Consider the following 250734-nt stretch of genomic DNA (forward strand, 5'->3'; position numbering starts at 1 on the left):
ATATTCACGTGTATGATGCATGAATCTGTAAATTAAAATTAGAGATAATATGATCAGGTAGTGTTACCTTCATTTCTTCTAACACAGATACAACCAATTGTCAATGTCCTCTTATATTTGCAGTTTTAGATTTTACTGTGAGAGTCTCAGCTTGTTGTAACATTGAAAGGTTTAGAATTTGTCAGATGACGTGATAGCTAACTTAGGGGAAAAAGAGACAGCACAGTAATTCCAGTCGGTGGGTTGTCTTCCTGGTACATTTCAAAGTACATTTAGTAAAGAGGCATTTTCTTTTACTCAGGCAATAAAATGTGCTTTGGGAAAGTTTTCAGAAAAAAAAATTTTAAATCTACTTTATTTAATTACTAGAGGCCCAATGCACAAAATTCGTGCATGGGTAGGGTCCCTAGGCCTGGTCAGTGATCAGGGCCGATCTGTGGGGTGATGTTCCCCCTACCCCGCTGGCACCCACCTTGGCTGGCCTGGGGCCTGTGGGCAGCTCCTGCATTGACCATCTGCCCCCTGGTGGTCAGTGCACATCATAGTGACCGGTTGTTCCACCATTTGGTCAATTTGCATATTAAGCTTTTATTATATAGGATATTTTATATTTTGTGTTAAAATTTATTCAGATTTTTCTAAGGATAGAAAGGGTGTACAGAACTCACTGGAATTGATGATGATGATGATGATGATGATGATGATAATGATGATGATGATATTACTGAGCACTTAATATGTGTTAGGCATGTGATCTTCCTATTTACATTCATAACCTCACTTAATCTTTACAAAAATCTACTAAGGCGTGTACTATCATCAGCCTCATTTTAAAGATGAAGAATCTGTGCTATAAAGAGCTGAAGTAACTTCTTCAGTTCCTAAATGAAGGAGGTGAAGTGGAGAACATTCTATATCTCATTGGTTCCCATCTTTGTCAGTAAAGGGTCCATTTTAATTTGTTCTCAAGGTAACCATCACATGGACCTTTTATAGCAGAATTTTTACTATGAGTAAATGTTTTATTAAGAGAAGACATTGCGGTTTAGAGGATCCAAGATGGCGGTGTAGGTAAACACCTAAATTGCTGCCTCGCACAACAATTTCAAAACTACAACTAAAAGACAAAACGTCTATCACCCAGAACCATGGGAAAGCTGGCTGAGTGGAAGTTCTACAACTAGAAGGAAAGAGAAAAGAGCATTGGGACTTGCACAAGCACTGAAAAGCTGAGGTACGGAGGTGCACAATCCGGGCTGGTGGCAGGCGTTGCTTTTTTCAACCTGAAGGGAGACAAGCCCCCGATTACTCTGAAATCCAGTTTCTGGGGAGACACGGGGGACCCAAACTTCTACGGGGAGAAGCTGGACTGTCTGCCATCGGGTCGGAAAGTGAGGGTGGCTTGCTTGCAGAGCTGCGTGCAGGAATAATTGTTTACTGTGCTGGGGCGTGGGACACGGGGACGCGGTCGGAGACACAGAGCCGGCTTACTGGCAGCCATTGCTGTTTGCCACGCCCTAGCCTAGTGACACCCTGAGACCCCGCCCCGCACAACCTACAAACCCACCCAAGCTCCAGGCAGTGGCTTTAGCATATGAATGGCCTGCCCTATCGCAGCTTAACCTAGCAAACTTGCAGCCTGAGTCAGACAGCTCCAAAACCTCCAAACCCCAAGCAAAGAGGAAAAAACTGTAGTTCTCGCTGTAGCCCCTGCTGGGTGGCCTCAGACAGTAGCTGACCTGCACCACATTGGAGATCCAAAAGCCAGTGTACCTAGTGGTCAGAGTGAGACACCAGATTTCAACTCCTCACATCCATAACTGACACATTCAAGAGGCAGACTCAGTGAGCACCAAAGCCCCACTGAAACAAGTCCTGCACCATAAGCATGTCTCCAGCGCAGCAGTTCTTCCATTATAGACACAGCAGGTCCTCACAGCCAATTGGCCTGGAGGTCAATTCCTCCCAGTGTACCAACAGCAATCAAGGCTTAACTACACCAAGACTTTGCACTCAGCCCACAAAGGGGTGTACCAAGAGCGCCCACCTCAGGTGATTGAGGAAGCTGAGCTACTGGCCCCTATAGGTCACCTACCACACAAAGCCACTCCATCAACACAGGAAGCAGCCAAAATGCGGAGACAAAGAAACATGTCACGAATAAAAGAGGTGGAGAAAAGCAAAATATTGGACGACATAGAGTTCAGAACCACATTTATAAGGTTACTCAAGAATCTTCTAAAAACCTCTGAGGAACTTAGTGAGACCTTTAAGGATCTTAATGAGAATGCCAAAAAAAATGGAAAAGGACCAGTCAGAAATTAAGCATACACTGTCTAAAATAAAGAATATACAGAAACTCAACTGTAGATCAACGTACCCCAAGAATCAAACCAAAGATCTGAAATATGAGGAAACAAAAAACACCCAACCAGAAAAACAAAAAGAAAAAAGAATAAAAAAATATGAAAATAGTGTAAGAAGCCTCTGGGACAACTTTAAGTGTACCAACATCCAAATTTTTGGGGTGCCAGAAGAAGAGAGAGAGCAAAATATTGAAAACCTATTAGAAGAAATAATGACAGAAAACTTTCCCTACCTGGTGAAAGAAATAGACTTACAAGTTCAGGAAGTGCACAGAACTCCATACAAGAGGTCCAAAGAGGACCACACCAAGACACATCATAATTAAAATGCCAAGGGCAAAAGACAAAGAGAGAATCTTGAAAGCAGCAAGAGAAAAACGGTTAGTTACCTACAAGGGATTACCCATACAACTGTCAGCTGATTTCTCAGCAGAAACTATGCAGGCCAGAAGGGAGTGGCAAGAAATATTGAAAGTGATGAACAGCAAGAACCTACAACCAAGATTACTCTACCCAGCAAAGCTATCATTCAGAGTTGAAGGTCAGATAAAGAGCTTCACAGACAAGAAAAAGCTAAAGGAGTTCATCACCACCAAACCAGGATTACATGAAATGCTGAAGGGTATTCTTTAAAAAGAGGGAGAAGAAGAAAAAGGTAAAAAATTATGAACAACAAAATGACATCAAATACATACCTACCAACAAGTGAATCTAAAAATCAAGTGAATAAAAAATCTGAAGAACAGAATGGACTGGTGAATATAATAGAATCAGGGACATAGAAAGGGAGTGGACTGACAATTCTCAGGGGGAAGGGGGTGTGAGGGGTGCAGAAAGAAATTGGGCAAAAATCTTACACCTATGGATGAAGACAGTGGCAGGGGGTAAGGGCATGGGGTTGGGTGGGGATTCAGGTGGAGGGGAGCTATGGGGGAAAAAAAAGAGGAACACATGTAATAATCTGAACAATAAAGATTTATTTAAAAAAAAAGAGAGAGAAGACATTGCTAGTCCTTTGCCATATACTTTGGATTATTTGCTTCTCTTTTGTTACTTTCCGTCTCTCTATAATTCCAAAATATCTCCAGCCAGACTCTGGAACCCAGAATACTGCCTCTGAGGTCACTGTGATATTGCTCTTTCTGTTTAAAACATCCTCCTCTGGAGCCCTGTTCTGCATCCCTTACTCATAGCATGTGCTAATGGCTTCAGGTGGCAGTGATGCAACCTGCCTAGTTAATTAGCCCATTAGCAGTGAGCATTGCTGTGGGCGGGAGAGAAAATAACTCTCAGGTAGGAGTGAAATAAAAATGCACACTGTACACTAAAGCAACAGGAAGAACTCAGAGTATAGCTATGGAAGGCACCATTATTGTTCCCTTAAAGACCTAAATAGTGTAAAAAGCCGATTAAAATATCTTACTCTCATCTTTTCATGACTGAAAGTTATTATGTCTTAATGTTAAAAACAAAAGAAAAAAAAAAGGAAAAAATCCTTCTATAATTTGTCAGCTATACATAGTACAAAAATCTCTTTCCCAGTTCATAGCTTACTAGAGGCCTGGTGCACGAATTCATGGGGTTCCCTCAGCCTGGCCTGCAGGATCAGGCTGAAACTGGCTCTCTGACATCCCCCAAAGGGGTCTGGGATTGTGAGAGGGCGCAGGCCAGGCTGAGGGACCCCACTGGTGCACTATCAGGGCCGGGGAGGAATGCGAGAGGTTGGACAGCTGGGGAGGGACTGCAGTAGGACTTCAGGGCATGTCCAGCCCATCTCGCTCAGTCCAGATCGGCCGGACCCCAGCAGCAAGCTAACCTACCAGGTGGAGCATCTGCCCCCTGGTAGTCAGTGCATGTCATAGTGAGTGGCTGAGCAGCTTTAGCATCTAATTAACATATTACGCTTTGATTGGTTGAACGGACGAATGGATACTTAGCATATTAGGCTTTTATTGTATAGCTTATCTTTTCACTTTGTTTATGTAGTCCTTTATTAAGCAAAGGTCACTAATTTTGATGCTGATAAGTATATCATCCTTTACTTTATGAAGTGTATATTTTGCATCTCATTTAAGAAAACCCCTCTGACCTAAAACCACAAAGATATATATTTTTTACTAAATGCTTAAAGTTTTATTTTTAATTGTAGGTCTTTAATGCACATAGAGATTTTTTGTTTATAGTCTGAGGTAGGGATCCAATTTCACATTTTTCTGTATGAATAACCAGTTGTCCTAATACTCCTGAACCCTATTACTCCAAAACTGATCAGTATTGACACCTCTGTCAATGTCAATAACCAAATACATATGAATCTACTCCTGGGATATCTCTTCTCTTCCATTTTGTTTTTTCTTGTCACATTGTCTTAATTATTACAGTTTTGAAGTAAGTCTTAATGTGGGTATATCTTGATGTAATACAGTACTGTTATCTATAAAGTTTCTTGGGTTTTCTGTGTAGACAACCATAATATCTCACACTGTTAATACTCATTTATCGTGCGAGGGTCTGTGATGTTGTCACCTAGCCAAGATCACACGATTTGAGAGCGGAGCAGCTCAGTGCAAGACAAGATCCGTAGCGCTTTAGAGCCTGTGTTCTTTAACCATTCAGGTACACTGCCTCTTCATTATCCCAGTTTCCGTTTTTTTGTTTGATATTTTTTGGTTCTTTTTCAATCCTTACATATTTTTATTCATTTCATAGTTTTTTTTCTTTTTTAATTCTTATATATTTCTTCCTGCAATAGCTAAGACTGCTAGCAGTAGCTTTGACTTGCATTAAAATATTAAATAAAAGCAATACAGTAGACATTTTTTATTTGTTCTCTACATTTCTACCATCAGATATACTAATTGCTTCAATTAGTATATCTGATGGTAGAAATGTAGAGACATTCACTGAGCCAAACCAGTTTGGGCTAGAAGGGAGTTTCTTAAACTAGCAAAGAGTATATATGGCTCAGTGAACAGAACATTGGCCTGCTGACTGAAGGGTCCCAGGTTTGATTCTGGTCAAGGGCATGTACCTTGGTTGTAGGCACATCCCCAGTAGCGGGTGTGCAGGAGGCAGCTGATGGATGTTTCTAACTCTCAATCCCTCTCCCTTCCTCTCTGTAAAACATTAATAAAATATGTTTTTTTAAAAAAGGAAACTCCCTTCTATGTAAAAATTGCTAAAACAATTTATCATTAATGGAAACTAATTTTTTATAGTGCTTTCTTTTCTGCATATACTTAGATTTTTCCCCTCTCCAAACTATTATTATGATGGACATGGTGAATTATAGTAAAAGTTTTAAGCCTCAGTTTTTCTCATTTACACACTGCAGAAAATAATCTTTACTTAGTAAGTTTTGGTAAGGATTAAATTAGATCTATGAAGAATTGCCAGGCAGGTACAAATAAAGGCCATGCTCAGCAAATCTTTTGCTGTACCAGATTTCACTCTTCCCTCTAACTTTGTGCCCCAGGACTGCATTCTTGGTTGATGGCATCCTTGCTTCTGTCTCTGGTTAAGTTCAGCCAATAGTAGATGGCAGCAAGCTATTGAAGAACCGGAGCGGGTGGGGGCGGGGGGGAGGTTGGAGTATTGATTTTCCCAGCCATCTCCTTGGCAGGCAACACCAGATTGTTTGCATCCCTCCACTGAAGAGCTCAGTTCCTATTATGTGGCCCTTCCAGACAGCTGCCAGGTCCAGATGCTGCTAGGATATGGATATGGATGGGTTTTAAATATATTTTTATTGATTTTATAGAGGAAGAGGGAAGGGGGAGAGAGATAGAACATCAATAATTAGAGAGAATCATTGGTCAGCTACCTCCTGCACGCCCCCTACTGTGGATCGAGCCTGCAACTAGGCATGTGTCCTGGCCAGGAATCAAACAGTGATCTCCTGGTTCATGGATGGACACTCAATCACTAAGCCACACCGGCCAGGCTGGATATGGATGGGTTTTATTTATTTACTTATTATTTTTAAAATATTTTTATTGATTTCAGAGAAGAAGGATAGAGAGATAGAAACATCAATGATGAGAATCATTGGTTTGGCTGCCTCCGGCACACCCCCTATGGGGGGCGGAGTTGGGGAGATCGAGCCCGCAACCCAGGCATGTGCCCTTGGCCAGAAGAGAACCCGGGACCCTTTAGTCTGCAGATGGACGCTCCCAGGGGTCCTCCAACTACAGCCCGCGGGCCACATGCGGCCCATCGAGGACATTTATCCGGCCCGCCGGGTGCCGCTGCCTGTCCTGCTTAGCAGCCGACTCGTCTCGGGCCCACAGTGTGCATAGGAATTTGTTCATAGTTCTTTTTTAAAACTATGGTCCGGCCCTCCAACAGTCTGAGGGACAGTGAACTGGCCCCCTGTCTAAAAAGTTTGAGGACCCCTGCCTGAGCCAAACCAGCTAGGGCTGGATGGGTTTTAAATCAAGTATTTCTGTTCAGGGGAACATGTATTCATTGTTCTGCATTATTTAAATGATTGGATTAATCATTATGCTCTCAGATGGTATCCAAACTGTTTTTTCTATTGTCATCAATTTGGACTATTCGCCGCTTTCAAGTAGACCCTAGCACAGTGCTTTGAAGCATTATAAAGGCTCTTTTCTGAGAGGAAAAATGAAGGGGGGTTAGGAAAGGGTTTCAGGAGTAGAAATTTGAACCAGTTAAATAATTTTTAAGTTCATTGTGCTCTGCAAACCCAATATTACCTCCAATCTGTAATATTCTAATGAAATTGTAGAGCATAAGTCAGATATGAAAAGCAAAGACGTGGGAAGTTATTTAACATATCAAAACAACCACATTTACTCTAAATTTTCTGTTGGGTGTGCTGACAGTCTTTCTCATTTTGGAATGTCTTCCATAATTTTGTAAAAGGTCATAGACTGACAGAATGGGCCCAGTAGAGGTTAAGTACAACCTGAAAAATTGTTCAATAATCATCCTACTCTGTAGCAAACTGTAGCAATTCTTCCTTTGATGATGTTCCTGCTTATAGTATATTTTGAATTACCCTGGAATAGAAAGGAATTTCAGGTGCATTTTAAAATCCAAGGTGCTAGAAGCGACAGTATTCTAGCTCTTTTTCCGAGGTTAAACAAATACCTATGGAAAAGGATAATTGAAAACAATAATTCAATGACCCACCTCTTCCTCAGTGTTTAACATTCTGTATTTCATCCGTACCACTATGATATAGAGTCCCATCTAGAGAACAAGGTAATATGATATTGCTGAATTTAGTTACTGGTAAAAAATATTCAAGATATATAATTTCAAAATAGACCTAAATGTAATTTCACATTATTGAACCTCTGAATAGCCCATTTTTCTCACCAGTAATGTTAAAGGACATTGACTCGTATTTAGCAAAGTTTATAGAAGCTTTAATAATTACGGTATATGAAAATAAACCAAATAGAAAAATAATGTAGAGGTTCTCTGGATTGGCTCATTTTAAATCCTCCCCAATACCATTCTGCTGTGCTTTCCTGTGCTGTAAAACTCGCAATTACATTGATCACATTCCCCAGTCTCTCTGAAGGCAGAGTTCCAGTTGTAACTCAAGCTCCACCATTCAGAGAGGCTCTTACTCATCACTGTGTATGTGAAGTCAAAGACAGGCTCTGGGGCGCCCATTTTGCACATGGAGATCATGGCAGCAGGTGTGTGTCAGCAGCTGGGACAGCGACTTCCTGATTTGGCAGCTTCCTATTGTGGAAGAAGCAGCCGCCCCATTCTGCAGCCATCTCCACAATTCCCTGAGCTGCCTCTGTCCCTTAGAATGTCTTAGAGTAGTGGAGCGGGCTCTGTTGCACATTTAAAAACCCTACCTAAGACAGTTCGATATAGGATATCATTGAATTCTCAGTAGAGCTGAATTTGACAACAACAGGAAAAGAACGGGACCTTTGAAATACACATTTAAATACAGTTGATTTACTTAGTTTGCACCAGACAGTGTGCAAAGTGCTTGGAGTATAGTCCCCTGAGAATTCCCCGTGTGAGTTTGTAAATGTGCAGGTAGGGAACATGAAGTCCAGGGAGGGGCAAGGAGAGGTTGACAGGTAAAACAACCAAATATTAAACATATAAAGCTTGCCATTCTTAAAAGCCTGACACTATTTGAAATCAGAGAATTTAGGAAGGGAGAAAAGGGGAGACAAAAAAGAAGAAAGGGGGCGCCACCACTGCCAGCAACTTTGTGAACAAGTTCAGTGCGAGCATGAGTGAGTGAGTGAAAGATTACGTGGCGGACCCGCCCGGGATGCGTGGCGGCTCCAGAGGCCAGGCCCAGCTGTTCAGTTTCAAATTGGAATCTCCTGTAGTACTTACTGTAACCTAATTTCCAAGATTTTTATGTCAGAGGTAGATCAAAAGGACTATACTTTCAGGAGCAGCAGCTGTGTGAGCAGCCCATTCCCCCATCTGAGGAGCAGCAACCACGTGAGCAGCTCGCCCCATCCGAGGAGCAGCAGCTACTTGAGCAGCCCACTCACTACTGAGTAGTGGCAGCCCCACGCAGCCGGCCACCCTCTGAGGAGCAGAAGCTGCATGCAATCCATACCTGCACCTGTCCGAAGAGCAGTACCGCATGAGCAGCCAGCCGTCTTCCAAGGAGTAGCAGCTGTGCAAGCAGCCTGCCCCCTCCCGAGGAGCAGCAGCTGTGTGAGTAGACCGTCCCTTTCCGAGGAGCAGCAGCCACACGAACCACCTGCCCCCAAATGAGGAGCAGCAGTTGTGTGAGCCACCTGCCCCCATCCAAGGAGCAGCACCTGTGTGAGCAGCCCACCCCCTTCTGAGGAGCAACAGACACACAAGCCGCTGGCCCACATCCGAGGAGCAGCAGCTATGTGAGCAGCCTGCCCACATCTGAGGAGCAGCAGCTGTGTGAGCAGCCTGCCCACATCTGAGGAGCAGCAGCTGTGTGAGCAGCCCACCCCCTTCTGAGGAGCAGCAGCCACATGAGCAGCCTCCCCCCATCTGAGGAGCAGCAGCCACATGAGCAGACTGCCCATGTCCAAGGAGCAGCAGCCCTGTGCAGTCCGCACTGGTCCGAGGAGCAGCACCCACAAGCAGCCTGCACCTGTCGGATGAGAAGGAGCCAGGTGAGTGGCCCGTCCCTGTCCGAGGAGCATCAAAAGCACGAGCAGCTCACTCCCATGCGAGGAGCAGGAGCCGCATGAGCAGACCACCCCCAGTCCGAGGAGAAGCAGCTGCACGAGCAACCCACACTCGTACAAGGAGCAGCAGCCCTGCAAGCAACCTGCCCCTGTCCAAGGAGCGGCACCATCATGAATAGCCCATCCCATCTGAGGAACAGCAGCAGCACGCAGCCAGCCCCCATCTAAAGAACAGCAGCCACACAAGCAGTCCACCCCTATCTGAGGAGAAGCAACCACGTGAGCAGCTGGCCCCCGTCGAAGGAGCAGCGGACACGAGCAACCCGTCCCCATCCAAGGAGCAGCAACTTCATAATCAGCCCACCCCCATCCAAGGAACAGCAGCTATACGAGCAGCCTCCCCCACCAGCCAGAGGAGGCACCACTGCTGCGAACAGCACCCACCAGAGGAGCCGCTGCCAACTGAGAAGCAGCTGCTACTGTAACCGCCCGAGGAGCAACCTCAACCAGAGAAGCCACTGTCACCCAAGGAGCAGCACCTGCACAGCTCGACATCTAGATCACTCGGTGAGACCAAAAATGGGTAGACAAAGATACTTCCAAAGGAAAGAAAAGGAGGAATCACCAGAAAAGCAGCTAAGTGAAACAGAGGCATGCAATATGTCAGAAAAAGAATTCAGACTAAGGGTCATAGAGTTCATAAACCGGATGGAAGAAAAAATCAACACCTTATGTAAGAATAAAGAAGAAATGGATGAAAAAAATCAACAACTTATGTAAGAATCAAGAAGAAATGAAGAGTGATATAGCTGCAATAAAAAATACCATGGAAAGTTTCAACAGTAGATTAGGAGAAGCGGAGGACCGAATTAGTGAACTAGAAGACAGGGAAGCAACATACAGCCAAACTGAATTGCAACTGGAGAAAAAAATTAAAAGACAGGAGGAGAGCCTAAGGGAGCTATGGGACAACATGAAACGAAGCAACATACGAATAATAGCGGTGCCAGAACAACAGGAAGAGGAACAAGGGTTAGAAGAACTATTTGAAAAAGTAATGTCAGAAAACTTCCCTGATGTGGCAAAGAAAAAAGTCACACAAGCACAGAGAATCCCAAACAGGATGAACCCGAAAAGACCCACACCAAGACACATCATAATTACAATGGCAAATATTCAGGACAAAGAGAGAATCTTAAAGGCTGCAAGAGAGAGACAGAAAGTTACATACAAGGGAGCTCCCATTAGATTATCAAGTGATTTCTCAACAGAAACACATCAGGCCAGAAAAGAATGGAAGGAAATTTACAAAGTGATGTAAATCAAGGGACTGAATCCAAGAATACTCTATCCAGCAAGGCTATCATTCAAAATTGAAGGGGAAATAAGGAGTTTCACTGATAAAAAAAAAAAAAAAAGGCTAAGGGAATTTATCACTACCAAGCCAACAATGCAAGAAATGCTAAAGGGACTGGTGTGAAAATAAAAAATAAAAAAGTAAGAAAGAATACAGGCACAAAAATAAAAATGGCTACAAAAAATTACATATCAATAATAACTTTAAACGTAAATGGACTAAATGCTCCAATCAAAAGACATAGAGTGAATGTATAAAAAAACATGACCCATACATACGCTGTCTACAAGAGAGCCACCTTAGAACAAGGGACTCACACAGACTGAAAGTGAAGGGATGGAAAAATACCTTTCAGGCAAATGGAAATGAAAAAAAAAGCTAGGGTAGCAATACTTATATCTGACAAAATAGACCTCAAAGTGAAGGCCATAACAAGAGATACAGAAGGCCATTTCACAATACTAAAGGGATTGATACAACAAGAGGATATAACCCTGATAAACATATATGCACCCAATGCAGGAGCACCCAAATACATAAAAAATCTCCTGGAAGATATCAAGGGAGAGATCGACAAAAATACAATCATAGTAGGGGACTTTAATACACCACTGACATCACTGAATAAATCCTCTAGACAAAAAATCAGCAAAGAAACAGCAATCCTAAATGACTCACTAGATCTGATGGACTTAATTGACATCTTCAGAACATTTCACCCCAAAGCCATGGAATATACATTCTTCTCAAGTGCACATGGGACATTTTAAAAAATAGACCACATATTGGCTCACAAGCAGTCTTCCCAAATTCAAGAAGATTGAAATCATATCAAGCATCTTATCAGACCACAATGGCATAATATTAGAAATAAACTACAATAAAAACATTCCAAAAAATTCAAACACTTGGAAGCTGAATAGCATGCTATTAAACAATGATTGGGTTATCAATGAGATCAAAGAAGAAATTAAAAACACCCTGGAGACTAATGACAATAAAAACACAACAATGCAAATACTATGGGACACAATGAAAGCAGTCCTGAGAGGGAAGTTTATAGCTCTACAGGACTACCTCAAAAAACAAGGAAAAATGGTAATAAATCATCTAACTCAACAACTCAAAGAATTAGAAAGAGAGCAACAAGAAAAGCCCACAGTGAGCAGAAGGAAGGAAATATTAAAGATCAGAGCAGAAATGAATGACATAGAGACCAAAAAAAAAAAAAAAAAAAACAATACAAAAGATTAATGAAACCAAGAGCTGGTTCTTTGAAAGGATAAACAAGATTGATGAACCTCCAGCCAGGCTCACCAAGAAGCAAAGAGAGAGGACCCAAATAAACAAAATCAGAAATGGAAGAGGAGAAATAACAACAGACTCCACAGAAATACAAAGAATTATTTAAAAATACTATGAACAACTCTATTCTAACAAACTAGACAACCTGGAGGAAATGGACACATTCTTAGAAAAATACAACCTTCCAAAACTTACTCAGGAAGATACTAAAAATCTCAATAGGCTGATAACTATGGAAGAAATTAAAGGAGTCATCAAAAAGCTTCCAGCAAACAAAAGCCCAGGGCCAGTTGGCTTCACAGGGGAGTTTTACCAAACATTCAAGGAAGAACTAAAACGTATCCTCCTCAGACTATTCCAGAAAATTCAAGAGGAAGGAACACTTCCAAGCTCCTTCTATGAAGCCAGCATCACCCTAATACCAAAACCAGACAAAGATAACACAATGAAAGAGAATTACAGACCAATATCCCTCATGAACATAGGTGCCAAAATCCTCAACAAAATTCTAGCAAATCGGATCCAGCAGTACATCAAAAAGATCATACACCATGACCAAGTAGGATTTATCCTGGGGATGTAAGGATGGTACAATATTCACAAATCAATAAGCATGATACATCACATAAACAAATTGAGAGATAAAAATCACGTAGTCATATCAATTGATGCAGAAAAAGCATTTGACAAAATCCAACACCCTTTCTTGATAAAAACTCTCAGCAAGGTGGGAATAGAAGGATCATACCTGAACATAATAAAAGCCATATATGACAAACCCACAGCCAACATCATACTCAATGGGCAAAAACTAAAACCATTTCCCCTAAGAACAGGAACAAGACAGGGATGCCCACTCTCACCACTCCTGTTTAACATAGTGCTGGAAGTACTAGCCATTGCGATCAGGCAAGAAGAAGAAATAAAAGGCATCCAAATTGGAAAAGAAGAAGTAAAACTGTCCTTATTTGCAGATGACATGATACTGTACATAGAAAACCCTAAAGACTCCATCAAAAAATTATTAGACTTAATAAATGAATTCGGCAATATAGCAGGATACAAAACTAATGCCAAGAAATCTATGGCATTTCTATACACCAATAGTAAACTTACAGAAAGAGAGACTAAAAAAGCAATCCCATTTACCATCGCACCAAAAAAATTAAGATACCTAGGAATAAACTTAACTAAGGAGGTAAAAGACCTATATGCGGAAAACTACATGACACTGAAAAAAGAGATAGAGGGAGACATAAACAGATGGAAGAACATACCATGTTCATGGATTGGTAGAATCAACATCATCAAAATGTCCATACTACCCAAAGCAATCTATAAATTCAATGCACTTCCCATTAAAATACCAATGGCATATTTCACAGACCTAGAACAAACTCTCCAAAAATTCATCTGGAATAAAAAAAGACCCCGAATAGCTACAGCAATCCTGAGAAAGAAGAACAAAGTAGGAGGGATCTCAATACCAGATATCAAGCTGTATTACAAAGCCACTGTTCTCAAAACTGCCTGGTATTGGCACAAGAACAGACATATAGATCAATGGAATAGAATAGAGAACATGGAAATTGACCCAAATCACTATGCTCAATTAATATTTGACAAAGGAGGCATGAACATACAATGGAGTCAAGACAGTCTGTTCAATAAATGGTGTTAGGAAAATACATGCAAAAAAATGAAACTAGATCACCAACTTACACCATACACAAAAATAAACTCAAAATGGATACAGGACTTAAACATATGATGGGAAACCATAAAAATACTAGAGGAATCCATAGGCAGAAAAATCTCTGACATATGCCAAAGCAATTTCTTCACTGATACTGCTCCTAGGGCATTGGAAACTAAAGAGAAAATAAACAAATGGGACTACATCAAAATAAAAAGCTTTTGCAGAGCAAAGGAAACCATCAATAAAACAACAAGAAAGCCCACTGCATGGGAGAACATATTTGCCAATGATATCAACGATAAGAGTTTAATCTCCAACATTTACAGGGAACTCATGCAGCTTAACAAAAAGAAGATAAACAACCCAATCAAAAAATGGGCAACTAATCTAGACACTTTTTGAAAGAAGACAGAAGGAAGGCCAAGAGACATATGAAAACCTGCTCAAAGTCACTAATCATCAGAGAGATGCAAATCAAAACAACAATGCGGTACCATCTCACACCTGTCAGAATGGCTATTATCAGGAGAAATGAAAATGGCGGCGGAATAGACAGACGTGTTCCGAGCCTTGTCCCGGAGCAGAAAGAAAGAACAGCTGAGGGACGCACAAGGAGTGTTTGTTGGCTGGTTGGGAGACAGCTGAATTCCAGAAGGAGGTGGGGGACTGCTGAACGGGGTTCCCCTGACCTGGCAGCACGAACTGCGGCTGGGTCCCCTCCCGGAGCTGCGGGCTTGGACGCGGAGTCTGCGCCATCTTGATCCGGAAAGTGGAGCTTATCTGAAGCCTGAGAATCCACAACTGCGGCACCCTAGGAACAGCTGCGAGCCCCAGAACAACGCTCCCCAACTGGCGCAAGCACACGGGTTCAGAGGAGCTCTACACTCCACCACGGAAAGGTCAGATTTCGCCTGGGATAAGGTGAGGTCTCTGGTCCCGGCGGGAGAGAGGAACGCGCGTTTTGCGGGAGCTGGAGGACCAGGGAAGTCTGTGCCTAGAAAAGTCCGTGGCTGTAGGGGCTGGCGTGATCTGTGATTGTGGAAAGGGGTCCTCAGAGCTGCTAAGAGAAGGGCACTCTAAAAAGCAACCCATTTTGATCTGAAGTGCAGGGACACCCTAAGAATTTCAGGCTGTCCAGACTTACGCGCAGCCCGTGCGCTCCCTTTGTGCCTGGGTTTACTCGCAGTCCTGGAGTTCGCACACTTGGGCTTTTTCCTCTTCAAATCCTTGCTTCTGATTACTAAGCCCAATACATAGGATCACCCAGTTGGGGACACCCTGGGAGACTGCAGGGGAAAGTTGTTTTTCTGGAACCTGGGGATCAGAGCGGGGAGTGACCATCAGAGAGTCAGCTCTGAGGTAGACCACGCCCACAGGCCGGTGGCAGTGCCACAGGGAAAGAAGGCTCTAACACTGCCTAGAGAGGCCATAGATAGACCCGGAAGTCAATCCAGAAACACTGCCACCCAGGGGCTGAATCACAAATTGACTCTTGCGTAATCAAAAATAAAGGAATACGAGAAATTAAGACACACCGCCTGCTTAAAATCAGGACTGGCTTACAACACCGAAGAGCAGTGGATCGCAGGGAACTGCAATACTGTCTGGACTGAGAAACAGGCGTGCCAAACAGAAAAACAGAGGAAGTGAATGACCTTCACTACTTCACATTTTATTTTTACCTTTTATTTTTTTATTTTTTTATTTTTTTTTATTTTCATTTTTTGCATCTTTTAATCAAGAAACTTTTTTTTCTTTTTTCATCACTTGATTTTACCTTTTTAATGATTACATTTTTATTTTCAATCCGTATTATTACTACTGCTATTTTATCTTTTTTTTTTTTTTTTAAAGTGTCATTTTATTTTCTCTTCATTTTATTTTGGGATTAGGGTTCTACATTCTATTTTTTATCTTTCCTTTAGCATCGTTTTACTCTATCTCAACTCTACCTTTAGGCCATCACTCTCTTCCCAACCTCCCCCTTTTCAGTGTCCTGTTTGTCTTACCCTTTTACTGCTTTAGATTTTCCCTATTCTTTCTGTTTACCCCTTGTTAAAATTTCTCCCTACTTACATATCTAATCTCTAATCCCCTGCTCCAAGCCCACATACACCTCTCCCTTCGCTGTCTGAGCTATCCATAAACTTGTCCTTCTCTCTGTCCTTTTGTTGTTGTTTGCTTGAATGTAGATTATATCCAATTTTTATGCTGTTTTTGTGAGATTGTTTTGCTTATTCTTCTTTTGTTTATTTTTTTGTTTGTTTTGTGCTTCAGCTTTCCCTTGCCTCAATCCATATTAGTTGGTGTTGTAGTTTGTATTAATCCCCAGGCACTTGTTGCTGGCATTTGCTGGGATTAGTGATTGTTCTATTGGAGTTTTATCCCCAATATATATAGTCTGTTCCCCTTTCTCTCTTAGTCACTTTCTTGTCTCTCTTACTTTTTTTTTTTCTCTTTACTTTCCCTTTTCCCAATTTCATTTTCACACTCCTTTTTTCTTTTTTTCTTTCTTTCTTTCTTTTTTCCTCTTCTTCTTTCTCTCCTATCACCTAATTTGCCTTTCTCTGGTGGTCACCTTTATTGGAGGTTATTAATATTGTGAATACATTCCTGTTCAGTGCCTTGTGAGTTGTACCTGGTAGTGCTGTATTTTGTGCCTTTAAATCAACCCAGGAGAGAGAGAACTACATAACCAGACACCCAGAGAAGAGAGACCATGGGGAGACAAAGAAGCAGCCCGCATATGAAAGAAAAGCAGGCATCACCAGAAAAGGAAGTAAACGAAATGGAGGCAAGCAACCTTCCAGAAAAAGAATTCAGAGAAATGGTCATAAGGTGGCTGAAAAGAATGGAAGACAAATTCGACAATATGAGCAAGAACCAAGAGGAAATGAAGAAGAACCAAGAAGAAATGAAAAATGACATCGCTGCTGTAAAGAACTCAATAGAAAGCATCAAGAGTAGACTAGAAGAAGCAGAGGACCGCATCAGTGAGCTAGAAGACAAGATGGAAAAAAATACCCAAGAAAAGCAACTTCTAGAAAAAAAAATTAAAAGGCAGGAGGAGAGTCTAAGGGAACTTTGGGACAACACGAAACAAAACAACATCCGCATAATAGGGGTTCCAGAAGGAAAGGAAGCTGAGCAAGGAATAGAAAACCTCTTTGAAGAAATAATGACAGAAAATTTCCCAGATATAGGGAAGAAAAAACCCACACAAATCCAAGAAGCTCACAGAGTCCCAAGCAAAATGAACCCCAAAAGACCGACGCCAAGGCACATTATAATTAAATTGGCAAACACCAACGACAAAGTAAGAATCTTAAAAGCAGCAAGAGAGAGACAGAAAGTTACATACAAAGGAACCCCCATCAGACTAGCAACTGATTTCTCAACAGAAACTCATCAGGCCAGAAGGGAATGGAATGAAATATACAAAGTCATGCAAAGGAAGGGGCTGAATCCAAGAATACTGTACCCAGCAAGGCTGTCAATCAAAATTGAAGGTGAAATCAGGAGCTTCACAGACAAAAAAGGACTAAGGGAATTTATTACCACCAAACCAGCAATGCAAGAAATGCTAAAGGGTCTACTGTAAAAAAAAAAAAAAGAAAGAAAGAAACAGGAAGCGAAGAAGTAACACAGGGGTAAAGAATAGGAATGGCGACAAATAAGTACCTATCAATAATAACTTTAAATGTAAATGGATTAAATGCCCCAATCAAAAGACATAGGGTAACAGATTGGATAAGAAAACACGACCCATATATCTGCTGTCTACAAGAAACCCACCTCAGAAAAAAAGACGCACACAGACTGAGGGTGAAGGGATGGAAAAAGGTTTTCCAGGCAAATGGAACTGAAAAAAAAGCTGGGGTAGCAATACTTATTTCTGACAAATTAGATCTCAAACTGAAGGACATAACAAGAGATAAGGAAGGCCATTTCATAATACTAAAGGGAGCAATCCAACAAGAAGAAATAACTCTGGTAAACATATATGCACCCAATACAGGAGCACCCAAATACATAAAAAAACTCCTGGAGGATATTAAGGGAGACATTGACAGCAATACAATCATAGTAGGAGACTTTAATACCCCACTATCACCATTGGACAAATCCTCTAAACAAAACATCAGCAAAGAAACATCAATCCTAAATGACTCACTAGACCAGATGGAATTAATTGACATCTTCAGAACATTTCACCCCAAAGCCACAGAATATACATTCTTCTCAAGTGCACATGGGTCATTTTCAAAGATAGACCATATGTTGGGACATAGGCAAAGTCTCTTCAAATTCAAGAAGATAGAAATCATATCAAGCATCTTCTCAGACCACAGTGGCATAAAACTGGAAATCAACTACAATAAAAACAACCCAAAGAAATCAAACACATGGAGACTAAACAGCATGCTATTAAACCATGACTGGGTTACCAGAGAGATCAAAGAAGAAATAAAAAACATCATGACAACAAATGACAATGAAAACACTACAATCCAAAATCTATGGGACACAGCGAAAGCAGTCTTGAGAGGGAAGTTCATAGCTCTACAAGCCTACTGCAAAAAACAAGAAACAGGGGTAATAAATTACCTAACCCAACAACTCAAAGAGTTAGAAAAAGAGCAACAAGAAAAGCCCAGTGTAAGCAGAAGGAAGGAAATAATAAAGATCAGAGCACAGATAAACGACATAGAGACCAAAGAAACAATACAAAAGATCAACAAAACCAAGAGCTGGTTCTTTGAAAGGATAAACAAGATTGATGAACCTCTAGCCAGGCTCACCAAGAAGCAAAGGGAGAGGACCCAAATAAACAAGATCAGAAATGAAAGAGGTGAAATAACAACAGATCCCGCCGAAATACAAAGGATTGTTAAAAAATACTACGAACAACTCTATTCCAACAAACTGGACAACCTGGAGGAAATGGACATATTCCTAGAAAAATATAACCTTCCAAAACTCAATCAGGAAGAATCTAAACAGCTCAACATGCCAGTAACTATGGAAGAAATTGAAGCAGTCATCAAAGAGCTTCCGGCAAACAAAAGCCCGGGGCCAGACGGCTTCACAGGAGAGTTCTACCAAACATTCAAGGAAGAACTAAAACCTATCCTCCTCAGACTATTCCAAAAAATTCAAGAGGAAGGAACACTTCCCAGCTCCTTCTATGAAGCCAGCATCACCCTAATACAAAAACCAGATAAAGACAACACAATGAAGGAGAATTACAGGCCAATATCCCTCATGAATGTAGATGCCAAAATCCTCAATAAAATTCTAGCAAATAGGATCCAGCAGTACATCAGAAAGATCATACACCATGACCAAGTAGGATTTATCCCAGGAATGCAAGGATGGTTCAATATCCGCAAATCAATTAACGTGATACATCACATAAACAAATTGAGAGATAAAAATCACATAGTCATATCAATTGATGCAGAAAAAGCATTTGACAAAATCCAACACCCTTTCTTGATAAAAACTCTCAACAAGGTGGGAATAGAAGGATCATACCTCAACATCATAAAAGCTATATATGATAAACCCACAGCTAACATCATACTCAATGGGCAAAAACTAAAACCATTTCCCCTAAGAACAGGAACAAGACAGGGATGCCCACTCTCACCACTCCTGTTTGACATAGTACTGGAAGTATTAGCCACTGCAATTAGACAAGAAGAAGAAATAAAAGGCATCCAAATTGGAAAAGAAGAAGTAAAGCTGTCCTTATTTGCAGATGACATGATATTGTACATAAAAAACCCGAAAGACTCCATCAAAAAACTAACAGACTTAATAAATGAATTCGGCAATGTAGCAGGATACAAAATTAACACCAAGAAATCTATGGCATTTCTATACACCAACAATGAACTTACAGAAAGAGAGACTAAAAAAGCAATCCCATTTTCCATCGCACCAAAAAAATTAAGATACTTAGGAATAAACCTAACCAAGGAGGTAAAAGACCTATATGCGGAAAACTACAGGACACTGAAAAAAGAGATAGAGGAAGATGTAAACAGATGGAAGAACATACCATGTTCATGGATTGGTAGAATCAACATCATTAAAATGTCCATACTACCCAAAGCAATCTATAGATTCAATGCACTCCCCATTAAAATACCAACGGCGTATTTCACAGACCTAGAAAGAACTCTCCAAAAATTCATCTGGAATAAAAAAAGACCCCGAATAGCCACAGCAATCCTGAGAAAGAAGAATAAAGTAGGAGGGATCTCAATACCAGATTTCAAGCTGTATTACAAAGCCACTGTCATCAAAACAGCCTGGTACTGGCACAAGAACAGACATATAGATCAATGGAACAGAATAGAGAATCCAGATATCGACCCAAACCAATATGCGCATTTAATATTTGACAAAGGAGGCATGAGCATACAATGGAGTCAAGACAGTCTCTTTAATAAATGGTGTTGGGAAAATTGGACAGATACATGCAAAAAAATGAAACTAGATCACCAACTTACACCATACACAAAAATAAACTCAAAATGGGTACAGGACTTAAATATAAGACGGGAAACCATAAAAATACTAGAGGAATCCACAGGCAGCAAAATCTCAGACATATGCCAAAAGAACTTTTTCAGTGATACTGCCCCTAGGGTAATGGAAGCCAAACAGAAAATAAACAAATGGGACTACATCAAAATAAAAAGCTTTTGCACAGCAAAAGAAACCATCAACAAAACAACAAGAAACCCCACTGTATGGGAGAACATATTTGCAAATGGTATCACTGATAAAGGTTTAATTTCCAACATCTACAGGCAGCTTATACAACTTAATAAAAGGAAGATAAATGATCCAATAAAAAAATGGGCAACGGACCTAAATAGAAGCTTTTCGAAAGAAGACAGAAGGAAGGCCAAGAGACACATGAAAACATGCTCAAAGTCACTAATTATCCGAGAGATGCAAATCAAAACAACAATGCGATACCATCTCACACCTGTCAGAATGACTATCATCAACAAATCAACAAACGACAAGTGTTGGCGAGGATGCGGAGAAAAAGGAACCCTCGTGCACTGCTGGTGGGAATGCAGACTGGTGCAGCCACTGTGGAGAACAGTATGGAGTTTCCTCAAAAAACTGAAAATGGAACTCCCATTTGACCCAGTAATCCCACTCCTAGGAATATATCCTAAGAAACCAGAAACACCAATCAGAAAGGATATATGCACCCCTATGTTCATAGCAGCACAATTTACAATAGCTAAGATTTGGAAACAGCCTAAATGCCCATCAGCAGATGACTGGATCAGAAAACTATGGTACATCTACACAATGGAATACTATGCTGCCGTAAAAAAGAAGGAATTACTACCATTTGTAGGCACTTGGATGGAATTAGAGAACATTATGCTAAGTGAAATAAGCCAGTCAATGAAAGAAAAATACCACATGATCCCACTCATTTGGGGATAATGAAAAACATTATAAACTGATGAACAAAAAGATAGTTACAGAGGCAGTAAAGCATCAAACAGACTGTCAAATTACAGTGGTAAGGTTAGGGAGAGGTGGGGGAAATAAGAGATCAACTGAAGGACTTATATGCATGTATATAAGAGTAACCAACGGATGCAAAACATTGGGGGGTGAGGGCATATATGGGAGTGGGGTGGGGGTCGGGGGCAATGATAAGATATGTACACATATAATACCTTAATAAAAATTTGAAAAAAAAAATAAAAATAAAAAAATAAAAAAAAAAAAAAAAAAAAAAAAAAAAGAATGGCTATTATCAACAAGTCAACAAATGACAAGTGCTGGCGAGGATGCGGAGAAAAAGGAACCCTCGTGCACTGCTGGTGGGAATGCAGACTGGTGCAGCCACTGTGGAGAACAGTATGGAGTTTCCTCAAAAAACTAAAAATGGAACTCCCATTTGACCCAGTGATCCCACTTCTAGAAATATATCCCAAGAAACTAGAGACACGAATCAGAAAGGATATATGCACCCTTATGTTCATAGCAGCACAATTTACAATAGCTAAGATTTGGAAACAGCTTAAGTGCCCATCAGCAGATGAGTGGATTAAAAAACTGTGGTACATCTACACAATGGAATACTATGCTGTGGTAAAAAAGAAGGAGTTCTTACCATTTGCAACAACATGGATGGAGATGGAGAGCATTATGCTAAGTGAAATAAGCCGGGCAGAGAAAGATAAATATCACATGATTTCACTCATTTGTGGAATATAATGAACAACATAAACTGATGAACAAAAATAGATCCAGAGACAGAGAAACATCAATCAGAACGTCAAACCTCAGGGAAGGTAGGGGACAGTGAGGGTACGGGGGAGAGATCAACCAAAGGACTTACATGCAGTTATATAAGCCTAATCAATGGACACAGACAACAGGGGGGTAGGGGCATGAATGGGAGGTGGGGGGTAATGAGGGAATAAGGATACATATGTAATACCTTAATCAATAAAGAAATTAAAAAAAAACAACAACAACAAAAAAAAAAAAAAAAGAAAGGAAAGAATAATAATATCTGACACTTGCCGAAACCAGTTTGGCTCAGTGGATAGAGCGTCGGCCTGCGGACTGAAGGGTCCCGGGTTCGATTCTGGTCAAGGGCATGTACCTTGGTTGCGGGCTCATCCCCAGTGGGGGGTGTGCAGGAGGCAGCTGATTGATGTTTCTCTCTCATCGATGTTTCTAGCTCTCTATCCCTCTCCCTTCCTCTCTGTAAAATATCAATAAAAAATATATTTAAAAAAATAATAATATCTGACACTTCATATTATTTGACCTGCATGATGTACAAACATTAACTTATTTAAAACGTCATTACAATATACCAAATATGTTGCAAATATTGATACGATTTAGAGGTGAGAAAATCGACGATCAATGTCTGGGATTTAAGACCACATCCATCATGCAGCTGGTGTGGCTCAGTGGTTGAGTATCAACCTATGAACCAGGAGTGAACCGATCAGGACACATGCCCAGGTTGAGGGCTCAATCCCCAGGAGGGGGCATGCAGGAGGCAGCCCATCAATGTTTCTCTCTTATCATTGATGTTTCTATCTCTCTATGCCTCTCCCTTTCTCTCTTTGAAATCAATAAAAATATATTTAAAAAAAAACAAAAGCACATCCATTTATCCCCAGACCCTACACTGTTTTTAACTTAGTCTAGTGTGATGGGAGTGGGGAGAGATTTAGTAATATTTCTGGTTACCTTTGCAAAGTTATGAGTTGAATACCCAGTCTCTAGTATGAGACTTAGAACTGTGAGCACGTTTTCCCCTTGGACTTTAATTAGAGATTTACTGTTTTTTTCTGCTACATAAAATCAAAATTTTATACTTTGGACATTTACTGGATATATTCGAAATGAGGATTTGAATGTTTACTGATCTTTTTTCTCACTCCTGAACATTTTGCTGACTTGGCCTGCTAGTTTCTATAAATAACTTTGTGGATGGATAAGTGTAAAGTCAGGAGGAGCAAGGCTGCTCGAATGAACTGTGCATTCATGGCAATACGTAATTCCCTTGGAGATTTTAAGCCAAACAACCGTGTAAAAGAATAATCTTTTTAAGGACATGCTGCATCGCCAATAGAGTTTATTTATTTTGACAACTACTTCTAATTACTATTAAACACATTATATGGGTAAGAAAAATGCTTAATACTATAAGACTTTATTGCTATTTCAGATCAAGTGAGAGGTATGCGTATGTATTTACCAGGCATTTGTGTGTGTGTCTGTGTGTGAGAGTGAGCATGTGCGTGTCTGTGTGTATGTGTATTGCAAGGATTCACTCAAACAAGGTTGAAATTTAGCTGTAAAGAGAGATTAAATCCCATGTGTAATGTGAAAAGATTCTTCAGTTAGTAAATATTGTCATTCTCAGCTCTGAAACAAACAATGGCTAAAATTTATTTTAGGTCAAATTATGTACTAATGCTACACTAAAGCTAACAAATGTCAATCGTTTTGTGGAGGATCTATTGTATGTTAATCTAGTGCCCCCTTGTGTAATAGTTTTTAATAACAAAGTTTGGGAGTCAGTATTTACACACTATGTTTTGGCTTCTAATTCTAAAGGAATATAGTCAGTAGACAGTGGCACTGTTTTATTTTCTTTGTGGCTTTTTTATGGCATTTCCAAAGTCAAATATAATAAAAACTATAAAAATGGAGGATACAGGACTTTTTTTTTAAAAGAAAATCAAATTCACTATCAGGAGGCAAAGGAAAAAATTTTGTAAAACGGGACAATTAGTTCTCATAGATTCTTGAAATTGTATGGCAAGAAGAAAACGTGGCTGTCTAATGAGAGTGGAATGTGGTTGTCACGGGTTTCTCCTGTGTGAATGCTGCTGTCATTGTGCGGGGCTGGCACAGGCTAAAGGCATTGTTAGTGCTTCATACAAAGCATCATTTGACAAAAATGTTTAAAAATGTGGTAAAAAGCACATAACATAAAATTCACATTCGTAGCCATTTTTAAGTGCACAGTACAGTAGTGCTATCTACATGCACATGTATGCAACAGATCTCTAGAACTTTGTCATCTTGTAAAACTGAAACCCTATAGCCACTGCACAACTCTCCTCTTCCCCTTCTTGGCAAATTTTCCTTTTTCAGGAAATCTCACGTGAGAAGGTAGAAGCAGCACTGCTCTAATCAAAGGCAGGGGAAGTGGTGCCCTGTCCACGGGGCCCTCCTCTGGGTAGACACTCAGGCTTGAGTCGTCTGTGAACGCAGAGGCTTCTCAGGACCAGGGTTTGATACTGCAGTCAGAGACTTTGCTCTTCCCCACTGTTAAGGGTTAAATTGTGTCCTCCCTCTCAACCCTCAAATTCCTATGCTGTAGTCCTACCCCCAGTACCTCAGAATGTGACCTTCTTTGGAGATAGGATTTTTATAGAGAAATCAGGTTAAATGAGGCCATTAGGAAATTTGTGAAGATAAAGGCAGAGATGGGAGTAATGCTTCTGTAGGCTAGGGATCGCCAACAAATGCAGGTAAACAACCAGAAGCTAGGGGAGAAGCCTGGAACAGACTCTCTCACAGTCCTCAGAAAGAACCAACCCTGATGATTCATCTTGGACTTCTAGCCTCCAGAACTGTGAGAAAATAAAAGTCTGTTGTCTAAGCCCCCTAGCAAACGAATACCCCCACATTTGCCATCAGTGGCACTGTGGACCGTTATTGCACAGCCAACACAGACTCAAGGTTTAGGCTGAGTAAAAGTCCAGAGAGCGTCATCTATGGTGATGGAAGATGATTGGACTTTGGGTGGTGGGCACACGGTGCAATATACAGATCTTGTATCATAGAAATATACATTTGAAATCTATATGATCCAATTAGCCAATGTCACCCTAATAAATTTAATTAAAAAAAATCTGGAGATAGGACAAATTTGTAATATAATGCAATTAAATATTCTATTATAGGACATAATTAACTCAGTGAAAATGTGTTTTCTAATTTCCCATGAAGGGATTCAGAACATGCCCCTCCAAAATATGCCTTTTTGATGTAAGGATTATCTTGAGCTGCTTATTTTAAAGAAACAGTAAACTCAGGAGAAGCTCTGAAAACCTAATAGAAGTTACCCTTTTGTAAGGGACACTTACATTTACATTAGCCCCCCCCTTATCCATAGGAGTACATTCTATGACCCCCAGTGGGTGCCTAAAACTATAGATAGTAGTGAACCCTATATATATAACTAGTGGCCTGGTGCATGAAATTCATGCACAGGGTACTGTCCCTCAGCCTGGCCTGCACCCTCTCCAATCTGGGACTCTGTGGGGATCAGGTCTAAACCAGCAGTCGGACATCCCTCTTGTAATTCAGGACCACTGGCTCCTAACCGCTCACCTGCCTGTTTGCCTGATCGCCCCTAACCACTCTGCCTGCCGGCCTTCTCTCCCCCAACTGCTCTCCCCTGCCAGCCTGATCGTCCCCAACTGCCCCTCACTGCCAGCCTGCTTGCCCCCAACTGACCCCCTGCTGGCCTGCTCTCCCCTAACTGGCTCCCCCTGCCAGCTTGCTCACTCCCAACTGCCCCCGCCGCCAGCCTAATCACCCCTAACTGCCCTCCCCTCCTTGGCCTTGTCACCATGGCTTTGTCCGGAAGGACATCCGGAAGGTCTCCCGGTCTAATTAGCATATTACCCTTTTATTAGTATAGATGTTTTTTCCTATATAAACACTTAAGATAAAGTTTAATTTATAAGTTGGGCACAGTAAGAGATTAATAACAATAATAAAATAGAATAGTTATAACAATATGCTTTGATAAAAGTTTTGTGAATGGCTTTGGGACCATTATTAAGTAAAATAAGGGTTCCACGAACACAATACTGCAACAGTGGATCTGATAACCTAGACCAGTGGTCGGCAAACTGCGGCTCACAAGCCCCATATGGCTCTTTGGCCCCTTGAGTGTGGCTCTTCCACAAAATACCATGGCCTGGGCGAGTCTGTTTTGAAGAAGTAGCGTTAGAAGTTTAAGTTTAAAAAATTTGGCTCTCAAAAGAAATTTCAATCATTGTGCTGTTGATATTTGGCTCTGTTGACTAATGAGTTTGCCAACCACTGACCTGGACAGCTACGTGACTAACGGCATGAAAAAGCTGGACAAAGGGATGAATCATGTCCTAAGCAGGAGGGAGTGAGAAGGCATGAGATTTTATCACATTATTTAGAAAATCACAACATTTAAAACTTATAAATTGTTTATTTATGGAATTTTTCATTTAATATTTTTGGGCCATGGTTGACCACAGGTATCTGAAACCATGGAAAGTGAAATTGTGGATGAGGAGAAACCTACTCTATAAGGAAAATCCCCATTTAAAAATTATTTTTCAATTACAGTTGACAATATTATTTTATATTAGTTTCAGGTGTATAGCATAATGGTTAGAAAATTATATAATTTACCAAGTGATCCCCTGATACTTATATCTGGCTGGCACCATACATAGTTATTATAATGTCATTGACTATATGTCCTATGCTGTACTTCTCATCTCTGTGACTATTCAGTAACTACCAAATTTGTTCTTCTTAATCCCTTCACCTTTTTCACCCAGCCACCCTCAAATACCTTCCATCTGGCAAGACTCAATTTGTTCTCTGTATCCATTAGTCTGTTTCAAATTTTCATTTTTTTGGTTTATTTTGTTCTTTAGATTCTATATATAAGTGAAATCATATGGTAGTTGTCTTTCTCATTCTGACTTATTTCACTTAGCATAATGCCCTCTAGGTCTATCCTGTCACAAATTGTGGGGAAGCATGGGACTTGGTTGGAAAGTCTGTAAGGAGGATTCTCTGAAAGGTCAGGGGCCTCTAGGGGGACCTTGCTGAAGGTGGCAGCCCCTGCCTTGACTTTTCCAAACAAGTCTGAGCCCTTGGGTATTTTGCTGGAATCTCTATGTTTAGTCTTTAGATCCAACCTTGTAGAAGCATGTACTTTCTCAAGGATACTTACCCTGCTGATTGTATCTAGAGGTTAATTTTAGTTCAAGCTGTTATTACAATAAAAGCCTAAGGAGGCAGGCAATCGGGGCTGTTTGGTGTCTCCTGCCAAGCAGCCCCTTAGCCTTCTCTTTCACAGAAACGTGTGTCAGAGTAATCATTCATCTGTCACTCAGGGTTTGCTGGTCAGTCTCGGCAACAAATAATAAGATTTCATTCTTTCTTATAACCCACTAATATTCCATTGTGTAGATGTAACACATCTTCTTTATTCACTCATCTATTGATGGGCACTTGGGTTTCTTCCATATTTTGGCTATTTGTAAATAATGTTGAAATGAACATAGGGGTGCATATCTTTTCTTATTAGTGTTTTGATTTTTTTTTATATATATACAGAGGTGGACAAAAAGTAGGTCTACATTTATAATACAAATAAAGAATACAATAATTAATAAATAACAGAAGAAAAAAGTCTGTTTTGCATACTCACACTGTAAATCTACTTTTGCCAACCCTATATATCCAGAAGGGGAATTGCTGGGTCATAAGGTGGTTCTATTTCATACTGCTTCCATAGTGGCAGCACCAATTTGCAATCCCACCAACAGTGCAGTAGGGTTCCCTTTTCTCCACATCTTCACCAATACTTGTTGTTTATTGATTTATTGATAATAGTCATTCTTGCAGATGTGAGATGATATCTCATTGTGGTTTTAATTTAAATTTTATTTTCAGTGACATGGAGCATCTTTTCATGTCTATTAGCTATCTGTATGTTCTCTTTGGAGAAGTGTCTTTTCAGGTCCTTTGCCCAGTTTTAAATTGGATTGTTTGGTTTTTTGGTGTTGAGTAGTCTGACTTTTTTATAATTTTGGATATAAAACTCTTATTGGATGGGTCATTGGTGAATATGTTCTGTCATTCAATGGGTTGTTTTTTCACCCTTGCCAGTATTCTCAGTGATTAGAGCATTGGCCTGAGCACCGAGCACTGAAAGGTCACTGGTTTGATTACTGGTCAAGGGCAGGTGTCTGGGTTGTAAGCTCAAGCCTAGGCAACGGGCATGTGTGGGAGGCAACCAATTAATGTGTCTCTCATCGATTTTTTTCTCTCTCTATCTCCCTCCCTCCTTCCTTTCCACTTTCTCTAAAAAAGTCAATGGGGCCCTGACCCATTTGGCTCAGTGAAGGGTTCTGGGTTTGATTCCAGTCAAGGACACATGCCTGGGTTGCAGGCTTGGTCCCCAGGGGTGGCATGCAAGAGGCAGCCGATCAATGAGTCTCTCTCTCACTGACGTTTCTATCTCTCTCTCCCTCTCCCTTCCTCTCTGAAATCAATAAAAACATATTAAAAAAAAAAAAGAATAAGCTCCATGGACCAGAAGATTTACTAGTAAGCAAAAGTGTGGAAAATTTATTACAAGCAGATGCAGACTCCCCAATGGGGTGGGGCCCAAATAATGGGCTGCCCCCTGAAGCCTTGTAGTCCCAGGATACATATTTGCTACAAGCCTGCTCTCTATCTATCCGTGTCGTCACCTGATTGATTCCCTCATTGTTCTTGCCCAGTGATGGACCTGAACTTTCCCTGTTTCTATGTGTTCTTTCTCTGTTCCTATGCAGAACTTTCTCTGTTTCTATGTGCCAGTACACCTTATTGTTGCAGGCCCATCCTTGGTTTCCCATGCCTCCTGCTTTAGTCCAGTCCAGAAACATTTATTTCTGCTTGGTTGGTTCCTGTGATTAGGCTGGCTCAAACTGCCATGTCTGCCCCTGCTTATGTTCCACCTGCCTTTGTTTTCCACTGGACCCCTGCCCCATCTGTCTGCATTTCAAGTAACCCTCTAAAAAACATTTCCCTATATAACTACTAGTAAAATAACATTTTCTCAGTTAAAAATATTGTTTTAAATTTTTTGTATTACCTAATAACTAGTCCACATTTAAATGTCCTTCAAATCATATATAATTACAAAACAGGACCCAATCTGAGATCGCACATTTCAGCTGATTGCTAGTTCTTTTAGTTCCTTTCAGTCTGCCCGGTCACATTCTAATGGCACTGTCCTGCCGAAGAGACTGGCTCACATGATTTATCTGATTGTTGTCTGTGGCATCATTTACCTTTTTCCTGTAAGTTGGAAATTAGATATAAAGGCTTGATTAGATTTTAACTTTTTGGCTGCAATATACCCTAGATGACGTGCGTTTACTTCATATGCATCTCTTCGGAGGACTCATGATATCTGGTTATCCACCAGTGGGATGCTGAGAGAGACTACGGGGGGTGGGCATAATGTCTTAATTCCTCCATTAGTGTTATTGTAGCCCCATATAGGTGTCCAGTTCCCCACCAATCATTCTTCTAAGGGGTCAACACCAGTTCCTTGCCTGAATCAATGATTGTATTGTTTCAAAATTATTACTTTTTAATTTTATCCTTTACTATATGTTGATTGGGGCATTCCTCATTAGCTGGGGCTACCTGGTTACCCTTGTAAGGGAGGAAAAATAATTTTACCTCTACCCCTTTAGATTCTTAGCAGAGACCTCCCTGTAATAAAAAGACAGAGTAGCAGGAGAAAAACCAACAGAAGTATACATGTTAGACATCCATGAAAATTAGTAACCCTCTAAATCTCCCAAGCCACCACCTTAAAAACTATGTCCAGCTAAAGACAGAGAAGATGTTAAGGGGTGGGGGAAGCCAGTGATGGGAGATTATCAGGCAAAGTGCAGTAAACAGGGTAGATTTAAATAGCTGCCTTCTCTAAGGGTAGGAATTATCCATCTTCCTCTTCCTGGTGCAGGAATCAACATGATAACCATACTCCCTTGCTTTTGTACACAATATCTTGACAATCTCTCCACAACAGTGTATCCCTACCTTTTTCTAACTTCATATATTGAGTTCCTTAATTTAGCATCTTTTTAAAAAAATAAATTTTTATTGATTTCAGAGAGGAAGGGAGGGAGAGATAGAAACATCATTGATCAGCTGCCTCCTGCATGTCCCACACTGGGGGATTAAGCCCACATCCTGGGCATGTGCCCTGACCAGGAATTGAACCATGACCTCCTTCAAGCATGTCAAACTCGAGGCCAGGGGGCTGCGAGTTTGACATGCTTGTCCTAGTTCATAGGTCAATGCTCAACCACTGAACCAGGCTGGCTGGGTTAATCCAGCATCTTTTGAATAGTCTCACTCTGTTAGGGATTGTGTAATCTGACAAGGATGGATAAGGCCAAGAAAAATGGATTCTCATGTCCTGCCCCTGCTTGCAAAATGATAGTAACAGGGCAAGCAGTACATCTGGTGCTCTGTGGGCAGCAGTCATGGTGATGAATCCCTGGCAGGCCCCCTTGAGAGTGACGTTTGAGACCTTGTTTCCAGAAAGCCTTGAGTCTGGTTTTCGAGCTCACCCTACGTTTCTCTGGGATCCTTTAAATAAATGCCTTTTTTTGTGCTACATTGGCCAGAGTACGCTTTTCTTGCTTACAACTAGAAACTCTGACCTAAATATTCTTTATGAAAAAATAATTATTAAACAATGCTAAATATAGAGAGTGAGAAAAAGGAGTGTACCATCTGTTCTTACTTCTTTGGTAATAAATTATCTTTGACCCACTCTCTTCTTAACTTGTCCTCAATATTTCTTTTATCCTCATTTTCTTTTTCTTTTCTTTGGTAAAAAAAGGAAGAAAAAGGCAGCCAAATTTTGAATTCTGTATTTTTCTTTCTTCTTGTGCACCAGAACTATAATTCGAGATAGTAAACTGAAGTTTAGCCCTCTGCCCAGTGCCAGCATTTCCTAGTATCCATTACCCTTCTCTCTCTTTTTTTCTTTTCTTTTTTTGTTAATCCTCACCCAAGGATATTTTCTTTCCATTGACTTTTTTTTTTGCGGGGGGGGCGGTTGGGGAGAGTGGAAGAGAGAGGAAAAGACAGAGAGAAACATCAATGTGAGAGAAACACATTGATTGGTTGCCTCCTACACGAGCCCCAACCAGGGCCCTGGGCCAGGGAGTAGCCTGCAACTAAGGTACATGCCCTTTGGTCTGCAGGCCGATGCTCTATCCACTGAACCAAACTGGCTAGGGCCCCTTCTCCTCAAGCTCCAGCAGCAAAGATTGCTCTGTGCATGACTGCACTCAAGCTAAGAATGGTGCAGAGAGGAGAGTTAAATTGTTGACTTTTGATTCCTACAGAGATTCTTGTAAATTTCCCTCAGTTGTGGAGATGTTAATCTTCAAAACTTTATTTTCTTCTTTTTTTTATATTGATTTCAGAGATGAAAGGAGAGGGAGAGAGAGATAAAAACATCAATGATAGAGAATCGTTGATCAGCTGCCTCCTGCACGCCCCCTACTGGGGATCAAGCCCACAACCCATGCATGTGCCCTTGACCAGAATCAAACCCAGGATCCTTCAGTCTGCAGGCTGATGCTCTCTCCACTGAGCCAAGCTGGCTAGGACAAAACTTGGCTTTTAATTTCAAAAGCCAGATATTCGAGGCTCCGAAGAAATTTGGTTAGTTGGAATTTAGAAGTCCAAAAATATTATTTTTTACTAGAGGCCCGATGCACAAAATTTATGCACGGGGGGGGGGGGAGGGTGTCCCTCAGGCCAGCCTGCCTCCTCTCCAATCTGGGACCCCTTGAGGGATGTCCAGGTAGGATTGGGCCTAAACAGGCAGTCAGACATCCCTCTCATAATCCAGGACTGCTGGCTCCCAATTGCTTGCCTGCCTGCCTTCCTGATTGCCCCTAACCACTTCTGCCTGCCAGCCTGATTGATGCCTAACTGCTCCCCTGCAAGCCTGTTTGCCCCTAACTGCCCTCCCCTGCAGGCCTGGTCACCCCTAACTGCCCTCCCCTGCAGGCCTGGTCACCCCTAGCTGCCCTCCCCTGCAGTCCTGGTCACCCTTAGCTGGCCTCCCCTGCAGGCCTGGTCCCCCCCAACTGCTCTCCCCTGCAGGCCTGGGTCCCCCCAAACTGCCCTTCCCTGCAGGCCCGGTCGCCCCCAACTTCCCTCCTCTGCCGGCCTCGTCACCCCTAATTGCCTTCCCCTGCAGGCTTGATCAGCCCCAACTGCCCTCCCTTGCAGGCCTGGTCCCTCTTAACTTCCCTCCCCTGCTGACCATCTTGTGGCGGCCATCTTGTGTCCACATGGGGGCAGCCATCTTTGACCACATGGGGGCAGCCATCTTGTGTGTTGGAGTGATGGTCAATTTGCATATTACTCTTTTATTAGATAGGATTATGTAGGGGTGGAAAAATTTCTCCTTCCTTTTAGGTTCTTTGTCTGGTCTAATAATCAAATTGATGTAGGACAGATTAAAAGGAGAAAAACAAATTTAATCACATGTATACAGCAGTCTCACAATGACATGAGACTCCACCACAGTCAGGTAATTGAAGCTCGTGAGTCACTCTGAGCTGAGGAGAAGGGGGTCGGATCTGGGCTTCAGGGGGAGAAAGATAATGCACAGGAAGATGAGAAGAGCTAATGTTTGGTAAACAGTTATTTACCTGCCATACAGATAAGTCTTTCTGATTTAAAAAGTTATTTCTAAAAGGGGGACATCTGTAATAGTGTCAACAATAAAAATAAAGAAAGTAATTTGAAAATAAAAAGTTGTTTCTGGCATAGCTCTCTTGCTGGTACATCCCTCCCCCCCAAATCTAAATCATTTTAGGCAGTTAAGGTGTGAAGGTCTGCTGGGTCTTAATTGCCTTCAGCTCAAAGTAATCCACATGCCAAAGTGGCACATTTTGGGGTGGTGTATTCTGCTCCCCCTCAAATATCAAGAGCAAAACTAGGAGAACTCACACCCTCATGTTTATGCCAAAACGTAGAGCTGAGAAGAGTGAAGGGTGTCATAAGGAGTGGCTTGGGTTTATCTCCCACTCAGGAAGGAGCTGTGGCTGGGAGGGTGAGTGGACTGGGAGAACCTTGGGTGGTTCAGGGAATAGGAGAGAGCTTTGAGGATCTGGCTGCTCAAGAGCAGAGGGGAGGGCAGGAGCAGTCAACAAGGAACTGTAGGAACAATTAGCATCAGCAGCAAGTGTCCACGGAGAAGTGACCACATGACAGACCCTTGCCTGCCCCTGTCTTTGTTATGTATCGCTTAGCTCACTGCCTGGAATATGGGAGCTAAGCAATAATGTTACTCCTATTGTTATCACCGTCATAGGCAGGAGCACTCCTCAGACACTGCTGAAATCAAGCACTTGCCCAATTATCACTGAAAAGAGATAATTCCCAAGAGTCTGGCTAATTCCCAAGAGAACATCAGTGCACAGAAGAGGTGGGCACACTGAGACCTCCCGGGAGAGTTAGAGTTGAGAATGCAGTGGGATGTTGAATTCTGGGAAGACCCTCCCCCCTTAACTGCCTAAAATAATTTACACCTCGCTGGTGACTCCAACTGTCTCTGATGTTGAAGGAGCTGCAATCAGGCACATAGATTCAGGAAAAGGGAGTTGGAACAGGGTCCTCTGAGCCTTGTGGCCAAGAGAGAAGACTTGGATATTCAGGCATCGTGGAACACTCAGAGACAGGCCTGGGTAAAGACAAGGCTGGTAACCAGGGACTCAATTTCCTCTTCATTCTCTTGTGCTCTTCTCTAGCAGAGGTCTTGGATGCGTTCCATGACTCCTCCGCTTCTGCCTCCCCCTCCCCCTGAGTCTCATTACTTCTATTTTTCATCTCCTGATTCCTCCCCACCAGTCTGTAAGGCTCAGGCTGCTTGTTATGGTTATCATACAAGTTTATTTTTTAAAAGTGGGTGGGGATTTGCACTCTTTTCCTCATAATAGAGTGTAAACACCTTTGAGACAAGGAGTCCACCTTCTACAAGATGCCTTCTGTTGAGTACTATGCACACAGAGGAGTATTTTCAAACATAAACGGGCTGACATCAATGCTGATGACAGCGCTCCTGGCTCTGTCCTCAGCGTCACAGCTGAAAATGTCAAACAGCACTAGATGTTCCAAATGTGTTTGTTTTTCTTTCCCAAGAGGACTAGCTTGCATTTTCCTAAGCAATGTCACCTGAGTGGCTCACCAAACCACAACCTTGTCTAATACATGTCTGGTACCTGATGTCATAGAAGCTGAAGCTGATAGCCTTTCGGACAAACCAGGATTTCTGGCTTTCCCTGTTGAGTCAAAGTATTGGGAGTGTTTGTTCATGTTTTCTTAGCTTTATTCCAGATTTCATTTTATTGAAACCTTTCAATGATTGGCAAATTAATGAGGTTTAATGTGACACTATATGTAAATACTTATCACAGCTTTTACACCAAACAAGCTCTCCCAGTGTGAACTCTTGTTATGACTTGATCTTCAGAGAAGTCATCTTCTTCATCCTTCTCTAATGTAACCACATTATATGAGAGAGCAATGTCTGAGTTGTTGAACATGCCCCAACTATTTCCCCTGCATTTTCTACGTTCTAAAGTGGTGCCATCTATTAACACAGGAAGAACTACATGAAAAGAAACTGCATTCTCTGTTCAATATTCATGGCCTCCATTACCCAGAAAGGACTGGTCTTTTTCCTGTTTCCTCAGGGACATTCTGCATAGCCACATTCAGTATGACTATTAGTGATCATGGCCGAGGATATTTTATCCAGCCAAATCTAGACATCCACACAATCTTAAAACTTGATCAGGAAGCTGAAGGCCCTCTTGGAAAACTGATTTGCAAGAAATTTACTGTCTCTTTGAGTAGTGTGCTCATTCCAAGATACTATATCTCTAAGCACCCTATGATGAGACTTACATGTGTAAAATGCATAGGGGACAATTTCCTGTGTTGAACATGCTTCTCCTTCAGCCAAGGAAGTAGTGTTACTCTTCCTACCAGGGAGCTTTAAATGAGGACCAGCAATGCCAATGCGTGCCTTATTTAGAGATTCTCAAATTTTCATCTACGTGAAAATCACTTGGGAAGTATGAGCAAAGTCAGAATTCAGGGCCTCTCCATTCCCAGGTCCTCCCGTACACACGGATTCTAACTCACTAGGTCACGGAGGGGGCCTCCGGAATCTGCCTTTTTACTGTAACTCGTGCACCAGGTGACTTGTTGGCAGGTGGTGCACAGACCACAATCTGAGAAACGCTGGTAAAGTCCATTCACAGCCTCTCATTCAATGAGCATTTACTTAGTGCACAGGACAAAACTGAGCATCCTGAACAGAAACTGTGCATTAGTGTACTAGAAGAATACAAAACACGGATGAAACAGTTTTCAAAGCATGTTCCCATCCTCTCCATAAGAGAAAGGCAGAGTAGCAATTAGTATTTCCATTTCCCACACAAAAAAGAATTTAAGTAATTGCCCCAGGTTTCTATGGCTACTAGATGACTGACATGGCGAATATCCAGAATTGTTGACATCTGGGGCTGGAAGGAGGAAAGCTATAATGATAGGTATGCCAGCCCCCTGAAAGACAAGGGCATTGCTATGTTTATCATAGGGAAGAATTGGAAATAAGCTAAGTGTTTACCAATAGGGGCCTGGCTTTAGAAAAAGCAACAATCATGTAGTCATATGATGGAATCTCCTGTAGTCCTTCAAAAGGAAAAGGAAGATCTTTATTAACATAGAAAAAGATTTCCTTTTATGGAGAAAATTATGCATGAGTTGAAAACTCTGAAAGGCCATTTGCTGAAAGACAGACAGAGAGAGAGAGAGAGAGAGAGAGAGAGAGAGAGAGAGATTGAGCTGTAAGAGTACAGATTCCAGCTACATTTCTTGGCATCCTGGTGGAGCACACCAATCAATGGTGACTTCACTGGACCCTCTGGGGAATGGAGCATTGAGGTAAGAGCCATTGTCTGGGGCTTTTCTCCTTAGAATCACAACTCTGTTGTTAACTGTAAGTATAATATTTTATTTCCTATAACAACAGTATAATATTAATGTATGTATCCAACACAATAATAGAAAAAGTATTAGTTTATGAGCCAAATATAAAAATGAAACCTAATATTTTAAAAAATAATTGTTATACACTTGTCAAAGGGGAAGGCTTTTAGGAATTCTCTTGGAGAAGGTGAATCTTTGAGTCTTGAAGGGCAGGAATTGGATGGAAGGAAGGAAAAAAACCCCACATATTTTAAAAAAATAAAAGCTTACCAACTCACAACTGCAGTGCATATTAAGATGATATTTTATTAACATTTCTTATATGCTCTTCAGAGTTGAGTAATGTATATTATTAATATCATTCTACTTTCAACCAATTACTGTGTGCCTCTCCTCAGCAGGCCCTAAGGAGACAAAGATTATAAGACAAACTCCCTGCCCTGGAGAGAACAGTCTTAATCTTTATTTTTCAAACTGCAATAAATTTTGTTCAAAGTAAAGCAAGCACAGATGCATTCCTTAAAGGATGGGCCTTGGTTTGCAAAAAAGCTCTTAGATGGTAGGCTAGTGTCTTTTTTATTATTTTTAACAAGATAAAATGCTTTTTAGGCTTGCCAATACTGAAATCTATTTTTTTGGAAAACAAAAGTCTACTTTTACATCCCCCCGCCCCCACCACACACACACTTTATTAATGAAAATAAACACCTAAAGGAAAATAACATTTATTCCTGTAAGAGTGACTTGTAACATTTCTAGGTCATGAGTCCCCTTCCCCCTCCCTCCACCTTTCTGTTAAGAATCTGATGAAAGTGAGGAGCTAAGAAAAGAAAAAGAAAGAGAAAAAAGAACGTGAGGAGCTGTCCCTTTCATGCACATAGGCCCGTGCCTGTGAAATATTGCAGACAATTTCAGGAGCTCATAGACTCTAACACATCCATGGACACCCATTACTCAAGCTTGTTCTAGAGGTTTGTTCTTTTCAAATGCAAACTTGGCACTATTTATTCAGCAGATATTTTTGAGCACCTATACTATGCAAAAGCATTGTTAGAAGTGGGGTAGCAATCTGTGTTTACCAAGCCCTCCGGGTGATTCTGATGCATGTTAAAGTTTGAGATCCAATGGCCTAAACCAGTGGTCGGCAAACTCCTTAGTCAACAGAGCCAAATATCAACAGTACAATGATTGAAATTCCTTTTGAGAGCCAAATTTTTTAAACTTAAACTATATAGGTAGGTACATTGTTATTAACTTAATTAGGGTACTCCTAAGCTGGCCTTTGCTAAAAACTCAAGGGGCCAAAGAGCCGCATGTGGCTCGCGAGCCGCAGTTTGCCGACCACTGGCCTAAACCAAATATGCCATAATCAAACCCTGCCCGCTAGATGGTCTGATTTAGGTGGTCTAGTGTAGGGGGCCAATCATTATTGTGTTTAAACCCTCTCCAGGAAAATTCTCATAGGCAGGCATAGTTGAGACTCTGGTTTAAATGCTGGAAATGTGTTTTCTGGTTCCTAATAAACATTTATAGTCCCAAAAGGAAGAAAGTTTGTTATCCACACCTATGTACCTATGGCTCCCAGCATGTATGGTGGCACCAGGCTGGGAGCTCTAAAGGTGTCCAGTAGGACCAGGCAGCCTGCCTGCTTCATTCTCGAGGGCGCTTTGCAGGCTATGTTCCAATGCTCCCCTCCCTAACTGACTTTTCAAGAGCAGAAGCCCCAAATCCTGCTCTCCAGTTAATTAGTAAATACTAATTTCTATTTTATAGTTGTTTTCATAGAAAAGATAAGATACAACCTCTGAACGTGAAACTAGAGGGTGGGAAATCCACTCTTGGGGTGGAGGCTTTCAACTTCCAATTGCTTTCCTTAGTGACAAATAGATCAATTTTTGTTACTGATCAGCTGTTCTGCTAACAGTTCTGTTAAGACAGCTATTTCATAAGTAATGGAGAAATCTTTGTTTTGAAGAGTATGTAGGCTTTTGACTCACATGAGAGATAATATTTGCAAGTCACTGTCCTCTGGAATTTCTGCATGGAGTCACTAACGTCACTGCCTTGCCCAATCGAGGGGTTTTAATTTAATAATGAAATATATATATAATTTTAAAATAATAAAGCCCTAGCTGGTTTGGCTCAGTGGATAGAGCATCAGCCTGCGGATTGAAAGGTCCCAGGTTTGATTACGATGGAGGGCACATGCCTGAGTTGCGGGCTTGATCACCAGTAGGAGGTGTTCAGGAGGCAGCCGATCAATGATTTTCATCATTGATGTTTCTATCTCTCTCTCTCTCCCTCCTCTCTGAAATCAATAAAAATATATTTAAAATATATATATACCAGCTTAGCCCTGGCTGGTGTGGTTTAGTAGTTAGAGCACTGTTGGCCTGTGCACGGAAGGTTCTCAGGTTCAATTCCTGGTTAAGGGCACATACCTGGGTTGTGGGTTCGATCCCCCTCCCCCCACAGCCCAGCCAAGCCCTGGTTGGGGCATATGCAGGAGGCAACCAATTGATGTGTCTGTCTCACACTGATTTTTCTTTTTCCCTCCTCTTTCTCTTTCTCTCTCCCACTCCCCACTCTTCCACTCTCTGAAAAATCAATGGATAAAATATCCTTGGGTGAGGAGTAACAAAACAAACAAATACCAGCTTAAGGAAAAAGGAAAGTTTAAAGCAAAAAAAATGATAAAAATAACTTTGGTCCATGTTGCTTGTTTTCCCACCACAACCATGGTCCCTAAATGTTTAGGCCTAGTGTTGACCTGGAAGTGCCAAATTTTCAAGAAAGAGTTGATATTATGCTTATTAGGATTACCAGTTTCTCCATCCACAAATGAGCATTGATTTTTACATCGATGAACCTTTTTAGAAAATTAAAGTTTTTTAATCTATAAAATATTTATTTGATCAGGTATAGGTAAAAAGAGAGATGCTTAAATTCAGCACACATTACATCTAATGCCACTGTCATTCATTTGCATATTATTTATGGAAAATCAGGTATTAAAATAACTTTTAAAGTCTAATACAGTATTTCTAATAGTGAAGAGGGAAACAATGTACATATTTATCATTCAAATAAATTATTGTACAATCATTTGATAGAATGTTGATATCTCTTTAGAAGCAGTCTTCAAGGAGTTTTTATTAATATGGGAAGTGTTCAGAAAATAATTCTAAGAGAAAAAAAAGATAGAAAATTTTCCCCAATGAACAAAACATGTAAATACATAAAATATTATAAAGTAATATAGTAGAATATTAGCAGTACTTATATTTTCTTTTTTTGTTAATCCTCACCTGAGGATATTTTTCCATTGATTTTTAGAGAGAGTGGAAGGAAGAGGGAGTGAGAGAGAGAAAAACATCAATGTGCACAAGCCCAAACCACAGCCTGGGATTGAGCCTGCAACCAAGGTACGTGCCCTTGACTGGAATTGAACCCAGGATCCTTCAGTCCAAGGACTAATGCTGTATCCACCGAGCCAAACTGTGAGGGCTCATTTTATTCTTAAAAAAATTTTTTTGCAATGGATACATATTCATTTTTAATTAAAAATAGTATTTTGATCTATCAGCAGGAAGAAAAGTAAAAATTTTAAGGAATCTGATAAATTATCCAGTGAGTAACTAAAAGTTGCCTCATTGAAATGATAAATGTCCCCAATCAGTCTCATTAGAGATATTCATGTTTGGATATAAAACTTTCATGAAAGTATGTCTGTTTTATAAAAACAAACAAACAAAAAACCCACAGGTTGGTCTTAATAATTTTAAGCTTAATTTTCTCTAAGCCTTCTCTAGGACGAATAGTTTTACTTGTTTATAATATCACTAGAGGCCCGGTGCATGAAATTCATGCACGGGGGGCGGGGGGGTTGTCCCTCAGCCCAGCCTACACCCTCTCCATTCTGGGACCCCTCAAGGCATGTCCTGCCTGCCTGCCTGATTGCCCCTAACCGCTTCTGCCTGCCAGCCTGATCACCCCCTAACCACTCCCCTGTCAGCCTGATTGATGCCTAACTACCCTCTCCTACTGGCCTGGTCACCCCCAACTGCCCTCCCCTGCTGGCCCGATTGCCCCTAACTTCCCTGCCTTGCCAGCCTGGTCACCCCAACTGTCCTCCCCTGCTGGTCATCTTGTGGTGGCCATCTTGAGTCCACACAATGGGGGCGACCATCTTTGACCACATGGGGGCGGCCATCTTGTGTGTTGGAGTGATGGTCAATTTTCATATTACCTCTTTATTATATAGGATTATGAATTCAACTAATAGTAAAAGTACACGTGTTTTAATGAGGCTGTGACTCTTTACTGTTAATATAGAAAAGAAAGCATCAGACCTTGAACTTGCACACAATTATTTGATAGCCTTGAAAACAGTAGACACTCCTCCCAGTAGCACAATCCTGCCTGGGTGTTCCCCTGTAATAAGGTTTGGCAATCTAGTCCATGGACATTACACAGTAAATACCACTCATAGTTCTGCTTCCAAATGCCTTGTTGGCAAAAATTTTGAAACTCTGGAGGTACTAGGCTCAGAAGTTAGATGTCAGTGGGAATGGAAAACAATGGTTATTTCCAAATCTGAGAAAATAGCAATGTCTATGTCCACCTAACTGAGAAACCAACCTTAACTCTTTTAAAAGCAGTGATGACTGCCCTAGCTGGTTTGGCTCAGTGGATAAAGCATTGGCCTGCGGAGTGAAAGGTCCTGGGTTCGATTCCGGTCAAGGGCACATGCCCAGGTTGCAGGGCTCCATCTCCAGTAGGGGACGTGCAGGAGGCAGCCGATCAATGATTCTCTCTCATCATTGATGTTTCTATCTCTCTCTCCCTTTCCCTTCCTCTCTGATATCAATAAAAGTATTAGAAATAGTAAAAGCATTAAAAAAAAAAAAAAGCAGTGTTGACCTCACATGACAGTAGAGAATTACAAGGCTAAAATTAAGGTGGAAAGTGGGAAGCCCAAGGGGTAAGCTAGAACAGAAACTGCTTTTGCTCTGGGGCATTTGACTCTTCATGTAAACTTTAACTTTTGTTTTTATAGCCTCATGGAGTGAAGTGGACATAAATAAAAGCTCAGGGCAAATAAAAAGTTCAGAATTGAAGAAAAATCTGTGACCCTAAGGGGCTAGGTCTTCAGAATAAGTGAACAAAAAATTAACCAGCTTTCACAACAATTTGCATCCAAGCTTTAATTACCCTGTGTGGTACAGGGAACCTCAGCCTCTGAATTTGATTTAAGGTAGTCCTACACTTGTTTTTGCCCCCGTGTGCCTGGAAACTACACAAATCTGTTCTGAAGGAGGGTACCTTCATCATATTCTTACACTATTTCTGAGAATACAAGGTTGGGCAAATGTAGGTTTACAGTTGTTCATGTGGAAAATAATACAATAATTAATAAATAAACTCTGTGTTTCATGTATTCACATCTGTAAACCTACTTTTTACTCCACCTTTGTATTTTTAACAATGACAAGCACAGAGACAAAGATTATCTGGTATTTACAAAAACAAGTCATGCTCAGCCAGTGTGGATCAATGGTTGAGCATCAACCTATGAACCAGGAGGTCATGGTTCTATTCCTGGTCAGGGCACATGCCTGGGTTGCAGGCTCATTCCCCAGTATGGGGCATGTAGGAGGCAGCTGATCAATGACTCTCTCTCTCTCATCATTGATGTTTTTATCTCCCTCTTCCTTCCTCTCTGAATCAATAAAAAAAATATTTTTAAAATAAATAAATAAATAAATAATGAAATAAAAGAAAAACTTAGGTATAACTATAGGGAGAAGGAAACCATACCCCCCAAATTAGTAATATAACAATTGGTACTGATAATTCATTGACTAGATGATTTAGCTAAAGAAAGAATGATTGAACCAGAAAATAGGTCAGAAGATATTCTTCAGAATGCAACATGGAAAGACAAAGAGAAGTGATAAGAGAATGGAGGCAGAAGGCCTATCATACTTTTAACTTTAATCCCAGAAGAGAAGGGAGATTATGAGGTACAGAATATGAGACATGAGCATATAAAAATGGCTAGGAATTTTAAAAATTGATAAACAACACTCATCCTCAAATTTAAGAAGCCTAACAAATCCAAGAAAGATATATAGAACTCCACAGTTAGATTCAGCACACCAAAACCACCAAAAACCAAGGTCAAAGAGAAAAATCTTAAAAACAACTAGACAAAATCCACTTTCCTTAGGAAAAGCCTCAATGGAAACTTAAATAAATTAGTTCCCAGAGCATGAACCAATATATTTATTTTTAAAAAACCCAAAACTATGTCATCTCTTAAATTAAGACACTCCTGGTTTCCCTTAATAATTATAAGACATTGATATCCAGAGTCAGTTAATATGTGGACACACTAAAACTCAGGGAAAAATAAAATTTCACTTTTAATTTCAATTTAATTTTCCAGAAAAGTTAGACTTTGAGGGCATCTACCGTTTAATAGAACAAATCAAAAAGAAAGAAATACTGAAACATAAAGTAACCAACTTGGTTTGACTTTCTGGGTTTGGGAAGAGGACAGGATGAATTTTGTGCAGATACTTAATCAAATTTTTAAGTGTGGGGTGCTCTATCACTCACCAGTTTACATTTCTGAAAGATTCTGAATACCTCTTTTGTCTTTCATAAGCTAAAGGTTGACTGTCTCATTTACTAGAACGAAGGAGTCTTGCAGTTGAAGAGGGGTGCCATGAAGTGGGAATAGCATTAGAGGGACCCAAGAAATGTGCATTTCAGTCTCAGTTTCAGAGTCAATTATCTGGGTGATGTGTGTAAGCCACTCTGCCTCAGAAGCTACAGTTATTTCATATGCCCGTCACTTACGTTCTAGGCCGCATATACCTTTGAGTAAATCTAGATCCCACCAATGGGCATGCACAGTAGTTCTTGGGTTCCAATCTTTGCCCAGGAATGCAGGACATTAAGTCCCATACTCTTTCTAGGTGGCATCCAGGGGTCACCATACGTACTCATGGTTTTAGTGATTTTATTTTCTTGTGACTTATACCTTCCTCTTTTTCCCTACTGACTGTCTTTGGGAATCTGTAACTTCCAAAAGATGTAAATATCTTCCCCCAACAAGCCTGCAGTTCAGGGACCCATTGGGCATTATAACTCTGGAGACCTCAGTGCCCAAAGTGGTGGAGCTCCTCATTCTGAGTTACTCTCTGTCACCTAGCACAGCGCTCTTTGAGCTCCCTATGCTCATACAGAGATCAGGGATATTGCTCGTCCACATTTTGTTTCCTTTTTTTGTTTTTAATATATTTTTATTGATTTCAGAGAGGAAGGGAGAGGGGGAGAGAGAGATAGAAACATCAATGATGAGAGAGAATCATTGATCGGCTACCTCCTGCATATCCCCCACTGGAGATGGAGCCCACAATCCGGGCATGTGCCCTGACCAGGAATCGAACTGTGACCTCCTGGTTCATAGGTCCACGTTCAACCACTGAGTCACATCGGCCAGGACACGTTTTGTTTTCTATAGGCTCCACACTCCCAGGAGTTTGGCTGGGTAAAGAGAGAGGAAGGCAAAGAAAGAGGAGGAGGCTATGAGATATAGTCATGAGGTGACATGAGCCAGACCACTCAGGGTGACCCTTCTGTCGTGGACACCCTCTCTGCTTAGGCTTCTAGCATGCCTCACAGGGTTAGGATAGCTTCTACCCAGAGACATAACTAGGTCACTTACCAGGGATCGTTCAGTTTGAACATTTTCATAAACTCAGGTGTCCCAGAAGCAGGCCCATCGTTACTGTATTGGGTTTAAAGAGTCTTGCCAGTGACCAAACAAAATGGTTCCCTGAAAGCACTTCATTAAAGATAGAGTCGTTTGGATTTCGAGTATTTTCCAGTCCTCTATAAAAGTGCTAAGATCCTGGGCTTCTTGCATGTTAGCTGGCTGAAAAAAAAAAAAAAAAAAAAAAGCCAAGGGTTGGAGCCTTGAAAGAGGTAGAGAGTAAGAGCTATGTCATTTTTTTGTTCCTCTTATTATACAAGGTATTATTCATTCTTTATTATTGCAAAAACCTTCATTGAGGGCTGTTGGCAGCTATATTAAGTTCCCCCAAAAGATACATTCAAGTCCTAATCTCCAGTGCCTCAGATGTGGCCCTATGTCATTGCACACTAGAGGAAATGCGCCCTTAACCTAATACAACTTGTTCCCTTATAAGAAGATGGCCATGTAAACACAGAAACACAAGGAGAATGTCATGGGAAGACAGAAGATTAGAGTGATGCCGCTATAAGCCAGAGACACCAAAGATTGCTAAAAAACTGCCAGAAGCTAGGAAAAGGCAAGGAAGGATTTCCCTGTAGGTTTAAGAATCACTTTGGTTTCAGACTTTTAGCCTCCAGAAATACGATGTCTGTTCTTTTATGTTATCCAGTTTGTGGTATTTATTATGGTAGCCCTAGGTAACTAATATAAGGTCCTATGTGTCGATTCTTATTCTAGTGGCTTTGGATCTCAGTTAAATAAGATGTGGTTCCATCCTCAGGAAATGCCAGATAGGGAGGGAGGGAGGGAGGGAGGGAGGGAGGGAAGGAGGGAGGGAGAAAGGAAGGAGGGAGGGAGAATGGAAGGAGGGAGGGACGGAGAGCAGAAGAGAGAAAGAGAGATTGGTTAAGAATTTTGTATTGTTAGAAGAAGGGTTTTAAAAACTCAATATATATACTCTAAAATAAATAAAAAGATTGAGCTGTGATTGAATGACATAAGTAAGATGATCTCTTCTTACTTTGGGCGTCCTGAAATGACAGCTTTGGAGATTGAAAAGATGGTTTATGTTTACAACAAAAAGGAAGTAGGGATCACTAGAAGTTAGCAAGAGTTTACTAAGAACAGGTTCTGTCAGGGTCAACTCATCACCTTTGACAGGAAAGTCAGACTGGTAGTTGACAAAAGGTAGCCGACAAAGTATAGCAGTAATTTATTGACACACCTGGTAATTTTCCTTATGATGTCTTTGTGGACAAGATGGAGTGATTGACTTGGGAACAGAGTGAACAATTGTGTCTATGAACTGATGATTAAATTTGTTTTTAAATCCTCACCCAAGAATATTTTTCCATTGATTTTCAGAGAGTGGAAAAGAGAGGGAAAGACAAAGAGAAATATCGATGTGAGAGAAACACAATGATTGGTTGCCTCCTGCACATGTCCCAACCAGGACTTGGGCCAGGGAGGAGTCTGAAACTGAGGTATGTGCCCTTGACCGGAATCAAACCCGGGACCCTTTGGTCCATTGGCTGATGCTCTTCCACTGAGCCAATCCCGCTAGGGCAATGATTAATGAATGGGTTTATGCCAATCTGGATTGAGGTATCCAGTGGAATGCCAAGGAGCTATTACATAAGTGTTGACCCGTTCACTTTTTATCAGTGACCCGAAAAAGTTAGGCATTACCAAATTTGTCTTTGATGGGCCAGATGACTTCTTCTACACTTAATTCTGGATGGGACACATAGGGCATAGGGAAACCAGAAAATGTTCTGAAGAGAGTGATTGAGTTGGTAACCTGAAGGAAAGAATCAATCATGTAATATAAGAAACTGATGAGGTTTCTGGGGATATTCAAGCTAAATAATAGAGGACCCAAGAAATCTGAGATAGCATGTTTTATTTGGATTGAAGGATTGTGGTCAATGGATCAAATAAGAGGAAAGCAATCTCAGCTTGATATAAGAGGAACTTTCAGATGCTAGAGTATTTAAAATGCAGGCAATGAGACTGGCCACGGTGGCTCAGTGGTTGAGCATCGACCTGTGAACCAGGAGGTCATGGTTCGATTCCTGGTCAAGGCACATGCCTGGGTTGTGGGCTCGGAGATTGTGCAGGAGGCAGCCAATCAATGATTTTCTCTCATCATTGATGTTTCTATCTCATTCTCCCTCTCCCTTGCTCTCTGAAATCAATAAAAATATTTTAAAAAATAAAACAAAATGCAGGCAATGAAATGTGAAAGATAGCAAACTTCTATCGATTAATCTATACATTTAGTAAAAATTCTAGCAGGATTTTTAAAAACCTGACAACTTATTCTAGTATAGAGGCCTATGAATAACTAAATCAATTTTTAAAAAAGAAGACCAAAAATGTTACTCTTGTCAAAGAATAATAAGATATACATAAAATCATGATAATAAACCAGTGTGGACTTGGTGCATCAACAGGTAAATAAGCCAATGGAACAGAAGAAGGAGTTTGGTGACAGATCTGTTTATTTAGGAGAACTTGGTATATGATGAAGATACCACTGGAATCAATGACAGAAAATGGATGAACTGTTCAATGGGTTTCATTTAGGAAATTGATAAGGGGACTACACAGGAAAAAGTATAGTTGGAGAACTTTTACAGTATACCAAGATGTATGCAGATGGATTAAAGAAGTAAATATGAAAGATAAACTCTAAAGCAAATAGAAGAAAATATAGAAACTTATATTTGTAATTTTGGAGTAGGGAGGACTTATTCAAAATTTCCAAAACACAAAAGATAAGGGGGAAATTATTCAGTTGCCTATTTAAAAATTAAAGATTTGGAGTCACAACCTATACAAAGTTATCAGATTACTGACACTTGGGAAAGTGTTTTTGCAATATCAGCACCATAAGACAGCAATTTGCAACCGGTGTGCCGCAAAAAAAGTTTTAAAACATGCAATACCTGACTCCTTAGTCAGGGGCACTAACCTATTTTTCCTCAGATTGTCAAATTAAAAAAAAATGACAACAGCCAGCACAACAATAGGTGTCTGGTGTGAATGAATCAAAATTATAGCTATTTTTTTGTCAGACCGGCAAAAGCATATTTTTTGGTGTGCCACAAAATTTTCCTAATTAGTTTATGTGTGTCATGAGATGAAAAAGGTTGCAAATCCCTGCCACAAGTTACTATCTAGCTATACAAAATACCACAAGTAACTAGCTAGTTATGCAAACAAATCCACAAGTGAAAGATTGGAAGCCTGTTTGGAAAATAGTGCTATTAAAATGGACCTGTGAGACCTTGGTTGTCTTGTTCACACACGCTACAAATATTTATTGAGTGCCTATCACCTATCAGCATTGTTCTAGGTTCTGGGAATACAACAGACAAAACTCTGCTCTCCTGGAATTTAAATACTCCCAGTGTTCTCTCTCACCAATAGAAAAAAAGAAAGAAAGAAAGAAATTAGTTTCTACTATGTGAATTTTCCCTCTAAATTACAATCATGTCATTTTCAAGTTGGAAAGATTCGTAGGGTGCATTTCTCCTACATCCGTACTTTTCATGGCGATAAAGAACAACCCCCCTCACAGATCTGGCAGGCACGAGGATGTGACACGTGCCTTGTGCTTCACTGGAAAGCGCAGAGGTTAGGTGGATCCACAATGCTTAACAGTGAATCATGGCTCTTCCTCGGCAACCCGGGTGACAGTTGGCAACCTCTCTGGGCTTCAGTTTCCTCATCAATAAAATGGCATCAAAGATGAGACTTGACATAATATTGGTACAAGGAAGAAATGAGGTAATATAAAACAGGGCAGCATCTGGCACATGATAAAAACTCAGTGTTGGCTGTTTTTACTTCTATATGTTGATTATGATTCCAAAGACTCTTATTTTCCTATACACTGTAGTTTATTTATTTTTTAATTTAATAAATCTTTATTGTTCAGATTATTGCAATTATTCCTCTTCTTTCCCCCATAGCTCCCCTCCACCCAGTTCCCACCCCACTCTCTGCCCTTACCCCCCATCCCCACTGTCCTCATCCATAGGTGTACGATTTTTGTTTACACCCCTTTCCCCCCGAGAATTGTCAGTCCACTCCCTTTCTATGCCCCTGATTCTATTATATTCACCAGTTTATTCTGTTCATCAGATTTTTTTATTCACTTGGTTTTTAGATTCACTTGTTGATAGATAGGTATTTGTTGTTCATAATTTTTATCTTTACCTTTTTCTTCTTCTTCCTCTTCTTAAAAAATACCTTTCAGCATCTATATAATAAAAGGCTAATATGCAAATTGTCCCCTCCACCGGGGCCCCCACCAGAATCGGGGGCGGGGCTGGCCCACCAACCTCCCACATCCCCTCCCCCAGCCAGCCTGGCCCAATTGGCCCCAATTGGCCCCAATTGGGGTGGGCTGGCTAGACCCCACTTGTGCACAAATTTGTGCACGGGGCCTCTAGTTTCATATAATACTGGTTTGGTGATGATAAACTCATTTAGCTTTTTCTTATCTGTGAAGCTCTTTATCTGACCTTCAATTGTGAATGATAGCTTTGCTGGGTAGAGTAATCTTGGTTGTAGGTTCTTGCTATTCATCACTTTGAATATTTCTTGCCATTCCCATCTGGCCTGCATAGTTTCTGTTGAGAAATCAGCTGACAGTCGTATGGGTGCTCCCTTGTAGGTAACTAACTGTTTTTCTCTTGCTGCTTTTAATATTCTCTCTTTGTCTTTTGCTCTTGGCATTTTAATTATAATATGTCTTGGTGTGGTCCTCTTTGGATTCCTTTTGTTTGGGGTTCTCTGTGCTTCCTAGACTTGTAAGTCTATTTCTTTCACCAGGTGGGGGAAGTTTTCAGTCATTATTTCTTCAAATAGGTTTTCAGTATCTTGCTCTCTCTCTTCTTCTGGCACCCCCATAATTCTGATGTTGGTACGCTTGAAGTTGTCCCAGAGGCTCCTTACACTATCTTCATATTTTTGGATTCTTTTTTCTTTTTGCTTTTCTGGTTGAGTGTTTTTTGCTTCTTTGTATTTCAAATCTTTGGCTTGATTCTTGCGATCCTCTAGTCTGCTGTTAGATCTCTGTATAATATTTTTTATTTCAGTCAGTGTATGCTTAATTTCTAGTTGGTCCTTTTTCATATCCTTGAGGGTCTCACTAAATTTATCGGCCTTTTCTAGAAAATTCTTGAAAAACCTTATAACCGTGGTTTTGAGCTCTATATCCAGTCGTTTGCTTTCCTCCATTTCTTTCATTTGTGATCTGTTTCTTTGTCTCCGCATTTTGGCTGCTTCCCTGAATTGATAGAGTGGCTTTGTGTGCTAGGTGTCCTATAGGGCCCAGTGGCTCAGCTTCCCCAGTTACCTGAGGTGGATACTCTTGGTGTACCCCTTTGTGGACTGTGTGCTCAGCCTTGTTGTAGTTAAGCCTTGATTATTGTTGGTATCAGTGGGAGGAATTGACCTCCAGGCCAATTGGCTATGAGGATCAGCTGTGTCTATGCTGGGAGAACTTCTGTGCTGGAGAAACCCTAATGAGACAAGACTTACAAAAGCCTCTGTGCTCAGTTTGGATGGGGCAGAGTCTCAGGGAGGAGCAGAGAGCACTGGTTTTCCATCAGCCCTGCCCTAATAGACCCCTGTGTCTCAGTGTCCCGTGGTAATCGCTGCAAGCACCTCTGAGAGAAAGCCGCCCTTGAGTTCCGCCTGCTGCCGGACAGTCCAGTTTCTCCCCAGATGAGTCTGGGTCCCCAGATTCTCACCCAGAACTGGAGTTCAGTGCAGTCGGGAGCTTTTGTCTCCCTCCCGCTTGAGAAAGCCAGCCGCGTACTCAGTTGGCAGTCCTCTCCACGCACGCGCACATCTCAGTACCTCTGCCTCCTGCAGCTCCTCTGAGTCTCAGTGTGCTTTTCTCTTTCCTTCTAGTTGTAGAATTTCCACTCAGCCAGCCTTCCTGTGGTTCTGGGTGATGTCCATTTTGTCTTTTAGTTGTAGTTTTGAAATTGTTGTGCGAGGCAGCAGTTTAGGTGTTTACCTATACCGCCATCTTGGTTTCTCTCCCCCTATACACTGTATTTAAAAATCAGTATGGCAACACCTCCGAGTTATTAATGAGGCAATTAAGATTTCCTTTAATAATAAACAGAAAAGGAAGTCAGATGCTTTTCCTTGTGGTGTGGGATGTGTGTCTCACTGATTAACCATTAATCCCAGTGTGTGAAACTTGCACTCAGGATTGTAGGGCTTGAAGGGATGTGAGGAGATCATCTTGCCAGTCCCAGCCCTTCTTTGACACAGAAGGACTCAAAGCCCTGGAGGAAGTAAGTGCCCTTCCCTGAATTAGTACAACTGGAACCATGGCACTGTTTAGTGACAATGAAGATGTGTTTAGATTAGACAGGGTATTATGATTAGGAAATAAAGATTGTGATTAGACAAGGTATTAACCTAGCTGACTTGTAAAATGGCTGTGAATTGGGGACATGAATAATCTTCCTTAAGTACAGACCCAAGTTCTTCCACACATGAAGAATTTACTGGACTTCCAGTTGACTGTTATTCTTTGGTTCAGTAGGTGGAGCCAATCTTCCTTATTAGAATAAGATAAACAGATTCAGCCCAATTATAAGTGGAAGAAATATGTGCCTCCTGTCATTGAGGGTTGCAGACGTTGGTGACTGGCTGGAGACCTTGGGTGCAGTGACCAGGAACGTCAGAGCATGAGTTCCAAGTCAAAATCCATAGGGGTCATCGGAGCTCCTTTCTCAAAGGGACAGGTGAGTGAAAAGCCTTCCTTTGAATAGCTGGGATTTATGCGACAGTTTCAGGCTTTAAACTTAGTAAGGTGTTATTTTCTGGTTAGTAAAGTTCCCTAAGACAACATGGCCCTGAAATAGTATAGAGTTTAAAGTTGTCTCACCGGTTTGCAACATTGTATAATTATGGTCACAAACCCAGTTATTTTTGTGGCTCTTAATCTCAGCCACAGCCAATTTTATTTGAATCTACTACCTTTCCCTCATCTTTTAAAAAGAAAATATTTTTATTTGAATGGAAATGGATTGTTTCTGCATTTTAGCTTCTCATTTAGATTTCCTTGTTCTCATTGTTTTGGTGTTACTGTGTATGCTTGTAGAGAGAAAGAATTTTAGGAAAACACATTTGTTTAGCTATGTAATGAATGCCTAGAAAAATGTCATAGAGTTCTTTTAATTTGGATAACTTACATGTGATTGCTTTATGCAACTTTGTGAATGATTCCTATTTTTAAGGGCTTTAATAATTCTATACAAGTCTTAGTTCATGGACTAAGTAGAATTTTTTGTGGGAGGAAAAAAGAAAGAAAATCTGACTGTAAGTTGGTAACGTTGAAAGGACTAATGGATCTATAAAACTTCCAGATTGCCAAACATGCCAGTAACATTGTAATAAAATATTTTATTTACCTGCCCTGGCCACACTCAATCAGATAAATATAATGAGATTGCAGACACCTTAGACTTCAACATGTATCAGTTCTTAAAAGGAAAAAAAAAAAGCAAACAAGACAAGTGTGAATTGAAACTCCTAAAGTTTTTTGTTGTTGTTGTTTTAAATGGAGTTTCCTGCAAGTTTCTTAGAACTATTTTGCCCACCTGGGTAGTGTTTTATACGCCTCTTAGTTCTTTTTTGGTTTTTAATTCTCACCTAGGAGTGAGGATATTTTTTCCATTGATTTCTAGAGAGAGTGGAAGAGAAGGGGGGAAGAGGAGGAGGAAGAGGAGAAGGAGGAGTGGGAGGAGGGGGAGGAGGAGAAGGGGAGCAGAGGAGGAGGAGTGGGAGGAGGGGGAGGAGGAGAAGTGGAGCAGAGGAGGAGGAGTGGGAGGAGGGGGAGGAGGAGAAGGGGAGCAGAGGAGGAGGAGGAGGAGGGGAAGGAGGAGGGGGAGGAGGAGGAGGAGAGACACATTGGTTGCCTCCCACTGGTGCCCTGACCAAGCCCAGGATGAGGTATGGGTGCCCTTGACCGGGGCACCTTTCAGTCCATGGGCCCACACTCTAACCACAGAACCAAACTGACCAGGGCACTCCTCCTAGTTTTGAACTCTTGCTTTGCACTCTGGCTTCTTATTGCAAAACCAAACAGGACAGATCAGAGGTGAGAGACCCAAACTGCATGTGGACTGTCAGTAAATACAGATTCACTTTCCCTGGAAACCCTCCAAAGGTCTTTCCCAGAATGCAGAAACATGCTGCTGACAAAAATTGTTCTTTTAAATGCTTAATTGCAAAATTCACAATATGCTCACTTATTCTTGGGCAGGTTCTAACAAAGATAGAATTGAAAAAACTGACAAAAGAAATGGAGCAAGGGAAATGGAAGGAAGGAAGACAGGAAGGCAGGAAGGCAGGAAGGCAGGAAAGAAGGAAGGAAGGAAGGAAGGAAGACAGGAAGGCAGGAAGGCAGGAAGGCAGGAAAGAAGGAAGGAAGGAAGGAAGGAAGGAAGGAAGAGAGGGAGGGAGGGAGGGAGGGAGGGAGGGAGGGAGGGAGGGAGGGAGGACGGAAGCAGCATGAGCATGCTCTGGTCCCGGGACCTCAGCAGAAAGCCTTAGGCTGGTGATAACAGCCCCTCTAGGGGATATAGCCTGATGCATTTTCTGCCTTCAGTTAATTCTTTTTTCTTTTGCACTACAGCCCTTCCCCCATTAAAACATGGCCCAGTGATAATGAAACTTATTGTCTCATTCATGATAATAAGGACACAGAGAGATATTTTCTACACTAAGCCATAGCATAGAGGGAAAAAAATGGCCAACATATAAGCATCTGTCCTCACCTAAAGGAAGTAAAAGTTTGACAAACAAGCAAGGGAGAGGTTTAGAGGACAAATGACTAGAAGGTTGAGTCTGAGAAAGGACTCTCTCCTATCTCCTCCTCTTGCAAGGCAGTGGGAGGTAGGAGGGAGGTAGTGGCAAAAAATGAGGTAGGTTTTATATTTATTTTACAGTTGAGTTAACTAAGGTTCAGAGAGGTTTGGAAATCTGCTCAGGGTCACATAGCCTTGAGTGTGTGATTCCAGACAGGACTGTTTAATCCCAAAGCCAGGCGAAAAGGGAATGGACTAAAGGAGAAAATGTGTCAGGCAGAGCATGTGGAGAACCTTGCTGCCAGGGACAGGAATTTGACATCGAGGATTTGCTTGGCAGCCAGGCCAAGTCATCTGCTAATTCGAATTGGGAAGAAATATTTTCTTGGTTTGGTGCCACAGTCCAGTCCTAGGGACAACACATGTGTCTTTGGCACTTCTACTCTCTGACAACAGGAAATAACTTTATATGTAAAAACCATGTTGGAGCCCTGGCTGGTTTGGTTCAGTGGATAGAGCATTGGCCTGTGGACTGGGGGGTCCTGGGTTCGATTCCAGTCAAGGGCACATGCCCGGGTTGCAGGCTTGATCCCCATTAGGGGGCGTGCAGGAGGCAGCCAATCAATGATTCTCTCTCATCATTGATATTTCTCTCTCTCTCCCTCTCCCTTCCTCTCTGAAATAAATAAAAATATATATTTAAAAAGAGGAACCATGTTGGAAGTTAGAATCAGAGAGATACATGAAAGAACTATTTCTTTAGGGTCACTAATCTGCCAGGAGGCTGGCTTCCTGGATATAAAAACAGCAAGGCTAGAATTCTTGTTCACTGTGTTATGAAGCAGGTCAAAGTTGAAATACATGGTTGGTCTTTGTGGGTTCAGCCAACCGCCAGGTGATTTTCCCTGTTGCCTGCTTTGTCCTGTAGAACCCTCCCTTACTATTGTGAGGATCTGCACATAGCTGTCTCCCATGCTACCTTTAACAAAATGCCTTTACTGGCCTGGCTGGGTGGCCCGGTGGTTGAGTGTCGACCTATGAACCAGGAGGTCACAGTTACCAAGAGGTCACATGTAAATATTTCTCTCTTCTACACGTCCAGCACAGCTAGAGAGCAGTCCAGTTCCTGAGTAGGGGCGGCTGGGGATTGAGAAAATGAAAGAAAGAGACAGACACAGAGATAGAAGGAAAAAGCTGGGGCCAGGTGGAACCACTGTCTTCTGACATGGACAGGGACAGGGACAGTGACCCAGAACCAATACAGCGTGTTTATTTTATACAGCAAAAAACAGGAAGTTTTACTAAAAGTCAAAGGAGATTATGTACATTCTTGGGTGGGCCTGAGTCATATTCATTCCTGGTGCTTGGCTGGATTTAAATAACAAAACCCACCCCCTGGCACCTGGGCTGAAGGTCAAGCTGACAACACTCCTGCCTTTTGGCAAAGTGTGTTTCCAGGACATGGCTTTGCCGACGCCACTGGATTCAGCTGACAATAATTAAAGAAACACCCATGTGCCTTCCCAGGCGCTCTCTATAGTCACGGTTCAAATCCTGGTCAGGACACATGCCCGGATTTTGGGCTCGATCCCCAGAAGGGTGTGTGCAGGAGGCAGCTGATCAATGAATCTCTCTCCTATCATTGATGTTTCTCTCTCTCCCTTTCCCTTCCTCTATGAAATTAATAATAATTATGTATATAATTATTATTGAGTAAATGCCTTTACTCAAGCTATTGTCCTGATTTACAAAGTTCCTCCACCACCCCATCGATCGTCCTGAACTTGTGTTGCAACACAACGCTGAAATGTCATTTGTTCCACCTGACACCCTCTGTCCCCGGCAGAGATAGGAGCATCCTGTTTTGTTGTTATGGCATCTTGGATCTACTTTGAAGAAAATCTCCAAGCACTGTAGTTGATGTTAAATATCCAAATCCCCTCTTAGCTTATGAGTTAATCAAAGACAAAAACCCTCTCCTTTTAATTGTAGTGTCTCCATTTATCAGAGTGTTTTTGCACAAAACAAATGTTCACTAAGTCGGTAGCATGGGGTGATGGGAAGAGGAGATGAAGGTTTTGGAATCCAAAGGACTGGGATAAGGTCCTAAGGCTCGGCCACTTGTTAGCTGCGTGAGGGAAGGAGCATTAGATAACCTTTATGATTCTAGACCCTTATATTTGACATAGGAGTAATCCAATCTAACTTGCTGTGATAATTAAATGCAAAATCCTGGCTCTGTAGGAACTCAAGAAAATCCTGTTACTACTATTCAACTGATTAAACAATGAATTTCCTATTCTGTGCATCTGATGACCAAGATGATGTCTGAATTCCTTTTTTTTTTAATTGTTCAGCCACGAGGAGGAGTGGAAGAAGGCCCTAAAGTACTGAGAAAGGCTGGCCTGCTTGAGAAGCTTAAAGAACAAGGTAATTTTCAGGTTGAAATGTTGCAGAAGATCGGAGAAAAACCAAGCAACACTTAGAGAGATGGAGTTCCACTTTATTATACACCGGTGGGCTCAGAGAAAATGTCTTTCAAATTCTGAGCAATGCAACAAGCAGGAGTTTTCTTTTTATTAAAGAGCCAGCCCTATGTGTGTTTAGTGGTTATCTCGCTGGAAGCTTGTGGCCTTGGAAACAACACAGTTCCATTCAATTAAAAAATACATCTGGCCGAAACCGGTTTGGCTCAGTGGATAGAGCGTCAGCCTGCGGACTGAAGGGTCCCGGGTTCGATTCCAGTCAAGGGCATGTACCTTGGTTGCAGGCACATCCCCAGTAGGAGGTGTGCAGGAGGCAGCTGATCGATGTTTCTCTCTCATCGATGTTTCTAGCTCTCTATCACTCTCCCTTACTCTCTGTAAAAAATCAATAAAATATATTTAAAAAAATACATCTGGCACGAGAGTGTGGGAGTATCTAGTCTCTGGCCTACAAGGTCAGACAGCTAAGTTTATCTTCCTTATTATTCAAGCAGGCTAGAAAGCAAAGGTATTTTTCAGAATAAGGGACTGTCTAAAAATGGCAGAGTTGATTTTACAGAATAAGGGACTATCTAAATAGCAGAGAATTTCAAACAGTAGTTTTACAAAATAGGGATAAGCCTTCTCAGAAAGATGATCAGCCTGAATTTTTTCCTGTTCTGAAGGATGCACAGGGAGTGTCTGCAATGACATCTGTACCACAGAATTCAGCACTGGCTAGAACCTTAGAGGTGCACCCTATACAGAGAAGCAGCGTGTGGGAAGAATGCACAATCAATGTTGCTTATTACTCAGATATTTTGTCTTTCCAGCCAGACTACTTTGTAAGAGAATGTGTGTGCGTAAGAATTGGGGTTGGGTGGGTGGGAAGGGAGTTGGGGGGATTGAAAATGGAAGGCAAGGGGGCAGCAGCAGAAAGTACACTACTACCAAGAAGAGCCCCATTTGTAAGAGGAAATAAAACAGTAATAGCACCGAGTCTCTGTTTGATGCCTCCATTTTCCTTGGTGGGGGCTTGAGGAAACAGAGAAGCTGTGGGCCCCAGGTAGGTCAAGTTTGGACTGGAAAGCGAGCTCCTCGAATGAGTGAGGTGGGGAACCAGGCTCCCAGGGCATGGTTCCCTAAGGGAAGGGGCACTGGGAAGTCCTATGCAGGAAGAAGGGGCCCCCAGCCTTCACAGCTCTTGGAGGTGGACAAGGAGGAGGAAGAGGAAGAGAAGAAGAGGAGGAGGAGGAGGAGGAAGAGGAGGAGGAGGAGGAGGAGGAGGAGGAAGAGGAGAAGGAGGAGGAGGAGGAGGAGGAAGAGGAGGAGGAGGAGGAGAAAGAGGAGGAGGAGGAGGAAGAAAGCGGGCTAGTTGCTCAGTCTCAAGGCTTTTCCAAACCCTGTGCCAACCGGAACCGGTGAACTGGGCGGCCTGCTGTATCAACAGGCTTCCTCAGATCCCGTCCTTCTGTCGTAACTTCTGAAAATGGGGCCATGAGAAAGGATAGGAAATGGGATGGACCTGGGGCTTCTGAGTCAGTATCAGGTGATTGAGTTGTTTGTTCTGGGGGTGTGATACCTAGAAAACTTTCAGCAGCTCCACCCCGGCCCAGAGGGCTATGCCAAATTCCATCTTTCCACACTGTTGAATAGTAACAGTAGGCCTTCCTGTAGATGGCTAGCTACATCCACAAACGCCTACCACAAACATCAGAAAGAGCTATTAAGTCAAAACTTTATTTCCTTCCAGTTTCTGCCTTTCTCTCCAGGCACGTCCTTGAACCAGCTGGAGCAGTTCGCTTCCCTTGGCTGTTGCAAGAATTGCTACTTATTTTTCTTTAAGGGGAGGCCTAAACTCTCTGAGAATGTGCCCATGGAAATTCACTGTAATATCAGAAATGATAAGGGAGTATTAAGTTACACCACTTTCATTAATAAACATGGAGAGTATAAACAAAAAAATGCCCCAGTAATAATACTGTGTGTATGATGACTCATATTATACACACATTCATATTTGCATATGTGAGCATGCAAATGAAAAATACTTTGTATCTTAAAAAGTACAGCTAAAAAAAAAAAAAAAAAAAAAAAAAAAAACTAAAGCAAAAACGACAGCTAAAGTAAGTGTCATCTTTATATGTAAAACCCTGATAAAGTATTGGCGAGGATATGGAGCAACTGGAACCCTCATATATTTCTGATGAGAATGCATAATGATACAGAGAGCCACTTTGGAAAGATGGGCAGTTACCCTTTGACCCAGCAGATCTACTCCAAGGTATTTACCCCAAAGAAATGAAAACATGTTCTCACAAGGCCTGGTTTGTACTTGAAGGCATAGAGCAGCGTTGTTTGTAACAGCCGGACTATGGAAACAACAGAGTGCCCCCAACTGGTAAACAAACAAAGGGCACATCCATCCCATGGGAAGCACTGACTGTCTCGGCTGCGCAGGGCGTGAGGGAATCCAGGGGGTATGGAGGTATTCTAAATCTTGATTGTGCTGGTGGTTAAAAGACTGTAGATATTTCTAAAACTCACTGACTGGTAAACTGAAAAGGAATACATTTTAGTAAATAAGAATTATGTATCATAAATCTAAGAAGAGAAAGAGAGACCCCAGGAGAGAACAGGAAGCCTGGGTAAATGAACTGGACTAGTCCATCAGTTAACAAGCATAATTTGCTCACATTTTATATCAGGTTAAATCTCTTGAAGGTGTTACTGAATCACAGATACATACAGACAGGAATGAATACAATACACACTTAGTTCAGAACATTGAATTGAGCCCGTATCAACGTGTTACATGAAGCTCTGCACCTTGAGGCATAATGCATGGCCTTTTAGGAAGTGCACCAAGGTCCTTAGGAACTTTGGGTTACCGTATTGAAAAAGTATAATAATAAAGTCTTTATTTCCTGGCTTGCTGAAGTGTTAGGACCGATGGTAATCACATACTCTTATTGAATTCTGACAATAGCACTGTGAGGCAGGTACAATGGGCAGAAGAGGGAGCTGGAGTGCTTCAGCAGGTGACAGATTGGATTGAAACCAAGGATTGTTAACAAAATAATGGTGTGTTTTCTTCTTTTTAAATATGATTTCTTTACTATAAATACAATACACGCTTATTGTAGAAAAGTAGAAAGCACATGAGCACAGAGACAAAGACAGTGACACCACCCGTTAAATCCAAACCAGGTCACCCTGTTGTACTTACAGCCTGACTGGCAGATCCAAGCATTTACTGAGAACCCCGAATACAGAGGCGCCGGAGTGCAGCCCAGGTGAGATGATGTCAGGCAAAAGCAGATGTGGTGTCTACCTTCACAATTTTCAGTCTGTTCAGACTCTTTCTGTGCTTATATTTTAGAAAATAGACCTATTTTGTACATTTAAAATCAGCCTGCATAGACTGTTTTGTAATCTTTATTTAGTAACCTGCAACTTTTAATTTTAACTACAGAGTGTGATGTGAAAGATTATGGGGACCTGCCCTTTGCTGATGTCCCTAATGACAGTCCATTTCAAATTGTGAAGAATCCAAGGTCTGTGGGAAAAGCCAATGAGCAGCTGGCTGGCGTGGTGGCAGAAGCCAAGAAAAATGGAAGGGTCAGCGTGGTGCTGGGTGGAGACCACAGGTACTATTTAATGAGGGGCTATGGGAGATGGGCACCAATGGCATGAAGAAGGTTTAACCAAAAACATGCGAAGAGAGAACATATGGAAGGGAAAGCACTGATCAATAGTTTGTATCAAATTTTCTACTTAAAAAGTATTGCTGGTTACTACTTCATTTTGGAAACACACTTAGCTCTATTTGAAGTCTTGCATTATCTCTATTACAGCAGAAAATACATTAAATGTGAATGAATTTCAGTACAATATTTAGCATAGGCTTACATTTCTAAATAAGCACTGAAGAAATTTATAGTCAACTTATTGCGCTTGGTTACTGATCATAGGAACAACCCATTTAGGTCAACATTAAAAAGTGGTTTCCATTATAAAAGTAATAATTATAAAGTTTTTTGAAATACACACACATGTAAAAGTAAAAAAAAAAAACCCAACAACAACCAGTGAGAATTGTAGTCCCCTAACAATCATTTCAACCGGAATTTCCCTCGGACATGATTTTGTTTAACAATTGTGTGTGTGTGTGTGTGTGTGTGTGTGTGTGTGTATTATCCTGCTTTGTTCTTAATCCACAGTTGAAATTTCCTTATCTTTATTTCATGATATATAAGTATATTTTTACTGTTGCATAATTTTTCATTAAAGTGTTATATCAGTATACATTCACATGTTGTCCAATATTCAAGTAATTTTCAAAATTACAAATAATGTGGCAAAGACAGTTTCTGTGCATGAGCCTCTTTATTTCTTTAAAGGCTAGTTTATTGATTTTTTTAGAGAGAGAGGCACAATTGCTTCCACTTTGAGAATTGAGAAGTTCATGATTCTCTGAATGGTACTCAAAACATTCACATGTGGGAAAAATTCACATTGTATGGCCAATCCTAATCCTTTAACTTTTGTGTAAGATATTACTGAGCTGTTGCATTCAGGCACATTTTCTGGAGCTTGAAGTGCTTGATGTGAACTTGGAGGGTTCTGACCTGGCTTAAGAGTGGGTCCTTAAGTGTGTGGCAGGAGAGGAGGAAGTTCAAGCAGAGGATCTGATTGAATAGAGTGAGCACCTGGGATATGCTCACTCAGGTGGATGTAAGGGCTCCTGAGTCAAGCTCTCCAATTGTAAACAATTGGGTTTTAAGAAAAATGAAATGACTCTGTCATTACTCACTGGGGAGAATTAAGTATTTACCTAGAGAAATGAGAGTGCAAAAAATAAGCCTGATTCAACCCTGAAATTGGAAGTCTCATGCTAAGGAATTCCTTGTGTGATAGTGTTTTTACACATTATTTAATTTTTGGTGAAACTGTAATTTACAATTTTATTAGAAGGTGGTTTTGAAAAATATCACAAATTGCTTAGTGATACCTTTGTGTAACTATAACTTCTTAGTAACTATTAAGTGTAAGCTCTACTTTCTCTGTTGTTACAATTGTTTAATTGGCATCTCCCATTTAAAACTATGAGCAATATCAGCTGACTTAAAGGAAAATCAAGCACGAGCATTAAGTGAGTTAATAATATGATGTATGTAAGGCTATTGCAACCTTGATGCTCACATAAACTTTTTCCTCTAAAGTTTGGCCATCGGAAGCATCTCTGGCCACGCCAGGATCCACCCGGATCTCTGTGTCATTTGGGTGGATGCTCACACGGATATCAACACTCCACAGACAACCTCAAGTGGGAACTTGCATGGACAGCCTGTGTCTTTCCTCCTGAAGGAACTAAAGGGAAAGGTAAGAGGCTGGTTGGCATTTTATTCAGGAGGTGGAGGGAAGTAAGAACCATTCTGCCATCTTATTCTTGGTACTAGAGGCCTGGTGCACGAAATTCGTGCATGGAGGGGGGGTGTCCCTCAGCCCAGTGTGCACCCTCTCCAATCTGGCTCCCAACTGCTCACCTGCTTGCCTTCCAGATTGCCCCTAACCGCTTCTGCCTACCAGCCTGATCACCCCCTAGCCACTCCCCTGCCAGCCTGATTGATGCCTAACTGCTCCCCTGCCAGCCTGTTTGCCCTTAACTGCCTTCCCTTGCAGGCCTGGTCACCCCTAACTTCCCTCCCCTGCAGGCCTGGTCACCCCCAACTGCCCTCCCCTGCAGGCCTGGTCCCCCCCAACTGCTCTCCCCTGCAGGTCTGGGTCCCTCCCAACTGCCCTTCCCTGCAGACCCAGTCACCCCCAACTTCCCTCCTCTGCCAGCCGGGTCACCCCTAACTGCCCTCCCCTGCAGGCTTGATCGCCCCCAACTGCCCTCCCTTGCAGGCCTGGTCCCTCCAAACTGCCTTCCCCTGCTGGCCTGATCACCCACAACTGCCCTCCCTTGTAGGCCTGGTTCCTCCCAACTGCCCACCCCTGCTGGCCATCTTGTGGTGGCCATCTTGTGTCCACATAGGGGCAGGATCTTTGACCACATGGGGGCAGCCATCTTGTGTGTTGGAGTAATGGTCAATCTGCATATCACTCTTTCATTAGATAGGCTAGAGGCCTGGTGCATGGGTAGGGGCCAGCTGATTTGCCCTGAAGGGTGTCCCGGATCAGGGTGGGGGTTCCCTTGGGGTGTGGGGCGGCCTGGGCAAGGAGCCTGTGGTGGTTTGCAGGCCGGCCACGCCCCCCCAGTGACCCAAGCAGAGGCCCTGGATCTGGGATTTATTTATCTTCTATAATTGAAACTTTATAGCCTGGAGCGGAGCCAAGCCTTCTGCTTGCTCCCTGGTGGCAGCCATTTCTGTTGGGATTTATGTATCTTCTATAATTGAAACTTTGCAGCCTTAAGTGGAGGCCAAAGCAGGCCAGGGCTGCAGAAGCTTGGCTTCCTCCATTGCCGTGGGCAACCCTAGCCTCCTGCTCTCTCCAGCTCCGTGGCTGCCGCCATTTCTGTTTGGGTTTATGTATCTTCTATCATTGAAACTTTGTAGCATTGAGTGGAGGCCTGGGCCGGCAAGGGCAGGCGGAAAGCTTGGCTTCCTCCATTGCCAGGGAAACCCAAGCCTCGCTCCTGCTCTCTGTGGCTGCAGCCATCTTGGTTTGGTTTATTTGCATATTCCCTCCTGATTGGTTGGTGGGTGTAGTGGGGGTATGGTCAATTTGCATATTACTCTTTTATTAGATAAGAAGATAATCTCAAACTCTTTTCTTGGCAGCAGATAAGCAAAGGGTTGGAGGATAAAGGTGGCTAGGCTCGGTACCTCTCCCTTCCTTGATAGTTTGCATACTGACCTTGTATCTTCCCTTTTGATTCTTAAACTACCCTTTTTAAGTGGAGCAGAGAATAATCCTAAGCAAGTCAGCAGAGGTTCAGACATTAACCAATTCATCTAAGATCACACACCAGGCAAGGGCCAGAACTGGTCTCCTAGTGCCGACCTTTTTCTACTACATTGCACACAGTCTCTCATTGTACCAAGTGTCCCCTCCACATCATAGGGCCTTTTCAAAAATGGAGTTCTTAAAATGCAGATCACAATGGTTTATTTAATATCTTTACTGTGAGGAGCACATATCTAAACCATAAGCAGAACTGCCTCCTTGCTCCCTAGAAACTTACTTTCCAAAAGATGTAAGATGAAATCCATATTAAGACAACATTGTGGCTCATAATTTTTATTGATATGCTTGTAGTATGTCAATAAAACAATGTTTATTAATATACCTGTAGCATATTGGTCTTTATGATGATACCTGGGAATGTTAGGTTTAATGCCCAGAAGTAACATTTTCTGAAGTGACAACCAACTGTTAGGTGTATACACTTGCAAATTGTGCAGCTAGCATATGGAAACAGCCAAGCTCGACTCCAGAACATTTGAAGAGCAACCGAAGGGTTGGGCAAACATTTTCCTTCAGCCACTCGAAGCCATCTTCTGGGTTAAGTCCCCATTGAGAAAGAGAAGTAAAGAAGGGATGAAAGTAATGGAGGTACACAGATTCCTTACAGAAGAGTTCTGGGAAAGCAGGGCCCAATGGAAATGGTGCAGAAATGGTTCAGGTTAGGTCTGGGCCACAGGGTGAGGCTGGGTAGGGCCAAAGCAATCAAGGGGACCACCAGGGGAGGCAGGCATTCTCTTCGTCGTTTTGTATTGTCTTTTAATGATTCCTAAAAATGTATGTTCTAAATAGAAGATCTATCCAACAACTGTACTTAACTTTCAATGTAAGATTTGCTTAGGAGAAGTATACATGACCAAATGGAAAATTGCAATTTTAGATCCCTGATGTACCAGGATTCTCCTGGGTGACACCCTGCATAACTGCCAAAGATATTGTGTATATTGGCCTGAGAGACGTGGACCCTGGGGAACAGTAAGTTTATTCCTTGATGCAATTTACCTTCATTTTTGTCCTTTTGCATGCTAGGTGCACTGGCCAAACCTATGGTAAAATTTATTTTAAGTACCAAGTATATGTACATCCACGTATATGTATATATTCAAATGATTCTTATATTGACTTGCTGGTAAAAATATATTGATATATACATAGAGTTCCCAGAACTTAAATATTTTATGTATCTTAGCACATTGATCTTTTCTTAAAAGGAGACGAGAGGGCATAGAGTCAGCCTTCATGTTAATTATAAATTACTTACTATCTTCTCTTTCATAGCTACCTTTTGAAAACTCTGGGTATTAAATACTTTTCAATGACTGAAGTGGACAAGCTGGGAATTGGCAAGGTGATGGAAGAAACACTCAGCTACCTACTAGGAAGGTATGATGCTTGTGTGTGCAACATAAATATTGCTAAACGAACCGGCTACTGGTATTAATGAATGTAAGTCATTAATGAAGTCTTTATGTAAAATCATGGAACTTCACTAGGTTGTTCCTTTTTACAGAGCAAAGTAAGAACTATATTTATCTATTAAATAATAAGCCACCTAGTTTAACCTGAACTACTTTCCCTCTTCTTAAAAGAAAGAAAAGGCCAATTCATCTGAGCTATGATGTTGATGGATTGGACCCATCTGTCACACCAGCTACTGGCACACCAGTCATTGGGGGTCTGTCTTACAGAGAAGGTCTCTACATTACAGAAGAAATTTTCAAAACAGGTAGGTATAAATCTAAGTGAATAAAGAATCAAGTGTACACATGGCCAATATATACTTACTAGAGGCCTGGTGCATGAAATTCCTGCACTGGGGAGTGGAGGTCCCTCAGCCTGGTTGTGCCCTCTCACAGTCCAGGAGCCCTGCAATCAACTGCCCCAAAGAGGTAGGCCCCGCCCACCTGGCCCGGGCTCTGCAATGGATCGCCTCAGCAGAGGGAGGCCCAGGCTACCTGCCGCAGCCGGCCAGTTGGTGGCCTGGGCCTCCCTCTGCAGGATGATCATGGAGCAATGGCGGGGCCCCCAACCAATAGCATCGCACCCACCTTGTCTGACCTGGCACCAGTGGGTGTCATAACGTGGTCGTCTGGATGGTCATTCCGCTGTTCGGCCATTCGGTCGATTTGCATATTACGCTTTTATTATTATAGATACTGCCTGGTCTGAAAATCAAGCCCTGGTTTACACTTCCACAATGCCCATCGCATGATGCAGTAACCGAAATGGTTTCAGTTGGTTACCCCTTCTTTTCACTCCTGAGTAACACTTCAGAGATACTGAATTTAAAATGTCGACTATTTAACAAATTACTTTATTTCCGTTTGTTGTTGTAGGGCTACTGTCAGGATTAGACATAATGGAAGTGAATCCATCTCTGGGGAAGACACCAGAAGAAGTAACTCGAACAGTCAACACAGCAGTAGCAATAACCTTGTCTTGTTTTGGAGTTGCTCGAGAGGGTAACCATAAGCCTATTGACTACCTTAACCCACCTAAGTAAATGTGGAAACATTATGTGAAAATCTCACAGCTTATAACTTAGCAAATCTAATAATTTACTTAAGCTTATGGTTATCCTCTTATAGATTTGGTGTTTCAGGAAAATGTTTTACCTGAGGAAATATTAGTACAATTAGTATAAACTGCATCAATTCCCTATTGGTGTAAAAGATTTGGAAATTCAAGTTTTTGTAAATTTAAAAAGCTTGTATTTCCCATTTTGGCAAAAGACTTATCCTTAGAAATGGAAGTACATATTAATTCCCAAATAAAAATTTTCTGGCATTAAAAATAAACACACTCCCAGAAGATAGTGGCCAGAAATATTCAAAGTGATGGATAGCAAGAACCTACAACCAAGATTACTCTATCCAGCAAAGCTATCATTTAGAATCGAAGGACAGATAAAGAGCTTCCCAGACAAGAAAAAGCTAAAGGAGTTCATCACTACTAAACCAGTATTACATGAAATGTTGAAGTGTCTTCTTGAAGAAGAAGTAGAAGAAGAGACAAAAATATGAACAATAAAATGGCAATAAATAGATATCTATCAACAATTCAATCTAAAAAACACACAAAATAAATTAACAAGCAGAACCGAAACAGACTCATAGATACAGAGGACATTTTGACAGTTGCCAGATGGCAGGGGAATTGGGGCAATGGGTGAAAAAGGTAACGGGATTAAGAAGTACAAATTGGTAGTTATAGAATAGTCATAGGGTTAGGGTTAGGGTTAGGGTTATTTCATACAGCACAAGGAATGTAGTCATTAATATTCTAATAACTACGTATGGTGTCAGAAGGGTACAAGATTTATTAGGATGATCACTTAGTAAGTTATATAATGTCTAATCACTTACTAAATCACATGTCTAATCACTTAGTAAATTATATAATATCTAATCACTTAGTAAATTATAAATGTCTAGTTCCTTAGTAAATTATATAATGTCTAACTGGGTGTATACCTAAAGCTAAACCTGAAATTAATATAATGTTATGTGTCAACTGCAATTAAAGAAGATTAAATGGCAAAAAAACACACACCTACATAGTGGGACTCCTGTTATCAGGAGATAAAGGTACCACACTTGAAAATGGACCATATTTCCACGTTGTTCAAAAGATGTGATTTTCAGCCAGGCCAGTGTGGCTCAGTGGTTGAGCAGTGACCTATGAACCAGGTCACGGTTCAATTCCCAGTCAGGGCACATGCCCAGGCTGTAGACTCGATCTCCAGTAAGGAGTGTGCAGGAGGCAGCCAATCAATGATTCTCTCATCATTGATGTCTCTATCTCTATCTCTCTTCTTTCCCCTTCCTCTCTGAAATCAATAAAGATATATATTTTTAAAAAGATGTGATTTTTATAATACTCTTTATATAAGATCCTATCATGTCTACATATTTCTAAATATATGCAAAATACACACACACACACACACACACACACACACACATCCTGCTTAAAACTACTATAAGGATTTTAAAAGCCACAGTGAAATCATCATCCCCCAAACACTGGTGAGACCTTGGTGAAGCTAAACTCTCTGGCTCTGTTTTTTTCATCTGTAAAATGGGTAATCATAAGGCTTGGGCAATCTCCAAGTCCATGAATGACAGATGACCTTTTACTTTTTCTAAACCTCAAACATGACATCGGTTTGTATTTTAAGCATGGTAGTCTTTTGGGAGATGGGAGAAAGAAATCAAATGGCTATTTTATTTCTAAGATCTGCTAATTCAGACAGGGATTTCACCCAACATGATCTGTGGCTTCCTAACATGCCGCCCTCACTCATGACAATTACAGTGCATCTCATTTGCTGAAATCTTTAAACATCCTAAAACGCTCATCTTTGCTCTGGAATACAGTGAGGAGGTGGAAAAAATGAGAGTAAACTATAACCAAAACCAAGGAAACAAACTCTTCCCCTTCTCCACAACTAAACAGAACTCATGTGGGCTCTGCAGTGTGGAAGGCCCCATGAAAGGATCTGTATTGTTAAAATAGCCATATGCCACCGGGCCAGTGTGGCTCTGTGGTTGAGTGTCAACCTATGAACCAGGAGGTCACGGTTTGATTCCTGGTCAGGGCACATGCCTAGGTTGCCTGCTCGACCCCCAACAGGGGGCATGCATGAGGCAGCCAATCGATGATTCTCATCATTGGTGTTTCTCTCTCTCTCCCCCTCTCCCTTCCTCTCCCAAATCATTAAAATATATATTAAACTGCCTGATCCTCCCTAACCGCCTCTGCCTACCTGATCCTCCCTAACCCCTCTGCCTGCCTGATCGCCCCTAACCTCTCGCCTGCCTGCCTGATCACCCCTAACCGCCTCTGTCTGCCTGATTGCCCCTAACAGTCTCTGCCTGCCTGATTATCCCTAACCACCTCTGTCTGCCTGATTGCCCCTAACCACCTCTGCCTGCCTGATTGTCCCTAACCACCTCTGCCTGCCTGATCACCCCTAAGCACTCTGCCTGCCTGCCTGATCGCCCCTAACCGCCTCTGCCTGACTGATCACCCCTAACTGCTTGCTTGGGGAGGGGAGGGACAGCCGGCCGGGGTGAGGGGCCGTGGTTATTCTGGTATCTGGTAATTCTGGTTGTCTGCTGTTTCAGTCACTGGGCTTTTATTGTATAGGATTATCCCATTTTGAAGACGGTGGAGACTGTAGGAACTGGCTTTCCTTTTTCCATTTAGAACACTGATGAGTTCCTTTATGTCATAGGTCCAACCTGAAATTCAACATTTTACTAATTTATCTAAAATATTGCTTTTCACTGTATTACAAAGCCACTGTCATCAAAACAGCCTGGTACTGGCACAAGAACAGACATATAGATCAATGGAACAGAATAGAGAATCCAGATATCGACCCAAACCAATATGCGCATTTAATATTTGACAAAGGAGGCATGAGCATACAATGGAGTCAAGACAGTCTCTTTAATAAATGGTGTTGGGAAAATTGGACAGATACATGCAAAAAAATGAAACTAGATCACCAACTTACACCATACACAAAAATAAACTCAAAATGGGTACAGGACTTAAATATAAGACGGGAAACCATAAAAATACTAGAGGAATCCACAGGCAGCAAAATCTCAGACATATGCCAAAAGAACTTCTTCACTGATACTGCCCCTAGGGCAATGGAAGCCAAACAGAAAATAAACAAATGGGACTACATCAAAATAAAAAGCTTTTGCACAGCAAAAGAAACCATCAACAAAACAACAAGAAACCCCACTGTATGGGAGAACATATTTGCAAATGGTATCACTGATAAAGGTTTAATTTCCAACATCTACAGGCAGCTTATACAACTTAATAAAAGGAAGATAAATGATCCAATAAAAAAATGGGCAACGGACCTAAATAGAAGCTTTTCGAAAGAAGACAGAAGGAAGGCCAAGAGACACATGAAAACATGCTCAAAGTCACTAATTATCCGAGAGATGCAAATCAAAACAACAATGCGATACCATCTCACACCTGTCAGAATGGCTATCATCAACAAATCAACAAACGACAAGTGTTGGCGAGGATGCGGAGAAAAAGGAACCCTCGTGCACTGCTGGTGGGAATGCAGACTGGTGCAGCCACTGTGGAGAACAGTATGGAGTTTCCTCAAAAAACTGAAAATGGAACTCCCATTTGACCCAGTAATCCCACTCCTAGGAATATATCCTAAGAAACCAGAAACACCAATCAGAAAGGATATATGCACCCCTATGTTCATAGCAGCACAATTTACAATAGCTAAGATTTGGAAACAGCCTAGGTGCCCATCAGCAGATGACTGGATCAGAAAACTATGGTACATCTACACAATGGAATACTATGCTGCCGTAAAAAAGGAATTACTACCATTTGTAGGCACTTGGATGGAATTAGAGAACATTATGCTAAGTGAAATAAGCCAGTCAATGAAAGAAAAATACCACATGATCCCACTCATTTGGGGATAATGAAAAACATTATAAACTGATGAACAAAAAGATAGTTACAGAGGCAGTAAAGCATCAAACAGACTGTCAAATTACAGTGGTAAGGTTAGGGAGAGGTGGGGGAAATAAGAGATCAACTGAAGGACTTTTATGCATGTATATAAGAGTAACCAACGGATGCAAAACATTGGGGGGTGAGGGCATGTATGGGAGTGGGGTGGGGGTGGGGGGCAATGGTAAGATATGTACACATATAATACCTTAATAAAAATTTGAAAAAATAAAAAAATAAAAAAAAAAAAATAAAATATTGCTTTTCATTTTTTTCTCTGCAATATTCTTTTTCCCTCATCACCATATATCTCCCCTATACCCTCTTCCACCCCTCCCTCCTCCTCCACCACCCCAATCACCACACTGTTGTCTGTGTCCATGAGTTATTTCTTTTTTCTTTTTAGCTCAATACTTCCGCCCCCCAATACCCCTGTCACTGGAGTTGTCTGCCTGTTCTCTATCTATGAGTCTGTCTCTATTTTGCTTATCCATTTCTTAGGATTGTGCATATTTTCTTTGTTTAAAAAAACAAAAACAAAAAAATATATATTAAAAAAACAAAATACAACTCAGTCATATGTCAGAGCCTCCTCTAACATCTGATTTTTTATATGCATCCTAGAATTTTAAACCTAACCGTTGACATATGGACTTTGTAAGATAAATATTTTACTGAATTGCTTTTAGATAAGAGCGATTATGCCGAATCATTCTTTAGAGTATACTATCACATGTAATCACAGAGTTATTTAAATTAAAGCTTAATAAAATTTAAAATTCAGTTCCAGCTCTAGCTGGTTTGGCTCAGTGGATAGAGCGTCGGCCTGCGGAATGAAGGGCCCCAGGTTTGATTCCGGTCAAGGGCATGTACCTTGGTTGCGGGCACATCCCCAGTAGGGGGTGTGCAGGAGGCAGCTGATTGATGTTTCTCTCTCATCTATGTTTCTAACTTTCTATCCCTCTCCCTTCCTCTCTGTAAAAATTAATAAAATATATTTATTTTAAAATTCAGTTCCACATTTCAAGTGCTCAGTAGGCACTTGTGGCTACTAACCACTGTACTGAATAGCAGAGTCTTTCCACCACTGCAAAACGTCCTATTGGACTGAGTGGCTTTAAAGGTACTATTAAAAAAATGCCTTTAGGATGTAATGAATATAAAGGCGTTTTCCCCCCTCAGAAGCATTCTAAACCCAAATAAAATGTCTGCCTTCTATTAATGTCTCTGGTTAATAATAATTCTTTAAAAAACCCATTTGGGGAAAATCATATTCCCTTTTTATAAGCTAGAGAAGAAAAAATGAATTGTTAATAAATGAACTGGAATGTACATATCCTTGAGAAAGTGTTATTGATTTTCACTTCCTTTATTCTATTTGTATAATACCAGTTCATAATTATTCCCATTTTAGGATCTCAAAACATATTCCTTGAGGTAGCGAGACTATATGGAGATTCTATTAAGAGGAACACTTGAATTCATTTCTAGCATAAAATTTCTGGAGAATTTTAACAATATTACTAACTTAGAAAAATTACTTATACTATTATATAAATATTAAGCTGAACTGCATGCCAAATAAAGATTTAGTGATTATAAGCCCTGACCAGGTAGCTCGATACACCAAGGTTGCGGGTTTGATTCCCAATCAGGGTACATACAAGAATCAACCAATGAATGCATAAATAAGTGGAACAACAAATCGATGTTTCTCTCTCCCTTCTTCTTTCTCTCTAAAATCAACTTTAAAAAATGGAGTAATTATAATAATATGAACCATGAAGAAGGTAAGGTCTAGGATCATGTATTTGGAAATAAAAAATTGAAGTATAGTTGGTTAAACTTCACTAATTCTTTTTTTTATTGATTTTTGAGAGAGAGAGAGAGAGAGAGAGAGAGAGAGAGAGAGAGAGAGAGAGAGAGATTTGTTATTCCACATATTTATACATTTACTGGTTGATTCTTGTATGTGCCCTGACCGGATATCAAACTCACAACCTTAGGTTATTGGGACAATGCTCTAACCAACTGAGCTACCTGGCCTGGGTAGTTCATTTTTATTTTAAAGTAGTACTAATTTTTTTTTTTTTTAAATTAGTACTCTTAATTCCTAGGTCAATGTCAGTCACCAGCTGTACTGTACAACCCATGGAAGTAGCCCAGGTCTCTCTCTCTCATAACCCAGCCAACACACTGCCTGGCACACAGCAGATGCTCATTCAAATTGAGTAATCAATCACACAATGTATTCATTTAACAGATTTTACTAATTATTTTTGAAGTCTTTTACAATCTTAACGGCATTTCCCTCCAAAATTAACATTAAGTCTCTCAAAATTTAATAAACCCTAAAGAACCAAAATGTACACTGCATTTAAAAAAAATACTTAAAAATTTTAAGATTATAAAAATTCAAAGAATAACATCATTTGCTGGGTAAGTGTCAACCTGGAAAAGCAATTATTTTAAAAAACAGATTGGAGAATCACCATTTAAACATGAATTTATTAAGTTTGTGAATTTCTAGCTATGTTATCTACTTACATAACTTCCAACTCATTTCATACAGTAAAGTTCAAGTTCACAGCAAAGGCAAAAATTTGCCAAACTACCTTGATTAAAAATATTAGCTTATTCACTTAAAAATCTATTATAAAAATTTCAAGCCATTTAAAAAGAATATGAAACAGTTTACTTCTGCAATGCAATGCAATGAAATTTTCAGTTCTTTATTTGACAAAAATCTCTTATCCCAAAGACACACCAAAAGAGATTTATATATAAAAGGATCTGTAATAACTACTACGTATGTAGTGCCTTTAAAACAATGAATAAGTCATTAATTATAAAATATAAAACCAAACCAAAGGCTAGACTAGGAAAGATTGATAGTATCTAATAAAAGTCTTTTGATCACAGATACCTCAATGTTCCTAGGCAGCTCTAATAAATTGTTATGGATATGAACAATTTGTAGTTTATTTGACCTCTTAGAGACATAAGTGTTCCTAGGCAGCTCTAATAAATCATTATGAATATGGACAACATATAGTCTATTTGATCTCTTAGAGACATAAGTATAGACAAGGAGATGGGCGTTATAAGGTGTCAACAGATTCACCATTTGAATCAAAATAAAACAATCTGAACGTCACTGCTTCTACTACATCACTATGTAGCATGATCACGTTCAGATTTAACAGGTTTGAGTCAACTTTGAAAGACAGGTGTATTTCCACTGAGCACAGTGCATGCTGACTTCACTGAGTGACTGGTAAAGACACTGGCACCTGGTTAGACTGAGGGGCTGGAGACCCACTATTTATGGCCTGTGGAGGTACTGTAGTTGGTTCCATCTTGCTAATGTGTGTGATGAATCGAAGACGAAGTTTTAAAGCTGGTTTTAAATTACAGATAATCTTCTCTACCTAAAAAACGAAAATACATGAAAAAATATTTTAACCAGAAAACTTTAATTTCCCACCTTTTAAAGAAGTGATTAATACATATCCTGAGACAATATACTAGGGAGTGGGATGGATGAGAAGTTTATCTACATGCTTTGTGTTTTAACAAAAGCAGATAAAATTATTTCTCTCACATGAGAAAAACTGTGTGTTCTTCTGCACACACATTCTGTATATGTGTGTATATGCATATATCTATGTATATAAGCATATACTTACAAAAACACATGTACTTACCTGGGTAGCCAGTAATCCTACTGTCAAAAGCTAGTATAATTTACACTGAAAATATTACACATGCAATAGGTGGTCATCCTTTTAAAATACCATCTTTACAGAAGCATGAAGCACAATTACATTCTCAAGGTCTTTGAATAACATGTCTGTAACATACATCTACAAATATAATTTTTAAAAATTCTGATTTATACTTGGAATTCAAACTACGTATCAGATCGACTTTTACTTAAAACACTTTAAAGAAATAAATACATCAAGCAGTTTCACAGCTTTCTTTACCTTACTCAAATGCTCTTTGACCTTGCCAGGAAAGATCCGCCCATTAATAATTTTCCTTTTCTGTAATTTCCTTGTGTCAAAGTGCGTTGGGCCCAAATATAAAGGATATGCTAAATAAAGCATGCCTGAGCCCGGCTGGTGTGGCTCAGTGGTTGAGCATCAACCTATGAACCAGGAGGTCACGGTTTGATTCCCAGTCAGGGCACATACCCGGGTTGCAGGCTTGACCCCCAATGTGGGGCATGTGGGAGGCAGCCAATCAATGATTCTCTCTCATCATTGTTTCTATCTCTCTCTCTCCCCCTTCCTTTCAGAAATCAATGAAAATATATTTAAAAAAATAAAATAAAATAAAGCATGCCTGTATTGGTTCCCACTCAACTTTCCTTGACGATTCTGCTGAGGCATAAAGGAGTCAACACCCTCCCCAGCTGCAAGGGAAGAATCCAGCAGACTAGGATTCATATGTTTTTATATCAGTTTACCTCTCTTGGCCATTATAGGAGAAAATAACATTGAAGTATGGAGGGGGCGTTATTTAATTTCTCCTTCTGAAACAGCCAAGACTGTTTCCTACAGACAGGAAACTCTGTTATGGCTCAAGGAGATCCTTTCCACTTTCAGACAGCTCTACTAGGAAGTGGCTCTTCATATGTTGAGTCAGAATGCACCTCCTTTTAACTTCACCAGAGTTTATATGTCCTTTGAAGTCACACAGAACAGATCTAATACTGAATCCAAATGGCAACCCTCCAAATACTGAGGACATAAACAATTAACTAATGAGTCTGGTGTGGGATATGTTGAATTGGAGATGCAGGGAGAAATACCCATCTTCAAGGTTGAGAAGAAAGTTAAGGATGGATCTTAAAGTTCAAATCAAGCTTTCCCGGTTTCTTCAAATACCCTTCAAGAAAACACTCTCTGGACTCCCCTGGCTTTAGTCTTCTAGTTATGCTGCAATTTGTCCAATGTTCCCATAGTGTATTCTAATCACCGTCCGGAAAAAGTAGGACCCCCTTCACGTAACACAACACCAGTCTGGTGTTTACAGTAGCGATACTGTACTGTTTCTTCCTAAGGAAATTACTATTAATTAAGTCCCCTAGGTTTTTTTCAGATGTCTTGTAGCAAATATCAAGGGGAAAATGTAAGAAATTATAACATGTATTTACTTTTACTTTAATACTATATCCACAATAATATGCTCATGTAGCCTAAAAGGGACTTATATCAACTTTTATTCGTCAAAAGCAAATAAATTAACAAAACCACTCACCCAAACAAATAAGTCTATCACCATATGTTCAAGGTTTCTAAACTAAACATCATTAAAAGTAATTAAAGGTAACTTACTTGCTCTTTTACGCTGTCACCAGTAAACATATACTTCACATGGTATAGGAAGTCACAGATGGGATCCATGTAATTTAAGTGGGTGCTGCACTGGTCTACATTCAGCAACATGTCATAAAATGCCACACCAATCTAGTTAAAAATAACGTAAAATTAGTTAGATGTCAAAAATGGTTCAATAATTCAGCATGATATGCTGGACTCCATTCCAAGACAGAGGGATAACAGGTTTATAGAACTGTCACTGACCACACAAGCTGTGTGCATGGAAATATGATATGGCCTCCATTATAGTGGACTCGATAGTGCTACAAAATGCCCCAATTTCTCTTTACAGTTTAGGAATTTTTCTTAAAATTAAGAGACAGATGATCCCCTTTCAGGAAACCACATTTCAATTTCTGGGATAATCGCAACCTCAGGGATATTTTAGATTGTATCTTTAGTTCTATTTGGTGGCTTATACTTTAAGGTTCTATTCCTGGCTCATTTTCTTTGCTCTGTACTCCTGTTATAGATGATTTTCATCCATTTCCATGGTTTTAATTAATTCTTCTCTACTGTAGTGCAGGTGCTCAAATGCATTTCTCCATCCTTAACTTTCTTCTCAACCATGAAGATGGGTATTTCTCCCTGCATCTCTAATTCAACACATCCCACACCAAACTCATTATAGTTACTCTAAGTCATGGGTATACTAAGTCTTCCAAAACCACTCTCTGATCCTACTAAGCTGACTTCACTACTAATGGATTATGATATGAAGTTTGGAAAACATTGGGAAAAAACCCCAAATAGATATTTTAGAACTTAATTTTATCACAGAAAACCCAGATTATATTTTACCTCTATCATACACCGAGTTCTCTCTTGCTGAAATCTTTGTAAAAATGGTCCCACAAGATGGTACACATAAAGCAACTGGAATTCAGTCTTCACAATAGGAAGAAGTACTTCAGTGAGAAACCTAAAATTTGAAGATAATAATTTACTGTGATTTGAAATCAGTGAATTGTTTGAATTTTGTTAATATAGCCTACCCCAGTATTTGCAAAAGTTGTAATAATTTTTTTAAATTTCTTTAAATTTTGGTAACCTTTTTATTCTCATATCTCTCACTGGCTCTTATTTTCATTTAATTACTGGAATAAATTTAGATTTAAAATCATTCTTAAAAATAAAATTACTGCCCTAACCTGTTTGGCTCAGTGGATAGAGCGTCAGCCTGCGAACTGAAAGGTCCCAAGTTCTATTCCGGTCAAGGGCATGTACCTTGGTTGCGGGCACATCCCCAGTAGGAGGTACGCAGGAGGCAGCTGATCGATGTTTCTCTCTCATCGATGTTTCTAACTCTCTATCCCTCTCCCTTCCTCTCTGTAAAAAATCAATAAAATCTATTAAAAAAAAATGAAATAAAATAAAATTACTGCCCTGACCAGTTTGGCTCAATGGATAGAGTGTCGGCCTGTGGACTGAAAGGTCCCAGGTTCGATTCTGGTCAAGGGCATGTACCTTGGTTGCAGGCACATCCCCAGTAGGGGGTGTGCAGGAGGCAGCTGATTGATGTTTCTCTCTCATCAATGTTTCTAACTCTCTATTCCTCTCCCTTCCTCTCTCTGTAAAAAATCAATAAATAAAATAAAATAAAATAAAATAAAATAAAATTACTGAATGACAGAGGTGCATAAACAGTCTATTATAAATGCCATTCTCAAGAAAGTTGAATCTAGTTAATACCAATTTTATAGTTAAGGTAAATAATCAGAAAATAGACTGATATCAGTTATTCAGTTCAAAAGGTAACTTTTGGAATACATTCTAAGAAAAGCCTCCTTAAAATGTAATGGAAAACTAGATACCAAATTATTACTTGCACATACAAATTACATTTTTTTCAAACAATTCTGAAATAAAAGGTTTTCTGATTATCTAGAAATTCTACTTCACTCTTACTTTCCAAGTTGTTCTTACATGTATATGAGGTTAAAGAACAAAACAAAAACATTACAAAAGTAAAATTTATTTTAAAAATCATAATACCTACTTGGGAATGAGAGAAAGTTGCCCAATGCTAGAATGGTGCCACACAGCATGTGCTAGAGCTAATGTATAGCTACAGCTCATCTCGGAGTAGGATTGATGACAAGCAGTGAAGTCAAAGAGGCGGAATGGATAGCCAACCCACTCAGTTTCAGATGTCAAGCTGGGACTACTGATGACACTCACAATTTGATCATGAAGGACAATCCAATATGGCTCCTTTAAAACCAGAGGAAAGCCTGATGAAAAATATCACGTATCTAGTATTCCACCCCATATTCATTTTCATACTCCCACCCTTAAAATAATACACTTTCTCATTCTTTAATGTTTTCTACTTATCCAGCTTGTGTCCTTGTGTAATGGAGATTTTGCAACCAAAAGTGGGTGGCATCATAATAAGTCAATATTATGCTTGTGAGTTAGAGGGTTCCATACACGCATCTGTCTGTTCACTTAGTACCTGATACTGACTACACAGTAAATCTACTTTAACAATATTTATCACACAGACACTACTGATACACATGTGTAACTCAGAAACAAATACATATATTTGGGAGGTGGGTAAGGAAACAGTGACTTATAGAGGTGCCTAATCAAAGCAGTCTGGAGAGCAGAGGGTTAGACAATATTATTGACATTCAAAGATAGCACAACAGACAACCATGTGGAGGTCACATGTGAAGAGGCTCTCACAGATATATAATAAACTAAGTGTTCAAAATATTTACATTTTAATGTAAAAACCAAGGTTGGATGGGTAAGTGGGACCAGTGAATGCAGGGACCCAAAAGTCAAGTAGATTTCATTAGATTTGATGCAGAAAGCAAACAGTCACTGTAGATTTTTGAAGCAATAATAATATGAAAACTTTAAAAACATGAAACACTTCATTAACTGTACAATGTCCTTATATAAAGGCATCCTATTCTTTCAACTCACAGGAACAGCTGCATTCCATTACTACGTACAAACAACTTAACTCACTGGTAGAGCAGTGATGATCAATCCAATTGCATTCATCCATGCTGTAATGTTCTCTCGTGGCACTAAAGGCTGACTACAAAGTGGGAACAAATAATAAAAATGTGGAATTATAAAAACATTTTATATGGTTGATAATGAATCTTATTTTGAGAACATATATAATTCAGGGGCTACCACTGACCTACTCCAATAAAACTACAATAGATTTTTATTGAGTAAAAATTTACTATACAGAAACAAAAGCAAAATAAGAGTTTTGTTTTGGGTTGTTTCATTTAACAAATGGGCTGAAAGACTATTTCCATTTATTTATACTTCTTCTCCATACTTTATGTTGGTCTTTAAGAAAGTACTCTTCAAAGACGGTCTTTATTGAGAGGTTAACATTATTCCTAAATTAAATGCCAAACAACTAATAAAGAATATAAGTAGGAATAAACCCAGGTCTCCTGACACTGTCTAGGGCTAACGCCATTACACATATATCATAAGGACAAGATCTGGAACCAAAAGACAGTTACTATCCAGTATGTATCAGCCTTAGGACAATAGTTTTGTCTGACAGCTCCAAATAAAATATCAATTTCTTTACAATAAATCTTATTGCATGCAACAGTATACATACCTTTTCAGCACAACATTTAGAAGAGCATTTCCAACTTCTTTGCCTGAAACAGCTAAGGCCATGAGCTCCACACAAGTAACATGCAGTGCATGGGCAGCTGGATTGGGAAACTCATTGAATCTCCAGTCACAGTTTGGAAATGGACCAGGAGACTTGCCAGCCATCGGTGCAAATGATTAAAGCAATAACTACTGGGTTATTCTGAGATTAATGGCTCACATTTGTATAGTGCTTTATAGTTTTCAAAATGTTTCACATGTAAACATCTCATTTGATTATCAATTTATCTGATTATGAACCTCCAAGAAGTGATTTATCTGAGAGATTAGAAGGCAAATAATACAAACAAATACAAATAAAGTTGACATGACAAATATATTGATTGCAACCATGTGACCAACCTTAAGGTGTACGGTAAAATGGTTGGTCTTATATAGGTGGGCTCTATAACTGTGATGTGATAGCTATAGATGCAACCAAAGTACTGCTATAACTATCAACGTATTCCTTCTAATAGTGATAGGACAATTAATAAGGAAGTTACTCGTCCTGGCTGGTTTGGGTCAGTGGATAGAGCGTCGGCCTGCGGACTGAATGTCCTGGGTTCAATTCCGGTCATGGGCACATGCCCAGGTTGTGGGCTCGGTCCCCAGTAGGGGGTGTGCAGGAGGCAGCCAATCAATGATTCTCTCTCATCATTGATGTTTCTATCTTTCTCTCCCACTCCCTTTCACTCTGAAATTAAAATAAAAAGTTACTTTATAGTAAGTAATTCTTTTACTTCACAAAATAAGTTTCTTGGTGTAGGAAAATAAATCATGACCATTTATATAAAACTGCTCTAAATAGTGGCATGGTATATAGACATACTAAGTATAATGTGCTGATAACTTAAGACATGAAATCAAAATGAAGAAATAAAAATACCAGTACAGTGGCTTTTTTTACTAAAAAAGAGAGAAAATAAATTTTATTATTCTCTATTAACATTTTTTTTTAAAAATTCAATTACTTAAAGCAACAAATTTCTATGTTCTCCAGTAGCAAACAAATGCACGTACTACAATAGTGTATTTATTTAGAAATAGGATTGTTTTCTTTGAAACAAATCTTTTAAGGCCTGTTTTAAATATACATTTTAATGGAGTGAATTTCTGCCTCTCTGTCACGATGCTGCTAATTTAAGATTTCAAAACTTTCCAGAAGTAAAAGTAGAAACAATCTTTAAGAAATTTGAAGTCTTAGAATACATAAAAATATTATCTTGTAAAGACAATACAGCTCACGTTCTCACAAATCATACATGCACTTATTTCTACAGAATCTGGAAAATCACAATAAAAAGGATATTATCCACTAGTCGGCCAATCAGTCTGCAATAGTAGGAGTCATCTGGGACCCAAGGATTGTCTTCTCGGGCATTCATAGCACACTTCAGGTAAGTGTCACTTAGACACCAGCCCTGCGGTCGATTATCCTTGAGAGAGCCAATGATTGCGTGGACAAGTTTTCGTTTGAGAAATGCACGCTCTCTCAGGTGCATTTCATAATAGTGTAGAGTATTATACAAATAAGTCACTGGACGATCTGCCAAGAAGAAAACAGATCACCACAATGCGATCTGGTTACTGACAATTGTGAAAAACAAATCCTGTTTTCAGATTACCAAAAAATAGCTAAGATTATGAAATTATTTCACATGCTGGGTAATTACAGACAGTGAATATTTTAATTTTAGGACAAGGCAGCAAGCTTCCAATAATACACATCTCTTGTATTTAAAGATATTTATTACAGTCTGAGGTAGCGATTTCACTTCTGGAAATGTATCCTGCAATAATGAAACATATTCAAACAAAAATGAAACATAGAAAGGCATTCCTTTCTAGAGGACAGGGATGGGACATTTTATGGCATACCCTTCTGCACCATGTGCATTCATCACCTAATCCAAATGGAAAATGTTTTTAAGGAATATTTACTTTAACTTCATATCTATTCTGTAGTGCTAAAAGACAAGTCTAGCTTCTGCACTGGAGGAAAACATCTTAGATCAAGGTCTAGAAAGAACTGCTCCAGAAAAAAGACACTTTGTCCCCATAGTGGCTGCCCTGGGGCTCCCCTGCTTCTGTCACTGACTCTGCTGTTCTCCAGGACCAGGTTTAACACTTCAAGGTTGTCTTAATTTCTTTCTTTTGATATTCTCCCCACAACCAGCCCCAAGTCCTATTCCTTCTTCCTTGACTATCTGTCCCTTCTTTATCATTTCCAATGCCATCATACTTGTTTATCATACACCTGAGCTTTCTGACATAACGTGTTGAAATGGCTTCCTTCTTCCAAGACATGCTGCCAATTACAACTGGATTTATCTAAAATAAATGTTTTCCACTTATGCTTTCCATGTCATTATCTTACTCAATAACTTCTAGTTGATCCTTGATTACCTGCGTTACAAAATCAAAACTTCCCAGTCAGGAATTTAAGATGATCTGTCAGGTACAATACATAAATTTTCAATTTAGCCCAATGAGGCTATTGTTTTCAAAATGTCTTGTTTTTAACACCTTCATGTTTTTCTAAAAGATTCTTTCTGCCTGCCCGCCCCCCACTTTCTGTTTATACAAATCACATACATCACAGTTGAAATTCTGTCCATCCAAGAAGCTGCCAAAATCCAATTCGTTCCCAGTAACATCGGTCTGTTATGAACACATACTTTTCTCCCTCTATACTCTTTGGCAATTAATCATACTCTATGTCAAATAAGGCGTCTCTCACATATCACTTTTTTTCTAATACATTTGTTATAATTAACTATTCATATTTTTATGTCGTCTATTTTAGACTTCCTGGTATCAGTGCATGGCACTTACCCTCAAAACACGTTAATAAAACAAAATCTTTAGAACCACTATTACCCATATGGTCTTGCCTAGCCCACTTTTGTTTACTATGAGATGGGGATTAATTTGAAAAAGCTTACCATGAAATTTATATAGCCCTCCTAGGTGATCTAGGAGAGTCTCCAGTGATTTGGAGACTGGAAGCAACTCTAAAAATCTGTGGATTACTATATCAAATACAGGAAGGAATCGGAGACACACGTTTCCAAAATAGATGGGCAGATAGGGTGACTGGATCTGCACAGGAGGATCGACCTGCTCCGCCAGGCCCTCAAAATACAGCTTCTCTGGATATTTCTGTGGAAACGAGGAAATGGTAAATGTTTAGGGCATCATTTTTCTCTTAAAAAAAAAAGAGCTAAATAAACTTGTCCTTTAAAAAAGAACATGAAACCATGTTTGCTCCTACAATGCAATGAAAACAAGAGTCATCTACTTGGTAAAAATCTTTTATCCCAAAAATACACCAAAAGTGATTATGTATAAAAGGATTTGTAATAACTCTTTTCATTTTGTACTGTATGTACCCATGTCTATAAAAACTGCAATTTTAACTTATTCATAACTTTAGAGATACTCTAGAACCTTGAAGAAATTTAGAGACGAGAGAGAAATAGTAGAATCACAGAGACAACAGCCAAAATGGTTAGAGAAGATTAACTGAAGCACTAATTTGAATCAGTACCTTGTGATAATTCATGTGCTTGGTGTGCCAGTCGTTCTGTAGCCAGTGCTCTGGGGAATTTTCCTTCACAAAGTCACTTACTCGGTTTCGAAAATCATTTGGTTTGAGTAACAGCAACTGGATTATGAAATAACAAACCTGGGCTTCATTTCCTTCATGACTACGCATGGCCTTTGGAGAAGAACAGAAAATTTGTGAAAATGTCTAACCTATGCAAGAGCATGGCTCTGCCACTTGGCATTCTAAATCTAAATAAATAAAATCTTACTTTATCTCTATTTTATCCTTTCATTGATTTATAGATTAGCCTTATTTCCCCTAGTAGATTGTAATTATCTTTTTTTTAAAGTAGCTTATTTTTAAAAAAATTATTTATTTATTTGAGAGAGAGAAACACTCATGTGTTGTTACACTTATTTATGCATTCATTGGTTGATTCTTTTATGTGCCCTGACCAGGGATCAAACCCGCAATCTAGGTATATCGGGAAGACACGAGAACCAACTGAGCTACCTGGCTGTGGTAGACTGTAACCATCTTTATATCTGTGCTCCACAGCTAAGAGGTTAATGTTAACCTATCAGCCACCCCAAGTATCACCACTATAGTATGTTTACAAATGTAGTATTATCCATCCTGATTTAGTGTCTTTTTCTTAAGTTTTTGCCTGAAATAGAATCAAGTCAATAGAAAAAAACATTTGGGGAATATTGGGTGGCGATGAGAAAATTCAATTCTGACTGTGGCTACCAAACTGCACAAATAGTTATTAGCACCTACAAAGGAATGCAGTGACTTACGAATTCCTGACCCTAGTGGGAAACTTTGAGAATCAACTCAGGTCTAACTGCTCATATTTTTAGAGCATCATAAGGCCAGGGTCATGTCTGTCTTATTTACTCCATACCTTCTGTGCATAGAACATAGTATATATTCAATACATACTTATTGAATGAATGAATAAAGAAATTGGGAAATATCTAGTTCTTTAGGGAAGTGATAGCAATGTTTAATTATTGTATAAATTTATTAAATCCTTAGAAGCAAGATCTATCAATCACACACACTGATCCAAAAAAGAATAGACAGCTTAGAAACATTCTTAAGTAAGCATATTCTTACCAGGCAGAGAATTAATCTGTCCAATGTAACAATGTTGTATTTCCATACCATGTCATTAAGAATTTCAATGCATTTGTTGAGCTGCTGACCCCCAGCTGATGTAGAGAACTCATATACCAGGAAATCTGCAAATGTTCTCACATGGGCTACCAAGGCCCTGGCTCCAATTCTTTCTAATACTCTGGAAAGCAGAGAGTAAAAAATAAATTATATTGCTGTAGGGTATAATGGGTTGCCAAATGGAATGCAGATCTAGGTTTGAGGCTTACCTGTAACCAATCTGATTAATATGATCTGTTTCCAAGAGCATTTTCCAGAGAAGACAAAGGAAGAGAGGAGAGCCTTGATTAGAAAAGTGGGCAATGATGTTATTTTCATTGCTCATTGACTTCCACTTCCTATACTCCTCCTCCACATTTTTTTTCAGATTAAAACGGCTTTCCTGAGGTACATTATTTTGTTTGAAGAACGCCTAAAAGGAAGACCAGAAGTTTACTTCAATGGTTGTAGTAAAAAGAGCACTGGCTACAGAGTTAAGAAACCAGTTCTAGACTTGACTCTGACAGTAAAACACTGTTGGTGCCTCAAGCAACTCAGTAACCAAGGCCTGACTTTCTACTAGTATACTGGGAAAATATGCAGACTTGACTAGATTACCATTGAGACTCCTTTCTTAGATTTCCTAAAGAGGAATTCCCAGCAAGCCTGAATTCAAAGTCTCTTAATAATCTGTTGATACTTCTATTCACTTTGGAAAAAAAGAAACAGAAATTTATGTGCCCGTTGGTTACATATTTCCCTATCGCTATAAGGAAAATCCATTACATTAGCTCAGTGGTTCTCTGAGTATGGCAGTATCAACAGCAATCTGTATCTAAACAATCTTCCAGGAGATTCTGAAAAGTTTGAGAGCTACTGCTCTACCCCTATTAGAAGTTATATGTTCACTGTGCCTAAATTTTTCTCTGAAAAGTAGAAGATGAGGTTTTCTTTCTCTGTATTATAAAAGCCAAGTTTATAGTTTTTCTCTCTGTGTGATTTTTTTTAAATGCACTCAAGTGTAGCATATGTGTATTCTATGAAGCTCCATTAAATTATATTTCTCTGCATTTCGGTACTATGAGAGAAAAAAATTTTCAGTTAATGTATTAATTCTCACAAGTATTAACTAATAAGATAAAACCATAATAATTAAAACTTAAGAAACATACAGTCCTAGAATAGGACAAGGAACAACAACCCAAGATTTTGAAATAGCGAAGATTTAAAAAAAAACAGTAAGAAAATCTAACTTTCCTTTGGCTGTCACCAAAAGTAAATCTCTAGAATAACGTTATAAAGGAAAAGAATGATTTCATATATATTCAATATATAATTCAAGACCAAATTACCTGTAGTGGGCCGGGAAAACAGCTAAGAGTATGTGAAGCCCAATTATGAGGAGTAAAACTCATAATGGTCTGAAGTATGTCTTTACACCAAGTTCCCTGAATTGAGTCAGAGCCTGTAAAAAAATCTAAACAAAAACAAACAGATATAATCTAGATCTAAATGATCACATCCATAATTCATAACGAGATCATAGAGAAAGTCACAAACAACTATGTACACTGAGAGAATTTCACTGCAATGCATTTACTGCTAAACTAGTAATATTCAGCTTAGTACTTAAATTTGAATGACATGAATACAAATGAAAAGACCAAAGACAATGGGAATCTTTTAAGTTACAGAGCATCAATGACACAATTGTTGTACAAGTCTACCATGATTGCTCAGTTAATTCACTCTGACAATGGGGTATTAGCACTCTTTGAGCCAAGAGAACAGAATTAAGAAAGCAGATATTGTGCCCGGCTGGGGTTTCTCAGTGGTGAGCATCAACCAATGAACCAGGAGGTCATGTTTCAATTCCTGGTCAGGGCACATGCCCAGGATGCAGGCTCAATCCCCAATAGGGGGCGGGCAGGTGGCAGACGATCAATGATTCTCTTTCATCATTGATGTTTCTCTCTGTCTCTCCCCCTCTGAAATCAATAAAATATATTTTTTAAAAAAGAGGGTAAAGTGGTCCTGAGAAAAGCTCAAGAACCACTACTGAAAAGTGGCTGAAAACTGATGCTCATCCTGGTTAAAGTGACAGTACACAGAAGAATTTATATCAATGACTGAAATGGTGAAGCTATCAAAACAACTGTTTTTGCTTGAACAAATGAAAAGTATCTTTTTAGCATCTCATTCCCTAAATAATCAGTAGAGACCTGGCACACTCCAATTTCACTGTTTTGTTAGTGGTGGTGGATTCACTGTACCTGTCACGTGAGTTGCTCTAGCTAAGGTCAATATCAAGGCTCGGTTCAGTTCTTCAGATTCCGCAGACAGCACTGTTTTGGGGTCATTAAGGAAGCGTGTGAACTGTGGCTGTAACTCGGAGCTACCTAAGGCTGTTATAAGCCTAAGTGCAGTGCTCTCAACACTGAAAGGTGGGAGAACAACAACAAAAAAACATGAAAAAGTTAACTTGCATATGAATTTCAGAATTATGGAATTAAATCTAATTCTAGGTTAATTAAAATGGGAAAACATGCAAACTATGAATTTCCCTTCTTTAATTTTTTTTCTTTTTTTTTAATCCTCACCTGAGTATATTTTTCCATTAATTTTTTATTTTTTTAGGGAGTAGAAAAGACAGGGAAAGACAGAAAGAAACATTGATGTGAGAGAAACACATCAATTGGTTGCCTCCTGCACGAGCCCCAACCAGGGCCCAGGCCGGGAAGGAGCCTGCAACCAAGGTACGTGCCCTTCACTGAAATCGAACCCGGGACTCTTTGGTCCATAGGTCAACACTCTATCCACTGAGCCAAATTGGGAAGGGCCCTTCTTTAATTTAAATAAATAAAAAAAACCTCTTTTGTGTGAGATGAACTTTGCTTAATTTTTTTAAAACCTGAAGTGGCAAATTTTATAGTGAAAACCACCTGACTTGCTTACACATTTGAAAAGATAGCCTATAGCCTATAGGACTAAAACATTTCACTTGGATAAACAGCATTTCAAAAATGACATTATTTTTACTTGCAACATATTTTCACTTAGAGCAAAATCAAATGACATGATTGATACTTTAACCATAGTTCGAAGTATGTTTAAATCTAGTATCCTAAAAGGCTAAGTCAGAACATAACGTAAAAGGCCTTTGAAGTACTTATTCTCAGTCCAAAGATCCCAAGGAAAGGATTCAACTATCTTCATAAATTTCTGTTTAAAAAGCTGGACTCTGGGAGAACATATTCGCCAGTGAAGCATCTGATAAGGGTTAATATATAAAATTTATAAAGAGCTTATAAAACTCAACACAAAAACACAAACAATCCAATTAAAAAATGGGCAAAGAACCTGAATAGACACTTCTCCAAAGAGAACATACATGTCCTAGCTAGTCTAGCTCAGTGGTTAGGGCGTTGGCCTGGGGACTGAAGGGTCCTGCGTTTGATTCCAGTCAAGGGTGTGTACACCTTTGTTGCAGGGTCAACCCTGGCCCTGGTCGGGTTGTGTGTGGGAGGCAGCCAATGGATGTATCTCTGTGTCTCTCCCATTCCTTTCCACTCTCTCTAAAAATCAATAGCAAAATATCCGTGGGTGAAGATTAACAAAAACAAAACAAAGAGAACATACAGATGGCCAGTAGACATATGAAAAGATGCTCAACATCACTAATCATCAGAGAAATGCAAAGTAAAATAACAATGACATATCACCTCACATCTGTCAGAATGATTCTCATCAATAAATCAACAAACACGTATTGACAAGGATATGGAGAAAAGGGAACCCTTGTGCACTGTTGGTGGAAAAGCAGATTGGTGCAGCCACTATAGAAAGCAGTATTGAATTACCTCAAAAAATTAAAAATGGAATTGCCTTATGACCCAGTGACTCCACTTCTGGGAATATATCTGAAGAAACCCAAAACACCTAATTCGAAAGAATATATGCACACCTATGTTCATTGCAGCATTATTTACAATAGCCAAGATTTGGAAGCAGCCCAAGTGTCCAATGGTAGATGAGTGGCTAAAAAAAAGCTGTGGTACATTTACACAATGAAATACTACACAGCTGTAAAAAAGAAGAAAATCTAACCATTTGTGACAGACAGCATGGATGGACCTGGAGAGCATTATGCTAAGTGAAATAAGCCAGTCAAAGAAAGAAAGTGCCGTATGATTTCACTCATATGTAGAATCTAATGAACAAAATAAATTAACAAACAAAACAAAACAGACTCATAGATAGAGAACAGACTGACAGCTGTCAGAGGGGAAGGGGGTTGCAGGGCTGGGTAAAAAGGTGTGAAGGAATTAAGCAAATACAAACAAAAAATAAACAAACAAACAAACAAAAAAAACCTCATACACACAAATGACAGTACGGTGATTACCAGAGGGGAAGGGGGAATAGGTAAAACAGGGTAAAAGGGGGATAAATGGTGATGGAAGGAGACTTGACTTGGGGTGGTAAACACACAAAACAATACACAGATAATGTATTATAGAATTGCACACCTAAAACCTGTATAATTTTGTTAACCAATGTCATCGCAATAAATTCAATAAAAAACTTAAAAAAATAAAAAGCTGGACTCTACTCATTCTATACTGGAAATAATATACTTCAGAGGAAGAGGGGTTTTATGACAAATTAATAAAAATATTATAAGGCAAAGATTTAAGCTCCCATTTCCAACAAAGTGTCTTATAAATCTTAAAGAAAAACAATCTCCAGTGAGCTCACCAGAGATGGAGCTGGTTCTGATTTGTTTGTGCAACTGCAGCCAAAGTATGAAGATGACTCAAGAGCTGAACTCTGTAATGAGGCTGAATGTGGTGCATCCGGTAGCTGAACATCTCAAGAAGTGTGTGTAAGATCCCCCAGGCGTGAGACTTGAAAACGGTTGGCAAAAGCTGACCTTAAGGAACAAGATCATTTAAGACACCAATTAGTAAAAGCTGTGCATGAAAAGACATGAAAGTCACACTGAGTAAAATCTATGTCAAGATTTGATTGTGAATACACATGCACAGAGGCATACATAAGTGCACGTATTTTCCAAATGTTCTCTGTAACTTCTACTTTAATTGTAAGGAAAAAATCCAGATCATAATTATAATATCAAGTTTGCTTTTTTTCCCTGGAATTTGACAACTGAAAATCAAGTTCATCTGGAAAAATAAAACACAAGGTATGTCTGAAAAGAAAATTATCCTAACCATTCTCACTTCTCAGTTATTTTCAAAATTATTTTTATGAAATTAAGGTTCCCAATGTTTTGAAGAGGACTCACTTTTTAACACATAAATTGCATCACACATGCTCTTATTTCCTCCTCCCTCTTAAGAAAGTTTTATTCAGATCTCAATTATCTGGTAAAAAGAGTAACTATGGTTAAAAATAAAATTATATTATATTCGTGAAAGTTAGAATTACCATGAATCAGAGTAACACTTCTATACTAGACAGTACCTATTATTCAGAACAGCATAATAACTAACAGATATTATAAGCTGTCCTCTGCAATGCAGGAAAATGCCTTCCATATTGCCAGTCAGATTCAGTATTCATTGTTGTCCCAGGAGCAACCAGAAAGAGGCAAACAGGATCTTGCATGAAAACAAGGACCACATCCTGCTCACTGTATTCCAAGCAGCTAGTACAATACCCTTTTCTTACCATAACTTTACATAAAAATGCAACTCACCACCCTGACCCTATCCCTCTTGTTTATTTTATTTTTCTCTTTAATTCTTATCTCCTGAGCCTGGCCTATGAGCACTGACCACTGACCTATGAGCCAGGAGGTCACGGTACAATTCCCTGTCAGGGCACATACCCGGATTGCAGGCTTGATCCCCAGTAGGGGGCCTGCAGGAGGCAGGCTATCAATGATTCTCTCTCATCACTGATGTTTCTCTCTCTCTCTCTCCCTCTCCCTTCCTCTCTGAAATCAATAAAAATATGTATTTTTTAAAAAGATATTATCTGACATACTTCAATTTCATTTATTATTTTTTTGTCTGTCTCTCTCATTAGCAGTAGTCTCTATGATGGCAGTGACACTGCTGTATTCCCAGCACCTAGAAGAGTACTTGTTGAATTAATGAATGGATCAATGCTTGTTAACAACAGAAGGTCTTGGCTTACTGATAAATCCTTTGATGCCCAAAGACTCTATTTCCATATAGACCAATAATCGACTGTAAGTTTCCACTAGGGCTGGAGCCAAGGCCACACTGGACTTTGCATGAGCAAGTTTTATCACTCTGGTAGCAATGCTGTGGATAAGGCTGAGGAGAAACAAAAGGAAAGCAAATAAAAATCCCTATTTTTGACATAAATACAGAGTTATCTGTTGATAGGGAACTTGGTATAAGTCTGAACTTAAATATACGAAATGAATCAGTCCCACTTTAAACATTTAAGTTGGCAGGACACTGGTAGTGATGCACTGTACAACCTAAAACCTATTCTGGTGTCCATGGTGCTTCCAATGTGCATCAGGATCCCTCTCCTAATGGAAAAGCAGGCTTTGGGTACAACTCACAAGAACATGCTTGAATGGTTTCAGTATGTTTTCCTTTTTAAATATGTAATTAAAATCATTTGAGAAATTTAATTTTTGTTACAGAATTACTTAATAAATCACAGCTAAGGCCCAAATGTTAGGTTCTAACAGTACTTCCCTCAACTCTGGCATGCCTGCTTTAAACCAGTGGTCGCCAACCGGTGGTCCGCGGACCACTGGTAGTCTGTGAGGTCTGAAAGGTTGGCGACTGCTGCATGTAATTCTATCACAGTGTTTGCCATCTGAAAAAGAGCATGCCTTTTTTTAGAACTGAAGTCCCACTTAGAGGCCCACAGATGAATTCTCATTGACCTACATAGTATTTGAAGTTTGAGCCAATACTTAAGAGTTGAGCATCGACCTATGAAACAGAAGGTCATGGCTTGATTCCCTGTTAGGGCACATGCCTGGGTTGCAGGCTCGATCCCCAGTGAGGGGCATGCAGGAGGCAGCCGATCAATGATTTTCTCTCATCACTGATGTTTCTATGTCTCTATCCCTCTCCCTTACACTCCCTTCCTCTCTGAAATCAATTTAAAAAAAATATTTTTAAAAAATAACCTCAATGTCCAACGATGTGGAACTGGCTAAATAATCATTTAGAGCTAACCATGGCTGGGTAGCTCAGTTGGTTAGAGCATTGTCCTGATATGCCAAGATTGTGGTTAGATCCCAGTCAGGGCATATACAGTAATCAACCAATGAATGCAACAATAAACTGTTGTCTCTCTCTGTCAAATCAATCAATAAATAACAAAAAAAAATTTTTTTAAATCATTTATAGTCACACAAAAGACTTCGTTGTAGCAATTAAAACAGATATTTTTGAAGAACACTAAACTTAAAAAAGATATTTGATAGATTATTAAGGAGGAAAAAAATCCATAAATTCATATATTTATACATAGAAAAAAATGACTCAATATACACAAAAATTTTATAATGCTTATTTTTCATGGAGGAATTATGGTAATTATTTTCTTTGTGTTTATTTGTATATTCTAGAAATCCTATAATAAAAAATTATAATTTTCTAATAAAAAACCCTAATTATTTTTTAAAAATGTACTTGACCATAAAACACACATATAATCATAAAATCAATTCTATATTATACTGATATCAATTACATAACACAGGACCAAGTAAACAGCTCATACCTCATTTTGGCATGAACTGTCAGTGAATCCAGGAGGTTCATTGGTAAGGGAGTAATAGATGCTGAAGCCAAACAGCTCGTTCCAGGAAGAGGTATCCTCATAATTCCATTTCCATAAATAGTTTCTACTAAAGCTCCCATGGGTAATGTAAAACATTCTGAATTTGTAGAGTAAGCATTACACAGCAGGGCAATCTTATAGTCATTCATCTGTAAACTTTTATTTCTAAGACTCTGCTGTAGGAACCTAAAATTTCAAGTCCCATTAAAGAGGAAAAAAAATGCAAATAATTTCCAGGAAGTTAACTTACACTTTTAGAAAAGTTTAATTTCATACAATTATTTACTAATACTATATTTATTCCTACAGGTTTTATAGTTTCTGCCCAAAACGTAAAGTAGAAACACATATAAAAGTATAAGTAGGACTTCAGAAAGAATTTAAGTAATTTTAAGTTAACAATTAATGAGTATTTGTAAGTATGTATTACAGATACAGCACTAAGATCAGAAAGGAAGAAATAACTCACAAATTCATGAATTAGGGTTCTATTATTATCTATCTGCTTAAGCACAATGATATGCCTTCATTATAGATGTCACTATGTAAAGATGGTTAAGGGGTGTCTCATAAAATGAAAACTAAATGAAATGTGAAGTCTTGACTATCTTATAGTCTCTTATGAAGACTTTTTTAGAAGTTCTGGGTGGGAAGTTCAGCTATTCCCAATACCTCTGACTGAAGCCCAATCTTATCTAAAAAGGACACCTCTGAGTAATCACTGCTTAGGGAATGATGTAAGGGAGCACACCGGACAGATGAGCTCAATCAGCCTGGCAGCCCAGGGAGTGAGAGATCTCAGTCAGATCATGATCAAATTCTAAGTACCTAAGAAATTTTGAAACACGTTCACATATTTTTGGAAATTAAGAACTTTAATTAAAGTAAAACATATAAAAGTAAAGATCAGACCTGATTAAATATATGTATGTCATATATATATACAAAAATATATATAAAATGTAAATAGGATTTATCTTCTGGTTGTTCTCTGATGCAGATATTGGTCAGTTTCTCTTGGTATGACACACACATTAAATGTTCGCCCTTACTGCCAATGAATATGGGTGGATTTCCATTGTTTACACAAATACTAAGAATAATATTAGTCTATAATCCACCACTTATAAAATAAAAACAACTGTTCAGCTACAAATACTTACTCATGGTGAAGGTTTAGGGAATGAGGTATTGGAATCTGTAGTTTGGAGTTGTCATTTTGGGCTTTTCTATTAAGATGAATCCAAATGCAAGTCATTGCAAAGGCATGAGTTGATTGAGGTTTGTTAATATCAGGAACTGGGATACACTAAAAAATATTTTCAGAAAGAGAAAAATTAACTAATTAAAACTATTTTACTAATCTACTTCTGATATAGCTCTTTTAAAAATATGCTATAGCCCTAGCTGGTTTGGCTCAGTGGATAGAGCGCCAGCCTGTGGACTGCGGGTTCCCGCGTTTGATTCCAGTCAGGGGCACATGCCCAGGTTGCAGGCTCAATCCCCAGTAGGGGGCATGCAGGAGGCAGCCGATCAACAATTCATCATTGATGTTTCTATCTCTCCCTCTCCCTTCCTCTCTGAAATCAATAATATATATATATATATGTGTGTGTATATATATATATATATATATATATATATATATACACATATATATAAATATGCTATATTAATTTACTTCCAGTTGTTCTTTGATTATCCAGTAATATATATCAGAAAATAAAACAGCAATGAAACATTGAAACTATTATTAAAAGATTGTTCTGACTTACCAAGGAAATAACAAATTCACAGGTGCTTAGCCAAGCTTTTCCTGCTACAGAGCATTCACAATCATTTAAAATGTCTATTCTTTAAAAATTAAACACTATGAAATCTTACTGAATGTGATAAATATACTGAAAACACAAAACTTCTAAAAGTCACATATATACTTTTTGAGAACAAAAACTTAAAAATTTGCTTTTAAAATGTCCAGCATTGACAAGGTAAAAAGGAAAGAAACATAGTATTTCTTAGGAGTTTAATTTCTATTAAATCTACTTTTTTGTGCATTTAAAAATTTCCATAAAATACCCTGGCAGAGTAGCTCGTTGGTTAGAGTGTCATCCTGATATGCCAAAGTTCTGGGGTCGATCCCCAGTAGGACACATACAAGAATCAACCAATGAATGCATAATAAGTGGACCAACAAATCGATGTCTCTGTCTCCCTGTCTCAAAAATCAATAAATGAAAATTTTGGGGGGAAAATTCCCATGAATATCTAAGGAAATGCAAATCAAAACCACAATGAAATATCACCTCATACCTGTTAGAATGGCTACTATAAACAACAACAACAAAAAGAAGTAACAACAAGTGTTGGAGAGAATGTGGAAAAAAAGGAAGCCCTTGTACACTGTTGATGAGATTGTAAATTGATGCAGCCACTAATTTATTCAGAAATAGAACTACTATATAATCCAGCCATTCCCACTTCTGGGTATTTATCTGAAAATACTAATTAAAAGGCATCTGAACCCCTATGTTCATTGTAGCATTATTTACAATAGCCAAGATAGGGGAAAAACCTGTGTCCATGAATGTATGAGTGGACACACACACACACCCACACACACTCACACACACACACAATGGAATATTACTCAGCCATAAAGAAAGAATAAAATCTTGCCATTTGTGACAACATGAATGAGCCTTGAGAGTATAATGCTAAATGAGTCATAAGGCCGAAACCGGTTTGGCTCAGTGGATAGAGCGTCGGCCTGCGGACTGAAAGGTCCCAGGTTCGATTCCGGTCAAGGGCATGTACCTTGGTTGCGGGCACATCCCCAGTGGGAGGTGTGCAGGAGGCAGCTGATCGATGTTTCTCTCTCATCGATGTTTCTAGCTCTCTATCCCTCTCCCTTCCTCTCTGTAAAATATCAATAAAATATATTAAAAAATAAATAAATAAATAAATAAATAAATAAATGAGTCATAAGGAGAAAGACAAATACCATTTGATTCACTCATGTGGAATCTTAAAAAACAAAACAAAAAAATAACTCCAACAAACAACATAAAACAAAAACAAACTCATATATACAGAGAACAGAATGGTGGTTATTAGAGGAGAAAGGTGGGTGAGAGGGATGAAGGGAGTCAACTGTATGGTGATGGATGGAAACTAGACTTTTGGGGGTGATTGCTTTGTAGTGTATACAGATGCCCAATTATAATGTTGTACACTTGAAGCTTATATAATTAAAAAAGAAAAAGAAATGATGAAAATTCCCATAATAAAATGTTTAAAAAATGGCAATCATAAGTGCATATCATATTTTACTCAAATACTTTATGTAATAAAACACTGAGGGGGACACACTAAATTAACAAACAAACAAAAGATATTCACAGACACTAATATTATGTGGTCATTCAATGTTGTGTATAGATAAAAACAGTATAATGCTTTTTAAAACCGTAAACCTACTTAAAATGTAGGAAAAAAATTTGCTATACTAAATGTTCCATTGTGATTTAAGATAAACTTCAAAAATAATTTCGTTCAATTTCTTCATTAGACGTGAGTAGAATAATGATAAGAGAGACCTAACGTCCATCCCACGATTGTGGTTAGTTACAGAACTGGGGTTAAAAACTCAGATTTCCAGCTTCTAAATCCAGTGCTCTTTTCACAAAACCACACTAAAATCCTTAAGCATAATTTAGACATAATTCACTCACCACACTGTTAACCATTTAGTAAAACTTACTTCTTTTTCTGGGTACAGAAGGTCAAAGAGTTTCATGACAGGGAGAAAGTCAGCTAGTGCATTTTTCTGAATACTTCCAGAAATGAACTGCAGGAGAACCCACATCAGATGGTCTCTGCCTTTGATCAGTCCTCGCCCTGCTAACTGTAAAAGATGGTTAAATATACATCTACACAGCTAAAGAGTTGGATGCAACATTTAAAAAAAAAATAAAAAGGAGAAACTCTGCTTTCAGAATGTTAGCATCTAACATTTGATCACATGTGCATGAGAATCAGATTTAATATGGGAAAATTACTAAAAATATCTCATCAAAACATGAGGAATGCTTTATCATACGAAAAAAATATTTTTAATTTAAAATTCTCAAGCTTCTCAGCTTTTCGGCTAAAATCAAATGGAATTTAAAATCCTCAAGAACTGGTTATCAAAAAAAACTTCTATACCTTTCCAAATGATGAACTTGTTACTATGGAAACACTTTCCCAGTTTTTCCTCTTGGCAAATTTCTATTTGTCCTTTAGTGCTAACTAGCTTCAAGATATCTTTGATAAAGCCACTCCTATGTCTTTAATTGGGACTCTTCATTCCCTTCAGGGAAACATCTTTCACTATGAAAACTATTAAATTATATCTGTATTTTTCCACTAGTAAGGAGCTCATTGAGGATCTATAGTGTCTTTTCCTCTTGTACCCCCTGATCTTTGCACTGCAAATATATAGAATGAATTACAAAATACAGTTTCTATAATGGTAAGAAAGTGAAGTTAAGAAATCACATAAGCACTGAGCAAAACATAAGGTAGGACTCAGAACTTCTTCCAGGGCTGAAATCACGAGACAATGTCCATACCAGTCTAAAACATACTCATCAACAGGGGAAGCTCTCTAACAAAAGATTTAGTACTCACCTTCTGATGAAGAGAAAGGACCATATGTGGAAAACTTGCAAACTGGAAAAGCACAAAGAAAATGAGCTGACTCGAGAGATGCTGCCACAGGAGTTGGCTTGTTCCCCCATCATCAAACTTCTCCTCCGTCTCAGATCGCTCCATGGCATAGACCACCAGATCCACCAACTGGTCCTCCAGCACAGGGCAGCGCTGCTTGTGCTGTAGGGCAGAGATTAAATACAGTATTCCAAAAGCCTCCTGGTTAGTTTCCCAAGTTTCCAGTTAATGGCCATTATTTGTAACAAGAGGCTGAGAAGCATGAAATGAAGTTGAACTTAGAAAGTTAAGGTTAGATTTAGTCTATTAAAGCTGCATGATGTTACATAATCATAGAGGATGAGTTTCATAAAAAAATTTTTTTCAGGTCTCATACAAGACAGACTTCCCATTAACTTTTGACTGTCACTATAGACATCATTATTTCAATTTGACAAAGAGCACTGCAGAGTATAAAATTTTGTTATTTATCCTTTGAAAGAAATTAATTTAAAAGGTGTATGAAATGGGGATAGCAGTATTAATTTTGCAATCTAACTCAAAATATGAAAACCCTGGATTTCCAGGAATCAGATACTGTGATAAGAAAGCCAAGAAGTGTGTGAATTTATTTAAAAGTAACCACCACAAGTTTACTCTAACTTTATACGCAGAGGTATACATAAATAGCTGCCAGTCTACTCAATAGTTTTCAAAGTGTGTCACTGATTCTGATACTGAAATGGAAACTTCCTCTGAAAAAAAACTGGTCTCAAAGTTCATCTCTGCTCTTTTCTCTTATAAGTCAAACATAATGCAGCTTTAACTGTAAATTAGACTATTTTAAATTCTAAAACAAGAAAAAGAACTGAGTTTAAACACTAAAAATGAAAATGCAACTTCCCTTTCTAGAGGCAAAATGATTTATGATTTTTAAAGTGATTTAAAAATATATATTTTTTACCAAAAGATATATGTTAAGCCATACTTTCTGCATTTTCATATTTCCTTTATAAAATATATAATATGGCTCAATAGCCAGGCAGTTAGATGCCTTTCTAGTGAATACAATTACTAATATACATGCTTTCCTTCTAAACTTTAGATGTAATTGTTCGTCTTTTGCCATGAAAAAGGGATATATGACTTCTTTAAATTTAGGGGGGAAAATGCAAAATGGGGACGAATTTGGAAAAAAACAAAACATAATGAATAGCATCCCCTCTTTTGCATGCTCTTTGCCAGCTCCAAACTTGAAAAGCTCCAAGATAGCTGCACTTTCTTAAAGCATGCATGTAAAACAAACGTCTATCCAAAACAGTAAGCATCAATGGTTGTTTCAGATTTTTTCCAAAAACACAATGCCATGTTCACAGTTCAACCACATTACAGTTTTACAAAGAGCAATAGTAACACCACCGGTTGAGACTACAGTACTTTTCCTCCAAATGTAATTATCATTATGAAGCAGAGCAAAGTGCAACGGACAACACTACAAACTATTTCTTAAATCAGCATGCAAAACTACTGTGTACAGGGCTTGAAATTCACTAGTTCTGCCAACCACCAACAACCTAAGAAATGTGTCAGACAACACAAATTTAGAGTGAGGTCATTCAAAGTAGACAAGAGTCAGAAAAATTTGTGAAAAGAAGTAAAGCCATTATTTCCAGTAGGAATTTTTCATTAGTGGTAGGAATTTGCTTCTAGTTTGGAAACTAACCAATTTGTCACCTATTCCTCCATCCATGATGGTCTTTCATCAATCTGCTTTAGGAAAAAAGAGAAAACTAAATAAAATTGGTTTTAGCATCTGAGTCATTTAGGAGTTAACCTTTTTAATATTAGCTATTTGTGTGTTTTAAAAAAAACAACTGGATTTTTACCTATATATTTTAGGGCTATAGTGATGGTCATACAGTTAATGATTTAAGGAGAAAAACCAAAAATATTAAGATTTTGACAAAATAAGAAGGAAATTTAGTTAAAGTTGATGTTTCTTCCATATATACCATGACTCAAGATGAGATCCAAATTTTCTGTAAAGAATTAAATCACTCAGGAATCTCTATGGTGCCTAACTGCCCCGGTGATGCGGGTGGCAGAACATCTCTCAGAATTAACTCATATTTCCCAGGTATTTTTGGTTAAAGCCAAGGATATTTCTCAAACCAAGTTTAGGGATAGCTTAAACATGTTTGTTTACTTGCCAATTTTAATAATGCCAAAAAAAAAAAAATAAAATCTGTGCTACTACTTTAGAATAATAAGTTTGGCTTTTGTTTTCAATTACTAAGTACTCTAAAATTAAGACTCTCCATCACATAGATTGATTATTTTACAAAGTAGAACAAATGAAAATTTGCAAAGCAGTTAAATAATCTGTAAATAAAGGTTAATTATCAGTCACTAGGCTATGATAATTCTGTAAGCCAATGGATACTATGTGTATGGTTACTCATAACTTGTTTTCTGAAAACTTTTATATAAGCATATAAATTGAATTAGTTTACATCATTTCTATATGCATGTTTTAACCTCTTTTAACAATATGAATCTAAATTCAATATTTTAACAATTCACATTCTGCATAATAGCTCAAACTATACTGGAACATTTTAAATTTTCCGCTTTTATTAAAAAGCTTAAGCATTGAGAAACATTAATAGTAACCTCTACCCATGCCCCTGATTCTTTCCCATCATGACTTCAAATGGCAAATGATAAGGCTTTTTTTCAGTCTTAGTAAACATATTCTAGCTAAGTAACCTCTAACACGTGTATATAACAGTTTTGGTACAGCTTTTGTGGTGAAATTTTAACATGTACTTCAGTGGACTTAATTTTAAATAATTATTTCAGTGCTAGAAAACAAATTTTATTTAATCCTCACCCCATAATATTTTTTCCATTGATTTTCAGAGAGTGGAGAGAGAGAGAGAGAGAGAGAGAAAGAGAGAGAGAGAGAAACATGGATGTAGAGAGACATCAATTGGTTGCCTCTTGCACACGACCCTACTGGGGCCGGGGTTTGAACCTGCAACCCAGATACCTGCCCTTGACTGGAATTGAACCCACGACCGTTCCATGCGCAGACCGATGCTCTAACCAGTGAGCAATGCTGGCTAGAGATAGAATACAATTTTAAAGCAATACCTATTCAGGACCAGCTGAGAAAAAATATCCCTTTGTATGTCATTTATTATATTCTCTGCCAATAAGAACTGGAGCACTGTGCCAGTTAATACCACTTTAACGGTGCCTTTCAAAGATAAACAGTGATTAGTCTAGTACTTCACTGTCTCAGGGTAGCCAGAGTTCATACACCACCACACAGGAACTTGAGTAGCATACGGTTTGTAACGCTCTTATTCAGTAGAAAGAACACAAACTCGTGTAAACACGCAAAACAGTATTCTTCCACTGTGAACACTCCACTTTGCTGGTCACAGAACTGGGCTATTTATGACCTTCTAAATGTGACCAATTTTAAGATAAAATACAGCCCAATTCCTACTGGAAAATGCAATATAGACAGCTCTTTAAAGGTTTCAAGCTTTCATTAATTACTGCATTGCTAGAGAAAGGACAAGAAAGTACAGTGCAGGATATAATTTTGTAATGATAAAAGACGTGATAACTTATTTTTAATCATATGCTTCTTACACTGTGTGTTCTCATTTTCTTTACTTTCCAGATGGTGAAAATAACATATCAAGTCAATTCAGCACATATCTTCCATCTACAAGTTCACTCACTACAGTTTTCTACAAAACAACTACTGATGAATCGTAAAGTTTTGACAATGTTTACACTTCAGTGGGACCAATAATAATAACGTTCTGTCAGCATTTCCATTATAAACTTTATTTTTTATGGATTTATGTCTTAGTCATAAACTTTTTTTAGGTTGAAACTTGTTATTAAAATGATTGGATCAGAGACACTCTTCTTTGGGTTGTTTTGTCAATTTTTGGTTTGAGAAGAGCTGCGCCCCCCAAAAGAAAGCAGCTAATGATAGCTAAGGCTATCTGGGGGAGGGTACTCGCAGCTTCAGTGACCACTCATATATTCATCCACCAACTGTAAAAAAATTGAGTTGTTGGATTTAAAGTTCATTGCAAAAATTAGTTTTAAGAAGCAGCATAAAGCATTCTTTCAAAGTTAACTAAATACTTACCTCTAACTCAAGTGAAAGTTGATCAGAATTAATGACTGCGTATTTAAGGTGTTAAATTGACAAACTGATTATATGAGGTAACTGTCATACACTGTGAAGCAGTTTCACTTTTCACATGTACAAAGGCTTGTCCAAACAAGGAAACTTGGTAAATTTTTCAGAAGAAAAAACTTAAAATAATAAAAGAGATACTGCTACCAGGGTGAGGTTTGGCATGCAAAGTTTCAACACTGAGCAAGTTTTATGGCCAAGCTATATGTCCTTAAAAATAGGGCTTTATAAATGGAAGCACTGGCACAACCTTCACTATAGTATTGCAAACAGTAACGCTATTTTATATAACCTAGACAAGAACGTCTTTTTAAAAGAAAAAAGCTGGTCTATTTTAATATGTTGGGCTCAAAAATTTTTAACAAAAATAATTGGAACCACTATTTTGCTTAAAATCTCCAAGGTGAAAAGTCCGGGAACAGACTTGGGACTGTATAAGAGTTTGATTTATAAAGTTTGGCCACAGTGTCCTTCTCCCGCCATCGGTGAGCTTCCACTGAGAGGAGCTCACTCTAGCAGGACACATCGGCAAAGACTGACAAAGAAGGGTGCTTGTCAGGCAGGTGTGGGGTCACCTAAGAGTGTGACATTTCTTAGTCAATCCCCAGGTTTCCAAAAAAAGCCTTCTCTGTATAAGGTTTACCACTCCAACTTTTAAAAGTAGCATATCTCTATTAAAGTGCTTTTTCTCTTCTTTGTTTTGTTTTTAATTTTTCTTTTTTAAGACAAAGCAACGTAAGTATTTTTATTGATGTTGTTATTTATTTATGTTTTAAAAGTCTGGAAAGATAAAGGCCACCACAAATCTTTCCATCTCTAAAGATTCCACCAGGCTCACGTTAGCCCTAAAGTATGAAAAACAGTAAAATGGAGTGGGGAGAAAAACAACCCATCAAAAAAGTGATAGGCTTTACTGTGTGCCAGGTGTTGTCTCTTTGTTAAAAAGAAAAAAAAGAAGAAAAAAAAAAACACACCAAAAACCAAAACCAAAAACAATCCACCAAAAACAACTCTCATATCCCAAGAAGAATTTGTTCTAGTGGCCTTGGTCTTAGCATGGTCCTGCCAATTTCAAGCCCCGACCATACATGAATTCTCTAAACGGAATCAGTGGCTACAAAGCGGCCAGCGTATCGTTAGTCACAATACAACAGTAAGGTTGTGAACATACCTGAGCAATGTTCAAGGTCTAGAGCATTGGAGGATGGGCAGGACAAGACAGGACAGAACAAAAATAAAGGAAGAAAAAAAGAAAAGACAAAACAGTGACTATGAGGCCAGCCTCAAGGAACCGAGTCAGCACAAACCCTCCCACATGTTAAACCACCAAAAACGTATTACCCCCTCCAAAAAAGAAAAAGTCAGCAATGAGGCCATGCTGAAGATATTATGGGTTATAAAAAAGGACACCCAAACGACAACAAAAATAAAAAATTAGGGTTAAGTCATGTGTAGGTTTCTCTGGCAAAAGGTATACTTGAAACTGGCCTTATAGAAAAAAAAGCAATGCAAAATAAACCAACTTTCAAAATATCTTCTTTTTAATTTAAACAGTCTGAAAGCAATATATATATGATAGGAACAATACATTGTTTAATAAATCATATATTTTTTTTAAATCACCAAATAATTTTAACTGTTTTGCTCAGTTAGCTATAGCAAAGAAAAGAGAAAAGAATAGTGCAGATTCTACACAGAATTTACTAGGTTTCCATCACAGTACAGTACCTGCTTATTTAAACCTAGCATATTGCAGACCATATCCCTGGAATAAGGCTGCTCCAATACATATCTCAACAAAGCAGTCTGTGGTTCAAACAGATCCTTTAAAGAAAATAAAAAATAATTATTGCTTCAAGATCAAAGTAAATTCAATAATTTGAAATTGGGACCAAAAAATCCTCTAAAGGCACTTGTTACCTGCACACTGTAGGCAGTATCTAGTAAAAAAAAAAAATAAATCAAAAAAATCATAGGATTTTAGTGCTTGTCAAAATTAATCTATTCCATCCCTTATTTGATAAGTGATGACTAAGGCAGAGGGACTTGCCCGAAGTCAGAGTCTAAACTTAAAAAATGACTTCAGCTGGCCCCAGGAAAGTCTTAAGCATCACCGTAAGGAAAGGATTTCCTGCTCAGGAATCTAATCAAAGAGAAGCGGAGGCAGGTCCAATCACCTCACACTAGTGAAAACAAATACTATTTTCAAATTTGGGGAGGACAAATGACTTGATAGCACAGGGTTTAAGAGTGTAGGTTCTGGCATCATATTGCCTGAGTTAAATTCTGGTTCTACCACTTCCTAAACATGGGCCTTAGTCAAGTTACTACCCACTTTGTGTCTCAGTTGCAACACCTGTACAATGGAGATATTAAGATGATAGTTAAAAATAAGAATTTCACAAAGTAAAGTTTTTAGAACACTGCCTGGCACATAGAAAGCACACAATAAATTTAACTGTTTTCGTTATTATTGCTATCATGATGAAAGTGAAAGTAAATTCCATTTAGTTTACCACACTTTCACATTCCAAAATTTTCTGACTAATATGCCAAGACCTCAGATTGTCACCTTACATTCACTATTTAGCCCTCCTCACTTTTGAACAAATTTGCTAGTTACTGTACATATCACTTTTGACATAAAACATGTACATGAAAAACATCCAGTCCTCCCCATAACCTGCTCTGTTATCAATCCAACACCCAAAATAATATAATGATCTATCAAATCTCATTACAGAAGTATGTTTTTACCTCGTTTCATTTCATTAATATTTGTGGATTTTTTTTCCTTTGTTTTCTATTCCACTTGTGTCCTGTCTCTCCTTTTTAAAAATCTAACAAATATGAGGCTCACTCTTCAAAGTTTAAGGACATTGCAAATTCATTTTTGGTCCTCCCTTTGTGAAGAAGGAATGAAAACAAAGAATCAACTTAAAGTCAGTTTTCTAATTCCAAGTACTTTGCCAGAAGTGGACCACCGGAGCCTAAACACCTGAAATATCACAAACCAGCGTACACTGGAATCATACATTAAACCACACCCTATCTTTCACTAAGCATTTACTTCTTCAGCCCTGGCTGGGTAGCTCAGTTGGTTGGAGCATTGTCCCGATACACCAAGGTTGTGGGTTCGGTCCTCAGGGCACATACAAGAATAAAACAATGAATGCATAAATAAGTGGAACAACAAATCAATGTCTGTCTGTCTCTAAAAAAAAAAAAAAAAAAATCAATAAATAAAAATATAAAAAATAAATATTTACTTCTCTCGTCTATGAAGAGATGACAATTTAGCATCACACATATATTACAGAATGAAGGCTTTTAGGCCAAAAGTTCCATTATATTTAGCAACATACCTTATCATATGGCAGAAGGCCTTTCAAAGGAAAACGAAGAGTTGCAGGATCCAATTTCCATGAATTACACATGGCGCCTGAGTTATTTACAACTGGCAGAAGGCTGCAGCGGCCTGTATGTATTACAAAAAATGTTTTTAAGTAATTGTTAACACAATACTGGTCCTTCATTCACTCTATAAATATTTAATGAACATCTATGCTGAATCAGACGCTGGTTTAAAAAATGTTTGAATTAGATAAAAATTTGGAAATTGTCTTTGATTATTTTTAGTCCAGGTGGCTGGAGACCAATATGTAAGATTGGAAACATACTGTGGGCCTGAAGGTATCCACAAAGTCTGATACCAATTTCACAGGCCTTCCAAACTCAAACATGTTGCATTTGTCCAAGGATCTAGGACAGGGGTCAGCAAACTATAATCCATGGTCAATTCCAGCTTGCTACCGATTTCTGTAAAGTTTAGTCCAGTGGTCGGCAAACTGCGGCTTGCGAGCCACATGTGGCTCTTTGGCCCCTTGAGTGTGGCTCTTCCACAAAATACCACATGCGGGCGTGCACGTACAGTGTGATTGAAAGAGTACCCTAATTAAGTTAATAACAATGTACCTACCTATATAGTTTGTTTAAAAAATTTGGCTCTCAAAAGAAATTTCAATCTTTGTACTGTTGATATTTGGCTCTGCTGACTAATGAGTTTGCCGACCACTGGTTCGCACTTCCTATGAGCCCGGTGCTATTCTGCAGACTGAAATACAAAAAATAAACTAAATAAATGGGTTCACTGCTGCTTTTGCACTGCCATGATAGAACTGAGTAGCTAGCTGCAACAGTTTGAATAGCCCACAGAACCCAAAATATTCACTGTATCACCATTTATAGAAAAAATTTGCAGACCTCTCTAGTATAGGGTCAACCTGATTGACTACAAGCATGATGTTCCTAGAGGCCTTAGTTGTAGCATATGACTACTGGCACATATATCTAACTGCCTGACGAATCCTGCCACTTGGATGCTTCATGGGTACAACAAGCTCAACAAGTATTAAATCGCACTCATCATCATCCTTCTCAAACCCGCATTATTTCAATAATCCATTAAATGGTGTCAATATCCACTCAGTTACAAAAGCTAGAAGCCTGAGAATTATCTGTCTGGTGTTTATTTAGTTTATTTTTGAATTTCAGTCTGCAGAATAGCCCCGGCTCATAGGAAGTGCTACTGACTAAATAATGGTCTATATTCTCAAAGAGTTCCGAGGCCACCATGAGGTCTAGAAACAATTCAGGAATATATACGCGCACTGCAAACACTGCCAAATCACATGCTTATTTTTAAAAGAAAACTCTCAGAATCTAACACAACATGAAAAAATGGAAAATAAAGTAAGTGAAATAGAGAGCAAAGGTGTGAATTGAAATGGGCTAAAAGAGCCTGATAGTTGTGTGTATTGTGGACACGGAGGTACAGGTCTGTAATGATCCTCAGTCGTGTAGAGATTCCATGATGCTTTACTACCGTCTTTCCCCGAAAATAAAACATCCTCCAAAAATAAGACCTACTTACAGGTTTCCTTCTGAGTGAAATATAAGGCATCCCCCGAAAATAAGGGCCCCCAGGCTCTGTCTCAGAATGAAAATTAATTTACCATAAACTGGTCGCTAGGGCCGCCCCGACTGGCGTATAGCAACCAGTGACATTACGCGGAGTCCTGACGTCACTGCTGTGTGGAGGCGGAGCGGAGGTCGGAGTGAGCAGTGAGCGCGGGGCGGGAGAGAGGAGGAGACTTTCGCAGATGCGTGTAGAAGAACAGGATTAGAGCGGACGGGATGCGGCAAAGGTGGTGAGTGCTGGTCTGTTTCTGGTGACACTACCTACCTGATGCTCGCGGCTGCCTTCATGATGACTGAAGGTTCTCAGTCAGTGGCAGACCCTGCTCCAGCCCAGATCCAGGCCCCAGCAAGCCCAGTGACAGTCCCCAGGCAGGCCCCAGGGGGTAAATGTCTGATAAAGGGGTAGGGGGGATGTCTGGTGAAGGTGTTCAGTGGCACAGGGGTGGGGGGAGGGGGACCACTTAAAATGACACAGGAGGATCAGAGGGGGCAATCAAAATGACACAGGAGGATCAGAGGGGGCAATCAAAATGACACAGGAGGATCAAAAGGGGTTACTAAAATGGTAATCCCCCCTCTGATTCTCCTGTGCCATTTTGATTCCCCCCTCTGATCCCCCCTGTGTCATTTTGAGTGATCCCCCTCCCCCCACCTTGATACCCCAATTCCTTTTCTTTACCCCTAGAAATGAGCGCAAAAAGAAAAAGCTACTCCGTGGAGTACAAGAAAGGAATCGTGGAAGACTCTTGGGGCCAAAATCTTACTGCTTTCTGCAAAAAGAAGATGTTGAGTATCCGATTGGTCCGAAAATGGCGAGCAGAGTATGGTAACCTCATTGAACAAGTGGACAAGGGAAATGCTAAAAAGCGCAAGTGTGGATCAGGTCGGCAACCATTATTTTCCGAGCTGGAAGACCTGATCTGTGAATGGGTTGTTGATAGGAGAGCAAAGGCTTTGGTTGTGAATAGGGCTCAGATTCAAGAATTTGCCCTTGCAATGGCACCACAGTTTGGCATAGCCCCCAAAGACTTCAAAGCATCACAACACTGGCTGGATAATTTCCTTCAGCGAATTGAACTGTCTTTAAGATCTACCAACATTGTTTAGGTTGGAAGATACTCAAGTTATTAAGCGAGCACTTGCATTCAAGTCCTTTATTGATGATGCTGACTTCTCTAAATACAATCTTTCCAACATGATTGCTATGGATGAAACCACAGTGTTTATGGGCCAATCATCTCAAACAACAATTGAACAGCGGGGTGCCTCCTTAGTGTACATTCCCTCCACTGCTTATGAAAGTGCACGTGTTTCCTGTATTTTGGCAATTCGTCTGGATGGCACTAAAATCCCACCTTTAATCATTTCTAAGGGCAAGAAGGAAAAGATAGAACGTCTTTTGGGCATTTTTATTCTTGAAACTGAAAAAGCCTGGGCCACACAAGCAGTTATAAGGAAGTGGGTCGATTTAATGCTGCCGCTTGTTATGCGAGGGAGCCAAAGAGGTCTGCTAGTCTGGGATGCAGCCAGCACTCACCGCGCTAAAGACATGAAGACATTTCTTCACGAAAGAAAAATAGATCAGATAATGATTCCCACAGGAATGACGGCCTATCTCCAGACTCTTGATATTGCAATAAACAAGCCATTCAAAGACAATTTGCGCATGGAAATTAATGACTACATTGAAAATAGAATGGAGAGAAATCAGCGTGGAAACTTTGTGAAACCTAAACTGCAAGAAGTTGTGACTTGGGTGAAGAATTCATGGGAGAAAATCACTGACAGTTGCATTGCAAATGCACTGCGAGCAGGCTACCTTGACAAGAAGTACTCATTTAAAGACAGTGCTATTGCTAAACATGAGAGATTTGGTCCACTGATTCTGAAAGAAATGGAGTCACAAGAAATTCACCAGGAAATTCAGGAATTGGATTGTTATGATGATGTTCCAGAAGATGATGACATGATTGTCACTGAATAAATGAGTAAATTCTTGATACTGTAGGATTCAGTTTGTCTGGTTTGTGTTGACAACTACCGTACTACCATACCGTATACAGGTAATAAATTTCCTTTATTTTCATTTAACAATAAATGTGTACCGTATTCTTCTTCATGGAAAAATAAGACATCCCCTGAAAATAAGACCTAGCGTGTCTTTGGGGGCAAAAATTAATATAAGACACTGTCTTATTTTCGGGGAAACACGGTAGCTCTATTCAAAATTCCCTCTAAGCACCAGGATATACATCTAGGTTGGTTCTGTTTGAAGCTTAGACCACGTCCCTTCAGCACATAAAGTACCTGAAAACAAGTCAAAGGCTATGAAGCTCCTAGAGAGTTACAAAATGACAAGCCACCAAGACATGTATAAGACACTGTCAACTTTGTTCCATAGTCAGATCATTCAAAATCACACACTGTTTAGTATATTTTAAATTACAATCCTACCACAAATGGAGTTTATCCTTGCCGTGGGCCTGAAGGTATCCACAAAGTCTGATACTAGGTTTCCAAGTAACTAAAAACAAAACGAAAAACAAGCAAGTATAAAAATAAAATCAAGACTGCTCTGAATATAATGATCATTTATATAAAATGAGATAATATGTAAAGATTTAGTATAAAGCCTAGCACAGTGGTGGGCAAACTCATTAGTCAACAGAGCCAAATAGCAACAGTACAACGATTGAAATTTCTTTTGAGAGCCAAATTTTTTAAATTTAAACTTCTTCTAATGCCACTTCTTCAAAATAGACTCACCCAGGCCATGCTATTTTGTGGAAGAGCCACACTCAAGGGGCCAAAGAGTCACATGTGGCTCACGAGCCACAGTTTGCCGACCACTGGCCTAGCACATTGGAATTACTCAAAGGTTGGTGTTCTTTTGCTTCTTTTTAAACAATTACTAGTTTCTCTGCCTCTGAATTAGGCCAACTGATACCACAATGTCCTTAGCTATTTGATAAAGCTATGTATATTTTATCACGTGATATATAAACTGTGTCAACAGGATAGCAGAGAAATGAAATAGAAAATAATGATAGCCCAGCCAAAACCGGTTTGGCTCAGTGGATAGAGCGTCGGCTTGCGGACTCAAGGGTCCCAGGTTCGATTCCGGTCAAGGGCATGTACCTTGGTTGCGGGCACGTCCCCAGTGGGGGGCGTGCAAGAGGCAGCTGATCGATGTTTCTCTCTCATCGATGTTTCTAACTCTCTATCCCTCCTCTCCCTTCCGCTCTGTAAAAAATCAATAAAATATATTTAAAAAAAAAAAAAAAAAGAAAATAATGATAGCCCAGCCAGTGTGGCACAATGGGCTATGAACCCACTGAACGTCGACCTATGAACCTGGAGGTCATGGTTCAACTCTGGTCAGGGCACGTGCCTGGGTTTCTGGCTCTAATCCCAGTAGGGGGCATGCAGGAGGCAGCCAATCAATGATTCTCATCAATGATGTTTCTGTCTCTCTCTCCCTCTCCCTTCCTCACTGAATCAATAAAAATATATTTTAAAATATATATATTGATAAAGAAGACATAGCACCTACGGATAAAATTAAGCATTTTAAAAATAAGCACAAAAAATAAGATTAACCTAACTATTTTTTATAAAAAATGTTATTAAAAACTTGGGGAAATATCAAATTTACCCAGTGTGGAAGTTTTCCCTCAGGATACAGTTTTCTGATCTCTGTGACTGCAAAATACGCTGGTAACAAACAGGCATTTCTTTCCAAGATATATGCTATAACCTGAAGAAAGTAAAAGGGCAATATTGTTATACTTAACTAGTCCTACAGATGAGCCCTTTAAATGCAACAATAACAATATATTAAAAAGTAGACATATTACTTCAGTAATTTATTAGGTTTAAACTATAGCACAAAGGAATTCACTTATATGTGAAGAATCTCTAAAAATGAAGATTAATAAACAATGGAACAACTGTTGATGGTTAGTAAATAACATGAAAATGCTTTAAATACTATTAGACTCCAATAGGAGAGCAAGAGACCAATGTAACAACACTTGCAAAAAGCACAATGATCTTTCACGTGGTCCATAGTCTGACATCTTATAATTGTTGGAAGGACTTTAACATCTATATTATTGTTTTTTATAATTAAAAACCATGAATAAAAAGTAAAACAGCATCCTTAAAACTAAAAGTGATTTCAGAGCATGCTCCCAAGAGGCATGCATCTCCTAAACCCCAAGGGTCCCCAGGAGACTTCCACCCAGGGGAGCAATGGGCAGCAGCTCACATCCTGCCCCCCCCCCGCCCCGAACCTGTCTCCAAGGCCCCTTTTCTCTGACTTTCCAATGAGCCAAAGCAGCCCCACCTAGGCTCTATCCTGTCACTCCTGCTATCCTGAGCCCTTCCTTGTTTCACTGTCCCCAGCTTTAATAAATGCACTCTCAAAAAAAAGTGAATTTTGTAGAAGTAAACAAATGGAACATTCCACAAATTACCATGAGTTTTAAAAGTCCAGAACTGCATGTAACTATTTTTTGAGGCTTTGATCAAGGTTTAAATTACCTCTCTTGCTGTTAGAAGCTGCTGTACAACAGCTGAGCTCACTGTGTTGGGAATTGTCAAGATTTTCTCCAAAATCACTTTTAAGAGATCTCGAACACCCTGATATAAGAAAAAAGCCATAGGTTAAAATTAAGTAATGTCTCCCTATGCTAAACATCTAAAGGTTTCAATATTACACACTCAGAAAAAAAGTTCCCTTCCAAACCACATCTCAATTATTCTAAACGAGAGCTAATATTCAAGTCCCTAACATTAACCCAAGAGATGTCATGTTCCAAAACAGAATTCTAAAGAATGCCTTGTCATATCAATGAACAAAGAAAGTTACTAATAAAAATTAAACTTTCCACACTCTGCTAAACTTTTTTGAGCTTCAGATCACAAGTTTGTTGTCAAAAAAGCTTGATTTGGGTTTAGACAGAAATATATTTGAATAGAACTTGAAAATAATCTGAAAATATGAACAAAAATATTAAACTTTCTGGCAGATGACCCTTTCTGCTCACTCCCTTTGGCATTTCTAACCTTATTCTCCATTCTCATCTATCACATACCTTAATCCTTCAAATTTACCCAAAAAGGCTATTCTGTTAATCATTCATCCCCTTATACTATTAAAGTTGCATTATTTCAGAGCAGAATCTGATAGAGAAGAAATTTCATTCAATGTGCATTTATTGAATATAAACTATGTGATGAATCTTGTAAAAAAGATTAAGAGAAATTAGAAACAATTATAAAGCATCATATAAATAAAAAGTAAAAACTGCATATTAACCTGCTAAGGAAAATGAAATAAGTAGAAAAATAATCAGAAAAATCTTCTTAGAATAAATTTTGTATTAAATCATAATTCAAATAAATAATTATCAACTAACTCATTTTAGATGACAGGAAATACAGAAATAAAACACAGGGTCAGGTATTGATACTTCTTTTTTTTTAAATATATTTTTATTGATTTCAGAGAGGAAGGAAGAGGGAAAGAGAGATAGAAACATACATGATGGGAGAGAATCATGGATCAGCTGCCTCCTACAAGTCCCCCACTGGGGACTGAGCCCACAACCCAGGCATGTGCCCTTGACCGGAACCGAACCTGGGACACTTCAGTTAGCAGGCTGACGCTCTATACACTGAGCAAAACCGGCTAGGGCGATAATTTTTTCAAAAAGAAAAATAACAGCCTTGGCCGATGTTACTAAATGGTTAGAGCATCGGCCAGCGAACCAAAGGATCTTGGGTTCAATTCTCCCTTAAGGGCACATACCTGGGTTGCAGGTTTTATCCCCGCCCCATTCGGGGTGGCAGGAGGCAACCAATCAATGTCTCTCGTCCTTTCTTCTTCTTCCCTTCCTTCTCCCTCCCTCCCTTCCTTCCACTCTAAAAAAAAAAAAAAAAAACCACAAAAACGAAAAGGAAAAAAAAATCAATGGAAAAATATCCTTGGGTGAGAATTAATAAGTAAATAAAAAATAAATAAAATATTGTATTCCTCCTCACTAGCATGGTAAAGAATTAAAAAAAGGAGAGAAAGAAAAGAAAAATAACAAAAGTGGTTTGAATGAAGCAGAATGGCTTTTGCAGCTATTGAAATACTGCAATATGAGAGACAATTAGAAAGTAAATGCTATTGTTTTGGGTAAGAGCAGAGCGCTAAAAATACTAATTAAGAAAGGACACCTGTGCAAGGAAGGTCCAGGTAAAGGTGAAGTAGGGCTTGCTCCCTCCATCAGTTGATGTCTACATCCCTTCTTAGTTCCACACACCCCTCCTCTGTGCTTTCCTTTGAAAAGGGCCCCAAGATCATGAGATGTGTGGCATGAAGAAACCCAAAGTCTGCTTGGCAACTTCCTGACTCACCATAAAAACATATTAGCCACCTGCATTTTTATGTTGGGGAGTGAGCAGGGAGCTGAGGGAAACATTTTAAATCCTTTCAGGAAATAAGTAACACAAAACAGTTTTGTAAATGCTTCCACTTAATTTCTCCCATCTGAAATTAAGATATCTACAACTGAAAAATTAATCTTACCTGACAGTGGTTACTTTTTATAATTAGTAAAAAAAAAAAAAAAAAAAAAAAATACCTTATAATCCACTCCACCAATTATTTTCCGAACCAGTTTAAAAGTTAGGGCCCAAAGTTGTGTTCTTTCCCATTCAAGAGTATCAGAGTTTATCAGGGATTCACAAACCAACCTAGGAAAGAAACCACCAACATTCCAATTATAAGACAGAATTTTACAGGTTCTCTAGTAATACTATTTTTCATAAAAGCTCACTATTATTCAAGCACACTTTTTAAAAGTATGTATAGTATTTTATCTATTTTACTTGTATGTAAGAATAAACACAAAGTACTAGTAGAACTAAACAGTACTCTATATTTTCACTAGAAAGAAATCTAAAGATAGATGGTTAAATGTTTACCATCTATCAGCTTGCAGCAGATTGTATTTTTCCAAGATGGCTGCAACAAGATTTTTGAACCTTATGTTCTTCTGAAATGTGAGACTGATATTCTGCCCAGAAGAGGTTGGAGGAGAGTCTACTGTCTCTTCCCTTAAATCCGGATAGGCCTCAGACCATGGCAAAAGGATTCTGTATGACTTCCAAAGCAAGATGATACAGCTTTGGCCTGGCCCTCTTTGGAATGCTTGCTCTTGGAGTCCACCATGCTTTGAAAGTCCAGGTCACATAGGGCATGTGCAGACTCCAGCCAACAGACCCAACTGAGGTCTCAGATGATAGCCCGGCATCAATCACCAGACATACAAATGGAGAAGCCTTTGTCATGACTCCAGTCCTAGCTACCATCTGACTGTAATAATGAGACCCTGAGAAAAAACTGCCTCGTAAGCCCAGTCAACCACCATGAGTGTTAATACTAAAATGATTAGTAGTTTTAGAGGATGGTGTTTAAGTGCAGCAAATACTAACTAGAACAAGCTCATTAAAGTGAGTGATGTTAGCCCCTGAGCTGAAAGGCAGAGCCAGTCTGTTTTTGAGCCTCTAACTATACAATTCTAAGAATACTGTACCCCAGCCCTGGCTGGCTAGCTCAGTTGGCTAGAGCTATGTCATCCCACTATGCCAAGGTTGCTAGTTCGATCCCCGGTCAGGATACATGCAAGAACCAACCAATGAATGCATAAATGAGCGGAACAACACATTGATGTGTTTTTTTTCTCTCTCTCTCTCTAAAAAAAAAGAAAGAAAGAAAAAAAAGAAAAAATCAATAACTTTTTAAAAAAGAATACTATATACTAGGAACTAAAACCTGAGGTATTATGAAGGACTGTTTGTTTTTGTTCTTTTTAATTTTTATTTATTGATTTTAGAGAGAGGAAGGGAGAGAGTGGGAGAAACATTAATTTGTTGTTCCACTTATTTATGTATTCACTGGTTGATTCTTATATGTGCCCTGATGGGGGATTGAACCCACAACCCTGGCATAGCGGGACAATTCTCTAACCAAGTGAGCTACCCAGCCAGAGTTTAAGGATTGCTTATTGAACATAACTTCCTTCTTCATTTCCTTATCCTTTTACAACAACAATCTCGATCAATTTCCAAACATAATTAAAAAAAAATAATAATTCTTTGGATTGCTTACATCCACCAATAAACATACCTGGGTGGAAGAAGACCAGTCTCAACTGCCATTGCTAAGCAGTCATAAAGAAAAGAAATTCTTTTAGGACTATGCTGGCCATGAATGAATTTAACAATCCACTGGATGCACTGTACATGAGATTCCTGGAAAATTAGAAAATGATTATATTTTAAGTCTAAAGTTGTATCTTGTAACTAACAAACAGCTAATACTACACACCTGGGAGTACTGCATAAGACTATGAATGAGATACTCTACTATAAACATCCTATTCTATCCTAATAAAAGAGTAATATGCAAATTGACCATCACTCCAACACACAAGATGGCTGCCCCCATGTGGTCAAAGATGGCCGTGACAAGATGGCCAGCAGGGGAGGGCAGTTGGGAGGGACCAGGCCTGCAGGGGAGGGCAGTTGTGGGGGCCCCAGGCCTGCAGGGGAGGGCAGTTGGGGGGGATCGGGCCTGCAGGGGAGGACAGTTAGGGGTGACCAGGCCTGCAGGAAGGGCAATTAGGGGTGACCAGGCCTGCAGGAAGGGCAATTAGGGGTGACCAGGCCTGCAGGGGAGGGCAGTTAGGGGCAATTAGGCTGGCAGGGGAGCAGTTAGGCATCAATCAGGCTGGCAAGGGAGTGGTTAGGGGGTGATCAGGCTGGCAGGCAGAAGCGGTTAGGGGCAATCAGGAAGGCAGGCAGGCGAGCAGTTGGGAGCCAGCAGTCCCAGATTGGAGAGGGTGCAGGCTGGGTTGAGGGACACACCCCCCACCCCCGTGCACGAATTTCGTGCACTGGGCCTCTAGTTCATTGATAAAGACAATTAAAAAAAACTCAGACTTAGCACTTCAGTTATATTAGTATTAAGCATAAAACCTTACAATTATATATATTAAAATTCCCACCATTTTTATTTCATGGGATCTCTAAAAGGAGTAAGATATCTTTACCATATTTGTGGTCTATAGAAAACTCTAACACAGATAATAAGCAGTAACCTATTTAATGGCAAATAGAAATATTCCTGTCACTGGGGGGTGGGGGGGGGGAGAGGGGGAATTCGTTATGGGTTAATATATCAGCCTCATGAAATTTAGTGTAAATCTAATCCCTAAGAGCCAAAAAATGAATCCAATGACATAGCAAATTTCTGAACTTATATAGCTTTAGATCTGATACATAAATGCAGTGCCATATCAAAGTCTGTCTTCTAAGATATCCTCAAGAATCGTCTATGTCCTGTTCCTCTGCACTACCACTGTCCCGCATTCATACTTCTGTTGTTGAACATATCACGTTGACTTAGAAATATCTATTTTCTTCCTGGCTCCCCGTACAATATAATCTTCTTGAAGACTAGGGCCATACCTTAACCTCATACAAATAAACATATCCTCTGCCCCAGCATTAGTACTTCCAAGAATTTGTCCTGTGTCTGTAAATAATATTATTCATTTTGCATTGTTTAAGGTAGGAAAGATAAGAAGCAACTTCAATGTCAGTTAGTAGGAGACTGGTTAAAGGCAGGTACAGCCGTAACATATAATATTATGCTGCAAGAAAGGAGGGCAGAACATTTAACTTTTAGTGGGTTGCTGTAGAATTATTTTCTTAAGCAGAATTTTTAAGGGGGGGAAAAGCAAGGTGGGAATGAACAGTGTACACAGTATATGACCATTCTGTAAAAATAATTCTACATGCACAAAACACGTCTCGAAGGAAACATAAACTGAGCATACTGGTTGCAGAGAGAACACTTTAGAAAAATGAATGTGTTGCCACTATGTGATCCACGTCTGAGAGCAAGTCTTACCACCAGCACCTCAACTGCAAACATTTCCCCACCTATAAGGAACCATGGGAAGAAAAGGCACTGCTGGAGCACACTCTCAAAGGACCACATATTTTGCCTTTTTCAGGGATATATTTCCTGGTGACTGTTCTTTGTCACTAAGTGTTACTATTCTTTTCCTCACTTTTCTTTTTTTAAAGTATATCTTTATTGATTTCAGAGAGGAAGGGAGAGGGAAAGAGAGAGAAACATCAATGATGAGAGAGAATCATCGATGGGCAGCCTCCTGCACGTCCCTACTGGGGATCAAGCCCGCAACCCAGGAATGTGCCCTTGACCGGAATCGAACCCAGGACCCTTCAGTCTGCAGGCTGACGCTCTATCCACTAAGCCAAACCAGCTAGGGCTCCTCACTTTTCTTATATCTTTATATCCTTACTAGTGGCCCGGTGCATGAAAATCGTGCACAGGGGAGAGGGTGTTCCTCAGCCCGGCCTGCACCCTCTCCAATCTGGGAGCCCTCAGGGGATGTCCGACTGTCAGACATCCCTCTTGCAATCCAGGACCGCTGGCTTCTAACGGCTCACCTGCCTGCCGGCCTGATTGCCCCCAACTGCCCCTCCCTGCCAGCCTGCTCACCCCCAACTGCCCCCCCCCCCCGCTGGCCTGCTTGCCCCCAACTGCCCCCCACTGCCTGCCTGCTTGCCCCCAACTGCCCTCCCCTCCTGGCCTGATTGTCCCTAACCGCCTCTGCCTCAGCCCCGCCACCATGGCTTTGTCTGAAAGGCCGTCCAGAAGGTCTCCCGGTAGCATATTACCCTTTTATTAGGATAGAAGATTATAAAAGCATTCATCCTTACTGTGGCATTTCTGTATCTTTAATATAGTAGTAGCTTCATTATACTGTACCAATTCTTTTGTTGAGAAAATGAATGAAATTTTTATCCTTTATAATCCCTAAAACAGCTGTTTTCAGAGGCACCAAATAAACCAGAATAGGGTGAAAATGGTGTTATATATATAGTCTAACACGGGGGAGATTTTTAACATCTCACGCTGTGCTATCAACTTGGCTTCTCAATATACAGCTTCTCCACTGGAAGAGTGCAAACGGGAACAAATGGAAACCAGAACGGACAAATAAAAGTTGATGACAATGTCATCTCTCCCTTCCGGGAAAAACCCCAACAGCAACATCAAAGTAAATGTATAAAAAAAAAAAAGGGAGGGGGGGTCAAAAACCATCAGCTGAATGTATTAAAAATGCAGTACTCACCTGAGGTAGACCACCCCAAAACTGTCTGAAGGCCCCCAAACAGCTAATTAGTTTTGTTTTTTCATCTTCAGGAGTGTCCATAAACATTCTAGAAACAAAAACCACATTAGACCACCAGTTAGACCACCAGTTTGAAAAAGGTAATTCAACATAAATAATTCCACTAGAATAGTGGATCTTATAAACTTCCAAGGCGAAAACAACGCAAAATCTTACAAAGATACGGTCACACAGAAACACAGAAATCTGCCATGCGTATACTCACCCAGGGAAAGCCTCTTCTATAATTTCCGTTTTCTGTAAAACAAACAAACAAACAAACATAAGAAAACGATATGGATTAAATTTAAAAGATGAAAAGGAGGGGCCTCCTCGAGCAAACGATTCCAGTGTAACACAGGCCAGTACCCTCGTCAGCCACAAGCAGCCAGCCGGCGCCAGCCCGTCACAGTGGGTGCCTGGGACTCCGAGAGGACTTGGAATTTCCCAGCAGTTTGAGAATCGCTAACCCTGTGCACACAAACACGGCCTCCCAACAAAGGAGCGGAGGGGGAGAGGTTGTTGGGGCCGGTTCCGGGACCCGCCGCCCCCGGGACCCGCCTGGCCCCGCCATCGCCCTGGATGCCTGGCCCTTCCACTCACCACCACCTCCTCAAAAATGCTCTGGAGCTGCGTCTCCATCTGCACCATCGCCCCGCCTCCCTCGGGCGCCCGGCTCGCGGCCTGGGATGCGGCCCAAGCTCCGGCGACGGACCCGCAGAGGGGCGGAGATGCCGCAGGAACCCGCAGGGAGACAGGGTCGCTTCCCACTCCCGCGCTCGGCGGAATCCCCCCAGGAGCCCAGCCAACCACCGGGGCCTGAACGGAAGCGCCGGAAAGTGCCTGGTGTTTCCTGATCACCAAACGCCCAGAAACCAGGGAGCCAGCAGATGGTTCCGCCGGAGGGGAAGGGCGATTCGCGAGCTAGACCCAAGCGCCCCCCAGTGGAGCCTCGAACCTAAGTCACTCCAAGGTGTTGTGGGCTGAGGCCGCCCCCTCCCGGCTGGAGCGGGATTGCTCAGAGAGCCTACCTTTGCCGGTATGGGCTCCAAAACTGCCTGCAGGAGGAGCAGCACCCCTCATGCTGATTGTACTGTTTGATAAGCTGTAATCCTCCCATCGTTAAATTATTATCCCTGTTCTATAATTGTGTGATCAAAGACAGCCTTTTGGGAGGGTGAGTGGGAGGTGATCAACAAAGGAACTTGTATGCATACATGCATAACCCATGGACAAAGACAACAGGGTGGTAAAGGCTTGGGGGGTGGGGGCGGGGGAGGGCTAGAGGGGTTAATGGGGGGAAGAAGGGAACATAGGTAATACTTTCAACAATAAAGAAATATTTTAAAAAGCAATAAAGATTTTTAAAAAGACAAAAACGGCCTTTTAGATATTTATTTATTTATTTATTTTTACTTTATAAACATTTATCTTTAATTTTTTATACTAGATATTTCCTGCATGGTGTGTCTCCTCCGCTATTGTCCACAGGACTCTGAAAAGCTGTGGGATAAGCAGGTGCAGACTCAAGGCCGGCTTTCTCTCCAACGCTGTGGAAAGGGCAGTACATCAGGGGCAAAGCCCTATGTTCCCTAGGCCAGCTGGGCAGAGCCCTGGGGAGGCTGACCTCCCAGGGGTATCCACGCTGGACAGCCTTTTTATTCTATAAGCCAGGGCTAACTAGGACCTGATAAATGCTCAATTATATTACCCATTATTTTCACCCCACAACCCCACTTGCTTGATCACTGAGTCAGCCAACCATTGAAATTTCAGTTGCCCCCACTAATCAGAAAACAAATTATGTTAGTTTATGGTCTTGTTAACCCTAGAAACCCATCTCTGATCAACAACTCCTTTTAACTTTTGCCTTTGTAAACCTGGTCCTATCCCCTCCATTTTGGAATGTATTCTTGGTTTGCACTAAGAAGATTTTTAAATTTTTTTAAAAATTGATTTCAGAGAGGAAGGAAAAGGGAGAGAGAGAGAGAGATAGAAACATTAATGATGAGAGAATCATTGATTGGCTGCCTCTTGCATGCCCCCACCTGGGATGGAGCCTGCAATCCGGGCATATACCCGACTAAGAATCAAACCATGACCTCCTGGTTCATAAGTCAACACTCAGCCACTGAGCCATACTGGCCAGGCTAACTTGTTTTTTAAATATAGCCCCAGACTTTGGTTTACAGTGGATATTTATTTTATTTTCCATTTGTAACTATTTTGAGTAAAGTTGTTATGAACATTCTCAACCAAGTCTTCTGTGGACATGTTCTCTTTTCTGTTGGGTAAACACCTAGGAGCAGAATTTTTGGGTCAAATGATAAGTATATGTTTAACTTGATAAGAAATTGTTAAACAGTTCTTCAAAGTAGTGTTACCATTTTTACATTCTAATGCTACTATTGTGTGAGAGTTCCAATTGTTCCACATCATTTTCAACAACTGGTGTCAATCTTTACATTTTAGCCTTTCTACTGGATGTACATTACCCTAGTGACTAGTGATGTTGATATTTTTATATATATACCTTATAAGCTATTCAGATACCTTTTGTGAAAAGCCTGTTCAAGTCTTTTGCTCACTATTAGTCAGGCTAATCAGGTGGTTTCTTATGCTCTTTTTTATTTGTAGGAATCCTATATAATAAAAACCTAATATGCAAATCGACTGAACAGTGGAACTACTGGTTGCTATTATGTGCACTGACCACCTGGGGGCAGACACTCCCACAGGGGGAGCGCCGCTTAGCCAGAAGCTGGGCTCATGGCTGGTGAGTGCAGCAGTGGTGGCAGGAGCCTCTCCTGCCTCTACAGCAGTGCTAAGGATGTACGACTGATGGCTTAGGCCTGCTTCCCCGAGGGCTCCCGGACTGCGAGAGGGCACAGGCTGGGCTGAGGGACCCTCCCCCCTGCCCTGAGGGCATGAATTTCATGCACCTGGCCTCTAGTACTTACATATTGTCAACACCAGTATGTCCAAATCTAGGTTTTTCTTTGTTTCAGTCCTTTTATTATTTTTTGTAGAGTTTTTATAAAAATTTATTTGAGTGAAAACAGGATATACCTGGAAGCAAGATCTAAACAGAAATAAATGTTTCAGAGAGCCCTAACTGGTTTGGCTCAGTGGCTGTGGACTGAAGGGTCCCGGGTTAATTCTGGTCAAGGGCACATGCCCAGTTGCAGGCTCGATCCCCAGTAGAGGGCATGCAGGAGGCAGCCATTCAATGATTCTCTCTCTTCATTGATGTATCAATCTCTCTCCTTCTCCCTTCCTCTCTGAAATCAATAGAAATATTTTTTTAAAAAATGCTTCAGATAGTAACAGTTTGCAGTTTCTTTTATGCATTTGAAATTAAGGAGGAATCAGGGTGGAGGGGGTCAGTGGGGGAAAAAAGGGGCACATCTGTAATACTTTTAACAATAAAAATAAATTTAAAAAAGAAAGAAATGAAGGAGGGAAGGTATGAAAGATTACCAGAAGGTGGGAAAGAGCAAGGTTGGGGAATCTGGTTACAGAATAGTTAAGATTATGTGCTCTCTGGAGAGTGGTCATGCTTTAGAAGGACGGGTCTGCGTTGGTGGTCACATATTAGAAGTAAGGTCTGAAAAGAGGTATTTCCAAGGTGTGTCAATCTAGATGCACAGAAGCAATGGTCAGGGCTTGCTTGAGGCAAAGATAAGCGTCTAACTAAAGAAGTTATATGTCTGGGGCATTACTATCCACCATGACATGCCCAGTTAGGACTTTATGATCAGATCACCCTGTGAGGTTTCTTTTCATAGAACCCCCTTTTTCATCCACAATATTCTGTACTATATACGTCTTGTATTAGATATATGTATGGGGAATGCTTTCTCTCTGTCACAGTTTGCCTTTTCATTTCTTTAATGATATCTTTGATTAGTAGAAATTTTTAATTTTGTTAAAGTACAATTTACTATTTAAAAATTTTATGGTTATCATTTTAGTAGCCTCTGAAAATGGTAGAAAAAATAGACATATTTGGAATGAATGAATAAATATTGAAATTGTAAACACAGCCATGGATAGATAGTATGATGGATGCTATGTTCTGAACCTTTAAGAAGTTGTCTTGCCCTAACTGGTTTGGCTCAGTGGATAGAGCATCGGCCTGCGGACTGAAGGGTCCCAGGTTCGATTCCGGTCAAGGGCATGTACCTTGATTGGGGGGACATCCCCAGTAGGGGGTGTGCAGGAGGCAGCTGATCGATGTTTTTCTCTCATCGATGTTTCTAAATATCTATCCCTCTCCCTTCCTCTCTGTAAAAAATCAATAAAATATATTTTTTTAAAAAAAGAAGTTGTCTTATAAATCATCGATAAAATGAAAATCCTGTTGGGCTGTGGACCGAAGGGTACCGGGTTCAATTCCAGTCAAGGGTATGGACCTCTGTTACAGACTCCTACCCAACTTGGGCCCTGGTCAGGTCTCCTTCAGGAGGCAAACAATTGATGTGTTTCTTTCACATTGATATTTCTGTCTTTCCTTCTCTCTTCCACTCTCTCTAAAAAAAATCAATGGAAAAATATCCCCAGGTGAGCATTTAAATAAATAAATAAATAAATAAATAAATACTGCTGAAATTGTAGAGAATGCAGCCAAAACAGTAATAAACAATGAGCGCTTCAAAGAAAAAAGGCAAAAAAAAATGTTACCACTTAAGGTACTGTTATGGGCTGACTTGTTTTCCCCAAATTCATACTTTGAATTCCTAACCCTCAGCACCCCAGAATGTGACTGTATTTGGAAGCAGAGTCTTTAAAAAGGTCATTAAGTTAAAATGAAGTCCTTAGGGTGGACCCTAATCTAATATGGCTGGTGTATTTATGAGAAGAGAAGACCGTGACAGACAGACAGAGAAAACCATGTGAAAACAAAATGGCCAGGTGCAAATCAAGCTTTGTGGCCTTGGAGGACCAACCCTTGATCCTGGACTTCTAGCCTCTAGAACGGTAAGAAAGTGAATTTGTGTAATTTAAGCCACCTAATCTTGGATACCTTATTATGGCAACCCTAGAAAATCACTCTAAGTACCTGTCTGAATCTCCTTAGAAAAGTTTATTTTTGTCTCTGCCATTCCCCTAGTACTTCATTAATATCACTAGTATGGCCCAAATCACATGATATTATGGTTTAAAATGCCTATTTCTTCTACCAGACTAAAGCTGTTTAGAGTAGGTACAGAAAATGAACGTTTTTAAAAAATACATTTTTCTTTATTTCAGAGAGGAAGAGAGAGAAACATCAATGATGAGAGAGAATCATTGCTTGGCTGTCTGCTGCACACCCCCTGCAGGAGATTCCCCTACTGGGGATCCAGCCACAATCAAACCCAGGCCCCTTTAGTCCATAGGCCAATGCTCTCTCCACCGAGCCAAACTGGTCAGGGCAGAAACTGAACATTTTTGCATCTCCTAACACATGGCATAAAATCTGGGGCTTGGTGGTACTCAGTTATTATTTGTTCCCTGGATTAAATAAAGACATCTAAAATATAATTATTTCATGGGCAAGGCTTCCTTGGAGGAAATAGCTATTTCTGAAGTATTGGATTGTGGACGAAAAGGGCCACTTGCTAACCTGACAAGCTCAGGGAAGGCCTGCATGACAGTCTTGCAAACTCAGAGACCTAAAGTAACCACCAAGGATGGCCTGAAATTAAACTTTAACTAAAAGCAGTTATGGTGGGCAGTTACATCCTCAGCTGGTATCTTCACTGACAAGGTCAACCTTTACCTTAACTGAGCCTATTTGTCTTTTTGCATCCATAATAGCATATCCTTGAAATGTCTGGGTAACTTGTAACTTCCTTTTTTCCGGACCCCGAATTCATATGTTGAATTCCTAAGCCTCAGCACCCCAGAATGTGCTGGGCGCCAGGATAGATACCACAAATTCCCTCATTGTCATGTTAATTGTTCCTGCACCCACCTAAGTATGTGTCCATCATTTTACTTTTTATCCAATCCCAGGGGTTCTCTGCCCCCTCCTCTCCCCACCCCCGCCGCTTTGCTTTAGCCCACCTCCTTAATCTATCACCAATGAATTTCATGTAACCCACCTACGTCCCTCCTTTGACTGCAATATTATAAATACAGATGTAACCCGCCACTCTCCTCGGGAGCATTATCTCAATTTGTTGAGGTTCTGTGTCCCGGCATATGTTGACAGTTTGGCTCAAATAAACTCACAAAAATTCTTTACAGGTTTCAATGAGTTTTTGTTTGTTTGTTTTTTTACATTAACACTTATATAGTAAGAGAGAAAACCAATTTTTGTAAATTTTTATTGATAAAATTTAAAATATGACAAGCATATCTCCTCTTCCCCCTAGGTTTGGGGAATAACATTTAGTTTAATTGAGGGTCAAAATTACTGCTCCTATCTCCATGTTGATTATTTATCTGTGCTTATCAAAAATGAGTTTTTATGTATCTCACCTTGGAAAATGTTTTTCACATACATAGGTACCGCAAAATATGGATATCAACAACCAAGCATTAACCCTATGGTTACTTATATTTCAATTTCAAGAACTTGAGTCTTGTAGTCCATGCCGAGATCTTGCCTCATCTCTTTCTACATACCATTGCCTCTAGGCCAGCCGTGGGCAAACTACGGCCCTTGGGCTGGATCCGGCCCATTCGGCTGTTCTATCCGGCCCGCGGAGCCGAAAGAGCAGAGTGTTCTCTTGCTCTCCCCTCCACTCCTTCACCAGCAGCAGTGTTAACATGGCAACGTGCCGGAAACCAATCATCGTCTCACTAATAGAAAGAGGCTGGTCAACCTTGAAGCTCTGAAAGGTCAGAGCCAATCACTCCCTGTCTAATTGAGACAAAGGTAACTGAGGCAACTTCCCCATCTTGTAATCATGTAAATACTTACTGATATGATAATCCGCTTATTACCTGCTTAAGGGCTATGGGTGTTTCCCAAAGCTGCTTAAGGGTAATGGGTGTATCCCATAGCCTCAATAAAAGGGATAGCAAGGCCAGAGCCTAGCGGTAGTCTTCCCACTAGAGGTTGACTCCCGCCTGGCCCCCCATTTTCCCAAATTAACTCTTTTCTAGTCTCTCTTCATTTTAGTGTGCGGCCTCCTCCAGAAACCGGACCCTGAGTGGGCCCTGAACCACGCGGGTCGTGTTAAGGGATCCCACAGCAACATTGGGAAACACGGCCGCAGCTCCTTCTTCTGAGTGGGAGGATTTATACCCGCCCATTCAGTAGAAGGAACAACCTCTCAATCTTCCAGAGGCTCCTTGTAATGCCTGCGGACGCGTCCCCCGACATCACCCTGGGAATGCGTAGACATGTTATCGTGGTGATGTAGGGAGACATGCCCCTGGAGAGCACAATATCAGAGCATTAGCTAAAAAGGAGACCAACAACACTGTTCCCACTGAAGTTGATGTTTTAAAGATCAAAAACCTTCCAACCCAGTCTACATTTCCATCTACATCTACGTCCCGGGCATAATTTGGAAGTTGCACTAAAGAAAATGTTTAATTTACTTTTTACACATTTTGTTCTTTTCTATTTGTTTTAGTTTTAAATTATTTTATTATATTTAAGTTTAATTTGAAAGGCTTTTGTACCTTTCCTTTGTTAGGCAATTTTATTTTGCCTTTGCCATCTTCAATATAAGGTATGTTATTGTGCTATGATTCCTCCATTTTTTGAAGTTTCAAATTATAATAATTAGTGTTTACATTCTTCTTGTTAAAATGTTTGAAATGAATAAAACTATTGAAATAAAAAAAAAAGACCGTACCCTTTTATGTAATGATGTTTACTTTGAATTTATATTAGTTCACACAAACACTCCATCCATGCTTTTGTTCCGGCCCTCCGGTCCAGTTTAAGACCCCATTGTGGCCCTCGAATCAAAAAGTTTGCCCACCCCTGCTCTAGGCCCTACTTTGTCATTGCTAGCACCAGTTCCACCTAACAGGTAGTTCTAGATTCAGCTTCAATATTGGATCTCCACTTGCCAAGGACTAGAATCTGTCCTTCCTATACCAACTGCCTACCTGGTTAACTCTCTGCTTGCAAGCCATGCTCATCAATCTCCCTGTAGGTTATTTCTACTTTTTCCTCATGATGGGTCCTTTTTTGTAGTTGGCCACCTGCCCATGCAATCCTCCCATGTTATTTGAGATCTCCTTGCTTTGATGGACTCTTTCCTGCTGCTGGACCTGAGCCTAGTCCCTGCCTCACTTCCACCACCACCCTCAGTGTGTCTAGTTCCTCTGAACTTTCCCAGTCTGGCTTGTCCAACTCCCACCTAGCTCTAGTGCTCGAACCAAGAAGGGCAGGTTTATGAGACTTAAGGAAGTAGATGTTGGCAGGCCCCTGGGGCTTTTCTCAGACAGCAATGAGTGAGTTTTCAATGCTTTTAGAAACGTTTCTTGAATTCAGTAGACACAGGGACGTGGTAGAATATGAAAAATATTTATGATTGGTGGGGGGATGTAAGGTAACAGTAGCTGTCTTTCAGAGCACAGGAGATCCTGTATTCTAGGCCATTAAACATTAAAAAAATGCAGAGTGAAGGTTTCAAAACCCAGAAGGTACAGATTGTTCTAAAGTTAAGGGGAAAAGAATTGTGAGGCTTCCAAGACTCAAGTAACTTAGAAAGTATAGGTTCAGATCCAGGTGACACAGGCAGTCTATTTCAAAGTCTAAGTTGCATGGAGGGCGTGGATTTGGCTGATGTCCAACGCTCAGGTGATCTATTAGGAATACATTTCTAAGACTTGATGGACTCAAAAGAGATTGGGGTGTAGGGTTGAGTTAGGGGAATTGCCATAACAGAAAATATGACTAGAGACTGGCAATACCAATATCTCTACTGCACCTCATGTAGGTTCTCTTAAGATTTACTCACATCAGGACCTGAAAAACTAAGGTATTTCTCCATTATAAGAGAGATAATCTGAGATTACCTTAGAAATAAAGAATTTATTATTGAGTCAATAAACTTGTATGAATCAGAGATAAGACTTTATCAGAGGTTCCATGACTTTCTAATATAGTGTTGTGTGTTTGTGTGTTTGTGTGTGTGTGTGTGTGTGTGTGTGTGTGTGTGTCCTCAGGGATGAAATGGGGTGAGAGATGTTCTGGCTGTGTGGGAGGTAATAAATTATATAGTAAAAATATGGAGCCAGAGTCAGTGGTACCCTGGTAAACAGAGCTGGCCTAGAATTCAGTGACAACAACATCTGCAAGTGCTGATACAGTATCAGATAACAAGCATTCTGGAGTCAAGGTTTACAAGTTACTACTGGAAATATCAAGACAAGAAGTGGAAAACCAAGAAGTCAGCAAGAAACCAAGAGAATAGATCCTGGAAGTCCAAATAAGGTGGAGAGGTCAGAAAGAGGCCAAGTCTTAAGAAAAAAGGGAAAAATGGGAGAAGCCATTCAAGGAGTATATTAATCAGGGTTTTCCAGAGAAAGAGAACCAGAAGAGACAGAGATAGAGATAGAGATAGAGATAGAGATAGAGATAGAGATAAAGATAGAAATGAGACCAAGAGAGGGAGAAGAATTGGTTCACTTGATGGTGGTGGCTGGGCTGGCAAATCCCAAACCCACAGGACAGGGCAGGTTGGCAAGCTAATGCTGTAGTCTTTTTTTTTAAATTTCTTTATTGATTAAGGTATTACATATGTGTCCTTATTCCCCCATTACTCCCCCATCCCATTCATGACCCCACCCTCCTGTTGTCTGTGTCCATTGATTAGGCTTATATGCATGCATATAAGTCCTTTGGTTGATCTCTAATGCTGTAGTCTTGAGGCAGAATTTCTTTTTCTCTGGTAAACCCGTTATTGTTCTGTTAAATGTGTTTTCTGTTGATTTCAGAGAGGGAGAGAGAGAAACATCAATGATGAGAGAGAATCATTAATTGTCTGCCTCCTGCATGCTCCCTACTGGGGACTGAGCTGGTAACTCAGGCATGTGCCCTGATTGGGAATTGAACTGTGATCTTCTGGTTAATAGGTTGACCCTCAACTACAAAGCCACACTGGCCAGGCTGTTATTGTTAATGCCTGCAACTGATTGGATAAGGCCTACCCAAATTATTGAGGATAATCGCCTTTACTTATTGTAGATGTCACCACATCTATAAAATATGTGCTTGATTAAATGGCTGGTTACTAGACCCTAGCCAAGTCCACACACAAAATTAACCATTGCATGAAGATAAAAGTAGGAGCACTGGGAACCAGAATCAAGGCAGACTAGATAGATTGTCATAAATGCAAATGGGCAATTAGAACCCAGAAACCCAGAAAAATTGAAGGCATATGTCAGATGTAAGCAAAAGCCATAAATTTTAGTAATCTCCTAATTTTCAAATTGTAATGTAAGCTTGATCTTTCTTTAAATCAATTAGTATGACACAAAAGCAAGAATAATAACAGAATACCCTGAAGTGGAAGCCTGAAGACCTGGTGAAATCTCACTTCTGAGATACCACTAACCAAGGTGATCTTGGGCAAGTGATCAGGTGTCCCTGGGATCCTCTAATCTTACCTGTAAAGTTGGCAAGCAAAGTGTTCAGACTGACCTGACTACATATGAAATCACTTGGAGGAATATTTAAAAAACTAGAGGCCCAGTGCACAAATTTGTGCACTGGTGGGGTCCTGCCAGCCTGCCCCGATTGGGGTTGATCCGGCTGGGCTGGCCGGGGGGAGAGGCCATGGGCGGTTGGGTGGCCGCTCTGCTCCCTGGTTGAACTCCCAGTTGAATTCCCGGTAGAGGGGACAATTTGCATATAAGCCTTTTATTATATAGGATACTGCTGCCTTTAAGCAAAACTCCAGAAAATTCTAATTCAATTGAAGTGGAGCCTGGACTTCAGAACTTAAAAAAATTATTTAAAAAAAAAAGAAAAGAGAAACTACTTTGGGTGCTTCAAAATTTATCCAGTGTAGAGAACCATTTGCCAAAGGTGTTCAAATATGTTTTTGTTTATTTGTGATTTTTATATGGAGGAATCTTTTTTTTTTAAGTGCCCTGTCAGGGAATCAAACCAGTGACCTTTTGGTTCCTGGGTCAATGCTCAGATATTGTGCTTGTTAAAGTCCTCGTAGTCCATTGTGTGCAAGGAAAGAAGTTTTCAAGACCCTGGATTAGATTATCTTTATGGAATCTTCTAGTTTTAAAACAAATTCCTTCTGCTGCAGTAACTCATGCAGATGCTTCCACTGGTTAGGCCTATAGGTGCAGTTAGTGGAGGATTTCTGGACCGAGGAAGTGAAGGAGGAAAGAATAGCACAAACCCTCACAGTCTTAAAGGAAACTTGGCTCTATGCTGCAGATTTTCCCCTAAGGGAGAAACAACAGAAAAAAACTCCAATTACAGGTAAAGGAATTTAGACATGATTTTTAAAAATATCCTTAAGATTTGTACATCACTGTATATTAGGGTAGAGTCTTAATTTTTTTCCACTCATTTTAGAGTCAGAATAGTTTAGAATAGTGTTTTCCAAAGAATGTACTGAAGCCTAGAGTATTTTTCTAATCTTCACTTTAAAAAAGAGTTCTCAAGCTCTATTTGACCAAGGAGTGTGTCCTAGGACTAATGTTCCGTGGAATCATACTTTAAGAATTGCTTCCTTCGGGTCATTCAAACTGTAAGAACTTAACACCCACCATGTACTAGAACTCTCTTACTGTACTGCTAGTAAGTTAGCTTCTTTCATCGTAAATGCACGTATCTATAGAAATAATACAGTAGCTTGTTTTAACTGGTTAGTGAAAATGAACTTGAATATGGGGAGTTAAAAGACTTGCATTCCAGTTCCCCCCAGCATCCAGTAATTATTTGATTTGGGATATATAAGCGACATAATTTAAATAATCAGAGCCTTACTTTATTCATCTACAAAATAAGATACAATGTTTGTAGGGGATATTAAGTTTGACATGAGATAATGTGCATAAAACATGCCAAGTTGGGAACACTGTAAAATGCAAGACATACATTAAGTACTTTACATAGGTGTAGCAGAGTTGGAATTCCTACTATGGTTAAAGCACAGTTTATGTAAATATTGAAACTCCCTGAAATTTCTGAAATGTTATCTGAAATGTACTGGAAATAAACTTTCTTATCTCAACACTATTGTTATCACAACTTTTTCCTTCTCTCTTGATTGTCCAATCACTAACAGGCTGTGATCTTCACAAACAGTTAAAAGTCAGTCACTCGTAGCTCCTACAGTTTCTCTTTGTCACACTAGAGAAAGGGAGGAGTAATCTGTTTCTGCTAAAACAGGTTTATGCAGCTAAAAGTCTGGATTCTCTGCTGACTTTATCGATGGAAGAAACTGTTAAGAAGAGCACTGTTAAGAAATATAAAATAATTTGTATTGTAAGTACAGTTTGTTTCTTATTTTACTTTATTGTAGCTTTGTGTCAAATGTTAAATGTATACTCCCTATTTATTTGTGTTCCTATTTAAATGTAAAGTTTAAAGTAATTGTGCTCAGTTTTAAAACAGCTCTAAGGCAATTAATACTTTAAATCATATTTAACAAGTAAAAAAATTTGAGCAACAATAAATGAATATTTGATCAACCTAAAAAGTGGGGATCTGTGGCAAAACACTTTGCAATATTTCTTTTAGCATGAATACAATTATTTCCCAAGTCACATTTTTATTGCATGAATATTTTAAGACCAGAAAGTGAGAAGTTAAAATTACTGTATCTTAATATTCTTGTTGAAAAAAAGAAAAGAAAAAGCTTTCCTTGATTTTGTTACACTCTCTTTCCTTTCTTCCATCAAGCTTTCAGGAAAAGGGGAGTTCCGTCTATTGCCTTGGTTTTCTCACGGCTCAACCATTCCCTGTTCTCTAGTTTTGCTTTTTCCATACTGAAGTTACCCCTCCAAAGTCAGTCCTCCCTGTCCCGCTCTTTAGTCTTTATAACAACAGTACATAGACAGTGCTGAATGTTTTCTTTTGTTTTACATCTATATTTTTATTGATTTCAGAGAGGAGGAAGAGGGAGAGATAGGAACATCAACGATGATGAGAGAGAATCATTGATCCTCGGCCTCCTGCACACCCCCTACTGGGGATCGAGCCCCCAATCAGGCATGTGGCCTTGACCAGAATCGAACCTGTGACCCTTCAGCCAGCAGGCCAAAGCTCTATCCTTTGAACTAAACCAACTAGGGCTGATTGTTTTCTTACTTTGAATTATTCTTTTGTTTTGCTTCCATGATGGCATTAAAATTCCCATTTTATTGACTTTTCTTCTTATCAGCATTCTGGATTGACCTCTTCTCAATGTAAACAGTCAATTCCTATCTAAAGATCTTTAGACAATTTCATCTTTCATTCTTTTAAGAGTCATATTCTCAACAAAATTCCAAGTAAGGCCCTAGGTCTGATCTCTCCCTGAGCTTCTGTCACACAATTTCAACTGCCTGCTTGCTGGGTCCTCATTCCTAAGCCAAAACCAACTGCATAATTTTCCCACACCTACCCAGCTGCTGTTTTCCCCAAAGTTCCTTATTTTAGTTAATGTCACCACCATTCTCTGTCACTCAAGCGTTGTTGCTATGAATAAATAAAACAGTGTGTATAAGCTTTGAACCCAGGGATTATAATGAAGTTAATTCTCAAGGTATTTTATTTATTCATTATCCTTCTGGGAATGTTGGAGCAACTCTTTTTAGCTCTTATGCCATTCATTATATTTATCATATCTTATAAATTCAGGAAATTATAAACTCCTTGGGAACAAAACTTGTGCATCATTTACACCCCTTTGTATTCTTCTAGTGGTTTATTAGTACATATAATAGAAGCTCAATACTTTATAATCACAGTTTCAAACGTACCCTAATGTTTCCAACTTTTAACGTGTTTCATAAAAAGTTTTTTAGGGTTTCTACTGTTTCCAGCACTCTTTATTCAGCCAAGCTAAAGCCAAATGTTGGATTCTCAGTAGTTTTTGGAGTCCCTGCTCCACTTTGTAGATAGCATAAGATGTTTAAGATATACACACACTTCAATATCAAAAAGCTTACTCAGAATTACATAGAGTAAATAATTATACGAGATTAAAAATGAACCTCCTTACTCTCAAGGAGCTTACAGAACAATGCAGAGAGCAAGCTATAAATATACAGAGCAAGTACAAAGTCAGCTAGGTGTTGTTCATACCAGCAAGTTTGAATTGCCAGCGACTACAGATAAGATGTACACAGAAATATGTTACTTGTAAATCTATGATGAATGAGATTTACCATAGGAAAGTTTCCCAGTGTTTTGTTTCTTTGTAGTATTCCTCGTTGTCTCAGTCACTGATGGCTTTGAGCATCATAACAAGGGACCAAATGCTAATTATCCTACATAATAAAAGGATAATATGCAAATATTATCCGAACAGCAGAACAATTGAACAACCAATCAAAGCATAATATGCTAATGATATGCTAAGGCTGCTCAAATGCTCGCTATGACGTGCACTGACCACCAGGGGCCAGATGCTCCAACCGGTAGGTTAGCTTGTTGCTGGGGTTCAGCTGATCAGGACTGAGCGAGATGGGCTGAACACGCTCTGGAGCCCTCCCGTGGCCCCTCCCCAGCCTGATCGTGCACTGGTGGGGTCCTTCAGCCTGGCCTGCACCCTTTCGCAATCTGGGACCTCTCGGGGGATGCCGGAGAGACAGTTTCAGCCCAATCCCCAGGCCACTCCCCTTGGGAGGGCACCTGACGCAGGGCTCATGGCTGGCGAGCACTGCTGCGGCAGTAGGACCCTCTCCGGATTGGGACTGATTGGGCGCGAGCACGCGGCAGGCACAGTGGAGCCAGGATGAATGGGAACGGCAAGTAGGAGCCGCAGGTGGTGTTGGACTGCAGGTTTTAGCCCGATCCCTATAGGCCACCCAGAGGGACTCCACCCATGCACGAATTTGTGCACTGGGCCCATATATATAGGAAGAGAGTGGGAGAGATAGAAACATCAATGATGAGAGAGAATCATTGATCAGCTGCCTCCTGCACACTCCTCACTGGGGATTGAGCCCGCAACCCAGGCATGTGCCTTTGACCAGAATCAAACCCGGGACCCTTCAGTCCCCAGGCTGATGCTCTATCTACTGAGTCAAACCAGTTTGGGCGCTAATGATATTTAATGACTGTTTCTGTTCACCTTTTCCTCTCCATCCTCTTCACAGAAAGAACACCTGCTGTAAGGTTACTGACCATTGGATGAACTTGGAAACTTCATATGAGAATTGTTTCCATAATATTTTAACATATTTTCCTAATTGTTGAATTCACTTCTATTGTAAATGTTAGATACATTAATTTTTCAGTTGATTTTCAGAATTCAAATCAAAAGTAAAAACCCAATAGTTTATGTAGGTCTTCACTAGCTAAGAAAATTTGGATGTGTGTGTTTTTCTTTTCATAAAAATGATTTTTAAAAAAGTGTATTGTATTGTAAAAGACTTTCCTATGTGATCTGTGCATCTGTTGTAGTCATAGTCTTTATGGTGATACTAGAGGCCTGGTGCACAAAATTCATGCACTCGGGGGGGGGGTGGTCCCTCAACGTGGCTTGTGCCCTCTCGCAGTCCGGGAGCCCGACTGCCACGGAGGCAGGAGAGGCTCCCGCCACCGCCACTGTGCTCGCCAGCCGTGAGCCCGGCTTCTGGCTGAGAGGCACTCTCCCTGTGGGAGCACACTCACCACCAGGGGGCAGCTCCTGCATTGAGCATCTGCCCCCTGGTGGTCAGTACACATAACAGTGTCTGGTCATTCCACTGTTTGGTTGATTTGCATATTAGCCTTTTATTATATAGGATATATTATTTAGGCTCTATCATCCAGCATGCTAACCATTAGACTTAGTAGATGGGGAAAGAAAGGAGTGGGAATTATATAATTATCTTTAACTAGAGGCCCGGAGCACAAAATTCGTGCACGGGGGAGGGGGGTGTCCCTCAGCCCAGCCTGCACCCTCTCCAATCTGGGACGTCCCTCTCACAATCCAGGACTGCTGGCTCCCAACTGCTCACCCACCTGCCTTCCTGATTGCCCCTAACTGCTTCTGCCTGCCAGCCTGATCACCCCCTAACCACTCCCCTGCCAGCCTGTTTGCCCCTAACTGCCTTCCCCTGCAGGCCTGGTCACCCCTAATGCCCTCGCCTGCAGGCCTGGTTGCCCCCAACTTCCCTCCGCTGCCGGCCTGGTCAACCCTAACTGCCCTCCCTTGCAGGCCTGGTCCCTCCCAACTGCCCTCCCTTGCTGGCCATCTTGTGGTGGCCATCTTGTGTCCACATGGGGGCAGCCATCTTTGACCACATGGGGGCAGCCATCTTGTGTGCTGGAGTGATGGTCGATTTGCATATTACTCTTTTATTAGATAGGATAGAGGCCTGGTGGCACAGATGGGGGCCAGCTGGTTTGCCCTGAAGGGTGTCCCAGGTCAGGGTGTGGGTTCCCTTGGGGCATGGAACAGCCTGGGCGAGGGGCCTGTGGTGGTTTTCAGGCCAGCCACGCTCCCTGGTGACCCAAGTGGAGGCCCTAGTATCTGGAATTTATTTTTCTTCTATAATTGAAACTTTGTAGCCTGGAGCGGAGGCCTTGGCTGGCCAGGGTGTGTGGAAAGTTTGGGTTCCTCCATCGCCCGGGAAACCCAAGCCTCCTGTTCACTCCATGGCCATAGCCATTTTTGTTGGGACTTATTTATCTTCTATAATTAAAACATTGTAGCCTTGAGTAGAGGCCTGGGCTGGCCAGGGTGTGTGGAAAGCTTGGCTTCCTCCATCACCAGGGGCAACCCAAGCCTCCTGTTCGCAGCCATCTTGGTTGGGTTAATTTGTATACTCACTCCTGATTGGCTGGTGGGCGTGGCTTGTGAGTGTAGCAGAGTGGTGGTTAATTTGCATATTACTCTTTTATTAGATAGGATTATATAACAGTTTAACTCTAGTCATAGCATAAAGTCCACCACATTGAAGAACTTCGTCAGCAGTAGTGATAATGAATGATACACACAATCTTTGGTCACACATCTTCCAAGTTACCCTAAATCATTTTTGTTTGAGCTGAAGATCAAAGCAGATTATATGCCAGCTAATTATTTGGACACTGTATTTTTACATGTGCTAAATATTCTCATTGTCCTCTGATGGACAGAGTGGGGGAAAGACCTGCACATAGGAATGAGGTAGTGAACAATTTCACAGTTTTGGAAGGTTTTTAGATAAATGGTCTTCAAATAGGTATCTAGTTAAGAAAGAAAAATGGACAAAAGGTAAATGGCTCCTTTGGTTTCATGCGTTTCACTCAATTTGGGATGAAGCCAACTGGGACAAATGTACTTACATTTAAAGATCTGTAATAAATGGCGTTTTAAAATTCTTCCCAAACCTTTCTCATTATTAGGTGTTAAATAAAATTATGTGCCTCTGTCAGGGTTGGATCTGGTATCATGTATAACCAGAACACTGTCTGCCCTTAAAATTCACTGAGGGAGGCAGTTATCTGGATCTTTGCATATATGTTTTTAAATTGTAAAGGTCACTTTTCATTTTTTTGTAATAGGTTCTTCTTGCTTTGCTGGTGATTGTGACACTTGGATTAGGCCTGAAGCTTGGGCTCAGACAACTGGACGAGCAAGGTACAGCCCGCAGCATTATTTCTTCTTTCTCCTCACCTTCACTTGTTAAAACATGCACTCTCCTCTCTTCTGAGTCTCCTCTCTGCTACAGGTGGCACTTGCCTAGCTTCTCCTTTTCCCTACTCCACTCATCAGGAGCCCACCCCTGTGTTTAGCTTATTCCGTCATTGCTGGACTTGACTCTTTGCCCTCATTCCTCTGCTTCTTTGAGAACCATATCATTTCAGTGTTTTATCCTATCTTTTCTTTATCTTCACTGAGGACTTTGATATCACTATCTAATAATAAACTTGGCCTCAAGTCTTTGTTGCTCTCTTCCCGTTACCTCCTATCATCTTTCCTGAATCTTGATGTCACATGAGAATTGCTCCATCCCTGAAATCTCATGATTTTTTTTTTTTTTTTTTTGGTTAGGCAGTGCCACATTCCTGAAATAAAAGCTTCACAATATTTTTTCTTAAGAAGGAAAGAAAAAGTAGGAAGTACATTTCTAAAAATATCAAAACACTTCACATCTCTTGCCATATCTCATTAGTATGAACAGAAATAAATAATTTACAAGTGACTATACAAAAAGGGCTTTCCACAATCTTGTTATGTATTGTTTTGGTACTTTTATTAAGGGGAAATATGAGGTTAAATGTTAGATAATTTGTCCTGCTTTTAATTTGATTGTTTAACTTCTAGTTTGACTCCAGTGGGGAAAGTTTTATCACTTCTTCAAGAGGGAGACTCTTGGTGAGGTTAGGTGACAATTTTCCAGTTGTTTCTCTTAAGAATTAACAAACACCTAGTAGCCTAGGGCATCATGGCAACACAGTGGAACTGAAGAGGTGGACATTCCCTGCAAAATTACTCTTTTCTTGGTCTCCTGGCTATTTTGTTTCTGTACTACAGTGCCAGTCTTAGATCTAACAAACATTGGCAGGCCATTTCTGCAGTATTATTCTGATGTTAGTACACAAAGGTGGGCATCATTTCTTGGTTATTTTATGCCACAAATTGCAATTTAATGTCAAGAGGCATATACTGTATATACTAATCTCTGAACAAAATCTTTAGCTCTTTGATTCTCTTCCTTCTTTTAGTACTACACCTACTGGCCAGCTTCCCAGAGTTACTGTTTCATATTCTTTTCCTCTGACCTCAGTCTATCAGCCCTTATGTGGCATCACTCCCTTCCTCCTCCCACTCAGGGCATTGGTATGTAACTCAAGCTCCTCTTGGTCAGTGTCCCTCACATGCTCATCCCTCATTCTTGCACCACACTCTCTCCTAATCCTCAACCCTGGACAATTTTCACCATTCTCTGCTCCAATTAACACACTCTTTTATGGGCAATATATTTTTCTAGTGTGAGGTTTTTTTTAAAAAAATTATATTTTCTTGATTTCAGACAGGAAGGGAGAGGGAGAGAGAGAGAAAAAAAATCAATGATGAGAGAGAATCATTGATAGGCTGCCTCCTGCATGCTCCCTACTGAGGATCTAGCAACCTGGGCATGTGCCCTTGACTGGAATTGAGCCCAGGACTCTTCAGTCCACAGGCCGACGCTCTATCCACTGAATCAAACCAGCTAGGATTACTGTGAGTTTTTAAAGTAGTTTTTCTAGTTTGAGTTTGTTCATACCTTTTACTTATTCTTTAACAATTGAGCACTGATTATGTGCTAGGTACTATTCTAATTAATGTAATTCTAGATACTATTCTAATTAAGGTAATGCTAATACAGTGGTAAAGAAAACAATAATTCTTCAGAGAGTTTACATTCTAGCAGGGAAGACAATCTTCTATATATATAAAAGAGTAATATGCAAATTGACCGAACAGCAGAACGATCGCTCAACCAGTCGCTATGAGGTGCACTGACCACCTCCCGGTCACTGCCCCCCTCTCCCCCCCGCCCCTGCTGGCAGGCTCTGATCTCCTGATGGCAAACAGGGAATGGGGGGTAGGTGGCAGCGGGGGGTAGGTCCAGCTGCTGGCAGACAGGGAAGATGGCCCTGATCACAGGCCAGGCCTAGGGACTGTACTCATACACAAATTTCGTGTGCTGGGCCTCTAGTAAAATATAAATATTCAAAAATATGTAATATGATTAGGGAAATTGCTAAGAAATAAGAAAAGCTTCAAAGGGGAATATTAATTATTTTGGGGTCAGGCTGGGGTGGGGCATGTGTGTGAAATAACTTTTAAGCAAAGAGCTGAAGGAGAACCAAGATATTTTGTAAAAGAACATTCTAGGCAAGAGAAAATAAGTGCAAAGCCTAAAGCAGTAGCTTGCCTGGCAAGTTCCATTTCAAGAATGACAAGGAGAACATGGAGCTGGAACTAAGAGACTAGAGGAAGTGTAGTCATAAGTGAGATCAACCAAAGAGGAGCCAGGTCAAAGAGGGTTTGAAGGTCAAAGTCGGGTCTTCAGCTTTCATTCTGAGTGTGATGGCTAGTGATTGGAGGTTTTGAGCAGAGGAATGACATCATGTGGCTTGCTTTTCAACATGATTACTTAGGCTATTATATCATTAATAAGTGGCAGAGTGAAACCATGAGAAGTAGAGACCTATTAAGAAATAATTGCAATAATACAGACAAGCTTTATGTCTTGGACTAGGATAGTAGTAGCATTGTAACTGGTGAGCTATAGTTGGATTTTGAATATCTTTTTTTTTTAATTGTTGACACTATTACAGATGTTCCCCATTTTCTCCCTCTTTGCCTACCTCTACCCAGTCTCCACCCCTTCCTCCCCTGGCCTTCACCACACTGTTGTCTGAATCCAAGGGCTATGCATATATACTCTCTGGCTAATCTCTTCACCTTCTTTTATCCAGTCCTTCCCTACCCCTTCTCCTCTGACATCTGCCAATCTGTTCCATGTATCCATGCCTCTGGTTTTATTTTGTTTGGCAGTTTATTTTGCTCATTACATTCCACATATAAGCAATACCATATGGTATTTGTCTTTCTCTGACTGGCTTATTTTGCTTAGCATAATAATCTCCAGGTTCATCTGTGCTGTTACAAAGCTGCATAGTATTCCATTGCTTTTTTATCCGCTCATCTACTGATGGGCACTTGGGCTGTTTCTAGATCTTGGCTATGTGGTAGATAGATTTTATTGACAGACTGGATATGGAATGAGAAAGAGAGGACTTAAGAATGAAGTTAAGATTTTTGTCATGAACATCTGAAAATATGGCATTTTCATAATTAGTTGGGGAAAACTTTAGAATAAGTTGGTTTGGGGAGAATAATTAGGAACTCAGTTTTGGATATGTTATATTTGAAATACTGGTACCTACTGGATATCCAGGTAGGTAGTTGGATATATGAGGTGGCTTTAGAAGGGAAGTCTTTTTTTTTTCTTTTTAACATATTTTTATTGATTTCAGAGAGGAAGGGAGAAGGAGAGAGATAGAAACATCAATGATGAGAGAGAATCATTGATAGGCTGCCTCCTACATGCCCCCTACTGGGAATCGAGCCCGCAACCTTGGCATGTGACCTTGACTGGAATCGAACCCGAGACCCTTCAGTCTGCAGGCTGACACTCTATCCACTGAGCCAAACCAGCTAGGGCTAGAAGGAAAGTCTCAGATGGACATACAGTGTGGTGATTATCAGAATCATATGTGGGATTTAAAACAATGATTTGGGGGTACGCTAATCTAAAAGGACTGGGGAGACGAGGGAGAAAAGAAAAGCACAGAGAACTAGGAAGAAAGTGGCCAAGAATGTGGAGGAAAGGCACATAACTGTTGTATCCTGGAAGCCGAGTATGGAAAACTTTTCAAAGGAGGAGAGTGAATGTAAAAATGTAAAGGCCTTTTATGTAAATGATACATAAACTTTTTTTCTTACTTTTTTATTGAACATTTTTAAAGATTCATCTAAATTTCTATGCGTGCATCTATTCATATGTGTCTTTCTATTTACTACGTAGTTCTTTTTGACTTGCATCCAACATGCCATTTGACCTATGCCCTCCCCAAGTGCTGGAAATTCAGGTTGACTTTAGTACCTTAATTCTACATAAATTGTTCAGGTTCTCTTAGACCTGTGTGAGGTTTTCTTGGCCATATACTCAGGAACTGAATTCCTTTGCATTTTAACTTGGGTAAGTAGTACCAGGAGATTGCTTTCTAGCCTACCTTACCTTCACCACACGTCTCGATCAGTTCTTGAAATGATCTAGCTCTCTCATTTTTGGCAGTGTAAAGTTGGATATAGAGTGATACCTTTTTTTAATTTTTGTTGCTCTATCCTGCTACTCTAATTAGTGTTGGTTGTTCTCTTGGTTTGTTTGGTGTATTATGATTGGTGTTCCCATAGCCTCTCCATTGTGCTAGATCTTGTATTTTTGGATCTTTCTCTCTGTTTTTTATTTTTCTATTTTACTGCCTCATTTTGCTAAAGAACATCTTTCATGAGCTTTCTAAAATAGAATGTGTGCAACACATAACTTGAGTTTTGGATAATCTAAAGACATTTTCATCATCCTATCCTAGCACTTGATAGTTTGGCTAGATATTGAATTCTAAGGTGAATATAAATCCCCTCTGGAAATTTAAAGACATTACTTTCCTGTCTTCTAGCTTACAGTGTTGTTTTTAAGAAATTTGATACCATTCTGACTTGTGATCCTTTATGAATTTGCTCATTAACTCTCTCTAGGCGCTTCCAATATTTCTTTATCCCTGTTGATCCCTTGGTATGCGTTTTGCCCTGGGAAATTTGGTGGGCAATTTTAAGGTAATAATTTATGCTTTTCAGTTCTGGGAAACTTTATAATATGATTCTATAATAACATCATCTCCATATTCTTTGTTTTCACTTTTTGGCACTCCTTGTTTTTTAAAAAAATATATATATTTTATTGATTTCAGAGAGGTAGCGAGAGGGAGAGAGAGATAGAAACAACAATGATGAGAGAGAATCATCGATTGGCTGCCTCCTGCACATACCCTACTGGGGATCAAGCCCACAACCCTGATCAGGAATGGAATCGTGACCTCCTGGTTCATAGGTCAATGGTCAACTACTGACTCACACCGGCAACTCCTTATTTTAAGGTCAACTAAGTAGTAGCCTTGCCCTAACCGGTTTGGCTCAGTGGCTAGAGCATCAGCCTGCGGACTCAAGGGTCCCAGGTTCGATTCCAGTCAAGGGCATGTACCTTGGTTGCAGGCACATACCCTGTGGGGACTGTGCAGGAGGCAGCTGATCGATGTTTCTCTCTCATTGATGTTTCTAACTCTCTATCCCTCTCCCTTCCTCTCTGCAAAAAAATCAATAAAATATATAAAAAAAATAGTAGCCTTAATTATATCTGCAAAATCCCTTTGCCATGTAAGGCAACATATTCACGGTCTCAGGAATTAAGGCATAAGAATCTTTTTAGGAAACATACTTCTGCCTGCCACACTTTTCTATTGGATTTTTAAAAATCTCTGCCCTTATATTTTTATTCCCTAGAGCAGCCTGAATGTTATCTCTCTTCTTAAAATTGTAGCTTTCTTTCTTATGTCATGGATGCAGTATTTTCTCTTTTCTGAGGATCTCAATATTAGCTGTACATGTGTGTGTATATGTGTGTGTTGTTGCCTTTTCAACCAAGCTTTTCTTTTTTATTCTTGTTTGTTTTGATCTTTGTCTTTTTTGTTTGTTTGTTGTTGTTGTTTTGCTGCAAAAAGCTTTATTGTTTCATTTGGTCCAATACATGGGAGATGGCTTCAGGGTGGTTAAAAGAATGGCTAGTGTTTTCAGGGAGAAGCTCAGGTAAAAGACAGACACCAGGGGGATGCTGAGGGGCCCCTCCAAGGCCTCTGGACTCCAAAGGCTCCTAGTCATGCTTGAGGGTGAGCCTCCTCGCCCATCCTAGCCTGGGGGCTGGCAGCCTGCGGAGGTGAGTCAGGTGTCACCCATCTTCTTGATGAGTTTCACCTCCTCACCCCGGAAGTGGTTCCACAGGAAGTCCCAGAGCTGAGGGGGCAGAACCCAGGGCCTGCAGCTCCACAAGGGCCGGGTTCAGGTTCCTCTCCAAAGCCAGGGCAGCTTCCATGGCACCCTGAGTTTTGCCCACTCACTTTGGGGAGGCTTCAGCACGAGAATGCGGCCACCGCACTGGTTTGCATCTTTAAGAGACGCTCAGCGTCCTTGGCTTCTTCTCCATCAACTCTCCAAAGAAGTGGCCCCCGCTCTTGAGAGCTACATCATTAGTGGAAATAGAAGCCCAGAGAGAGGTAGGTGTGAGAGGCCCGCAGATGTAGGTGGTTGACCGCAGCCTCCCACTCGGTGGAATAATTCTGACGCATTTGGGAGCTCATGGTTGTTCAGCAATAAGGAGTTAAGGCAGAAAAAAACCGGTGTGTTGGCTGGTGCCAGAGGTGGTTCTGAAGGTGGTTCTGGATAAGACGCAGGAGAGTGGCTGGAGGCTGGAAGAAGGGTTGTCCCTGGGTCTGTTCCATCCAAACACTGTTGAAGCAAGAGACGGATCCGGGACCGCCGAGGGCAGTGCGTGGTCTTTATCTTTATGGTGGGTTATTCCGCTATGCTCAAATGTCTGATAACTATCTGTTTGCCATTGAAGAGTAGGGCTTGTTCATCTTTTCCCATCATAGCCATCCTCTGTCTACTATCTCTATGCCTCCTAAATTTCTCCAGATTATGATCCTTCTGTTCTGTAGTGGGAGGTGGGGTGGATGTAATTACTGTTCCATACCCACACTTTCAATCAATTTCACTGTATTTTAGCTTCTGCTTGTCCCTTCTACCCTTATCAAGTGGTACTGGGTGTCTCTGAGTTTGGAACCTCAATGGGGTACTGGGGGAAAATTGTTCATTATTTATCACTGAACTGACAGATCATACAATAAAAACTATCTATTTGTCTGTCTGTCCTACTCTGTGCTAGGTACTTCTTCTGTGTGCTTCCACCATCTAGCTATGAGATGGTGAATAACTTCTAAGCATCAGTCTCCTTATTTTCTTCACTCCCCAGGCAGCTGCAGGAAGAAATGCTTTGATTCTTCATACAGAGCCCTGGATGGCTGCCGGTGTGATATGGCATGTAAAGACCGAGGCGACTGCTGCTGGGATTTTGCAGACACCTGTGTGGAATCAAGTATGAATTTCCAGCATAAATTTATTATCATGTTGGTTGTGCTATCATTAGCATGCCCAAATGTTCAACTCTTGTATATTAGTTTGCTAGGACTACCATAACACAGGACCGGGAACTGGGCGGATTGAACAACAGAGATTCATTTTCCCAGAGCTCTGGAGGCTCCAAGTCCAAGATCTAGGTGTTGACAGGGTTGGTTCCTTTTGGAGGGTGAGTGGGAGAACCCAATCCATGACTCTGTTCTAGCTTCTGAGAGTTGCTGGCCATCTTTGGAAGTCTTAGGCCATGACAGGAAAACTCAAAACTCTGCCTTTATCTTCACGTGGCATTATCCTCGAATTTTCTCAGTCCTCCTCTGTGTGTTTCTGTGTCCTAATTTCTCCTTTTCCTAGGAATATCAGTCATACTAGATTAAGGCCCACCATAATTACCTCATTTTAACTTGATTATCTGCAAAGATCCTTTCTAAGTAAGATTGCATTCATAGTCATGGGGGTTAGAACTTTCATTTTTGGGGGGATGGACACAATTCAACCCATAACACTTTGTATACAGGGTCTGTTATTATCCTTTCCCCTTTTACAGGGATAAGCACAGAGTCCACACTTTAGTTAATGGAGGTTGAGGAATAGCCGTTGTCAGCAGATGACATGCTATATAATTACATACCTTTCAACAGAGTTTTGCTGTGACTTAAGTTTGTTATCTTGTTTAGTTTCATTTGTAGTCATTCTCAAATCTCAGGGTGCATAAGAGTTACTAGGAAAGGTGGGACTCTTGGCGATGCTGATGTCAGAGTTCCATAGAACACAACTTGAGAAACGCTGTTCTCAAGGTGGAAGAGGCAGTCTGCAATGTTTAATTTTCTAAGAAATCAGGGAAGGTGGAGGGTGGAGGTCTAGTGGTTCAAGGAGAGGGAAGATTAGAACAGTGGAACTCCTTCTATCTATTATGTCCTCTGAAAAGGCCAAGAGGGGGAGGAATAACTTAGTATAGGTAAGATTTGTATTCCCTTCACTTAATCTCCAAAATCCGATTCTTTCTAAATAATGGGGAATGGAGAACGCAATGCTTAAGGAAGCACACAGCAGTCACCTATTCAGCATATTTTTCTAAGCACAGGGCTGATGTTAATTTTAGTCGCTGTTCCCTGGCAGGTGTCACTAGGAAGCAGCTTCAGGCCAGCCTTGTTGTTTTTGGCCCTGGGATTTATTTAAACTATATCTCATACATAAGTGCTTAGCCTGGGAGAGCACCAGCGGCACGGTGGAAACCTGGTCTACTATTTCTGTCACTCTCAGCTGGGAGGTTCCCTGACTTGCCCACGTTCTTATAGACCTGACTGTGTTCCTGCTACTTCTGTTGTTCAGAGTTTCTCCAAACTCAGAGATGTATCTGCTAAGTGGAGCAGAGCTGCAGCTTATAAAGCTTGAGTTCTATCTGCCAACCATACCAAATGAAGAAAAGTGGTGGATTGCCCCTTATATGTATTATGTGTTTTCTTCTTCTTTTTTTTTTTTTAAAAAAAATTGATTTCAGAGAAGAAAGGAGAGGGAAAGAGAGATAGAAACATTAATGATGAGAGAGAATCATTGATCAGCTGCCTCCTGCACACCCTCCACTGGGTTTTGAGCCTGCAACCCAGGCATGTGCCCTGACTGGGGGATTGAACCATGACCTCTTGGTTCATAGGTCGATGCTCACCCACTGAGCCTTGCCAGCTAGGGTTATTATGTATTTTCATTGATTAATGCTGACAAACCAAGAATTTGACTGTGTAATAATACAGGGAGAAAAGCAGGGAATTTATAATTTTGGTATTGAGTACTTACAATAAGTTAAATGCTCAGAACTAAATTGTGTCACTTTGCAGCTCGAATATGGACGTGCAATAAATTTCGCTGTGGGGAGAGTAGACTGGAATCCAGCCTTTGCTCTTGCTCAGATGACTGTTTGCAGAGGAAGGACTGCTGTGCTGACTACAAGAGTGTTTGCCAAGGTGAGCAGAGTTTACTGACCCGTTTTCCTCTGTGAGATTAGTGACCCTAGAGCTGGCCTAGGCTACAAAAATTAAAACAAGTCAGAGAAGTACTCCATATAGAAAAGAAGACAAAATGTGTTCACTGTGGGAAAAAATGTGGTTTGTGCACTACAGAGAAAGGGAGTTCATAGCATAGACATTATAGGAAAGAAGAGAAAGCTTCCAGTTTCATGTTTGTCTGTAAGATAAGGTCTTTTTCAGTCCAATGACTAAGCTAGACATATTTGTGGTTTGAGACATTATATGGCAGATCCTATAGATAAGACATCATGAAAGAGATGACTTGGCCCAATAATTAGTTTGTTAAACCAGTTATTATTATTACTAGTAGCCCTGAGCATGAATCCGTGCACCAGTCGGTCGCTGCCGCCCTCCTGTAGCTCCCCCGAGCTCCCCCTCATAGCTTGCTGCCCTGCCCACTCCTGTAGCTCTCCGCCTCCCGCTTGCTTGCTGCCCTGCCCTTTTTCATAACACCACACTGAACTGGGTTAACTTACACTTTGAAATTTTTAGGCAAAAAAGAGATAATTTGAATTCTGATTTTTCTAAATAGGAGAAAAATTTTGAAGTAGAAACATTAACTATATAATACCTTAATAGAATATAGGTTTTTGTACTAATAGTTTTTACATAAAATATAATTGAAAATCAGCTAACAAGGGCAATCAGAAAGGAAAATATAAACCTGAAATGGGAACTCTGTTTTTAAATAATAATAGTTTGGTATTTTGATATAGTGTTTGATGTAGTAGATATTGTATCATTAAAACTTTCTCTAAATTTACAAGGGCAGGTGTAGTTTCTAGTTTTCTTATTTCTCTAATAAGTTCACTGACCATATTGCCTCTGACCTCTGTATTCTCCTGTCTTCAAACCCAGTTTTGTAACTCTTAACTGTTATCTCAAGACTGATCCTCAGGTCATGTGGAAAATTTTTCCATTGAGTTCATTGCATAATATTACACAATTTCACAGAAAGAAAAGTGATTGTTAGAAGCAGTGTTGAAGTTTACCATTACCACCAGTTAATCATTTTAGTTTATTTTTTAAACAAAAGTAAATGTTTTCTCACTCTAAGAATGAACACACTATATTTAAAGATGTTAAGTTAGTCTTGCCAAAATTATACCTTCAGAAAATTATTTAGGGGGATTTTAATAATTTTTGTGCACCAAACCAGCTGGTGACTTTTTAAGTTTAAAATTTTAAAGAACTTTATGATAAATGTCTAACATACAAAGGAGAGAATGGTATGATGTTTTCCTATATGTTCATCACGTAGTTTCAGCCATGATCAACTCCTGGACAATCTTGTCTAAATGACACAGTATTTGAGAAAGATAAAAATATGAATCTCATGAGAAAAAGTGAACATGTCAAAGATTTACTAAAGCATTAATGAGATAACCAACTAGGTTGGTAAAAAAGAGGCTAAGTATATATGAGTCAGAAAGAATGCTGGAATAAAATGAGTAAAACTGTAACTTTAAAAAAATATATATTTTATTGATTTTTTACAGAGAGGAACAGATAGGGATAGTTAGAAACATCGATGAGAGAGAAACATCGATGAGCTGCCTCCTGCACACCTCCCACTGGGGATGTGCCTGCAACCAAGGTACATGCCCTTGACCAGAATCGAACCTGGGACCTTTCAGTCCGCAGGCTGATGCTCTATCCACTGAGCCAAACTGGTTAGGGCTAAAACTGTAACTTTTTTTCTTTCTTTCTTTTTAAATTTAATAAATCTTTATTGTTCAGATTATTACAATTGTTTCTCCTTCCCCCCCCCCCCCCCCATAGCTCCCCTCCACCCGGTTCCCACCCCACCCTCTGCCCTTACCTCCCCGCCACTGTCCTCATCCATAGGTGTACGATTTTTGTCCGGTCTCTTCCTGCACCCCCCATACCCTTTCCCCCTGAGAATTATCAGTCCACTCCCTTTCTATGCCCCTGATTCTATTATATTCACCAGTTTATTCTGTTCCTCAGATTTTTAATTCACTTGATTTTAGGTTCACTTGTTGATAGATATGTATTTGTTGTTCATAATTTTTCTCTTTACTTTTTCTTCTTCCTCTTCTTAAAGAATACCTTTCAGCATTTCATATAATACTGGTTTGGTGGTGATGAACTCCTTTAGCTTTTTCTTATCTGTGAAGCTCTTTATCTGACCTTCCATTCTGAATAATAACTTTGCTGGGTAGAGTAATCTTGGTTGTAGGTTCTTGCTATTCATCACTTTGAATATTTCTTGCCACTCCCATCTGGCCTGCATAGTTTCTGTTGAGAAATCCGCTGACAGTCGTATGGGTGCTCCCTTGCAGGTAAGTAACTGTTTTTCTCTTGCTGCTTTTAATATTCTCTCTTTGTCTTTTGCTCTTGGCATTTTAATTATGATGTGTCTTGGTGTGGTCCTTTTGTTTGGGGTTCTGTGCGCTTCCTGGACTTGTAAGTCTATTTCTTTCACCAGGTGGGGGAAGTTTTCGATCATTATTTCTTCCAATAGGTTTTCAGTATCTTGCTCTCTCTCTTCCACTGGCACCCCCATAATTCGGATGTTGGTATGCTTGAAGTTGTCCCAGAGGCTTCTTTTTTTTTTTTCTTTCCCCTTGTTTGTTTATTTATTTATTATTTATTTATTTATTTTATTGTTTAAAGTATTACAAATAATAGTACATATGTCTCCTTTTTTTTCTCCCCATTGACCTCCCCCCGGCCTCCCCTACCCCCCAGTACATGCCTTTACCTGCACCCCCGCCCCAGGGTCTTGTATCCATTGGTTATGCTTATATTCATGCGTACAAGTCCTTCGGTTGATCTCTTACAGCACCACCCCCCAACCTCCCCTGCCTTCCTGCTGTAGTTTGATAGTCTGTTCAATGCTTCTTTACCTATGTATCTATTTTTTCCCCATTTCATTCCTTTAAAAAATCTTGCCTCTGCAGACTAGAAATAAACATATAATAACAAAAAATGTTTGAGTCCCAATTTCAATGTCCAACAGTTCTGAGTCCCCGTTTCAATGTCAAACAGTTCCTTATGAGTACATGTCAGCAATGATATCTGGATAGTGGGCACATGGTGGCAATGCAGGTCCGACCCTCTCTGGTTTGGTCCTAGGCAACCTGCTGTGACACACAGCTGCTGACTGCTAGCGTGGCAAGGCGTCGTCAGCGTCTTCCATCTCTGGACTGTTTCTCCTCTTGTCTTCGTGGTTGGAGCAGACCTGTCAATTCCTCTCTGTTGCAGGAATCCACATGGTCTTGGAGTTGTTTTCTGAAAATATACAAACATATTCTCGACCAAAAGTTAATAAAGGAATCTTTTCTATATAATTGATTTGGGATCCTTTTTATTTTTGCCCAAACGATTTTCCTTTGTCTTATTTAGACACCATGTGTGTTTTTCATTGGTGTCTTGCTGTTAGCATTACAAATGAAAATTAATTTTGTAAAGTAAAAATTTTCTAGATGTAATTTACTTATAGGATATTTTTCTTTACATGATATTACCTTACTATCCCCCCTTTTTTGATTAATGGAGGCTTTTGTAAATTTTATAACGCAGTCTTGATAACTTTAAATTTTTTGCACAAAAATATGACTGCTTTAGGTTCTTTGCATGTTCAGGAATTTTACCATGAGATGAACTACCAACAGAAATTTTAGTTACTACTTTAGGAACAGCTTTTTGTCCAGTACAATTAAATTTTCTTGAATATTCACTTATTTCAATTAGCCTAGTTAAATTAATCTGAAAACTTGATTATTATTTTACTGTCAAATTTCATACTCTACCAACAATCTTAGTTTACCCTGTAAATATTAGTGGAAAGGATTATTTGCATTCTTGAGTAGGCCCTGAGCATTCCTGGTGCTAGGCTGGATTTAGATATAGGGCAGCTGCTGTCGGCCAAGTCTCTGTCTGTTACCTGGGTCCCAATCTGAGCTGGGCCAAGTCACTGTATGTCACCTGTGTCCCGATCTGAGTTGGGCGTGGGAAGCAAAGCAGCCATGGGGTCAGGAGACCTCCCTCAGACGGGATGAGGGTTCAGGCCCCTGCAAGGTTGGGGGGGTGAGGGTCTGTGCCCCACCTCTGTTGACCCCCAAGTTCTCTCCTGATGGCCCCTCTGTGACTGTGCCTGTCTTAGGTTGTTCCTTCCCTGAGGAATCTTACCCGTCAATCCCAGAGGCTTCTTACACTATCTTCAACTTTTCGGATTCTTTTTTCTTTTTGCTTTTCCGGTTGAGTGTTTTTTGCTTCTTTGTATTTTAAATCTTTGACTTGATTTTTGCATTCCTCTAGTCTGCTGTTAGATCTCTGTATAATATTTTTTATTTCAGTCAGTGTATGTTAAATTTCTAGTTGGTCCTTTTTCATATCCTCGAGGATCTTGCTAAATTTATCGGCCTTTTCTAGGATATTCTTGAAAAACTTATAACCGTGGTTTTGAATTCTATATCCAGTCGTTTGTTTTCCTCTATTTCTTTCGTTTGTGATCTGTTTCTTTGTCTCCACATTTTCACTGCTTCCCTGAGTTGGTAGGGTAGCTTTGTGTGCTAAGTTTCCTATATGGCCCAGTGGGTTGGCCTCCCCAGTTAAACTGAGGTGGACACTCTTGGTGCACCCCTTTGTGGACTGTGTGTACAGCCTTGTTGTAGTTAATTCTTGATTGTTGTTGGTATCACTGGGAGGAATTGACCTCCAGGCCAGTTGGCTGTGAGGATCAGCTGTGTCTATGCTGGGAGAAGTTCGGTGCTAGAGACAGCCTTATAGGATCAGTCTTGCAAAGTTGCAAAAGCCTCTGTGCTCAGCTTGGATGGGGCGGAGTCTCAGGTCGGAGCAGACAGTCTTGGTTTCCCGTCAGCCCTGCCCTTGCGCGCGCGCCTCCAGACCTCTGCCTTCCGTGGCTCCCCTGAGTTTCCGCCTGACAGTCCAGATTCCCCCTGTAAGAGTGTGGGTCCCCAGGGGCTCACCCGGAACTGGGGTTCAGTGCAGTTGGAACTGGGGTTCAGTGCAGTCAGGAGCTTCTGACTCCCTTCCGCTAGAGAAAGCCTGCGGCAACCTCCACATTCAGTCTTCTCTGTGAGCACTCATGCACGCGTGCCTCCAGACCCCTGCCTGTGGAGGCTCCCCCAAGTCTCCGAATGTCCGTGTGCCTTTCTCTCTACCTGACAGTCCAGACTCCCCCTGTATGAGCCTGGGTCCATGGGATTTCGCCCAGAACTGGGGTTCAGTGCAGTTGGGGGCTTCCTTCCCCCTCCCGCCAGAGAAAGTCAACCAGGTACTCAGCCGCCCTTCCTCTCTGTGCACGTGTCTCCGTACCTCAGCCCTTTGCTGGTCCTCTGATTTTCCATGAGCTTTTCTCTTTCCTTCTAGTTGTAGAATTTCCATTCAGCCAGCCTTCCTGTGGTTCTGGATGGTGTCCGTTCTGTCTTTTAGTTGTAGTTTTGAAGTTGTGTGAGGCAGCAGTTTAGGTGCTTACCTATGCTGCCATCTTGGTTTCTACAAAACTGTAACTTTTGATGGGACAGAAATGATTTGCATTTCTACGGAACAACTTTTTAAAAAAATTTTTGTTAATCTTCCCCTGAGGATTTTTCCATTTATTTTTAGGGAGAGTGGAAGAGAGGGAAAGACAGAGAGAAACATTGATATGAGAGAAATACATTGATTGGTTGCCTCTTGTATGAACCCCAACCAGGGCCTGGGTTGGGGAGGAGCCTGCAACCAAGGTACATGCCCTTGACCAGAATCTAACCTGCGACCGTTTGGTCCTCAGGCCAACACTATCCACTGAGCCAAACCAACTAGGGCTACAGAACAATTTATTTGCTATCAAACAAGAATCAGTTATATTGCCATTATATACCAGTTAACTGCTATCCTTATTGAGTTGTAAAGTGAATGGTAAAAATAAGCTAGATAAAGGTATACTGATATACTACTAGGTAATTGGATAACCCATGTGTGGGCTTTTTAGATAATTTTCAGTGTGATATTGAAATGAAATTTACTGATCAGTCCTCCTTGTACCTATTTCTCCTTTTGCCTATTTTCAAGTTTTGGATTATTATTATTTTTAAAATAGGTTTTTATTGATTTTTATTTATTATTACTAGAGGCCCGGTGCATAAAATTCGTGCACTAGAGTGGGGGAGGGTGTTCCTCAGCCTGGCCTGCACCCTCTTCAATCTGGGATCCCTGCAGAATCGAGCCTAACGGGCAGTCGGACATCACTCTCACAATCCGGGACTGCTGGCTCCTAACCGCTCCTGCCTGCCAGCCTGATCACCCCCTAACCACTCCCCTGACAGCCTGATTGACACCTAACTGCTCCCCTGCAGCCCGATGGCTCCCAACTGCCCTCCCCTGTCGGCCATCTTGTGACAATGTGGGGGCGGCCATCTTGTGATGACATGGGGGTGGCCATCTTATGAGGGCATGAAGGTCAATTTGCATATTACCTCTTTAATATATAGGATTATTATTATTATTTTTTAAAAATATATTTTATTGATTTTTTACAGAGAGGAAGGAAGAGGGATAGATAGTCAGAAACATCGATGAGAGAGAAACATCGATCAGCTGCCTCTTGCACACCTCCTACTGGGGATGTGCCCGCAACCAAGTTATATGCCCTTGACCGGAATCGAACCCGGGACCTTTCAGTCCGCAGGCCGACGCTCTATCCACTGAGCCAAACCGGTTTTGGCTTATTATTATTTTTTAAATATATTTTTTTATTGATTTCAGAGAGGGAGAGGAAGAGAGAGATAGAAACATCAATGATGAGAGAGAATCATTGATTAGCTGCCTCTTGCATGCCCCCGACTGGGGATCGAGCCCACAATCCGGGCCTGTGACCTTGACCTGAGTCGAACCTGGGACCTTTCAGTCCTCGGGCCGATGCTCTATCCACTGAACCAAACCAGCTAGGGCTGTTTTTATTGATTTTTAAAGAGAGGAATTGAGATGGAGAGAAATATTGATCGGCTGCCCGCCTCCTGCAGGCCCCCTCTTGGGATCAAGTCTGAAACCTGAGCATGTTGCCCTGACTAGGAATCAAACTGGTAACATGGAACAATGCCCAATCAACTGAGCCATAGTGGGCAGGGTTGGATTGTTTCTCTTAACAAAATAAACTTTATTTTCCCCAACCCCTTTCCCAAAATTTTAGATTATTTTGAAGCAAATTCTAGAGTTAATATAATTCATCTATAAATATTTTCAGTGTCTATCTAAAAATGATGAGAATTTAACAAAATTACAATATCATTAACATATCTAAAATACAGTTGATGTTAATTTGCCATCAAATATCCATTATGTTCAATATTTTCTGATTGTCTCATAATATTTATTTAAAAGCTCATCTGAAGTATGATCTAAATACATTTCATACATACTAACAGGCTGATACATTTCAAGTCCTTTAAAGGTAGGTTCTTCCTCTTTTTTTCCTCTTGCAATTTACATTTTGGAGAAATTGGGTCATTTGTTCTGCAAAGTTTTCTATCTGGGTGTTGCATATTGCATCCTCTGTGATAGGTATCTTATCATCCCCTATGTCCCTTGCAAATTGGCAGTTAGAACCTGAGGATGGTTCAGATTCTGGTGCAATTTATCTATTTTGCAAGTGTACTTCAGAGATGGTATCTAACTTCCATCAAGAGGCACATCTTGTCACCCTAACTGGTTTTGCTCAGTGGATAGAGTGTTGGCTCGTGGACTGAAAGGTCCCAGGTTTGATTCCAATCCAGGGCATGTACCTTGGTTGCAGGCTCAAACCCCAGAAGGGGGTGTGCATGAGGCAGCTGATTGATGTTTTACTCTCATCGATGTTTCTAATTCTCTATCCCTCTCCCTTCCTCTCTGTAAAAATCAATAAAATGTATTAAAAAGAAAAAGAGGCACATCTTGTCTACTTATCTTTCTTTGGGGAGATGTTAGCTATTGATGATCATTGCCTAGATCCATTAGAGTGCGCAAATGATGACATTCATATTCTATTATTTATACTTTATTAACTAGCTGGAATGTTCTATAAGCAGAAACATCTATGGAATAAAAATTTTTAAGTTAAGATCTTTGAAATTTGTTCAATTTCCCCCAATTTATATCAATTATTATCATTGGCTATTTCTCTCTTTAATGATTTCTTTTCTCTCGCCTTTTTTTTTAGAGTGTATATCTATATTTATTAAACTTTTTTTTCTAATGCAAAAATAATGTTTTTGAGGGTAAAACCACTATTAATAAAAGGAAAAGGAATTGTCCCTTTTCTAAAGCTCAAGGAATTCCCTTTGTTTTTCTTAGTAAAGATGAGCTTCCTGGTATTCAGTTAGTGTAGATCACTGATCTGAGCAAATTACCAGAGGCACTGACCTTGCCAACATATGAAACAGCACTTAACATGTTCTGGAAGAATTTACTCATTGGAGTACCACAAATTGCAGTTTGGAAAGATCGTGTCCATTTAACATTTGTTTCTCTTTTCTTACTGTGGTGCAGCAATCTAAAGAGTTTTATCTTCTGCTTTTTAGGAGAAACCCCATGGGTGAAAGAAAAGTGTGGCACAGCCCTGACGTCTCAGTGTCCAGAAGGGTGAGAATGAGGGGAAATTTTCTTCCTCTTTAGCAGGTGGCACGTGGGAATGTAGCTGAGAGGCAGGATGGAATTTCCTCTGCTCTGTTTACATTTCAAAACAAAAAAGTTAACATAAGATTGGATTTCTTATGACTCAAACTCAAGTTCAGCAGATTTCATGTGAGAATTGTCAACAAAATAATGTCCCGTCTATAGAAAAGTTTTATAAGTTTATTTGAGCCAAAAGTCTGAGGACATGCCGGGAAGCAAAATCTCAATGGATTGAGAAAATACTCTGGAGAATGGCAGTTTTGCAGCTTATTTTATATATCAGAATCGAAGGAGAAGATGTAAGGAGAGTTACATGAAATCTACCAGAGGTAGATTAAAGAGGAGGGAGGTTTGGATAAAAAGCAAAATGGAGAAACACATACTTTAAATATATATATATTTATTTATTTATTAAACACCTACTTTTTTTTTTTTACATTGGTGGGTGCAGGGTAGTTAAAAATTAACATTTACAGCACACAGCGATGGTATGCAGGAACAAGGCTCAGTTGTCTTGTGCTCTGGGGCCTGCGGCTGTGCCGCCAGGGATCTAGGACAGAAAATTACTCTGAAGGTATTTATTTCAAAGGTATTTATCCTGGATGCTTAAGAAGAGTGGACAGGGTTCCCTTAAGGTAAGGACTGACCTTTGCTAAGGAAGCTATATGTCTGGAATATGACTACCTGATAAGACCTGCCCAGTTAGGAATCAGTGATCAGACCATCCTGTGTGGCTACTCCCCCGTAGCTGTCAGGCTTATTACATAGCTCCTTTTCTATTCATATAATTAAATCAACATCCTGATCTCTTAGATGTTTGATCCTGTTCTGAAGCTGCAAGGTTATTGTGATAGCATATTAACACATTTTAAAAAAAATTTAGCATTATGCTAACAACGATAAAAATAACTATTTTCCAATGCAAATTGCAATACACCACTTCAATTTCTTAATGATTTTTCTTTACATTACAGTTAAAACAGTCCCATTTTTTTACTTTTGAGGTATAATTCACAGACATTGAAATGTTCACACTTATGAGTACAGTATAATGAGGTTTGGAAGTTCAGAAACTAGTGTAACCCACAGGTACAGAATATTTCCAAGATAAAGAATATTTCCATCACCCCAGAAAGATGCCTCATGTTCTGATTTCTATCACTATAGATTCCTATTCTTAATTTTCATATAAATGGAATTATACTGTATGTTTTCTTGTGTTTTTTAATATATATGCTATTTTTTCCATCATCATTTATCCCCCTGTACCTATACTTTTCCACCTCTACCAACCTCCTCCCCCCCCTTTTTTTTTTTGGTTATTTGTGTGTGTGTATGTTTTTATCTTTTTTGTTAATCCTCACCTGAGGATATTTTTCCATTGATTTTTAATGAGAGTGGAAGGGAAGAGAAGAGACAGAGAGAGAGAGAAACATCGATGTGAGAAAGACACATCAATTGGTTGCTTCCTACACATGCTCCTACCAGGGCTTGGATTGAACCTGCAACCAAGGTGACTTTGACAGAAATTGAACCCGGGACCCTTCAGTCCACAGGCTGACGCTCTATTCACTGAACTGAATTGGCTAGGGCTGAAATTATTTTCTTATTTTTAGCTGCTATCAGCATTCCGAATATTCTTTAGAAGAACATTGGGGCCCTCTCTCTCATCTAGGGGACAAAATGGTTTTCCTTTTGGTGGGGGGGAGGGGGTATGAAATGGATAAGTAAAAGAAGCCGGACATAGCAAAATACAAACTAAATGATTGTGTTTGTACATAAGTATAAAAATGGGCACAACTAATATATGCTGTTGGATTTCGAGATACTGATCACCCTTGGTGGGGGTGTGGTTTGTGACTAGAAGAGAACACAAAGGGAGGGTCCCAGGGTGCTGGCAATATTGTTTCTTGTTCTACGTGATGGCAACACAGTGGCGTTCAGTTAGGAAAAAATTATAAACTATACGTCTATAAAATGTGTCTGTATATGGAATACAAGTAAAATTTTTAAAGTAAAAATATATTGAATTAAAAAAAAAGACTGTCTCTGGCTCTAATCCAAAAGTTATCTTCTATAATTTTAACTTAAATACTGTCTAGAAAGAGATTGTAATACTTTTGAGGTTAATATTAATATTCTGAGATATTAGAATAGTCAAAATGTAGAACCTTATTTATTTTTAATTATCTTTATTGTTGAAAGTATTACACATGTTGCCCTAGCTGTTTGGCTCAGTGGATAGGCCTGTGGCTGGAAGGGTCCCAGGTTCGATTCCAGTCAAGGGCACATGCCTGGGTTGTGGGCTCGATCCTTAGTAGGGGGCGTGCAGGAGGCAGCCGATCGATGATTCTCTCTCATTGATGTTTCTATCTCTCTCTCCCTCTCCCTTCCCCTCTGAAATCAATACAAATATATTTTAAAAAAGAAAGTTTTGCAGATGTCCCTCCTTTCCCCTCCACTGACCCCCTCTATCCTGCTCCCACCCCCCTCCAGGCCTTCGCCCCTCTATTGTGTGTGTCCATTGGTTATGCATATATGCATATAAGTTCTTTAATTTCTTCTTGCCCTCTCTGCCCCCTTCCTTCTGAGATTTGACAGTTTGTTCCATGCTTCCATATCTCTGGATCTATTTTATTTTTCAGTTTATTTTGTTTGTTAGATTCCACATATAAGTGAGATCATGTAATACTTGTCTTTCTCTGACTGTCTTATTTTGCTTAGCATAATACTCTCCAGGTCCCTGCATGCTGACTCAAAGAGTAAGAGATCTTTTTCACAGCTGCGTAGTATTTTATTGTGTAAATATACCACAGCTTTTTTTTATCCACTCATCTACTAGATGGGCACTAGATAAGTGGACAGACAAAATGTAGAACTTTAGAATAATAAAACCTCTCAAAAGCTACAGTTCTTAAATTTCATATCATAATTATAACCGAAAGATGGTAGAATAATTGTAACTTCTCTAATTTTTGAGTGTGAGCATTGAATTTAGTAATCATTGCCTTTGTCTCCTTATCCAAAGCCAGGACCATGAAAGGTTGGCCATATAGATCCCCTTTTCCGGTCATGTGCTGTTAATGCTTTGCTTGCTTGCATGCTAGTAACCAGTATTGTAAAACTACATTTAATTAGCTCCATGTATATCTATTATTGTAAAATACTAAATATACTTAAGCTGACACAATGTACTAATGTGCTATGCTATAATGATTCCAACGTATTGGGTGAGTGGATTGGGATCAAGTTTTGAGAGATTAGGCAACTGCTTAGGGTTAAGAAAGTAGTAAAGAATGAAGCTGAGAATTGAACTTAAGTCTTTCTGAGGCCCAAATCCTTTTTTTTCCTCCATAGCACAGTACCTTGTCATAAATTTTAGGGCTAGAGAAAATTCACCCATGATATACCTGGGTGTCATAGTTAGCCAATGCCAAGGAGTAAATGGAAATAAAGAAAGCTGGTTAAACTTATTTAACTCTAGAACTCAAAGGGTAGTAGATCTCAAATTGAAAGTCGCAGTTAATTTATGTAATACTTGTTTTTAAAAAATATTGTCTATTTTTTTAGATTACTAAAATATCTGAAGTACTAATAATTAAGGGAAATAACAACTTTAAAAAATAGAAACGGAAACTTGACCTAGAACTATTTTTTTTTCCTTAAGAACTTCTTAATTTAGAGAACAGAAAAGTATTTTTTTTAAACAATCATAATAATGATCTAATTTTTTGTTTTCCATTTTTAGATTTGATCTGCCACCAGTTATTTTGTTTTCCATGGATGGATTTAGAGCAGAATATTTACAGACATGGAGTACTCTAATGCCTAATATTGATAAAATGAGTAAGTCTTCTAAAACCGGAGGCATGCAAATGATAAGGACACCTAGTTAGTCACTCTCTAGATGGTGCACCTCTTTCTTACCTTAACGTTAGTGGTTTGTCTTGGCCTGATTCCTCTCAAGATCCTGATGGCTTTACTACATCATATCTATTTTCATACTTATTGGCTCCTCCTCTCTTTTTTGTAGCATGTTCATCTCTTTGTTTATTTTGATTTGGTTTTTTTGTATTTTTAAATATAGTTTTATTGGTTTCAGAGAGAAAGGAAGAGGGAAAGATAGAAACATCAGTGATGAGAGAGAATCATTGATCAGCTGCCTCCTGCATGTGCCCTACGAAATCTGAGCATGTGCCCTGACCAGGAATTGAACCATGACCTCCTGGTTCATAGATCGACACTCAACCACTGAGTCACACTGGCTGGGCTTGTTTTCTATTTGAATATATCTTTTGTGTCAAAACTGGTGTTTGTCAGACCTAGGTTCTGGGTCTTAGCAGAGACATGATCCTGAAGAAGTCCGAGTAGACTGGACAGAGCCAGCACATACCAATACTCCAGCAGTGAATAGTCCAGTATCTATGTCCAGTTCTTCAATCGATGTATATCTATGTCCAGTTCTTCAATCAAAGTACCTGGAACCTGGCTCTACCACTTACTAGTTGTGAGATCACCCACAAGTTTGCCTTATCTATTGGTACCATCTTCTCTTCACCTATAAAATGGTCACTTCCTATATGATAGGAATACTGTGAGAATATATCTGTAGTGTCCATTGGATGATTTTAACTTATCACTATAATCATTTTTAACATCTTTATTATGATACTAGAGGCCCAGTGCATGAAATTTGTGCACTTGGTGGGGTCCCTCAGCCCAGCCTGTGCCCTATCACAGTCTGGGAGCCCTCGGGGGGGGCAGGCCTAAGCCGTCAGTTGAACATCCTTAGCGCTGCCTTAGAGGCGGGAGAGGCTCCTGCCACCGCCACTGCGCTCGCCAGCCATGAGCCTGGCTCAGGGCTTCTGGCTGAGTGGCGCTCCCCCTGTGGGAGCATACTGACCACCAGGGGGCAGCTCCTGCACTGAGCGTATGCCCTCTGGTGGTCAATGCGCACCATATCGACCAGTTGTTCCGTTGTTCAGTCTATTTACACATTAGCCTTTTATTATATAGGATTGTACTTCTGTGTTAGGGTACTTGGCCTTCATACAGTTTAATAAAGTTAATAAAAAAAGAGAATTGAATGCCAAGGATATAGTGTTAAGTATCAAAGGGCCCATCCGGTGTGACTCAGTGGTTGAATGTTGACCTATGAACCAGGAGGTCATGGTTCCTGGTCAGGGCACATGCCCAGGTTACAGGCTTGATCCCCAGTAGGGAGCATGCAGGAGGCAGTGGATCAATGGTTCTCTTTCATCATTGATGTTTCTATCTCTCTCTTTCCTTCCTCTCTGAAAGTAATAATATATATTTTTAAAAGTATCAAAGTATTGGTTCCAGGGTTTATACTCTTCACTGCTTTCCAATTCCTGTCTTTCTTCCCATTCTAGCAGGCCTCCCCTCATCACCTTTATTATTATTTTTTAATCTCCAAGTTTCTCAAACTTTATGATAATTTTACTGGTTTCCAGTTTTTATTATTCTCCAAATTAAAAATTTCTATTTGACCCTGAGTAAGTCAGTTACCATTTCTGAGTCTCAGTTTCCTCATTTGTAAAATGAGAGTATTAGATTTAATGATTTCTACTATTAATTCCAGCTGTAAAATTCCATGATTGTAGACAGATAAACTATTTCCCCTACAATACAAGGTGTTTTGTCTCTTTAGCTTTCTCACTCTGAGCCAAATCTTTAGCAGAGAGATTAAGAGTTTGGGACTCTGGGAGAACTGGCTTAAAATTCAGTACTTGTCATGTGTTGCTGAATTACTTTGGCTTGGAAAGTTAGTTAATACCTCTCAGTTTCTATTTCCTTATCTGAATTTCCCTTGATAATATATACTAATAAAAGCTTTGGGGGCAATCAGGCCAGCAGGGGAGGGCAGTTGTGGGCAATCAGGCTGGCAAGGGAGCAGTTAGGCTGTGAGATAGGGCCTAAACCGGCAGTCGGACATCCACTGAGGGGTCCCAGATCGGAAAGGGTGCAGATCGGGCTGAGGGACATCCCCCCATGCACAAATTTCGTGCACCAGGCCACTAGTCTAAATATAAAATTCTGCATCCTAAAGTGTGTTTAACTAGCCAGGTTGAATGGAGCCCCTTAAAGTGGAATTATCTATTTTCTCATGCCATTGAGAATTGGAAATAATGCCAATGAAATATTGGGCCATTGAGAGTTTTCCCCAAAAGTTTAAAATATTTTTAAGTCATCAAGACAACATCTTGTGTGAAGACATTACTAACTAGGCCAACCAAGGCAAAATGGGCTTTTAGTTTCCAGGAGGGCCAATTAAGAGCAGATGTGGTTAAAGAATTAGAATTAGTACCTCCCAGAATGGTAGGCTTCAGGTCAGGTACATGACAGCAGGCATCACTTTAAGGAAGTCTAGAACCCCATCTCTAGTGTCCCTTTAAGCTGCCTCATTTGGGTAGGGCTATAGTGGTTGTAGAAACTGAGCATGAACTAATACCACAGCTCAGTGAGTCATACCACTGTCTACAAAGGGGACTCTCGGGACTCAACTTTAGTAAGAAGGCGAGATCATTGTTTGGTTTCATTGTGAGTGGAACAAAGGGCCAGGCCCAAGATCAGGAAATAACAGGTAAAATAGAAGTGATTTGGCTTGAGCTGGAAGTCAGATTTCCTGGAAAGTTAGGTAGGAAAGCAGGGATAGAGCAAGACTAGTAGTAAGAAGTAGGTCTGACTGGTAACATATGCAGAGTTTTGAAGATTAGAGTTAGTAAGGCTGGCATTCATGAACAGTAGAACACTTAAATTCTCCACAGCAGATGCTATTTGCTGTCTGCCTTCTCTTGTTTTAAAATTTTTATTGTGGTTAGAACACTTTCTATGAGATCCACCCACTAAACAAATTTTAAGTATCTAATGCAATATAGTTATGTATAGGCACAAAGTTGTATAGAATTGATTCATTTCATGTAACTGAAATTTTATACTTACTGATTAGCAACTCTTCAATTATTCTTCCCTCCAGGCCCTGCTAACCATTATTCTATTGTTTGCTTCTATGAATTGGACTCTTTTTAAAAATATATATATTTTTATTGGTTTCAGAGACGAAGGGAGAGGAAGAGAGAGATAGAAACATTAATGATGAGAGAGAATCATTGATTCACTGCCTCATGACTGCCCCATTGGGCATCTAGCCCACAACCCGGGCATGTGCTCTTGACTGGAACTGAACCCAGGACCCTTCAGATCACAGGCCACCACTCTATCCACTAAGCCAAACCAGCTAGGGCTGAGTTGGAATTTTAGATACCTTATCTGTGTGATATCATGCAGTATTTGCCTTTATGTGACAGGTTTATATTACTTATACTAGTGACCCGGTGCACGAAATTCATGCACATTAAAAGGGGATTAATTAGAGGAAATAATTTAATATTGCTATTTGCCCTTTCTCTATAATAGAAGTGTCAGAGATGAAAGAAAATTAGTAAAATGTATATGAAAACCTTCCTCCTGTCAGAGTCTGGGGCACACCACGAGACCCAGAGTCAAGTCCCCGCCCACCCACATGCACCTCAAAATCGCGTGAGACCCAGACCCAGCCAGCCTCCGCCCCCATTGGGCTAGATCCAGACCTGGCCAGTCCCACCCTTGTCAAGCCCTGCTGGGCAGGGGACGTAGCCTCAGGTCCCCTGGCCCAGCGCCAGGAACAGGGGCATGGCCTGAGGTCCCCCAGCCCAGGCCGGGGTGGGAGTGTGCCTTGAGGTCCCCTGTCAAGCCCTGCTGGGTGGGGGGCATGGCCTGAGGTCCCCCGACAAGCCTTGCCAGGTGGGGGCATGCAGCCTCAGGTCCCTCGGCCCGGCACCAGGAGGAGGGCACAGCCTCATGTCCCCCGTCAAGCCCCGCTGGGTGGGGGGTGTGTCCTGAAGTCCCCTGTCAAGCCCCACCTGGTGGGGGGTGTGGCCTGAGGTCCCCCAGCCTGGCACTGGGGCGGGGTGTGTGGCCTGAGGTCCCCCAGCCTGAGGTCCCCTGTCAAGCCCTACGGGGGCGGGGGAGGGTGTAGCCTCAGGTCCCTGCTGATTGCTCGTTAAGGCTCCTTATGGGAACTTGGCCTCAGCTGTGGGTGCAGCCATCTTTGTGATGGAGTGATAGTCAATTAGCATATCCCTCTTTATTAGATAGGATGTGCTCAGTTTCATATATGTGGTAGGATTAGATTTTCTTCTTTTTTAAAGCTGAATAAAGTTTCATTTTATATACCACTTTTTTAAAAACCTATTTTCCTTCGTTTATTTTGTAATTCATTTTTCTGCTATAATCTTTTATTTTTTTAATTCTTACCTGAGGATATTTTCCCACTGATTTTTAAAGAGAGTGGAAGAGAGAGGGAAAGACAGAGAGAAGTATTGATGTGAGAGCAACACATCAATTGGTTGCCTTCTGCACAAGCCCTGACCAGGGATTGGGTTGGGGAGGAACTTGCAACCAAGGCACATGCCCTTGGCCACAATTGAACCCAGGACCCTTTGGTACGCAGGTCGGCGCTCTATCTAGTGAACCAAACCAGTTAGGGCTCTGCTATAATCTTTATTGTGTTTTTTCCTTCTACTAACTTAGGTTTTGTTTGTTTTTCTTTTCTATTTTTTTGACGTGCAAAATTAGGCTATTTGAAATTTCTTTTTTAATGTAGGTATTTATTACTATAAACTTCCTTCCTAGTACTACTTTTGCTGTATCTGTACAGTCTTCAGCTGTTTCACCTACTCATTCATTTAGCCTTCTGTTCCTTCTTGTAATTCATAGTTATTATGGATATATGTTTACCCCACTTATATTTTCAAATTTTTTGATTGGTACTTAAAAAAATGTTTTCTTAAGGAGTAAACAATGCAAACTATATGCATTAAAGGGTGTACAGTAAAAAAACAACCAACCAACCACCACCAACAAAACACCCTTATTTTTCTTGATATTTCTATTTTTCTCTGCAGAAGCAACTACACTCACTGATTTATCACGTGTTCTTTCAGAATTATTCTATTCAGTCGCACTTTAGGTCCCTAACGTCCGGAAGAAACAATGGCAGGAGATCTTGTTTTCTGCGAGTTGTTCCATAATAGCTGGTCTGAGGCTATAGATCATTAGCAGGTGTGTCCTGTTTGAGACATTTGAAGTAGGGAGGTGTCATGTTTTCACATTACCAGTTTAGTTTGTATTTTATTTATACTCTGTGCCTTTGGATATTTAACAACTTTACAGTGTCATTCATGTTTCAAGGAAATAAGAACAGAAACTGACTGTATCTCTCTGTTTAATGTATGATTTTCTCACCACTTAAATTCTTTTAATTATAAGTGGATTGATTATATTTTATTTCATTTCCTTGTATGACTTCTTAACAATATTAAAATTGTCTTTCCCTGATTGAGGACAATATTTATTTATTGGCGTTACTGACTTTTAAAAAGTCTTTTAATCTCTCTCTCTTTTTAAATTATCCCTTGTGAGTCAGTTTCTACAGCAGGCCTCAATGTAGATTTTTTTTTTGAGCTCCCTTTTCTTCACTTTCTACCCAGTCCCTCATCCCCACCAAAGTCCTATTCAATAGACTTGATATGGATCCTAAGAAGGTTCTGAAGGAGGAAATTCCTGGATCATACTGGAAACCCTGGAATTGAAGCTGGAAAGGAGATTAACTCCAAACATATTTGAGAAAACATTGGTTATTTCAAGCTGCAAAGTTTGTTACGTTCTGGACAACCATCATTTTCACTTTTAGTTTTAGCCTAAAGAGAACCTGTAATGGTAAAGCTCTCTTTTAGCGTTAGTGGACAGGATTTTAAGATGAAAAACTTCTTGTGTTTCACTGCTGCAGGGGAAATGGCAATGCTCTAATGCTTCTGCCGTCCTTGCACAGAATGTTTGCACAGACAGAAAACAACAGAACAATTGAAAGCAAAATTAATGCCATGCTTTGTGGGAAACAGATGACAGGAAACTTAGCTCACCAAATGGAAACTACTGAAAATAATAAGCAGCAAAGTTAGCTCATTTTGTAAACATACTACATGACATGGGCTGATGCATTTATACAAATCAAATTCCTTTTCAGTTACCTACTAGTTGTGTTGACTTTGGTTATATTGGATACTTTACATATAAGAACTAGTAGCTGAGATGCAAATGTTATATAAAAATTCTAATGTAATGGCCTGGGTCAGGAAGAAGGGAGCAGCAAAAACAAAGCTGGCTGTGCATCATTTAGGGTGTGTTTACCAGTAGCTCAGGGGTTAGCAAGCTGTGGTCCATGGGCCAAATCCAGCCTACTCTGCCCGTTTTTGTATGACCTGCTAAATGCTAAGAATTGTTTTACATTCTTAATGGTTAGGAAACAAGAAGAGAATATTTTTGTGACATGAAAAAATTATGTGAAATTCAAATGTCAATGACCATAAATAAAGTTTTATTGGAACACAACCATGCTTTTTTGCTTAAGTATTGTCCATGGATGCTTTTGGATCTCAAGAGCACAGTTTGAGCTGTTGCAATGGAGATCATAGGGACTTGCAAAGCCTAACCTATTTATTATCTGGCTCTAGCCAGTTTTCTATTTCTCTGGAAAACTTATGTTCAGATTTTTAGTTATCCAAAAAACTTCTGAGGAAGTAACAGCTTCTTAATTTCTCACTATACTTTGTTGCAGAAACATGTGGAATTCATTCTAAATACCTGAGATCTGTCTATCCAACCAAGACCTTTCCAAATCATTACACCATAGTCACGGTAAGTTCTTGGCCTCGTGGAAGACTGACAGGCCACAGACAGGCAACTGACCACACCACCAGGCATGCTTAGGCAGGAACTGCATGGAGGAGCCCCATGGCACACATTTTACCAGCACATGTGGATATAGTTCATGGCTTAGTTTGGGATAAGAAGGGCCAGTATGAGGCCAATCCAGTGCTGTGAGGTGATAACTATGAATGAGTGTCCAGGTATTAGGTTAGCTCACCTTTATCATAGACCAGGCAGCCTCTTGGGTGTGAGAAATAACATTGTCCTCTGATCTTTTGATGAGCCTCCACCTATCTGAAGGTCTGCTAGGAATGACAGGCTATGAATGAGGACAGCCACTTTGATATGGGGAAAGTTCTTTTCTTTTCATTCTATGTAACTTGATAAAGTTGTTGTTTTATAAATACATTGATACTGGCTATATCTCTGTAGATAAAGTAAATAAATTCTCTTCAATGTATGAAAAGATATAAATGAAATGATCAAAATGAACTCAAAGGAAAATTAAGTTATTTAACATTTATAGATTTAGAAGACTTCTTAAGGGAGACCTCGGCCTCAGCCTTTATTGCCAAAGTCATAACTGTGTCTTTACTACTTTGCATTCAGTCTTTTTTTTAAAAAAAATTTTATTCAGTGTTTTATTTTTTTAAATATATTTTTATTGATTTCAGAGAGGAAGGGAGATAGAAACATCAATGATGAGAGAAAATCATTGATGGGCTGCCTTAAACTAATTTAATATTATGTTCTGAAATATCTGAAAGTTGTTACAACTGCATGGGATATCGTAGAAAATGTGTGTTCAATGATTAGGGCGAGGGTTTAAGAATACAAACCATATACTAGACTTACTGGGGTGAACACTTCGTAAGTTACAAAAATGTCTAATCACTATATTTTACACCTTAAACTAATATGTGAAAAAAAAAGAAAGAAAATGTGTGGAATGATTGAATGAATATTTGTGATTGGCTTGAAGGGATGATTGGATTGATGGATGGATGGAAAGGAAGATGGATAGAGACTTGTAAGGGTCTCTTTTAATGTGCTGGTGACACATTTTCACCTATTTAGCCAAAAAATTTGATACTTAAAAGCTTCTGTGTAGTAAATTTTTTGACATTATTATCAACATAACCAGTGGCTAATCCTTATTGTGATATGGGAAACCTTAATTAACAAATAGCTATTAGTTTCTTTTTTAAAAATATATTTTTATTGATTTTAGAGAAGAAGGGAGAAGGAGAGAGAGATGGAAACATCAATGATGAGAGAGAATCATTGATTGGCTATCTCCTGCACGCCCCCTACTGGGGATTGAACCTGCAAATCAGGCACGTGCCCTTGACAGGAATCGAACCTGGGACCCTTCAGTCCACAGGCTGACTCTCTATCCACTGAGCCAAACCAGCTAGGGCAACAAATAGCTATTAATCTCACAAGGGTTGTATTAACACCATCAACACAAACCACCTATCTAATATCATTCATTTACTGCTGTATGGTAGAACTATATATATATATATATATATATATATATATATATATATATATGTATTTGGATTCATATTCAGGGGTTTTATGTTGAAATGTATATGATATTTTTCCAAGATATGAGTTATAGATTTTATGCTATTTCAATTTAAATATATGCTTTATTAATGTATTAGTTTATCTTAAATCTTTTTTTGAAATTATTATTTTAGGGCTTATACCCAGAATCACATGGCATCATTGACAATAATATGTATGATGTAAACCTCAACAAGAATTTTTCACTTTCTTCGAAGGAGAAAGATAATCCAGCTTGGTGGCAAGGGCAACCAGTATGTAGCATCCGCCTGGGGCACCAAAGTAACCTCCGTATCCCATTGTGACAGTGGATCCCCCTTTTCTCTCCACTTTGTGTTTCACATTAGTTTTCTAATCCTAAGGACTGGGGGTGGGAAGGTATTTAACCACTGTTTACAACCTTCTAAATATTTATGATTGTTCAACAAGATGCTGTTGAATCTTGGATGCTGTATCAATTTGGAAGTTACTTGGAAAGATTATCTGTTAAATTTTCCACCTCATTCTGTTTTATAATTCTTTAAAAGGGAAAGAGAAATGATAATTTACCAATTAAAAAAATACCTTCTTCCTTACCACTTTACTACATTTATTTATTTTTCAGGTGGATTCCTGGATAATTATGTTTTTTAACTGCTATAATTTAAAAAAATATATATTTTATTGATTTTTTACAGAGAGGAAGGAAGAGGGATAGATAGTCAGAAACATCGATGAGAGAGAAACATCGATCAGCTGCCTCTTGCACACCTCCTACTGGGGATGTGCCCGCAACCAAGTTACATGCCCTTGACCGGAATCGAACCTGGGACCTTTCAGTCCGCAGGCTGACGCTCTATCCACTGAGCCAAACCGGTTTTGGCTGCTATAAATTTTTTAATAGTTTAAATACACTTTAATAATTAAATACAATTTGAAACTGTTAATATCATTCAGTTTCTAATAAGTGGTACCATTTCTACCCAAACTGATTATCCCATTGACTTCTCCTTAACTTTTCTCTTCTTATAGATCTGGCTGACAGCAATATATCAAGGCTTAAAAGCTGGTACATACTTTTGGCCAGGATCAGATGTGGCTGTAAATGGCTCCCTTCCTACCATGTTTGCGACTTACAACAGGTAGTGAAGCACTTGCAGATATAACCCCATCTCCACAAGAACGATTAGATTTTTTTTTTTCCTTTTGTTGTTTTAATCTTGATGCTAATTCTATTCTTCCAGTTTGGGGGCCCAAAATCTTGAAGTCATCATTGATTCATTCTCTTACATCCCTCATCCAGTCTGGCAGTAAATGCTTGTAGCTCTAATCCAAAACATGTGCTGTCTGAGAACTTTACCTCCAACATAAACACTCTGGTTTGAGCTGTCATCATCTTTTGCCTGTATTACTTTGATAGCCCTTTTATTTTAAAATATACTTGTATTGATTTCAGAGAGGAAGGGAGAGGAAGAGAAAAATCAATGATGAGAGAGACTCATTGATCGGCTGCCCCCTGCACCCCCCCACTCACCCCCCCCTACCCCCACCACCAGGGATAGAGCCCACAACCTGGGCATGTGCCCTGACCAGGAATCAAACCAGGACCTCCTGTTCATAGGTTGAGGCTCAACCACTGAGCCACCCCAGTTGGGCAATGGTAGCCTCTTTATACATCTCCCTGCTTCTATGCGTGTCCCCTATTACCTATTCGCAATCTACCATCCAGAATGATTACTAGTACTTACAAAAAAAAACCCACACAGGTTCAATTAAGACACTCCTTTGTACCCCAAAATGCGATGGCCCCCTGTTTCACTCAGTGTAAAATCCTACAAGGCCCTACCTGGTATGAATGCCACTGTCCCTCACCCCACCTCTCAGACCTCCTCTCTCACTACTTCCCTGAGCACTCACTGTGCCTGAGCCACGCTGATCTTCTCAGTGGGCCTCCACACACCAGGCTTGCTTTACTGTTGGGTCTGAGCTGGCTGTTCTCTGAAGTGATCTCACTCCTTGTACCTGCATAGCCTGTTCCCTCACCTCCTTAAGGCCATTGCCCAAAAAATTACCTTCTCAATTTGTCTTGGCCTGATCACGCTAAGATTTTAAACTCCAAACCACCCACCCCACTTTCTCAGGGTCCCCTTCCCTGCTTGTCTCTCTCGTGTTTCATAGAATTTTAGTTTTAGTAAACCATATATCTTATGTGTTAGGGTTATTGTTTATTATTTGACTTCCTCCAAGAGAATTTAATCGCTAGGAAGAAAAGCATCTTCGGTTTGCTGGCTGATAAAGTCTGTTCAAAATGAACAAATAGTGTTTGGCATTAGGAGCTTCATCTATAAATGCACAAGTGAATGAAATAAATAAAAATAAACAAATTAAATGAATGACTAATCATTATTGGTTTTTTATTTTAGTTGGGGGAAAATTGAAGGAGACAAAGATGAGAAAGGAGGAAAACGATATTTGATTTATAGTGAGACAACTGTATATATGGGTATTGAAAACAGGAATCCCTTTAAGTAATACTGAACCCCTTTCAGTATTTTGATCATATTTGAACACAAAATGGATATCCAAAAAATATCAACCTGCCTTTCTGAGTAAGAACCTAATGGGATTATTCTTGATTTGATTAATTAAAAACCATTATTTACTCTACTTTGCAGTAGCGTCCCATATGAACAGAGGATCTCCACATTGTTAAAATGGCTAGACCTGCCCAAAGCTGAAAGGTAACATCAGGGATATGCTGGCACAATGGGATACTTGTGGGTATAAAATGAAATGATTTCTTTACTTTAAATGACCGCTTTTGAAAAAGAAAAGACATTTTCTTTAAATTGGCACTTTTTTCTTTAATATATTTTTATTGATTTCAGAGAGGAAGGGAGAGGGAGAGAGTGAGAAACATCAATGATGAGAGAGAAAATCATTGATCAGCTGCCTCCTGCACACCTCCTACTGGGATTGAGCCTGCAACCTGGGCATGTGCCCTTGACCGGAATCGAACCCAGGACCCTTCAGTCCACAGGTCGATGCTCTATCCACTGAGCCAAACCGGCTAGGGCCCAAGACAGCTCTTCATGGCAAGAACAAGACAGATTTTGTTACTGAGTCAGGCCCACGCTTGCATCTGGAAGGTCTTATTTCATTCCCATTTGGAGAGTCTCCCTGCTGAGGGCAAGTGGAACCTCTGGACCTGGATGAATGGAAGGAGGCCAGAGAACAAGAGAAGAAAACTGCCACCAAGTTCTAGATTTACCACCTTCCCAGATCCAACCTATAAGTTTATTCCAAGTCAATAATGTCTTCCTCTGTTTCAATTTTACCCTTAGGCCCAGTTTTTATACACTGTACGTGGAACAGCCTGATTCTGCAGGACATAGTTTTGGACCAGTCAGTGGTGGAGTAAGTTTTTTTTTAAAAAAACATATAAATGTCATATCATCTAGCCCTAACCCACAAAATAAAATGGTATTCTTTAACTCCCACGGAATGCAAATAAAGGTATTTGATGTATATACATGTGGAGATAAAAATAGTTAAAAGTTTGAAAAAGCTATCTGCCTTATTAACCATACAATAGATAGAAAGATATCTATCGTATTAACCACATTTTGACTCATTTAGTAAACACTTATTGAATGCTTAGATGTAGCACTGTTATTTCATATAATGAAAACATCAAGGCTAGATATTGCATGTGCCAATCTAATATGTTTTTTATTTTTTTAAATATGTTTTTATTGATTTCAGAAAGGAAGGGCGAGGCGGGGAGAGATAGAAACATCCATGATGGGAGAGAATCATTGATCTGCTGCCTCCTGCATGCCTCTCACTGGGGATCGAGCTCACAACCTGGGCATGTGCCCTTGATTGGAATTGAACCCAGACCCTTCAGTCCGCAGGCTGATGCTCTATTTACTGAGCCAAACCAGCGAGGGCTGCCAATCTAATATGTTGCTGTGACCCATTTCAAGCTAAGTCACCCGAAAGTCCATTGTGGGACACCCAGCTGCCTATTCTTGCCCAGCTCCCTTTATAAGCTCCTTGTAATTGGACTTAATATGTTATTGCCTCAGGCAGGATTATTCCCCTCCTAGATTATAACTGAAGTAGACTTCTTAACATTAGTTTCTTCATTATCTAACCATTCTGTTAAGCTTTTACAACAGAAATCTAGGTCTTCAATGTTACTTAAAAAAAAAAAATGTTATGTCTTTTATAAAATCCACGGATATAAAGTTGCAAAGGCCCTCTGAGTATGGCATTTCCCCACCCGATGGAAACTCATGTAACAATTATCCTGAATTGTCCTCAGTTGGAACGCAAGCATATTTATTCTGGCAGCATGACTGCTATTTATCAGAAATGCCTTTTCTTTCCTTCCCATTAAACCAAAATGAGCTCTAATAGAAGACCCGGCCCATTCTTACGACTTTAACCCTTCAGTCGCTTCATAATCTGATTAAGTGTTTAATTCTATGCTACAGTGGTATCCCACTCGAAACTCTGTCCCACTCGAAACTCTGTTCCAATCGAAACTGAGGCAGAGAATTAAACGCTTAATCAGGTGATTGTCACAGTGAATGGCTCAGTAACTATCTAAAGCATATTCACCATTTTTCCTTTTCTAGTTTGGTAATTGTTATTCATTTTTGATATGCTTAATCACTTGAGAGAGTATGCTATTTAATCTACATTTGTCTGACCCCCAGAGTTGACAATAGAGGGCACCATATCTTATTTTTATCAATACTTTAGTTTAGCACTCAAATACTTTTTTTTTTTTTTTTGGCTTTGTGCAAATACAAATTTATTATTTATTTATTTATTTATTTTTAATATTTTTTATTGTTTAAAATATTACATATATTAGTACATATATCTCCTTTTTTTCCCCATTGACCTTCCCCCATTTCCCCTACCCCCTGTCGCATGCCCTCATTTCACCCCCCCAGTGTCTTGTGTCCATTGGTGTGCTTATATGGATACATACAAGTCCTTTGGTTGATCTATTTCCCTCCCTCCCCAACACTCCTCAGCCTTCCCACTGTAATTTGACAGTCTGTTTGGTGCTTTACTGCCTCTGTATCTATCTTTTTATTCATCAGATTATAATGTTCTTTATTTTCCATAAATGAGTGAGATCATGTGGTATTTTTCTTTCATTGCCTGGCTTATTTCAGTTAACATAATGCTCTCCAGTTCTATCCATGCTGCTGCAAATGGTAAGAATTCCTTCTTTTTTATAGCAGCGTAGTATTCCATTGTGTAGATATACCACAGTTTTTTAATCCACTCATCTGCTGATGGGCACTTAGGCTGTTTCCAAATCTTAGCTATGGTGAATTGTGCTGCTGTGAACATAGGTGTGCATATATCTTTTCTGACTGGTGTTTCTAGTTTCTTGGGATATAATCCTAGAAGTGGGATTACTGGGTCAAATGGGAGCTTCATTTTTAGTTTTTTGAGGAAACTCCATCCTGAAACTAGACCACCATCTTACACCATACACAAAAATTAACTCAAAATGGATACAGGACTTGAACATAAGACAGGAAACCATAAAAATACTAGAGGAATCCACAGGCAGAGAAATCTCAAATACTTTTTAAGTATATAATTATGAAAAATGCTGCAAAGGAAAAGATCAGGGTGTCCTGAGAGGAATTTGAGGATCTTCTAAACTAGTTGGGGAGGATGAGGGCTGGGCTGGTTAGAAAGTTCTCTGAATAACAACAGGAAAAAGGTTCACAAACAGCCTGATCAAGGGTGGAGCTGTGCACACCAGAGGATCACATAGGATGAGCAAACGGACAGACGAAAGGACAGATGGCTAGACAAATAGACACCGCGATAATGGTAAGAATAATAACAGCAGCTAACCCCTTTGTCTGGGCTAGAGTTGGGGCTGGCATCCAGTCACTTCCCGGTCAGTAAAATGTGCCATCTATGGAGTGCGTACTTTACAAAGACTGCTTCCTTAGACGCCTGTGATGAGTTAGGTGGCACAGTCCCTTCCCTGCAGGAGCACACGCTGCCCTCCGGAGGTGGTCATCTGCACAGATGATTTCAAAACTGTGGAGAGTTTAACAGTAGCAGAATGCCTGGTGCTGGGAGAGGACAGGGGTGGACGGGCTCTTGGGGTAGTAGGGAGGAGTGTGAAAGAGGACATAATTTTGCCATGACAGTAGGTAGAAACTGACTTTCACTGGCAAACCAGAGTGTAAGGTCACCCCAAGAAGGAGGGTCAGGAAAGCACCTCAGAGTTGATGGATTTAGCAGTAGATAAGGATGGTTGGAGTTCAAGTGCTGCTCTGTCTCTTATTAAAGGTAGGGCCATGAACATGTTATTAACTTCTTTAAACTTCTTGGTCTCCACAACTAGAAGTTCCAGTCATACCACCCATGAATGTTTGTTATGAGGATTTCATGAGATAATGCACTAAAGCTCTTAACAGAAATTGGCTAGTAGCATTCTTTCTTAAAAAGTAAAAAAGGGCAATCATTGTTATAATAGTACCAAGAGAGATTAAACATTTCCCCCTCCCCAAATCCATGGCTATTACACTTTCTTATTCACTGAAAAAAACAAAAAAACAACAAGATAAAAAGTTATTCATTTAAAACTTGTCATTTCAATGTACTATATTGATAAAGTATAGAAAAATTTAAAAACACAAAAGAATATGGGCAATAAAATACTCCATTTCACTATTCAGAAACAACCACTGTTAATAATACCTTGATATATTTCTTTTTCATTTTCTGTCCGTGTGTGTGCTTACTAAGAAATGCTAACTATATATATTTAAAAATAAAATCAGGATTAGGAATATGTATTAGTATGTATGTATACAATTTGGTTTGAATTTTTTATGTTTGACATTGTATTGCGAGATTTTCTTATGCCATTGTGCTTTAAAATTATTTTTTAATGGCTGTCGAGTATGTCTTCTTAAAGCTGTGGTATAATTTATTTATTTTTGTATTTAAATAAATAATGTGATGACTATCTTTGTATGTAAATCTCCATTTCTACTCTAAATGTTTATTTAGGACAAGTGCCCAGAAGTGGAATTATTAGGTTACAGGCCATGCCCTCTTTTAACTTTCTGATTACACATGGTCTTATTGTTACAAGATCTTCCAGAATGTGCGTACTCATTTAGGTTCCCATAGACATTTCCCCTCCCCAATACTGGGCATTGTCATCAAAACTTCTGCAGCTGAGTAATGTTTGTTGAGGCTGAACATTTTCTCAGATGTTTACTGGACAGTAGTTTACCTTCCTTTGTAGGGAACACAATTTAAATGTTTGTCTATAGAAATTTAGGGAATTGGTATTTGGTAAACGTGGTAAACCAGGCACTGGTCTCTGATGTTCTATTTAAAATACCAGCAATTTCAGAGAAGAAAATGTGTTTAGTTTTCATGTGATTAGATAATGATTTGGTTTGTTAAACCTAATTCATAAAGACAATCTAAACTTCTTTTCCCCCCTTAGGTAATTAAAGCCTTACAGTTAGTAGATAACGCTTTTGGGATGTTGATGGAAGGTCTAAAACAGCGGAACTTAGACAATTGTGTCAACATAATCCTTTTGGCTGACCATGGTATGCTTTTTTAAAAAAATTATGTTTATCATTGATTATATCTTACAGAAAGTGTAGTGATATTTTAAATTTTCTAAGACCTGGAAACTGCTGAATAGGCAAATAATGGGTTTTAGATAGGCTTCGATGAATAGAGGACTAAAGTTTAAACTTGTAGTTTAATTATTCTAACATTCTTTCTGAAAATCCATTCATACACTTATTTTTTTGGTAAAAATGGAGTTAGTAGTACTTAATGCATGTGGTTAGACTGTTATTTATTCATAAAAAAGTGCTTTTTCGGGGCTTCTTATCGGTGGGTGATTTGTCCAGATAGATTGGCATGTTGACTAGTTTTACCTTGCCCTGTGGGTTTTTTTTTCTTTTTCTTAGTTACATAAATAAAATTCTATAAAGTCCTTGTCCCTTCATATTTGTCTACTTGAGGCCAACTCTTCAGAACAGCTGCCACACCCTCTGCCACTCACGCAATTGTAAAGTACCCGGCCATTCAACATGTTTTTCAAGTGCTTACTTAATGCCGAGTATTGTATTAGAGATGGTGTATCTGAAAGTACAGAGGCAGACATGGACCTTTTTCAGATGGGCTGGTCAGAACCGTCTTCTCTAGGAGGGTACTCTGTCCTCCAAAGGCTACGAAGGAGCCAGGTTTGGGCGAGGTGGGGGAAAAGGAGCATGTCTGCGGAACTTTAGAACATTAAGATAAAATGAAACATAGTGGTAATTTATTTTTAAAATTTCTAAAAAGATGCCCTAACACTTTGGCCTATTGTTTGAAAATTAAAGGAAATATTCTAATAAAATTAGATGAAAATAAATGTAAAGAATAAAATATTAAAAATTAAAATTTAGATGTAGTGTGAAGAATCTTCAAATGCAATGGCTTAACTACCAAGTTGTTTTTAGAGGACATGCTGCTTATATAAATTTAAATAACACACTTAGGAAAAGTGAACTTCCTCTAGCCCTTATTCTCTTCATGTATTGTTTCATAAAAATGCATGTTACTTTTTTATTTTAAAAAATATCATGTTACCTTAGGGACAAGTCAGATATTGTAAAATCTAATTCGATTCCTACAGAGGATTTTCTTTGAAATTACTTTAATTGATCCACATTGAACAAATGATCTATTTATAGTTCCTGTCCCGTCTCCTCTTATAAACCCTTCTCTTCCTCCACCAGGACATTCAGGGTCTGCCATTTATTTTTAAAAAAAGTATATTTTTATCGACTTAAAAGAAGAAGGGAGAGGGAGAGAGAAGTAGAAACATCAATGACGAGAGAATCATTGATCGGCTGCCTCCTTCATGCCCCCTCCTGGGGATCGAGCTTGCAACTTGGGCATGTGCCTTTGACCAGAATCAAACCTGGGACCCTTCAGTCTGCAGGACAACATGATCCAAATTGGCTAGGGCTCAGGGTCCTTCATTTAGAGTACAGTAGTAGGGTAATCTGTAGAGGTTCTCAGTAAAACTTGGTTTTAGATCTTTAACATAAAATGTCTCCTACTTGACAGAATCAATATATATATGTATATTTAATTTCAGGAATGGCTCAGACTTATTGTGACCAGGTGGAATATATGACTGATTACTTTTCCCAAATAAACTTCTACATGTTTCAAGGGCCTGCTCCCCGCATCAGAGCTCGTAATATACCTCACGACTTTTACAGCTGTAAGTATAAAGATGCCTATACTGGGGGGAAAAGGTAAAACTGAATAACCATAGCCCCCTATTCTGAGGATGTAGGGGATTACCAGGCCCGCTCTTCTGACTTCTTGGGAAGACCACACAGAAGCAAATGAGAAATTTCTTCAGTTGGTCTATAAAGTCTGTGGTAATACCCAATATTTTTACATTACAATAATATATCTACTCCATTCTTAAATGCTAAAATAATTATTTCCTTGAAGCAATTTTTCATTTAAATTTACCAGATCATAGTCATTAATAAATGTCTGTGTCAAATTCGCCAGAGTTGTTCACATTTTGTTGAGTTATTAAGAACCTATTGTAATGTGATTTATATGTTTTCTTTTGAAACAGTTGATTCTGAAGAAATTGTTAGGAACCTCAGTGTAAGTATACAGTCTCCTAACACATATATTTAAGTTAATGTAATGTCCTTAATCTGGGTGTTAAGAAATTTATATTCTATATTTCTGAGTCCTAAACTTCTGTCAGTATTATTTTACATGCATATCAGTTGCTTTTATTTTAGTTGTTCTCCTTTTGGAGTTGACACCACTACAGGAAATTAGCTTGGGGTAACGGTGGCACTGACTCCTAGCTGTCACCGAATGGGCTGATGTTTCATTCAAAGTGGCCATGCATCACCTTCCACATTTTTTTTTTTTGGGTGGGGGGGGACTTAATATCAGAACATAGTGAATCATAGAATCCTACAGATCATTTTGTACTGGTCAGAAAAATCATCTCTACCTTTTAGGTTTAATTGCAACTGCTTTTTATTGGTTCCACATCCCAGATTGTAAGAAAATAAGGCGGGGCAAATTCCAGAGAAATTAAAGCAATCTTGAATTTTTCCAGATAGAGTTCACTATACTTGGAAAGACCTGAAGGTCTTGTGTGGTAGTTTTAATAGTTCTATATTTAAAGTATATTAATAAATATATAGCTACTATACCCATGTATTCCAACTACTATATTCATGAGTTTACCATGCTTGGGATGGGGCTAAATATTTTTAAAGTATAGGTGATATGCAATTAGAATACAAACTGTCAGGATGAAATGTGAATGATTATGGATACGCCGGGTGAAGAATAACCTTATTATAACCTGTGACCCAGTACAAGTTTGAAGTAGAAATGACCACTAGAGCAGAAATCCTTTACAGTGTTAATCATTCCTTTTTTCTCCTACACCTTCAAATATTCTGATCTTGAGTAAGCCTGCAAGACTCTCTCACCCCCTACTGGTGAAGGGCATACATGCAGTGTGTTCATGCTGATTGGATGGGCAGTTGAGAGTTTTTTCAATTTGTGTATTCTCTAAATCCATATATTGTTTTCCCTTTTATCCCTCACCTCATGATCTGTATAGCTGCAGTCTTGTTGGTGAGATGAAAAAGGGAAAATCTTAAATAATCCCACTGATGTAGGGGATTAGATGCCATAGGCTTTGGAAATCCATTACATGGAACAACAGATATGGAGTAGACCTGGAGCTCCAAAGCCCTGAAAAAATGGACCACCATTACACAAAGTAGTCCATTCTTTCCAGGAAAATATTTCTTGTAGTAGTACAATATCCCCAGTACTGCTGTTTCAGGGCCTATATTGAACTTCTATTAGACAAACATAACCAAATACAAACTGGCAACTCAGTGAATTCCACCACATTCTGCATGACAGACAACAGTATCAACTTTTTTCTTAGGATAAAATAACCAAAATTTCATCTCAACCCTAGTGTCTTCATCTGAAATTCTCAAGTGCAAAAAGTAATAATGTACTTCTTCATGGGTTAGCACTGTACCTCAAATTTTCTCTGGATTTACTCTGGCTACATACTCATCCAGCTAGGAAAGTGTGACTTGTCAAATAATCTGTGGTCCTTACGGGCACATTCCCTTGTAACTGAGGAAGCTGCACAGTCAGCAGCTGCCATCATGTATTTGCCTGGAAGTTACAAAAATACTGGCTAAGGAGGAAGTAATAATAAATGGAAAAGCAGAAAAATAAACCTAGAAAAGATAACAAACTAAGTAAGAAAAAAAAACTGGCAGAAATATCTATCCAATAATTATTTTTCTCTTCCCCCCTTCATTCTATAACATACTTTGTTTTCCTGCTTTCTATACTTCTTCTAAAATTGTTTTGTGTGGGTTTTTTTTTTTTTTTGGTTCATAGTGCCTTGTTTTTCTTATGTAATTTGAGCATGAGATAATAATGACACAGACTTGAAATATTTATGAGATTATTGAGGCTTAAAATAAATGAGAAAATAAGAAAGAAAAAAAAATCATTTCCTCATGTCAGTGTAAGAAACATCCAAATGTGAAGAAACATCCAAAAATGAAACAGTTGCCAAAAAGCAAACTCTCAAGTGCCTCGGAGAATAGCAGGGTTGACAATTTCTTTTATGCATTTGAAATTAGGAGGGAACTAAGGATGATTGCAAAAAGGTGGGAGCAAGCAAAGCAGAGATTGGATCACAGGATAGTTAACAAGGTTATGTGTTCTCTTGAGGGTGGTTTTGTTGATTTGAAAGGTGTGTTAAGCTAGATGCACAAGAACAATGGACAGGGCTTGCTTGAAACACCTTTTGCTAAAGAATTTATATGCCTGGGGAGTGACTACCATCATGACTTAACCAGTTAGGAATTTATGATTTATTACAGCACCCCTTATGATCAGATCACCCTGTGAGGTGACTTTCTCTAGAACTCCTTTTTCATCCATACCTATATTCTTTTATTTTATTTTTTTCTTTATTGATTAAGGTATTACATATGTGTCCTTATCACCCCATTGCCCCCCTATTCCCCCACTCATGCCCTCAACCCCCTGGTGTCTGTGTCCATTGGTTAGGCTTATATGCATGCATATAAGTACTTTGGTTGATCTCTCCCCCTTACCCCCACCCTCCCCTACCTTCCCTCTGAGGTTTGACGGTCTGATCGGTGCTTCTCTGTCTCTGGATCTGTTTTTGTTCATTAGTTTATGTTGTTCATTATATTCCACAAATGAGTGAGATCATGTGATACTTATCTTTCTCTGACTGGCTTATTTCGCTTAGCATAATGCTCTCCAGTTCCATCCATGCTGTTGCAAATGGTAAAAGTTCCTTCTTTTTTATAGTAACATAGTATTCCATTGTGTAGATGTACCATAGTTTTCTAATCCACTCATCTGCTGATGGGCACTTAGGCTGTTTCCAAATCTTAGCTATGGTAAATTGTGCTGCTATGAACATAGGTGTGCATATATCCTTTCTGATTGGTATTTCTAGTTTCTTGGGATATATTCCTAGAAGTGGGATCACTGGGTCAAATGGGAGTTCCATTTTTAGTGTTTTATTTTATTTTATTTTTTTATTAATTTCTTTATTGATTAAGGTATCACATATTTGTCCTCATCCCCCCATTCCCATCCCAAACCCCTCCCCACGCATGCCCCCACCCCCCTGTTGTCCGTGACCACTGGTTAGGCTTATATGCATGCATACAAGTCCTTTGGTTGATCTCTCCCCTTTACCCCCACCCTCCCCTACCTTCCCTCTGAGGTTTGACAGTCTGATCGATGCTTCCCTGTCTCCGGGTCTGTTTTTGTTCATCAGATTATGTTGTTCATTATTCTCCCCAGATGAGTGAGATCATGTGATACTAGAAATACACTTATAAGAACCGAAAATGAGACAAGCAATAATGGTGCTGAGAGGCAAATGAATCAGTCTGTAGTGAGTTTCTTTCTGGGCCAACAGTTCTTTTGAGTCCCAATTTCAATGTCAAACAGTTCCTTATGTGTACATGTCAGCAATGATATTTCATTTCTGGATGGTGGACAAATGGTGGTAATGCAGGTCCGACCCTCTCTGGTTTGGTCCTGGGCAACCTGCCGTGATGCACAGCTGCTGACTGCTAGTATGGCAAGGCGTCGTCAGCACCATTTTTAGTTTTTTGAGGAAACTCCATACTGTTCTCCACAGTGGCTGCACCAGTCTGCATTCCCACCAGCAGCACACTAGGGTTCTTTTTTCTCCGCATCCTCGCCAGCACTTGTCGTTTGTTGATTTGTTGATGATAGCCACTCTGACAGGTGTGAGATAGTACTGCCTTGTCATTTTGATTTGCATCTCTCAGATGATTAGTGACTTTGAGCATGTTTTCATACATCTCTTGGCCTTCCTTATGTCCTCTTTCGAAAAGTATCTATTTAGGTCTGTTGTCCATTTTTTGATTGCATTGTTTATCTTTCTTTTGTTAAGCTGTATGAGTTCCCATACCTATATTCTTTATCTGAATTATTTTTCTCTTCTCAAAAAGGTCATGTGGGAGAAAAAGTTCCTTCATAGTCTATTTATCATTTCCTCATTTTTTTTACATAGATACCAGTTTGATTTTTACATACTTTTAAAATATGCTAGGTACAGCAGCAATAATTAAAGAAACAACATTACTTTCCAGTTTGTGAGAAATTCATGAATATTTTGCAAATAGGGAGACTACTAGATCTCAAAACCTACTGAGTTGATTTGAAAAGTAAGCAAATGTGGGTGATTTAAAGTGTAAATGAGTCAATTGTGAAGGGATTTTTGGTGCAATTAAAGTAATTTTTAAAATTTTTACTCATTCTACTAAGGTAGTATATATTTTTCATATGTAATTTAGACTCAAAAGTACCATTCTAAATCTAGACATATTAATTCTATCTCAAAAAAGGAACAGAAGTTTATGGTGGGTAAAGACATATATAAAACTTAGAATATCAAACAATATAATTTGCATCACATTTTTAAATGTAATCTAAATATTGTCGCAATAATAAAACTAACAATTAGGAAATGAGACCACATTGATGATAGGTTTAATATTCCTATTGTATTAGCTAAGCTTGACTCTTGTGTGTTTTTTAAATGTTTTTATTGATTTCAGAGAGAAGAAGGGAGAGGGAGAGAGAGAGAGAAACATTAATGCTGAGAGAGAATCATCAATCAGCTGCCTCCTGCATGTCCCCCTATTGGGGACCAAGCCCAAAACTCAGACATGTGCCCTGACTGGGAAATGTACTGTGACCTCCTGGTACATGGGTCAATGCACAACCACTGAACCACACTGACCAGCAAATCTTGTTTTTAAAAAGTGCTTAATAAATTGTTGAAGTAAAATTGTTGAATTAGCTTCCACAGTTTATGGGACATGAAGAAATAATTTATTTGCAACAAAGAAGTGTTGGCAAGGATGTGGAGAAAAGGGAACCCTCATGCACTGTTGATGGGAATGGATTGGTAGCAACCACTATGGAAAACAGTATGGAGTTGCCTCAAAAAATTAAAAATGAAACTGCCCTATGACCCAGCAATTCCACTTCTGGGTATATATCTGAAGAAACCCAAAACACTAAAATGAGAGACTATATGCATCCTATGTTTATTGCAGCATTATTTACAATAGACTGAACCCAGGACTTCTTCAGATGAGACTCTGAAAAAGACTTGGAAGCAACCCAAGTGCCCATTAATAGACGAATGGATAAAAAGGTGGTGTCCCCAAAAATGTATACACACTTTGAATAATTATTAATTCCAATGGATTAAATCTGAAAAGAAAGAAACATCAATTCAACTATCAGAAAAAAGTTTGTATACATTTTTTGGGACACCCTATATAATGGAATGTTACTCAGCCATAAAAAGGAGTGAAGTCTTACCATTTGCACAGCATGGATGGCACTAGAGAGTATTACGCTAAGTGAAGTAAGTCAGTTAGTGGCAGACAAATATCACATGATTTCACTTATATGTGGGATCCAAAGAACAAAATAAACACATGAACAAAATAGAAACAGACTCACGGAGACAGAGAACAGACTGATGATTGCCAGATAGCAGGGGGTTTGGGGGGCTGAGTGAAAAAAGGTGAAGGGATTAAGAATTACAAATTGGTAGTTACAAAATAGTCATGGGGATGTAAAGTACAGCACAGGGAATATAGTCAATAATATTGTAATAGCATGTATGGTGCCAGGTAGGTACTTGAAATATCGGAGGGTAGGGGGAAATCACTTTGTAAAGTAGATGATAGTCTGACCACTATGCTGCATGCCTGAAACCAATACAAAGTGATTTTGAACATAAACTGGAATAGAAAAACAAAATTAAAATTTTTTTTAATCTGTTTTTCAGTGCCGAAAACCTGATCAGCATTTCAAACCTTATTTGACTCCCAATTTGCCAAAACGACTACACTTTGCCAACAATGTCAGAATTGACAAAGCTCATCTTTTGATGGATCGCCAGTGGCTGGCTGTGAGGTTTGTGTGTCCCTTTACTTATCATACTTTTAACAACCATCTTTCATTATAAAGTTACTTGACCTTACCCTGTTATTGTGATCACATACATTTTTTTTGAGCATGACATTTTCTTGACCTTTTTATATGCTACCCAGCACTTCTGTATTTGAAGTGGGTGTTATTAGGTTGCTGATTTTAGCTTCCTAATCTTTATGATATAGATGAGAATGAGGAAGGAGGCTGAGATGGTTCATTGATTGTTCCAGAGACTGTCAGTACCAATACATTCTTACTGCCCTCCTCACCACTCCCCCCCCGCCCCAATCATGGTCTCCTTTAGACATCAGACAGTATATAAAGATGCTATCAGCCCTAGCCTGTTTGGCTCAGTGGACAGAGCATTGGCTGCAGACTGAAGGGTCCCGGGTTCGATTCTGGTCAAGGGCACATGCCCTGGTTGCAGGCTCGATCCCCAGTAGGGGGTGTGCAGGAGGCAGCCAATCAATGATTCTCTCTCATCATTGATGTTTCTATCTCTCTCACCTTCTCCCTTCCTCTCTGAAATCAATAAAAATATATTTAAAAAAAAGATGATATCAGTTGTTTTCCAGGCTGGCTCTTTAAGATATTTGTCATCTTTGTGGTTTTTGTAAAAGAACATGTTTATGGCTGTAAAGGCAAGCCAACGATTGGCTGCTATATATATTTTTTCTAGTTATCATTGTAATTCATGTTGATTATTGAGTCTTTGCAAAATATGCGTGTTTAAGGAAAATAAAAATCATTCCAAATCACTACATTTCCAAATAACCAATTAATTCATTGATTTAACAAGATGTTCCTGATATTTGCTTGTGCCACACCCTGTTTGGGCATTTGAGATACAGAAATGATTCCCGCTCTCTTTGTCAAATGGAGGAGACTGGTCATCAGCCAGTAAACAAAAGATACACACTTTCTGGTAGTTTAATGTTTCCTACTTAAACATTTTATTCCAGTATTTTTGCCAGGCGTGTAAGTGGATATAAAGAGAATCAGGATCATATTATGTTGTCTGGACTATCTTATTTGTTGTATGCTACTTAAAGCCAGGGGACATGCAGGGGCAGTGAGAATACTGTGGCTGAAAGATGTTTAACAAAGAAAGAGGAGATGAAGGGAGACGAGGGACTTGGGCTCTAATATAAGTGTGTGCAGGACGAAGAACTGGAGATTAGCCTAATTTTTTAAAAAATATATTTTTTTTATTGATTTCAGAGAGGAAGGGAGAGGGAGATAAAGAGAGAAACATCAATGATGAGAGAGAATCATTGATCGGCTGCCTCCTGCATGCCCCCTACTGGGGACTGAGCCCACAACCCAATCGAACCGTGATCTCCTGGTTTACACAGATCGACGCTCAACCACTGAGCCATGCCAGCCTATTGTATTTTTTTATTGTTTAAAGTATTACATATAGTAGTACATACATCTCCTTTTTTTCCCCCCATTGACCTTCCCCCAGCCTCCCCTACCCCCTGTCACCAGCCTATTTTATAAGGTTCTAGGAAACCCAAGCAGGTTCATTGCTAGGCCAGAGAGTGCAGTTTCACACCTGGTCACTAGATGGCACCAGCCTCTTCTTGATGTTAGAATTTTTTAACCTTTGTGTGCTTCAGTGGGCCATACGGTGGCTCAGAACAGCATTCTCTAAATTTTAGAGTCTAAAAGGATAAAATATGTGAACAAAAACTAAGCTTTACTAATATTAAATATATAGGATTATTAGTAGTGTATGTGTGATATATAAATAAATATATGTCCAAATGTGGGTAAGTTCTCCAAATTGTTATTTTTAGGAGTATGAGATCAAAGAAGTTAGGAGACCAAATGAGAAAGGGCCCATCCATCCCACAGCAAGGTCTATGGGTTATAGAAGGAGAGTCCAGCCAACAGAATACCTCTGGGTTTCATGCATTAATACCCAGTCTCAAATGATGAGCTTTGTGCATTTAATAGCTAGCAGTGTGATGTAAAATAAAAACAGCAGCAGGAGAGTTCAAGACCAGGCTCTGCACCTAGCTTCCTGTGAGAACTTGGGCAAATTAATATCCCAGGACTTCGTTTTTCTCATCTGTAGCCCAAGATGAGCCTGGTTTTATTATTCTCTTGCTATTAGCACACCAATTAAACTAACATTATAAAAAATGCTGAGCCAAAACCGGTTTGGCTCAGTGGATAGAGCGTCAGCCTGCGGACTGAAGGGTCCCGGGTTCGATTCCGGTCAGGGGCATGTGACTTGGTTGCGGGCACATCCCCAGTGGGAGGTGTGCAAGAGGCAGCTGATCGATGTTTCTCTCTCATTGATGTTTCTAGCTCTCTATCCCTCTTCCTTCCTCTCTGTAAAAAATCAATAAAATATATTTAAAAAAAAAAATGCTGAGTACAGCCCAAACCAGAACAACCCGGGAGTCTCATCTGAAGAAGTCCTGGGGGTCAGTCTGTTCCCAGTGCTTAACACCTGAGTCTCAGGATACCTGTTTTCTAAGATAAAGTGTGCATCTTTAGTTACAGTCTTCAAAATTTGGTAACTAGCTTAGACTCCCATTTCAAAATTATTGCAAATCTTATCATTTTAATGTAATCTAGTTTCTTCATCCTCCTCCTCCTCATCATCCTTATTTTACCCAAAATGTGTTATGTTTTATTAATTTGGGGAAACCCAATTATTTGAAACGATAGTTGAGGTGTTGTGATAGCGCCCTTTCAAAGAAACATGAATAGTAACTGTTTCTTGGGAATATGTGTTGGAAATAAGGCTTATATTTATTAGAAGCTGACAAATCTGTCCCAGGCACCTTTCTATGAAATGGAAATAGACACAGTTCCCGCACTAAAGATCTTAGCCCGGGTGGGGAGGGAGACAACAGCTGTAATCAGGTGTAACACCTGCTGCACCAGGATCAAGTCCATGGCACAGGTGTGGCCGGAGAGTCAGAGAATGCTTCCTGGAAGCGTGATTCCTGCTCTGTGTTTTGAAGACTCGGGGTGAGTTAGGCTGAATGTTGCCACACACAGCGGTTCCGCCCTGTGCAGTGGTGCAGTCTGTGCACTGCAACAGGCACTCAGCCAAGAAGATGGGTGCAAGCAGCTCCCCAAGCCCTGACATGGGCTGGAGCTGGAGGAGGAAAGAAATATTTCCCTTTGCTGGAAGGCACCCATCTGCTTGCCAAGCTCTGAGCACTGCCAGGCCTTGTCTTCTCAGAGGTGCTTCTTTCTCTAAATGCTCAGCAGCAGCCCAGGGGGCTAGAAATGCCAGAAAGAACTAGACTTCCGAAATTGCAAGTAGTCCTGTGTCGCTAGAGCACTGGGTGGAATGAAGCTGCCTTCTGCATGAAGGACCTTATCTGTCATGACTAAGGAGTGTGACTTTGACCCGGAAGAAAGAGACCACTGGTAAATACCAGGTGGCTGGAGGTGAATATAGTGGGACTTACATTTCAGAGAGCTCATTGCAGCCGCCCTATGGAGGAGGATGGTCAAGTGAGTGGCAGGGAGGCCAGTTGGGAAGAGGTGAAGGGATCCGTGCTTCAGTGTATAACAGCCCCAAGCAGGCTGTGGGGCAACAATGGTAACGCATTATCAGGAAAGTAATTATAACTTACTAGGTAATACTAGTTCATCATATTGAACTCATAACTTGCTAGGTAATACTAGTTCATCATATTCTGTCCCACATTTCTATTCATTAAGACACAAATTCCATTTGCAGCAGTGATAAATAGCATTAAATAGGATTAGGGGGTGTGTGTGTGTGTGTTTATAGGAAGATTCTGAAGTTCTGAGTCACATAACCAATTAGCAAATTTGTTCAGATCAGAGTTAATGAGGATCTAGCTTAGCAGGGTGGCAGTAGACGTGAAAGGGAAAATGTGGAAGATACTATGGGGAGAGATAGGACTTGGCAACTGGGTATCCTGAAAGAAGTCTTGCTCATTTCCCATTTGTGTCATTACCCAGCTGTGGTGGAGACCTGGCCTTGATCTCAACTTTATTAATTAGACATGAAGAAGATTAAGAAGAATTTGTTCCAAAAGATTTTAGATAGTACTTGGAAGTTGAGCTAAATTATGACACATAAAAGCAACTCATCTTTTCCAAATGACAGCTTCCATTTTCCCAGATGTCATTTCCAGAGCCAAATTAATGGTTGGAAACACAAGCAGAATAGTTAGAAGAACAAGTTTCTAAAGTTTTCACTTGCAATTGGTGCTTTTTCAAGCAATATTTTTAAAAAAATATATATTTTTATAGATTTCAGAGAGGAAGGGAGGGGGAGAGAGAGATAGAAACATCAATGATGGGAGAGAATCATTGATTGGCTGCCTCCTGCACATCCCACAGTGGAGATCGAGCCCACAACCTGGGCATGTGCCCTGACTGGGAATCGATCCGTGATCTCCTGGTCCGTAGGACAGTGTTCAACCACTGAGTCATGCTGACTCGGCTCAAACAATATTTTTTATATTTTGGTTCCGAATAAAGATTTGCAATACTTACTAAAGTTTTCTAATTGAGTTGGGTTAGGAGTAATATTAAGATTACTCTATATAGCCAGCCTGGTGTAGCTCAGCGGTTGAGCGTCGACCCAGGAACCAAGAGGTCACTGGTTCGATTCCCGGTCAGGGCATATGCCCAGGTTGCGGGCTCGATCCCCAGTGGGGGGCGTGCGGAGGCAGCCAGTCAATAATTCTCTCTCATCATTGATGTTTCTATCTCTCTCTCCCTTCCTCTCTGAAATCAATAAAAATATTTTAAAAAATTACTCTATACAGATTTTTTTGAAAATAGATAAAAGATGACTTTTAGAAAATTTTACCAATGACTTGGTTCAAAAGACCTTTTCTTTCTTTCACTAATGAATAACCTAGCTTCCCACAGAGAATTAAAACCTTAATTATTACTAGTCAATAATCCAAATGTCTATGCAGTAAGGATAAAAATAGTTTTTAAACAGCTTTTACCTTAGGCCAACAATTTTATTGGAATTAACTAAGGTAAGGACATGACATGGCACTTTAGGGTAATCAAATTTAAACCCCTTATAAATAAGACTCCTCTTGCCTCCCCATTCCTGGTAGTACTTAACCTCTTCTTTCTTTCATCTACTGGGTAGAATTGAGTGTGGCCTGCTCAGGGTTGTGATTTATCTTTTTATCTTATGATTTACTTTTATTTTAGCTGAGTGAGAGTCACTTACGACTTTTTTAAAAGTTGATTTTTTAGCCAAAACCGGTTTGGCTCAGTGGATAGAGCGTCAGCCTGCGGACTGAAAGGTCCCGGGTTCGATTCCGGTCAAGGGCATGTAACTTGGTTGCGGGCACATCCCCAGTAGGTGGTGTGCAAGAGGCAGCTGATCGATGTTTCTCTCTCATCGATGTTTCTGACTATCTATCCCTCTTCCTTCCTCTCTGTAAAAAATCAATAAAATAAAAAAAATTTAAAAAAAATCACACTTTAAAAGTTGATTTTTTAAAAGATACAAATTAAAATCCTGCTCTCAGCTGATGCTACAATTTAAAACCAAACAAAAACATTGTGTGTGTGTGAGAGTGTGAGTGTGTGAGAGAGTGTGTGTGTGTGTGTGTGTGTGTGTGTGTGTGTTTGTCTGGGGAATGGGAGTAGGAAAGCAAATGAGAGAAATCTTTTTTTTTTAAAATATATTTTTATTGATTTCAGAGAGGAAGGAAGAGGGGGAAAGACAGAAACATCAATGATGAGAGAGAACCACTGACTGGCTGCCTCCTGCATGCCCCCCCACTGGGGACCAAGCCAGCAATCCGGGCATGTGCCCTTGACTGGAATCGAACCCAGGACCCTTCAGTCTGCAGGCTGACATTCTATCCACTGAGCCAAACTGGCTAGGGCTATGAGAGAAATCTTTTAAGTATGTCTTTCACTCCCCTTTAGAGTTCTAATTTGAACCAGTATAAAATTGTTGCTTTAAAAAATCGAAGTTCATTGATTGCTATATCATTTTCAATATAAAAACTAACTACGTATAAAATTACTGACCCTGCTCAATTCAAAGATTAAAATATAAAAAATTAGGCAAAGAAACAAATTGAATTTGAAAAGTCATTCAAGTAATAGAGCAATAGTTTATGGAAGAAAATCCCAAAAGTTAAAAATAAACTCTGAATTTACAAAATATACTGGCTTGTCCTTACCAAGTGTTATAATTAACTTGCCTTGAGTATTCTTTACTCATATTTTTATTTTATTTTTCTAAACATCTCTGCCATAAAATAGGAATCAATATTTTTTTCTAGCCGTAGCCGGTTTGGCTCAGTGGATAGTCAGCCTGCAGATCGAAGGGTTCTGGGTTCAATTCCGGTCAAGGGCACGTACCTCCATTTCAGGATCCTCCCTGGCCCAGGCCCTGGTTGGGGCACGTGCAGGAGGCAACCAATCAATGCGTTTCTCTCACATCAATATTTCTATGTCTTTCCTTCTCTCGTCCACTCTCTCTAACAATTTATGAAAAAATATCCTCAGGTGAGGATTAAAAAAAAAAGGTGTTTTTTTCCAGTTCCAAAAATTTATTTCTAAAACAAAGTAACATATTAATCAAACTATTCTTAATAACACAGACATTAATGTGTAAATGTACAGGTAAGTATGAAGACAAATTCTTATTTTTACTCTAACCCTTTTTTATTATCCTTTGTCAATGCCAAAGAGTCAAAGGCTTTTGACTTCTCTTTGTAGACCCTGATATTCTCCTTCCTTCTCTTCTACCATTCTGTGTGTTCCTCTGGGGTTATGAATTTGAGCATAAAAATAACTATATTTATGCTATTGTTGACAGAAAAAATTACTTATATAAAAGCAGAAGCTACATAAAAATCTACTATAGCCAAGTTTGCAATAAGATCTTATATCGACAGATTGATCAGAGTGTAATAATATTATTTCTTTATAGGAGTAAATCAAGTTCATCCTGTGGAGGAGGCACTCATGGTTTTGACAATAAATTTAAGGCCATGGAGGTAACTTGCTGTTTTTTGTTTGTTTGTTTGTTTGTTTGTTTGTTTTTTGTCAAAAATATTAATTGAGCACCTATTTTGTGATAGGCAATGTTCAGGACTCCTGACTACATCTATAAACAAAACAGATGAAGATCTCTGCCCTCATGAAGCTTTCTTTGTAATAGAGGGATATAGATAATTGGTATAATAAAGGAATATATTGTTTGGTATGTTAGGGGATAAGTGCTACTGGAAATAAAGAAAATATAAAGCAGAGTAGGTGAAAATTGGGGGTGTTTCATGATGCCATGGGGGCAATATGCAGCTGTAAATAAGGTGGAGAGGATGAGATTTATTGAGTTGACATTTGAACAGAGACTTTAAAAAGGTGAAAGAAAGAAATAAACTTTTAGGGGACAGGTGTCCCAGGCAGAGGAAAGTGCAGTGCAAAGGCGCTTAGGTGGGAATGTGTCGGATGTGTTGGGGGCGTGAGAGCCTTCGTAAACTATTGCAAGGCTGTTAGACCGCGGCTGCAGCTGATTGGAGGAGAAGAAGTGAGAGTTCAGGTGGACATGTTAAGTTCAAAATATGCATTAGACATCTAAGTGGAGAAATTATGTAGGCAATTAAAGAGAAAGTCTATCCGGAGATGAAAATGTGAATTCTAGGTACATAAACTATTTAATAGGGATGTGACTAGATAAGATCCTCAGAGATTAAGTGTAGGCAGAGAGAAGGACCAAGAACTGAGCCCTACGCACTTTTACTTGAAGAGCTTGGGAGAAAAAGAATTACTAGCAAAGAGACCTAGAAGTAGAACCAGTGAGGAAGGAAGACAACCAGGAGCATGTGGTGTTCTAGAAGCCCAGGAAAGAAACCACTCAGAGGAGTCCAGGAGCAAGTGTAGCCAGTATTTCCCCACAGATAAAACTTGATGTGTGTGTGAACTGATTGTCTTATCTAGTTCCATTTGTAATACACACATCACATCCACATCACACACACACACACACACACACACACACTCCTACACTTCTTTCCAAATAGAGAAAAATGTGTTAGGCTCTTTATGAATATACTGCCTCTTCACATTGTCATGATGAGTTATATGTTTTGGTAAATATTTTTTAAAACCTCTGGAGATAGAGCGCTTCTCTATTAAAGGGCACCATTTGATAAATAAGTTAATTACTTCAAGAAAAATCTATACTTCCAATTATTTGCTGATTATTTTAGAAAATTAAATAGATTCCTGTGATCAGAAATGAAGTGTTCATATATGCTTGATACTTTTCTTTTAGTTACTTTCAATCTAAAGCAATTAGGTCTGTTATAAATAATGAAGTTAACATTACTTAATAAAAAAAATAGACCATTTCACCCTAAAAATAAAAGGGATATATATTTGAGAAATCAGCGGGTTAGTACAGTGGTACAAAAATGTAATCCTCAGAAACTTCAACATTTTTGTCAGGTATTAACATATTTGAGCAGTGATAGGAAAGGAATGTGAAAAGAGTATCTAATGGCATATCATGAATTTCTAATTTATATTGTCCAGATGTTGGAGAATTGGGCTGCCTTTGGTTGTCCAATGTAGCTTATATTCTCCTGGTCTGTTGACATATGAGGTGCTGTGGAAGCAGGTAGTAGCTTTAGAAAAAGTGTACACAGTATGGATTATATTTTATTGGGATTGGTACAACTTCCAGGTGGAAATGATATAAAAGTAATTTTTATGGTAAATCTGAAAAGAAACCTTTATGGAGGTGTAAATACAAGCAGGAGAGCTGTCACAAAAAGACAATTGTGTCACTTCCAACATCTGTTTTTGAGTTTAAGTTGCATTTAGTAATAATAGAATTATTACCACCTAGGCTATCTTTTTGGCACATGGACCCAGTTTTAAAGAGAAGATTGAAGTTGAACCATTTGACAATATTGAAGTCTATAACCTAATGTGTGGTAAGTACAACTACATAAATTCAACAGAAAAATCTGGCTATAATTTAAAATGTATTTTGAAATTGGTGCTAAATTGAATCCCAGAGGTGGAGGCTGTGCACTATGTAGACAGAAAGGAGAAAAAATGAGGAAGAATTATTTATTATCCAGAATTATTCATCCTATGAGTGAATTCTTTTGTTTTTTTCTTATCATGCTAAACATTAGATCTCAGGAGACCAGCTTTCTGTTAGTTAGGCACTAGATGAAAATTGAATAAAAACTTAGATGAATAAAATGACTCAACTTTTCAAAGCAGGAAAAATAAATACACTTAGAAACGTAAGTATCCTATCTAATAAAAGGATAATATGCAAATTAACTGTCACTCCGTCACAAGATGGCGGCGTCCAGTCCTCTCAGCAACCCCCCCCCGGAGCCCCCCAGTCCCGGGGGGGGGGGTGGCCACTGAGAGCGGGCAGCGTGAGCGTCCTGGCGGAATGGTTGCTTCATTGCTGCAGCGACAAGGCAAGTGTTCCACCCCAGCCACGGAAGGCCTCTAAGTAGCGGGCACGGAGCGGCTGCGGGGGGGGGGGGGGGGAACGCTTGCTTCGTCACCCTGGCAACGAGGTAAGCGTCCCGCGCCCGGCTGCGGACGGGCCTCTGGGCCGTGGAGAGCCTCTGGGCCGCGGGCACAGAGTGGCCAGGCCCCGCAGAGAGAGCTACTGGTGCACGGATTCATGTGCAGGGCTACCAGTTCTCTTATAATTACAGAGAGAATGTTTCTGACATAAAAAGAAAGTCAGAAAGTCCTGTTTGAATAGACACTTATAAATAGTTTTAGGGAATCTAACCTACATTCCTGATTACATGCTTACCTCAGATCATTGTATTAACAAAATATTTATGTAGGCAAGGCAATAAGTAAGTTAGCTTTAAGAATTCAGAAATAAATATGCTCACAATGCCATTCTTTTTAAAAAATACATACTTTTATTGATTTCCGAGAGGAAGGGAGAGAGAGAGAGAAATAGAAACATCAGTGATGAGAGAGAATCATTGATCGGCTGCCCGCACACCCCACACTGAGGACTGAGGCTGCGATTGGGGCATGTGCCCTGACTGGGAATCAAACCGTGACCTCCTGGTTCATTGGTAGATGCTCAACCACTGAGCCACGCTGGCTGGGCGACACTATGCCATTCTTAATCTTACCAAGGCCTATGGTAATTGAATATGACTTAGAAACCAAAACATATCCATTTAAAAATAATGTGTCGTTGCCTTAACAATTTAAATTTTGGGTCCTGAGTGTGTGGTCAGGGCTGCTGGCCCTGTGTGGGGAGCATCTGAGGGGACCAGGTGGGCTTCCAGCTCTCCGAGAGATGTGTTTGGTCGTTCTCAGCAGGAGCCACTTTAAAGCTATGTTTGTAAAAATATTTGTGCATTTTTCTTGTATAGGGAAAAATTAGAGGACGTTCTCTAAATATTCAGCAAAATTCATTAGTTTAACTTTTAAAAAGTACCTGTCCTTAGAGGATTTTCACATAATTAAGTAAGTATACTAGAAATAAGATTACTTAACTTATTTAAACTTGTTTTACCAAAAGTATAGATTTTTGTGCTAGAAAACCAGGATATGCTTAAGGAGCAAAGTGATCATTGTAGCAGTGATGCTTTTCTTTGGAGAAACGGAAACATTCCGGAAAGTTCCCGTAGCCCATCCACAGCAACCGTTCCTATTCTCTAGAAAGACGAGGCGACGGAAACTCTGGGGGAAGAAAGTCAGGAAACCGAATGGCATATGCAGCTTGTGACTGCACCACAGCAGAATTTATTAAAGGAAGCGAACAGTGGGTGTTTGTGTTCTTCCGTCTCCCCCGCAGATGTTGTTGCCTTCCAACTTAAACCAACTTTGAACTTCTTTTTCAAAACAGATCTTCTGCACATCCAGCCGGCACCAAACAACGGTACCCACGGCAGTTTAAACCATCTTCTGAAGGTGCCTTTTTATGAGCCCTCCCATGCAGAGGAAGTGTCCAGGTTGTCAGTTTGTGGCTTTACTGTTCCACTGCCCACAGATACTCTAGATTGTTCATGCGCAGCACTACCAAGTGTGAGTAATAACTTACGTATTTGTAAGAATGTAAAGGGGGCAAGTTAATCTATGAGCAGGGGAGCGGTCAACCAGGTTTGTGTTCTAGCCTGGATATTTACTAGATAAATCTATGTGGGTTCACCTGGAAATGAGAGATAGACCGCGAGATTAAGTATGTGAATTTGCTTTGTAAACTGGAAAAGCACTATTTGGAAATGGTTAATTCTCTTGTGAACTAACTGCTGTCCCTAACCATTGAAAACAGTAGAATCTTGAAACTCTCTTGATTTCCCTCCTAAACCATCTCTCTTCTTACATTGTAAGAATCAGATGGTCCTGGATGGTTATTTAGAGCAGAAATAGCGGGGAGGATGCAGGGATTGTGATCTGGGGTAGGTGCTGTGGAGTCTGCTCAGCTAAAAGCCTAGCATTCAAAATTGGAGGTAACAGTGAAAGCTGTCTGTCCTTCAGGCATTACTTGGAGGCTGGCTGACAAACAGTACTGGGAATTTCATTTTAATGGGCTGGGTGACTTGCTGAGTTCAGGGGCAAAACTTTAGATCCCAGGAGACTTTCAGCAAAGGGAGATTCCAGTTCAAGGAAGGGACCCCCCAACTGCTCGAAGTCAGTACAGGCGGTTAAAATGCAAGGACCAAGCCTATCTGTGAGAATTAGAGCCCAGGGTTGGGGCTCAGATTTCAGAATGGAATGGGAGCCCAGTTATTAGGAGACTGTGAAGCTAAAACAAATGTCAAGGGGCCAAGTTCAAAAAGTGGTTGTAGAGCTATAACCACCTGCTGCCTCAGGTGAGAGTTTATAGCCAGGAGTCAGCAAAGACTTTACATTCTCTAATCCTCAAAATAACATTACACCACATAAGTAAATAAATACACAAATAACCAATAAAAAGAGACTTCAAGGGCCAACAATCCAGTCAAGCTTCCCAATAAAAGGCAAACACACAGCAAAGATCAGAATACAAGTGTGGGCTTCTTACTACTACTTCAGATAACCTCAATGGAATTGCCACTTAAAATAATAATCATCATAAAACATTACAAAGCAGACACTTTAGCCCCCATTTTAAAGATAAAGGGCTCAGAGAAGTTAGATAAGTTCTCCAAGGTCACAGAAGCTTGGTCTACCTAACTGCAAGGCCAAGTTCTCTGTAAAGCTCTTTGCTATTCAAACGCCCACACAAAAGTATTCCAAGGAATATTACTGTATTTCTGAGTAAGTGGCAGAATTGGACTTTAAATTCAAGTTAGTCTGGCTTCTTTGTTCGTAGTAAAGCATTCATGTAATTACTGCAGAAATAATCTTGATCACTTCCTAAAATATGTGTTACTATCTTGACTGACTTTTCCCCCTCCCACATTATCTTTCAGAATTCTGATGTAGAATGGGTGAATCAAAGGCTAAATCTCACTCAAGATGCAGGTAAGTCAATAGAATACATGTTAAGTCTTTGGTATTTTGACTTCACAAAATACAATATTACCTTTTTGGAATTCTTCAAAATAAGCTCACAGAGACTTTTGTTCATAAATATTTTATTGCCAATGTAAAGAGGAAAGACAAACAAACAAACCCAGAACTAATAACAACAATAGCAACCTGGGCCAAATCATGTAACCTCCCTGTGCCTCTGTCTCCTCATCTATAACGATGGTATCCACCTCATGTAGTTATATTAAAAGAGTTAAACCATGGAAAGAATTTAGAACAGTGCCTGGCCTAGAGCAATGTTATTATTACCTAATATCTTTTAAGAGTTCTTGTATTAAACTCACTAGGCCTGTTTCATCAATTATAAAATGGAGATACCTACTTTGCAGAGTTGTTTTGCAGATTAATGAGCTAATATATGTGTGCCCTTAGAATAGTGCCTGGGACACAGTGAGAGTTCAGTAAGTATGCTAGTTGTTTGATAATCTTATATAATCTGTTGAGTGTTATTCCACAGTACAAATACCCCATAGGTTTTTAAAATATCAACAATTGATATAATTTTAGATTATAATAGCAAATAAGTAAAAATAAATACATTAGGATATACCTATTATAGAAGTCCAATATCTTTCCTATGACAATTATTAAAGTGGATCCTCTTTGTTCTAAAGTTTGTACTTTTGATTTTGAGGTTTTATCTCTTTAAATATGTCCTGTGAGCTATTAGCTGCGTGGCTAAATTACATATCTAAATCTTAGTTTTGTAATCTGTAGAATAGAATAATAACGCCTCATAGGGTTGTTATAAATATTAAGAGAGATTAAAGCCCAGCTGGTGTGGCTCAGTGGTTGAGCTTAGACCTATGAACTAAAAGGTCACTGGTCTGATTCCCAGGCAGGGCACATGCCTGGGTTGTGAACTGGATCCCAATTAGGGGGCATGCATGCAGGAGGCAGCCAATCAATGATGTTTCTCTCTCATCAATGTTTCTATCTCTCTATGCCTCTCCCTTCCTCTCTCTTTAAAAATCAATAAAAGCATTTTCAAAAAAGAGGTTAAAGATGTAAAATATTTTCAAAAAAGAGGTTAAAGATGTAAAATATTTATCAGAGTACCTGGCACATAATAAGTCATCTGAGAATGGTAGTTATTTATGCATAGAAAGAAGCATTTGCTAATTTCACAAACATTTTTATTTTGTTGTTTTTATTTTAGTAACAGCGACAGAGAAACTAAACTTGCCATATGGGAGGCCCAAGGTTCTGCAGAAGAACAAGGAACACTGTCTCCTTTATCACAGGGAATATGTCAGTGGATTTGGAAAAGCTACCAGAATACCCATGTGGAGCTCATATACAATCCCCAAACCAGTGAGTTCCTGTGTCCCTTGATCCACACAAGTTGGGAAAAATTTGTAGTTCTCTAGTATCTTAAGACTTAAATTTTGATTTTTGATAGAGATCCCAAAGGGATCTCACTGGCCTGTGTTTCGTAAGAAAATGCCCCAGGTATTGTTTAAAGGTATTTATAGGTACTGTGTGGGTGCAAGAGAGGAACACAGTGTGCTTTGACTGGAGAAATTGTTTACAGACCAAGTAGCCAATTGGTAAGGCAGGTAGAAAAGATTTCAAAGAGAAGCAACAGGAAGTACAGAGGCACACTATTCATTTAATGTATTCTAAGTACAGGGTGGGGCAAAAGTAGGTGTATATTTGTTTGTATGGAAAATAATGCAATAATTAACAAAAAATAATAATACAAGGATAAACTGTGTTTTGCATACTCACAACTATAAACCTACTTTTCCCCACCCTGTTTATGGTGGGTGTACCTAGAAGGGATGGTAACTAGATTATAAAAACCTTTGTATTTATTTGATTTTTTTTAAACAGATACTCTGCTATCTGTTGTGTACTACAAGTAATACAGTGTGAATAAGAGGTGATTCTTCCCTGAAGGATCTAGCACTCTAGTACTGGATTAATGGATTAACTTGACTATATTAATGTGTTACAAAAAGACAAGGTTATGGAGAGGACAATATATTTGCACTGCATATAAGAAACAAGATGAGGATCCAGAATAATAAGTAGGCTCTAGAATAGCTAATAAATTTCTCCCAACAAACAAGAGAATGATAAGTATCTTAGTTAATAAATGAGCAAAGGATATGAGACAAGAAAGTGAACCTCATTAGCAATCAGACATTTAAATTAAAGCAAAAGGCAAAGTCTGCCAAAAATCAGTTGAAACAATTCTTCAGAACAGGGATAGTTTTATTTAATACTAGAGGCCTGGTGCACAAAATTCATGCACAGGTAGGGTTCCTAGGCCTGGCCGGCGATCAGGGCCGATCTGTGGGGCCATTGGAGGACCCCCTGCTGGCACCTGCCTTGGCCGGCCTGGTGCTGCTTGCTGGCCAGCCCTGCCCCCCACCACCACTGCTGATCGCCTCCCTCTGCGGGGCGTCTGGCAGGGTGATTGGGGGGTGGGGGTGGGGGGCCCGCTGGATCTGCCTTGGCTGGCCTGGGCCCTGTGGGCTGGGGGCAGCTCTTGCATTGAGTGTCTGCCTCCTTGTGGTTAGTGTGTGTCATAGTGACCAGTCATTCCACAGGTTGTTCCACTGTTCGGTCGATTTGCATATTAGGCTTTTATTATATAGGATATCCCCAGCACACTGGAGTTGACCCAGTAAATGCTTAAGGAATAAATGCATTGGATGAACTAATCCCAGCCAGTATTTTTAAAGACTTAAAGGCAAAGCAGTGCTTTTAAATGGAAGGATAAAGAAATAACCAGGAAACTGTTTTTATAGAGAAAAGTATTTTAATCCAAGGATTCTGATGACAAACCTCAACCCATTACTATTCTTGCTAAGGGTACAGATGTTCTACTTCTTTTATGAAAGGGAAGTGATTGGTTGTATCTGATTTATTTACTCTTGTTCCAGTTCAAGATTTTTGGAGAAAATAAGCATGGTTTTCCACTACTAATTAGAGCTTTGTGTGTTCTGAACGCCAACTGTGCTGCTGACAATGGCTTAATTGTGGTCAGTGGTAGAAGAGCACTGATGTTGATTCCCAATGTGGGCAAATATTTTACAGTTACCTGAGTGCATACGTGTGGTTAATGGTGAAGGGGTTTAGGACAGGCCTTCCCGAGATACACCACGTTGGCATGTGAATTATTTTGATGTGAAGGCAAGAGAGACCCTCCAAGCTCATGAGAAACTTTTAGCTCTCCCTTAAAGAACTTAAATTAGGGGCGTTGTCCATATTAAGAGTTATCACCAGAACGTTTTATGACCTATCTATAGAACAGGGCAAACTTCTAATTACTGAACATCTGCTCTTAACATCCTGTGAATGACCTTCCCCTCTGAAGCTCCAAGGTGCCTTACCTCATCCTTAGCTCAGAATGCAATATATAACCTCATTTTCCCTTTCTGTCTCTGAGCCTCTCATATATGAGGGGTTCCCATACGGATGCAATTAAATTTGCTTATTTTCTCTTGTTAATCTGTCTCATGTAGATTTAATTACTAGACCAGCTGAAAGAACCTAGAGAGGCGAAGGAAAGTTTCTTTCTCCCCCACAAGGGCAGCATCACTTTCTTAATATGCACAATGTTCAGTTGCTTGTGATTTTCTTCAGCATACTGTGAAACATACTGTGAAACATACTAAGAAATAACAATATGAAGTTATTTATTCCTTAGAATAGTATCTATTTGTTTCTGTTTTTGAGAGGGGCAGTATATTCAAGGCCAGTCTTAATATTCGGTTCTCTATTTTGAAAAGTCCAGGTATCAGGGATTGTGTGGAATGTTCATGTCTTTAATACATCCCCCTGCTGTCTTGCATTCCTGAATTTCCATGAGTTTTGGCGGAAACCAAGGGCGGAGAGATTTTAAGTGGACTCAGACTAGGAGTTCAGTACAATTCTCTTTTGTTATTGTTTTAAAAGTAGCTTCTTTGTTACCAAAAGTTCCTGTCCTTTCACTGATCCCACAGAACTGCTTGTGTATTTCTCCCTACATGTGACAGGATGGAATTCTAGCAATTTTCTGCTTTCTAATTCAGAAATTACTCTGTTAGTATGTTGTGGCTCAAGAAAATTACATACAAGGATGTTTTGAGATTCACCTAAAAATGTTGTAAATCAGCTCTGTGTTTGAAAAATCAGACTTTAAATAAGCACTTTTTGGAGCATGGGCCTAATTGGCTTGTGCCTTTTTAAGTTTTATGGAGCTTTTGTTTTTCTGTGGTTTGGGTGGGTTTTTCTAATTGTTGTTATCTCAGAAGGGTTCTGGGGGAATAGTTGTGATTTGAAATCATGGTTCTCAAATGCTTCAAAGCCATTAAGATTGGTCAGACTGTACGTGGGTCTTGCTTCTGGGCCAACTTGGAAGACATGAACTGTTTTTTTTCTGTTGCTACGTGAAAATTTGAAAATAAGAGCAAGGATTATGATCGTTATTTAGAAGCTATACTTTATAAATTTTTTTAAACTTTCTTTTTTTGATTGAATTTATTGCAGTTACATTGGTTGATAACATTATATATGTTTCAGGGGTACAATTCTGTAATACACCATCTGTATATTGTATTATGTTCACCATCCCAAGTCACGTTTCCTTCCATCACCATGTTATACCCCTCTACTTCCCATGACTACACTTGATAAATTTAATATGAAATCAAAGGGCTTTTTCAGAGAAGAAAATCAAGAAGACTTTGAAAAATGTCTCCCTTTCTCTCTCTTTATCTATAAATGTATATATCTCCCATATCATTAAAGTTTTTTAAAAGCCTTTTTTGTTTCTAAAGCTTGTTAGCTCCAATATTATAAGTTATGACCCAATTATGCTTATGTAATATCCCTTTAAAAATGAGGGTCATTATTGTGTATTGTAAATGTTTTTATTTTTAACTATAAGGAATATTGTCCCTGTAAAAAGAAGTCACATTACATGACCAGAAAAATAATTAAAAATGTATATAGTTTTATTATTCTACCATAAGGCATGATCATAACTACCTAATCTTCAATTACTTTTAGCTTTTACATTCAGTCTACAGGTAAAGAGAGTCTATACCTTCAATAGAAATATTTTTATTCTCTGTTCAAGTTTTATTTGATTCCCATGCCAGATTAGAAATGAAAGCATCTAGATTTCCTATATATGCTTATCAACTTCACTTGAAGAATTTTGAGAAAGGTCAGATTTTACCTGAGTATTAAGTTCTATTTATTGTTTTCTTGACTTTCTATCCCCTGGCTTAAAAAACTTTAAGGAATTCTGAGAAGATGGCAAAATTGGAGCTGTTTATATGTGTGTGTGTGTGGGGGGGGGGGGCGGGGGAGTTGGTGGGTACCCCAAGACTCAGAATTGAAGTGACCTCACCTCCTTTCCATCCTTCTAGAGGGCTGCCTGTTGCATAATCTTACCTTTGTAAAGGAGGCCACATCCTGTCTTTCTTAGTCTTGATGCACTTATTATATTTAGGAGTTCAAGTCTGGTATGTAAGATTTTCAGTTAGCACAGAACATGTAACCCTTTTTCAGTACTTTCTAGCCAATACCATCCTAATCCATTTCCCCCAATCCAAAATCTACGCCACTTTGAGAAAATAGTAAACATTTTGAGCCCAACTTCACAGCTGCAGTCTCATGGAAAATTATAATCAACTTCCTTGTGCATTTCTTCAAATAAAACTTAAGCATACGAAGTGTTAGAGTAAAATGATAACGATGTGTGGTAGGAAACATCAACTCACAGTATTCTGGAGTCTGTGGGGCTAACTCAGTCAGCGATCAATAGTCCTGGTTCTCCCATTTTACAACTTTGTGTGTCCATTTGTGCCAAGCAAAGACACTTGGCTGTTTAGAACTGTTTGCTGTGATGGATTTTTTGGAAAGACTATAAACAAATGTTTTTAGCTTTCTGGTGTCTGCCACCAGGAGAGTGAAATAAATGGTGAGAGTTAATCCACTGCCTCTAACACAAATATCTTCATATTTCTTGGTTTACTTCTTGTTTTGGTGGATTATTTCACTCAGCAGCTTCCTGAGAAAGGAAGAAGAGAAGATACATTGTTGAGACTTTGTGTGTCTCAGAAGGTTCTTATTCTATCTATATGCTTAATTGATGGTTTAGCTTTAGAATTTTAAAAATAATTCTTTTTTTTCCCAATATTACTAGGACGTTAGACTTTCTGGATTGATCTAATGTTTTTACATGTTCCCTACTTTTTTCCATCTCTCATCTTTAATTCAACTTTTTGAGAGACATCAGCAACTTAATCTTATATATTTTACTGAATATTTTATTTCTGCTACCATAGTTCTAAATCCCAAGAGCTCTTTCTGTGCTCTCTATCCTTTTCTATTGCTTTCTGTTTCTTCTATGTGGATGCTATAAAGACTCTCACCTCTCTCAGGAGCTAGTCCCCCACCCCCACAAAATGTCTGGTGGTCCCTGGCTATCAGCTCATATTTTAATGGTGAGGCACTAAGCTGCATAGCTGGGCTTGCCAGTCGATAGGCTTTGCTATAGGTTGATCAGGATGAGAACCAGACTATGTGTCAAGAACTCCCAATTGTCAGTATCTAGTTTTCCTTTTAGGATGGTCTGTTTTCCAAAAGGGATACTTTAAAAAAAAACAACATATATATATTGATTTCAGAGAGGAAGGGAGAGAGATAGAAACATCAATGATGAGAAAGAATCATTGATTGGCTGCCTTCTGCACGCCCCCTACGGGGCGGGGGTGGGAGGGAATCAAGCCCGCAATGCAGGCATATGCCCTTGGCCAGAATCGAACCTGGGACCCTTTAGTCCACAGGTCTACACTCTATCCACTGAGCCAAACCAGCTAGGGCCAAAAAGAGACACTTTTAATCTGACCCGTGGTGTAAGATTGGCAGGCTACATAGGGACAATGAGACTGGCAGGAATCTTATCATTTAGTATATAGATTTTTATTTAATTCCATTGCTTTTAGGATGGTGCACCTGCTCTCTGCGGTGTCCTTTAGTCTGATTACTCCTTTGGTTCAGCCTCTCCTGTGAGTGAAGGTTCTGTTTAGCCTGTTCTACAGACTTTCAACCTATCCTCTTCTTTACATCCCTATACACATCCCTTGTCTTAAAGAGCCATCAAGTTCTGCCTTGGGGTTCTGCAGTAGGAATCTGCTTCTTTGTGCTGTCCTCAACCATAGACGTTTATTTGTAGGTGTTTATTGGTCTAAGTCAGGTTACAATTGTAAACAAATATATTTATCTGAAAGTTTGTCATTCGTTACACATCTTTATCATTACTGTCCTTTTTATAGGATTTCAGAAGGGAGCAAAGAATAGTGTATTCAATCAAGTTGAGAAGTCTACTTGCTCCACTATGGTGATTTAAAAAAATATATGTTTTTATTGATTTTAGAGAGAAAAGGAAAGAAGGGGGAGAGAGAAACATCGATCTGCTGCCTCCTGGACGCCCCTTCCTGAGAATGGAGCCCACAACCTGGGCATGTACCCTGACTAGGTATCAAAGCCATGACATGAGATGATGCTCAGTGAACTAAGCCACACTGGCCAGGGCCACTATAGTGTTTTCCAACTGCATTAATGCAATATGTTAAGAGGTCCATTCTTTGTTTGGCTTTTCCCAGACTTATCTTCATGTCCTACCTATTCTATATCTCCTCATGGTATTTTCTGTCTATGAATATAGCACACAATGTATGTTGCCTTTTCCTTTATGAATTGATCTGGTATTTTTTTTCTCAGCTTTATTGAGACACTAGAGGCCCAGTGCACAAAATTTGTGCACGGGGGTGTGTGTGTCCCTCAGCCCAGCCTGCACCCTCTCCAATCTGGGACCCCTCGAGGGATGTCCTACTGCCTGTTTAGGCCCGACAGGATTGGGCCTAAATGGGCAGTCGGACATCCCTCTCACAATCCAGGACTGCTGACTCCCAACCGCTTGCCTGCTTGCCTACCTGATTGCCCCTAACTGCTTCTGCCTGCCAGCCTGATCACCCCTAACCACTCCCCTGCCAGCCTGATTGACACCTAACTGCTCCCCTGCTGGCCCAGTTGCCCCTAACTGCCCTCCCCTGCCGGCCTGGTTACCCCTAACTGCCCTCCCCTGCAGGCCTGATCACCCCCAACTGCCCTCCCCTGCTGGCCTGGTCACTCCTAACTGCCCCTCCCCTGCTGGCCTGATTGCCCCTAACTGCCCTCCCCTGCCAGCCTGGTCCCCCCCAATTGTCCTCCCCTGAAGGCCTGGTCCCCCCCAACTGCCCTCCCCTTCCAACTGGATCGCCCCTAACTGTCTTCCCCTGCAGGCCTGATCACCCCCAACTGCCCTTCCCTGCAGGTCTGATCACCCTCAATTGCCCTCCCTTGCAGGCCTGGTCTCTCCCAACTGCCCTACCCTGCTGGCCATCTTGTGGTGGCCATTTTTGACCACATGGGGGCGGCCATCTTGTGTGCTGGAGTGATGGTCAATTTGCATATTACATCTTTATTATATACATTGAGTGTCCAGATTATTATGATCTCTGAATGATATATTAGAGGCCCGGTGCATGAATTCATGCATGGGTGGGGGTCCAACCAGCCTGGCCAGGGGAAGGGGACATGGGCAGTTGGCCGGCCTGCCTGCTGGTCGAACTCCTGGTCGAGGGGACAATTTGCATATTAGCCTTTTATTATATGGGATATATACTGAGTGGCCAGATTATTATGCATTCAGAGATCGTAATAATCTGGCCACTCAATGTAGGATAATTCACTTATAACATTGTGTAAGCTTAAGCTATTCATTGTGAATGTTTGACAAAATGATTACTGCATACATTTTAGACTCCAGAGCTAATTTTTGCTTTTAGTGCAAAGCAGTAAATAGAAGAAGGATATCGTAATTTAAAATTATTTTTATAAATTATAAAATTTGTTAAGAAATATATACATTGTAGGCAATTGAGGGCATATAAGTCAAAATCTCTGGAAAAAATAAATGAATAGCAAAGTGTTTACTTACTCATGATTATATGCTAATCAAAATATAATGATAACTTAATACTATATTACCTTAAATATTGGTGTTAGCACATTTATAGGATGCTTACTAGTGAATACAGTATGGTATTAGAGTTACAAAGAAAATTATTTTAAAAATTCTTATATTTCATGATGAATAAAGCATAACTAAAATTTATTGAAATCCCCAAATAAGTAGGTTTAGATCACTTACAGCTTCTGTGAATTAATATTAGGTTCATAGACGTTTTTGCCCAATTGAATAATAATAATATCCTTAGTTCAATATGTATTTTCTTAAAGTTTATATTTTATTTTCAATTTTTATTTGCAAGTACAACATATATGACCCCCCTAAAGTTAGATCCTGAAAAGGATTTTGTTTTTTAGCAGTAGCTCCCATTATTCCTCTGCTCTCAGTTCAGGTCTTACACCACAAATATTCCTTTCCAAGGTGTATTTGATTTGTCCTCCTGGTGTCCCTCACCAGAAGGGAACCACAGAAGAAAACACTGCTGAAGACATTCATTTTCATTGCTTGCGTAGACCTGATTCACTAAGAAAATAGGAAAAAGGTTAAATGAAAAACATTCTAGGGAAGTTACAAACCATATAAGGTGATGGGTGAGCCACAACTGTGGGCGTAATTTTTTTTTTCTTTTCTCTCTTTCAACAGGGAGACACATCACCTCTTCCTCCCACTGTCCCAGACTGTCTGCGGGCTGATGTCAGGGTTGCTCCTTCTGAGAGCCAAAAATGTTCCTTCTATTTACCACACAAGAATATCACCCACGGCTTCCTCTATCCTCCTGGTTAGTATAACTCTTTTTTAGAGCAGCAGCTTAGAAAGCCCTCATCAGCTGGATGTGGGCTTGTGCCTTAAACATATACTCGCCAGCAAAACTATCTGCTTGGGCTGAAGTAGCTGCCCAGGAGGCTTCCAGTGGTTGTGGACTGGCCCGAAGCAGGGCAACAGCTATAATAAAGACTAATAAATTTTGCAGCGGGAACCGCACATGAGCGCTAATCTGGCCCAGATGTTCAGAAAGTTCGGCAGGTTTAAGTTTAATTTTAAAACTCAAGATTCTTTGGAGAGGGACACAAGCGTCTGAAAAGCGTCTGAAAAAACATTTTTTCTGGCTGCTGCCCAAGCTAAGGACTGCATCGAGGATGCAGCTGTGCCCATGAAAAGAAATCCGGCTGGAATTCAGGCCTCTCACTCACTCACTGTATATCCAATAATTTCAAACTGTGGATTAAGCAGCAGAATGAACTTTAAGGTTTTTTTTTTAAGAAAACATCTCTCTTGGGAACATGCAAAAACCAATGTGATTTTTCTAAAACTCACCTCTCTTTCCTGCTTAGCGGGAAATGTTATTTTAATTAATTCACCTATGAGATTTTCAACAATTTCAGCTTCTGGGAATGGGTTTACTCCTGATATTTGGCTTCATTTTTCTTTTTTTGTTGTTGTTGTTAATCCTCACCTGAGGATATTTTTATTTTTTTATTTTTAGAGGGAGTGAAAGGGAGGGGGAGAGACAGAGAGAGAAAGATTGATGTGAGAGAGACACATGGATTGGTTGCCTCTCGCACACACCCTGACCAGGGCCAGGGATTGAGCCTGCAACCTAGGTTTGTGCCCTTGACCGCCGGAATTGAACCCAGAACCCTTCAGTCCGTAGGCCAATGCTCTGTCCACTGAGCCAAACCGGCTAAGGCTAGCTTCATTTTTTCTGGAAGCCATGATCAAAGAGATCAATGTAGAGATCTATAATTTCAAGATTCTGAAGTTCATAGTTGGAGGGAAAAGGGTTAATGACAGCAAGTAGCATTACAATGTAAACTTCTAACACAGAAATTAGGATAAGTAAATTGATATATTTTATTAAAGTATCTAGAGACAATTAGAGCTACTGAATTTATGCAAACCCTAGGATAAACCTTAAAAGACTTGAGCAATTTACTAATAAATGTTTTTAAATTGGCATATAAAATTGTATCTGTTAAGCCATGGGATATTGGTTGGTACTTATATATGTTTGCCTCAACAGGGGAATGAAATTGTAACTACATATTAAGGATAAAATGAAACTTTCTTCTAACTCTCCACTATACATTTTGTTAAAAATGCCACAATAAGCTAATTCGTATGGTTTTCTTTTCTCCTCTCTGAAAAGTGGATAATGCTACATTGCCCTCCCAACTTTCAGGGCTTAGTTCAAAAAGTAGAAGAGCCTTATAGGGGATCTGAGGACCAAGAACAGCACGTGAAGTCAACCAACAACTTAATTTTCCTTGCCTTTTGGTACCCACCCCCTGGCCTTGCATTTCAGTTTTACTTAAGATACCCCAAGGTAGTTTAAATATAAAAAGTATTTTAATGCACACGTATGTACAGGCTTGCAGCTTTTTTAGCCCTCACAGTGCTTCCATGGATAGATGCCATGAGACAGATGAAACAGAGGCACATAGCACTTTGCTCGGGTGGTTCAGCTGGCAGGCAGTGAGTGGGGCTCCAGAGCACACAAACAGGGCTCACCGTGCTGGAGTCCTCAGAGCCAACCATCTAGAGTGTCATCGGCAGTCTTCACTGAGTTAAAACTCACTTTTTAAGGAAATTTTACTTGGGAAGAGTTTTTTAGAATAGCATTATTGTTTTGTGCCCATTCAATAACTGCGCATTCATATTGGCATTATACTAGTTTCCTAGAGCTGCTGCAAGAGACTTGGTGGCCTTGAAACAACAGAAATGCATTCTCTCACAGTTCTGGAGGCCAGAGGTCCAAAGTCAAGGTGTCGGCAGGGCCATGCGCCCTCTGAAGGAGAGAAGGGGGAGAGAGGAGAACTCTTTACCTCTTCCAGCTTCCAGGAGCTTCAGGTGTTGCTAGGCTTGTAGTTGCATCCTTCTGATGCTGCCTCGGCTTCACATGGCCTTCTCCCTGAGGCTCCCCCCTTCTCAACCTTTCTCTCTTTATACGGATTTGAGTCACTGGATTTAGAGCCCACCCTAAATCCAGGATAACTTCATCTTGAGACCCTTAACTGGATTGCATCTACAAAGATTCTCTTTTCCTACTTATCAGATTCACAAATACAGGAAGGTTGGTATCAAGTGCCTAAAACTGCATGTGTTAGTGATGGCCCCTATGGGAGAGTACTTAGTGCTTTTGTTAGTACTGCTAATTTACATTAGTATGTAATAGTAATTTGCCTATTATGCAGTATGTCATGTTTTCTCTTGTAGCTAGATTTAATACAATGCATTTGTTTTGCAGCATACAATAGAACTTCTGATAGTCAATATGATGCCTTAATTACAAGTAATTTGGTCCCTATGTATGAAGCATTCCAAAGTAAGTATATGTTTATATTATTAATTTAAAAATACCGAAGTGACTCTTTAACATTACAAACTAAACACATCTTTTATTGAAATGTGTTCCTGATACTGAGTCATCTCATTTTAATGTTTTAAATACAGGAACAAGAGGCTCTCTGACAGGTGACTTGTTAGAATTTTGATAAATTTTTTAAAAATATTTTTTTATTGATTTCAAAGAGGAAGGGAAAGGGAGAGAGAGATAGAAACATCAATGATGAGAGAGAATCATTGATTGGCTGCCGCCTGCATGCCCCCCATTGGGGATCCAGCCTGCAACCCTGGCATGTGCCCTTGATCAGAATCGAACCTGGGGCCCTTCAGTCCGAAGGCTAACACTCTATCCACTGAGCCAAACTGGCTAGGGCAGAATTTTGATAATTTTTTTATCCTAACTTAACTGTGAAGAACTATTCACAAGACAACATTTTATTGACACTCACCATAAGTAAATGAAAGGTATTTATCCTTAGAGTCATAAGGCAATATGTGTATTCTGACCTTTTTTTTTTTTTTTTTTTTTTTTTTTTTTTTTTTTTTTTTAATATTCACTGTCTCCAAAGCAACTCAGCCCTGAGGAGAAATTTGGAGACTATTTTATGGTAATTTGAAGACTGTACTACATTCACAACAAAAGGCTTTTATCAATGTGGCTATTTATTAATTTATTTATTTTAATATACTTTCATTGGTTTCAGAGAGGAAGGGAGAGGGAGAGGTATAGAAACATCAATGATGAGAGAGAATCATTGATCAGCTTGCCTCCTGCATGCCAAGTCTGCCACCCAGGCATGTGCCCTGACACGGAGACGAACTGGGACCTCAACCACTGAGCTGCACCAGCTGGGTGTGGCTGTTTATTTTTGTTGCATGGATTATTTTGCAGAATTACCCAATTAGCACTGAAGCAGAACTTGATGCTATGTAAAGCACATGTCTATAATAGAAAATATTTGCATGTTCAATAGAAGTAGATATTTTTAACACCTTATTCTTTTATTTTTAGAAATATGGGATTACTTCCACAGTGTTCTTCTCCTAGAACATGCCAAGGAAAGAAATGGAGTAAATGTTGTTAGTGGACCAGTATTTGATTATAATTATGATGGTCATTTTGATGATCCAAGTGAAATTACAGAGTAAGTAATTTGAAACCAAATGGACTTTTTGATTTAGCAATTGAGCATCATGAAGGGAAGCCTCGATATTTTAAATAAAAGCTCAGTATTCTAAATATTACATAGTATATTTTCATAAACACGTCATTGTTGACTGTTTTTAACTAGTCTATCTAAATATTTAGCAAAAATTTTATATGGCAAAAATTTAAACTAATGGGCAAAGAAATAATGATGTCTAGGAAAAGTTTAGCAGAATGTGTATTTGGAAAAATTCTAAACTAATGGGCAAAGGAAAAATGTGATTTTGTAAAGGTTGAAATGGGGAAGACACTATACTGCTGATAAATGTAGAACTAGTCCAGCAATAAATAAAAAAAACAAGTAGTGACAATTCATAATATTGTCCAATAGTAGATGACTCATAAAAGTATCTTCCAGGAAAGGGTGTAGGCTTCATATTGAAAGCTAGTCCTACTTCACTACATTTTTGTACTAAACCTGGTCATAATAGGTTGCTAAGAATTACCTTTGAATGCAGCACAGAGGAATAGAGAGATTTAAAAGTTTCATCCATTACTTCTCTTTATTATCAAAATGTATAAAAGGCCAAACGAAACAATTGTATTGTCTAAGCCTAGACATGTAAGTAAAGCAATGATTTATACCTATACCTTCTGATAAAGTAACATATATGACTACTCAATATGTGGCCCATTTGTGTTTCGTTTGCCTTGTCCTTATTTCAGTGTTTATCAATCGTATATTACACCATTTCGTAATTCTGCAGACAGTTGGATAGTTACTACCCGCTAGGTGTTTTCTGAGCACTCACATATATTTCATTTAGTCCACAAAACATCCTCTGTTAGATTCCATTAGCCCCCATTTAGAGATGAGGAAATTGAAGCACAGAAAAATTAAATAACTTGCGTAAGTTTCACAACTGGTAAGTGGTAAAGCCAGAATACAAAGCCAGGGTAGTGCTGAGTCCATGCAGAAATTCTAAGTCACAACCATATGTTACTATTTACACCAGATCATATTCCTTTTAGAGGACTCATACTAGCTTAACTTTATTTTGCACTTAAAACTTTCTAAAGCACTTTCATGTTTGTTATCTGAAACTGAAGGAATGTCATATCAGTTGTATGGATTTATCCCCATGTCTACACTATGAAGTTGAGGAAACTTAGTAAGTCATAGAATGCTAGAGGATGAGAACAAATCCAGACATCCAGTGGGAGTACATAGCTAGAGTTAGAGTCTATTCCAGGCTTCTTTCTCAGCCCCTGCTTTTAGACAATGTCACTATGAAGTACAAAGTCAACAAAACTGGAAAACACAGGAGGCATGATATCATGCTCTACTTTTCTTTGTGTTCTAATGTTTCCCCATAATGGTAAAATAACCAAGCTTGGACTTCAATAGATCTCTGTTCTGCTCATTACCACCCAAAAGCACATGGTATGCTTTTGTACTTTCTAGTCATTTACTTTCTTTTTACTTTGGCATTTCTTTAAAATACATATCAAGGCATTTATAATCTTTAGAGGTAAATGTATAACATCAAATCTTCTCAATTATGTTTTTAGATATGTCAACAGCAGTGTTCCCATCCCAACACACTACTTTGTGGTGCTGACTAGTTGTAAAAATAAGAACTACACCCCCGACACCTGCCCTGGGTGGCTGGACGTTCTATCCTATGTCATCCCTCACCAACCTACTAACGTGGAGAGCTGCCCTGTGAGTATGCAGCGGGAGTGTCCCTGGGACCTAAGGAAACAATCAGTCAGAGCTCATCTGGGCTCTCAGAAAAGTGGCTCTGGCTACAATATATTCTATTAGGTGTTTCATGGGTGATGTTGTATGAAAAATATCTAACTTAAAAACTTTCCTTAGACTATTGGTCTTCATGTAATTAATAACAATTTAAACATGTATGTGCCTACGTGAACATGTGTTTATATATGCATATTTTATGTAGTTACACTTTATTCACACTCACTAATAAGGGAAAGGGTGGTTTCTTATTAATACGTTGATTCTGAACACAAACTTGAAGGTTCTGTCCCAAAGTTGGCACTAGATTCATGTTTCTTGAATGAATGTGTAAATATAAAAACTTCATCAACTTGAAACATGAGATCTGAAATTAAATATACGTATATAAAATATAAATATACAAAATAACTTAGTTCAAGTACCATTCCTTATCGAATATCATGTATTAGTCCATCTTAAAATCTTTCTGGATCAAGGCAAATTATGTATAAATAGTTTCTTCAACTTGCATATATGTTCTTTTTTTAAATATAATTCTTTATTGTTTAAAGTATTATATAAGTCTCATCTGCCCCCATTGATTTCTCCCCAGCTGCTCCCACCCCCCAGCACATGCCCTCACCCCCCTACTGTCTGTGTCCATTGGTTATGCTCATATGCATGCATACAAGTCCTTTGGTTGATCTCTTACATGCTCCCTCCCCGCCCCGCGCACCCCCACCCCCGCCCACCGCGTTGCCTCTTAGGTTGGGCGGTTTGTTTGATGCTTCTCTGGCTCTACTTTTGTTCATCAGTTTATGTTGTTCATTATATTCCACAAATGAGTGAGATCATGTGTTATTTATCTTTCTCTGACTGGCTTATTTCGCTTAGCATAATGCTCTCCAGGTCCATCCATGCTGTTGCAAATGGTAAAAGTTCCTTCTGTTTTATAGCAGCATAGTATTCCATTGTGTAGATGTACCATAGCTTTCTAATCCACTCATCTGCTGATGGGCATTTAGGCTGTTTCCAAATCTTAGCTATTGTAAATTATGCTGCTATGAACATAGGGTGCATATGTCTTTTCTGATTGGTGTTTCTGATTTCTTGGGATATATTCCTAGAAGTGGGATTAATGGGAGTTCCACTTTTAACTTTTTGAGGAAACTCCATACTGTTTTCCACAGTGGCTGCACCAGTCTGCATTCCCACCAGCAGTGCACGAGGGTTCATTTTTCTCCGCATCCTCGCCAGCACTTGTTGTTTGTTGATTTGTTGATGATAGCCATTATGACAGGCATGATATGGTACCTCATTGTCGTTTTGATTTGTATCTCTTGGATGATTAGTGATTGAGCATGTTTTCATATGTTTCTTGGCCTTCTGTATGTCCACTTTTGAAAAATGTCTATTTAGGTCCTTTGACCATTTTTTGGTTGGATTGTTTATCTTCCTTTTGTTAAGTTGCATATATGTTCTTTATAGAAAAAATATGTATCCTGATAATTGTGTTTTACTGAAGTTATTCAACAAATATACTGAGCACCTATTAAGTGCACATTATTGTAATAGAAACTTTTTAGAATGCACCAAGGAGGAATTCATTGTCTCTTCCCTTAAGAAGTTCACATATAACCTTGATATGTAAATGAGATACATAAATGAAATATAGACATGTAAATGGGCGAGTTGATAATAGAAGAATTATTTTTCAAATTAAAAAGTAAGAGATGTCACAGAGTTAGAATTAATTGCCAAATAAGGATTTAGTGTTTCAAATTCAAAACACATTTGGCTGGGGTGATTAATAAGGGTAACATAAAATGTGGTGAGAGTAGGGCTGGGCCCTGAAGGATGGGCCAAACTTGAACAGACTGAGAGGATTAGGAAGACTCTTTCAAGAAGGGAGTGGAGAATGGAGAGGATTTGCTATTTTATTGGATGCAAGAGCCAAAGGGAAGGCAAGAGAGATTTAAAGATGAATCAGAGATTTTAAATGTAGATAATCATGAAAAAGAAAGAGGGAAATTAGTAATGAGAACTATTTGGGCAGGTAGATAGAATAATTAAGTTCAGGCATGTCCAGTTTGTAGAAATGCATTCACATGGAAAATCTCATAGGTTAGTAGAGACTGGAAATTAAAGCTTAGGTTCTAGGTCAGATTGGGATTCATCTCTGTTCTTTCAGATGTTCACCACATAACTGCCTTCACTATCCTATGTACTAGGGGAGACACACAGATACATCAGACATGATTCTATCAAAAGGGCTCATTGTCTAGCACTTAGAGGCCTAGTCAAATAGAAGAAGAGATCAGTGGCACACAGTGGGACTGACCAAATTGATATAAGATTTCAAAGGAAAAATACTTCCTGATAGGGCAGGTGATGTTTAACAAGACCTTGAAGATAGAATTTGAACTTGCGTGTTTTGAGTGGCCTTTTACTGACTAAAGATAGAAGGCAAAGGTTAGAGGCTACACATTGGGTCCCTCATAGTCCTAGAGTGAGAAAGAGTTTCCAAACGTGATGCTCTCAGGAGATATAGTCTAGATATAGACTAGATATAGTCTAGTTTAGAATCTCTTCCTATTTTTCTTGTCAGAGTTTTATCTAGTTGAGATAAGAGTAAGCCATTAGTCTTCACTTCCTCTACCAGTGGCAGATGTGGGTGACTGATAGAAAGAGGGTGGTCCCCTTTATTCCTGAATGAGGAGTAGATTGTTGTTTATCACAGAGGTTCTAGGTAGCCATTATGGACTGATTAGAATGGGTGTGCAAAAAAGGAACTATTTGCTATCCCTGGTCTAGGCCCTTATCACCTTCTGAAAATCAATCTGAAGTGGCTTCATTGTCTTTTGTCCTCCCTCCTTCTCTTCACCTCTGTACACCAACTTACTTAAAATTTAGTTTTTTATTATCACGTACCATACTTTCTTATACCCAAACTCTATCTACCTCAAACAAAAGAATAAAAAACACAAATCTCCCAACCTGTACACAATTTACCTTCAGTTGACCCTTGCTGGGCCAACCAAAGTCCTTGAAATTACCTTAATGCATCTTGGGTTTCCCTACCTCAACATCATTGCTCATGCTCTTCTCTCCTCTAGAATGCCCTTATTTCCCATCTTCTAAAATTTTTTACTTATACTTTGTGGTAAAGTACAAATGATCAAAGCTTTCCCTGATCATCCAAAGTAGAGGTGATCTCAAATTAATATGATGTCCTCTCTATTGAGTAGGACATCATCACTAATGAATTAGACATTTTCCAAAATGTTGAGGAAGTTGCATTATAGTAATAAGGATATAAAATCTATAAAGATACTTATGAGACATGATGAGTACAAAGTGAACATAAACCAAATTATTATTATAAGAGAAATTGTGAAGTTAATAAGATGTGGTTGTGAATTAGGTATAGGGGAGGAGAAAAGCAAGATGAGAGTCAAAACTGACTAAAATTGAGGCATGATTGGCCAGGATATATATAAGACCATCAGTTTCTGGAAGGATGAATTTGTTCTTGATGGTCTTCAGATTGGAAGTCTAGGAGGATATCTGAGAAGTAGGTTAGAATAAAGTGAACAAGTTTTAGAATTGAAAATCCTGGGTTCAGTTATTGACTTGGCCTCTTTGGGTAAATAACTGAATGTCATTTTCCTCAATTGTATTAAAAAAGTCAGCTCCCTCATGAAATTGTTGGGGATTAAATTAGATATTTCATATAAAATTCTAAGATTTCTCAATAAATAATAAGCTAATTGTGGCTATTAACAAGAAATCACTTCTAGTTATAAAATTAACATTCTAAAGTCAGCATGAAGTAAAATTGTATACAGGTAAAACCCTGTATAATCAAATCACCGCATAAGTACAGTACATATGCAAACCATACCTTAATAAGTCCAAATCAGCCAATACTTCCCCTGGCATTAGAACAGGTAATTGTGCTATAAGAACACAAAGAAATAGTTGGCTTGCTTTAAGGAGCATGTTGAATGAAAAGTATGCACTTTTAAACATTCTAACCACTTAATCTGGGGAGGTGTTCCCACTATCAGATGTTTAAGGGAACTGACACCAGATCTAGAAATGATAGATTACAATCCTACTTCACACTTGATCTAGGAAACTAGATTCATATTGCTTTATTTATTTTCTTTCTTCCCTTATCTCTACCAACTTTTCTACCCTCCTTTTCCCTTTTCTTCCCCCCCCCCCCAATTTTGTATTATTAAATAGCTCTCAAATAAATGAAAATGTTGCCACAAGTCTAAGTGACTATGATTATTGTAAGTTATTCAGCAGATATTGAGCAATATAAGTATGGTCCTTGAAAGAAATATTAGCACTGTAGAGATAGATTTGGTATTAAACTATGGGAGTTAAATAAGATAAAATTGAGGGAAATATCTATACTTCCAGAATGGAAAAAATCTAGATCGGTTGAGGAAATCTCTACCTCAAATACTAGTATAAAAGAAGTAAACAAACACAAATAAGTAAGTCGTCAAACAAGTAGTTAAAGTTATGGAAATAAAAGGATGAATTTTCAGAAGTTTGATGAGATCATCTATAATTAAAAGATCTAAAAAAATATATATTCAATTAGTTCTTCTTTGACAAAGCAGTTTTGTTAGTGTGTTAGAAGCAATAACCAGACTATAAGTGGTTAAGGAGAGAGTATAAGAGACAACTAGTATTGCCTCAAAAAACTAACAAGTGAATTGTATTTGGGGGATATAAAATAATTCCATTTATGTAACAGTTCTAACACACATATAATCAAATACATATAAATAGATAAAATATATAATCAAAAGCATGCATTTAAATACAGCTCATAAAATCTGTGTATATGCAAGGCTGCTTTCTGTTGGGATGTATTGGGAAACTAGAGCAGTGCCTCTAGCTGGGTCTCTTCAGATTGGTTGGTGCTATTGAACTCTCTGATATCAAAGAGCTTGAGTATCACCCCTGCAAGATAAAGCTTTGTGTTATATTTTAAGACCATTTAATTGCAATTTTAAAAGAGGGCAGACTGTCAGATGTTCAGTAAACATTTAGTTGGATGGATACCAAATGAGCCAGGAGAGAGAAGAGTAATATAAACTCAGTGGGAGAAAACTTTACAAAAAACGTCATTGCCCTAGCCGGTTTGGCTCAGTGGATAGAGCATCAGCCCACAGATTGAAGAGTCCCCATTCAATTCCGGTAAAGGTCACACACCTTGGTTGCAGGTTCCCCGGCTCTGGCCCTGGTCGGGGTGCATGCAGGAGGCAACCAATCGATGTGTCTCTCACATTGATATTTCTCTGTCTCTCCCTCTTCCTGCCACTCTCTCTAAAAATCAATGGGAAAATATCCTTGGGTGAGGATTAACAAACTAACAAAAAATAGTAATAAAAATATTAAATGCTACTGAAATGTGAAATAGTAAAGGCAGGAAAAAAAGAATGAATTAGAATCCCAATGGAAATAGGAGCTTTAATTGGCATACTGCATATTTATTTTAAAAATTAACATATTATGAATCTCACACAGAGAAATGGTTTAATGGTTAGGAACAAAACATAATTTCCTCTTACACTTACTCTGGCTCAAATAATAGCTGCCTATTTTGAGCATGCATATTTAAAAAACAAGTATACCACTGTGCTAAAGTCAAGTGAGAGTTATTAAGACACACTCATCTAATTAAACAAACTTTAAGGCTTTCTAACCAAAAATTTTAACTGAAAATTACCAATATGATATGAATATTAGAAAATAAGTAAATAAATAAAGAACATGGGATTTCATAGGAATCCATGACTCTAAATTACTGAGCTTACTTTCCCATAGTAAAAAACCTATTCAAAGTCAAATGGCCAAGAAATATCTGAAAAGATACCTACCTGCAATAGTGCAGGGAAAAAACCCTATTTCACACCATGGTTTGGGGAGGATGAGGGGAATCAGAGGTATCACCCACTGCCAATGGAAGTGCAAATTGGTTTAAACACTTTGTGCTAGGTTTATATATGATAAAGTTAAAGTTTCATGGACTCTCTGACCCAGAAATTTTATTGATATATGCTAGAAACTCATGTTCTTGCACTCAGGAGGCATGTGCCAAATCACTTATTACAGTATTATTATTATTATTGGGCATTTATAATGCCCAAAATACTATTAATATGGCAATAAGAAATAAATAAACTGTGCTATTACAAGACATAGCTAAAAACAGGTGATTTAACTAGATCTAGATATATCACTATGAATAAATTACAAACATAATGTTGAATGAAAAAGTAATTATCAAATACCACTTATATTACTTATGTAAATTTGAAAACCCATAAATTAATAGTATATATTGTATATTGATATGCACCTACTGGCTTCATAATGACTCACAAAATAATAAGTTCAGAGTAGACTTTACTTCATCTATAATATTAACTTCATCGGGGACTTAACTTTATCTGTAATATTTCATTTTAAAAAAATGTACATCTGAAGTGGATATAAAATGGCTAAACTTGATGACTTTATGGTGGTCTGTATTTGCTGTAATATACTTTATACTGTTGATTTTCTTTTTATTTTAATAAACAAAATTTAGGTGTATCAAATTAATATTTAAGGCAATAACAAACAGGAACAAATATTGAATTATGTTGTACACCTGAAACTAATAGAATATTGTATGTCAATTACACCAAAATTTTAAAAACCAAAATAAAAATCACAGGAAAAAGGACAACTTCTAAGTAATGAGTGATCTTTCTATTAATTAAAAAATATGCCCCATGGAAAATGGTCTTTTGTTTCTTCTTTTTAGGAACATAAACCAGAAGCTGTTTGGATTGAAGAAAGATTGAAAGCTCATGTTGCTCGGGTCCGAGATGTGGAACTTCTTACTGGGCTAGATTTCTATCAAGAAAAAGCACAGCCTGTCTCTGAAATCTTGCAGCTAAAGACATATTTACCCACATTTGAAACCATTGTTTAAATATAAAAACAATGCTGACAATATGTAAATGATTTTTTCTGTTGAGGAATCATGAAATAAAGTTTTCTATTTTTCCCTAATTCCTCTGAAAGCCATATTTTATTATTTTCATTGTTCTCTTTTCTTTTATACTAGTACTTGTTTTGGAAAATGTGTTACTTTATTTATTTATTTTTAAATATTTTTATTGGGGGTGTCAATCAGGGGAAAAGGAGACATATGTATACTTTAAACAATAAGAGGCAAGATTTTTTAAAGGAAAGAAATGGGAAAAAAATAGATACAGAGGCAAAGAAGCATTGAACAGACTGTCAAACTACAGCGGGAAGGCAGCGGAGGTTGGGGGGGGCTGTAAGCGATCAATTGAAGGACTTGTACGCATGCATATAAACATAACCAATGGATACAAGACACTGGGGGGGGGGGCTGGTAAAGGCATGTACTGGGGGGTAGGGGAGGCCGGGGGGAGGTCAATGGGGAAAAAAAAGGAGACATATGTACTACTATTTGTAATACTTCCGACAATAAAAAAAAAATTTTATTGATTTCAGAGAGGAAAGGAGAGAGAGAGAAAGAGAGAGAGAGAGAAAGAGAGAGAGAGAGAAAGAGAGAAACATCAATGATGAGAGAGAATCATTGATTGGCTGCTTCCTACATGCCCCCCTCTAGGAATCCAGCCCACAACCCGGGCATGCGCCCTGACCAGGAATCAAACTGTGACCTCCTGGTTCATAGGTCAACATTGCACTCAGCCACTGAGCAACATGGGCCACTGGAATTAAAAAAAAAAAAAAAATGACAAAGGGTTTTTTTTTACTTGTAGGATTTAGTTTTAAAATTTATGCAGTGAAAAATATGCAATACAGACAGTCTAAAAGACAGGACACAAACTGAAAACTATTCCAGCTATATGGTAAAATGTGGAGATAGATAAAAGCCCTCTAAATAATGTTCCCCTGCCCAACTGAGGCCTGACACTAGATAAGATCACCCAGAATTTAGGCCCCAGTATGGGGAGACAAGTGGAGGAGGTTTATAAACTTGAACTGAGTCTAACTGGGTGTCCTCATTGCTTCGGAGTTTCTCTAAAAGTGACTAAATCATTTCTCTAAATCATTTTTAAATGGTTACTCAACCAAGAAATAGAAATTTCAGTCAGAAAAATTAAAATTACATTTTTCACAGATATTGTGATATTCTATTTTCCTTTTGTATACTCATTAACCCCCTAAAAAGAAATATTTATGTGTGAAATTATTCTGAAAGAAGGATACCAATGATTTAACAGGTCATGGAATTACAGATTTGTAACTGCTACTTTTTAAATTTTAGTATGTAGCCTATTTTTATGATGAGCTTGTTTTATTTTTTAAATTTGAAAGTGTTAACAATAAAGTTAGTTGCATCCTATCTAATAAAAGAGTAATATGCAAATTGACTGTCACTCCAGCACACAAGATGGCTGACCCCATGTGGTCAAAGATGGCTGCCCCCATATGAACACAAGATGGCCACCACAAGATGGCCAGCAGGGGAGGGCAGTTGGGGGGGGACCCAGGTCTGCAGGGGAGGGCAGTTAAAGGTGACCAGGCCTGCAGGGGAGGGCAGTTAGGGGTGACCAGGCCTGCAGGGGAGGGAAGTTAGGGGCAAACAGGCTGGCAGGGGAGCAGTTAGACATCAATCAGGCTGGCAGGGGAGGGTTTAGGGGGTGATCAGGCTGGCAGGCAGAAGTAGTGAGGGGCAATCAGGAAGGCAGGCAGGCGAGCAGCTGGGAGTCAGCAGTCCTGGATGTGAGAGGGATGTCCGACTGCCCTCCAGGGGTCCCAGATTGGAGAGGGTGCAGGCTGGACTGAGGGACATACCCACGTTCACATGCACCGGGCCTCTAGTTTAAAAATACTTATTTTGAAACAATTTCAAAGATACAGGAAGTTTGCAAGTATAGTTTTAAGAACTCTTGTGTAACATTCCCCCAGCTTCACTAATTATTAACACTCTCACTATGTATCTTTATGATATATTTATTTTTCCCGTAAACTTTCTTAGAATACATTGTAGTCATAATGCCTATTTACCCCCCAATACATCAGTGTGTATTTCCTAAGATCAAGGACATAATTCACAAAACCACAGTCAGGAAGTTCAATCTTGATACAATACTATTATTTAATATATAGCTCTAATTCAAAATTTTCTCATATTTTCATTAATGTCCCTTATAATTTTCATTCTGGAATCCAAAACAGAATCATTCATAGCATTAAGTATTTTTTCTTTGATCTTTTATAATGCACAACAATTCCTTAGCTTTTAACAAATAATGTTGACATTTTTGAAGAGGACAGGGAATTTATTTGTAGACTGCCCTTCGATCTGGGTCTGTTTGACATTTCCTCACGATTTGATCTCTGTGTGGTGTTTTTGGCAGGAGCACTACCTCAGTGATAAAGTGTCCTCAGTGCTTCATACCTGGAAGCACTGGATGTTCATTTGTGCCATTAATTATTTTTTAATCCTCACCCGAGGGCATTTTTCCATTGATTTTTAGAGAAAGTGGAAGGGAGGGGGAAAGACCAAGAGAGAAACATCAATGTGAGAGAGCTATGTTGATTGGTTGCCTCCTGCATGCCCTGACCAGGGCCAGGGATCTAGCCTGCAATGGAGATAAGTGTCCTTGATCAGAATGGAAACCAAGACCATTGAGCCATTCTGGCTGGGCTGCCTGCATTTATTTTTGGAAAAAAATAAAAATATAGATACTTGAGCCTGGCTGGTATGGCTCAGTGGTTGAGCATTGACCTATGAACCAGGAGGTCATGGTTCAATTCCCAGTCAGGCCACATTGCCTAGGTTTCAGGCTCCATCCCCAGTAGGAGCGTGCAGGAGGTAGCTGTTCAATGATTTTTTTCTCATCATTGATGCTTCTCTCTCTCCCTCTTCCTTCCTCTCTGAAATTAATAATTTTTTTTTAAAAAGGTAGATACTTTAAAATTTTTCTTTTTAATTTAATACATACCATGGAAATCACTCCATATAAGTTTATATAGGTCTTCCTCACCATATTTATTGCTGAATAGTACTCCATATGGTGTACCACATTTTTTTCATAGTTTTTTTAAAATAACTTTTTTTAGAGAGCAGTTTTACATTTATAATAAAATTGAGAAGAAAAAACAGAGAGTTGCTATAAACCCTTCACCCCTACACATACATAGTCTCCCCATTATTAACATCACTTACCAGAATGGTCATTTTTTTCAAGGATGAATCTACATGGACACATCACAATCACCCAAAGTCCACAGTTTACCTAAAGGTTCATTCTTGGTGTTGTACATTCAATGATTTTGGTTATCCATTATTATAGTATCAAATAGAGCATTTTCACTTTCCTGAAAATCCTCTGTGCTCTGCCTATTCATCTCTCTCTCCAATTCCCTCCCATCACTGGCAATCGTTGTTTTATGATCTCCATGCCATTTTCAGAATGCCATATAGTTAGAGTCATAGAATATGTAGTCTTCTCATATTGGCTTCTTTCATTTTGTAATATACATTTAAAATTCCTCTGTACTTTTTATGGCTTCATAACTGTCTTATTTTAAAAAGCTAAATGATAGTCCATTGGCTTTCACCTACTGAAGGACATCTTGGATGCTTCCACATTTTGTCAATTATAAATAAAGTTGCTATAAACATCGTGTACAGGTTTTTGTGTGGGCTCTTTATGTAAGTTTTCAGCTCCTTTAGGTAAATATCAATGAGCACAATTGCTGGACTGTATGGTAAGAGTATGTTTAGTTTTGTAAGAAACTGTCAAGCTGTCTTCCAAAGTGGCTGTACCATTTTGCATTCTCACCAGCAACAAATGAGAGTTCCTGTTGTGCCACACCCTCACTAGCATTTGGTGTTACCTGTGTTAGGGATTTTTGGCCATTCCAATAGCTGTGTCGTGGCCTCTCGTTGTTGTCTTCATTTGCATTTCCCTTATGTCATACGATGTGGAGAACCTTTCCACAGGCTTACTTTCCATCCGTATATCTTCTTTGGTGAGGTGTCTGTTAAGGTGTTTGGCCCATTTTTAAAAATCAGATTGTTTGTTTTCTTACAGTTGGGATTTAAAAATTCTTTGTTTTTAATTTCTGATCACATATCAATTTTTATTCAGAAAACTGACCTTCCTATAGCCCTTTATAAGCAAGAGCAGGATGATTCCTAATTCTCTTTAGTGTTAGTTGTTTAGTATGCTAACCTTGAAGAACTGATAAGCGCTCAGGACCAGGCCTGTGCTCAAGCTTTTGCTTTCAATGTTCTGACCATCCATCTCATGACGGCTTCTTTGTAAATTTTGTATAACAGTCCTTTGTAAGGTGTCTTTTGCAAATATTTTCTCCCAGTTTGTGGCTTGTCTTCCAATTCTCTTGATATTGTCTTTTGCAGTGTAGAAGTTTTTCACTTGAATGAAGTCCAGCTTATCAATTTTTTCTTTTATAAGTTGTATCTTTGGTATTATATGAAAAAGCTCCTCACCAGCCTGACCAGTGTGGCTCAGTGTTTGAGCATTGGCCCGTGAACCAGGAGGTCATGGTTCAATTCCTAGTCAGGACACATGACTGGGTTGTGGGCTCGATCCCCAGTGTGGGGGCAGGCAGGAGGCAGCTGATCAATGATTCTCTCTATCATTGATGTTTCTATTTATCTCTCCTTCTCCCTTTCTCTCTGAAATCAATAAAAAATATATTTTAAAAAATCAATAAAAATGTATTTTAAAAAACTCATCACCAAATTCAATATCATCAAGATTATACACACATATATATACATATATATACACTAGAGGCCTGATGCATGAAATTCATGCAAGGGGCTTGGTCCTTGCAGCCATGGTGGCTTGCCTTGGCCCCCGCAGCCTGGGCTTCGTCCGGAAGGTCGTTCAGCTGTCCAGTTTAATTAGCATATTACGCTTTTATTATTATAGATGTATATATATATATATATAAAATAAACTATCACACAATTTTATCAACCAATGATTATATCTATTAAAGACTACTGACCCAAGGCCCCTGGGTATAGCTTTCCTTTAAATGTAATATTTGAACATGATATTTGAGGAAATACTAATCCATGTTCCTTTGGTTCAGATTCAAATGTTTTGTTTTCTTTTTGCCTCAGGGGAACTTCAAATTATTCAGGAAAATACTTGTATTTTGGAGATTTAGAAAACTGTTTTTAAAATCAAAGTGTAACTTATTGGAGCAAGTAAGAAAATGACTACTTGACATTTCAATAAACATCTTGATTTTTTTTTACAAATTTGTATCCAAGAAATGTGTAGCTGAGAATTAATGGAGAGTCATGTGGGTGGTGAACAATCATCACCCCAGTCTTCTTGAGTTATTATTATTATTTTTTTACTTTTGGACATTAGAACTATGCCATTTCAGGTGATATAATATCTTTACTTTTTATTCTGCTGATATTGAAATATTGATCAATTAAATTTTTGACAAGTGTTTTTTATATACATGATAATTTACTATAACAGCGTTTCTTGCTTTTAAGTAGAGAGACCACATATTATTGCTATTTTTAGTTACATATATTTTATAACTAAAAATAGGCATATAAGAGGAACATTTTGTGAGTTCCAATGTTACTGAATCAAGGATTACAATTAATTCTTGTTTGTAGAAAGAGAACTTTCCAATCAAAGTGAGGTCAACTAAGGTCTTGGGAGCAGACTTAGAAAGAAGGGAAATTCTAAATGTTGGCTTATTTTGCAGACTTAAAATTCTTATTTTCCAGTTAAAATTCTGGAAATTTATTTTCTCAATTCACTTGTTTCTTTTTTTAAAAAGTAAATGTTCAGGGTATTTAGTACCATAGTTGGAATTAAGACAGCTCAGTGTCTGCTTTAGAAAATATCAGAAACAAATGAGTTTTCTGGTCAAGTAGAAGTAGATAGATGGGGATGAGTGGAATAAGGAGGTGCACCTATTGATGTGCCAATGATTCCTCTTTAGCCACTAAGTTAGCTGGACTATAGTATAAGAATGTCCATCAGTGTTTGATCATTTCGGAATAAATAAATGAAATTTCTAGGAGTCTGTATTTCTCCTTTTAGATTGGGCTGATCTTGATGCTATAAATCTCATCTGGTTTTGGCACTAGAATTTATTTCCAAATTGCATTTGAGTTCTTTGAAAATCCTCTTGCCGCCCCTGCATCACTGCTACCCCACCACCACTACTTGTCATCTGTTTACTTTGGGAGGGCTGGGCATGGGAATGGAAACAGGACATAAACTGAAACAGTTTTCAAAAACACAAACAAGGCTATTGGAAGACACGACTTCCTTTTTACACAGCACCCTTGGCAGACCACAATCACTCCCTCAATCGGTGGATTCACCCTTGGACAAACTTCCAGACAGGAACAAACCTCAGCCTTCCAGTGACAGAGAATTCATGTTCTGACTTGTTCCAAATCCGCAGTGTAAACGTAGCTGATGACAACTAGTAAAGTGCGACACTGGACTTAGAGCTAGGCTGGTTCAGTTATCCTAAGATGTTATGTTTCTAAATGTGTAAATTAAAGATTCACAGGTCTAGAAGAAATCTGGAGAGGCCAGCTAATCCATCTCTTAAGGTTCACTTTATTAAAGAACTAGTGGCCCAATGCACAAAATTCATGCAAGAGTAGGCCTTCCTTCCCCTGGCTGCCGGCACTGGCTTCCCTCTGGCCACTGACAGGCACCCAGGACCCGGGCTTCCCTCGCAGCCCCGTCTTTGTTCAGAAGGTTGTCTGGAAGGACGTCCGGAAGGATGTCTGGTCTAATTAGCATATTATACTTTTATTATTATAGATAAGGTTCTATATCTCTAAGGCAAGGGTGGAGAATGTCTAGCCCATGGGCCCATAAGACCCGCAAAATAGTTTGGTCTGGCCCTGCCAAGGCATTAGGGGTGAGTTAATTAAATGTTTGACCAAATATAGCAGGCTAATGTTTAAATTGGTAATTTTGTATGGTCCTCAAATGATGTTATAAATATCCAAATGGCCCCTGACAGAAAGGATGAACAAAGACCTTAAACATTTTTTTTCATATTTCTTGAGATTAAAAAGTTTTGCCTAATACTTAGCAGTGTCTTGTTTATTTAATGTGATATCTGTAAAGTTTGTGTATAATAGTATCCTAATGGATCATTTTTTTCTCAATTTGAATGTGATTCGGTGACAGTAAATTGATAAGAACACGAGTTCCTAAGTTACAGACACCAGGGTTTAAATCCTGGCTTTTAAGCTGTGAAAACTGGAGCCAGTTTCTTAAACTCTACAACTCAGTTTGCTCATCTGTGTGAGGGGGCTCATTTAGTACCCACCTCACAGAGTTGTTGTGGAGATTCAGTAAGTTACCAGATACAGAATATGTACAACAGAGGCTGCAACATGGCAGCACTGCCCTCTCTCCATCATATCGAAAGCATCCTCTTTGAATTACCCAGGCAATTGTTTCTGCTGCACTTCGGCTTAGGCACAATTTCCATGACTTAAATTTGTGAATTGTGTCTGGTTGATCTTTGCCCTGTGATTTGAAGAATTGAGTCCTATATTTCCTGCCAGATGAGTTAGTCACATTAGTAGCATCCTCTATCATGGTTTGTGGTTGCCCCGATCTTTAAATTTGGCCTGTGATATTACAATCTCTATTCATTGGTTAGGTCCAAGAATATTTTTATAAGTTATGACCACCTTAGCAATTTAAGGGGAAAAAAAAGGAACCATGGCATGTCTAATCCCGTTACTCTGGAATATTGAATAAACAAACAAACACACAGAGAAATAGATTGGCCACAGTGGCTCAGATTAACTGGCCTTGGCAACAGATTCATAGCCTCCATTTCTCTCGGGATCTCATTTCAGAAAATGGGTTCATTCTGCAAAGATTTTATCAACTATCACTTCAGATTCTGACTTCGGCATCTTATAGCATTTAAGCAGAGTTTTCCACAAATTAAGAACAGAAATTTAAAACGAAATCTTTAATCCATTACTTTGATACTAAATGTCTTTCTTTCTTGCTGTCCCTTTGAATCTGAAACCAACTGCCTTTTCCTGGTCAATCAGCAACATGTTTTGACTATTCAAGATCTTCTCATTAAAGATAAGGGGGCAAATTGCAAAAAAAAAAAAAAAAAAAGTGAAACAGGGTGATCAAGCTAGACCTCCTTGAGAAGGTGAGATCTGAGCAAAGACTTGGAGAGATGAGATGTTAACCAAGCAGATACATGGAAGCTATCAAGGCACATGCCTGGTGTGTTCAAAGATCAGTAAAAACCAGGATGGTTGTTAGAAAAAAAATTGTTTTCTTCTCATAGCTCTCATAACCATTTCCTGGAATCCACCTTAAAAAAAAAAAAAAAAAAACTAGATAAAAGAGATATTTTTAAAAATTGCAACCAACTAAAAGAAGTGATCAATATTTTTCTGCTATTGTTGTGTTTCACAGTTACTCTGGGTCATCCTGTCCCAAAATAAAATTTCTTTGTAGTTAGAGATAAATGATAAATGGGGTATATTAAGGTCTAGCTGGCAATAACAAGTTTGTTAGCAATAATCCAAATATAACTCTGCATGTTACCTTCTAGTCAAATTATAATATTAGGATAAGCAGTGGTCAGCAAACTGCGGCTCATGAGCCACATGCGGCTCTTTGGCCCCTTGAGTGTGGCTCTTCCACAAAATACCACGTGTGGGCACGCACGTACAGTGAGATTGAAGGAGTACCCTAATTAAATTAATAACAATGTACCTACCTATATAGTTTAAGTTTAAAAAATTTGGCTCTCAAAAGAAATTTCAATCATTGTACTGTTGATATTTGGCTCTGTTGACTAATGAGTTTGCTGACCACTGGGATAAGCCATATGAAATTGCCATTCTTAAACTCAAAAACTGTTAACCATTGTCTGTTTTATATGGTTTAACTTATACCCCATTTTTGGTAATATTAAAATAATGCAAAGTGTGTTGATTGCCAGAGATATACTTTGGCATTGTCGTATTTTGGAGTTATGATTGCTTTGTGAAACAGTTTTTTTTTCAATTTATGTATCAAACACTTTCATATGTCTCCTTATTTAACTCTACAATCTTTTGATACAGGTTTGATTACTCTCAGTTTACATATAACAAACCTGACAAGAATGGAGTTTGAATTATTTATTAAACACAAAGTTACTAGAGTGCTGAGCCAGGATAATATACATTTTCTTTTACTCCACGTCCAGTGCTCATTCTATCGCCCCACAATTACAGTCTATTACTATCAGTTAATCAAGATATTTAGGGAGACAAGAGATTCAATTGCCTATAATCCAGCTAAAGTAGTATTTCCTAAAGTGAGTTTATGGAATCCTACTCTCCAGGTGTGATCATTAATTTTATGTGTTAACTTGGCTGGACCTATTCTGGATGCTTCTGTGAAGGTGTTTTGAATAAGATTTAGATTTAAATTGGTGGACTTTGAGAAAGGCAGATTGCCCTCTATAATGCAGGTGGGCCTCATCTAATCAGTTGGAGATCTAAATAGAACATAAGGCTGACCATCCCAAGCAAGGGGGTATTTTCCAGCTTGATTTCCTTCAGATTTCATCTGCAACATCACGTCTTTGGACTTGAACTACATATTGGTTCCGCCCTGGAAGGAGCCTTATGTGTATATGTATATGTATATATGTGTATAGCATATACATATATAATAAGTATATATAATATATACATATACAGTAAGATATTTGTTTTGCTTCTCTGGAGAATCAGACCTGGGATGTTTAATTACAAAAAGTTTATATGTTTGAAAAGTTCTAAGCATTATTTGTTCTTTGAAAAGGCTCCAAGAATACTTTTTTGTTTTAAAAAATACTTTGAATTTAATTAAAAACAAAAGGTACCAGCAACCTGTGCATATAGCTGTAGTGTTCTAAAGAATACACTTTGTAAATGTGGAGGAATAGAGCCAATCTGTACAAACTAATACCCGGAAGGCCCTGCCAAGTGCTTTAGGAAAACACAAGGAAGAGGAAGTGCGGCGCAGTGGTTAAAGACAGGGCTCTTGTATCCTATTGCGTAGACTTCGTGTGGTTCATGTTCATGGGTAAAATCAGATAGTTTAATAGCTGTTGTAAGGATTAAGTGATATAGCACATAAAACATACTTAGAAAAGTGATAAGTGCTCCTTTTATAATGTTACTTGCTCTGAAAATTACCATGAGCTTATATACTTCAATGTGAAAAGAATTTAGACTAGTCTTAAAAATTAGATTGCAGAGAAAGAATGTATTTTATTGAAACTATAAAACAATTCACAATTTTTTAAAATATAATTTTTGAACAACTATGGATGTACTATTATAAGACATGTTATAGATTCAGTTACATTGTTGGCAAGAGACATAGTAAAAAAATAGCTAATGGATTTTTTGTTTGTTTGTTTTGTTTTGTACCTTAACTTCAGAATTTCTGTCGACATCATTGCTCTTAAAAGTAATTTTGGTGCATATATTGTACTACATTTATGTAGATGCTTGTGAGCAATTTGAGGGAAGGAACATTGTCTTATTCACCTTTGTACCAGTAACTATCAATGTGTCTCATTGAGAAGGAGCTTAGCAAATGCTAAGTAAACTTATCTGTCCCCGTTTAAGCTTTATTATAAAAGCACTAAGAGTTTCAGTTCTACTGAACTATGCTTAGAGAGACTTATGCTTAGATGTAAGGATGCAATAACATGATTTATCCTGCCACATATTTAAATCTGAGTGAGTACAAATCCTGCTTAATTTTAATCTTTCTTCTGATTCATTCAATTCTTTTTCTGGGATTTCACGAGATGATAGTTGCCTGAGACCTGTTGGTAAAACTTTGAGGATAAGATGCTGCTAGTGGGGGAAGGATCAGGAGAAGGAGAACACGGGGCAGTCCAGGGCCAACAGATCTGCTGCGGGAAGCATGTATTCATTAGGTACGTCTAGGACAACCGTGGAATGTGGTCACCTCAGACAGGGTGGGTGACTTAGGTTTTGAGAAGACATAGCAAATGAAGAAGTCACATAAAATCTAAAATTGTGTCTTTCTTCTAAAATGGGAATAACCTAGATAATATGCAGGCATAAATTTTGAAATCCCAACTCAGCAAGGATGAAAGTGGAAGAATTAAACTCTCTTACGTTTCAAAAAGCAGTAAGAGAAAAACACATTAGACTGAAAACCAGCTGGGTGGGGGTTTCAGCAGTGCCAATGAGTAGAAAAAGTTTCCATATAATTTTAATAACCAAGTAGAGTCAGAGTGACTCAAGCCATGTCTGGAGTGTAGACTTATTTGATGGAAACTTGGTAGGCTGGCCTTTCCTCTTTCCCCACTCTGGCTTTACAAGCCAGAGCCCACATGCTTGGAAAGAGTAACTGGGCAATTACTAAATGGTTGCTGAGTGATGGGGTAAATAGTTGGAAAAAGGCTTGAATTTGGATTTATGACATCTCTCAAGGTAAGTCTTCTTACTCTCATGTTATAGACAGTTTTCTATGTAATAGGAAACAGACTACTAAAGGAAAGCAGAAGTTTGCTATGTATGTCCAATGAAAAATCATCTTGATCAGTCAAATGTATTATACAAAAGTACAGAAATTTTCTTTTTAGGTTTTCAAAAAAGTTTCCTTAATAAAATACTTAAGACTCCATGTGTTCTCAGAAGCCACGGCAATGTGCTTTATGAGAAGGAAGATAAGAGAGACACTTGCACACTAAGTCAAAGAGCTCCAGTCCTGTCACCAGGGGCTCCACTGGCCAGCTCATTTCCATCAGAAGCCAAAGCTCAGGGCAAAGGCAGGTTGAGAGCAGAATTGAAAGAGGCCATGTCACAATATTTTATATTTATCCATATGTGTTTAAGGATATAGGACTACATTGTATGTTTATCCACCTGGTGAGAATAATATTCTCATAGCTGAAGAATTTCACCACCACCACCACCACCACCATACATATACCTGTTTGTATGGTGAATCTTTTGATAAGCTGCTTGAGATGAAGCATAAAACACTCACAAGCCAGACTTAACTAACACCAGTTATTGATCTGTTTTTTTTATTGTGGTGGTGATGGCTACTGTTTGTGAAGAGTATTGTTGGTGACCTGGCTGGGTATCTTTTTGGTAACTGAAGAATTCAAGCCAAACACTAGATTTGTAAGTTAGAAATATAAGAAAAAAAATTTTTTGATTGGCAGGCAAGAGAAGAGACTGTGGGGCAAACTGGGAAGATTAGCTTTTATTAAGTTTTTCTAGGTTATATGTGATATAATTTCTTTTTCTAATTTCCTCTAGAAATCTTTGGTAAAATTGGTTATTACTTAAGAATATATTGTAGTGTTAGACTTTGGAGATGTGGCAAAAGGTGAGTTTGGCTTCAGAGTAGGCACAGGGTGGAACAGAAGCCACCGTGGAATTTGAGGCACATCTGGGTTACCTAGACTTTTGGATAGCGATCCAACTCTTAATAAAAATGGCGTTACAATGATCATGTTGTTTGCCATCAGTATTTTCTCTTCAAATTACAATGTTGAAGCAAAAAGATGATTACTTTCTTAGGTGAGAAAGCATTTTCTCTCATATGCTTTATGATGATATCTGGATGTCACTAACAAAAACTTAAACACACGTTAAACTCCTAATGGAAAAATAGGACCCATTTTTCAAATGGGTAATTTGGACTATTCAGTTAACAGGGAAATTTGGGGTGTAAAGAGAGACGAATTAATATATACTTGCACTGAACTTAAAATATTATCTTTAAAATTATAAAACACTTCTTAATTTTTCTTGTTATAAAGCTATAAATGTTTACTGTAAACAGAAAATTCAGATAGGTCAAAGAAATAACACTCAAAGTACTACCAAGCAGAAAATCTCTGCTAATATCTGGATACATAGCCTTCTAGTGCTGCCTGTATAAGCGTATAGTCAGCATGTTGCTTTATCTATTTCCTGTATCCAAGTACTTGCTAGGTACCCTACATATACTATTTCATTAAACCTCTTTTTACACAATGAGGTAAATGATATTTTACACCTGTGGAAATATTTGGCTATATTGCCTTTGGGAGTTCTCTAGAGAGCAATCCTCTTATTTATCCATGGCTAATGACAAATTACATAGATAAGCTCCATTGTCACTTATGTTACAGCACTTGCCATAACTTTAGCTGTCCAGACACTGGCCTAAGTTGAAGAATTTCATAAGGATATTTCAGGAATATAAAGAAATCCAGACCAAAGCCAAACCTCTTAGTCTACAGAGGAAAGAATTCAGGAATATCTAATGTACTAAGAGTTCTGTGTTCATTGATTGGAATACAGTAGAACACATTCTCACACTTGGCCTGTTTTCAAATATGAAAGTATTAGGATCGCTGGAGAAAATGCTGAGCCATCCCAAATAAAATTGTTGTGTTTGGACATTATGTATTTTTGGTATATTTGTTAAAAATACTTAGCATTCCCCTAATTGATACAATTATTTTTTTTTAAAATATATTTTATTGATATTTTTACAGAGAGGAAGGGAGAGGGATAGAGAGCTAGAAACATCGATGAGACAGAAACATCGATCAGCTGCCTCCTGCACACCTCCCACTGGGGATGTGCCCGCAACCAAGGTACATGCCCTTGACCGGAATCGAACCCGGGACCCTTCAGTCCGCAGGCCGACGCTCTATCCACTGAGCCAAACCGGTTTTGGCTTGATACAATTATTGATAATAATTATGGTTTCAAAAATGAATGTAGATGAGTATATGCTGAAGTGAAAATAGGCTACAAAAAGTATATACCACTTTCCAGCCATGTACAAGCCATGTACTAGTTTATCATGTTTAAATTTCTTAATAGACATTATATATTTGGAGAAAGTGAAAATGTTGTTTCAAATGAAATTGTTAAAGGCAAAGTATATGAAATATGAGTCACCTGCCAGACTTCCAAGAAATCAATACTCCTGGGTTTCCTTATGCATGGTGATTCACTATTCCAGGATGTTTAAGCAGATGTCCTGGAAGGTGGGTGGCAAAGAAGAGAAATCAAGAGCAAGAGCAGGAATTAAAGAATAGACTGTGGCCCTAGCCAGCTTGGCTCAGTGGATAGAGCATCGGCCTGCGGACTGAAGGGTCCCAGGTTCGATTCTGGCGAAGGGCACATGCCTGGGTTGCGGGCTTGATCCCCAGTGGCGGGTGTGCAGAAGACGGTCCATCAATGATTCTCATCATTGATGTTTCTATCTCTCTCTCCTTCTCCTTTCCTCTCTGAAATCGATAAAGAAATACATTGAAAAAAAAAAAAAGAATAGACTGTGTCTTATTTTACATATTGGTGTTTCCTACCTGAATCCTGAATCAATATCCTTGGTATTTTCACCTTTTTGGGGGAACTAACTTTTCAGGCTGTTGTCATCTCTCTCTCTGGGCTATTGCTTAAAGATAGATGACACAGGCCTGAAAAGGTAGGAAAGTGGAGGACTGAGCAGAAGAGAAGCAATGTAATAGTTGATTACTCTGGAGGGATAACAGGATGTGGAGGAGTCGAGAGTGACTTTAAGTTTCTGTGTGGAGTGGATCGACTGCCTGCCTCTCAGAGGCACAAAAGAAAAAGCAGATTTGAGGAAAGGAAGGAATTAGGTTTGGAAATGCTGAATTTAAAATGTCAGTGGCCCATTCAGATGACAATATACAGCAGGTCATTGGAATTACAGATCTGAAAGTCAAAATTCTGGATACAGGATTCTGGGTTGCTGATTTGTGAGTCACTGGCACATTGTTGTCTGATAATGATCACACAGGAAGTGCACATTAGGGTAAGAAAGGAGACAAGACAGACCTTATGACAACTCTGATATTTAAAGGGCAAGGAACGGAAGAGGAGCAAAGAGGAAGAGAAGTGATAGAATGTGATGCCACCAAAGAAAAGGGAAGTTGAGAAAGAAAGGTAGTGACTTCCCATTTCAGGTGATAAGAAGGACCAGCTAACCTGAAAACATCCTTGCTAAGTAACACCTAAATATATTAGATAAAAGATAATAAACATGCTTTAAATGTGTAGCTAGATTTCAAAAAGTGAGGGACATTCTCATGGTCTCCACATTGAGAGGGAGTTCAACACCTGAGTGGTGAGTGTGTGAGCTTGTGCTGTTGCAGCCCCAGGGAGTTTACCATTCTGGGGTGAGGGGCTTAGTTTCTGTGAAGGAGCAGGAAATGAAATCCTGTAATTTAAAAAAAAATTAGAAATAACCTACATAAAAAAGTAACTGTATAAACAAATTATAGCATGTACATATGATGGCATACTATCAAATGCAGTTACAATTATGACTGCATGTATTGTTGGTGGTGAAATGGCACCAGTGTTAGATGTCCGGAGACCTTGGTTTAGCAACTTCAGTACTTGAATTTTGGCTAAAAAAGAATTCAGAGATGAGATTCAAACTCTAAGAGAAAATATATTTAGAAAGTCACAGAGGTAGAAGTGAGCCATAGAAGTAATGGGCTCAGGAAACAAGTTCCAGAGGCAGAAGAAGAGCCCTTGGAGCTCGGGAGAAAGAAAACATGCCTGGGGGGAAAGGGCTGGGAAAGGCACAAGGGTGCTCCATAGAGAGCCACAATGCGTCCTCGTCCTCGTCCTTGTCTTCGGTGTGTTACCTGTAGGTCTCAGGGGAGAATCCAATAGAATATTCATCAGCTTTCCAGGTGTGTCCTTTCATGGTTGTGGTGTCTACTGATTGGCTGGCATAGGGCCAGGGCCATTCATCAATGCAGCTACTCCTGACATCAGCCAAGATGTCCCTTGTCTGGTTTTTCTGCTTTTCTGTGCCTGAAGCTGAAACATGACTGATGCCTAGATATATTTGATGCAGGTCAGAACCTCATTGTCCTGGGGGCTTAATGCTTCAGGGCTATTCGCCAGCCTCCTTGTTTGTTCCCCCTCTAAGGGGGTCTAATCCATATGACTAGAGACATGCCAGAGAAGGAATGTTCAGGGGAGGGTCTGAGAGCCGCATGACCAACGATATGAAAGGTCACGGGGTCTAAACCAAATGACCGACAATATGCTGCAGGAGAAAAGGTTATCCTGGGGGCAAGGTGCTTGTTTTTCCAGTTTTGCCCAAGGCTAGGCATCCGGGCTTTCTTGCCCTGGTGACCTTCTGCACCTGGCCCATCGTCCTTGCTCTGCTCATGCCTATCTGACTGCCTGCCACAGTATCCTCATGAGTAAGCCTGAAAAGCAATGTTCAAATAACAAGGAAAGTCTGAGAATGATATTCCAGTGTTCCATTTAAGGAAAAATTTTAGAAGTACAAAGGATTAAATAGTTCATACATGTATAAGTAATAAAAAATGTAAACCATATATGACATATATGGTTACCTTCAGTGAGGGAGAGAAAGAAAAAGGGTTAAAGAAAGGAATCCAAGAGCTTCTATGGTATTCATAATGTATTCCTCTAATAAAAGGAAAAAAATTGAGGTAAACTATTGTGATTTGTCAAAGCTAGGTGGTTAGTATATGGGGCCCTGTGTATGCTGGAGACATCTTAACATAATATTTTAGTAAATCAGAGAAAAATTTGAGATATTAGCTATATACTATAGAAGCCAGAGGGAATACAAGATTTCAGGGTGTAGTTGTGTACATGCATGCATACATGCTTGTGTGTTCGTGTGCATGTGTGTGTGTGTGTGTGTGTGTGTGTGTGTGTGTGTGTGTGTTGAGAGAGACTAAGGGTATTTATGTAAGTTGTGTAGAAGGTGCTAGGGCAAGTTCTCCCATATGAGTGAACATATGAATAAACGAATAAAAGATGGCCTTAACTTTCTCTGTCAACTGCGGAGAGAAAAGAAGCCAAAGAGCTTGAGATGTGGTGAAATTTAAGGGTCAGTGCTGTGTTGTGTGGAAGAGGAAGCTGACTGGAGGTGAGTTAGTCAATCAATCAATTGGTCAGGTGGTCTTGAGTTCTGGAAGGTGAGTTCACCTGACGGTTGCATTCAAAATCTATGGAATATTATAGTGTATGTGTGTATAGATATTTACCTATCAATCTAACTACCTATGTGTTTTAATATGTCAGTGCACTTTTTTACATTTCTGCTTGGTTTTGATGCCTGTTGCCAGCTCATGGAGACCAGGAGATATGATGGGAGTGGAGAAGTAGAAGATACATGTTCATGTCCTGACTCTCTTATCTATACACCCAAGTGACCATAAACCATAAACAAATTATTTTCTAAGCTTCATTACCTCCAAAATTTGTTATTTGGGAAATTAAATGGTGTGTCACAGGGCTTTGGAAAGTAGAAGGCCTTGCCCAGCTGGCATAGCTCAGTGGTTGAGCATCAAACCAGGAGGTCATGGTTCAATTTCTGGTCAGGGCACATGCCCAGGTTGCAGGCTTGATCCCCAGTGTGGGCATGCAGGAGGCAGCCAATCAATGATTCTCTCCCATCACTGATGTTTCTATATATCTCTCCTCTCCCTTCCTCTCTGAAATCAATGAAAAAAATATATGTATATTAAAAAAAGAAAGAAAGTAGTAGGCCTTAAATGATCCAATTTACTAAAGGAAAAGATGAATGTGCCCAAGAAAAGTAGTAGCTAAAATTAATAAATGGCAAATGAAACCTGGGCTAAATCAGGTACAGGGAACACGTTGTTATCTAAAATCATTTTAATTATCTTGTATGACTCTTTGTGCATAAAGTTCAGTTTTCGTTCTTTTTTTCCTGTGACAATACCAGTTGAATGGTGCTTCCTGCTTGATTGGAAAATTGAGTATTTACTATCCTACATATGTGGGAGCAGTTGCGCGTGTTCAAAGTTGGATCAGAGTTCTTCCCTGGTAGGCAACATTGCTTTGTGGTTATACGCACAGGCTCTAGAACTAATTCCAAGTTACTTACTCTCCATAGGTGAAATAAGGATAAAAGTGGTATCTGCCTTTTTATGGGGTTATTGTGAGAATTAAATACTTTGAGATTTATAAAGCACTTAGAGTGACTGGTGCACAATAAGTGCTGTCTAAGTATTAGATTAGTAAGTAAGTTCTGTACCTCTGAGCTTTTGCCAGCTACTGCAGACTCGCGTTTTACACCAAATGCTGGTTCTGTTTTCTCACTGCACACTGCAAAGGTCCCTGGGACTCTGCATTGTTCTGGGATAATAATCTAACTCTGCTCCTGTCTCATTTTACACATTTGGGATGGGGACAACAGAGTGACAATCATTTACATTATTTTAGTGATGTGTGAGAGCTGGGGGGTGGCTCCTGACAAAGCCGTAAATTATTTTCCTTGGATTATTTTGGGGCTCATTGGTTTGCTATGCTGAAGGCTTTATGACACTTGCAAACATTGTTTATGAAATCAGTGTGGGATAATCTTTCTGGAAGACAGTGGTGTCTCAGAAACCTTAATAAACTGCTGGCTTCAGCTTTGACAATTTATTTTGAGGTAAAAATTGGCAAGTGCTTAAACATGTTTGTATGATTCCATAATGTTGTTGCTAAGTGTGATGGTGAAAAGGAACTACCTACACAGTCAACAAAACTAAACTGATTAATAAATGATGGGGTGCTAATATATTTTAATCTATAGGCAGTAAGAGAAATTTTTACATAAAAAATTCTTCATGGCATATTGTTAAGTAAAAAGCAAGTTACAACACTGTGTGTAGAATTTGATCCCCCCTTTTTCTAAAAAAATATGAAACTTTTATATGTTTATATTTGAATAGAAAAACCTTGGAAGAATCTGTATGAAATTATTAATGGCAATTATCTCTGAGTACTGGTATTTTGAGTGGTTTTAATTTTACCTATTTTCTTTTTGTTTATCTATATTTCTAAATTTTCTTCAATGATCATGAATAGAATTCATAAGGACAAAAAGGGAGAAAAATATTTTGAAGGGACATGTCATCACTTTGGCTAGTTTATGTCATCAGTTATTTGGAAAAACACAGTTTCCATGCATTCCAAGAGGGCTCTAGGGAAAGATAAACTTCATTTCACCTCTTAGGTTCTGTGGCTGAGCCTAAGAACTAAACTGACAAAAGACAGATTAACAGGAGGGAAGCATACACATTTTATTTGATATTTTTATGCATACATGGGAGTCTTCAAAAGAAAAACGATGAGCAGAAGAAGCCCCACAGCTTAGATATATTTTTAAACAAAGAATGATAAGTTGGGAGGAAGTAATAAGACAAAGGGGGCTGGGCTGGGGGCAGTAAACGGTGAGACAGTGAGGAGAAAATGCTTCGGGGAAACTAGTGGAAGTTAGGGGTTGTTTTAATAGGTTTGTTTGTGTACAAGTCTCTGGTGATAAGAATGTTCTGTCCCTGGTGCAGGGAGGGCACCTTTCTAGTGGGAAGTTTTATGGTCTTTTCAGGTATAAAGGGAGAGGTCCGAGAGCCCTTCCTGCATCTCCTATTACTCCAGTGCCTTTAGCTTCAAATAATCAATATTTTGGGTTGGCCTGGCCGAACCCTTTCAGGGCCATGGCTGGCCTTAGGAATGTCATGGTTCCTCCTGATTGCTGGTGAGAACCACTTGCCTGTGGGTTCAGTGAAGGCTGATGCTGTAAACATGAATGCTGAGAAGTGGTTCAGTGGACATTTAGCTGCTTGCCACCTCCGCCCCTTCCTCCCCACGTTATTCTCAGTGGTAAAGAGGATCTCTATGCACAAGGTCAAAAGTACTTCACTATCTAAGGTCTCAAGAGGGGGACAAAGGAGAGAACAGTCCTTATCTCGACCTAGTAATCAAAGGTGAACTCTTAAGCCACAATGACTCCCTTGCTCAACCAGTGATCTTGGTTGAAACGATACCTTTGAGTCACTCCCAGCAGACCAGTCTCCAAGATGCGGCAAGGATTTCACGCTTTTGGCTAACAACTCCTAGGGGAGTTGCCAGCAGGTCTCCTAAGGCTGTTCCCAGGCTTGGCTGGCAGATTTCCACGCCCAGAAATCTAAAAAGATAAACATGAAAAGGGACAGAAAAAGACTGGATTCTTTCCTCAGTGCTTATGCGGCTACCCTCCAGCTCTTCTTCCCGGCTGAGGCCGAGGCCATGGCTGTGCAGGAACCAGCCAGAATAGCTGATCTCACACCTGATACTCACTGTTTCTCCTGCCAGAAGGTTCTTTTTAATTTGTTTTCAGTTACAGTTGATTTACACTATTATATTGGTTTCAGGTGTACCACCCAGTCATTAGACATTTATTCAACTTACAAAGTGATCACCTCAATAAGTCTAGTACCCTCTCACGTATACATAGTTATGATATTATTGACTATGTTCCTTATGCTGTACTTTACATCCCTGTGACTATTCTGTAACTACCAATTTATACTTCTAAATCCCTTCACGTTTTTCACCCAAACCACCTGCCATCTGGCAATTGCCAACAAGTTCTGCCAGAGGGTTCCTTTTGTTGTTAGTGGTTAGAGCTTCTAGGTGCCACGAACTCATTTCCTACCCAGGATTCTCCTTTCCATTAGAATGCTTGAGATTAAATTCAGGAGTCCATGGACCTACACTGCAAGGAGTGTGTCTCGGAGAGGCATTTTAGTCTAATAATAAAGAGTCACAGCCCTGGGCCTGAGTTACCACATAGCAGACAATTGTTAAGCAGAATTTCTAAGCCCCATGTCTCTGCCTTGGTAAAAGGAGAATAAAAATAGTACCCACTTCAAGAGGTTACTGTGAGGATTAAATCTCACTGTGTCCTTAAGTGCTGGCAGGTGATAAGTATTTGATAGAAGTCAACGTGAGCTAAGAAGGAGTTAAGGATTTGATTCTGGTTCAGAGGCAGCGGAAGGGCAGATTGGATTGAGTTTATGACCAGAATTCTTTGAGTTGGGGAATGTGACCACTCCCCCCTCGCCCTCGTGTAGTCATCTAGGCAGTAACTTTAGTAAAAGTACTTCTTTCTATTCCAAAACCCCAAACCATAGTATTTAACACAGCACTACCACTCATGAAGGTGATGTTTTGGATGTCTGTTTTCTTGAGTCGTTCTTAAATTTATGTCCTTTAACCACAGAACCTCAGATGGGCCGACATCTGCTGGGAACATTACCGGGGAAAAAGAATGCTTCTTCTCAGGCTGTCAGTTTCCTTGTAAAGGGAACACCAGGAAGCTCAGAATGTTCATGTTATTTGAGAATAGTAGGAAAAAATCAACTATTAAATACAAAAAAAACAAAAAAAAACACCACAAAAAACCATTGAATCTACTTAAACCAATCACTGCAGCTGGCAACAGTGCATTGAAAGTCAGTTGCAAAATGTGATAACTTTCAAAGAACCTTTTCATATATTCTCTGAGGTCTTTCTGAAAGGATTCCTTTCTTCGTGAACATGGCTGTTTAGGACGACCTCTATAAACTAAGATGAATTTGAAGGTAAGCATGGTTCTTAAAGGGATAGAAGCTTGATTCAGAAATGTTTCCTTTGGGGTGGTAAACACACAATACAATATACAGATGAAGTATGATAGAAATGGGATTTGGGGATGGTCGGGGTTGCCTCTCACCTCCAGGCCGCACCTCTTTACCTCTTTCACCTCATCTGCTCTGATCACCCTTCACTAACTGGGCTCCAGCCAGATGGGCCTCCTGGGCATCCCTCCGACAAGCTCCAACCTCAGAGCTGCACTTGCTGGGTCCCTCTTTCTGTAGCACCTTCCCCCAGATATCTCTCACCTCCTTCAGGTCTCTAGTTCAATGTCACTTTCTCCATGAGGCCTTTCCTGTCCACTGTGATTAAAATTGCAACCACCTCTCCCTAAGACACTTCCTCCTCCTCTCTGCTCATTTTTCACCATGAAACTTACCACATGAAGCACAATATCCAGAAAGTGCTGGCCACACAATGCAGAGTGTCAGTTGCTTACCCTCTTGATGGCGGGGCTGACTGGGAACTGTGGCTCACTGCTACTGCCCAGCATCTCAAGACAGTATCATACCTCATATTGCTAGCCCAAGAAAAGGTCAAAATTCAAAATTCGAAGTATATTGCTTTAGCAGCACCACAAAGTCAAAAGTAAGTTGAACTATCGTAAGTCAAAAGTAAGTTGAACTATCATAAGTCAGGGACTGTCTATAGAGGTAAACAAAGCACTAAGCCAATCAAAGGCATTCCTAATGTAGTAATCATGTCCTTTTAGCATCTGCTGGTTGTTGGTGGGATGCTGGCTGGAATCTGGAGGCTTTGGTTTCTGACATCAGAGTCTATGTTGGTGAGTGCATAGAAGAGATTTGGCCACTCTTATCTGATGCCAGATCTGTGCTTCCTGAGGCTGGGGATCCTCAGGACTCTCAAAAGATTGATCTATGTACAATAGGTGCTTTTTTTTTTTTTTTTTTTTTTTAATTAGAGAACATAGAGACCACAAATTAGACTTTACTCCTCTGGAATCAACATTGAGAAGAAATGGAAATATTCAGTAAATCTTAGGTATAGAAATCTACCCAATTCATCATCCTTTTTGTCAGTTCTTTTTTAAAAATATATTTTATTGATTTTTTACAGAGCGGAAGGAGAGGGATAGAGAGTCAGAAACATCGATCAGTTGCCTCCTGCACACCCCCCACTGGGGATGTGCCTGCAACCAAGGTACATGCCCTTGACTGGAATCAAACCTGGGACCCTTCACTCTGCAGGCTGACGCCCTATCCACTGAGCCAAACCAGTTAGGGCCTTTTTGTCAATTCTTGTTGGTTCCTCTGTGTGGTAAACTGACTTCCATCCTTATTTCTCCATAAGAAATAATCAAGATTACATGATTATATGTACGCATTAATATTTCCTGATATTTCCAGCATATATGTGATTTTAACTTTGTCCCTGGGTTTTCTGAGAACTCTTAGTGCATTCTCAGTAACAGAGCTATATTTTAGGAGTTGAAGTCTCTGAAGCAATTAATCATGAAAAATTCTTTCCAGTTGTAGTAATGAAGTCTGTTTTCAATGTATTTTTCTATGGTTACTTAGCAAAACACTTAAGTAAGCCCATACTGATAAATGTGAACTGGGTTTCCCTCCTCTCTCTTCCCTCCTACTTTTCTCTCAGGAGACTGGTAAGGAAGAAAACTGCTCTGTCTGGGATGGCCACCTCCTGGTATCCAAACTCTCATCCAGAGCTCCATCAGCTCACTCCCTAGGCACATGGCTTCAGTTTCACGTGGGGCCCGGGCATTGGGTTTACAGTTTCTGCAGGAAAGCTGACCAAGGAAAAGAAGGGTGGGACAAACACAGGGCATCTGTGCCCTGGGCCAGGGAGCTGATGGGGGCTGGATTTCTCTCTTTTGCACCCTGGGAAGCTGGTGGTATTGCTGATATCAACTCTCAGTACAGATCCTGGCTCTGGCATGAAAATCAGGCAAATGCTCACAGGAGCAGAAAGGATGAAAAAGTATGAACATCATTCAATGTTTCGAAATCCATCTCTCACTTAGGAAACCAAATGAACAACAACAAAAAATTTCAAAATAAGCATTTTTCTTTGGTTTTCCAAATATAAAATTGCTTCATAATATTGATTTTTTGGGGCTGTTTTTTCCACCCTGAATACACATGCCTCCCTGAAAATCTAATATACCCCACAGAAGATCTTGGATCTGAAAATATTGGTGATTTCATCAGGGGTCCTAGTCCCCATAGGGTTTGAGGGTAAGGTGTATAGAACCACTGGAATTCCCAGTTCCCTGCTGAGCAGAGGGCTCACCTTTAAAAATGCTCCTGGTATGTTGGTTCTATGAGGAGTGTGTGGCACGCCACCCAAGGGAATGGATTTGGCAGTTATCCCAAGGCTTTTGATTAAGGGAACACCAACTGAAATAATTCAACTTGATAAACATTATTTTCTTTCTCCCCTTCCAGTTTGCCTGATAGTTTTGGAATAAACTGGATGATTCCCAAATTTGAAACTTGTGGACAGATTGGTCCTAATACTGGTGAAAAATTTAAAAACATGGGATGCTATACAAGCCACATAATTATTTTTTATGAACTTAATTATTTCCCATTGTAAGCTTGTTATTATGCAGGAAAATCATTTTAAAGGGCTGTTTCTTTAACAGGATGATATCCTTCAAGGACTTCTTTCTACCATGAGTCAAAGAGTAATTTAAAATCAGCAAAATCTTCACTTCACATGAAAATTGTAATGATACAATTTTCTATTATTATATGTAATTATGGTATGTATATCATATAACAATAACATATCTCTGGAAGGAAAGAAACAGGAGATACTAAGGGTGGGGAAAGAGGATCAAGGACTGACTATCCAGAATCTTTCTTATGAAAGGACTAGAAGCCCAGTGCACAAGATTTGTGCATTGGGGGGGGGGGGTCCCCTAAGCCCAGCTGCCAACTATCCCACCTGCCGGCCTGGTTGCCAGCCACCAACTGCCCCCCCCCCCCCCGCCAGCCTGGTCTCACTGCCCCTCTCTGTCGGCCTGGTTGCCCCTCACTGCCCTCTCCCCCCTCCCCCCGCTGGCCTGGTTGCCACCAACTGCCCCCCCCCCTGCTGGCCTAGTCACCCCGCACTGCCCCCCTCTGCTGACCTGGTCGCCCCTGACTGCCCCGCCTGCCGGCCTGGTCACCCCATGCAGCCTGCTGTTCAGTTGTTACTGTGAGGGCATCCTGACCAATTTGCATATTACCCTTTTAATAGTATAGATACTTGAATGCTGCTTATTATCTGATGTCACTTTGGAATAACAGACTCAAAAGAAGTGGCAATAGGCCAGGATATAGTCAAAATAATGTTAATCAGCAAACAAATCTTATGTGATTTCTTTAGGAATGAAGATCATTATGGCTGAAAGGAAAGAAAGGTTAGATCTGTTTACCTCAACATATATAAAAAAGACACTGATTTTTTCTTTTTAAACTCAAATTTTACTTTAAAATAAAGGGTCATCTTTTTGTATAGAATTTTTCAGACTTAGAAATTTACTTTTGATTCTCAGACATATCTACAAATTTATACAAAGAATATCCTTTGGAGCAATTAAGAAAAGCCTGTTTGCCTTCTCTGTGGTTAAGACCTGCAGATTTCTTTTCCAGGGTAAAAAAAAAAAATGTTTTTCAATAGTCATGGTAGGAAACGAGAAATGAACATTAATTTAAACATACAATGTTTACAAGTTATTTTTACCAATACATATTTAGTTTGAAACACTAAAAAATAAAAATCCTAGGAATTTTAAAGGAAACAAAGCACCACCCCACAGTGGCAAATTCACACTGTAGGAATAAACAGTTTGCCTTCCGTTTACAACTGTCCCATAGTAATTACAACAGGAACATTGTCACAACCCAAATGGGACTTTAAAAATTTACAAAGACATTCATGTCCAGAATATTAGTTAATACTTTAACAGCCATTTTTTTTTGAGATTGGCAGATCTCATAGCATTATTATCCTCACTTTAAAAATGTGGAAACCAAAGGGGAAAGAAGTTAAGTGACTTGGCTAGGGTGATCCAACTATTAAATAGAGAAACTAGGACTTTAGCAAAGGTATACTGAATCCAGAGCTTTTCTCACCACAAAATATTTCATCAACTACCTTTATTGACAAACAGCCACAGATCTCCTGCCTCAATCCCTAAATTAATTACATTGGGTATAGTCCAGCTGGGACTCACCGATATTGGTACAACCTAAGCTTGTACTTCCTTCCTGCCACCTCCTCCTCTTCTCTTCACCCACTCTTCAAACAAAACTCTCCCAATATCCTGGTGGTATGGCTCAGTCATTGAGCATTGGCCTATGAATGGGTTCAATTCCTGGTCAGGGCACATGCCTGGGTTGCAGACTTGATCTCCAGTAGGGAGCATGCAGGAGGCAGCTGATCAATGATGTTTCTCTCTCATCAATGTTTTTGTGTCTCTCTCCCTCCCCTTTCCTCTCTCTCTCTAAAATCAATAAAAACATATTTTAAAAATGTCCCAATAAAGTATCTGCTATGAAAGGAGGAAGTTGTGTGAGTAATTATATTTTTGGAAACAGATTTTCCAAATGCTGAAGTTTGAGAAACATTTATTTTAAAAAAAATATTTTTATTGATTTCAGAGAGGAAGGGAGAGGGGGGGAGAGATAGAAACATCAATGATGAGAGAGAATCATTGATCGGCTGCCTCCTGCATGCCCCCTACTGGGGATCGAGCCTGCAACCTGAGCATGTGCCCTTGACTGGAATTGAACCTGGGACCCTTCAGTCTGCAGGCAGATGCTCTACCCACTGAGCCAAATCGGCTAGGGTGAAACAACTTTTTTTTTTTTAAATAGGTTTTGTGATCATCCTAAGAGTCCATATAAACAGATAGACTCATAAATACTTAGGATGTTTTCAAAACATCATAGGAATGACAAAAACAAAACTAGAAAATTATGTGAGGTATCTAAGCAGTAATTTAAGCATCCTGACTCAGCAATAATTTCCTTGTAGTTTCTTGAAAAGGTCAAAAATATAGTTTCACATTCTTCCCAGAGATGACCAGAAGAATTAGGCAACAACTTTTAATATATGTCTGTATTCTACTTTGGGTTCATGACTCTTCTCTCAGAAGAATTTATCTTCCTATTCTTCAAAAACTACCTGCTCTCTGATGGAAAACAGGGCTCCAAATAAGCAGAATGGACTCATTCTTCCTTTTTAAAGACTAGTATTCTCACCTTGTAGATGATGCTGAGGCCTAGCAAAACAAAACAAAACAAAACAAAACAAAACAAAACAAAACAATACATGCCCACCTCAGGATGTAACCACCCCCTCCTACCCCAACAGCTGCCAGCCAGACCAATAACTAGGGAAAATGATATCTAGCTGGGGAACTGCTGGCTTCCTAGGGGAGAAAAGGGACATTGCAATATATGCTAACATATATTGGCAGTTTCTAAGAGAACTCTTGGGAGTGTGCCAAATCAGGTGGGATGAAATATATAATATTAATGAAGTAAAATAGGAGTTTATTGATACAGGAACCCCCTCTCTTGACACGGGATTTAAACTGGCAGGGTCCACTGAAGATGGTGCTAATACATTGCTAGACTAGGCTGGCTTTGGTCACTTTGGGGAAATGATGGCTCACATTCACTTAAGTAGAAATTCCACAAGTCCATGATAAAAGGTTGAGCAAGCAATCAAAAGGCTCATAGATGTGGACCTGCTAGAGGGAATATACTCTGTGAGGCCAGAAAGCCCACCCGCTGTGGGAGAGACCAGAACAATGCATTTAACTAAACCCATAAAGAATGCACTGCTGAGGATGCACCAGTGCTGTGTAGAGCTCAATGTAACTTTTTTTCTGGAGGCCATTCTTCTCTAAGAATGGGAACAGCTTTATAGAACTGGGCTCCCTGAAAGCCACAGAAAAAATGAAGCCAGATGATGGCATTTAATTCTTTGAAGCAAGGTGGGTGCAATTATCACAATGAACAGCATGGTAGGATTGGCAATGGGCCACCAAGAGTATGAAGATGGTTAATGGAGCATGATGTTCCTAGGGCAAGGTAGCTGGGCAGGCAACAAGGGTATTGTTCAATGTAAACTACTAAAACAATAAAGAATGACTAATTGGGAGGATGAGGGCACAGAGCCCAATAAGATGTCACAATCCCTAGCCTAGTTTCCAGAACTGTAGCAGTTTTCAGACCCAAAAGATATTGACTGAAGGAGCGGCTGGGTCCCCATGAGGACGGACCACTGTAACACCACAGGAAATGGATGCATTGATGACTCTTTCCCAAAGGAATCTAGAGCCATTTACTAGGTGAGCATACCCTGGGAAAAGAGCTATTTATACCCAGACATTCTGAGAATTGCTGAACCTAAGGTCTGACTTGATTTTGATAGTCAAGGACCTGCAGTCTCATCCGGGCTTCTCTAGTAGAGTAAGGTCCTATGTTGGCCAGGCAATGAATGAACTCCTGGCTCATATCTGGCTCATGGGGACCCCTGGGTTAGCAGAGTGTTCAGGTCCCTGAATGTATAATGGAAGTGGATACACTTGGTAGTTGTCAGATGCTCATTTGGGCTCCTTGGCCTGTGTGGGAAGAGCTAGCCCATAACGGGAAGGCCAAGTAGAAGCTCTAGAACTGCCTTCCTCCAGACAAAATACTAATTTATATTAAAACAATTTCACACCCCAACAGAAATGGCAGAAATTTGTGCTGCTCCTAAGGACCTAAAGGACCTAAAGGACTTCTGGGTGGTGGTCCCTTTCATGTCCCCAATTAATTTACCAGCAAATTAAACGAATGGTCCCTTTGGTCAATGTAAACCACTAAAACATGAAAGAATGATTGATTGGGAAGGTGAGGGCACAGAGCCCACAGCATCCAGGACCCTTTGGTCCGCAGGCAAAGGCTCTCCCCACTGAACCAAACCAGCAAGGGCTGATTATGTGAGGTTAAATGCTCAGAAGCAAAGATACAGGGTCTAAACAACTGTATTCATTTATTAAGGCTGCTCTAACAAAGTACCATAAACTGGGAGGCTTAAAACAACAGGGATTTTTTCTCTCACATCTCTGGGAAGCTGGAAGTTCAAAATCAAGGTGTTGGTGTCCGTGGAGCCACGCTCTGTCTGAAGGCTAGAGGAGGCTCCTTCTTTGCCTCTTCCCAGCTGCTGGTGACTCCCAGAAATCACTGGCATCACTTGCCTTGCAGAAACATAATACCAACATCCATGACGGTCTTTCTTGTTTGTCTTCACAGCCAGATGAAGAGATACACTGGGGGAGGGTCCTGAATGGAGGAGCTTCTGTCTCTATGAGTCGGGTGTGTCACCCTCCCAGTACATGGATGTGTTGACCAACCTCGATGTTCTTCCAACCCCTTCCTAGTAGGATTTTTGTATGGAGGCTTCCAGATGTAGGCAGGATCCGTTTTTAACTCCATTGCAGCCCCTCTCCTTTCTTTGGTGAAGTGGGGGGGGGGGGGGCAGGGCTGAAAATTGCAAGCTTCAAATGATGGTTTGGTCTTTCTGGTGACCAGCCCCCACCCAGGAGCCATCCAGGAGCCCACCTAGAGTCACCTCATTAAAATAAGAGATGCTCCTAGTGCTCTTATCACTTAGGAATTTACAAGGGTTCTAGGAGCTCTGTGCCAGCAACCGGGGGCAGAGACCACAAATTATATTAACTATTATCTCACAGGCTGAACATTTCAAGCCTGTAATCATCACTTGGTCTTTCTGGTGGCCAGCCCCCACCCAGGAGCCCACCGAGAGTCACCTCCTGAAAACATGTTACCAATGGGGATAGGGACAGGAACTCTCATGCTTTGCTTGTGGGAAAGGAAACTCATGTATCCTAAGTAGAGGGCCATTTGCCAGGACCCTTAGAAACTAAAATAAGTGACAATCCAGCATTTCCTACAAATGTAGTCACACATGTGAGAAATATGGTACATGCAGAGGTATTGATTGTATCATTGAAGTAATGGGATTAGAAACAGCCTGATACCCCACTCCATCCACAAGGAATTGGTTTAAAAATGTGGTTCCTTGGTACAACTGAATGTTGTGAACCTAGTGAAAACTTTTCGTCTCCTCAGCAGTAAATAGAGTAGATGAGACCTGCCTTCTGCCTGTGGGTGGTGGCAGCACAGCTTTCTAGCTATTGCTGATTTGTGAGCAGTAAAGTGATCACAGAGCATCTGTAAATGGCACAGCTCAATGCCTAGCATACTGTAAACGCCCCTAGGGTGATACCTAGTATCATTTTACTATTTGCCATAATTTATTTTCTCCGTGTAATAGAGTCACGTCGCAACAAGAATCTATGAGGCGCCTACAATTGTTTGTGTCAGTGCCTGTCAGAGATACCATTGGCATTAAGCCTTTGCTCAGAAAGAGCACCTCTATGTCTCACTGCTCGCCTGATAGGTCTGTCAGCAGCAGCTGTTTCCCAGCCAGGCCCAGTCATGGCTTACTCCCCAGAGCAGGAGAGCATGCCTGAGTGAATCCCTAAAGTCCTTTTTGTCTCCACTTGGGGTGACTTCACTTGTGTTTACAATACAGCAGCTGCTAGAGACCAGGGTGGCCCATTCTGTTCATCTGGCAGCCACTGCTCCAGGCTGGGAAGCCAATTGCTTTCTTGTGGACAGTCAGACAAAGGCCTAAACATTGTGGCCCACAACGTCCACATCCCCTTGCTTGGGAAGACACATGATAATTTACTAAAATGAAATTTTGATACATTTTACAACTCCATATTTATAAGGTTCAAACATGTCTATTCTGGAGAAAGTGTAAAAATAACCAAAATGAATCTTTTTGTTGCATTTTTTGTTTGCCAAGCATTCATTCATATGAGATGTCTTTGCAAGTTTAACTTTATATGATTGAGGAGAAAAAACACAAGACATTCAATTTCCTATTATAACCTACTACAGGCCATTTCTTTATTTATTTTTTAAAAAATATTTTTTATTGATTTCAGAGAGGAAGGGAGAAGAGGAGAGAGATAGAAACATCAATGATAAGAATTATTGATCGGCTGACTCCTGCACGCCCCCTATTGGGGATCGACCCCACAACCCAGGCATGTGCCCTGACCAGGAATCCAACCGTGACCTCCTGTTCATAGGTCAATGCTCAACCACTGAACCAGGCTGGCTGGGTGGCCATTTATTTCTTACAGTGCCTCACAACTCAAGTTAAATAAAAATAAAAACATCTTACTGATTTCTGTCCTCAACATTATTCTGTGACTTGCCTTCTTTCTGAATCTCCTTTGTATTTAATGTGACTCTCCTTATTTTCAAAATATATATTTGATCCTATGTTCAAATGTCTATTTTACCTAATTTACAGTCTCTCTTCCTATTTTCAAAATGCTTATATCAAATGTATATTATTATAATCCTTTTGAAAAAAATTTAACTTGTTAATTCAAGTGTTTCCTACTCTCTGGATACCCAAACTATTTCTGGCAATGTTGAGTTGGAGGGAAGGGGCAGAGGTTCTTGAATTGTTCTCATGTATGAAAGAGAATGAATAAAATTGGTGGATAAAGGACTGATAGTCTCCAGTTTATGACTCATGGTCAATCTATTTCATTTCTTCCTATATACAGATCTTACACAACCAACAAAAGCTATGTTTCAAAATCATCTGGCTCTGTGGTCTTAGTTCCACTTCCTCTAGTTAAGCCCTACTTATCTCAAATCTTGGCTTGAGCCTCATTTCTTCAGGGAATTCTTCTCTGACCACATCCTACCCCTACCACAGATTGGTTCAGACACTCATCCCAGCCTCCCATACATTTTCACCGCAGTATTTATTATCATTTGTTATTATAATTCTCAGCACTTATTTGATTAATATCCAGCTCCCTTCACTAGATTGTTAAACTCCTTGAGGAGAATGATGTTCTCTTACCCTTGTAGACTGAGCCTAGAATAATTCTTGGCCCATATTAATGATTCGATAAATATTTAATGAATAAGTGAATAAATAAATGAAAGAATAAAGAGGTAAAACAAACGGGTGAATGACTGAAGTTCATAGAACCATGACCAGTACACTCAATAAAATGATAGTTAATGTTATTATTGTTAGTTTCCATTCCAGATCAAATTTGCTGAGTATTTTAGTTTGTTGAAGACCTGATTATGGCTTCAGAAACTGAAAGTTATGTGCTCCTTCAAGTATATTGTTTTCTATAGTCTAATTGCTTTTTATTGTTGTGCAATAGACAGGTCCTATATAATAAAAGGCTAATATGCAAATTGTCCCCTCGGGAGTTCAATCGACCAGGAGTTTGACCACTCGCTATGATGTGCGCTGACCACCAGGGGGTGGCACAGAACGAAGGAAGGCCCTGGCCAGTAACTGGCAGCCGGGGAAGGAAGACCCCGGCCAGCAGCTGGAGGGCCCCAGTCAGCCCTGATCACCAGCCAGGCCTAAGGACCGTACCTGTGCACGAATTTCGTGCACTAGGCCTCTAGTATGTAGATAAAGATAAACACCTGTGTGTGTACATGTGAATGTATCTTAACAAAGAACAAATCAATATTTTTAGATGTAAAGAATGTGAAAAATCTTTTTATTTAGTAATCATGACTATATTAAAATGTATATTCACCTTGATTTTATTTAATTTTATTAAAAAGTTAAATTTTTAGTATAAGTTTTATCAGTTATCAAAATTTCCACAATCAAGAACTATGTAACAGAGTAAGCAGTTAATTATTCATACTTTTTTTTTGAAATTTTGATTTTCTTCATTTTAATTTGAACAATTTAATGAAATTTGGAAGTTCAAGACTTTCATTTTTCTTTAGTAAAAGTATGGTAATCCCAATAATATGGGAATTACTGGATAATTAATTTTTGTTACAATAAAGTTAATTTAATTTTGATTCTAGATGTATTGATAGCAAGAACTCAGAATTACTTGATTTTAGATCCACATGGAAAGTTTGAGACTTGTGAATAATTACTATTCCATTCATCTTACATTAATTTCTTTCTTTTTATGAGTTAGAGGTTTATTTATTTATTGTATTTTTAAAAATATTTATTGTTGAAAGTATTACATATGTGCCCCTCTTTCCCCCACTGATCCTTTCTTGTCCCCCCCTCCACCCCACTGCCCCAGGCCTTCACCACCCTATTGTCTGTGTCCATGGGTTATGCATATACTAGTATGCATACAAGTTCTTTGGTTGATCTCTTCCCACCTACCCACCCTCCTCCACCTTCCCTCTGTGATTCCACAGGATGGATTATTCTTGCTTTTCTTCTTTATCCCCAGTGTTTCTAGTGCAGTATACAGTATGTAATCAGTTAAAGGGTGTTCAGAGAGCTGGTGTATTAGCATTCTGTATAAAGATTTTCAATCTATTTTCCATACTAAATGTATTACTTCGGTAATTTTATGGTAACTAATTAAATATATTAATATGGTAATGTCTTTTTTCTTTTATCCTTTACATATGTGCAGTTTATTGAATTTCAGTTATGATATGGTAACTTCTGGTATCTCCGGCCTGGAGTCCTAGAGCCCAAAGGCTCTGCTTTATTTTCTCCACAGAAAATGAAGATGTATCACAGGAAAAATGCTATATTTTACCAAAATCAAGTCAGTATTAATCTGAAGTGGATGGTAAACTAATGATGTGCATTATAACATCCAGAGCAACTAGTAAGAAAATCACATTTTAAAAAAAGCTAAAATTCAACAGAGAAATTACTAGTAACATCTATAATAATAAAAGCGTAATATGCTAATTAGACCAGACAGCCGAATGACCTTCTGGATGTCATTCCGGATGTCCTTCCGGATGAAGCTGTAGGATCGGGCCTAAACCGGCAGTTGGACATCCACCAAGGGGTCCCGGATTGCGAGAGGGTGCAAGCTGGGCTGAGGGACCTTTCCCCCTCCCATGCATGAATTTCGTGCGCTGGGCCTCTAGTGTATAATAAGAAATAGGTCTAAGACAAATTTAAAGAAGTGAAGGAGAAACAGAGGACACATAAAAAAATTAAAGACATGAAGCATATAGAAAAGAATAGCAAAAGGAGAAGGAAGGAGTAAGGAGGGGGGGGGGAAGAAAACAATAGCAAAGTGAGAGGCATAAATGCAGATTATCAGCAACTCTAGATTTTGTGCAAAATGAGGTACAAGTGACAGTGGGGAGGGGCAGAGAGTGTGGACAAGCAAAGTGAAGAACTGATAGCAGGTGCCTTTAGAGGGAGGATTATGCATCTTCCATTTTTCTACAGTTTCTAGTATTCTCAATTGCACCTTACACTTTTGGGTTCACTTCACTCATTCTGACAACTTGCCCCAAAGGGGCAAGTAGTCCTTCCTGCCCCCACAGGCTCTCCCTCTATAGATGCATATCCAAAAGCAGAGCTCAAACCTTCCCAAAAATTATGTATAAATCATGCTTAATTTATGGAACAAAAAATAGGGATATTCTCTGTCTTAAAGGCAAGAATTGGATGACAAATATAAAAAATATGTTTAAACTTTTATGTAAAGCTGGGAAATGTTAAACATTTTGGCATTTAGCGATAGCAATGTACTTTTATATTATTTGTAATACCATTAAGAATATATTTTTATTGATTTCAGAGAGGAAGGGAGAGAAAGAGACAGGGACATCAATGAGAGAGAATCATTGATCTGCTGCCTCCTGCACGCCCCCTACTGGGGTTTGAGCCCACAACCTGGACAGGTGCCCTGACAGGAATTAACCGTGATCTCCTGATTCATGGGTTGTCGCTCAACCATTGTGCCACGTTAGCGGGGCTGTAATGGCATTTTATAAGTGAGAAAACCAAATCTCAGAGAGTTCTTGTAATCTGTACCAGGTCCCATAGTTATCCAAGCTTCTTCCAGAGGGCATCTTTTTGTGCTTACAAAAAAAGAAAAGCGAAATTAAGATGTCATGCAAAAATCTTAAACATAAATGAACGTCACAGACGTGTGTTTTTTCTAAGTCTCATAGAGATGAAAGGGCCTTGCGGTTTTTTCTGTTTTAGACTGGGCTAGATGTCTTTGGTGTTTCACCAGAGGACTGGGGGAAGCGGGGAAGCTCTGGAGCAGCTGCAAAAGTAATTACTCTACAGCATTTCCATTTTCTAAAAGCTGAGGAGTTGTTTCTCAGCCTTGAGAAGTCATAGTTCAAACATAGATAAATAGGGTTTGTTTGGCTTTTTGGTCTCATCTCCAACTAAAGCACCAAGGGAAAAAATATCTAAATACGTCTGTATAGGAAAAGTTAAGGTCTACTAAAATCTTAAACTATCATCTTTACTGCTGCACTAGATTAGAGCCCTCAGTCATCAGAGCAGAGGGTTTTAGAACTAAGAGTGAAACATTCATTTTTCACTTTGCACTAGCCGGAGGACCCAGTTGTGTTGCAGTGTTATGTCTCATGACCTCATTGTACTTTGGGGTGTAAAGCTGTCCCACAGACCATTTAGAATCTAAATAAGACCAAGGCAAGGCTTAATGACAGGCATTGCGATGCCTACAGCTAAACAATATGAGTGGCATACTTGATTCGTTTTTATTCCTCTGATTTTAGAATTGCAATTGGGTTTTTATAGTTGCCCATAAAAGTCTCAGCTGGCACAGGCAAGGCATGAGCGTAAGGCAGAGGCCACATCCTGGTGGCCTGTGTGCCAGGCCCACCCTGCAGATGTGTTACATTTTGTTTGGCCTTTAAAGTGTTTAAAGAAATTGTTTTTCTGAATTTTGTAGACAAAATTTTGCAATCTGGAGAATTCATACAAACATCTAGATTTCCTGTTTCTCTTGAGAAATCTATTGCCACAATGGGCACACAATCCACTCACTGAGGAGTAAATGTTGCCCCCTTAACTGGGCACATGGTTCACCGAAAGGAGGGAGGCTGTCTCACGTATTTTTCGTTCCTGCGGATGCCTAGATGTTTGAGTTCAGACTGTACACTGACTTTTCCAATAGTACAAGTCTTTAAAGTGATTTATGGTTTTGGGATGCAGACAATACACTTATTCCATTTGTTTTGTCAGGTTCAAAGCCACTTTGGAATATCTCTGTTGAGTTGCTTTTAGAAGTTTTGACACTCATTTGACCAGTCACCTTTGAGCAAATCTTTGTCCTTGACTCTGATTTTTGGAAACAGTTAAGGGAAAATTGGGAGCCAAGATTGGGGTAAAAAATATGTGTGACTACGAAATGGTGAAAACTTGTTTCTTTTGGGTGGCTTGTAGGCTGACTCAAAAGTAACAAATAATAAAAAGAAAATCTCAATAATGCTTTGACAGATTGTCTTTACTTCTTCCAGGCCTTTATTACTCTTTCCACCAAGCTTTTGAAATATCCTATTTGTGCTTCTACAATGCCTATATGAATTGGGTTTTAATTTTTTGTTTATTGCCTTCACTCCCTTGGACCAGACTGAAGGCCACTTGGGAAAGATTTACTTTTATTCATCTTTGATGTGGTATGCATAGTTGGAAGCCAATAGCTTGAATTGAAGGATTGTTATTGAATGAATGAATGAGTCAATATAAAGGAAAAGCATCCCAGGTTGACTACTTCAAAGGGGACAACACATGCTTTATATCTGTTAAACACCAGTTCTCATTTTTAGAAACATTTGTGTATCCAAAATGCATTGAACATGAATTGTTTGGGATTGTATAACTTCTTAGTCAGGGAAGGCATTCCCAAGTGTTGCAAAGCGGTTGGAAGTCACTCGTTTCCCCTTGACAGGCAGGACTCCCTTCACTACCCATTTGTGGTTTTTCTAACTGATGAGCAAGGAAATGTAAAAGTTGTAGAATCCAAGGTGAATCAACACTCACCAAGAATTATGGCCCTCTGTTCCTGTCCTGGTCAAAAACTATGCAAGTATTTCAGATGGAATTAAACGTTTGATATTAGTTACCAAGTATCAGCGTCAACTTCAGGACAGGGCAGGCAACAAGATACTTTGAAGCCTTCGATACAGAAAGTGTAAAAGAACTAATAAGTAAATATTTTAAAACAAGGTCAAGGACAAAAAGCCAGAAACCACACACACACACACACACACACACACACACACACACACACACACACGGAAAACTTAAGTATTCCTTTCGTGTGTGTTTTGTAAAACCAGATCTTCAAGGTTGGACGCTCCTCCCTGAGTAGGGTAGGTAGTGGGTAGCAGGGCTTGGAAGGGATTCTTGATTCTTGTTCCTTTCGACGTGGGAGAACAAGGTCGCAATGCCCCATACTCGTCCCTGTAGTCTACGTGCATGTGCATCCAGAAACACGGGTCTGTCCGGCTCCACTC

The 250734-nt window shown here is 39.5% G+C and overlaps 3 protein-coding genes across 6 annotated transcripts; 2 read left to right on the forward strand and 1 right to left on the reverse strand.

Moving 5' to 3' along the window:
- Positions 1 to 50261: 50261 nt before the first annotated feature.
- On the forward strand, positions 50262 to 68000 carry ARG1 (arginase 1). 3 transcript variants are annotated; one of them, XM_080664755.1, is made up of 9 exons: positions 50262 to 50370; positions 50622 to 50826; positions 55251 to 55323; positions 58834 to 59008; positions 60584 to 60743; positions 63211 to 63305; positions 63609 to 63713; positions 63920 to 64056; positions 64667 to 68000. In XM_080664755.1, the coding sequence occupies exons 2-9, from the start codon at positions 50770 to 50772 to the stop codon at positions 64831 to 64833; spliced, it is 969 nt and encodes a 322-aa protein (XP_080520881.1). In that variant the 5' UTR covers positions 50262 to 50370; positions 50622 to 50769; the 3' UTR covers positions 64834 to 68000. The 3 variants fall into 3 exon arrangements, with proteins under 3 accessions (XP_080520881.1, XP_080520882.1, XP_080520883.1); XM_080664756.1 differs by having other exon boundaries at positions 50276 to 50370; positions 50710 to 50826; XM_080664757.1 differs by having other exon boundaries at positions 50282 to 50370; positions 50625 to 50826.
- A 3099-nt stretch (positions 68001 to 71099) lies between these two features.
- Positions 71100 to 116479, reverse strand: MED23 (mediator complex subunit 23). 2 transcript variants are annotated; one of them, XM_080667102.1, is made up of 30 exons: positions 116175 to 116479; positions 115798 to 115829; positions 115533 to 115620; positions 112490 to 112614; positions 110943 to 111054; positions 108853 to 108951; positions 107963 to 108064; positions 106762 to 106831; positions 102693 to 102805; positions 101056 to 101151; positions 100499 to 100516; positions 95079 to 95279; positions 94168 to 94311; positions 91568 to 91713; positions 90345 to 90590; positions 88764 to 88906; positions 87357 to 87531; positions 84872 to 85035; positions 83951 to 84075; positions 82829 to 83031; positions 82560 to 82740; positions 81438 to 81608; positions 80833 to 81049; positions 79197 to 79433; positions 77847 to 78012; positions 77222 to 77294; positions 76236 to 76450; positions 75038 to 75158; positions 74192 to 74323; positions 71100 to 72277 (listed from the first exon to the last, which is right to left on the reverse strand). In XM_080667102.1, exons 1-30 carry the CDS (start codon positions 116220 to 116222, stop codon positions 72110 to 72112), a joined length of 4131 nt encoding a protein of 1376 aa, XP_080523228.1. In that variant the 5' UTR covers positions 116223 to 116479; the 3' UTR covers positions 71100 to 72109. The 2 variants fall into 2 exon arrangements, with proteins under 2 accessions (XP_080523228.1, XP_080523227.1); XM_080667101.1 differs by lacking the exon at positions 100499 to 100516 and having other exon boundaries at positions 116175 to 116435.
- An 11438-nt stretch (positions 116480 to 127917) lies between these two features.
- On the forward strand, positions 127918 to 213901 carry ENPP3 (ectonucleotide pyrophosphatase/phosphodiesterase 3). The gene is made up of 25 exons (XM_080667103.1): positions 127918 to 127986; positions 133183 to 133258; positions 140259 to 140381; positions 142255 to 142380; positions 150972 to 151032; positions 154814 to 154911; positions 161744 to 161823; positions 163545 to 163664; positions 164422 to 164531; positions 166065 to 166130; positions 166734 to 166806; positions 170909 to 171017; positions 172568 to 172696; positions 173069 to 173100; positions 178892 to 179019; positions 185966 to 186032; positions 187889 to 187976; positions 189893 to 190071; positions 191442 to 191493; positions 192722 to 192876; positions 201224 to 201359; positions 203826 to 203903; positions 204936 to 205068; positions 206643 to 206796; positions 213653 to 213901. Exons 1-25 carry the CDS (start codon positions 127933 to 127935, stop codon positions 213821 to 213823), a joined length of 2598 nt encoding a protein of 865 aa, XP_080523229.1. The 5' UTR covers positions 127918 to 127932; the 3' UTR covers positions 213824 to 213901.
- The last annotated feature ends 36833 nt before the right edge of the window (positions 213902 to 250734 follow it).

Source organism: Plecotus auritus (genome assembly GCF_963455305.1).
Source record: "Plecotus auritus genome assembly, chromosome: 4".
Taxonomy (NCBI): domain Eukaryota; kingdom Metazoa; phylum Chordata; class Mammalia; order Chiroptera; family Vespertilionidae; genus Plecotus; species Plecotus auritus.

What these genes read in the sequence shown, in the direction of transcription:
- ARG1 (XM_080664755.1), top strand. Translation starts at nt 50,770, where the DNA reads ATGAGTTCCAAGTCAAAATCCATAGGGGTCATCGGAGCTCCTTTCTCA. An exon ending in TGAAGGAACTAAAGGGAAAG is followed by an intron (nt 60,744 to 63,210) that starts GTAAGAGGCTGG and finishes TTGCAATTTTAG; the next exon opens with ATCCCTGATGTACCAGGATT. An exon ending in CTCAGCTACCTACTAGGAAG is followed by an intron (nt 63,714 to 63,919) that starts GTATGATGCTTG and finishes TCTTCTTAAAAG; the next exon opens with AAAGAAAAGGCCAATTCATC.
- MED23 (XM_080667102.1), bottom strand. Translation starts at nt 116,222, where the DNA reads ATGGTGCAGATGGAGACGCAGCTCCAGAGCATTTTTGAGGAGGTGGTG. An exon ending in ATTAATCAGATTGGTTACAG is followed by an intron (nt 82,741 to 82,828) that starts GTAAGCCTCAAA and finishes TCTGCTTTCCAG; the next exon opens with AGTATTAGAAAGAATTGGAG. An exon ending in GATTGGCCGACTAGTGGATA is followed by an intron (nt 78,013 to 79,196) that starts ATATCCTTTTTA and finishes AATCATTTGCAC; the next exon opens with CGATGGCTGGCAAGTCTCCT.
- ENPP3 (XM_080667103.1), top strand. Translation starts at nt 127,933, where the DNA reads ATGGAAGAAACTGTTAAGAAGAGCACTGTTAAGAAATATAAAATAATT. An exon ending in AATATAAAATAATTTGTATT is followed by an intron (nt 127,987 to 133,182) that starts GTAAGTACAGTT and finishes TTTTTGTAATAG; the next exon opens with GTTCTTCTTGCTTTGCTGGT. An exon ending in AATCCTTTTGGCTGACCATG is followed by an intron (nt 171,018 to 172,567) that starts GTATGCTTTTTT and finishes ATTTAATTTCAG; the next exon opens with GAATGGCTCAGACTTATTGT.